At 39.2% G+C, this 230,985-nt stretch overlaps 1 protein-coding gene and 4 long non-coding RNA genes across 14 annotated transcripts; 3 read left to right on the top strand and 2 right to left on the bottom strand.

Moving 5' to 3' along the window:
* Window positions 1-493: 493 nt before the first annotated feature.
* LOC125324220 lies at window positions 494-22,005 on the top strand. Its single transcript, XR_007202869.1, has 3 exons — window positions 494-725; window positions 7,207-7,286; window positions 21,170-22,005. It is a non-coding gene; the product is annotated as an uncharacterized LOC125324220 (long non-coding RNA).
* Window positions 22,006-25,430: 3,425 nt separating this feature from the next.
* On the top strand, window positions 25,431-217,942 carry LTBP1 (latent transforming growth factor beta binding protein 1). 10 transcript variants are annotated; one of them, XM_048297347.1, is made up of 33 exons: window positions 25,431-26,408; window positions 26,817-26,887; window positions 41,181-41,469; window positions 74,829-75,004; window positions 93,644-93,811; window positions 111,368-111,592; window positions 114,863-115,140; window positions 126,109-126,211; window positions 132,208-132,279; window positions 147,346-147,468; window positions 149,052-149,216; window positions 152,285-152,353; window positions 153,244-153,266; window positions 154,265-154,367; window positions 154,955-155,053; window positions 157,104-157,229; window positions 158,366-158,491; window positions 159,145-159,267; window positions 161,999-162,118; window positions 166,261-166,383; window positions 168,416-168,538; window positions 173,271-173,393; window positions 175,904-176,029; window positions 182,449-182,574; window positions 184,775-184,918; window positions 194,636-194,818; window positions 196,127-196,213; window positions 198,549-198,677; window positions 199,999-200,139; window positions 202,467-202,637; window positions 212,100-212,222; window positions 215,502-215,651; window positions 216,911-217,942. In XM_048297347.1, exons 1-33 carry the CDS (start codon window positions 25,954-25,956, stop codon window positions 217,078-217,080), a joined length of 4,833 nt encoding a protein of 1,610 aa, XP_048153304.1. In that variant the 5' UTR covers window positions 25,431-25,953; the 3' UTR covers window positions 217,081-217,942. The 10 variants fall into 10 exon arrangements, with proteins under 10 accessions (XP_048153304.1, XP_048153301.1, XP_048153302.1 ...); XM_048297344.1 differs by having other exon boundaries at window positions 152,120-152,353; XM_048297348.1 differs by having other exon boundaries at window positions 25,484-26,408; window positions 115,094-115,140; window positions 152,120-152,353.
* LOC125322938 lies at window positions 139,318-141,787 on the top strand. The gene is made up of 3 exons (XR_007202298.1): window positions 139,318-139,329; window positions 140,324-140,333; window positions 141,642-141,787. It is a non-coding gene; the product is annotated as an uncharacterized LOC125322938 (long non-coding RNA).
* LOC125322940 lies at window positions 176,412-182,454 on the bottom strand. The gene is made up of 3 exons (XR_007202300.1): window positions 182,295-182,454; window positions 181,213-181,332; window positions 176,412-177,574 (listed from the first exon to the last, which is right to left on the bottom strand). It is a non-coding gene; the product is annotated as an uncharacterized LOC125322940 (long non-coding RNA).
* Window positions 194,320-219,102, bottom strand: LOC125322939. Its single transcript, XR_007202299.1, has 4 exons — window positions 219,041-219,102; window positions 209,632-209,719; window positions 194,995-195,028; window positions 194,320-194,475 (listed from the first exon to the last, which is right to left on the bottom strand). It is a non-coding gene; the product is annotated as an uncharacterized LOC125322939 (long non-coding RNA).
* Window positions 219,103-230,985: the final 11,883 nt, after the last annotated feature.

The following is a 230,985-nucleotide window of genomic DNA, read 5'->3' as shown; positions in this document are numbered from 1 at the left end:
GGACTTAACTCCCAAGGAGAATTCCAGAATTGTCACTTACTGACACTGGTTTATTTTCAGTGGAGAATGCTGACTTCTCAGAAAAGGAGGAGGGGCAAGAACCATCTCATTTGTTTTATCCCTGTGTTTGGTGGGTCAGGGCAAAGTTATTTGGGGGCAATTGTGCTGCATTCCTTGTCAGATACTCATTCCTCAAGTGCTGAGCAGGGCATTTTAGTGCTTTCACTTAGGCTAGTTAAAAATAATAAATTGTATCAGAGTCTAGGACATGCATTTTATATGTCTCTTGTAAACCTTGCAGTCAAAAATCTCCATGAGCTGTGCAAATGTGCTGCAATCCTGTTAACATCTGGCAAGCAGCAAACGGGGAAAAAAAACCAGTTGAAAAAGAAAAAATCTTTACCATAATATTGCAAGGCAAGTTTTTAACTAGCTAGGGTTGTTTTTTCCCCCCTTATTTTGTATAGACCTGAAGTGACCAGCAATTTCTTAGAAAATATGCTGCTTCCACTGACAATTGTGGTTACAGTGTAACTTCAACTACTGGACTGTCTTGTTTGAAATGAATTGTCATTGCTGCATTTTGGAAAACAGTTCTTGAGCCTGATGGGAGAGGTGCAAGCTTGCAGCACTGTGTGTGTACATGTCTGCAGTCAGCACGTGACAGTAGAAGATGTAAAGATGAATGACTCCTTGAATTTCAAGCAACATGGAATGTAAATCAGGTAAGTCACAGGCAGAAACACTCATTTCTTGAGAGCCATGTCAAAACTGGAAACCATTTGAGTTCTAATTAATGAAATGAGAATAGCCACTTTCGGCATTATTTTCCCAGAGGAAGGTGTTTTAAATGATAAAACATGTGTTATGGCTGCTGTTCCTGTCCATGTATACACATACATAGGCACAGAGGAAACTGATCCATTTCTTCTGTTTTTAAGTCATACTTAAGAAAAATACAAATTCTAATTTATAAACCAGGCAAGTTTCTTTATGATAAATCAAACTTAGAGTTAAAACATACTTTGAAATTTTTCAATTTTATCTTTTTGAGAGAAGATATCCATGCTTCATGCTCAGAAAATTCAGATATCATTGAAGCGCACTTTCTCCTATGATAGAAAAGACTTTCCAGGTGGATGATCCATTGCTTCTCAGGAGCTCTGAAGATTGTCAGTACCTATTTTACTTACATGTGTTTGTCTCCCTGGTACCCAGAACTACCCAATCCTTTCTTTTCAGTTAATTAATGTTTAACTTTAAGCTCAGCATGAGTATGGCAGGGCTCAGGCTGGACACTTCTTGAGGCCTGTGCACACCCCCATGTGTGGTAACACACTGACTCTAACAGGAGTGCAGGTGGGTATTGCTGGCATCCTAACTCACCTATCAGTGTGTAAAGTCTATGACAATTTCTTTTTATATAGCAGTACTTTCTCATGATTTTGAAAGAATTTACTAACAACATGGAGATCAATTAATAGCATTTTAAAAGTAATAAAATTGCTAAAAGTGACGGGCAAGATGTTTCTTGCATCATTACTTGAAGGGGGTCCACAGAAGGGGGGATGATTTTGGTTTCTCCATCTGCATTGTCTTCCCTTTTCAGCCCAGCAGACAGACTCTCTTGCTGCACAGGGATGGCAGAACTCATGATTTTTGGGGGGGAGTGCAGGAAAGTTTGGGCAGAAGGGCAAAAGAAGAAGGAATGGAGACTGAAAGAGAGTGAGCATTATTTCCACTGCCTCAATGCTCCGTGAGACAGGAGCTGTTTTGAGAGGATCCCAGGTCCTTGAAGATGTCTGACTTCTCTAAAGGCTGCTGAGAAAGAAAGGCAGAAATAGAGAAGACCTGCACATCCCTACCTAATGGAATGTCTGACACTGATGTTGGGGGAATGTCTCAATTTCGAGTCTCCCTTAGCTTTAAAACCCTAGAAACTCCAGTTGAGGGGCATTAGGGTTTATGGCTTTTGGTGCAGGTAAGCTCCAAACTAAACTCCAACTAAGTAAGCCACTTGGGTATGTAAATGAGATCCTTCTTCCTTGAAGGTGAACATGTAACTAAACACTGATGAATCAGGAGCTAAATTATCATAAAATTAGTCAGTGATGCTCTTGTTTCACTGGAATGGCATGTGGTATGAGCAGTTTGATGTATATTGTGATACCCTGAGTGACCCAGGGACCGGAACTGTTTGGAGTCAAGTCCTTAGAGTCAACTGCAGAGCTTAAAGTAGCAAAATGCAACAAAAGCATTTGGGAGTTGCAGTTCTTGGAAGAAAGCACTCTCCAGTGTGTCTGTGCTTAGGCAGTTTCTTCTTTCTTTTCCCTCACCATCCACTGTGATAACTGTGAGGCATCACTGTCCTTCATTGCCTGCTGCCTCTGCAGAGCTTTCTGAGCACTGAGATCAGGCAGGTATATCTGTGTCAAGTTGCAAAATATGGGGGAGTTAAATCAGGACATTCTAAAGATCTTAACAGATGCCAAGCAGCCATACTCAGAATTGCCAACACCTTTATTTTTATCTTACTCAGTTTGTTTTCAAGCTTGAACATTTGTGTACACTAAGATTAGAACTATTTGCATGCCGGGTTCCAGAGTTCAGTTATTTTTGAGTTAACTCCATAATTTTTTTTTTTTTAAAGTGTGTGGCATTTGATCAGGAGAAGAAAGGGGGATGATTTTATTTTAAGCAGAAATAAAAGACACTTTTTCTTTCAAAATGGTTAATTAAACAAAGAAAAGGCAAAGCTATGCATGGACATCAAGCACAAAAAAGAAAGTGGTATTCTCTGGTGACTTCCTCTCTTCTCCAAAGGTAAAAATTAATCTAATTTCTAGATCCATGACAGCTAGTCCTTATAGCCACTATGGGATGTCTGCTATACAAAGAACCTGCAGCGCTTCAAGGGAAGTTATGGCCTAATGCAACTAGTGCCCCATGCTTGTATACCACCATTTATCTATTTTTTTTTCTAGTTTTCCAGTTCCCAGATAGATTGAAGTACATTTGAATCAAATATCCTACCAAACTCTTCTGATATGTAAGATATTTAAGGGGTAGATTCCATATGTCTTGCAGTTAACATCTGCTTGCAGATGTAGGTTATGTGTTTGTGCATGTGAAAACAGGGCTTTCCACTCAACTAATAGATTGCTTAATAAGACTACTGATGGCATAATCTATCTTTATAAAGTCCAGTGGCTATGAATTCTTCTTAGGGCTAATCCTGAATTTATAGCGTTTTTATGTATGAAAGTCAGAAATGGGAAGAAATGTTCTGCAGTTTCAGGAGAGCAGTACAGCCACTCACTGTGGCTGCTACTGTGTTAGGCTGGCTGCAGTTACAGCCAAGCCACTGCAGAAAAGGGGCTCTGTTTCTATTTGATTATTAAAAGCAGTGGTCCAGATGCAACATCTGGCTCAGGAAATCCCTAAACTCCTGATTGTCGGAAACACAGAGGATATTAAGGGAGGGGGGTGTGTGGAGAGGGAATCACTCTGCATGCACCCTGTTCTTATATTCTTTTCCTAAGCATCTGCCTTTGTCTGCTGTCAAAGGCAGGATATTGGGCTGGATGGACCTTTCATCTACCCTGGGATGGCAGTTTTCCCTGTTTGGGGGGTGGAGTGGGCTGTGGCTGTGAAAACCCATCATCCAGGATCTGACAATCCCAAACGTGACTTTCCTCTCCTGCCTAAACCTTTATGGCTGTAGTGCTTCATCTGCTTTCCCCAAATCCTGCTCAGAGCAGTAGTGCAGCATAGAGGGAGGGAAAGAGCTGGCCCCCTCCTCAAGGGCTGTGTATTATTATGTATTTATTTTGGCTTGGATGGAGATTTTTTTTTTCATTTCCCCTCTGAACAGGGAATTCAGAAAAGTGACATCATTTTTAATCCCTGACAGTTTATGGGCTTTGAAAAAGATTCTGGATAATACTGAGCAATTAAGATGCCATTTTAATAGTTCTTTCAAGTGAAATCAAGTGAGTAATTAAATAAAATTGAATGAGGACCATGTCAGGCCACCCACAAGCTCTCATATCCGCTACAAATAGATGAATAAGTTAGAGTGTGGGACAAATGCTGTGTCTAAGTGGTCCTATTTATGCGTTATTGGATGACTCTAGGAATGAGGCTTTAAGCTGGAAGATTTGTTTCCTTTGAACAATGTTTCCAAGCAAGAACATGCAAGATTGTCAATTGCTATTCAAACAGCAGTAACTTTCCCATCTTTTTAAATTTTTTTGTGGTAGTGTTAATGCCATTGTTTTGTATCAATGGTCTGCAATAAAAGTCACAGAACATAAACAGGATTTTTTGCATTAAATGCTGGATTAGAATTTCTGCTGCCTAGTTATTAGTATGATGATATATGAATGCTTTTTGAAAGTTGCTTTAGACTGCAAGCATGGGGTATGGCATTAAGCATGGTTTGCATTCATTCTACACAGATAAAAAAAGCAAAGTGCAGACAAAGGGAAAATAAGTACTTTTGAGATATACAGTACAGTAACTAAGTAGGTACTGAAAAATGGTATGTCTCAGTTGTAGATCAGTTCATTTTCTTAGGGTGAAAAAACCTTTTAGTCTTTTCCAATCTTACATGTTAAATTTTGTGCTAGGATTTCTGACCATAATTAGAATTATTAACTGTAAACTGTATTTCTGAAGTCTATTCTTTGTACTGTGACTGAGATACCTAACCCTGTCTTAGATCTACACAAAATATTGAAATTTTAAATTAAGACAGATATTAATATCATGACATATGATAAGAGCCTTGAAAATTGAGTTGCATCTACAGCATTGTTTTTACTGAAATGCACATGGGGGAGGCAGCGGTTTAAAACAACAGCCAAAATAATCCCATTGTATTTCACATACAGATTCACAGAAAAACTCATCTTTTTCCTAGAGAATTTCCTCTGTAGGATACCTTCTGAGCACAGCTGATGGAGTGGGTACCAGATAGCATTCCATATTCACCCCACATGAACTTGTTTTTCCTTCATCTCAGGGCATGGGTCATTACTCCATGTCTGTAGGTGCTACCCTGGTACAAATCATACTTGCTGTTTTCTTTCTCTCCTAAAACATGCTTTTCTGGTTTTACTTTAAGTTTGGGACAATACAGGCCCCCTCTGGTGGTCAAAATATCTTCTGTACATTTCTCCAGTATTTCACTCTAAAGATGTTTTGCTGAGGGGCCAAAATGTCTGCTTTACATTTTAAAGTAATACGACCATTGTTAGTTCATTTTTCTAAGAAAACCACCGGAATGAGCCAAAACTGGAGGAGAAAAATGCGTAGGAGAGGTGTTCCAGTGTGTGTCAGGTCCCAGGAATGTGGTCAGTGACACTGATGGGCGCACACAGAGAGTAGCTGCAAAGTTCATTGCACCAACTCTCCCCGCCCAGCTGGCGCTCGGGAGTAGGGATGGTGCTGGAATGCCAGGGCTGGGTCTGCTGCTGGAGGCAAGACAGTGCCTTAGGGAGAAATGGGAAACAAAATGTTACTGCTGAGGAAAAATACCTGTTTAATTTCACTGGCTGCTCTTTCTCTGATCACTGGAAACCACAGGCATACTGGATGTGGCATGCTGAGGTACAAAATATAGGTACAATGTTGAGGTACAATATATAGGTTGATTTACTAGTTTCAATGGCTCCCCTTAATTTGGTAGAGTTGCACTAAAAACATTTGGACTTACAAGAGGGTTATGATATGCAACATTTAAATTTAGAGGAAGACTCTTCTAATCACTAATATGTTTGCATGTGAAAAAGTGGTATTTCCTTTTGCTGTTGTGTTGGTGTTGTCCTCTGTGGCAAGGTATTTCAGCAGCATCTGATTTCCTGGAGGCTGAGACAGTTTCTGAAACTGCTGGGGAAATCAAACAATGTTTGAAATCACGATGGCATCTTTAAAAGCAACTATCATCTGTGTCATCAGGAAGATAATCCCAATGGCTATCCCAAATCAGGCTCAACAGACACTAGACAGGGCTTCTCCTTCCCTTCTGAATCTGGCTGATTCTCACACATTGCACAAGCTTCCACTGGCATTTCTTAGCCTGTTCCCTAAGCCCTGGACTTGGCTTTCTGTCTGCTGCCTCCCAGCAGCCACACATACCATCCGCCACTCAAAGGATAAAAGAGTCCTGTCAACACAACAGCTGACCAAGAAAAGGAGTAATTCACCAATGTGTTTATTCACTGAAGAACACTCGATCAATTCTATCAATGGTGACAAGGAGGATTTAACAGGAACATACAATAATTCTGTTGTTGTTTTAAAATCCCACTAGCCACAATAATGGCTGCTGAAGCACTTATCATTCTTGTGTGATTCCTATTAGCCTATTCTTAAGGAAGCCAAGGAAGAGGGATTGTGCTGTTTCATAAAAATACATTTAATGCAAGTGTTGGTTCCCAGAATCCCCTGCTTTTCTTCATCTGCTAGTAGCTCTTCTGCATACCTCTGGACTGCAAAAAAATCACTCTGTGCCTTAATCCACTGTGATGTTTTAAAACTGCTAGCAGGGGTCATCCTGGCCAAAGGCTTCTGAATGGGGAGGTGGGGGTGGTTCTGTACTAAGTCTGAAGGCCCTGCACAATTTGCTAGTAGGTTCGTACTGTCAGTAGCTGTGTGCTGCCATCAGAAAAGAGATGAGCTGCCAGAGTAGCTGCTTAGAGTTTCAGGTATGGGGTTTTTATTCAGGTTTATTAATTCCTATGTCATAAATAGATATTTCCCAAGTAGAAAGTTAGAAATGGGCATGAATTTTTTTATTAGTTCTTTTCAATGTAGGATTAAGAAAATAATATTTTTAATGAGATTTCTCTTAGTTATACAGCTACAGCCGTTTACCATATGAATAAGCAATACTTGCTCACAGGGTTGTGAGGAGGATAATCACTTTAAGAAACAAAATGAAAATGAGTTTATGGCTGCTTTGAACTTTCTTTTTCAAAATTTCAAATGCTGGATTACATTCAAAAATTGTTTTTTCACCTTAAGAAATGAAGACACTATTCATATTCAACCTTCAGAGTCCTTCTCCTTTACTGAATTGAAACAGTTGTTATCAAAGTCTTGTTCCTGTATTAAACTCTGAATTCAGTCCTTGACCTTCTTTTTGATGAGTGAAATAGTCAGAATTCATGGGCTTTCTCATAGCTGATGTTTATTTTCCAGGGAACTAATTAGCAGTGCTCGAGCTACATGAAATGGAAGTGTTAAGGTGCAACTCAGGACTGTGCATGGTTATAGAAAAGGTGAGTGACCAACCCATCTTCTATCATGGTCTTCTTTCATCTTCCATGCGGTGAGCAGAGGGACTCCTGGGGCACCAATTTTGTGTTCTACTGACTGTTCCTGGAATTCCCCTTTGCTGGCTTTTGTTCAAACAGTGATTTTGGTACAGGGTTTATAGGATAAGGAAGATTGGTCATGTCCACGTTAAATGCTCTTGTGGCTTTTCTCTGAAGTTACTATAATTTATCAGCATCCCTTTTGAACTGCAGGCACTAGGCCAGGACAGTATTCCAGCAGTATTTGCTCCGGTCGGCGTGCAGACATACGATATCCGTCCTACTGGATACGTCCCTGGGTATCTGCTCATGTATCGAAGAACAGCATTGTCTCTTTTAGCAGCATGTCACACTGGGAGCTCCTGTTCAGCTGACAAAGCAGCATGACTCCAGTATGTTTCCAGCGACCTACGGCTCATGAAAGAGATCCCTTTTTTTCCTAACTTCAGTTAATCATGAAGGGAAACAAGATTACATTGAGGTCTTTTTAACCTTTTTTTTTTTTTCCCTGGGGACTAGCTTCATTCCTGTGCCCCAGAAACAAAGACCTTAGGTATGAATGGCTAGATGGCTGAAAAGATCCATTCTCTTTCTTTGTTCAGGCAATATACAACAGATGCCAGCAAAGGTATTGAAAGAACTTTTGGTATGGGCATATGCATTCCTCTGAGTGGGTGCTTGCATGCAAGAAAGTTTATATAATTATGATAGTAAAAGCTGATATTGCATACTATCCTTGCTGCAAACTACTAATTAAAGATGAACAGGACTACCCTATTTATCCTATTGCTGGTACTGAGAGCTGCTCCAAAATACTATTCCAAAGATCAGTGAAAAAAAATGCTAAGAAAAATACAGTATGCAAGTGAGTAGTGGGCAGGCATAAAGAGTGTGTATATCCAAGCTGCTGTGAGGTTCCTAATTACTGTAAGACAGTGTGTTCATGTGACAGAATCCGGCTGGGATTCTCCATCCATCTTCCTCATTACTACTGTTGGCAGCTCCCCAGGCTCCTGCCAGGGAAATCCAGCCCCAAGGTGCTGTGTGCAACCTGAACATCAGAGGCTGATAAAGATGGCAGGTCACAATCAAGGGACAGAAAGAATTAAGTAAGGAATTTCACAGCCACACATGAGGGTGGTGCTGAGGAAGAGGGGATAGAGACAAAAAGGATTTTTCAATAGAAGTGCCCAGTTTACTAGCAAGATGAGCTGAGGGCAGAAAATGAAGTTGAGTTGAGCTGGTAGATCTAAACAAAACAAGGCAGGAGCTGGGCTGTGACATAGGCATGATCCTCCATAGCAGCAAGCAAACGAAGGCAGAAGCATGCGCAGGCTTCATTGCTTTATTGCTTCGTAGTGCTGTGTACTTGGCAGGCTCCTGACTCACCCTTTGCCAGAGGATTTTCCTGGCTAAAACTGTCTGCTGGCAGATGCTCCCCCACCTCAGACCCAGATATACCATCTCCCAAACAGCCCTGTGACTAAGAGGAGGCTGACTGTATTATTGTTAGGGTATCCTGAAAAATATAGATAGGAACGCTGGTTGCAGGAAGAGCTTTGAACGTTGCCATGCTCGCAGGAACAGAGTGCTTTAGTGTGTGAGGTCACTCACAGTGAGATTTGCCCTTAAAGATGGGGCTTACTTCAAACCATCAATCTGTAATACCAAGGTAGGAAAAAGTAAAACAAAACTCCCTATTAAAGCAACATTTGGAAAGCATCCTCTTCAAGGCCTTCATGGGCTCAGGACACTGCAGGCTGCAGTACCCCAGCTGTGGTGTGCACTGGTGGGCACTCAGAGACATTGTATGTGGCTTTTCAGGCCAGGCAGAACCCCTGCCTTGGTAGAGACAGCTTTTCCCAGCCAAAATGGCAGGACTGCTCTCTTTCTGTCTGCCTGTCCCATATTTCAGGGCACTGGAATATCATATGGTACTAAGGGGATTATGTCATGTCTTCCCCCTTCCTCCTGCCTGCTTCCTACCCTTAAGTTCACTTGATTAATATTTCTATTGTATATTTTAATCAGTACAATCCTGGCTGCAGGCTACCTTCCCCTGTTCCTGGCCTCTTTAAATCACAGCCGTTTATATAATCTATATTATTTTAAAATGTTCATTGTGCAAGGACATTTTAGGATTTGTAATGTTTAGCTTGCTGTGATGTTTGCACAGGACCTGCCCGTGACATACATTCAGCATATACCAGTTTGTGGTGGCAGGCTGCCAAAACTACCCTGCCTCTTATCACCTCTTCCCCTTACAGTTTGTTAGATTCCTGGGAAATGCTGCCACAGATGTTAATGCAGTGAGAACCTACCTGTATCTGTTCCTTAACACCTATCCTGTGCTGTGCCAAACATGGCACAGCAGAATCTGAGAATACTGACTAGCCCAGTGAACTGGAGTAGAGGTTTCCATCTCTCAGGAGGGGTGCAAAGAGGGGCTCATGTACCCAGAGGGGTTTGCCAGCCACTCAAGGCGAGAAGTGCCTCCAGCGACTCTCTGCTGCTATAAACTCTAAACTCCTACAGCAGCCTGAGCCATACTGGTGGGTGCAGGCTTTAGCAAGCCCACTGACCAAGTTCACTCTGCTCTTCACTATCTGTAATGCAAGTACCTATGGAGAGGTACCAGCGGTAAAGCAATCATGACAATTATGTCATTTCACAGTGTCAACCTAAGCATGCAGTGACAGAGGCAGATCTCAAAAGAGAGTGACCTCTGGCAGTGAAAAAAAGAAAAAGCAACAGTGAGCAGCTGGGAGGGTGCCCAGAAGCTTCAGTCTCTGACCCAGTTCAGCTGTAGATACAGCAACACACCCAGGCAAAGCCTCATTACCATCTTTATAAATTTCTGCAATATCTGGGTGTTATCTGAAGGTTTGCCTTGAGCATGCCCATGCAGTCTGAGCCTCAGCTGAGTTGGGCTGTAGAATATACAGGGGAAAGTAACAATGCTTCTTTTTAAGAAACCGATATCAGCATCTGAAATAAGTCACTGTGCTTGACTTAGCCAAACCAAATTCCTGGTGTCTGGAATTTTGTCTCTCTGGTTGATAGCAGGATTAGATACAATATGCATGAATATACTGCGCAACCATGCAAAACCAAATAGTGCCGCAAAGTTAATTGTGGTTTAATTAATACAGTCTGCTGCTCCATGCTCCACCAAGTTTTTGATTATTTGTCCATCTTTAGATTTTCAACAAAGCATTCCTGCACTGTTGGATGCCTTCAGAAAAAGAAGAGAAAAATGTATCTTCCTTTCTATTTTGGAAGTTTGGCTTGTTTTCAAGCCATTTTATTCAATAAAATAAATTTTTTTGGTTTATTAACAACACATTTGGCATGTCCATTTTTCAGGACTTTTTCAAGATTCTAAATTTTTGTGAATTTCAAAGTGAAGAACATGAAATATTTTTTACATGTGGCATAAAAAACTTAAGCCATTTCAAACCATGTTTTAGTTAAGGACATAAACATGTTCCTGAAATATTAAATTTACTTGTAAATTGAACAATTTCAATTTCATGTCTCAAACTCCAGCTTTTAAAAACATATCTATCTTAACTACAAGGGGGTACTTCTGCCCACTCACAACATTTGACACTGGGTATTTTTTTCTTCATGGTTATTTGGTGTAAAAGGCTAAAAATAAAAGCATATTGTTCTGAGCATTGTGGACAACTTTTCCAGACAGGGAAAACTGAGGGTTTTATGACTTAGGAAAGCAGTGTTCCCAGAGGGCTGGTCTGCTTTTTTTTCCACTCTTCCCTTTAGGATTTTCTGAAAACATTTCACTTACTGTTGGCTCTGCAGTACATTTATAGTCTCGTATTTTTAGGTTTACCACGCACAGAGAGGTGCCACAGCACACTCCTGTACGATCACCCACTCAGACGTGACCAAAGATTCAAACTGGTGGAGGGGCCTGGTTTTGGTTTTCCCCTTCCCAACCACTAGGAACAAATTTGCTCTGTGCTTAGAATGGGTTAAGGTGAGTGTTCAGTCCCATGAAGGGGCAGCAGCCCTGGCAAGAAGAGGAGCCCATGGAGGTGCCTGCTCCAGCCTGGGCTGTCCTCTCCTCCAGCTCCCAGGGCTATGCCCCAGCCAAAAGCCTGCGCCCTCCCATCATTTCCCAAAGCAAAAGCTAAGCAGAAGCAGTGCAGCAAGGTTTGAAAGGGTGAAACACGCCTTTGTGTGCTCCCTTGTCATCCTGAACAGCTGGGTTAGAGCTGCACACAGCCCACGGCCATGAATGGCAATATTAACTTTAAAAAGAGAATCCTCGTTTTGATTGGCTGAGCCAGCTGTCTGATGGCACAGCTTTCCAGCAACTTAGAATTTCTTTGTAATTAGGGAATTATTGCAAAATAGGGAACAATAACATTATTTGAAGACTGATACTTAAACTGGGATAGCCAAATTTACCTTCTAGTTGTATCTAAATTAATAATCTAATTTTGAAAGGAAATCAGAACCTAACAGCTGTTGGTGACTTTTCTTAAACTGTTTTAGAAAGAGTCAGATTATGATTTTTTTGAGTATTTGGACACTTGATAGCCTATTCTTAGAGTATACTTCTGTTCGTTGTTAATTTTAATTTTTTTACCTGGCAGTTTAACTAGTAAATGTACAAATGACTTAAAACTTAAGCCACATAAAAAGTATTTTGTTTTCAACAGAAGAGTCCAGTGTGAATTTCATGTTCAACACATGAGCCAGGATGTGACTAATTGTCAAGTAACTCTATGTCAATATTTCATGGGTTTTTTAACCGATAAGCTTCACTGTCAGACTAAACATTCTAGTATTTGGTGTTTTCTAAAATGTTATTGAAGTGTGTTTTCTCTAGTACATCTAGTTATTAAAGTCTTAATTCCACATTATTTAAATATTTTGTTAAGGCTATGTTATTTAAATGGCTTTGTAAGGCTAAAGCTTATTTATTTAACTGATAAATCTATTCATGTAGTTAATAATTCTTAAACATCCCACCTTTTTTAGTGGTTTAGACATTGTCTACACCTCTGCAAAGAAATTCATATTAACAATCACAAGGTATTAGGAAGTACACTGGATATAAAGTCCTGTATAAACATAGAAGTTGTTGTTAATCCGTAAGTGATGTGCTAATAGACTTGCAGATAACTTGACATACATGTTATCCACTCAGGACAAGCCTGAACTTTGCTAAGGTGGAAAGAAAATTCTCACAGAGAAAGCACAGAGTTGGTACAAAGTGGTGGTGCATAAATGGAGGCTGGAAATTAAAAGAGCGTGTCAGCTTTACAAAGAAGTGGTGGGGCAATGAAAATGAGGCTATGAAAATGACATTGGTATGCCTGTGCCCCATGGCTGACTGGGTTGCTCCTAACAGTAAGAACTGCACTGCTGGCTGCCTCACCCTGGGATCTTGCTTTATGGTCCATCATGTTCTTGTGTAATGAAAGGGGCTGGCTTCCTGTCCTGTTAAGCTTCCATTTACCTGGGCATGGTACTCAGGAGAACTGGACTATAATTCTGTGAATGTTTCCAGCACAGGGCAGGAAAACAGACAGACATAAGAGTGGAAAAGTGTTAAGACTGCAAAGCTCAGGCATCTTCGTATTCCACCTCCTCGAATTTAAAAGGATGCCTAAGCAATGCTTATGTTCTTTGCTGGATCAAAACTTCCATGTACGAGGTGCAGCGTGTCCCTCCTCTTCTTCCCTGAATGTATTTTCACTGTCCTGGAAGTTTCTGCTATGTTTCCCCTTCTCCTTTCACAGTTTCCCCTTCACGTTCCCTCTGATCTCATGCCACCAACATTTCCAAGGCTGCGTGTCTCTCCCCTCTGTGTTTCTGCTGCTCCCTGTAAGATGGGAGCAGGCTGTGTTTGGGTGCAGAAGATGTGCTGTGCCTGGGGCTGTGGCAGAGGGGGGCTCCCACATTTCAGGCTGAGCCCCCACCCCCAAAACACGACCAGTCATGCCTGTGAGACACAGGAACCCTGTGGGGCCTTCAGCCCTGTAAATGGCTGCACACTTGAAGTCCACTGTGTCTAATTAAACCCTTTTCCAGCACACCAGAGGATAAAAACAAGTAATATCCATCATCCTTTTGCCACCCAAACTGCTGTGTGCATTAGAAAGTCCAGCGTTGGCCTTGCTTTCCTTGACTTTTCCCCTGTGTAAAACGGGGGTACAGCTGTGCCAGTGTTTTGAAGTCTATAAATTAAAAGTGTTGCGTAGGTGTGAGTATTATTAGCTGCTTAATAGAACTAGACAGTGTTACAAATGAACCTGAGACAATGAGCCATGGCAGTGTCAGCTTAAACCCAGATAAGCTGACATTTTTGCTGAGAACTACTGAAGTACAAGAAAAAAAAATTGCCATAGCATTCCTGTAACTCCATTAAAATTCCTGTCTACCTGAGTCAAATGCAGCAGAGACCAAGGCTGAAAAGATCGCTTTTTGTCTCGCATTTTTTCAATGTCTCTTTCAAAAAAATGTAATTTTGAACAGCTAAGCACCTTTTCTTTCTCTTTGAGCCTCACAGAGATTTCCTGACAGGTTAGTGCATCCTAGCATACTACTGGCAGCTGTGTGCTCAGTGCCTTTGTCCCACACAGGTGCTTTCCTTGAGTCAGGATGACAAAATCAGTTTTGGACACCAGGAAAGCAGAAGTATGATTTGCCATCAAGAAATAATCTTGGAATGAATGCGTCACCAAAATCTTTCTGTCTCACAACTGCTCACTGAGAGTTGCCATATGCAAAAGTGACTGGACCGTGATCCATGCAGAGTTATGGAGGGGAAATTTGTGAGGAAAAGCTGGGAAAACATGTGGGATTTTCCAAATGACCTTTTCTGGGTTCAGGAGCACCGAGCTGTGCGTGTTTATACAGTGTACATCACAACTGCAACCAGCACAGGGAACTGTCTTCTAACAGGGACAAAGGTAGGGGTTTTTCTTCGCTACTTTGCACTGTTACTTTTTGGTACTGTCCCCCGACCTCTTTTCCTCTGACTCTAACACCTCATAAGGTGCTTGGTTGACTTGCTGGTTTATGACAATGAAACTGGTATATATAATTGAGAGATTTTTCTTAGCCTTTTTTATTTTTTTGTGTTCCACCTGCCACTTCTGAATTCACAGGCTACTACAGCATTTCCACTGAATTTCAAAGATTTTTCCCCACGTGCCAGTTAGTTGTGCCTAAGATTTAATTTGAAGATTTTTTTTTTGAGTATAATAAGTTAACAGCTAATTAATAAATAATACACTGAATACGTTTCTATTGTATCTAGAGAGGTAATGTGGTATAAAAAAAAAACCCAACTGTACTGATTTTTCCTAAAGAACTTGGAAACAAAACAGTGTAGCCATTGTATTTCAAATATTAGAGTAATTGTTCAGTACGTGTGGTGCAACCCTAAATTTCTATGTCAGAACATGGTGCCAACTCTGAGTTTATGTAAATTGTGGTACTGTGGGCATGCACATGTTTAAACAAGTGCTTTCCTATCTCCAGGTTATACAGGCATATTTCTGTATATGGTTTGGAAAAGCCAGACAACACTCTAAATTGATAAAAGGGAACCTAAACCATGTGCTCGGCTTTCACACCATTGTACTTTTCAAACAAAGCAAAACCTGCTATGGGACTTGGATTTTTCCTCTAAGTACATTAGCATGTCTTATATATAAATCCTAATGAAGTTTATTCTTGTATACCTTAAAACATGTAGGTAGAAGAGACCTAGTAAAACAAGGAGATAAACAGAGAATAATTAATTGCCTGCAGCTGAAAGTGTTTTGTGCCATAGTTTCTGTTACTTCAGTATGCTCATAATCCTGTGACTTTAAGCATCTCTAAATTACAGGTTTATGCAGCCAAAATATTAGTGTAACTCCTTTTGGACTCAACAGGCTACCTTGTGGCTTAACCTACTACTGAAGGTCAGGAGAGTATCATTCATCTTCCACAACGCCTAGACATCACCAGCTACACTTCTGGACATATCCTGGAAAATGAAACTGTGAAAACATTCCAAGCAGTTCAGTGGGATTATTATCTTTGACAAGATTCTCTTGACAATACACAAACCTTTGTGCACATATCACCATAATACGCAATAAAACTAAAAGGTCCCCCTTGGGACTGCTTTGCTTGCTGTGCACGGTATTTTGGATGGGCTGGCAATATGGGATTCAACACTACAGGGAAAACTAATTCATGGGTTTTCACCCACACTTGCAGTTTAAGCATTCATTGTTATTTTGAACGTTATTGTCTTACTTTTGAAGAAAGGTTTCTCATGTACCCTCCTAACATAACACCTAGCCCTGGAAGATTCTAATTACTGTACTGTACATCCCTGTTTGGATCAAATAGATTATTCTCTGAGTCAGTGCTTCTGGTTTAGTAAGTCACAAAAGTAAAAACATTTTCTTATTTATAGTTCTTGCTGGAATTATGCTGTGGAAACAATGGTTGTATATAATAGTTAAGATGCTGTGCAAGACTAGTTGATTACAAGATCAGACAGTACGCTCAGACCATTAGGTTTTCCCCAATATAAGAACCCTTAGTCAAATTAGAAGTGGACCTTAACAGGCAGTGCTAGTCCTTGAAACCAGGTTCTGTGTCCTCCACCAGCCAATGGCATAATTTCATGACTGAGACACGATCAGAAAGTATAAGAAAAGAAGAGCATCTCACTGACTGAAAAACATCAGGATGATTAGGGGCTGCTTTAGAAATCAACAATGTGAGAAGGTAAGCATGATGTTTTGATCAGAGAACCAGACCTAGGAAAAACAGCAAGAAGAATAAGAGAGTAAAGAAAACTGCAGAAGGAAAGGAGAAGAAAGTTTGGTTTGTTACTGCATAGGGCTTTTATTCTCATTAGTATTAGGGGTTAGTATTGTTTTCAGCTATGAAGGATAATTTAGATTATGCTGATCTTGTATCACTGAGACAAGGAGCTGGACAGATTCTGCAGAAGAGATGTGTGTGACTCATGGAAAGAGTAACTAGTGAAGAACTTGCTCAACTTGAACTCTTGCTTACAGGGATTTTATTTACCCCTGGGGGAGGGTGAAGTTTTCCAGTTTGGCATAGAGCTAAACTACTTTACCAGTGAGAGAGAACTTGAAGCCTCCTTTGCTGAGAAGATAAGCTTTCATGATACAGCCTAACGTACTGACGATTATTGCACAACCAGAGAGGAAAAAGATGCCTTAAAGCACGGGGTTTTTAGCTGTGAAAACTAGCTAATGGAGTATTCAACACGTGTACCTAACTAGATGGTCACATTAACTTTTTCATTCAATACATGAGACAAATCATCCAACATTTATTTACAGCAGGCACACTTAACAAAAAAGAAGGAAAAATGCTCCCTGCTTTAAGGATCCCTAGTAGCTCTTTCAACAATATGATACCCATATTCTCCTTCACAAAATGCTCCTTAGAGAATTCACTGAAAACTATTTTTTGATTTTTATTTGTAATGTGAATAGTAATCTACCTGCCTGGTGACATCATTATGGGCACTTTAAAAAAATTAGCTGTGGAAACATTTGGGAAGAGTTATATTTAAGAAAATTACTTGCTAAAGAGGTTTGTTTAGTTTAAACACAAATTCAGCCTTAGCTCATCTGTACAAACAAGTTTTAAAAGAAAGGAGAAAAAAACCCCACTTCCCTGATGTGCTGATCAGAACTCTTAATAGCAACCTTAAACATGCATAAGTTAAGAAAACTCCCCAGTTTCTCCAGAACAGGGCAGAACTTAATCCTCAGGCACAGCCTGCCTGAAAACTTGGAGACCACAGAGATGAGATGAGATGAGATTTGGATGCGGATTCCAAACAAACACTTTTAATAGGTGAGTTATAAATATGGATCTTCTTTTTTTTTTCCCCTTTACAAACCCTACATCAAATTGTGAGGAAATACTTAAACTGCTTTTGTGAATATTTTGTTCAGCATAACTATTTGTAAAAAGACTTCGTTCTACCTATTGGTGTTGTCAAGTCACTGAGATACTCTGCAATAAAAACAAATCCTAAATTCTTTCAGAAGGAAAAAGCCCACCTCACTTTAAGACTAAGAAAGCCTAAGAAAAGGTAGCAGGTGTGAAAGTTCAATTTATCGGCCCTATCTTTGAGAAGAGCTAAATCAATTAGTATAAATCTGTTTTAGTCTTTGAAAGATACATGATAACAGATGACAAGAGAAGACTGAAGAACTGTATAATTTTGGCTTGGAAAAGCTGCTTTAAATACTGAAACACTGAAGATGAAAATGTCAGTACTTGATGAGCTGAACTGTAAAGAATCACAAGAGATTCCTGCAGACCTGAAAACATTATGTATTGTATCTTTCACAAAACTGGCAAACACTCAAAAAAACCACTGGTGCTTTTGCCAGTCAGTGCTAAGGACTTACATATGGTCTTTGTTCAGGTTTTCTTGACTGGAGAGGCTTTCTCTCAATTTAAATTGTTGGCAGTCATAATTTCTGATTTTCATAATTGCAGTTGCCTTTAAATCAACTCTGGAAATCATCAAACTTTCAGTCCTGGAGCAGAATCCTGATCCTTGTCAGCCATGGCTACAACCCCACAGAAAATGAGGGGCAGCACTGGCTAGTTCAGCTCTGAAGGAGTATAGGTACCACTTGATTTTAGGTCAGAGATGGACATCAATGTGCTTTGAAAAGGAGCAGACAAGAAGCTTATGTGCAGAGGTGGATCATTCCCTTTGTCTTCAGATTACATCTTTTCAGTTCAAGATTGTACGTACACTGATTAGTCAAAACTGTGGTCCTAGAAAATGCTACACTTGTTTTGGAAGAAAAGGATAGGAATCTGCTTATTTTTCTTTTTCCTTTTTTTTTTTTCCCCAGAAAATTTTAAACTTTAATATGAACAAAGCTAGCAAATGCATCTACACTAGGATCCTGAATCTAGAGAACTTTAATTTTTTGTATGCTGCTGGCTAAAAGTTGACAGAAGGAAAATGAGAAAATGAGAAAACGAGGCTACATGACCTGAAACTTCATGCTCCAAATGCCTGCTTTCCTGGATGACCCTGTTCTGGACAGATAATGGTTCTACTCTCTCCAGTCCAACTACATGTGACTCAAACAAGAATCACTCACAGACAGGCTATTTAGCACTGAGGCACATCCTCCAGACTTTTTTTTCAGCTAGGAATGCTGATGTGTAGAGCTGACAGACTCTCCGCTTGCTGCTCGTATGCGCTGCCTGTGACACTATGTTGCCCTGCAGATGTGTGTATTCTAACAAACCAGCCTGCAGATGTGCAGCGTTGGGGCCCGCTTGCCTTTGGGCGCTAAAGGCTTGCGAAGAAGAGACATCAGCCGAGACAGGGAGACAGCGCCGGGCCGGAGCCCCGCTGGGAGAAGCAGGGGAGCGGCCGCCTGGAGCAGGGAGTGAAGGCTGCCCCTCAGGTGGGCTCCGGTGCCAGCAGAGGAGCTGCGGTCCGTGACTCAGCGGCTGGCCCGCACGGGAATGTCTGCGAGCAGCACGGTGGCGTGCCCATGCTGGGGACGCACCACAAGCCCTCTACTGTTTAGATTCATCTGCTACTGCTTTAGGGAAGCGTGGTAAACTACGATGGCAGGTTTGAAACAATCTGACAGTCATAGAGGCTTATTTTAAATACAGCTATTAAGGGAGGATAAAAAGTTATGATTTTCATAGTCATGCTTTTTTTTTTCTTAGGCTCAGGTGAACGCTGCAGAACTGACTACAATCTGAGAAAGATTGTATTCAAGTAGTCATTCACACCACCTTGATTTGGCTAATTAGAGACCATGTTTTGATTATCTGGTGCCGTCAGCCCCTACCAGGCCCTCCTCGGCTAAGCCTCTTTGCTATAAGGCCAGACTGAATTTGTATTTTCTAAATACAGGTGCTGGGCTGATGTGTCCCTCTACAGTACTATTATGTTACAGCCTGCCTGGTGGCAAGATCTGTTCAGACTGTGCCTGGTGTCATCTGTGAGCCCAGGTGTTTAGCCTTTTCCTGGGGTCTGCTTCATCCCTTCTGGCATATCCTAGCTCTTCCAGTCCTCAATCTCCTTCCCACGTGTAGCCTACACCAGGAAGTCGTCTACATTATTACCCTGCAGGCTTGCTTTCTTGAAACGGGTTTCTGACCCACCCAAAATGGGCAGCAGCTGTGCCTATTTCCACCTGAGGCTGCTTGTTAGGCATGATGCCACACCTCATCACAGATGCATATGGTAACTGAGGGCAGAGGGGACCCTCAGAGGTCCTCCTGCTCAGACCAGGGTCAGTGTGCAAGCATCCTGATGAATAACACAGACACACTGCAGACTGACATTAAACATCTCTGCAGACACATTTAGCTATTGGAGGCAAAGTGATGGAAATGAAAGCCCAGCATGTTACTGCCTACCTACTTTAAAAACTAAAAAAAAAAAAAACTAAAAAAAAAAAAAAAGCTTGTAATTTTCATTCCATCACCTTCCACCACAAACCTTGAAAGAGCAGCAGACAGAGAACCTATACACACACTCCCCACCTATAACATTGGTGTGCTGGGAGCTGCTCCAAGCGCATCATTAGAAGTAGTATTCTGCCCTTTTTTAAATTCAGAGACCCAGGGTCTGCTGCTCCGGGTGCCCAGCTGGTCTTGAAACAATTGTTTACCCTGACAGTCAAGCTCAGGTACTAAGCAGGGCTCAGTACTTTGTGACAGGCAAAGGAAGGTTAAACTGGACAGTAGATACCCAAGCTGTCCACCCAACATCATCCCAGGCTATGGCTAAAGGGGGAGACCAAACACAGACAAGGCTGTGAAAACATTACCTTTCAGGTTATTCAGCAGCTGCTGCAGGGGTAATCATGGCTGGTGTTCCCATGAGCCAGGGCTCCTCTTTTCATAGTTACCACTTTTGTCTGCTTCACTTCCACTTATGCTGATTTGCTGGTCTGCCTAGATTATGCACAATTATGAAAACTTTAAGACATTCAGAAGCAGCTTTATTTTACACAGACTCTCTTTCCTTCAGCTTTCATAAGTCTGAGCAGCACACAGTGCAGGGTCCACTGCTGAAGTTTATTTTTGTAGAGGTTAGTATTCTTGGCATACGACATAGTCACGCTGTGAGAGTTTTCAAATATCAGTTATAATATTTACTTTGCTTTTGTGAAGAATATGTTAGTTTAAACATGTCTTCTCCTAAGGTAAAGTGAAATAATTGTATGTAATTTCTTATTTTTGTGGTCCTTTCCACCTAATTTCCTCTGCAGTTTATTTATTTTCAGTGTACACGGGATTGTAAAAAGAAACAAACAATTGCAAGGAATGGTGTAATAAAAAAGTTCCATAGATATTTTAATTGTTTTGTAGACAAGATATATTTATTTCCTTGAGAGGAAGAATAATTGCAACAGCACAGTGTGGAGATTTTCATATCTTGAAAAAAATCTTGTATTTCTGAATCAGTTATTTTCTGTATGTGAGGATGACTGTGAAACTGCCAAATATTCTAGAAGGGATTTCTGCTTGTTCGGAAAAATGGAATTCAGGACTATAAAAATCCACACAACTTCTTTTACCACAGCTACTGTCAGCAACTTATAAAGAAGTCTACTCCTACTTGCCTTAAGTGTATTTTGCTGGATATGGTGGTGGTCAGTAGCGACAGACTGGCCTCAGGCTTTTGCCAAACGGATCCAGCTTTCAGTGTGACTTAATGCAAGAAAAAAGAGTCCTAATCTCTTTTGGTAGCAGTACGAGTGGGAATGATGACCCCTACTCCCACTATCATTACTTTGTTTTCTTTTCCCATCCAGACTTGTGGCTTTGGAATATCTGCATGCTCATCTGTCTGCTTCAGAAACTGCGTGCCACACAGGATCTGTACTGCTCCAAGATACGAATTCACATCATGGACCAAGCTTATCATAAAAGTTCCTTTGCCCCTGAAAAGCTAGTCTGCTTCAGGACCGCGTGACTCCAGTCAGAAGAGCCGGCAGGATTTATCACCCAGCCTGTGTGTACAGTGCTAATGCAGCAGAGCCCTGATTCCAGTGGCAGTGGGAGAGTGGCTTTGGGAGATCTTTCAGAGAACGTGCTGGGGAAGGCACATTCATGCATCTTGGATTCAGCAAATCCAAGGAGGGGGAGGCAGAAAGCTGGTTACCCAAGGTAACATAGTGTGAGTCTGGAATTACTGGGATGTGCCAAGTATGGTCATTAGAGATCTCCAAATCACAAGGAAGGTCACCAGCAGCAAATGGGTACAGCAAAGCTAAGCTGCTTCCCCCCAAAGCCTCACACATCCATCCAGACCTAGTCTGACTGAGTTCCTTGGAAGTGGATGTAAGTGCCTGCATGAATAGAGTGAGCAAGACTTGTCCTTTTGTGAAATATTATTGATGATATTTATACTCTGGTAACACTCAGGAACAGCTGAGGCCTCAGGATATTAGTGCAAACTGTAGAGTAATTACAGTTTCTGCCTGAAAGAACAAACAACAATCAGGGTTCTGTTCTGAAAAACAGCATGCAGAAATGATGCTGGTATCTACATGGTCTTACTTGGCAAATCAGGTATGTATTCAGAGTCACGTGTGCCATATACTTTAGTGACATAATAAACACCAATTACTTCTTTTTCCTACTCTGATCACAGTGAGACTAAGCTGTTACGTTTTGTTCAAAAGAAATACTCTTCAAATTAGTGTCATGTTACCTGTACAGAGCTATGGCTAAAGGTATAATTTAGCCTGCAAAATACAGGACTTTTTTGCAGATGATTGCATAGTACAGAAAAGGAAAAGAGCAAATACAGCTCTCCAGCTGATTCTCATCTTACAGGAAATTATAGACTGCTTTTCCTCCTTTAGCTCAAAAGAAGTTTGGAGTAATATTACTGAAGCTAATGGAGCTACAGTACTGTAAAAGTTCTCTTCTATAGCCAAAATTGAGGTTAAACACAGCATTCAGCGTTGTCAAACTCTAATGTTAAATGGGAGTTCCCAACCCAGCTTTCCTTACAGGCCAAGGCTTGCTGCCTGGTGGATCTACAAGATCACCAGAGCCATTTACTGGCCCCGCAGCTGGACACATCAGGCACTGCCAATCATCAACTTACTGCCTGGCTAATGAGGACATTGTGCCACAGGGAGATATGGTGGCACTGTGATGCATAAGGCTGGCTCGGTGATCACCGTGCTCAGATGACTTCACCCTCAGCATAACTGTACATCCTCACTGAAGGTCCTGCAAAGGTCCCGGTGTTGCCCTGTGAGCCTACGCCCCAAACATATCCTCCATGTGACACGGGGTAACAGTCATTTGATGAAAAGAATGGTGGAGATCTGAGTGCTGCCAGCTTTGACAGCTCAAAACAACAGTCCTTCCTCATTCAACTCATAGGAGCGACCCCAAAGTCATAAGTCTTGAGCAAAAACATACACAGCAGTTTAGTTCTTCCTTTTATTTTGGTTTAAATAATGCTATTTTGGTTCTTCTTGTAGATACGCTCTCAAACTGGCTTCTCCCCTATCCATTAAGCCTTTAAACCTTGAAGCAATCCTGCCATCTCATCAGGCAGCAATTCTGCCTCCTGCATCTGTCCTGCTCCCAGTCTTCTAGCGAGTTCTGCCCTTCTCAGCCTCACCCTCACCCTTACAGCAGAGCATCCAGAGGTCTGCCCCTCTGGTGGGTGGTGTACAGACTAAGGAGCTTTATATTTCCTTACGTCCACCCTTTAGTCACAAACCACAGGGGACAAGAACAGAAACAGTGCAAACTGCTTTCCCAACTCTTCTTCAAAAGAGAGGTGTGCCTGAAAGGGGGTGTGAGATATTAATTCCTGTTTGTCACTGCTAACTCAAATCAGAGTCTTTTCCACAGGAGGTGGGGAGGCAGCCAGAGCAGGTTTCCCACAAGCAGTGACACCATTTACTAAAGAATCCTCAGAACTTTAGTAGCCACCTGACTTGATTTTAAAAGGCCAGCATCTGGCTGTTTGGTGCTGGATGCACTTTTTGTCCTTTGGAAGCAGAAACTTCTACATGTGAAGAAATTTTGAGCTGAGCTTTAGTCTGCAATGGTGGTTCACTGAAGTTCTCTTTTAGCTGTTAAAACTTCTGTGGCCAACCTGATGTGTTACTGCAGCCAAACCTGGTCCCTAACATCCGAGACCCTCCAGACTTGTGGAGGAGGAGGAGGGGGAGGGACGGAGGAACCAAAACCAGATAGCAGACAAATGGAAAAGCGTGGATTTCCTTGCTGGAGGGAAAAAAAAAAAAAGAGAGAGAACACTGAAAATCAGATCTGCCATGTAAATTTGTGAGGAGTGCTTGACCTCTAGCAATTAATTTCATTTTTCAATTTTTCAAGAATGTTTTTATACCTTGATGATTCTGTGCAAGGCATCCACCTTTGTGAATATATTTCCCTTGAGGTTCCTTACCATTTGCTGTACAGTAGCCAGTAAAACACCACATTTGCCCCCTGCTTGACATGACTTAAACCTCACATTTCTTAAAAGCAACTGGCTTCTGCTGTGGAATGATGCAGTTTTTGCCCTCTGTTCAACAAACCCAGCCACACACGGAGTTGTGATCTCATTCTGGAAAACTTCTGAAGGAGAGCAGCCTTGTGCAGAGCAACAATCCTGAGTAGCACGTCAGTTTCTCTCTACTTACTCAGTCCTCACCTCCCCACACTGGTTTCAAGGTATTTTTCTGTTCCCTAAATACTGTAAAAACACTTAGCATAGTTGGAATTCACAATAATTAGCCTTTGGAAGGCTGAACAGTTCACTTGCTGGGAAAGCCTTCCAAGTTAAAAAGACAATAGATGTATATGTTTGCTACGAGAAGAGACAGTGGTCTCACATTTAACTTACCAGTTAACTTCAAACTGGGGCTCTGAAACTTTTAGGCTTTATCTCAGTTTTTCTCTGAAGCATCAAAGAGTTTCATTCTCATTTAACCCTCTGTGGATTTAGAATACCCAACTACTTGTGGCATTTTCTTTTCAAGCTCTGGGTTTTAATTCAGACCCCTGGAGGCACAAAAAGCAGAAGCCTTTAACATTGATGTGGATCCCTTACAATGTGACTATAGCAAGCTCCAATCTCTCATCTATTTAAAACATCTATGTATTTTTGAGCAGTTTTAAATAGATGAGAACTAAGGAGGAAGGGACCATTGTGCTCCTTGCTTACATATGGCTCTTGCCTAGAATTGAGTCAATGTAAAACCCTCCTGCACCCCTTGCCGGCTGTATAGCTGTGCCAAGAGCATTTAAGAGCAAAATCTCGTCAGTTTGGAGCCAGGGTCAGTGTCCTTAACGCTTTGGAAAAGAGCAGAGAAGAACCCTGGGAGGAAGACCTGAATTCCAAGCTATTGGATTTGCAAACTGATTCTCCACGAAGTTTCTTGGAAAGAACTCGGACACATCAGCTTCTGAGTGTTTTAAAAGATGTAACCTTTGGGTTATTTTGTGAACTTTGTTTTTTTGTTTACAGTGCTAGAGGGTGAGATTGGTTAAGACCCACTGGAGAAAAATGTGGGAAGTTTTGCTTATATGTTAATTACCAGTGTACAATTGTGGTTTGTATTTCATTCTTTAATAATATATACTGCTTTACGAACATAAAGAAAAACAATGAAGAACATGGTCCCTCCTAATCCTGCTTTCTGCTAAGAGCAACCTCTGGCTCTCATTAGGCTGAGACGGTGGAATGTGCTTGCCTCGAGTTCCCACCTACAGAGTGAAGCACGTATACTACGCTTTTGGGGCTTTAAAGCCTCACCTCTATTAAAGTAGAACAGAAAGGCTCAGCTATTATCGAAGTACAGGTACGCTGCCCGAACCGCTCGGGCAGCTCTGCGGGCTGGGTCCCTGGCAGAAGGCAAGCCGGCGCCCCTAGCTTCAAACAGGTATTTTCCAGGCTCCCTTAGGGGCGCAGGCTCCGAGGCCGGGACGCCGCGGCCGCCCCGCTCCCCGTCCGCGGTCACCTGGCCCCGGCCGGGCCCCCTCCCCGCGCCCGGGAGCGCCCCTGACGTCACGGCGGCCCCAGATTGGCTGCGCGGGGCCGGCACCGGGGCAGGGGCTCCCTCCGCCCGCCCCCTCCCCTCCGCACACGCTCGCTCGCAGGGAAACCCTTAAAGAGGGGCTTCGGAGCAGCCCGCACCGACTCAAGGGCCATTTCCTACACACGCACGCAGACCCCTGGCAGCTCCGGCAACTGAGACATCTGCTCTCCATTGCGACCACCCCCCTCCAGCAAACACCCTTCCCCTGCTGCTCCTCCTCCCTTCCCGCTCCGGCTCGCAGCTCGGCTCGCACCCGCCGCTTCCTTTCTTCCAACAATGTTTTCCTGCTCCACGGGGCGAAGTGTTTGCTGAACTTTCCTAACAGTTTGGGGGGTGGGCGGGAGGATCCTGAGGCTTTTTTTCCTTCTTCCCCCCGCCCGGAGCAGGTTGGGGGGCAGCGAGCGGAGGAGGGATCCGCGCCCCGGGCGCAGATCGCACACACACGCGTCCTTTGGCGGAGAGGAAGCCCGTGCACCACGGGTCCGCGAAGTTCTCCGGCTGCAGGGGCTCCCGCTCTGGAAATGGGTCGGATCAGACGGTGCTTCCTCCTCCTCCTCGCTGCCTGTGCACTTTTGTCACCAGGGCTCGCAGCCTCCGAAAAGGGCAGGCTAAGGAGGATCACGTACGTCCTGCAGCCCGGCCGGGGGGGCTCCTCTGGCAGCCGGCAGCAGCGCCCGACCCTCCTCGGGGGGGAGCAGCAGCAGCAGCGCACGTTCAGTGTGCAGCTGAACACGCGCTACGGCGGCGGCAGCGGCCCCCTGGAGCGGACCCGGCGGATGAGCAAGCCGGGCAGCGCGGGCGTCCAGCTCCGCTTGGGCCCCTCCGGCCAGGTCCACCCCAACTCCGCCGCTCACGCCTCCTCCTTCGTCAAGCCGGCCCGCTTCGGCCCGCGGCCCAAAGCGCCGCCGGGCCCCCACGGCAACAGCAGCGCCGCTCTGCCCCTCCGCCAGAAGCACCAGCTGCCGCCGCTGCCGGGGTAAGGCGCCCTCCCGTCCCGCACGCCCCCGCTGCACCACCGCAGCTCCCGAGCACCTCCAGCATCTCCGTCGCGGCCGCTGTTGTCCCCTCGGGGGGGGGGGGTGGGGGGAGGGTGGGCTCCGGGGGCACCGCGGCGTTACCTGCCCGGTCCCGGTACCCGACTGGCCGCACTCCCGCCGCGGGCACCGAACGCCCGCGGTTCTTCGCCGTCTCCCCGCGGCACCTGAGGCCGGGCCCGAGGCCAGCTCCCCCCCATCCCAGGAGTCGCGGCGGGCCCCGCGCCCGGCGAGGCGTCGAGTTTAATCGGGAGGTTTAATTCTTCCCGCCTTTTGTCTCCCTGGCCTGGCTCGGGATGGGGAGCGGGGATACCCCGCCGGACACTGGTCCTTGTTTGCTGTTCCCGCAGGGTCAATGTGTGCGGGGGACAGTGCTGCCACGGCTGGAGCAAGGCCACGGGCTCCCAGCGGTGCATCAAACGTGAGTAGCCGTGCGGTCCGGGAGGGGGGTGTGGTAGAAGATGTGGTGGGACCCGCGGGGACCGCGCTGGCACCTGGTGGTGGATGCTGCGTTCATCTGTGGGCAAAGAGGTGCTGGCTGAGCTACGGAACCCACAGGACAGATCTAACACTCTTTCCGTCCTTAAATCCCTCCTTCCTAACTTTAACCTTCGGTAAAAGATGAATAGTGCCTCATATTTATTCTCGGCGCAGGTGGTGACATTTTTGGAGAGAGCTTTGTGGAGCCGTTGTGTGTGTGAACATCCCCTCCCCATCAGTGCTTGTTTTTTAGGAGTTTTTAGAATGGAGGACTTAACAGGGTAAAGAGTCTACCAGAGGAGCACAGGTGGGGAGCAAGGAATCGCCATTTACTCAAACTCTCCCTTCACCACGTAGCCCATGTGAGTGATCCCATGCTTAGGGCATGGAATTTTTGAACCACTGAACAACGTGAAAGAAGTTGGTTTGGTGACAGTGCTGTAGAGTGATGTACCTTTACTGGGATAATTAGAAACACAAAGTATGTGCATAAAATAACACTGATCGAGTCAATCCTGCTATACGCTGGTTGTCCTTCGTAATGGGAAAGTGGAAGAATTTCTGCTACTTTAGGCAAGATTCGGTATGATTGCAAATGGCTAAACTGGAGTGATGTCATGAGGTCAGGAAAGACTGGAGTGGCATAGCTCTTCAGGAAACCCCTGTGAGTATCAGTGAGATTGGGCAGATCTTGGAATATTGCTGTAGTTCCGCAGGACAGATTACTGCCCCTGAGAGAGTTGGAGTTAAACAATGCTTTCAAGAGTTTTTTTTTTTTTAGTGGCTTTTGTCCCTGTGTGGGATTTTTCACAATAGGGAGAGCAATCACTTTTGTAATCATGACTAAGGTCAAGTACCTTTGACCTGCATGGACCTGTTGCTAAGAAGCAAAGACTTTATGACAGTAGTTAAAGACAAAACTTCACGATTTCCCTACCAACCTAGATGTGTATTTAACGTACTCTCCTAAGTTAACATTTTCAAATACATGCTGCTGTGTTAGGTTAGTCACTTTTTATACTTAACACCTTACAAGTACTAGAATGATTTCCTTCAGCTTACAGTGGTATTTTGAGGCTAATTGCAGAGCTTAATAAACACCTACCTTAGCTTAAAGCCTAATCAAAATGAAAAAAACCTCTTAGTAATTTCAGGAGATTAAGTGAAAAATGTATTGTAATTGTGCTTTTTTCAACCAATTTTATTTTCACTATTTTGAACAAATCCCAAATAATGTTCGTTTTTTATGGCTTTTTCTCTGTCTTCTAGTGACTTTCATTTCCAGGTTAGTTTTCTGTTTGTAAATTAAGTAATTTTCTTTGCTTTTTGTCCTTTAAGTTTTGTCGTCTTCACTTTTCTGATTATCATTCATCTTACCTTCAGTAAGGACTAAGACAATTGGAGTTTTGTGGGTTAGCTTTGTTGAATTTAATTTAAATCCATAAATTACTTGGTTAGCTCATACAGTTACTGTAGGAATGGAGTAGCAGAGACAGAGTTAAAGAAAGGTCAGGGAGAAAATCCCCCCACCTTTCTCATTTTGTGCCTCTAATATTAGGCTCTTCTAAATATTTTTACTCCCTGCTCTGATGCTTCTCTGATTCCTTCTAGCAGTGGAGGAATACACTTGGCTTGGATTTTCTCAGTTTCACCCCTCTCTTGGCAGGCCAAGGGAAGCACTAAATGTACTGAAGTTGTCTGTTTTGTAACTTAGGCTAAACCATGAGATAGCATTGACTTGATTCAGCTATGGAAGATTAGTCTCACAGTCATAAAAGCCAGATAACACCTTTTCTGGAAGTTCCTGATGTTCCTTTCAGAAGAAAAGAAACCCTATAACTGAACAACAGTTAACCCCTTCGTTTCCTGTAAAATTAAGTGATTTTTTAAAATTCAGATAGGGGGCTCCGTTGGTTTTAGTTGCTATTGCAGCAGTGGATTAACTGTGCCACAGATGCTGGCACACCTGAGCTGACTTGATACAAAGTCACTTTGGTTGTGTCAGGCTTTATTAGCTCAGGCTCAGTATCACTTTAATAAGCTATTTAGTCTCTAGGGCCAGATTCTATCCTTTTGCATGGTGCAAAGCCTGAGCTAATAAACCCCAGACCCATACTGCCTCTTTCCAGAGCCAACTTCCATTTGTCTGCATCGTGCTTCCAGAACCAGAGTGCTGAGAGCCAGCTCTGATCAGCGAGCTTTATTAGCTCAGGTGTAAGCCCAGGCTGGAACAAGCAGCATGTGTTTCTGCTCTGCTGCACCTGCGTGAATAAGCCTGCCTGGAACCCGCAGACAGAGGGGTGAAGGGTAGAGGTATGGCCTTGCAGCCAGGCTGCCTTCCCTTCCCTTTGCCCTGCGTGGTGGTGGTTGCTAGCCCTGCTTTCTCGCGCCTGAGGCTGCCGTTCCCTCGGGTGGCTTCCGTGCGGGCGGGTGGCGGTCTGGCTGGGAGCAGTGGCAGCCACGTCACTTTCCTCTCAGTAGCAGCAACAGGGGGTGTTTGAAGTGGGTCAGAGGGCAGCATCTGTACAGAGGAGGCAAGGGAACTTTTTCAAGTCCTTTTTTAAAAATTTTAGTCTGAAGCTGAACTGCCTGTTGTGTTTACATTTATTTATATTGTCTTGGAAGCCTGATAGTCCTCAGAAGGTGAGCTTCTGTCTCTCTGTAAACTGTATGAGAGTGCCTACCATATCCAATTTAGGCACGTAGGGTTTTCCCCACTTTGTCCCTAATATTTCAGTTTTATATTGTAAAGTTTTAAGAACTTTTTCAGACTCAGTGTGACTTAAATTATGCAGAGCTGCATCATTCTAATTAAAAAGATGAAGTGATAACACTCAGTGTAAAAGTATTCAGAATTGCTTTATGCTGGCCATATGATGCCTAACAATCAAAACCAACCTTTTTGAAGCTTTCAGAACCTCCACCTTTGGGTAAAGACAGAGGTGGGAAAAATTGAACCACAGCAGTAAACATATTGGAAAGTTAGAAGCACGTGAAAGGGTTTAGGACAAGGATTGTCTTCCAGTCATAGTTATCATAGGTTATAATCTGTGCAAGTGCAGTAATAAGATACCACCAAGGCTGGAGACAGCCTTGTTAGTACTTGTTGCATAACAGAGCTTTATAGAAACATTAATTAGCGCTGTAACATGTCTGTAAGGCAAGTAAAGCTGAGAGTGTGGGGTTTTTATTATTTCATTTATGGAAATTAAACCATAGGTTAAATGTGGTCTTGGACAAGTTATAACAACTGTCAGGAAGGCCTGTGCTGGAAATCACGAGTTCCCACCACACAACAGCGTGTTCATCCCGTTGAAATACTACTAAATTTCTGTTAGTTTAAACTACTTCTACAAAATACACTCTGCTGTTTGTTTTGTTTTGGTTTGCCTAATGGTACAAGGAGCTGTTTTTCATGTTGGGAATGTAAGAGAAAATTACCTATTGTATGTAGAATCTGATATCTTAAAAAGATAAGTGAGAAGAACTGCCTTGTAATATAAACCCCATGTAAAATGCATAGTATGTTTTGTCTGGAGTATTAATAGCAGTTGTTTGTGAGTGTTCTCAATGTAAACTGGGTGGTTAAAAAAATGGGAAGGAGACAGCTGGCAGTTTTTAATGGCATGAGCTCCTTACTATGAAGATGTAAGAAAGGCTCACAGTGCAAAGAGGTGAGGAAGTGGATTTTGCAGGAACACATTTAGAGTAAATTTCCTATAGGGAGAGAAATTGCTGTCTGTGTAGAATCCAGGTATGCCATCATTGTCAATTAAGATAAAAATGGTCTTAAGTCTTTCTTAGCTGAAGGTGTTGTGTGTGTGCATGCATGTATTCCATGCATAGGTGTAGGAGTAGTATTTTGGTGATGGAACTGGACTGAATTCTGGGAGTTTGGTGACATATGAACTGTCATGTGCTTGGGCACCTTGGGAAGGTCATTAGAAATGAGAAAACAGTCTGTTTTCTTTTTTCTTTGTATTAAAAGATTATTTTGCTAATTCTCTTTTAAAAAAGCGTGCCTGACTTAACATTAAATAAAGATGTTATTGAGGGTTAATTTATTTTTCAGAATAAGAAAATACACAGCAGTAGATGCTTGCTACTGTAGAGGCAGGAGACCAGAAAGCTGTGTAAATACTTGCCCTGAGGAAGGGTCCCCTTTGTTCATTTTATGAATCTGCTTGTCCTCTGCTTGTGTACTGCTGTTCAGTTTGAGCCACCTCCTTTCTAAACTTTCAGAGCTCTAGTTCTTGCTGTGACTGAGTTAGTATGCTACAGCTCTGTGTCTCCTTCAGGACATGGGCACTTGACAGCATGACCAGTGATTCTAGATCACCTGGATGGAGTGTGCCCCAGGTTGCTTCCAGCTTGCACTTCTGAATTTCTTGGGGAAGGTGAGAGAAAGGTTGCATGTTTAGGCCTTGTTCTGAAATAGGGTTAGGATCCAGATCTGGAAACTTAGAAGCATACATGAGTCCTCCAGTTTAGACATAAAACTCCATGTCACTAAATGCTGTAGTATTGGTTGCTCAGAATCTACTCTTTTTCTGTCTTCTGTTCAGCTCTTAGAAATGGTGGTATCCAGGAGGGCTGTACTTTTGATCATTGGAACTGAGCACTTCAAATGTTTGCAGCTGTGCTTCTTGGAGGTTTTCTGGTCACAACCAGTTCCTGAGGCTTGTGCTTAAACAGTTTTGTGCCTTTGAGTTTTACCAAATTCTATTTATTTACATAGTGTATACAAAGCCTAACTATAACATACTGTCCCCAAATGTTGTTTCTTTTCATTCTAAGACCATAATCTCAGTAAAAGCAGTATCAATCTCCTTCAAATTATGTCTAAATCAAAATTTAATGTCCGAGTTTTAAAGGGACAAACTGCTTTGACCCCATGTGACTGACCTATACATTAGTCCTTTTTAATCTCTCCTTTGATGTGGTTTTTAAACAATTCAGAATTGAAAAACTGAAAGCTTGAGAAGCTTGGTTTTGCCTTTGCTGTGCTTGCTACTGTAATATGTAAATAAAACTTTCGAATTTCATGTACAGGAAATAGATGGGCTTTTGTAGTGGGAAAGGACTCTTGTTAGCCCTTGATGATAATTCTACTCTGCTTTATTTTTCACTTACTGCCCTTGGGAGGGGGGGTAGAATGACAGGGTCCAAATTCTTGTTGTCTTTGTCTGCATTAGCAAGCAGCGTGGAGCTGATCTATAGACAAAACCCTTTGGGTCTGATGACCTGAGGCCCACGGTATGTGTGTTTCAGGGCTTAGTGTTTTATTTTGGACAAGGTGTAGTCTGGTCTTGTGGAATGAGTGCCAGTATGAGGCTGAGTGCTTCTTGGAGTGCTCATGTTTTGAGTTTAGCTTTTTATTATTTAGACATATTTTTTTTCTTTACATCTTAAAAGAAATAGAGTGCACATACCTAAAGATGGTCCGACAACACAAACCAAACCTCTGTAAGTGCAACTGGCATGACAGCTTCAAGAGAGGCTGACCTGAATCAGCAGTAATGCAGACTTTGAGCACAATGTCTGTCCCCTGGCCATGGTTGGCAGCCAACCTCTCTCCTGTGAGATGAGGCTGTAAAAGAGCTGTGAGAAGATGGGGGAGCTGTTAACTGCTGCCTGCTGTACACATGTGACCATGCCATGTGCCATTCCCTCATTTTGGTGAGGAAACTTTAAGTCCACAATTAGTATGAAGGGAAACCTACCCAGCCTTTTCTTTGTGAGACACTTGGGACTTCACTGGAAACAAGCTTAAAATGGTACATAGTCTGTTTCATACAAATATTGCAAGTGTGTATAGAATTAAGACAGAACAAAATAAAAAAATGAGAACCTTAAAAGAAGCTTGTCAAGATGTTGTGCTCCCACACTGGAGCAGATGACAGATTGATAGTGAACTTGTTCAGCTCACTGTGGCAGTTAGTGTTAACAAAAGAAGCAGGACCTGCAGTAAAGTTGTTGTAAATCTACAGTGGATGAAAAGTCCTGAACGCTTCCCTTCTAAATAGAGAATCAGAAGGAACACAGAAAACGGAGGTGTTTGGGGTTCTTTTCCTCCTCCCTTTCAGTTTGTTGGCTGGTTTTTTTCAGTGTGTAATGTGGAAGTGGAGTAGAAAGCTGTGTAGGTGCCAGGGAAAGCTGTGGTTCATCCATCAATTGTGCACTGTCTGGTTCTGCACGTGTGCAGGAACAAAATTTTGTACTGACAGTGAAGTGATACTTTACAGTACTAGTCTTGCACCTCTCTTCTTATGGCCACTCTTCCTGAGCATGGAGAGGGGAATAGCTGGGAGGGGGCATGCTCCCATCTCCTTCCTCTCCTGTGAAGTGAGAGAGCAGGGAAAAGTGTGTGTATGGGATCAGTGGGCTTCCCAACCTTTGGAAAAGTGGGGCTGTAATGAGGGGTGGGGTTCTGCTCCATGAGGCCTTGAGAAGAAGAGTGCAGCCTTCACCATGAAGGGCTGCTTGTGCTGACTGATCCTGCCTTAAAGCAAGCTTGGATTGCCTGGGACCTATAAGAGTTGTGGAGGGTGGATGAAGAGAGGCACACACCTCCTTCAGCTGCCTCCTTGCTCAAATTCTGCAGTACTGGGTGTTAGCAGATTATTGATGGTTCAGGTTGTCAAGTCAGTCCCTGTTCTGTAACTGATATGTAAGTTGTTAGACCGATACTGGGTTGGGTTTGAGGTTTCTTTTTTAGTTGAATTTTTGTTTTGCCTGTAAAAGCAGCAGTACTTGTGTAGCCTAATTTATTCCTAGAAAATAAATCCTGTGCATTGACTATAGAAAGAAAGCAAATCTTTTGCATTTCTCCACATCTGTGACTGCACACAGAGGGGGAACAAGCATTTTACATGTTAGTAAGGCAAGATGTTCATTTAAATACAGAGCTAAAAATAGGGCTGCTTGGGCATGTTCTTTTTTTTTGTGAAGTGCAGATAGTAATCCCTGCATACAGGGAGTTTTTTGTGTCCTGTGGCAAGATTTGCTTTTTTTTATAATTTAGATCAGGTTTTTATTATCTCTAGTGGCAGTTTAGGCCTGGGTTTTCAGAGAAGCTCAACCGAATTGTGAGCGATTATTGAGAGTTGGTTAGATTTAGGGAAAACTTTATTGTACTTAGTGTTTTGCTTACTCTATTGTGATTAATAGTTTTTTCTCCAGTCTTTCTCTTTTTTGTAACACTTCAGTTGTCTGAATCCTGCATCCAGTTAAGTATTTCCAGTTGCCTTTTTACTGAGCTTGTCTTAGTTTGTTCAGTGTCCTGCATATTTATTATGATAACAAAATGAGTAAGCACTGTACTGAGAAATGTTAAGAGAATTAAAAGGAGTGCATACTTGAGTGCTAACCACTCCATCAGAGAAAATAGTGTGTATCATGTGAATCTGGTGGTTTCCTTGGCTTTGTCCATTCTGTAGTGAATGATTTTTATCTTTATTTGTTGGCACTGGAATGATAAAGGGATTTGTAGCATGTGAAATGTTTGTATTGTCAGAATATGTGTAGTTATGGTCTGCTATAATTAAATACTTTAAAATGTCTCTCAGATTGTATAGTCTTAACTATTTATATTATGTAAACTCCAGTAAACACAACATGACTGAAAATGCCAAGTATCATACAGTGTGTTATATTCTTGTTACTGATAGAATAATGCATCCTTTTGCTGAAGCTAAGCTTTTGAAGTATTTGAGTACAGCAGCTATTCAATTCTGGTGAGTCTTGGCATTTAGAGATTATACTATGAAGATACATAGAAAATAATATTAATAAAGTACTTTATGTTGCTATTAGGTTAGGAGAGAAACTGGGGTTTTTTGTGTGTTTGTTTTAAAAGAAGTAAGTATGCTAAAAGCATTGTGTTTTGTTTCCCTCCCTTCCTGGAGGTCATGTTTACATGCCAGTGTGGGAACGAATCTGATGGTTTGAAGTGGACAGCAAAGAATTCCAACACATGCTTTCATTGGAAGCATATTTAGGGAAAGAATTCCTTAAGACCATATAGTTACGATAAAAAAAAGTTCCTGTGTAGAAAGACACAGATGGTTGTAATACTACCTCCATTAGTAGTGTAGAGGACACACAGGTTTTCTGCAGTTAATGTAATTTCTTAGGATTATATAAGGTAATTTCTACCTTTTTTTTTTTTTTTTTATGGAATGGTCTTACAACAAGGTTGTATCACCCTTGGTTGCAAATTCCTCTCTTCCTCTTCTCAGTGAATATTTAGAATTATTGGATGTATTTCTGTTAAACTTTTCAATTTTTGAAACCTCTTTGGTGTGAGATACTCAGAGAACTAGCTTCCCAGAAAAGCATTAGCTTCAGTTAGCTTTTGCTGTTGCATCCTCAGTCTGGACAATGACTTAATACTTAAAATGGTATCCAGAATAAAAGCATAAAATTAAGTTGTGAGCTAAGCAGTAGGGTAATTTGTAGAACAGGAAATTCTAAAAAACATTGCTCTTCTTCAGGATGTCAGCACCATATTCAGATTTTTCCGAGGGAAGCTGGAATATGCCTCCTTCCTTTCAGAACCCACAGCTTGTTGCCTTCCAAGGAAAGCACTTCACTGCTTTTCTTCTGGAATCGGTGGGGGATCATCACTCTGTCTTTCAACCCAGCAGGAGTTAAAGGTGCCTTTGTATGACAGCTTTTTGTTTAGGATGCGCACTCAACCAAGATGAGCTTTGGTTTCCTTGTGTGCTTGAGGAATAAAAATCTTGAATTAATGAAATAAAGCAGTATTTGTTATGCCTTTAACAGTATTCCTATGTTGCATGTAAAGGAAGTTGAACATTGCACCGTCAGCACAGACGTATCTATGTCATGGTGTTGGTTTTTCCCCTTTCTGTAAATTGATGCCTGCATCATTTCTCAACCGTTTTATGCTGGAATCTGAAACAGCTCTATACTTAAAATCCTCTTTCCAACTGCTGTATTTTCTATTATTTGCCCTCCAGCATGTATTGTGCCCAACAGGATTTATGCACTCTTGTGGGAGAAGTTTATATACTGTGCCAATGTGCACTGTGATGAAATTTGTCAGAAGTCAGTGCATTCTGTTTAAACTGGTGCTGGACTACTATGTGTGCTCAAGAGGAGGAAAAAAAAGATAAATTTGAGGTGGAAAAAGAAAGAAATCAGGTGGATGGGTGCATTAGAAATAGCATAATACAACACTGTTGTAGTGTAATTGTGTCAAAGTATTAGAAATGCAGGAATGACATTGAAAAATGTTTGTGGACATTTAAGTACAAACCAACAGCAGTTACTTGTTAAAGGAAATGCTTAATGGTGGAGCCAGGGCTAAAAGGCTAGAAACTTGGGTGCAGGAAACTTCTGGGACATTCAAATTCTTTTATTGTGAGTTTCTCACTGCAAAATACATTTTTGTGAATTTCTATTATCCACAGGGAAATAAACTTGTAAATAAGGTGTTACTTTTGAAGAAGTTAAAATAAGTGATTAGCATAGGAATGAGATTGTAATGATCTTAATCCAAGAATTAGCATTAGTTTAATATTAATTTATTACACACATTTTTAGGACAAGTGGAGTCAGTTATATTTGTGTTTTGATTCATTTGAAGGGACAAAAGAGAAGTTTTTATCTAAACTCCTTCCATGCATGACAATGTTTTATGCTTACTGATTCCAGATAATAAATTATGCTGAATTTATAAAGTATTAAAACAAATACATTCTGTATATATAGAAGTTTTAAAATATTTATGTGTTTTGAAATTATTATGAACTTTTTATTTTAGGTCTTGCTTCTGCAAATATTTCTGTACACTTTAACTGTAATGACATGAACACATGGACTGAAAAGTGTGTATGTATAGATCAGTCCCAAACCAACATAGGATGTTTTGGAAGGGGTGTGTTTAAACCTAGTGGTAATGTTAATTTACCCTTGCTTTCTGAAAGAATGTCACAAATACAACCATACCAGGCCTGATATGCATTTGTCAAACCCAGTAGTAGTCTGCCTGAGAGAGTGGTGAGCAGTAGTTGATTAGGGAAAGATGCATCAAAAGGATGAGCATTTTGGGGTACAGCTTTGGGCTTTTTGTGATTTAAGTACTTCCAAAGCAAATGTGTCACTGTGGCTTTATTTTTAGTAGATACAGATTGCATGGTCTTAAAACACAAAACCGATGCAAAAGAATTCTTGTTCCTTCCCCTCTGTGTTGGGTCTGGCTGAGCTGGAGCTCCTTTTCCCATTGGAGCCCTCAGAGCGCTGTGCTTTGCGTTGGTACCTAGAAAGGTGTTGGTAACACTCCAGGGTTTTGGCTATTGCTGAGCAGTGCTGGCACAGCACCAGTGATGTCTCTCAACATTCCCCCCCTCCATCAATAGGCTGGGGGTGGGCAAGATCCTGGGAGGGAACACAACTGGGACAGCTGGTCCAAAGGGATATTCCATACCATATGACATCAGGTCAGATAGAAAAGCTAAGGAAAGGTGAAGAAACAGAGGGCATTTGTTACTTACAGTATTTGCCTTCTGGTGCACCCCCTACACACGTTGAAGCCCCGCTTCCTGGGAAGTGGCTGAACATGGCTTGCTGATGGGAAGTAAAGAATAAACCTGTTTTTTTTTCTTCTCTTTACTTGTGTGCATACAAACTTTTGCTTTTGCTTTAGTAAACTGCCTTATCTCAACCTACGAGTTGTTTTCAATCTTATTTTCTTTCCCCTGTCTATCTGGGGACTGATAGAGCAGCGTAGTGGACATCTGGCATCCAGCCAAGTTCAAGCTCACCATAAATCACACTTCTGGAAAGTGAGGGAAGGTTGGTTATATTGTCTGTGCCTGGCCTTTCAGTGTGGCCAACTTCCATGGCACAGTAAGTTTTGGATGTTGAAGCGAAGTGGCTCAAAGAACAGATCATTCAACCTCTGACAGAAAAATCTATTGAGACGTACTAAATGCAAAACCAGCACTCCTGCTCAGGAAGTTGCTGAGCCTCTAATTCTTAAAAGCTGTAGTGATATAAACTTCTATTGTGTCTCACCCTGTCCTTAAACATCCACTTTAGTAATGGAGGGGGAAGACTGTTCTAAGTGGATCTTTAATCTGACCACTAAGCTTAGTCTCATTATTTTGCATTTTTGCCAAGCTCCGTTTTGAATTTCCAGTCATGACCTCCTCGAATTGAATAGGACCAAGGCAATTGCCTTCAACAGCAGTATATTGGCCTGCTTTTCAGTTTTGTACTTAATACTTCCACGCTTCAGTTTTTGGAAGCGTAGCTTTATGGAAAATACTGGTGTTTTCAGTTTTATGGGCCATTATTGTTGTCTTCAAACAAAATAATTAGGTCATTCATTTGGCACGCTACAGCTGTCTTGGACATTTTAGAAACTAAACTGCTGTATTATGGCAATTAAAATGTTCATTTTAATTCTTTCCTAAAAACGTGATCTTTTATCCAGTTTTGTGATCTTCTATTACGCAACGTTGATGAAGGACTTCAGTCAAAGGGTTTCTTGCTGTGAAGATCTAATGGATGGGGTTTTCAACCTGTTGTCACCGTTGTTTTATAACTTAAGTGCTGGATCTCCTGATGTTTGTTTTGTTAAAGGCCAGTTAGAGTAAGGCAGTTTGTTTTGCTGCAGAGCATTTGCTTCATGTACATGTAATATGTGTACAAACTTCCAGGGTTTACGTTGCTGTCAGTGAAGTAAGAATATTCAAGTCTGTGTGGGCAAAAAAGGTGAGGTAATTTCGAAACAGGTTCTGTTTTCAGCTTTATAGTTTTAAATTCACTGCTACCTTCTCTTTAATAAGTAGAAACTCAAGCTTTCATAGGCTTCTGAAGCACAACTTTGGTTCTTAACTACAGGAAAAAGAGTTGCAGATTTTTCAGGGTTGTCTTTTGTGTATGTATACATTGTTACTTCACTTTTGGTAGGAGGTATGCTGTGATCAGCGTCCTAGCAGAGTGGATATTTTGTCATACTGACTTTCGGTGTGGTCTTGTTAGCTTTCTTCTGTGTTGAGTCATCGGTTTTTCAATAACTTCTCGAGAAACTTAGTGGTTACTACAGGTGCGTGTCCATAAACCTCCAGAAATACATTTTCAGTATGAATGTTTTTTTAATGTAAAAATGGGCCTTCTGAAAGCCTTGCTTTTTTTTTTTAAATAATTTTTTTGAGATGCTTTTCTAAAGCACTCTCAACTGTGCCCAAATTCTTTACTGTGATTTTTGCACATTTCCTACAGATGACCCAGGTGATGGCATCACTCTTCTGGTCTTAAGAGTCTCTCCAAAGCCAGTGAAATTCAATTAGAATTTTAGGCTCCTGAATTTATTTGCCAAGATATTATTTGTTTCAGTCATGTGCATATAAATGAGCTTTCACTGTTTCTAGCAAAATCTAAGTTTTAGAAATAAGGCACAACGAAGACTTGGCTCGTATATTACAGCACATGCTTGTTGCAAATTCCTTCTCAAGTTTACAGTGAAAATGGTCTTCAGTCTTCCAGCAGTCAAAGACAAGACCGAGTCTCAAAAATAAACAAATAGAAGTGAGCAAATGATTATTTTTATGTTGTCAGGGAGATGCATAATATGCAAATAAGGTAGCCTAGCTAAGTTTTATTGAAAAGAAGGTAAGTTTCACATGGAGGGGAAAGTATATGTGAGAAAAACCCCATGGAAAACTCAGGTTTAAGTTGTAGGGCAATTCTGGTGCCTTGTGCAGTTGGTGTATATGATACATCTGCCAGCTGACAAACTAGTCGTCCAAACTAACACAGTCCCATCCTAATGAGTTAATTAATATATAGTCTTGGGCATTTAATTTATTTTTATGTATAGAAGTATGTATTAGAACTTGACTGAAGTGTCAAGTACTCTAATTTATTTGGACAAGGGTTGTGGACTGACTTTAAATAATGTAGTTGTGCAGTTAGATGTATCTGTATATGGTGCAGAATCCCGTGTTATAGTTTAAAATATGATCTTACCTATTCTAGTAAAAAAATTATCACCTGGCATATAATTTTGTCGATTTTAAAGGATCTTTAACAATATTAAAAATATGCTTAGTTTGTAGGAACAAAGTAGCTCAGCCGTGGGGTTTTTTTTTTTATACATGCTTCATTGTGTGCCATCTTTAATGTGATTAATGAAGAAATTATTTTGTTGGCTATCCCAGAATCCTATTTTAATGTTAAATTCTGTCCTTTGGATTAGAGAATTAATTTGTTTTGCCATCTTTGTGATGTAAATTTAAGCATCCAGAATAAATCCTCAAATCAGACATGCCTTTGCAGTATTGTGTATATATATGATCAGCAATTGCTTTTTCTTTTTTCCCCCCCTCCATTTTTTTGATGGCATATGCTGCTTCTCCAAGTTTCTTGTTCATTCAGAGTGGAATTGATCCTGCAATACTAGGTCTACAAGCTGGGTGTTGAAGCTAGGCTGGTTATTCAGACTCCCTCTGTAGTCACTAGATAGAGCAACACAAAGCAGTGTAATAAATCCTCTCTGAAGGCAAATTGTATTTTGAAGAATCTGATCCCTTTTTACTGATGATACAAAGAACGTATAGAAGCTGGTCTCGGATAATCACAAGCACTTGTTTGTTTCTTCCTAGGTGTAGCAATGTCTTTGTAGCAGCAGTTCATGTCTCTTGTGTTGTTACAGTGGGGCTACTGCAGGGAGTGTCATTTGGGTTTTAGAGAGGGAAGAGTTGAATTGCTTCATGCTTCTCTGCATCATTTTGGTGATCTATAATGTGACAGTAGGGATTCATTCTAGGTACCTATGCAGCATATGTACATTTTACTACTGTAAAATGAATCCCAGCCTGGATCTGTACAATTCTGTAATCTGTGTAATACTGTTTCATCGGATGCAGTTTGGGTGGTTAAAGTATGAGGAGGAGGAATACTGAGAAGAAAGGAGGAAGATTTGAAATAATGCTATATTTCTTGATTTAACTAGTGCATTTCCTATTGTTTAGGTTGAACATTTTACTTTTTGAAGCTGTTCAAATGTTGTACATGTCTGTTGTGCAAGAAATCAGTAAAAGCTATACCAATTTGCATATTATCTTTTGTGGAGCTTAGCAATATTGCTTTCTCCTACTCCAATTAACATTAACAATTAATACCTTTTTTTATTGTGGGGAGGGTTTGCATTTTCCTTTACGTTTTGTTTCAAAGGTACTTTTTAAAATGTCTTTTCTTAGCTAACTGTGCACCGCCGTGCCAAAATGGAGGGATGTGCCTGCGACCTCAGCTTTGTGTGTGTAAACCAGGAACAAAAGGTAATTCCTGTGAGGATACAGTTGTGCAAGACACATCTTCCACTGGAGGCCGGAGCCCTGTTGTTCCCCCATGGCCCATACCCCAGCAGGCTGCCCAGCAGTCCTTCTCTCAGAAGGTGCAGGTCCCACCAAAGGTTGGCCCTATGACTCAGATGGCATTCACAATCAAGCAGAAGCCTCCTGTTGGGTTAACTCAGCAAATGCAACCACAGTAAGTGTTTTCTTTATTTTCAAAGAAGTCCAGTATGTTAGATTTATAAAAAGTTGTTCCTTGCAAGTGTTTTCAAAAAATTGTATTTGGAAACTTTCAGAGATTTTTTAAAACAGCTTCTTGTTTTCACATTAAGATTTCAGTGGATGTTTAGACTTCTATTACTTATGAGCTGGATTTCCTTACCTGAACAGAATATCCCATAATATCAGTCAACTTCTGTTTTCCTTAGAGTATTACTGCTGTACTAATTTTGGAGGAATTATTCTTAATTTACACTGGTCACCTTTCGAGTTTAGCCTAGAACAGAGTCTGACATGTATTGAATGAGAGCTTTGGCGGATCGATGCCGCGTTTGTCCCTGCTGGGTCCCTCATGGACACGCTCAGGCGGCTCTGCCGGCACCTGCGCGTGCACACGATGTCACCTTCACAGGTGGTTGTGCACAGCCGCTCACACCCACAGTCTGTGCATGAACTGGAGACAGAGAGGCGAGAGGGGCTCTCTGATTGCAGTTCCGAGGTGTTTAATGGCAACGCACCCGAAGGGTGGCAGAGGTGAGAAGAACCCAGAACTGAAAGCCCGCACTGGTTTTATCCCAAGAGCTCCCAAAGGTGGGCAGAGCATCCAAAACCAATAGTCTGAGGGCTAGGGGGCAGAGGCAAGGTTGAATGACTTAACAGGGGCCAATGGGAAAAGGAGTGGGAGGGGGAGAGGGCCAGAAGGATCTAGACAAAGGGAGAACTTTCTAGCACAGTGTTGTAGGGAGAGACCACTTTTAGGGTAACTTGGGAGGCATAAAGTGGACTTAGCCACCACAACGTCTCCCCCTAATTTACTCTAGAAGAAGGCCTCCCCCTATTACTTGGAGCTAAGGTGAGAACCATTCTTCCCCTTTCTATGAGCGAGGAAAGGATATTTTGGTTTTAACAGTGGCGGTCCAGGGTTGTGGCAGTATTTCAAACAATGAACGGATGGCAGAACAACCAGAAACACCTGCAAAGCCTCTGGAGGGAGGCAACCCCTCCCCCGAGTTCCCAATGTCCCAACAAGTCCCGAGTTCCTTCAATGGTGCTGAGTGCGGTGGGCCTTTCTCGGCTACTGAGGCTGCTATTTCCATGCTCTTATCAGCCACAGCATCCATAGCCACAGCAGTGTCTCTGTGTAGTTGCTCAGGTTAAGGACATCTAGGAGACGGCAGGGTGACAGGTGTCAGGTTCCATGGGGGAGTTGGGGCTGGTGTCTCTGTAAGAGTCTCAATCAAAGTTGTTAAGGATCATGGCAAGATTACTGAAAGGTCGAATCACTCGAGAATACCTGAAACTGGAAATGTTCATTCTCCCTTTATCAATTTCCCTTTTCCATCCCCCTTTTCAAAACAGGAAGGTACATATGGGGTATAGGAAGAGTAAGGGATTGTTTGGGCGGGGAAACCATGAGGGAAGGGGTCAGAGGGATTCAGGGGGATTTTAAACCGAAACAGTCTGGAGGGGCTGCAAATTAGATGTTCGGTTGCCTGTCACTTTGTGTCGACGTCGCCTCCAGGCGGCACTAGTCTCATCTTTGGCTGATTCAGTGTCAGGGTTATCTGCATTTTTTTCTTGTATCTTCAGGAGCTGTTGGTGGTGGTCCAAGGTAGGGCTTGATATTCTTTCCAGGCACCCATTTCAAACCCGAAACAGACATGGAATTCTGACACCTTGAGTAACTGAGGAGAGTAAGATTTGGTGCTTGTGTTCTGTTCTGGTTTCTTGTATTTGCATTATGTTTTCTCTTTTAATATAAGTGTGCATGGCTGTGCTACTTCTGCTTGTTTGTGTTTGAGGTTCAGGATCGTATCTGACTGCTATAAGCAGCAAGGAAACACCCATCTTGTTGGAGAACTTTTTCTCTGTCTCTTTAGTAGCTGGTGACTTAGCCAGTCTTTGATATTCTTTCTCTGAGCTTTAAGTACTTAATGTGAGTCTGAAATTTCTCTAATTGTACTCTTGTTTTTATTGATGGGTCCAACCTTAGTTTGTTTCAAGACCCCATTTGATATGGGGGGAAGGAGGTGCACAGCAGGGTGTCAATCAAGTTGAATGTGAAGTTTTAGGTGTTTGCAGCTACTGCTGTCCTTCCACTTTCAGGTGAAGTTAGTGACAAAAAGTGTTTCTGTCCTGTTACAGGTGTTGCTTTTGGAGAGCTGTAAGGAGGGTGTAGTCTGTCTTGCTTCTAGTCTCCAGAGCAAGATAATCAGGGCTAGGAAATAAATTGTGTTTTCCTGTGTTCGAACCTGTAAAAATGAATGTGGAAGGGTGTCGTGTGATTATAGAGTTCTGCACCTGAGTAGTCATACTCCAACAACAAAGTTCATCCTGCCACTTCCTTTCCAAAGCTGCATCTGAGAACAGAGATCATTGGATATTGCCAATGCTGCTATTTGTTGTCTCATAACATCTTTATCAGGTTTTTTCCCTCCTAAACCCTTCTAATTCTTTGTACTGTTGTCCTTGTTCATCTAACTGTGGATCCACAAGCTAAACTAGGTTCCTACATGTCTTGTGTAATAAGAAGAGAAGTTAACCTGAGTTCCCTTGGAGTGCTAAGCCCTAAGCCAGTATGTTCTTTGAGAAAGATAGAAGGTAGAGCAGTGGGGGCTTTAGGTACAAATACATCCACAGTCTTGAAGGACAGAGAAATTGCTACACAATTTTAGTATTTCATAGTACTCTGAGTCCAGTTTCATTCCTATCAGCAAAGCAAGGGTTATTGGAGTGACTAATATGAAGGGGAAATTTCCAGTAAAATCATCGGGCTTTTTTCGTCTTCCTTCCTACTATGACAGTTGTTGGGCTATGATGCTCAAAGTATTTCTAGAGGATACCTACAGCATTTCATGCTTCACGAAAATTTCTTTACCTGCTTGCATGAGATATCATCACAGATGTAGAGGAAGCAACTTCAGACTGACAAGACCAGTCATCTGTTATGTGCTATCCAAAGTGCCTCTGCATGCTTACATATGCAGTGGGCTTTGTTGTTCCTGTGGCCCTTCTCAGCCTAAGGATTTTCTCCTAACTCTGTAGAGAGACTTTTTCAGGTAGATATAACTGTTATTCTGTGAGATCACATTAAGGTAAATCTATTTCAGTCAGCTTAATATTGGCATGGGAAAATGGAAAACTGAGTCTCTGGATTCATGAGAATGCCTGCCTACAACCTTGGCAGGAGCCAGGTGTAGGAGCTGGAGATGGAAAGGACATGGACTGTTTCACAAACCAAAGCAGTTGTATCAAGTGCAGCAGAAGGTGGATGTTTAGATACAGCTGTTGAAATGAGTGCCACTGATAGTTCCCATGTATGACTATTAGGACAATTTACAGGGCTGGAAGATCCTTCTGAGGTCACATCTCTAACATTGACAGGGAGTAGACAGGCTAGTTCCTGTTTCATTTCCTCTTTGAATACCTTGTATCTTGTATGTTGTGTGAGGCTGCCCAGATGCTTTTGGAATGGCTTTTTCTTTTCCCACTCCTAGAAGGTGGAGTCATCCATTGTCAGTGTAGTTGGTGTGCCGATCTGGACACTGCTGGTGTGCAGTCAAGGACTGAACTGGTGAGATCTGGGTCAGAACCCAACCTGGGACACCTAAATTAGCTCCTAGAGGGAGCTTGCCTATACAGAGCTTCTGTTTTGCCATCCTCTATCAATTTTTTTCTGTTTTGTATAGGAATGCAACTTTTCCAACTTCAGTCATCAAGATGTGTTCATCCATGTTTTCTTAGGATCATGGTGGCGATGGTATTTAGGACAGCAGGGAATTAATTTATTTCTTTCCAGGTATCTTTTTTTTGAAGAATAAGGTGCTGAACAGAAGGAAACCTGAAGAGAGATTAATTTCCTGGAATATCCTGAGTTCAGCAAGTCTGTCATAGCTCTGCTCTGAAGATGGATATACCGTCAGGTACAAGGTCTCATCTCGGAAAAACGTTAGCAGAAGGTATAGATGGCTGTAATTGAAAACAAGTGGTGTTTCAGAAACAAAAATCTGCTTCTTATTGGAACCTGTAGGGAATTCTGATCTCAGTAACAGGCATGCTTTGTGGGCCTGAATTCCTGTGATAGCTCTCCAGTAACTCTGGGTGTTCCTTTCACATCTTGTGTTCTTACTTGTTGGCAACAGGATAGCTCCAACAGCTTGATTTTGTGCATTTACCATCTGTGTGAGTAGAAGTTTTTTTTTTAAAGGGACCTTTCTAGTACAGTTTTGGAAGTGGTCACCAGAAGGAGTACAGCATCAACCAGCTGGAGCTCAATAATACACTGAAGTGTCACAGCATTGCTTCTTCAGCCTCTTTTGGAGGCAGCTGGTGATGAAATGTGGAAGTCTGCTTTAATGTTGGGCAAAGCAAAGCTCATCAAAGGAGTGGCGAACACACAGACTTCAGGTGACATATTTGGACTTACTGGTGTGTCTTATGTGCCCAGAAATCTTTGCTGAGAGGTCCCCTCCAAACCTATGTTCCTGGTTCACTGGGTCTAGTCTCATGCTATTACAGGCAGATGTATTGCCTGCTAATTTTAGTAAACCTATCAACTGGTGTCTTAAAGCTGTTTTTAACTTCTGTTCAAAGATATAGTTTAAACTGGAAAAAATACTACTTTTTCCCAATTTTAACTAGTTGGTGGCATATCAGTGTGAATTAGACTGAAAAAAAATGTGCCTGAGAGAAGAACTGGACATGCTGTTGTGACCCTACTGAAACTGACAATATTGGACAGTCATAACTGAAAATAGAATACATTCTTTGTATAATATATAATAGTTAAATGTTTACATATATATTTAAAATCTATAGAGATTATTGACTTTCTATTGTACAAACTCCTGTGGGCTGAGGATTACTGTAAAGTATAAGAGACTGCTCTTTTGGCTATTTCCTGTCTTGCATACTAGTTCTTTTTTGTACCTTTGACTGCGCGTAATTTATTTTTTGAACTTCTGGTTGTAAGATTGGTTAATATGATGATGTGTCAGGTGATAGTCTAAAAAAGGTTGTAGACAGGCTTTTTGAAGGTTAGTAGCTAGTGCAAAAGTCTAGAGGACATATTTTTTTACCACTGTTATGACAGTTTTGTACTAAAGATTTACAGAGCAAGTGAAACTCTCTACTTACAAGAGCCCTGCACTTGAACTTAATTGTGAGGTCTGTTTGAAAATACTTTATGGAAGCTCTTGATAATATTGAACTTTTGTCCAAAAAGATTTTGACTTTTTAAGGAAGCTTTTTAAGAAAAGGAGGGATAAAACTTAGGTTGAAAGTATAAAGCAATCTGGTCCAACCCTTCGCTTATAGCAGGATCACTATAAGAGGCTGCTCTGGGCTTTGTGTGGTTGAGCTTTGAATACTTTCAAGATTGCAAGGTTGGAGATCTCCAGTATTTGTGCACTTCTGTTGCAGTGTTTGACCACCCTCAGGAAAAAAAGAGTATTGAAATTTCCACTGTTGCACGTTTATTGTTACCCTGTGTTTTTTTGCTGTATGCCTCTTAAGAAGCCTGGCTCAGTCTCCTCTACAGGTTCTCAAGAGGCAGTTGTAGGTAGCAATATCACCCCCTTGAGCTGTGGTTTTTTTTTTAGAGCTGGGAAGTCTTTCTCCTCATATGCTGTGTGTTCCAGTCCCTGACAATCTTGGTGGCCCTCTGCTGGCCTTGCTCCACTGTGCTGGTGTCTTTCTTGATTTGGGGAGTCCAAAACTGGTCACCATGTTTGAGATGCAGTCTCACAAGTGCCTGATGGAGGGAGTAATCATTCTCTTGACCTGTATGGCTATGCTGCTGCTAACGCAGCCCCGTCTATGACTGGCATTCTTCACATGCAGATACGCTGCCTGACATGTGTTCACCTCATCCACTAGGACCCCCACATTTTGTAGGGCTGCTTTCCAGCCATTTTGGTGCCAAATCTACACTCTTGCACAGAGTTGCTGTATCGCTCTTTGTGTTCGCCTTTGAACTCTGCAAGCCCATTTCTCTGGCCTGTCAAAATTCCTCAGGCTTCAGTGTAACAACCATTCCTCCATATTGGAAGTGTGTATACTTGCTAAGACTGTATTTTTCCCCTTCTCCAGGTCATCAAGCAAGTCATTGAACAATATTGATCCAATATTGATCTCTAAGAAAAAAAATAGTCACTTAATCTCCTATGAATTGGATTTCCTATCACTGAATACCACCTATTCAGACACAGTTTTTGCACCCAGTTGTAGTGGTCCATATTTCATCAGCTTTTACATAAAGAGACGACTATGTCAAACACCTCACTTAAAATCCAGGTTAAAAAGATTGATCATGCTCCTTCATGCACTGAGCTAGTCATCTCATCATAAAAGTCAAACAAAATCCAACAAACAAACCAAAAATCTTTAATTCAATCTAAAAACTAGAAAGCATTTGACTTCCTGGCTGCTGAAACTTTTAGTTCAGTTGGTTTTCTGTTGGTGATGCTCTTTCCCTTCGAAGCCAGGAACTTGTGTGATACACTGCATTCTTTCTTCAGGAGAGGAGATCATATGTTCTCTTGGTCTACATAGAGGAGCTGGAAGCAACTGGAGCGTAGTTCCAGTGATGATATCTTGGAAAGTATTACTTTCGATTCTAGGCTAAATATTCCATATTAGTATTTTTAAATCTGATTTTTCCTTTTCTTAGGCACATGCGTGTATTTGTGCTCAGAGCCAATACACCTAAGTACTTTGTGTACTTGAGGGTGTTGAGCCAGCCATGACTATGCTATTAAGATACAGCCATGGATTGTTACCTGGTGCTTCAGAGCTTTGGTCTGTAAGTCATGGACTAGTATTTCTGCCCGTCTAGAGCCCAGTGACATAGATGTTTGAGCTTGTATTAGCACCATGTGCTTCGCAACACTGGGGTGTTGACTGTTCACAGACTTAAAAATTTAGCTGCAGTGGTCAGAGGTGAGATTTTTCCAGCAGTTCTTGAGCTTACTGCTTTGTGTCAGGGAGATGAAAAACTGGCATTCTGTCTGCAGGTTATGCTGATGACTGCATCCCTTCAGTATAGATTTCTAAATTGTAATGAGCTCAGGGTATGCTTGTTTTAGGTTTGCTAGTGGAAGGTGGCTCCGGGGAGAATCAGGAAAACAACTTTCCCATTGTGAGCTATTTGGGGTGGATTCTGAGATGCCTTTTGCACACTGCTTTCAGTGAGAGACTTGCTGCAAGGTAACACTGTACCCTATTAGCCATCAGGTTATTCATGTTCTTCCTAATAGACTTGTAAAGAGTTTCTGCAGACCAGTTATCCATATTATCCTGTAAGGCACATTCCTCTTGAGAATGTCAACATACACTTCCCTTCCGCAATCCCAGGAACATCAATAAACTCCATGAGGTAAAGTTAACTTTTAATTAACTTGTCATTAAGTTTGAGGGTTTTTTGAGTGCTACTGGAATATGCTTATGCTCCTGTATGTCAGTACAGCAAAAAGAGACAGTGATTTAGGCATATTCCATGTGTGTGGAAATAATCATCTTGCTTTCAAGGCACTGCTTTTCAGGAAAGAAAATCGCCTCCAAACTGTACTGGTGCTGTTAGCTTAGTTGAAAAGCAGACAGTAAGCCATCATTTCAAGTGGTAGCATTTTTAAGGTTTTTTTTTTAGCTTGAAAACGTGTGCCTGACCATTCAGTTCACAGTGTTTCAGTGAGTAGGTAGGCTTTGAATGCTTTAATGAGGCTTTAACATTTGTTACTGTTTTGCAATGTGCTATATTCTCTTCCAAAGTGGCTTTTTCAGGTTGTGGTTTGTTTTTTTGGTTTGGTTTGCTTTTTTTCTCTGTAACTATTGGAACTTTTACTATTTATCATCAAACAGTTCTTTCAGGAGATGTTGGGAAACTATCGGAAGAACTTCTTTCCAGGGGCTTGCTGGGGCTGAAGGAGAACAGCTTTTCTTGGAAAGCATGACAGTGTGTTTTCACTTTCACAGAGATACATTTGTATTGTTGAAGTTTGGTTTGATATATTGCTGTTGTGTCATTCAGAACCTTGCTATTAAAACGGTTTCTCTGTTAGCAAGTGTTTTTGATTGTAAAACAATTATGCAGCAATTTTATATTTAACTGAGTCTTTTTAGCCAAACAGATAAAAGTAACCCATTCAGGTTACTCTAAACAAACTACTGTGCAACAGTAATGATTATGGGATGTGGCTGAAATCAAAACAACGTTGCAAATAGCTATTTTCCTTGCAGAAAATGGGAATAGTTTTCATGTGATTTTTCATTCTCTTCCTTAGAGCTGTGAATAGATCTCAGTAACTTGATCTGGAAAACTGTCTCCTGTCAGTTTCAGTCCTGTCAAATCCAGTACCTTTAACTTTCAAAGGAAGAAAAGCAAAGAATAGGTTTTATTACTGATTTCGGGTATAAAAAATGTGATTTAGCAATATTCTGTCTTTATAAAAATCTGTGTGTCTTGGTTTAATGTTGTAATGATCAAATGATAACTGAACCAGGGACATTTTCCTCTGTTTCAGGTATTTTGAACTTGAAAATGTATGTAGATGTCTTTGGTCACTGTGTCAGAAATCTTGCTGAATATTGGATCTAAAGTCCTGTAAAATAATACTAGCTGCACCTATTAGCTGATTTTTGTGTCTTGCGTATCAATATAACTTTTGGTATGGTCTTAATTTCCAGTTGCTATTGAGTCTCCATTGTTAGTAACCTTATTAAATAGATAACAAAGACACAAAGAACCCCTTTTCAGGGGATTTACTTGGTCTTAACATTTTGCTAGTGTAGCAGATAACGAGATGGACTAAGAATCTTCATTAAGATGATGTGGACTGGCCTTAGATAAAGGCAGATGTATCTTCAGGGTTGGGCCTGTCAGATTAATTACAAATGCCTCACTGATTTCATTGTTACAAATAGCCTGTTCTGTTCATGATTTAGGAACCCTAAGAGACATATTTCATCTCCAGTGAGCTTACTTTCTTCAGTGCTAGAGTCCAAGTACTTCACTGAGAAGCAGTTTCCACTTTACCTGAGCTCTATAATGGTTGTATGCTGTGTATCCTTGTACTTTGATCAATTTTGCCCAGGAATCCAAAATTACTGTTTTATACAATGTGTAATCAGTTGCTGATCTAACCACTTCTAAGGTTTATTACTCACATCATCTTGTGCTAAAGTTTAGAGTTTACTGTTCATCAATATCTGTTGAGACTGATAGTTCTTTTTGTGTGAATGTAACTGGTGAAGAACACTAGGCAAATGGAGAAGGTGGGCTCTTCTCCTGATGTTATTGTTCAAATATATATTGAGACTTTGTAACCAGCCAGCACTCTATTAGAGGGCCTCTGCAGTAAATCCTTGTTTCCCTCTTTATCAAGTTTTCCCTAAATTATCCCGTAGCCTTAGAGAGCAGGGCTGGAGGACGGGAAGGTGAACTGTCAGCTAACTGCAGTGTGCAGCATGGTGTTGTTTCTCAAGAAGAGTGTGCAGGTGTGCTCAAAAGTTTTGGAGGTGATTGAATCATGACTACTTGACTTTGAGTTAAGCAACTTCCTACACTAAGCAAAGGACCTACTTTTATTCAGAAATGACTTTTCTTATGTGATATATTAGGAAAATAAATATTATTTGGAGTAATAGCTCAACTAAGCATTGTAATTACTGAAGAGAATTTCTCTGTGCTTGAAAACATAACAAAGCATCATTTCTGACGCTGAGACATGGAGCTTGTAGAACAAATAAAGTATCTGCAATAAGCCAGTGTTTGCTACAGCCTTATTTTTTTACTAAGGTAATCTATAGCTTTGAAAATATCTCCTTCAGATATGTACAGGAAAAAAATATTTTCTGATAGGCTTTATCTATTGTAATAATTTTTTTTTTTAAGTACTGTCTTTAAAACTTACCATGCGGCTGGGGGGACAGACTTTATTAAAGTCTCTAACCCCACTGGAGGATATTAAAAGGAATTCTTTGTTTGGATGCTATAAGAAATGATGTTTCAGGCTTGTCAGGGATTTTATAAGTGTTCTTATAGAAAAGACTGCTTTTGGATGTTCCATGGGCTGGTTTTGTATTTTTTGTTTCATTAAAAAAACAACTGAAGATGCAGTTCTGTACGTTCTATGTCAAGAAAAGGGATTCTGTTAAAAGGAGATAGGCAATATTAGTACATACTATTATGTCATTGGGCAGTAGGTGGCAAGCTTTGCTTTTCCTTCTGCTTAGGGTTTATTTTAGTCTTGCAGAATGCCAGAATTTTTAGAGGAGTGGTTTAAATTCACTGGATTATGTCATTTATTGGCAGCACATTTTTTTTTAACAATCTCTTTTGTTCATTGTGGATAATTGTCTTGCTGTTGAATACTGAAGGAAAGCTTCTTTTCAAATGACAGAGGGATGCAAATCAAGAAATGTGAGCTCTGTTGTATTGTCTCATGACTTCTGTGGGCAGATTACTAATACACATTATAAAAATGAGGTGAAATCACAGGCAATCTGAAATTATTTGGGATCTTCCTGTTCAACTTCTGTTGTGGACCACAGTATAGCTAGGGGCAAGGGGGGACAACACCGTCTTTTAACACAGTATTTTCCCATATTATCTCTATCCCTGTAACTAATAAATCTAAAGAAAAAAATAATAGAATAGTTATTTGTCTTTCTTATGATGTGTCATATCCTATTCTGGTCTGTGTGCTCACATCCTCCCCTCCATTCCCCCATGAATTGCTGTAGCTGTCCTCACAAACTCAGCCTGCTCTGCTGATGTGTAGCCTTCAGCACGGGGACAATAAAACAGCAGCAGCAAATTGTCCAGCTAAAACTAAGGTTGTGTAGAGAGGGCAATGCTTGAGTGCTTGCCTTTAGAAACTTTCTGTTGGGGGTGACTGTTAATAACCCTTCTCTGCTCAGACTTCTTGTCCAGAGCAAATGACCTGGCAGCTGATGAATTAGTGATCAGCTCTGTACTTTACCAAGGATACCAGGGTTGTAGAACCTCTACTCCTTTGCAGTTCATCTCAGCTGTTTTCCAGCTTAGACATTCTCTGCCGTTCTCTAGAACAATTTTTACCCATTAGCCAAGTTAATTCTTTGAGTTTCCTCATAATGAATGTGTTAGAGTTCTTCTTGCTTTGCTATTGAAGTTTTGGGCAAGTTTGTTCTGGATTAAAAAATTTTCACATCTCTCATTCTCAGTCACTCCATCCTGTGTGCGCTTTATAATAATTTCTCTGAGGAAGATCAGCTGTCTTGGATATCCTTGATCCCAAACATCAGCATATTCATTCAATTATGTCATTCTAGAAATTCTGAAACAGAAATTAACATTTTCTCCGTACTATGTCAGGGCATTCTGCATAGGGGGGTCTCCTTATGTACATAGAGGCTCCATATGAATTTACATTTTCACTGGTGAAGCTTTCTGTCCTCACACAATTCCTAATGAAGATCAGAAGTGTTTTGGGACTGGTAATGCAGATCTGAGGTGTCAGTTGAAGGCATGGTTAATTTCATTGCTGCAGGAACACTAGGCTAAAAGGATCTTTGGCATCAATTATTGGTAAATTGAGACCAGTGTTTTGAGATTCTGATACTGTGGTTAGCTCTCACTTCTGTAGTCTTTGGCAGTGCTGTGATCTATGTGTGCTAGAACAAAAACTGGTTCAAAGGTAGTTACTCATCTCTTTGTGCTGCCAGGCACTGAGTCAGCCCTCAAGAACACCTCTATTCATCATTCTAGGGAAATGTAGTCATCAGGCTGCAGGAGCTGAAGTCACTGCTTATTTCAAAGGGCTGGTCTCCCTCAGGATTGGGATCATTTGTGTTGGCAGCAAAGACGATGATTTTTTGATGGCAATAGTGTCAGTCTTGGTGTCCTTTTTGAACACTGCTGGTGTACACTTCAGTGCTAATCCATTAAGCTAACAGATAATTTGTAGTTACCTCTGTTGGATTGAGTACTTGATATTAATTGTGTTGTAGTAGACCTGGGTCTAAAGACCATGGCCTTAAGTGTGGTGTGAAAGGCAAAAACCCTGTGACTATTACAAAATGGGCTAATCGTTTTATTGATCTTGTTAGCTCTCAGTGGTGTGAGAAGTGGGCAGATCGTTATGGCAAACTGCCTTGAGTGAAGCCTTTGGTGTTCTGGTGGACAAAGTCCAGTCTGTTCTAATGACTTGTTTGTAAGACCTTTAAAATGTGAACATTTGTGATTTCTACTACACCTGTTTGAGTTGAAATCTTTGGGGTTGCAAGTATCCACTTTACTTCTGTTGAGAGTCCCACACAGATTCTTTCAATGGACTGAACCCAGATGGCATCTGGCCATGTCAAGTACTGTGCATATGCTGTAAACTTGTGTCCACCAGAAAAGCAGAGATATCTTGGAAAGAATGTTAAAACTATAAAGTATCACCACTGGAGCTGCAGTCCTATACCTCAAATTATTGTTGTTCCTGAGATGATGTAGACTACCTTTGCGTGAACATCTTGTTTTATCCACACTTTAGCTATCCTCTAGGTAAGTGACCATGTCACAAACAGCTGTTACAGGATATTCAGGGTTTTCATTAGTATCTTTGACAGGAAAAGTATTCTCAGAAATTAAATCTTTTTGATACAGAGACTTAAATTATAGGGAGCCAACAGGGGTCTCAAGCCAGTCAGAACTTACTCCAGACAAGAGAAAACTATTCTGTGTGATGGCAACAGCCAGTTGGCTTATGGGTTTTTTGTGGCTATGTGACATCACTTTCCTGAGTAAAGCTTTGGTGCAAGAAAAGGGTGGTCACTTTTGGAGTACTAGCAGGGAAACTGTCACCTGGCTATGTTGTACAATTTCCACTACTAATTTCATCTTGAGTGTGAGGGAAGGATCAATGAAATGCTTGTAGGAGAATCCTCCACCCCTTCCCCTGTCATTCATGACTCATCTGTCAGGAAGCCAAAACAGACAACCTTCATTGCAGTAAGAGAGAGAAAACGGCTCTGTCAAGGTTACAGTCCCTCTCTAAGAGCTTACTGTGTTTGGTTAACCTCTCCAGGCACTGCGCATGAATTGTAAACTATGCAGAAAACCTGTGTTCCACATGAATAGTAAGGAAAGTTAATGCACATCTAATTTTGGTGTCATTTTGTTGTTGTTGAAAGTTACTGTATTCTTCTCTGTTGGGTTTTGTTGTGCCCAGAGTACTAGAAAATAGGTAGAATCTTGTTTAACTTCTGCAAGTTTTGTGTCAGAATTATCTGGTCTAATCACCTATTAGTGTTGCCTGACTGTCTGTTTTGCCACCTTCTCTTGTGCTTCAATCTGAAACAGATCCTGAGAATCCCTCATGGAGAAAGTCATAAGGACCTTTTTAAGTGCATTTTTGAGCTTAGATGAGAAGAATTAATTGGGACCATCTTCTTTTGTCTTTTCTTCTGTGTGCATTCCTTTAATACACTTCTTAATTGGGTCTAAAGACTTTTGGACAGTTTTTCAGTTCATTAACTTTTTTAAACTAGCTTCCATTTTATCTTCATTCTTCTGTTTTGGAGCTATAAACTGCTGTAGAGAATATTTGGCTTTTTTCCCCATCAACGGTGATAACTCTGTTTTGCTCACTCTTGAAGCATCTCTTCAGTGGTAATATCTGAATTGGATCCTGTACGCAGGTTAGGCCAAACCAACATTTTATTTTCTTCTTCTGCATTCCTGAATGAGCTGATCCCTGAAGATGATGTTAATTACATCTAAAAATTTTGGTTTAGTGTTGTCCTGTTGCTTTGGGAGGTAACTGAAACTTCATACTTTCTACCTTTAGTGATACGATAGCTGTCACCATCTTAGCAACTAATAACATAGTCCTAATGCTGTGTTTTCTCTCCTTTTTATTGAAATTACAGATCACAGAGATGCTCTCTTAGTGACTGATATGGTTAACTTGCTGATCTAATTTGACAGGCTACTCTTTGAGAAGTAGCATCACTCCTTCACAAGGTGATCTGTTTCATATCCAGGATAGTACATGGATTTTTCCCAGTCCTACCATTAGTTTTGCTTTCCTGAGATATGAATGGTTCCTTCCTGGTAAGTCTGGTCATTCTTTCTCAGTTCTATTTCTTGAACTTATAATGCTTCATGTAGAAGCACAGATACTTCTGATTCAGTTGCCTCCTCTGTTAAAAAGCACACTGTTTTAAAAGCTTTCCGTTTTTTCTGTTTCTCACTGTTACTTGTTTGTTACCAACTCTTGCTTTGTTTACTTGAGTGTGCTGACTTGACTAAAAGTTGACTGCATCATTCAGAGCTGTATACTTTCCTTCCCAATTTCTGATTTAAAAATTCTCCTATGGTACTTGTCAGTTCCATCAAGCTTTAAATGGGGTTTTGTCTTCCATAGAGTATTCTCTGTTCCAGTTTTTGACAACTCTGAAGTCCCCTATGTTTATACCATTTTCTGAGCCGTGCACTGAAACTGTCAACCTCTCTGGCACCTTGTTTGTGCAGGCTTAGCAAAAAGTGTTAAATTTTAGTGCATGAGACAAATGTGCTGTCATTTGGCACTTTCCCAGAATCCCAGAATGGTTTGGTTTGCAAGGGGCCTCTAAAGACCGTCTTGTTCCAACTTCCCTGTCATAGACAGGGAGGCTTTCACTAGAACAGGTTGCTCAAAGCCCTGGCCTTGAACTCTTCTAGAAATGGGGCATCCACAACTTTTCTGGGCAACCAGTTATGCTGCCTCACCACCCTCATCATAAAAAGTTGTTCTTTATGTCCCTCTTGCAGTTCAGTTGCCCCCTGCCCTTTCAATAGCTAAGATCGTGATAACCCGTAAGAAGTAAATGCCTCTATATAATATACATGATTCCAAAATATTTTATAACACAATGTGTTACAAATATCAGGTTCTTAAGAAGCAGTCTAAAGTCGTGGTAGGGGGAACAGTCAACCAAGATCTAAACTTACATGCTGCAGTCAGTACTTCTGTTTTTACATCAGCTTCCTAGTTATAAAATATACAGTCTTAATATGTTTACTTTTTTTGAAAAAAATTGCACTGTGATTTTACACGTTCCCAACAGGATACTGCTCAACTGCTTTCTGAACCACACTCCCAGATTGCTTTGGAGTAAAGTTAATTTGTTGGTAATCTTCAGCAATTGCCTCTGGACAGCAATATCTGAGTCTAGAATCCCTTTAGCTTTAATCACTTTTTAAAGTACTTTTAGGATGTAACAGGTTTTGGGAGCTTAAAGTTCTTACCTTTGTGTGGGTTTTACATTGGGAGAGCTCTTTCCTTGGACCATTTTGTATTTTATAACCTTTGTGTGCTTCTGGAAAAGGTAGCAAACAGATGTAAACTGTGTTAAACTGATGAATAATCTGATCTTAAATCCTACTATGATATGGATTCTGGTGTAGTTTCAGCATGGTGGACAAGGATAGTTGTAGAATTGATGCCACTGCCAAATTAATAACAACAGTGAGGCAGAACTATGTATACTGGAGTAAAAGCTCTGGTGTCTGTCTTGCTTCCTAAACTGGAACCTCAAAGCTCCAAAGTAAAGGACAACTGCTGGTCACCATAGTCCCAGCTGTGCCTCCTCACTGCTTCGAACAGCTTCTGTTGTTATTATATAATGCCTGTTCGGGTATTCCAGCTGTTGCACACATGCAGATCCTTAAGAAGAAGCCAACTCCCCCTCATTTCCCCTTTTGCTATTCCAGTGGCTTATAGCGGCTTTTCACTACAGAGTACTCTTTGCATGCTGAAGAATTTTCCTTCAGTTGTACCCTGGAGGGCTGTATCTATAAACTTTTTTTGTTCTGATGTTCTATTTAGAAATCCAGTGAATTCCTAAATTGGATTGTCTTTTGATGTGCTTCTGGAAGTGATATTAGAAATAAATATAACCCACAGCTGTACACTCAGAACATTTGTAATGGGAATTCAGGTGAGGAAGACTGAAGAGCTTGAGATTGTAAAAGGAAAAACAGGTATATAAATTCAGCGATGTAATTATTTTTTTCCCTTTCCCTTTTTCCTTTCCTCCCATTCATTACCAATTTCCACTATAATTGAAAGAGTAGAGGAGAACTGGTAATTCTATGTGCTCCTGGTAAAGGAGATCATTTTGGGGCAATTCTAGAGTAGTCATTTTGTTAGTCCGTTCTATAACAGTCTCCTTGAAGGGATGGCATCACATATGTTTTTCAGGGTCCCATTAGAGAAGGGAGACACACAGTCTTCCTATTCAGCCAAGTGAGAGGAAGTCTCACCCAGGCTTACTCTCCCTGAGGTGAATTGAAGTCGATGGAAACCCTGAGTTCTGTTAAGTTACGCACTATCGGGGTTGCTCTGTACAGGGTAGCAGCAGTTGTCATGTGTTGTCGTGTACTGTGATGCTTTTTCTATATGGTGCATAGTTTATTCATACCAGGATGAGACTCTATAGCTGCTATCTGCTTAATTGATATTTACTGGTATTGTGTTGACATTGTTGAAAATGAAGCAAATACTTACAAAAATTACCTGGGGGAGTTCTGGTGACAAATTTCCACTTTGAGGTGTTTGTTACGCTCTTGGAGCTCCTCTTCTTTAATTCCCACTTTTTGTAGTGACCATGTGACCTGTATGATCCTTGCACTGTAATTTTTACATTGTTGGGTGTTTCTGAAGTGTTTCCCATGGCAAGATTGGAATCCAGGTTGAGATGTCTAAGGCTTATACTCTATTACAAGTAATATAATGAAAAAGGTGAGTGCATTATCTACTGTTCTTTTGTATTTTAACACTACCTATTTGTCTTTTTTAAAAGTTTAAAGCAGCAGCTGCTGCTGATTACTGTACTTTTTTCTAACTACTTTTAAGTAGCTCTTTCTGAGAACAGCCATTTTAAAGTTATTCATAGTAAACAACGTCGTTCTAAGAAATGATAAGAGCTTACAATTGTTTAAAAAGTAGCTATGGAAACTAGATGATTCTCAATTTAATACGAACATTCAGTGCTTTCATTGGCTGTGTTCCCTTCTTAAAACTGACATGCTTCACAGGCACTCTACAACATTCCTAATTAATTTAATTTTCTTTAAATGGACAAAATATTCATCCTGATTAAGATATGTTAGAGTTTTAAAACATAAGACTGCTGTTTGCTTAGCTTTCTGTTTGTTTTTTTAAGTCATAAATAGAATCTTTTTTCTCTTTTAAGCTGGAAATATCTGGTTAAAGAAACTTTTCTTTTTGGAACAAGGCTGAGAGTGCCAAATTACAGCTTTAAGCCATTTAAGACAAAAGACTTGTCTCATGTATGTTACAAAACATGTCCTGAAGGCTACAGGAGTTGTGTACCTAGACTTGAAGGTGCAGAGTTTAGTGGGCATAACTTCCAGTTTCTTAGATTACATTATTTACATTGCATCTCTAACACAAATGGTTAAACAGTACAATTTTACTTAGATAATGGTATTTTAAAAAATACTTGAGTAGTTATTTTCTCATTAAAGAGAAAGGGGACAGGGGGAGATTTTTCCAATTTAAAAGACTGAAACCAAAGAGTCAATAAAAGCTGCTGATTGCCACACATTTCTCTGTTAAGTCTGTGGTGGCTGCGCTGTTCTAGATAGAAAATACTGTGGGAAGGCTTGTTAAATGTTTCTGTTTCTATGAGTTAGTTTTTGATGCTGAGAGGGGTAGATCATAAGCTCTGTGCATATTTGTTGTCAGGTTTATTGACATGTCGGATTTGGTGTGGTTCTCCTAGGTTTGTGTCTCTTGATTATATTTGTGAAGTTCTAAAATACCAGTGACTCACATCGGAAGGAGTTGCTGTTCTGATTCAACATCCTCCCGGTGCATAGGGTTGTAGTCATTCAAAATGGTTTTATTAACTTTCCTAACTGTTTAGAAAACAGTATGCATGTGTTCTTAAAATCTTCTTGGCATGGTAGTGCTTGCTAGAAGAGGCTTATTTGTCAACTTTTAACATGCTTGACACAAGCTTCCGGAGCTATTTCTGCTGTACTCTTAAACACACGCTATGAGGAGCCATAGCTGGTTTTGGCTGGGGCTATAAAACTCACATAGTTTTAGCTTGTTGAACTACTAATTGCAGTGATTGTCTTCTGAAAAGATATATAATTTTAATTGTCAGACTTGTTACAGAGAATTGAAGAAGTAATATGTGCCTCTATTGTAAAATACAAATGTCAGCTCTTGGCTTTTCTGATCCTTTCTGCTTCTCTTCCTCCCATCCCCTCCTATGTTACTGGGGGAAAAACCAAATGAAACAAAGAAAACCCAGTATCCTGTATAGTTTAATCCATTGTAGTTGTTGTGCACTATATTTATTGCAGTTGTTTTTTAAGTTGTTTTCTTATTTAGTAAAATTATTGTAGTCTGCATGCAGTACTCTGTGTGTCAGCTTCATACAGAATGTTTTGGCATTCACAGGAGCTGTAGTTAAAAACACAAGTTCTTAACTCTACTAGGCAGGAAAAGTAGATGTGGCTGGAAGTGAAGCCGAAATTTTACCCTTTGGCATGTTGTTATAAAATACTGTTCTTTTTATCACTGTGTGTTATTTCAGAGTTTTTAATAATATGCAGAGCCTCATACAGCGCAGAACAAGAGCAACTTGTAAGAATTACAGCAATTCGTGGTGTGAGCTACAGAACAGAGAACATGAACAAATTTAAGGGTACTTTGAAAATCAAAATATTCTCAACATCCAGCTGATTAATTGTAGTAAGTTGTTGCTGTGTGTCCTGTAGTTTGAAAATGGGTGTTTTTTCAGGTGCTTGGTGGATTTTATCTTCATGTCTTTCAAGGAAGAGAGTTGAGATATTTCTTGGCTAATTGTTAAGTACATTTGTGCTGTATCAAGAGTTCAGCTGAACTGAAAAAAGCTGCTCTTTGAGAACAAGTATGTACAGGAGATATTTTGGTGTAACTAGATTGCTTTAATTGTGAAAACAAGACAGTTTCTATTTCCATGTATGTAGAACTACGTGTATGAGATAAAACTTTGCAGAAACTAAGAAAAGCAGCAGGCTGTAAGGATTATAAAAGATCAGCTAGTCAGCTCTGCTCATGAACATCCAAAGCCAAATAACAGATGTATACCCTGGCTCCTGTGTGGGGTTTTTTTGCTTTTTTTCCCCCCTCCCAACCTCATGTTTCACTTCCAGCCCTCAGTTCCAGTTTATTCTGTTGTGAGGCTAATACTGGCAGCAGAGGATCGTCATCTGCCTACTAATAGTATCTGTAGTTGCCTATCATTATCCTGAGTGGGGTAGTTGGGCAAACCATCTCTGTGTGTAGGATGCTCCTGGTATCTCCCCATTGCTGGAGGAAGTGGACTCTTGTACCAATCCGTTTCTGGGTATCTCCCCTGGAATGCAGGCTGCGGGTTTAGAAAGCGCCTGTGGGTGAGTCAGCCATGTCCCACCTAAGAATGGGAGCCAATCTCAACGTGTCAGGCTGCAGGAGAGATTGCAGGACTTTGGTCACTTCTAGTCAGCTGGAAGGGCAGAACCAGGGCCTTGATCATTCCAGCCTCTTGTCTGTGGCTGTGCATAGTGGAGCTGAGAGTGTTTGCTGGTTGGTCATGTATGTGATCAGCCAAGAGAATGAAGGCATTTGAACAAGCTGAGTCCAAAGTAGAGTTTAAAGTACTGGAGATGAGTAGTAACTCCTCCATCTTTCACTCTTTGTTCAAAAGTAGTGTGTGAAGCCCAGGGATTCCAAACAGCTATGTCTTCATCATTAAGTCCTGTATAGGAGTAGGTATCGATGGTATTTATTGCTGGAGTTTCTAAAAGTAGCACTGAGCAGTAAGTCCTGCCAAAGAGCTCAAAAAGTGTTGAGAAATACTAGGCAATTACAGGAACATTCAAGTGCTGGAAACAGGAAGAATGTGCTCAGCATCATCATGATTCAAATTAGTGAAGTGGCCTGGGAATGTGTAGTGTCGGTTTTGTAGCAGTATCCAGCGTTTTCTGAAATTCTGGTTGCTTTACCAAGGTAGAGCCTCATACAGCACAGAACAAGAGCAACTTGTAAGAATTACAGTAACTCATGGTGTGAGCTACAGAACAGAGAGCATGAACAAATTTAAGGGTACTTTGAAAATCAAAATATTTTCAACATCCAGCCGATCATGCAGAAGCAACATGTCTCTTTGGCAGGAATGCCAGTTTCCAAAAGTTCAGAGGAACAAGTTCAGCCAGGCTGCTGAGGTTGTGTGATTCACAAACCAGCTGGCACCAAAAAATAGGATGTTTCCAAAACACAGGCTATTATCAGTGGTCCTGAGATGGTACTATTTTACTTTTATTCCTACCACGACAAATTACCTCAGTAGATCTTGTTTGCACGTTGTCTATGTTTTAGTATGTTCATAAGGTGGTTCGATTAGTTTTGTGATTCAGCATGCATTAGCCTATGCAAATACTGTGAACAGTATTTCTGTTTGGTTTGGCAGGAAGTTGTCCCTGTCAATCATAGTATTTGAAAATAGAAGTTCTGATCTGGTTTATAATTAAGATACCTCATTTAGTAACAGAATAATTTTATCTTTTTCTATAGAGCCCAAAATATGGCCACATTAAGGACGGTTTTTCAGTTTGGTTAAAACCATGTTTTAATGTTCAGAATTTTGTAATAGAATTTTACAGGGTAATGCTGTACTTAAATTTTTCAAGTTAATAAACCTAGATATAACACCTGGTCTTTCAAATTATACCACAAACCAAAGAGTTTTTAGAGGTGAATTGTACATATGAACTTTTTCTTCATGAAAGGTGCATAACTGCTTGCTTTTTTCTTTTATTTGCCCCCTAGAAGAATAAAAAGCATAAATAGTATGTAATGAAAACATTTTTTTAAAAATAATTAGGAAATAGTTACTTTCAGTTTTTAAATTTATTTTTATGTTTCTGTGTTACTGTGATGATTTAGCAGCTTTAACAAATTCAAATATTATGAAATATATATTGATGGTATACTTTAATTAGATGTGCTTATTTTGTAGTTCATTATGCATTCAGTTCCCTAGCTAAATAGTGTATTATTTCCAGAAGTGGAAAAAGCAGTCTGCTTTTTCTGGTTTGCTGAGCAGTCACTGGATGTTTTAAGATAATTTAAATTAGTTTAATATATTTAGGAGTTCAAGCATGTATTTCTTTGAAGTCATTAACGAGGAAAGAAAAAGAACTTTAGCAGACAATTTCAATAACGAAGCACGCAAATCAAAAGAATGTGAGGAGAAGATTCTAAATTGAGCCCTAAGGATGCAATTTCAAACACTTCACAACCTGTCCTTTTTATAGTTTAGACTTGTTGGAATGACAGTATTCAGCTTATGTTTAAAAACTGTCCCTTATGCAACAGGGAGAAAAAGGAGTAAGTATTGTGAAATGTGGTTTACTGTTATGCCTGTGTATAACATGAGCCTCTAAGTCACAAGCTTCAGCAAGTTAAAATATATGCCTAGTGTATTGTACCAAAACTGAGGACTGGGACAGTATCAGAAAGAAGGAATGTATTGAATTACATTTTCTCAAAATTTACTCTGAAAAAAATTTCATATAAAAAAGCCTGCAGCTTAGTTCTAAGGAGATCAAAATTTTACATGTAGAGAAAGAAGCAAAGTGAATTTTTGAGGAGAAATTGGAGACATCCTTAAAAACCAGAGGAATGCTTCACAGACTTCAAATTTACCAACTGCAAATAGGAAAACAAGCTATTCCTAGACCTCTGGAATGTAGTCTGGGCTTTTGGTCACAGTATTTTATTTTATTTAAAAGTAGGCAAAGTGGTTTGGAGTAGGAGATCCAAGTTCCTCCAGACATTGTTGGTTCAGCCGTATGTCAGAAATTCTTCATAGCTGCTTTCTTGCGAGCTGAATTTGAATTGTAGGTGGACTTACTTTTATAATAATGAATTAGATTGCTTTCACATACTTCATCCCTGTGTTGATCATGGGCTGAAGTCAAGGATACAGTGTTCTTTAAGTTGTTTGCATTTCACTGCCTTCCAGGGTGACAAATGTGGGTTTCAGGAGCTAGAGTTAGGAACCACAAGGAATCTCTACTTTGGCATTCCGAGGCAGGGTAAAGACCACTGAAAGTCCACGATGCAAAGTTGTGTTTCACAAGTAACAAAGCCCTGGAACGGCCAGCAATGAAATAAATGAGGGTTCTGCTGTTGACTTCAGTGAAATCAGGATTTTATGCTAGTGTCTGGGAAAACAGCTTGTAGGAAAACCAGTTTAACTGTTTGGTTTTCTTTTGCTGATGTACCAAGCAGTGTACCAACCTTTCATTGTTAAAAACTTGGCAGTATCTTATTAGGCGGTCATGTAGATCTTTGTTCCAGATAGGGAAGTGGAGAAAAGAAAAATGTGTGCCTACTCTATGCAAACTTCCCTGTCTCTGGAGCAAGCTGTATGGCTCAGTAGAGCAGTATCAGTAGGAAAATTGAGAATTTAATGCAGTTTAACTTTTGTCCTTGACCTCAGTGCACTAGGAAATCTTACCTTTTACTTAATTATTTTAGAAATAAAGCTAGGGCATAATTATGATATTAATTATAATTACAGCATTTGTTGGGCTCATTAGCAGTGGAGGGGTGAGGCACTACTGAATTGAAATCTACACTCACTTTTCGCCCTGTAATTTTTGCTGAAAATCATGAACATTTCTCAGACAAAAATATTAGTCTTTGTATTATCTAGGTTTGCTTTCTGAAAAATTATTTTAACACAGTTTTCAAGCAACCAGTCTTTTTATAGCAGGATTAAATTAAGCAAGTAAATGAGGAAAACCAGCCTATTTTTAAATCTAGATTCCTTGCATGTTGTTTTTAGATTTTCTAGCTGTATGAAATGTTGTAGTGATCTATATATGCCAAGAGTTACTGTTGATGTACTAAGCTTATTTTTTCTTTCTTTAATGGCTGAAAGTAAAAGGTATATATTGTATCTCTCCTGATTCTGGGACACTAAGCTAATGTAGAAATATTCCTAAAGTGCTCCTATTAAGCCTTAAAGTGATTGCTCATGTAACTAAAATTTACCATAGCTGGTCTCCGTTATTGAACAAGCTTGATAATCTGATAAACAGCATTGTGGTGGAGGTTGATTATTTTTATGATATCTGTAATGGAAGTATAAATAAAGCATGTTGATTTTTGTTAATCTGTTGTCAAGGTTCTTTGTCAAGGTTCTCTCTGCAGAGGAATTTCTTAGGTTACGACAGTGAGTAAATGCTTTATTAGTTCTGTTAGCTTTAGTCTGTTCTTTGGCTCTGCTGAAGTGACCCTTTTACATCAGGAATCTTGTACTGACACAAAAAGAATGTAGACACAAACATGCTGTTTCTCTGGATGTTATTTTTCTGAAAATGCATGATGATTGGACACATAGTTATAATGCATGCGTTTACTATCTTAATTAATTAGAAAATACTTTTCTGTGTAATGTTATGTTCAAATTATTTGTGTATATATGTCACAAGATTTTGGAAGCTCCTTAGCTCCATAATTAGACTCCTGGTAAGTGTAACTGCTTGCTGCTGTCCCCCCTTTCTCTGGTTCTGCCCACAAATGGAAGCATTCCATTTTGGTGATGACTTAATATGAAGGACAGTCTTTATTGCTCAATTTTGTGGTATGAAGAAATAGATCATATGATTTTTTTTATCTAGTTCAGCTAAGAAGGTAATTATACATTTAAAAACTTAAATGTTAAAAGTGTTCTTGGCCTAATGCAAATATTATTTCTACATCCAAAACTTTTCACCACTCATCTTTTCACCCTCTGGGGTACAGCACAACATGTACTTCTGTCCTTGTCATGCATCACTTCCAGACTTCCCAGATCTGGCAAGAAGCATGCTATTGTTTCACCACTTCAATTTAGGTGACTGCTGTGGAGAACTTGGGTAAACTTTGGGGTTTGGGTTTTTTCTGACCCTCCATTGCTAAATTTTGTGGTGTAACTTAGGAAGAGCAGTCCCCAGGGTGTTTCAGGGAGTGTACCCTGTAGCCAGTACAGACGGTCAGAGTTTTTTGCTGCTCATTTCATATACCAGAAGGAGCTTCTGCTGATGAATACACATACTGAAGCTGGAGTCTGGGTTTAATCTTGAAATTTTAAAGGCTTGCTCATCCTAAATTATGGTTCATGTCAAGTAAATTTAGAAAGCCTTCAGTAGATATGTTTAAGCTTCTGAATGTGCAGCAACCATTTTCCCATTCAAACATGTACACATAATTTGTTCTCCTGTGAGCACTTCTTGTGTATAGTACTTGGGCAAAGTCAGTATTGTATACATCTGCTAGTAATTGCTTATGTAAGAAATCAGTATGTGTTATTGAGGGATAAAGCGCTCCAACATGCACACCTGCCACTTCCTTAGCAGGAGAAAAATAAGGTCTGTTTGCATTTTTTATGATATTAGGAAACTGATATCCTTAAGCATGAGGATTTCTGACTTTTCAGTGATCTCAGTCAAATTTGAGGTGTGCTCATCAACTGTTTACACTGGGATTCTTGAGAGCAATAATGATCAATTATATCTTGTCATAGTTCTGATTATTGAGAGCAATAATGATCAATTATATCTTGTCATAGTTCTGATTATGCAATATGTGGAAAAAGTATTTATTTTTTTAGCCTAGAACTTATTGCAGTTAATTTTTAATTTAGAGTTAGTTTGTGTTTTTCTGTCATATATTCCCTAAGGAGTTTCCTCTGGAACCAGAGTTTGGTTTTCCCCTGCCTGGGTGCTTTCTGGAGACTCATAGCTTTGTGAATATCAGTGCCTTTAAAAGCTTTCCTTGTTATTTTCCCTCAGCTCTTTGCACCTCAGTAATGCTTTGAGTTTTATCTTTTAATCCAATTTTGTACGCTGGCAACTTTCACGGGCCGATGTGAGATGAGAGTCTCTTGGTTGTTTGGCTGCAGTTGGCATAGACATCAGTTATGTGTGTGACACGTTGTGGTTGCTTGTGATGCACATTTTCATGTTTATCAGTGCTCAATTTCACCTCCAGTCCAGGTACTCAGAGTCCTTGTCTCTTCCTGTCTAGCCACCATTAATTGTCTTGGGGTTTTGTGTCTTTTCCTACTTGTACATAGGTCTAATTTATAAAAAAGTTGTAAACCTATGATGTATTCTTTTATATCTGGCTCCTTCTGAGAAACTCTGTCTATATCAGCAAGATCATACTTCTAAAACATTTTCTAGACATAGCAAGCAGTAGTGAGAAAACGTTTTTTGCTAATCCGTCTGCATCTTTGCAAAAACTTGATGGGGTAGTTACTTGCTTTTTCCATTTATGTTTTTCATGAATTAATCTGTCAGGATACCAAGGATAGGCAAGGTTTTTGGTTCTTTACTAGCATTTTTACTTTTATTTAGGTATTATATTCCTAAATTACAGATTTCTGCTTAATTCAGCCAAGGGCGTAAGTGTATTCCCAGAGAGAATTTATCCTGTGTAAATATATAATTGCTAGTCTGGAAGACAAAATAATAATTGAGGGTTTTCTGAACTACTGTAACAAAATTACATATATTTTTAAATTACTTGTTTGCCTGAAGTGAGGTATTATCAAACCATGTATATGTTAGTAGACTTCAAAAAGATACAATTAATTTATATTCAAGAAAATGAATCTGTTATGTTCCAGATATTTGCCCATTCTAAGTTTGCAACACTATTTTATAATTTAAGATTTCTTAGTAGTGTCTTCTAATACAAATCTTCAAAGCTTTTTTCAAATTTCAAATAAATTACATCAACCTACTGGGCTCTTTGTCTCCTGTTTTTTTTAACATGCTCAAGAATTTAAGTAGATTAGTAATGCGTGGTTTTGCTTTGCAGCAGCTGTGCTTGCTTGCCTTTATTGTATAACATCCATTGTGGGAGTTTGTTTCTATTTTTAGTTGTCATTTCAGCATGCTTTTCTAATACCAAAGTCTGTCTCATGGGTCAACAGATTAGAAATGATCACTAGTTAATATGTCTTTATCTGAGTAATTTTTTTTATTATGCAGTGTCAGTGTAACATGCCACTAGTACTATGGAAACAAAAGCAATTTTTCTGTAGAAAATGTAATGTAAAAAAGGAAAGGGAAAAACATACATGAATTTACTGAAGATGATGTATTGAACTGACACAGTGCTGTGGTTAAGTAAATCTGCTACTAACTAGTGAATTTCATCTTGACTCAGTGGTGCAATATGTAGTGGATGCTTAAAGGTCAATTTCTTAATGCAAGTGTTGGTGACATTAGCAGCCACTCTTTAAAAGCTGAATTTGATCCTGACAAAATATCTTACCTGACTGTAGTATTATCAATGTAGCATCCTGGAAAACAACAACAAGGAACCACAAAACAAAGAGTTAACCAATAAAAGTAGAGGAACAAGAACAAGTCAGCCACACATGTAGGTTTTCTGTTGTGGAGATTTTTCTTTTTTTGCCTCCTTGAACTTTACTGGTAAGAGGTGTCTGGAAAGTTGAAGATGTATGTATAGCTGGAAATCTATATAAAATAATCCAGATGTCAAATTCGTTAATCTGGATTTGTGAAAAGCTTAATTGGTTAAGTGTTAGTGAAAGTATGCATGAGGTAACAAATAATTTGTAACTCCTAGTTGTTCATTTGGTGCATGGTGAAAAGGGAGGTTTGTGAATTGCTGTTACTGTGAGACTTAGGCTCAGCTGGTTTGTGTTCATCATTGCCTCAGATTTTTCTAGCCTTCATGCATACTGTTTCTTTAATGGTGGTTTAGGATACTTGAAGAATACTTAAGACAATATAAGAAGGTTTTTAAAAATTTGCATAACTTGTATCTTGAAGGCACTCTGGGAATAGGGTGGGGTACACTTTCTGTACTTAAATTAATGAAAAGATGTAGTAGGCAAGCTTTCCTTTTTTTCACTGCTATAATTACTATTTATAATTTAAGTATTTTACAGAAGGAATATTCTTCAAATTTAATCTTTGAATGCTGTATTACATGAGGAATGCTTGCCTGCTCTTGCATAACTTGCAAGAATTGTAGCTTCCTTCAGGTTGTGTGACTGAGAACCTGTATTGTTGCTCTGTATCTGAATATTTAGCCAACAGATACATTTCTTTTGCCTTAAGAGATCTTTCTGCTTTTTGACATCTAGGAAACGAATCACTGCTTATGGTTCTGAAAAACTCAGTATTTCTTTAGAAATCTGGAATAATGTTCGTAATTTACACGTTTCAGTTTGTGCTGTTTGTGAAAGATGAAATGTATCAATGGAGTCATAGTTGTGCTGTTTTCAGATGGTTTTGTTTCACAGAGCTCTAGTTCAGCTCTTACACCAGGTTATGATGGCGAATTCAGTTGAGTCTGCAAATACAGGGCTGTCTTTATTAGCAAATATTTAAGAGTTAGATAATCCCTGAAAGTGTCTTGGACAGGGCTGTTACCACAGAAATTATATATAAGATGGGCAAAACTGGTACTTGTGGATAAAAGTTAATGTTTCACATTTCTGTGTGAACCTTTATAAACAGCTTTGAATTCCTTTTGCCCTTTTTTATCTTGGTGTAGATTAAATATTTCTTTATTAAGATTTTTATTTGTTGTATTACCTTATTTACAAACCAAATCAACTTGATGATCAAATAAGATTTTTTCTATATTAAAAATAACATTCTAACTCTTTAAGGTGGTAAAAAAAGTAGGAATTAATAACTTGATGGTATTATTTGAAAACTAATTAATCTTACCAAGCTACTGTCTTTGCAAAATTTGCCTTGGGATAAATGTAGTGCAAAGATATAAATCAAGGCAGTTTTATAATGAAGATATTAATGTAACATTGTGGGGTTGTTATTATAGGATGTGCAGGTCTCAGTGCTTGTTTTGCAGTGTTTGCACTGTGTTTCAGGGACAGGACTTTGAAATATGCATTAAAAATATATATTTGCTCGTAAAATCAATTTTGTGCAGAACTTTTGCAATGATGAAAATAAAGAAAAGCTGAATGCTTCTCTTTCATCTCTTGCTACTGATAGGACTTTGTGAAATAGGCCATCCTTGCTTAATGATGGGTATGATCATGTAAAGGCCTTTGGAGAGATCCCATCTGTTCATCATCAGCTGAGAAGTTAAACTTTTTCATGTACCTTTAAAAAAAAAAAAAAATCTATCAGAAGCAGTGGAAGGAGGAAACAGCTGGCAAAGGTCAGGCTGAACTAGCAACTGAATTTTGACAATTTATGGGGTGGGGGGTAGGGGTTAGTTCTATTCTAATGCCTTTTGAACTGGCCTGCATATTTCCTTTACTATCTCATGGTTCTAGAAAATACTGGTTTTCTTCTTCTCATTTTGATTTTTCATTGTGACTTTGGGAGGAGGTAATGAAGGAGTTAATTTGTACTCTTGCATGAAGCAACAGTGTTAATAATTCATATTTTCTCAAGTGTTATTAGCTAGGAGCCAAGCATGGGAGCATCAGACTTAAAGAAAATAAAATAAAGAAAGCAACCTGCGTGAGATTTGTCTTAGTTTAGTCTAGACAGTACTTTTCATGCCAAATGTTGTCGATATCATTTCTGCTTGCCAGAGTTACTCTGATACATCACATTCTTTTGTTGGTTTATCAAGCAAGAGAGCTTTCTTTTGCATGATAGTTGGCTGAAAATGTTTCTTCCTCCTCTGTAGTGCTCTTGTAACCTTATTAGCATGTATCATATTGTTTGTTCGTTGAAGGTGCAGTTAGACATTTGTTTATCTGCCTGGTGTACACTTCAGCAGTGGAAAAGTTTTGTCAAGTTTATTAGGTTAATGGCAGTTATACACCAAGATGATCAAAACTGAGCATAAGTATGTAAGATAAAGGGTCTAGACGAGTCTTAACTTTGATTTCGTGTGATTATTGTAAGCATATACCTTGGTGATGTAGATTAGGTGATTTAGTCTGCATTGAAACAAACATTATCAACTTGCACATCACAAGGAGGTGTTTCCTTTTAAAGAACTGGATTGCTAAAGTTTACAGCTGTCCTGTGTAGTACTGAGTAAACCACTCTTGGAAAACAAAGCTGTCTTAGCACTAAGTCATTAACATTAATATTTAATGCAAACTAAATTAAGGAAGAGGATTATAATACCTGAGAAGGAAGGGGCAACTTTTGTAAATTCTAGTTGTTAAGCTTTCAGTCTCCAATGTATGGCATTCATAATTTTGGTATGGCATGGTGTGGTGTTGGGTTTTTTAAATGATTTTTAAAATTTTTATTGTAATTTCAAGTGTTACAATGGACTTTTGTAGGCTAACATTTGGGCTTCAGTGTGGCTGGATGTGTGGCAATATAAAAGGTAATAATAAAAGTAGAAGGATCTAATACTAACAAACAAAGTAGGCCTTGTTGAACACGTGGAGGTTGGGGCAGCCTTGGCTACAGTGACCATGAGATTGTGCAGTTCAGTATCTTTCATGAATGAAGAGAAGCAGCAATTAAGATTGCAACCGTGTGGATTTCGAGAGAGCTAACTTTAGCCTATTCAGGGACTTTCTTGGATGAATATCATTGGAATGTGCCTGAAGGGAAGAAAGATCCAAGACAGCTGGTTAATATTCAAGGATGACTTTTTTCAGGCTCAAAAATGATGCATCCTGATGAGCATACAGTTGAGCAAAGTGGGCAAGAGGCCTGCGTGGATTAACACAGAACTCCTGTCAATACTCAAGCACAAGTGAGAGATACACAGGAGAAGGAAGCAGGGACAGAAGACTTAAAACATAGAGATGTTGTCCGAGTATGCAGAAATGCAGCAAGGAAGGCTGAGGCCCATCTGGAGTTAAAAACCTGGCCAAGGATATCAAGTACAGCAAGTAGCTACATCAATAACAAATGGAAAATGAAGGAAAATCTGGGCCTGTTATTAAATGGAGTGGGGACTCTGGTAACAGAGAATGCAAAGAAGGCAGAATTACTGAATGCCTTCTGTCCATCAGTCTTCACTGACAAGACCAGCCCTTAGGAATGTCTGACCTAGGAGACCAAGGAAAAGGAATGGTGGAAGGAAGATTTTTGCTTCATCAAGGAGGATTGGGTTAGAGATCACCTAGGCAAATTTGAGATCTGCAAGTCCATGGGCTGTGATGGGATGCATCCATGAGGGCTGAGAGAGATGGCAGACATCATAGCTAGGCCACTCATGGTCATCTTTGAAAGGTCATGGCAGTCAGAAGAGGTGCTTGAGGACTAGAGGAAAGCAAAATGTCACCCCAGTCTTCAAAAAGGGCAAGAAGGAGTACCCAGGCAACTACTGCCTCACCTCAATTTCTGGAAATTGAGGCTTGTTCTGGAGGCCATCTTCAAGTGGAAGACCAGAAAGTGACCAGGAATAGTCAGCATGGATTCACCAAAGGTAAATCATGCTCTACCAACCCAGTTGTCTTCTAAAGTGACAAAACTACCTGGATGCATGAGGGGAGAAGAGTGAATGTTTTCTACCTTGATTTCACCATGCCCTTTGACAGTGTCTCTCACAGCATCCTTGTAGGCAAACATGGGATGTGCAGACTGGAGGAGTGGACAGTGAGGTGCTTTGAGAACTGGCTGAACGGCAGAAGACTTGACCAGGTCCCATATTGCTCACTCATTCATCAATGACTTGGATGAAGGGGCAGATGCCTCCTCAGCAAGTTCACTGATGACACAAAGCTGGGAGGAGCAGCTGATACCCCAGAGTGCTGTGCAGAAGGATCTTGACAGGTTGGAGGATGAGCAGAGAGAAGAACTGTCTGAAGTTCAACAAAGGCAAATGCAGGGTCCTGCACCAGCACAGGCTGGGGACCAGTCTGCTGTGAAGCAGCTCTGGGAAGAAGGGCCTGGGGGTCCTGGTGGACAGCAAGGCATCCATGAGCCAGTAGTGTGTCCTGGTGGCCAAGAAGGTCTGTGGTGTCCTGGACTGTGTTAGGAAGAGCATTTCCAGCCCCTCTACTCTTCCCTGGTGGGGCACATCTGGAATGCTGTGTCCAGTTGTGGGCTACTCAGGAGAAGAGAGACATGGAGCTCCTGGGAGTGGGTCTACTAATCAGAGATCATTATGAAGACCCTGCTTGAGCAGAGAGGTTGACCCCACCAGTGGTCCCTTCCAGTCTTGAGCATTCTGGGATTCTGTAATGCTTTACAACTTGTTATAACCTTAACAAAAAACAGTCAGCCACTTAAATGGCAGCATTTGTATCTAGTATTTTGATCTCTGTTGTATATTCAGTATAGACACTCTTTTATTGCCAAAACGAGAAGTGGATGTCCTGATGGATAGGCATCAAATGAGGTCTGTTAGAAAAAAGAGGTTGTGCAGGAGTGATTGCAGTGACTCCTCAAAGACAGGAAATTCATATGTAAGCAGTTGTGAAGGCAATGACTTCAGCTTTATCTCAGGCTGAGGGTTTCCTGGCAATACTTCTTATCAAACTGTGTTGAGTTCCAAGCCTGACCTCCAATGCCAGTGAAGCCTCTCTTTTGATCTTCTTGTAGGAACTCTAAAAACAATGTAGAAAATACAATATTCTCTCTTAGTCTGGCAAAAGGACTTTTACGGAATGTAATGAGACTGTGTAAGTGCTGTATTAGAAAAATCGACTTGGAGACAGCCTGAGCAGTTATGTTTCTGTTCTACATAGGAGGCTTAGAATGTCACTATTAATGAATGCTTTTGTTAACTTGGATCAATTTGAGAAAAAGAGCATCTGTGTGGGACAAAACTCCATTGTTTGTTCTAACCACAAATCTATTGGCTACAGCAGTTACTAAGCATCTTGAATAACATGACCAAGGAGTTAGGCATTGCTTTGGAGATAGGGGCTGGCTCAGGCTCCACATATCAGAGAACAATGCAGTAGTCATACAAGTTCTCAGCTGAAACTGCAGTCTCACCACTGTGGGGAAGTGCTGCTCAGCTCTCCTTTATGATATAGGGTTCATGACTTATTCTCAGAGGACAGTTATTTACCCTGCAGAACTGTGGCTCCAAGGGATGATTGTTATGAATCCTGTAACTTTTTCTCCCATTTTTTCCATTTTTGAAGGCTGAACTAGTTACTTTATTCTCAGCTGAGAATAAAGTGAGAGAGGCTTGCAGCATCCCACTCTATATGCCTTAATTTGAGCAAAGGACAATGTAGTCCTGATAGCCACTGCTATTAGGTTAGTAATTGATACTACTCTTCATGGAGTGTTTGTCTTTACAGTCTGATCTGCAGTAGCTACAACTGCTTGAAGGCACATTATTAGTAGGTTTGTTACTTGAAAATGTGCTATTACTTGCTATGCAGTGAGATTTTCCAGCCTCAGGGCCCCAAAGAACCTTGCAGTTTCATTGCACGTAGCTAAGAGCTGCCCAGTCTGCCGCCTTGTTTATTGCTGGAAGACTGAAGGCCGGTTTGTTAATGAAGAAATGATTCCTGATGGTCACTGAATAACCATGGGCTTTTTGATAGGGATGGGAGGGAATTGTTACTGAAACTTGGCAAGGCCTTGTGCAGTGAGAAGCTGAGGTCATAGGGAAGAACCAACCATATGAGGAAGAACTAGCAGTGAGTGAATCTGTGAACTTGAAGAAATCTTCTTGTTTGACAGGAGGGGAAATAGTTTTACTGTTAAGGGAAGCCATGTGGTTATGGGACATTTGTCAGAGATGTTCAGTAGTGCAGGAAAAGAGAAAGTGGGTGGGCAAAGTAATGCGACTCTGGGACATAAAACTTGTAAGGAGGTGGGAAACAGGCTGAAAAAGGGGAAGAGGAGCAGTGCTTTGCTCTGTAGCTAGAGGAATATGGTTAAGAAGGAAATGGTTTCTGGGACTAGAGGGGGAAAATCAGCTGGGTTTTGGTTCTACTTAATATACCTTGTACAAAATGACAGTTGTAAGAAATGGAATAGGGTTTGAATGCATCACTGCTTCTCTGACCAGTCTGGAAAGCTCTGCGTGTTAAGAAATTTGATCTTCAACTGATGATTTTGATCAGGGCTTTTCCCTGTTCCTCCCTGTTTTCTGAGCTGTCCATGATATTTCTCTTTCCATGTCAAAAACAAAGTTGTGTAATCTCTGTAGTCTTTCTTTGTTAGGAGTTTGTTGAGCTGACACGACAGTGAGGGTGCTAAATGCATGGAAAATCAGGTGCTTACTTGTAAGGTAGTAGGTTTCCCAAACTGTATTTTGAGAATTTGGAGTACAGTTGAATTTATCTTCAATCTTTTTACAAGTAGTTTCTAAGTCTAATTTATTAATTCTTACATTATTCTGTCTTTTCCATCTCTTTCTAAAACAGGATGATACCCCTTTCATCTCAGACACTAATGATGAATCTTCATCATGGCCAAACACAGGAATATGTGATTAAGCCCAAATATTATCCAGTAAAAAAAGTGATTTCTGGAGAGCAGTCCACTGAGGGCTCATTACCACTGAGACTGGGCCAGGATCAACCTGCGTCACCTTTGCGATGTGAGTACAACTACAAAAAACATAACACCTTCTCTCCCCTCACAAAGCCCCTACTCCCCTGTTTTTAAGATCTTGAAATTCTCTGCAGTAACACTTGAAGACAGAGAAAGCTTAAAATAACTATACATGAGAATTCTTAGATTAGCAAATGCTCCAATATTCTGCATTTTGTGGAGAAGCAAAACAGATTTCCTGGATGAAAAAAATATTGAACCTGATTCACTGTTGAAAATTCTGCATTTCTAGGTAATAGTTTTTTCTTCAGAAAAGGGTGCTTTTTGAATGCTTTGCTAGAATGGGCACAACTGTGAGTGTAGTCAGTGTCAGTATGATGGATACACTTTTTGGAAAGCTGGAGTTCAGGATTGTGGTCTCACTGGTGACTGTTTTTCTCTATATTTAATTTATTATGTGTTTATGAACTTCTGCACAGTATGGAGGCTGCCTGAGAGTTTCTGCTTCATATTTATAAAAAAAGATTGTGTAGGTGCCCAGCTTGTGGCCTTGGCTCATGCCCCATTGTGTGCAGAGCTTGAGGACAAGTTTTGGCTTAGAAGATGAAGAGCTTGATGAATTATGGGTTAGGTATTACAGAACGTCTGCTGGCTTGATTTGGAGAAAAGTTCCTGCAGTTGAATAATGGACTGATTAACATTGAGACTTTAAGGTACTTGCAGTCTCCTGACAGACTTCCTTTGCTGTAGCACAAAGAATTATGTTCTGCTGAGGTTTTAGGGAAGAGCCTTTCCTTCTAAATCTTTAAATAGAATTCTTTTGTGTATCTTTGCATTTCTACATTGCACATCTTTATGGTCTGTCAATTTATACTTAAATACAACTCCCTGCTTGCTTTTCTTCAAGTGTAAGTTTGTGGATGGTAAATGAGACTATTGGCTGTAATGGGAACAACAGTGGGCAGCTGGAGGTCTTATCAATTAACATTTTTAGAGTGGTGAAGTATACTCCTTGCAAAGCTCTATCTCCCTTTCTTAGAAGTCTCAGAAAGATTTGGTTTTCTTTTTGTCACACTGTCAACATCAACCAGTAGTCTCTTTTGTAAATAAGATAATACTGCTTTTTTTTCCAGTCAGCCCTCATTTTCCTTCAAATAAAATATTAATGGCCGCTGGGACTGGATTGTGTCCCTCTCTTCTGACTCTTACTAGTCAAAGAGTGTACAAGTTCCAGGTTGTATAGTTCTCCAGTATTTGGAGTGACTGTTCCAGGTTGGATGGCAGCCAAAAAAGTCTTTCCTCTTACCCCCATTTTTCAGGCTGTTTGAGTCATTCTGTGTTCAATACGCTTGGTATTACTTACAAGTATCAAGCTGCCAGTAAATGGATGGATTCTGTGAGCTGGTTTTTTTTTTCTATGGTAGCATAAGGAGATGACTCTATGCAGCTGCAAGACAAAGGAGCCAGTGCTTCTAGCTCTTTCTAGCTTATTTGAGCTCCCCCTGTTAATTACAGTGCTCGGAGGGACATGAGTAGGAGAAGGAAAACCAAGAGCTGAAGACAAGAGTGTTTTTTATCAAATTCTAAGAAGCCCCTTAGTGAGCAGTACATTAGTAAAACATTGTACCCTAATTGAAAAGCTTATGATTCCTGAAACAGCCAGAGGACAAGTAGTAAAAAGAGTTTCTATGGCCTGATAAGGTCAGCCATGACTTAAGTGTTGACTCAGAGGTAAAATGCAGGCTATTTGGATGGTGTCTAAATTTCTGATTCTGAGCTCTCTGGCAGCCTCAAAAACAGTCCCATTACCTGTTTTGTCTCTTTTCTACATCTGTGAGGTGGGAGTCGGTGATAGCAACTTCTGATGAAGCAGTTTAGATATGTGCTAGTACAGAGCTGTATGTTGTTAGAGTGTAGGATTGTGTATTTGTAGCTTGAACAGGAGACCTACAGCTTGGCCAGCCGTATCTGTTTGGGGTTTCTGGTTTCTGGAGGTGCTGGAATGAACTTGAAGGTTAGAAGACAACTTGTTTTCATAAAAATTGAGTGCTAAATTTCAAGTGTCAGTATTTTAGTGTTAGGGATGTTTGAACTAACTACAGTGAGGTAAGATTAGGATGTGAAGCTTCATGTCAGGTGTTCTGTGATAACCACAAATATGCAGTTCCTAGTCCTTTTTTGAACAGAGATGGACTCTGGGAATTAGTTCATGCTTATGGCAAGGTTGGAGTTCATTGTCTAGTTAATTTATGACAGTGGCTGATGACCTCATGGTATTTTGTTATTGCTCTTAAATGTATAATCTTAATGGCAGAGCCTCTTACTTCATTGAACAAAGGAATTGGTAGTGGCCATGTGGAGATACTTGAAAAGGAAGAGGGAGAAAATGTAGGAGTTTTATTAAAAAGCAAAAACCAGAAAGTTAGTACCAAATGCTTCACATTTGTTTTATGCTAACATTAAATAACATTTTTTACAGATGAGAAGAAATATTAGCTGGGTAAAGCTTGGTAGCATTGCCCAAGAGTTCATAGTTATCAATTAACATGGAGTGCAAAGCTACTCATTTTATTGGGTTTTTATGGGTTTTCTATGCATTTTACTTCAAAGTATTAACCCTGTGCCAGAGTTTAGCAACCGTGAAAAATGTACTCCATAGAATAAACTTATTTCTCTAGCTGTGGCTGCAATTGGTTTTGATTTTTTTGGACTTGTATAGATTGTTTCAATCCAGTGACATGAAATGGGTAGTCTTGAAACTGGAAAAAGTGTTAGTCTTTTGTTACCTTTAGAGACAGGTCTGTCCTGGCAGCAACAAATGAGATGCGGGGGACTGGTACACTGGGAAGAAAACTGCCAAACTTGACCAGGTGCTTCTGAGCATCTTCTGATTTATGGAAAGTCAGTCATGTTTAAATGCCCCATTGCAGTGTTGTCAGATGAGCTTTTGGAGATACTGACATAAAAACCATTAAGTTAAATCACATTAAACATTCTTCTTTTAAAATTAATTCAAGATTCCTTCTGGAATGTTTACTCTGGTGTACTTGTAAGCCGTTCATTTCTCTGATAATGTTCAGAACATGCAGTATAGAGCTCTTACTAAAGACAGCAAATAGTCTATTATTTTTTGGCTTTTAAGCTGAATTTTACTGTAAGGTTATATATCACATCATCAGAGCTTGAAAATTCAGTAAGCCATTGGGGTTGCAATAATAGCATTTAAAGTCACCCTGGAATGTGAAATTGAGTTACCTGCCAGTAGCCACTTATACAACCAAGTGTTTTGAACTTTTGTCCTGTGGGATACAAGCCATCTCCCAAGTCTAGATAGTGTAAGGAGTCATAAAGCTTGCATAAAAATTGTAATTTCTTAGTGCTAAATTTGTGATTCTCATTTATTGTGCCTAATAGCTGAGGCAGTTAAAATTGTTCAGAGTGATTTTTAAGAAATCTTGTTTTTTTCTAAAAACAAATCAAAGCAAAACCCCACCCTGAAAACAATGTTAAAGGTCTTAGACGTTGTTTTGCATTCACTGACTCATTCACATTTTCAGAATAGTCACAGTTTTATGCCATAATTCTATCTCCTTAAGACTTGCATTGTAATACAGTTTAATTTATATATCTGTATATTGCTTTTTTTCAAAGGAATCATACCACATTCAGTATAGGAGAGAAAAATCAGGACCCATAAATATGGTGGTGTGTACCTTTAATGTGCTTGGTTTTAGAGCTGAAATGCTACTCTGCATGCTTCTAAATCATCTGTTAAAGATATTACACTGTAAAGCATCTCTCTGATTCTATTTAATCAATATGCTGTTATATTTAAGCTACTGCAAATTAGTCTTCGGCTATCTTTGTGTTGTATTAGCAAATACTTAAGGAAAAGGCTTTGGAAATTCAGAGCCTTCTCAAGCAAATGGAAATATCTCCTGTTGGATAGGCTGACAGCTGCAGACCAATTATAAATATGGTTTTGTACCAGTAGGAGGACTGAATATATAGTGATAAAAATAAGCTTGCAGTGGAATTGATACGATCAGCAAATAAAAACTGAAACTAATGACATGATGTGAATCTCAACATTTGTCATGTAAACATCAAAAATACCTTAACATGTAGGTGAGGGCAGCCAAATGTGACTCTTATAAGCCGATATATGTCTTATATAAGCTCACCATGAACTCTGAGTGATTCTCAAGGGATGCATTGCTTGCTTAAAAATACATACTGTCACACTTGACCTATAATCTGCCGAAATATTTGGAACCTCAGAGTTAAAAATTCTCTAATAGTATTAATGGCACCAGCAGAGAAATTTCAACTATGCAATTCTGTTTGCAACCTGGTAGTCTATAAAACAGTAGGAAGATCTTTTTAGTAATTCAGGTACATCTACCTCAGACATTTCCCACTACTGTCTTAATGGGACTGTTAAATAGTAACCACTAGTCATCTGAGCATGAATCCTCTAAATGAGTGCTTATCTCCCTGGCTTTGTAAATGCAGTGCTGAAGAAAATTAGTTAAAGGAATTCTGTGCTGTTTCTATTGGTCCAAAATGTATATGATAAGAATTCTTAACAGAGTGTAGTCTTTCTGGAATTCCTTTCAACACAGTTATTGTGAGAACTGCTTATTAGAGCAGCAAAGGCTAGGAAGTTCTCCGTTTCACTCTAGCCACTTCTGGTGCAATGTGCATTTAAATACACACTTCATTTTCCAGCCTGAGATAGCTGAGGGCTAGTGTTTAGTGGCATTGCGCATTTTGCCCATTGAGCTGAAAATAGTGAAATTTCTGTTTCTGAAATTAGTTGTCTGGTGTTGCCTGCATGTGTAGGACTATTTTGTACACCCTCTCACCAGGCTACAGTTCCCCATAAGTGCAATGATGATGCCACCAATTCCGTGTTCTAGAGGCACACTGAGAAAATGTATTAATTAATGTGTGAGATGACCACAGAATGCACTGAAAGCAGAAGAAAAACTCAAGAGTGCTTTACCTACAACTAGAATGGTATTATGTGACGTAAATAAGGCATGTGTTTGTATAATGAAGTCATCCCGAGAAGGAAGAAGGGAGGATAATGAAGAAGGGAGGATAAGAAAGAAACTGAGACTAATCTCTCTATTCAGGAAGATATGAGAAGTAATGTGAATTTTGCAATTGAAGTTACATGTTAAGTTGATAAAGTCAAGTATTATGGAAAACTTCTTTCTTTTAGGTAGATGGGGTTTTTTTGGTCTTCACCAAAATTCTTTATAAAATTCATTAAGGAGAACTTGTCTCTCTATTTTAGGTAGTAAATGAGAACATGTCTTGAATTTAAGTAGTATAGGTTACATAAGGTTTAGTGAAATCGGGCTTGCAGCACCCTACTGTGGCTTAGTTGTGTGTGTTGTAGCTAGAAGTTGGACAAATATGCGTGCATGGCTTTTGGACTCTTAGGATCTGCACATGGTTCTGTGGACAGCTCTTAAATTCATGTGTAAAGATGAAGATGAAAGAATATGAAAGTCATGTAACTTCTCTAACTATGGATACATTGTATTGCATAATATTTTACATAAGTTTATGCACGTGAAATAAGCTTAATGTGGAAGAAAATGTCCCAGCACTTAGCGCTGTGATGTGCAGAATACTCTGTTACAAATTTGAGGTAACAATAGCTTTCCTATATTGGCAGCACAATACAGTGGTAACTTAGTGAAGCCCTCTGTAGCTTATATGTAACTACACATGCTGGCTTCACCGATGACTTCATAGGTTGATTTGAGCAAAACCCAGGTGTCACTTTGAAACTCCAATTTAAACTATTTTTGTGGAATTGCACCATTTTGACTTCACTAAGTGACACTTACTTCATAATAATAGTATTTCCCCACCAGGAAGTATGGGTAAACAACTGTAAAAGCCATAAATGTTTTAACTGCTTAAAAAAGTGCACACAGAAATGTGACATGTGTTCCATATAAATGCATCTGTATGATTTGACATGCTACCCAAGAGGAACTTTAGAGGAAAGTCGCTCTCAGGTCTTCACTGGGTCAGATACTCTTTCCTCCATTCTTGACATTTCTTTGTGGAACTTCCTTTATGAACAGCAAAATAATTCTCTCACTGGCTTGTCTTAACTAGATCATTGCATTGTGATCCTTGTAACTTCTGCCTATCAATGTATTTATGGATATTAGAGTTAAACAGTGGTAATGTTCCCAACTAGAAGTTTTGGGAAATTTGGAGATAAGGGAGGATGTTAAGGCTACACTCCGTAGAAGGTATAGCCAGCAGAATGAGGTGGGTGAAAACAGAATGAACAGTTAGAAGACTAAGAGTAAGAAATAACTGAAAAATTACAACATACTCTATTTGGAGGGAATGTAGAGTCAAATTCGCTTCAGTGACTCATGGCAACTCCATTCATGTGTTGCTGCTAAAATTGCACATAATCAAATGCAGGGGAATGGGGTAAGTGTATAAATGTTGGGGACTTTTTTGTTTTGTGTTCTCAAATGCACGTGTGTTCAAAGCTTGTGCTCCCATTCAAGAGGCAGAAGGGATTTTTCAGGGACATTCTAAAAAGTTTAAGAAAAAATTTTGGTGCTGTCAGCATCAGTGTCGAACAGCACTGGGGCTTTTTTGAAGAACAATTTTAGTGTGAATCATCCTTTTCCTCTCTCCCATTTAAGAGCATTATTCTTCCTGCTATTGAACAGCATGGCAATTCATAACAGCCATTTAAAGTTTACTTTTGATTCCAGCAGGACTTGGAAGTAACAGGCTAAATTTTAGGTGTAGATTAAGTGGGTTACCTAGATTCACATTAATGCAGCTAACTCTACCAAACCAAGCAGCACATTTACTTTGCCTCAAATAATATAGTGACAAATTCTGAAAAAGTAACTAACAAATGAATGCAGTTTATTTAGCAATTATAAAAGACCATGGAGTTCTTTGAAAACCTCGGAGGTGGAATAGCTCTGTATAAATACAAACTATTTCACTCAATATACTGTTGCTGTAAGCATTCTAACAATACCCTTGCTAAGCTGTCTTCGTGATTGTTTACGTATCCATAAAGGGCTCACAACTGAGGGGCCAGAAAATCAGCACCCCCCCCCCCCAAAATGTACTGTATTTTTCTCTTTGGCCTCTGAAAAGATTTTATGGCACTGAGCTCACCAGAAAATAAATGTCTGCCTGACAGGCAAAGGCTGCTGGTGCTTTTGTAGAAACTATTTTAAATGTTGCATTCACCTAAAAATGAGTTATCATCTCCATGCTTTAAAATACGGAGACAGAGACTGATATACAGCAGAATGAGGAAGAATGTTGGAAAAACCGATTGGTGATCTGGCAAACTGAATTAAAATCAGTTCAAAGCATGTAATTGCTGGGGGAAAATGCAGACTGAGACAGATGCATCTCAACTTCTGTGATGAAAGAGTATTGGCTCCAAAACCAAAAATTTCTCAAGAAGAAAAGAAGAGGCTTTCCAGAAAATTCTGTAGGGAAAAGCCTCTGTGATGTTTAAAATATGTTCATTTAGGTGGATATAGAGACCTACTGAACCCACACAAATAAACATTAGAAGTCCCTTAGCCTGGCTAACTCCAGAGTTGCTGTGATACAAGTCTTTGATACCAAGAATTGATTCTGATTGTTCCAAGCAGCTGAGTCTGGTTTTCTTCATAGGAGATGTGAAAGTGCTCTTCTGTCAGTGCCATTGCCTATGGCAGAAGGAATGAACAAATGTTGACAAATAAAATTACTGCAAGAAGGTTCATACCCTGTGAAATGGAGATTTCAGAATCAGTTATATCCTTATGTCTGTTGTCATTTTTTCCCCTCTTCAGAAAATTAGAAGAAAAAAGAGATCTTGGCTTCATGTGCTGCTGAGAGAGATGATTTTTAATGGTGATTCAGCATGCAGAGGCGGCTGTATTCATTTATAACTTAATTCCATGATGTCCTGTCCTTTGTCACTGTTTACAGTTTGTTGACTTCCTGAGTGCTTTTTGGTTGTTTCCTTTTGAGAAATTAAATGTCAAGTGGATATCCTTTAGTAAGGTAATATTAATTTAATTTTTATTCCGTATTCTTCCTAGAAATGATAAACATTGACTCTTGCAGTTTAGACTTTTTTCTCATTTGAGGGAGTTGCATATGTTGGGAGGGGGAAACGCTATTTATTTTCTCGAGAAGTAATGTTCTTCCAACTTAAGACTTGTAATACTATTGTCTAATATTTGTATTATTATTGTGAAAGAAGCCTAAATAATAACCTTAGGCAAAAGGCATAATTTCAGATGAATACATAATTTCAGGTGGGAATGAATCTCATTCCCAGTGTATAAAGACCAAATTCAGACCTTCTTGTGAAAAGAGTGAAAAAGTCCTGTTGAGAAAGTGGACAGTGGCATTGTATTTAGCTGATAATACTAAAGCTCCTGTATGGCTGTAAGTTTGTGTAAAATGTTGACTTCATTATCAGAGTGTGCCAGCTTCCATCAGTGGAAAATTGCTTGTGGTGGGCTGTGAAGTTACTGCTGCTTCACTTACAGCCAAGATGAGGATTGTGTTGAATAACTGTGCCTTAGATGTATGTTCGTGTCAAAATGCATCTCTTGGGCCTTTGTTACCATGTCCCTCAAGTGAGAGATCCAGGTATGCTTAGGTACCTAAGAAGCTGGATAATTTGAATGGAAGCTTAAAAAGGCTTGTTCACCTGAATGCTGTGATGGATTGCTTACAGCTGGAGGAGCATCCAGCCCCAAACCTGAAGCACAGATGTGAACTCAAGCATGAGACACTTGAAGAGCTTGAAGTTCTGTTTCAGGACAAGTGCTTCACTCTGAAAAACACAGGCCATCTGGGTTCTAATATTTTGCACACTTCATGTTTGAAATTGCAGCTGAAGCACTTGACTGCCTTAGAAGTACTATCCTTAGAAGTACAGTCAGCTAAACTCCTGCAGGATTAAGCTCCCCAAGGACGGCTGAGGCAGTAATAGTGGTGTCTGGAACCCAGCTGTTGTGAAGTCACACCGTTCTTCAAAGAAATGTGTCTGAGCCCTAAACTAAGCAGTCTTGAGCTAAGGGTTTGAACTAAGCAGTCTTAGGACATCAGCATTACCTCTGAATGGGTTGGGCACGCTCCTGTTCAGTGTGCTGGTTAGGCTGCTTGCTCCATGCAATTAACTTCTCTCATCTCTCGGAAAAGAGACCTAGGACCGATAAGTGGTATAACTCGAGGCTAAAGTTCAGCTCTTTAGCATCATAACCATTTGTGGATCTAGTTTAAATGTAATATCTTTAAACCAAATAAATTCAATACAGAGTAAAAGAACTAACAGCCCAATAAGTTTATTGAAATGAGCTGAGGCCCTTCCATCAGACATCAAACCATACTGCAGTCTCTAATTTGTTTGGGTTGGTACCTTTTTCTGGATCATTCTCAACTATGTAAAGGGAATTGATAGTTACATTTGTCATTGCCATGGAGAATGGCTGTAGTTTAAGATAGGATGCTCATTGCCTGAGGACTGCATATAAAGAATCTTGGTAGTGATAAAAAAAGATAAGGAAGACAAAAGGTGAGTGTTAAAACCTGCTGACAGAGATCTCAGATTTCAAATCTGTGCCTGATTTGTATGTTATGGGTTTCCACAGGACAGAAATGATTGTAATTTCTGTGAATTCCTCTGACTTGCTCTAAAAAGGCTGTGCCAGTGAGAGAATTTATCAGCAAAGGGCTTGTGGCATGTAAACATAGCTCATTTTAAACAATCTCAGCAGTCATGCCTGCATATGCTCCTTTGGTACTTTTAAGTGAAGCCATCCATAGAAAACACAAGAAACCTGTGTTGCAGACAGTAGAGAGCTTGTTGGAATTTGTCAAAATTAATAAAGGAAACCTACTTGAATGAAACAAGTGTTGCTATAGTAAATGACTTCAAACAGTACATTGTTCACACTCCTCTCTATTTTAAACTGAGATTATCAGAATTGAAGAGTGGGTTATTTGCCTCTCCTAGAATATACTACTAAAAATTTTAGTATGTTTTGGAGGGTGGTGGAGGTGGTGATGAGAAAGACAGTGGAATTCTCTCTGTTCAATTCTGTGACAGGGAGCAAGGAAGAGATTGTATCCCTGTGATAATTAGGAAGGAAAAAGACTTTTCCAGATATCTTCTTTTAAGTTACCTTCTTCTGTATCCTGGAAGCATCAAATTTTCTGGATGATTTATTTTCCTGTTTGTCAAGTGTGGTGAAGAAGCAAGTAGGGCTTAAAAAGAGGATAGAGAAACAGGAGCACAATAGAAGCAGGAAGTCTGAGAGCTCAGTTCTGACTGCAGGGAGCAGATTGTGGTAGGAGCTTCTACGCAAGAGAGAAGGGGGAAATGATGTGAAGATGTGGTAACATGGCTAATCAGAAATAGGTGTATAGAGAAGTGTTTGTAATAGCAATAGTGGCAATAAGAATGGCAACAAAAATATCAATACATATCCCCCTTCAGTTACTGTCATTGGGTAGTTGGAACATGTTTTGCTTTTTTGGAAGCATTTTAGTCTGCATCAAGACAGTAGAACTGCGTACTTGAAAAGTGATGAAATATCAGAGGTTAAGCTGCATTAACTAATGAAATACATGTAACATCATACAAATGCAAGAAATAACAAAAATAACAAAAAGTAGAAGGAGTGCTAAAGTAATTATATTTCAATAATGTGTTCCTAGCTGTCTAGACATGTTAAATCAAGTACAGCTTGCCATACTGTCATCTTGCTCAAAATGTTTGACTGGGTGGATGTGCACACGTACACCTTGCCTCATGCAGAGCTGGGGGGGTGTACTTTTAAGCATTAGAGAAGATGTTGGGTCTCAGATGAAATAAATCTGGATCATCTTATTTTTTATTTTGTTGGCATGTCTAATTTCTCCCAATGCTTGTGAAAAGAGAGCTGGGTGTGAGGTGTACTAGGGAACAGTAACAAAGTTTCTGGAAAGAGCAAAGATGCACTGCCTTACCTGAAGGTAGGCATTGTATATTGAAGCCAAAAATCAAATTACTCAGCAGCTGTGCCTTGCCTTTATTGAATCCATGTAGTTCTCAGACTTGTTTGTGCTTGTGGCTGTTACAGAAAGAATAAGACTCATATTCTGCATGATTTTTAGATGGGCGAGGTTTGAATCTAGGAGATTTTACTCCTATGCTCAGAGCAGAGTAAGGGCTGAATTCAGTCCTGCTAAGGTTGTGCAGAGGGTGTTCCAGATTTGTTTTACTGGGATGATATCTGTATCAACAGATCAGGAAGGGATTTGGGAGATGTCTGCCCCTTTGGCCTGGCCTGCAGATTGGTTCTGGGTATGAAGTATCAGTTAGTGCACTGTTGGGAGAGGAAAAGAAATTAAACTCATAGAAGCATTTTATGTAAAGCTGTATTAAGTAATTCTGCTGCTTTCCCACCATTGATCAGACCTCAGCTGCAGTATAGTGTGGTTTTGGACAGGGTGTTTGAAGAAAGATGAGGACCAAGTGAGTGGTATCAAAAGAAAAACAAAGAAGATGGAGATCTGCAAAATACGGCCTGTTTGACTGAAAATGTTTAGATGATTTTGGTCTGGCTGAAATGAGACTGAGGGAGATTGATGGCAGTGGTCTTCAAGTATGTTAGAAAATGATGGCAGTGGTCTTCAAGTATGTTAGAAAATGACCCACAGAGGAATAATATTTTGTTAAAGTTTGCTGTAGATAAAGCAGGGCAGTAGTTCGCTTAAGTTGCTACAGGGGAAATGTAGGTTGAGTATTAGGAATACCTTTATAATAAGAGAGGCTGAAGTGCTGGAATAAATTCTTCAGGGAGGCTGTGAAATCTGCATAATAGAAGGGGTTTGAGGATAGTCTGGACAAACCTTTTGTTTGATGTTGCTGTTTTATCCTGGGAAGATGAAGAGAGAGGAGATTAAGTGATCTCTCAGAATCTCTTTCAGCCCTTTCTGTGCCTTGTAAAGCCTGTATTTCTCTCAATCTGTAATCAAAAATTTAGGGAAGATCTGCCTCTGGCCTAGATGTCAATCTAGTGTGTCTTTATATCTCTTTTTTGTTTTCTTTTTTCCTGTCTTTTTTTTCCCTTTTTTTTCTTTTCTTCTTTAGCTCCTAGCAATTTAAATCTTCTAGGTGGTGCTGTTTCTAAGTTGTATGACAGCTAAGTTCAACTTGTTCTGATCTTTGGGAACTAGGTTTTTGTGTTGATTGGTTGGTTGGGGTTTTTTTTTCTTTTGTTTTAAATTGATGACTAAGTGATGACAAGACAACTTCCTCAGATATTGTCAAAAGTGTAAAAAGGTCATTTGACAATAGTTCTAAGAGCTTAACTATCTTACTTGTGTGGTTGATTTTCATACAATGTCATCTTTCCTTTTAGCTGAACAAGCATATCTAGTGTAAGGATTGAACCAGGTGGACTGGTAAGATAACTGGGAGACATTTTTTTTAGGAAATAAGTCATTTCCTTCTGCTTCTTTCCTTTTTTTTGTGTGTGTATCAGCATTTAGCTAAGAAAAAAAGAGGATGTTGGTCATCTGAGAATTTAAAATGTTGAATCTATTAGCTGTTTAAAAGCTAACTGGGTTTGATTTGAGAAGATCTAATTTTAAATGCTCTCCCCCCATGCATTATGGTTATAATTTGAAAATGTGAAATAGCCTGAGATAATCTGTTCTCATTGGGGAGAGAATGTAATTTAAAAATAGAATCTTCAAGTCTGATGACACTCTGTAGATACACATCTGAAAACACACTAGGATCATTGCAGAAGTAGATTGTCATGAAAAGAAAGTAATGTATATCATTAGTGGAGGTACTAATGGAATGTCTATAGTTCTGTTAGTTCTATTTCCTCAGGAGATTTGCCTCAGGATATATGTCATAAATGAAGGTATTGGGAAAAAAAAAAAGCAAAACAACGAGAACAACAACAACCTCCCAAAACTGGCCTCTTAAAATAGCTCTAGAAATGTTTGTACGAGGAATATGGGAGACGTACGCATAAGCTACACTGTGTACTCAGCTGGTAGAAGCCACTGCTTGTTTGTTTTTTTATTTATTGTGAATCCTTTTGATTAGATCACTGTGAAGCACAAAACCATCACCCAATAACATTAATATTTTTGACACATTAAAATATTTTATTCTCTTTGCCCTGCTTGACCTCTGTAGTTATCTATTTAACTGAATACCAGTCCTGCTTTCACTAGTGTTGCTAGCCCATTGTCTTCCCACAAAACAGGGACATACCACAAATCATCTGAGCTCCACTGCAGCTATTGAATACTGTCAGAATGTTCTGCTGTGAGAGCAGCCATAAACCCAAGGAAAAAAAGTGTGTTTATAAAAATTCTTCTAGAAAGAAACAAAGTCTGAGTTGCATTACACAGGGACTCGGGAGGTTGAGGAGGAATCCTTCCCCTCATACAATTCTTTCCAGGCATGGCTGTGTAAGCTATTGTGACCACCTGGACATAAAATGTGCCACCTGCTGTCTTAACTAATTCACCTTTTTTGCTAATGCAGGGGGAAAAAAAAAATTGTCGTAATGAACAGTGGGGACAGAAAGGGTTCTGTGAAGAAATCCTTTTGCTTACATTTTCCATTTCTCCTGCAGTTGTTGCTAAATCATAAATTTATCACAGCAGGAGTTTTCTGTGTTCGTGATATTATATCATAGTGACTTACGGAGATGGAAAGAAAATCACATACATAGAGTGCCAACTTTTAACTAAAATCTCATCACTTTACCCAGACATCTTTCTTTTTTTAATCTGGCTCAAGAGTTTTATAGATTTTGGAAATTATGGGTACATTCTTCCGCTGATCTCTTTTGACAAATGTATCATGGAGTTCTTACGTGTAAGTGAGCCTGGACTATGAGGCAGGATGATGGTGCTGTTGGCTGAATCTCATTGTGAATTTGCTGTCTAGCTGAGGGATGAAGCTTTATCCAGTATTAGTCATCTTGATTGTCCTGTCTTTATTAAAACAACAATCTGAATCTATCTCTAGTTTGGCCATTTTTTTCAGTAACTTTGCTATTTATTTGGTGTTTGCATCTTCTACTTTTGTTTTTTTTCATTAGGCTCATTTGTTTATCTGGTCTCATATTTGTATTTCTTCAGTCTGGTGTTATACTTAGGAGCATAGTGAGGTGTTTCATTTCCACGTTTAAAATTGGTCTAGAAGAGTTTGATATATTTCTGTCTATGTATAGGAAAAAATTATTCCAGGTGTGTTGCTGTAGCACTATCAGTTTTTTTCCAAATATGAATTTGAGGTAATCCAAGTTGCAGATTTTGTCATGCCTATGTCACAGTGGCATCATCAGTAGAGGTTCTGGAGTTTAAAGCAAATACTCTGTATGCCTCCTTAAAAATACGCTGTCCTTTAATATGAGCTAGTCCAAAGTCAAAAGAGGTCAAGGCTATGGCAGTATTGGTCTTTTCCTAGCATGAAATTGTGGGCTTTAGCATTAATACTGCGAAATCAGGTACTGAAGAACAATTTCTTATTTAGACTTGAATTTTCCTCTTTGGAGAAGAGGAGGGAAAAAAAATACCGAAGAGGCGATTCAAGGAAGTCCAAGGGTCTAAACTTGAAGTTTCTGCTAAAATCTTCCTTTCCGGAGAAGAGCTTGTGGTCGTTTTTTCAATTTGAATCTGCATGTATTAAGCTCACTGTTAAGGTCCCTAAGCCTCAGAATCTGTGAAGATAGTACTGTCTACTTCTCTGCAACTGCAGAAAAGAATGAGTAACATCTCTGTGTTGAGTCACCTCCTCAAACACTGATCAGTTTTTAGCTCAGAGGCTCAGAGCTTTGTATCCATCCTAAATGTCTCCAGAAGAATTGAAGTTAAAAGCTGTGGCACGCTAGGGAAGGAGAACAAACTAAGTGTGGTTATAGTTTTCATAAACCTAAGAAAGATGGAGAAAATCTTCCTATGAAGATTTTCTAAAGAATATGAAGGTGTCTTATTTCTGTCTCTTTGCAACTATCAAAATAGGAATATGTGAGAATTTATTTTATAGCAAAATAACTAGCATACAGCTAGATAAACACATCATGTGATGGTTGACCAACCAGCTGGCAGGTCAAGCACAAAGGGTTGTAGTAAATGAGGTTAGATCAGGCTGGTGACGGGTCACTAGTGGGTGTCTATAGGGCCACATTCTAGGGTCAGTGCTCTTCAATGCAGTTTTGGGTGCCACAGTATAAGAAGCCAATAGAGCTATTGAACAATGTCCAAAGAAGGGCTATGAAAATAGGAGCGGCCTTGAGGGGAAGCCATTAGAAGAGTGGCTGAGGTCACTTGGTCTGTTCAGACTGGAGAAGAGGAGACTGAGGGCAGACCCCCAAGCAGACCCCCATGCAACTTCCTCATGAGGGGAAGGAGAAGGGGCAGGCACTGATCTCTGCTCTATGGTGACCAGTGACAGGACATGAGGGAATGGCCTGAAGTTGTGCCGGGGAGGTTTAGGTTGGATATTAGGAAAAGCCCAGAGGGTGGTTGGGTCCTGGAACAGGCTCCCCAGGTAAGTGGTCACGGCATCAAGCCTGACAGAGCTCGGGAAGTGTTTGGACAGTGCTCTCAGGGCCCATGGTGTGGCACTTGGGTTGGTCCTGTGTGGGACCAGGAGCTGGACTCTGTGTACCTTCTAACTCAGGATATTCTATGAAAAACTTTGGTGAATAATGATTTGAATATTTGTAGGGGTAGAGCTTGCATCATGTTTTTAAGACTTCTTCCCTGAAAAGTTTAATTTAAATATTTCTTCAGGGATACTCTTTAGCTCTTTGGATACTGATCTGTGTTTTTGAAAGTACTTCTAGACCACTATTACTCCCAAACTTAGATACTAATATTTTCTCATCCAAAAGTGTTGAAAGGCAAATTTTACAATTTCTGTTGAGTCTCATACTAAGGCATCTCTTTTACTGAAATAATTGTGCTACAGGATTTTCTGGTAAAATCTAAACTATGTGATAAAAATTATTTTTAAGTTTTTGTTGTGAACGTTATGCACAAGATTTACTGCAGCTCAGCACTCAACAACAAAGTACAGAATACTGTGAGGGAGAATTAAACAATTGTTTAGTTTCATCTTTACTGACTATTTCAAAAGCATTACTATGGGTCTGGTGCTGGGTGTGCAAATAATCTATTGCGCTTTAAGTTGGGTCATGTTCAGAAGAGCCGCTCGGGCTCACGAACAGCACGATTTATTGAATGCAACGCATATAGATGGTTCTTTTGGATTGCTGGTGCCAAATGCATTAACTGCAGAGTAGCTGTATGTAACACTAACAACACTATTGTATTCATGAGTTTCATGTCCCGGGTCAACACTCAGCAGAGCTGAGGACACAAGACTTACCAAAAAGTGTCCCTTCATGGGGGGTGAGGACAACAAACCTGTCGTTCTCTCCTTGCACAATTTCACGTCAAATTCTCACCTCCTGGGTAGATAGAAAATTGGGGTGCTTTTTATAACTTATTAGTCACTGTTGTGCCAGGTGCTGTGGTGGGACTATGGTCAAACTTTCTGCTCTTGCTGGACACATTGTACAGACTATTTCTTGGTAGGAAGTGTATTTGGTTTGTACAGAACATCTCTGGGTGTCAGGTGGAAGAATCAGACCACATGGCCTCCGCTTTTCCTTTTCTCCATGTTCCTGCCCGATGCCAGGGCAACACAAACCATGTGACCTCCATCCAGTTTCAGTATTTGCATTGTGAACTGCATCACATATTGTGCTCTGCATTTTCTTCATTTCCAACACTGACAAAGTCAAATTTTTTATTTTTTTTAGCTAAGCCAAAAAGCTTGTCTGGATCCCCCAATACTCATTTCTATAGTGTAGGCAGAACCTACTGTAGTGACTCGACTACCATGTTTTTTTAATTAGATCACATCCTAAAGGAAAAATATTGCTAAAATGTCTGAAAATATAAAATGGACTCTTTTCTAGGAAAAGAATATATATAAAACTATGCAAGTAATATGCAAAGATGGCAGTATTGCTTGTGAAGCTGTGCTTAAAAAAAGCAAAGCTTAGAAGTTCTACCCTCAGCAGTTCACAGGTCACTTATACCTGTTTATTCGTTAAGGTGTATTCATTTTTGTAAGAAATGCTTGGCATCCAAGAATCCAAGATGTCTTCTAAATCCCCTAAAATTGCAATATTAGCCTTTGATGGAAATAATTTTATTCTTGTCTGGGCTCTGCCTTTTCTAATAATTGTTTAGGGAGAATAAGGTGGGAGCATCTGTACTACAGCTGCTGTTCAAATAGAGCAATGCCTGTACTGTAGACAAAACAATTGGCACAATTGCTTTAATTTACTTCTTTATGAAGAGCCAGAAATAAGGAGGCCTTATATTCTTTCGATATTGGAAGATTTTTGAGATTTTCTTGATATTTTCAAAAAAAAGTTCGTCTGGAGGGTGTTTCATGAACTAGGTTAGGCAACTGTCCAGCAACTTTTTTATTTCTATGACATGAGGAAGAAGGAGATTCTTCTCTTTTTGTGCGTCATTTCTTGGCATTGTTAGGTTTGATATGAAAGTATTTATTAATAGTTTCCACAAAGATGGTATGATGTATTTACAAGAACTTGCTGAATTTATTAGTAGTATGCAGAAAACAAATTGTTTTCTTTTTAAATAATTGTAAATGGAATCTGTTCTTTTCCCTGTTTTTCCCTAATAAGTAGTTTTAATACAATTTTTGTCTTCAACTGTTAGATATAGAATCAAATACATCTGGTTTTAAATACAGTTCTGTAACAAGAAATTCTTACAACTAGCTTAATTTCAAATTTGTGCTTGTGCAGTCTTTATTGCATGCAAATTTTTTAAAATGACTACAGGGAAGTATATAAAAAAAGAGAATCCAGCAATTTTTTGTCTTTGATCTCAGTGTTTTAAAGCACTGATAATTCCTCACCCTTTTCTCTGAGCTTTTTATTACTAAAACAAAGGCTGACAGCAGAGCTCAGTCTATAATATGTAAATTCTTGTGGAAAAATAGTGCCAAAAAACTGTGAAGAAAAAATGGGTCCAGGTGTCTGCGTCACAAGGTTTGACCACTTCAGACTGGGGTGCCAGGAGATTTGAGACAGATGTTTTCAGACATGCCGCATGCCTAAAACATTTCCAGGGGTCGAGCTACAAATAGTGACTTAATAAGTTCAGAAACAGGAAAAGTACGTAGGAGTACACAAGAGTTTATTCACCTCTAGGTGCACAGCCAGCCTCTTTACATTGCATCTGCCTGTCAGGGTTGGCTATTTAAGCTGTCATGCCCTTGGTATTGCTCTTTGTCTGCCTGTGAATAAAGTGCAGCATTGTGATTACTAATCCCACTCCAGTGACTTGACTTTAAATGTGGTTTTGGAGCGGATCCCGGAGTTCTGTTTGCTAAGCTTCCTACTCCTGTTTCAGAGACACCACTGGAGATCTATGAGAGAGAGCACTGCAGACTGCCCTCCTCCTGTAGACCTGTCGCCTTCCCCCCCCCCCCCCGCGCCTTTTTTTTTTTCCCCAAAAACTTTTTGAAGGAAATCAATGGATACCAAAGTGATCTGTTTATTTTTCTTTTTTTCTTTGCCTCCGCTGACAGTGGGAAATCACACTGGTCGCATCAAGGTGGTCTTTACACCCAGCATCTGTAAAGTAACTTGTACCAAAGGCAACTGTCAGAACAACTGTGAGAAGGGAAATACAACCACCCTCATCAGTGAAAACGGCCATGCTGCTGACACTCTGACAGCCACTAACTTCCGAGTAGGTAAGTACCCTGAAACTGCATTTGTCCTTAGCTGTCCTCTCTTGACTAACAGAGGGAGGAGATGTTTTGTTATTAATACCAGTTGTGCATCTGTTACTCTTTGTTTGGAGGGCTCTGCTGAGCAGGAACCATTTTATGTTAGACAAGCTTTCTGGTGTCCTTCGGAAATGTTCCCAAAAGTTCCTTTTGTGTCAGAGAAAAAAAGCTCCCATATTTTTCATGTGAATTTTCAGCTGCAGGGATGCAACATACTAAGCTTGAGTTTTTGGTAAAATTCCTCCCTCAAAGTTTGTGTTAATAAATAGGGAAAATGACAGATTACACAAAAAGTTGTGTTTCCTCTTTTTTACTTGTTTAATATGTATCAAATGCACGTAAAATCTAGGGAACAGCTAACAGTGACTCGGTCTTCAAAAATTTGTTCGGCAGTTCCTTGGAGCTACAATCCTTTCTAAGCATGCATCAGCTTAAAACTTTTCTTACTGCTGAAAGTAAATCAGATTTCATATTTGGCATTTTTAGAAAATGAAATAATGTTAAGTCTAATTAAAGTTATAGAAGCCAGTAATGTCTTTGTTAATGTTTGTTCTTTCTGCTTGCTCAGTAAGAGTATCAACAGTATGCCAAACTAAACCCTGCAACTGTTTGTTGAAACAAATCCTGAAAGCTACCTAGGATAATGATTAGCATATTTTAACTGTATACTATATAGGCATTTGTGTGCAAGTATTTGCCTTGTTAGTTAAGATGTACAGATGTATGGGTACATACCTAAGCACTTCAAATTTGTCATTTCACATTATGATACCCTGAACTGCTCTTGGAAAGTAATTTTGTAGTTATCCTGAAAATATCATAGTACTGTTTTCTGAAAAAAGAACCTTAATTATTTTGCAGCTTTCTAGTCAAAGAATGCCAAATATGAACACTGTAATTTTAGTCTCTGTCTAGAATAAACACAGAGTTCAGGCAGTGCTGAGGCTGGCCAATATTGCCGTTTTTCAAGTGCAGTGTATTTCATGCTCTGAGGGTGAGGGGGAAAAGCCGTTCCAAATTATTTTTCTTTTCTTCTGGACAGATGATACATAGAGTTCCCTCTTTTAACACTCCTGCTAGACTGTCAGACTCTGTGTGAAAGCCCTTGAAGTTACTAACTCATTCCTTCATAGTATGCATGTTTGTAAAAATGTATGTTTTGGACTAATAGTAAAACCAGTGTTTTAAAACAAGAATAGAGCAAATTTTGGAGTTGGTTTGTGGTTGTTTGGAGGCACAAAAAAAAAGAAAAGTATTTTGTAAGGGAATGGTAAATCTAATACTTTAAAATCTGTGTTCACTGCCAATGCAGATTTTTACCAATGTTTTGGCAAGAACCCCAGCTAAGTAAGTTTTTTGCGTAATTTTCTGACTAGCATGAAAGGATAGGGTTATTCTTCCCCCCTTTCATTTGACCTAATTTTTCTATTGAAATTATGAAATGCTGAGAACAGGCAGTCGTGTAATTTGTCTGCTATGTAAATCTGTGCTGTAACATGACCTTCTCTCAAATACTTGAAAACTTGGAGAGTGGAAATTGACCTGTGAAGACGTGTTCCACACCTTCCTTCCTGGCCTCAGTCCACGCAGCTCTGATTCACTGGGTACAGTGGGCTGCTAGAAACATTCAACAAAAGCAGCCTATAATAGTATTTGATGGAAAGATAAGGGAGTGTTATGTTTAAAAATGTATAAAAGCAAGTTGCTACACATGGATAAGGATTTTTAACCTGCCTGTTAGCTATCTTCACTACTACATTTAAAAGACACAAAGCATTTACCACAGCTCTAGGTATTGTTGTTTTCAAAGAAGAGTAAGAAGGTCTGAACTAGCACTTAAAGGCTCTCCAATTAAAAACAAAAATGCTGCATGAACTTCTTAATAACTAGAGAAGAGGGATCCTACACCTGTAAATCGAATTCTTTCACCAGTCACAGTTTTCAGGAGCTTCGGAATCAGAAATTAAAATATATATTACTGAAACAATTTTTTATATCTGTTCTCTAGTGCCTTTCACTAGCTTAGACTTGTCCTGATGTCTCCTGCTACATAAAGTAGAAGTAATTTGTGTCTTCCAAGATCATTAATTTTTGTTATATTTTTAACAACTGAATTATGTTTAACTTGTGCTTTTTGCTTTCAAGTCCCTGCTTTAGCTTCTTTACTTACTGTTAATCCAAAATGTGTGGAAATTCTTATATAGATGACTTGATATTTAGAAATGCAACCATGAAACAGAATGTCATGTCACAAAATATGTATTTAAAGCAATAAGCAGCACTTTTTCAGCATGTTTTTTAAAAATATTTTCTCTTCCTAAAACCAGAGGAGATAGTCACATGCCCTATTTGGAAAAGTTTTAAATGGATTTTTGTAGCAGGAACAGCATTCTAGTACACGAGGCTGAATTTAGGTTCTCAGAGACAGATTAGTTAGAAATCACTTTACTTTGTTCTTAATAATAAATTATTTCTAATAATGACCCAGAGTAAATTTTTTTGTTTCTTTTCAATTTTGTGCTGAATTTTGTAAACACTGCATTTTCAAAGAGAATAAATCGCAATACCTGCATTACAGTTACTCAAGCTTTGTCATTGATTATTTCAGATTCTTAAAATGTGCTCAGTTTGTCAATTCAGCTGAAGCTTGATAGCAGTGAGCTCAGGCAAGGAACAGATCCCATTTCCTGAAAATTTTATACAATATGGATAAGCCATTAAAAATAAAAACCCGTAACAAGGGACAGACTGGGGGGAATGGTGCTTTTCAGGTAGCTGAGATCTTTGGCTGTGGTGAGGAATAGCTCCTAGCACACCAGTTGAAGGTGATGAAAGCTTGGTATTTAAAAGGAAGGACCTCTTTGACTGCCAGGCTGCTTCAGTGAAACTTTGGGGATTTTTGCAGTTTCATTTTGTGAATGGGATATGTTGCAGTTAAACTAACCAACCTCTAATATTTCATTGGCTTGGAGAATGAAAGCATTTAATCTGAGTGGAAACTTCTGCTGAATAGATGAATCTCATTATTCTGTTGGATTGATGCATGTGCAGTTTGTATGGTATTTCAGTCCTGAGATATCTACAGAGGCTTGTAAAACAGGGTTGATACGGGTGCATGGGAAAGGATGGGAACAGAGTAGCGCAGAAGGTTTCCGTCTCTTTCACTGTTGAAGTTACTCAGTGAAGTGTCCTGTTTCTACTCAAAATTAGTCCATTTTCCAATTTTGAAATGAATTATCTTCCTGTTAGGAGTGGGAGGACAATGACTAATTTGTAACTGTAAAATGAAGCAATAAGGAATCAGTAAATGCCCAAATTAATATTTTAATGCTTTTCTATTTTTCTTCCACTATTGTATATATATATTTAATTATAGATTTACATTCTGTTGTTTCCCATGGAATCTGTGCTTCATTAATTCAACAGGAATGACAGAACTTAGTAAAGGAAGCAGTCATTTAATACTTAGGTTCATATTCACTGTTCATTTGCAGCTCCACATCTCATTTAAAGTGGTTCATTCAAACAGTTATAAATGAGAAGTCAAAGTTCCATGCTAGTCAGTGAAAGTGCATATCTTTCTGTAGAAATTTTGTGTCTGAGCACTTGGCAGTATCTGTGTCAAATAAGGAAACAGAATGGTAGAATTATAGAAAGGTTTGGCTTGGAAGGGACCTTAAAGATGATTTACTTCCAACCCGCAGCCATGGGCAGGGACACCTTCTTCTAGACCAGGTTGCTTAGAGCCCCATCCAGCCTGGACTTGAGCACCTCCAGGGTTGGGGCATCTACAGCTTCTCTGGGCAACCTGTGCCAGTGCCTCACCACCCTCACAGTGAAGAATTTCTTCCCCATATCTAATCTAAATCTACCCTCTTTCAGTTTAAAGCCCCCCCTCTCTTGTCCTGTCCATGCCCATGTAAAATGTCCCTCGCCAGCTCTCTTGCAGGCCCCCGTTAGGGGAGGCTGGAATGCTGCTATAAGGTCACCTTGGAGCCTTCTCCAGGTGAACGTGGTGTCTTAAGTAAAAATGTATCTGATCCTTCTTATTTGATCATAAATTTTGAAACTTTCAGCATGGATCACAGTGACCTGGATATTCTGTACCCTGTTACAATAATGCTGAAATTATGTTGCCTCTTGAATTTTGGCACTTTTCCTACTGGAATTTTCTATCAAAAATTTTTCCAGCTTTACTGTGTTGACTCTGTATAAATGTTTTTAGATAATTGAGGTTGTCCAGAAGTTTCCAATTACGTATAGACAGAAACTTCCAAGAAGCAGCAGAAGCATTTTGCTCAAATTTTATTTGGTCTTCTTCTGAAAGCAATGAAAATTTGACCAATATATTTTAAAACAATAGGTTATTCAAAGGAAATTTAGTAAGAAGACTCACTATGTAATTATTATTCTAACATAATTTCCTATCTAGCAAAGAGTTTAGAAAGCATAACTATTTAGAATTGCAAAAATTTAAGGCAGTTATTTTACAAAATGTGGATAGAATTCCTGAACCTATGTGACCATGAATTACTGTTAGTGTTGTAGGAGTTAGCATTGCTTTTTATTCAAGCACTTCAGGTATTATCAAAGAAGAGTGTTGGTTAAAAATGTCAATTACCTGCAAGCAAGGCAGCCTGTTGGCAAGCCAGCCAACTGCCTTTATCTGTAGATTACGTATGAAGTCCAAGAGAAGTGATTGGTGTTTCCTTGCTACCATTTAGTATGTATTAAAGCTGTCATTTCTTTGCTCCCTATGATACATTCTGCACATGTCCTACCACATTGGTGAGGAACTGTAAGACTATGACATTTGAGGTGGATTTTTTAGTAACCTTTTGATGAACAGGTATGTAAATAGTATTGGTGACATGATGGCATGTAAAGGCATATAAAAGACCAACATCTTGTGGAGTATTTGTGTAGATTTTTAAGACTTTACAGTCACAGTCTCTTCTGGCAGCTTGTGAGGTACATACTGTACAGTTTTTTACCCATTATATTTTACCCTTTTGTTTTACTGGGTTTAGTAAGAGTTGCTAGAAAGGTAACATGTTAGAAGAGATGCTTTCTTCTCTGTTTTGAAGTGGTGTTTGCTATTTGGTTAATGGTGTCAGCCTGTGTAGGTAACCCATCATGTATGACCTATGTAACTCTGCCCAGAACACTATTCCTGTGGCTCCATCTGAGACTTAGCAGATGAACACGTGGAGGATTTAAAATAATTGCTAGCACATGTCACGCAGAGATTTTTTAAATTCTTTTTGGTAACATAAGTGAGAAGTGATTTTATTTTAATGTTTTAAAAAAATCTTTGCTTTTCAACTTTATATGTTCCATCAGACAACCTAATTGAAGAGAAGCTTATTTCTGGAATAACTACTTAGCTCAAGAACAGCATATGGTAATTCACAGTTTGCTTTTAGTAGTATATTCTCTGTGGGTAAGAATGAAGTGTTACTTTGAAATAGCCTTGCGTTTTGCGCTTGAACTTGCAAATATGAAGAAGCTGTGATGCAAGAACCTTGCTATTCCTTTAGTATTATCACTTTTGTCCTTTTCTGTCCTTCTCTGGTAGCTACCTTGCAGCCTTATTTGGTAAAAGATTTGTTCTTGTAGTAATTATAATTTGTGCATTGTCAGACTTTGTTGGTTTATGCTTTTTTGCTGCCAAATGAAATATTATTTCCTTTAACAGACACGTGAAAATTTCAGAATTCTTGGACAACTTGGCTAAAATAATAACTTTTTAAACTTTCTGCAACAGTAGTTCAAAGAAGTTGGTCAGTCTGTCAGTGTGTGTGTCTCAGGAAAAAATACTAAGAAAAGGACATTGGGATTTATCCACTGCTTTATCTGGTAATTTGAAATTTAATCTGTACAGATGATGACTATGATAGAAATATTCATGCAGCAACATCATAATAGCTGTAGCAAAATGAAGGCCGAGTATTTTTCTTCAGACAGTGAACTGAGTAGCTAAAATAAAAAGGACAGATAACAGCAGGACTATTATTATGAATTCTTCTTTGCCTTATGGAAGATACTGGGGAAAAAAGGTATTTCCTAGCCTGAAGAGCCAATGCAAAATGATTTGGGAGGAACCACTTATGACCATCAATTCAAAAGACATTTCTTTCTTCCAGTCCCCCTTTCTTCTATAAATAAATTTGAGCTGACAGCAGGATGAATTAATTTACTTACAGTCCAGGTAGTGTAGTATAGGCTTTTCTAATCTGAAATACTAGTGGACTACAATTTCATCCTGTAATGTAAGTGTACAATTCTATAGACTGAGCAAAGATCAGGGTTTTAATGCATTTTCAATTATGGGCCTCCAATGCTCAAATTACAAAGAAAAATCGTATTTTAAGGATTTTGTTAGTTTTGATATCCATATCTGTTCAGAAAGAATGATTTCTTTCCCCCATGTATTTATCAGAACTTGCCGTCAACAAATAGTTCTGGTTTCTACCATGGAGCTTACAGCATCTGTGAGCTGTTTCTTCATAATCTTAAAATAATTATTCAAAATTGACATCTTTACCTCAGATTCCAGTGGAGGCCAGACGCTAATTTAAAAAAAAGAGATTGTTCAGTCACACGATTTTAATGAGGTTGAACTCATACAAACCTATTAGCAACTCATTTCCACTCCCTTGCTCACCTTAAAGACTTCAGACCATCACCATGAAGCAAAAGTCCATCTGCTCTCAAAGTACTCCCCAAACTGTCTGTTACAGAGAACACAGTTTTTGGATGTGCAGTCATAGGAAAAACCACAAATGGAAATGGTACAAAATCCACACCTGCAGTCATTCAAAAACACATGGAGTATGTTTCTCTCAAAGTTAAAGCAAAACAGAACACGAAGTTAAGATGCATAATGTTTTATTTTACTGTATATGGTTTTAATTTATAGGGATTAGTTTATGTACATCTGACTTGAAGTACTGTAAAAAGAGAACTGAGAGTGCATTTATTTGAATGATTACATTGTTGCATATTCAAATAAACACAATGCCTTGTACAGCTGTAATTTTGTTATTGCTAAACTAAATGTCTTTGCACATACCTCACTGAAGATCAAGTGTATACCAACTTTGGCTTAGAAAAGACGTTGCCTCTAAAGAGTAAGAAAGAGCAAGAAAAAAGTTGCCTCTAAAGAAGAAGAAAGAGTCTGAAAATTTTCTCTACATGTTGAAATATGGCATATATCATTAATAGATTTCTTAGCAAATGGGTTTGTATTTAATGTGTCCTTCTGGGCTTAGCACAGTCAAAAGGAAGCAAGCAGCTACCACTGCTCTGTTGATCACAGTCTTTCCCCATTCAGCCTTTCTACTGTTTGTTCTGGTTTTTCATTCTGCTCCAGATAATTCTCCTCCTGTGTAGTCTGTATAGCCTTCATCTATCCATTCCACCTGTAATTAGCTCTTAGATTTGAGTATCACTGTAATTGAGAGTCCTGTTTTGTAGTGTAGAGGCTCTGGGATTCCTGGATTTTTCTTTTGGAACATGAACTTTATCTTTGTTATGTAGGCACTTAAATTCAGTGAGTTTTCTATGTGTCCATAAAAACCTGTTTAGAGGGTGAACCATGAACTTTCAACCAGGGATTTATGAATGTGAATCAAATTGAAGTCTATGGGAGCTGTAAACTTTTTTTCTGTTAATCTCTTGCAAAGTCTTGAGGGATGCTAGTCAATGAATAGAAGGAAAATTAGGTATTTGATGATTGCACAGGAAGAGGATTGAGTTTTAAGAAACCAAACAGAGTATTTCTCGTCTATATTTTACTCATCCAAATAATTTATTCATTTCTCATTTTGGTTGTATTTTCAGTTTAATTTAAAGAGAATAAGATGAGCTATTAAATCAAAATTTTATATTGGATGTTACTCAGATATTTCAAGTTTAGGGAAACTTTTAGCAACTGTTCATCTCATAATTTAGGAATGAGTTCTTTGACTTCTCCCTGAGAGGGACTGCCTTTGTCAATAGGATGTATAGGGCAGTTGTCTCCAAACTTTTTTGATTGCACATTCCTATCAATAAAATACTTTTGAACACTCTCCCTCATATGTATATATTTATAAATTACATACACGTACTACTGCATGTATCATCTGTTTGTACATTATAAACCATAGACAAAATAGAAAGTAAAAATGCATGAGAAAAAGACTAAGTGAACTCTATTGAAAATTTATTTTATTTATTAATGGTACAGAACATATTTCTTTCCTGCGTCCCAGTACATTTTCTGGCACACTGTGTGGGATGAGCACACCCTGCTTTGGAAACTGCTGGTATAGGTAACCAGGGGAGACCAGCTTCATAACATACGCTGTAATACTACCTTTCTATAGTTAATATGAGTCCATTGCATCTCTCTTATTTATTATTTGAATATCTTAAACTCAGCCTGTTAGATGCTATATATGTAGTGCTAGAACACCTTACTCAGACCAGCATTGTCGTGTGAAGCTTCTCAATGAGGTTGTACACAGCTCAGGGGAATTTGGTGCATGGTTAAGTTGCTTGGAACTGGACACGACCAGGCAGAGCATTGATTGTGTTTTAGGTTTACAAAGCTTGTGCAACAATTTATACAGCTATTATGGTTATAAGAACCACCATGTGTGGTGAAGTTGTGTATTTTTAATGAATTTCCAACTGTACATTCTCTGCGGAGTAATCTTTATTCTTCCTATTCACTAGCAGTGATTCTGCTCCTTTCCTCCTTCAGAACTCCAGGATTTGAGTTTCTAGGTTTTCACTGGTCTCCTATGACCTAATTTATTACTCAAACTCTGAACAACATCCATCCCATTCTCACATTGTGTCACCTCCTCAAGGTCAACTCCCTAGAAAACTTTACAATTTCTTGTGATGTAGTCAGTGCCAGCAAATCATAGCATATGTTTTTTAACTATTCCATGAACATTAGGATTATGAGCTATTATCTGTATGTTAATGAATATCCAATTTAAAGAATCTAGTCCTACTTTGTTCTTCTTGTAGATGTTTTTACTCCAAAAAGAGCACTGCAGTAATGTTACAGTAATCAGAGAGCAGTCTCCTGATGATTGGAAATTTTTGTCATGACTACAGTTTCTGTGGCTTTTCTTTTTCTATTTTAAACATAATTTTATCATTTGAGGATGTCTTGGGGTATGATGGGATGCAGTAGATCAATGTTTATAGACCATTTGGATCTAAGTTTGGGTGTTCATCTGGCTCACGAAATCATACTGAGATACCTCAGTCAAGAACCTAGTAGTAAATGGGTGATGAGATGCACCCATATGGCAAGTTGGCCTGTGGATGTCCTTACTGGCCTGCTGGGTGAGCCTCTCTTCAGTGACAGACCAGAAAACCTCAGGTAACAGCACTCCTAACTTGTGTTGTTCAAGCAGGCACAAAAGGTTAAATGGGAATGAATCTCAGCTGTTGTGGTTTAACCCCAGCCAGCAATTACCATGCAGCCTCTCAACTTCCTCATCAGCAGGACTGGGGAGAGAATGGGGACAATAAAAGTGGGAAAACTCATGGGTTGAGATAGAGACACTTTAATAGAGAAAGCAAAAAGCCATGCATGCAAGCAAAGTAAAACTAGGAATTAATTCAGTGCTTCCCATGGGCAGGGAGGTGTTCAGCCATTCCCAGGAGATCAAGGCCCCATCACATGTAGTGGTGACTTGGGAAGATGAACACCATCACTGAGAATGTCCCTCCCTTCCTCCTTCTTCCCCCCCAGCTTTATATAATGAGCATGATGTCCTATGGTCTGGAATACCCCTTTGGTCAGCTGGGGTCACCTTTCCTGGCTCTGTCTCCTCTCGATTTCCTGTGCATCCCCAGCCTCTTTGCCAGTGTGGAAGTGCACAAAGAGGAAAAGGCCTTGGCTCTGTGTAAGCCCTGCTCAGCAACAACAAAAACCTCTCTACATTATCAACACTGTGTTCAGCACAAGCCCAAAACACAGCTGCATACCAGCCACTGTGAAGAAGATTAAGTCTACCCCAGCTGAAACCAGCACATCATCTTAAATATCTATTATTCAGTTGCCAGAAACGGTAAGGATGCTGATGTCCCTGGCCAGTGTCAGCTTTATTACTTCTGTGGTCTTCACAGCCTTTGCATAACAGAGGCATGCCCAATGGCTTAAACGTTTCTCAGAACATTCTGCTGCTTTATCTGATTGTAACCAAGTAGTTAGATGTCTATGCTAGTGGGTGTTACTCTATGCAAGAGTCCAGTACGTTTTCTGGAAATAGCCTAATAGCAGAACAGGTGTCAGAGCAGAGAATCAGTTCACTGACTTCTTCAGATTGTAACAGTGCATGAGCAATGACAGCCTAGTGTGATTGTGGTCAAATTACTCATTAATCCTGTTGTCTTGAAAGGTGGGTAGGGCTCCTCAGCTGGCACCTGAAGGGAAGAGTATAGTCTGGAAGGATCCTGTAGCAATAAAGATGCTTGCTTTTCATTGTTACCTGTCCTTCTGTTGAATTCTTGTTCTATTGAAGGCAGGTATGTTTCAATAACATTAATAAATAGTTGTTAGCATTACATGTGCTCAGGCACATGAAACACTATACAGAAGGGTAAGTCTTAAAAATGCTGGGAACATAGGAAGGTAGTTTTCGTCTGACACTGTACATCTTGACTTCAGCATTCCCACTTTGATGATGGCAATTAAGAAGTTATTCAGGACTGCTTAAATTGATACCTATAATGTCTTTCTTTATACTGCAGCATGCTTGTTTTAAACAAGGGTGTTAATTTGTTGCACTTACAAAGCCAGCTTTTCCTAGTTATTTTATTTCAGAGGAAAATAAATATCAATGCACTAGAAATCCAAAGAAATGTCTGGAGTGGCTTTTTTGTATGTGTTAGCATTGTTATCAGAGGTCTGACACTGGCCATTTGTAAGGCATTAATTCCCGATAAACAGTAAAAGGTGGGTTTTTGTTTTTCGTGGTATACTGAGTCTAAGCCTAACTGTTGTGGTATACTCAGTATATCAGGGTGATAAATTCAAATAAAGTCAATAGATTCGCCACCTACGATCAGGGTAGGAGTGACTCAGATGATTCCTTACCTAGCTTCCAAAAATAGTGTCTGAATCATCTCAGATATTGAGAATATTAGAAGCAGAGTTAGCAAAGATTGACTATGCATCATATCTGTTAGTAAAAATCCTCCTGTCAATCATTTTGCAGCTACCATAACTTTTACTATACCCTTTCTGTATTGACTAAGCACAGCATTAGGTGATTTTCCATGGCACAGCATACACTTTATTTTTCTGATAGCATTTGAATATTCTGTTTCTCATCCATCCTGTTCTTTCCAGATTGTAACTCTAGGAGTTTTATTGGCAGCTGTTGGTCAGATGGTGCTTATTTAAGTCACGTACACACAGACGTATGTTGCATTTGGCATGTCTGAGGATAGGTGACTTATCACATGAGTTTGGAAGGATGTGATACAGGGCCAATGAGACTCCCATCCCACTGGGAACCACAATGAGAGATGAGTGAAATACCTGGGGACATGTTTGATGTCTCTTGGTTGACTCTTTGTACGCATCTTCGAGTTGTCAACATCCAGCTTTTCTTCCTGAGCTGTTTTAAAGTACTGAGTTTAAAACTGAGGAAGACAGATGATTAGTACAGTGAAATAATCTAGTGCATGTTCATTCTGGATTTCTTGCTGATCATGATGCTCGCTCAACAAATGTATATTTCTCTGTAACATATTGAAGCCTTGCCCTTTATGATCTGAACTTGCTACCCCCAAATTTCAGTATCAGGATGTTCCATAGCTGACAGTGTAGCCTCCAATAGCTCCAGAAAACATGCATGATCCAGACGGGAATAACACCACAAAGCTTGCTTATTTTGGCTGTAATTTGGTTTGCTTAGCTGGTTAAATAGCGATATTTACGATCCCATTCCCAAGTGGGGGTGCATTTAAAGATCCCTTGGTAATAATAGTTTAAAAATATAAGGCAAATTCTAATGAAGTCAGTAACCATGTTAAATTACAATAGCTGAGAGCCCAATTTAGTAGCTGCATATTTTTTTATCATAGGTTTAGGTTTTGAGCTAGGTTCCTGTTTGAAAATTTTCCCTGCAGTGTTGCAGATTTTACCTCTTTCCAGAAGAAACATCTCAAGTGCCTTCACTAACATGTTCACATAAGTAGGCCAGTCACAGGAGCTGGGTGTCACTTCACTGTTTTCAGTGATGAGCAGAAAAAATCACTCTTACATCTGGTGCTGGAGCTCTTGCTATGAGGTCTACTTTTTAAAATTGTGTTTTGTTGTTGCAATGGAATATTTATATTAAAAGTTGTCAAAATACAAACATTAGGATAAATTCAGAGGTGAATGCAGAAGTATTATACTATTAACACCACTTAAAGATTTTATTTTCTCCCTTTGCTTCCCGAAGCACAAGTTTGCGATATCAAGATTATCTGAATGTTACTAAAGTAACCAAATAGTTAATTTATTTTTTTGTTTGCAACTTCTTTACATATTTACATATTTTTTACATTGCAACTTCTTCTGAATTGCAGCCAGGAATCTGAAGAGAAAAGAGTTTAGGATGAATTAGTTAGAAAGTTGAGGTGCCACAAGTAAGATGTAGGGGAAAAAAAGTAGGGAAGAGTCTAAACCAGAGGGATAGCGTCACTACTGTAGTTCATGCTTCTGTGCCTTTTATAAGTTACTGTTAGAGTTTCTGCAATTAGAATGTAGAAATAAGTCTAGAGCAATTGTGCAGATCCATGTGTGCCACCTCTGGGTTTCAGCTTTTACCTAAAACGTGTGGTGTTTCAGAGCACTATATTAAAAGAATATTGCATATGGCAGTGCATGCGCATTCAGCACAGTGAATGCCATCCCTGCTTTCCTGTGACAGTTTGTGCTTGGTAGATCTGCGTGCTAGTCCCTGTGCTTTCTGTGTGCTTAGTAACAGGGTGGATGAAAGATGCCCAAACAGCTGGGGGGCATGTAGTAATGCTGGATAACTATAGTAACTCAGAGACAAAATTAATCTGCTCTTTGTGATGCATCCAGTGGAAATACTGTTATCTAAATGAGCAGTTCAAGGTTTTCCTTGGCAAGTCTGTTGGTGTAATTGAATAGTGCTTACGCTTGAATTGTTGATAGTACCTAAGTAGAACAGGCAAAGAGTGGTGAGGGAAACTCAAATGTTCCCTGAGGTGTAAAAGAAAAGGAATTTGGAGACTCAGATGAGGAACATTTCAAAACCCATCTTCGTTTTCTCTAACACTGGTTACAGGAAGGGAGTTTCCATCCATCCTAAGGGTTTTGTTTGGGTAAGCGTGGGCTATTTTTTGAGGATTAAGAGGATTGAGGTGCTTGGAATTTGTTTTGTTACACATGGTTTTGATTAAATGAAAACATTTGGACTTGATTAAATTAGTTTATCTGGAGCTGTTCAAGGTTGTTTGAGTATTGGAAACAAATTAGATTATGTAATTACATGAACAAACTGTATTTATCAGTGGTTTCCTAGCTGCTTTGTTGATGATTTCATGCCCTGTACTAGTGTTTCCAACCCATAGCTGTGGCAGCTTTATTGGACTTCATCTTGCAAATGTTCTTTTTCTATGCATTGAGCTTTTCAGAGACTCCCTGTGGGGGCATCTTGATGCACCTCTCTGCTTACCTCATTTCTGTGATACCCACCGAGCTCTGCCAGACTGGGAAGTGTTAAGGCTTTTGAATGCCAGAGGAATCAAAGCTTGTTATTACCAGTTAAATGCCCAAGGATGGGAAGAATACTTAAAATGTTTGTATTTTCTTACATCTGTCTCCACATTTCTAAAGGATGTGTGTTCATTTATAGTAAAAAATAATTAGGTTTGTTCAATCATATATTGGCTGTTCCTTAAGAAACCATTGAGAGATTTAGTTTGCAGTAGACCCGAGTGAGGAATTTGTTGCCTTTCTCAAATCCATTAATACTTTATTTGCTTTGTTTGTAAGATACCCACATGTGAACTGAAATTTCTTCTAATCTTACACAGACCTATCTTCACATTTTTATCGAGGTCTGAGCCAGAGGGTTTCACTCCACAATGGATTTTATTTCTTTTATTTTTTCTTCTCATAGGAAATGGTAACAGCCCAATGAGAATCAGGCTCCAGTGCACACTTTTTCTGAATGCCAGTTGAGAACTTAAGTGCAAACCCAGCATCTTCAAATGGTCTCTCCCAAAAAGCATGGATCTGTTTTTTGTCAGGAATGTCCCCTATGCCTCTGGCAGTATTCTACCATTCTGTTTAGGTTCTTCAGCCTCAATGACAAAACAAAGCAAAAAACTTACATGAGAGGTTGAGCTGTTTAAACATACCCTGGCTTTATGTCCTGTTTCTGTCTTTAAGTGGTCATTTCCCCAGGGCTCCTTGGTCTTTGTTAAACAGAAGTTCCCAGAACCTTTGTCAAGGAAAAGCAGTGTTTCCTTCCTCTGCCTTTTTGAAGGCTTACACTCCTCCAGCTCACTTTTCTCAAATGGTCTGTGTGTAATTCCAGTTCTGATGAAGTTGTGGGCCTGTGATTTCCAGCACCAGTGTCATAATCAAATGCAGCCTCTACTCTTGGCCATAAACTACCTGAGGAAATAATGCAACAAGAGTATGGGCTGCTTACACCTATTTAAAATAATCAGGAATTTTATTTCAATGTGGTGTGGGGTTTTTTCTTTATCTTTTATTTGTGTTTTGTTTTGTTTTGAGGGGGTTTTTCTAAGTTCTCATAATATTTGCCATTTGAGATTGTCAAGTTTTCAGTTTAGCCTGGAGATTGCATCCTATTTGTTTTTACATGGCTGAGTTGAACTTACAGTTGTATATTTCACAATTTAAAATTTTTATTACAGAACTTTATATTCTCAGAATAGATTTCATGTATTCTCACTTAAACTTCCTTCCTCATACATTAGGCCAGAGATGTAAATCAGTTGCCAGTTAACTGAGTGATTTGCACCACATGATAATATGTGAAGCTTGGAATTGTTATTTCCTGTTATGTTTAAATACTGAGGCATTAAAAATTCTTAATTATTTACCTCATACTAGACCTTTTAGTGTCATTTGTTTACACTTATTTGCACAAGTTATTTGTGTGGATGTCCAAAGCAAACAGTTATGAGAAGGAACATGAACTACTTCTTATCTATTGGCATCTTCCTTCCCAGTATTTTTAGCACAAACTTTTTGCTTGAAAACAAAGCTTTTCACGTGCCCATTCATTCATTACCTACCAGATTCCTGCAGGAGAGGAACACGTGAAAAGTGCCTGGTGGTGCAGATACCCATGCAACTTGGCCTTCTGCATGTCAATTGCTTTATAGGAACAGTAGCATAGAAAAAAAAATTATTTTGGTGGAAATACTGGATATATTTATGTTGTTTAAAAGGTGGATTTTGCACATTACCTTGTTGCCTTAACCGTGGAGATAGGGGGAAGAAAATCTATAAGATAGATGTCTTGCACTCAAGGAATTCCACAGTAAAACTGTTTTTGTTTGCCTTTGTTTCACTGTATTTCTTTCAAACACCAAACTGCTCCCCCCTTAATGCTATTTCACACTGTTTCATTGTGTGATTTTACTTTGCAAGAAAACCACCTTAGTGTTCAGCCTTGCTCAGGCACATCTTTAAAAGCACTAAAATTCTTTCTATGTTTTCTGTATTACAGTGCAGCCTCTTGTTTGTGGCTGCTCAGGAAGAAACGGTACCAGAGAGAGACAGATGTTTGTCATGTTTTAGTTACTGCTGTGGTCAACCCCCCTTCATTTTGCTCTGAAGTAACAGCAGTTCTATAAGGATGTCTTTTATACACTCAGATGAAGTCCCAACAAAGGTTAAGACCCAAAAAAAATAAGCTTGTGCTGTCATGAGTAGCCTTCCAAGGTTGACTAGGACCACTAGCACAATGCTACAGCTTGAAGTACTTTCAGTCAGTTTATATTAAATGAAAATATAAGATAAGACAAGAAAAATATTAAATATACTTTTGCAGAGCACAGTGAAAAAACAGTTCTGGCAGTTTGCATTGTGCGTGGACCTATCCGGCAATCAGGCTTTGGCATTCCAGACCCTGTCTGTGCAGTGTGAGGGTGCTCTGTGACGAGCTGGGCTGAGTGCATTGTTTCTTGAGCGTGTTTCCTGGGCCAAGGGAATTACACAGCTGAGTTGGAACTCCTTGGGCTGCTGAGTGTCTTACTTTGTGCATCACACAACACACGGGTTCCTTTTCCAACACTGGCCTTCTATGGTATTCATAATAGTAATAGCCTGTGGTTGTCCAGAGGTCACAGCAGTTTGAATAATGAGCTTTACGTTCTTAATTACCTTGCATTATCTACAGCTTGTCATTTTTATTGTAATTCATTACAGACCAAGCAATGCCAATCCAGGAAAATGCCATGATTATGTGAAGGTTTTTATTTTTTTAAGTCAGAATCTTATCCTAAATCTGACAAATGGATACTGAACACTACTTGTCAAATACTATTTGATTCCTGACAAAAACGACCTTTGTTTGTCTTCAACTGAAACTTACGGAATTTTTCCTGTTGTTTTCACATCATTTAGTTCTTGAAAATTCTGACAGCTCATTTACATTGTGAATGATTATAAAATCCTACATCTTTAGAAAGTGCTGAACCATGCCTATTACTGCATGTATCTCTGAATTGAGAAATATTTTTCATTTGATGTTGACATTTTTCATGTTTCATCTGATAATTTATATTGCTGTACACGTGCAAGCGCTACCTGGCACAGAAATAATTACCCTTGTCTTTATATTGGAGTTACAAGGTTTTAATGCTTTGGAGTTTGTCTATGAAATCATTTCAGTAGAATCTCTTGATATTTTTATCATCTTCATGGGTGGATACATACTAGCTTCTTTTATCTGAGAAATAAATGTTGAGCAAAAATCTAGGTCCTCTGCAAGAAATAGTTTTCTAGAGAACAACCAAGGCTTAAAGTCAAAATGAAATATTTGTCCCCACTACTTTCTATTCTCTTGTGAGTTTTTTCCCAGTCTCCCAGGGAAGGGTAAGTGGTCCAGGATTTTCGGAAACAGGAGGCTGACAAATAACAGTATCTATACCAAAGTGTGAATAAGAGGTGGAGCCAGACACCATATTAATTAAGAGTCTTGCTTAATAGCATAATGAAATAAAATGGCTGGGATATCTAAGGGAAGAATGTGCTTACTGTGTTTGTCATGGAGAGAAGATGTGAACGAGGCAGAGGTCAGAGATCACAAGGAGGGAAAGGAAAGTGGTTCTACCACAAGGTGGTTGAAAGTGCATGTCAGATGGATAGTCAGTCCTCGGATGTCCAAATGAAGGACGAAGCTCTCCAGCCCTATTCCTTTCCTCTTCAACTTGTGTGTGATATGTGGCCAGATAATACTGAAGTCATTAACAAAATGTTTATTTCTGTTTTCATTTCAGTTATTTGCCACCTTCCATGCATGAATGGAGGCCAGTGTAGTTCTAGAGATAAATGCCAGTGCCCTCCTAATTACACTGGTAAACTTTGTCAGATTCCCGTGCAGACTGCTGGTTCTCCAAAACTCTACCATCACCCGCAACAGGTGAACAAGGCTGTAGGATCTCAAGTTATCCACTCCACTCATACTTTACCACTGACAATGTCTGGACAGCAAGGTGTAAAAGGTAACGTCTTTCTTGATAGATATTTTTAACTTGTTGATTTTAACAAACTATTTTGGGTATTCAACCAGTAATAATAGTGCTACATCTACATGTATCAAATATTGACACCACAACTTGAATGTCACCAGAATGTCTAGAACATATTTTGCTCAATATCTGAAATAATAAGAAATAACAGTGTTATTGAAAACACTTTATAGGTAAATTTACTTTGCTTTATGGCGGAATTTAAGGCAGATTGCAGAGTCAAGGGATAATGCAGGGGGTTTCTTCCAGAAGTGTAGACCTGTTCAAAAAGATAACAATTGTGGTTGAACAGATTCCATAAATTGCAGTATACCTAGACAGAGAGTTGCAAGTGATTCCATGGTTACTAGTGGAGGGAAGAGACCATGCTTTTCAACATTAAAAATCTAATATAAAACTAAAAATACAAGCCATGTTTATCTTACATGATTTGGTGGAGTCTTATAAGTTAATTTTGTGGTGAACTTTTAGTGTAGATAGGCCATGGTGTGATTCACTTAAATAGACTTCTCTTAAGGAATTCACTTAAATTCCTTCCAGGTCAAATAACAGTATCATTAAGAAAAAAAATTTTAAAAAGTAAAGTAGGGTTTTCCTACTGCCAATGCTGTGAAGAGGACAGAGGATAAGAAGAAAGGAAACCTGTAAAGTTAATCAAATTTTCCCAGTCAAAGAAAGTTTATTCAGCTTCAGATCTCTGTTTCCCCTAATACTTTTGTTGTGAGGTGAAAACTTCTGATGACTTTGAAGAGAAGTGTTGAATTTATTTCTTATGTGTCCTATGACTCTAGCTAGGATTTTATCTGGGTGAGATCTTGTCTATATGGAGTGACCCCTGCAATTCAGATTCTCAACACATGACCTAATGTGAATTTTGTTTGCTTGTTTGAATTGCCAGATTGATTTTTGGTCAAGGGTAGTTTTACAGTTATCTCTCCAAGGTTGGTATCTCTGAATAAAAAGAAAATATATAGGGGAAGATGTGAGGAGGCTCAGTTTCTGGCAAAGAGTTTCTGAATAACTTTGCTAAAACAGGCCGAACTATTTAGGTATTTGCGATAAATATAATCTAAGGTAGTAATTCTGTATTCAGAAAGGGACATAGCTGTGAAGGAACTGTTGACAGTATCCTGGAAATGCAATATTTTGTTAGTACTTTTGAGTATCTCTTCCATCTGAAGAAGAGGATATAATTACCTAAACATTTAGCAGAGCAGCAGTTTATTTCTGTGCCTATGTAATTCCAGATGAAATAATTATAGACGATACAGTGGACCACCACCCCCAAATTTATAAGACACAGTTATTCTTCAGATTTAGAGTTCCTCTCTTAAAGTGCACAATAGGTTTCCCATTGCTAAAGAGTCTGACCTCTTGAATATTTTTTTCCTGACCTTCAAATCCTCATAGGAATCATTAGCAGTCACAATGCCTTTTCTTCTCTTTCCATGTCCAAATGAGGATGTTGGATGTTGAGAGACGAATATTTCATTTCTTTAAAGGAAAGAATAAAACAATTCATCCTGAAATGGCTGGCAGGAATAAAAATGAGCACATCTTGGCAGTGATCCAAGACCTGGAGAGGATTGTGATAATAGTACTGCATGGGAGAATCCAGCCTAAATTTTACACTTTCAGCATCTGAACATCTCTGGATGGACTGAGACACTAAAGCAGAGCAATTCAGTGATTTCTTTTGAAAACTAAGAATTTTTTTAGATTTAGCAGCTAGAGAAACTAGTTGAAGGGGTCCCTCTTCATACATAAAAATGCTGGGGTGAGTTTTGTTCTTTTTACAGACAGACTGTGCAGTCTTGTCTTGCGCTGCAAACCCAGTCCAACAGCCTGAGAAGGACCTTAACTGCTTCTGCTTGTAACACTGAATCTTTCCCCTGTGGGTTTGCCTTTAGCAGACCTCACATAGCATACATTTTGGTTGTAGATTGTTCAGCTACAGGCAACATCTTGGCCCTGCAGCCATAATTTGCTGACTTTCTACCATTTTATTCCTGATGTTTCTGTCTGAGTATGAAATGCAGTCAGTGTAAAAATAAGTCTATTTCTTTTAAGGAATTCCTATATGAGACCAGTTAATATTGATAATGTGCCTAGAGAAATGAAAATAATGTCAAAAACCAAAAGCACTTTCTCCAAAATATTATAATTTTAAAGTAGCTCAAATAAATGAAATACGCCTCCTGAGCAGTGGAGCTGAAAATGCCTAATCAAGTTCCAAAGAATAGGTCAAACTCCGGGAGACAAAGAGACAATCCAGAAGACTCAACAATCCAGTGTGCATCATAGAGAAAGCTGTGTCAAAAGATACTTGTTGGTTCTTGGTGTTTGGAAGGGGTCTTACCTCTGATGGATTGTCTGGCCTCAAGTAGCCTGTGCACTACTCGCTGACAAGAGAGGCCCAGCTAGACAAAGCAAATGCTAACTTAGTTATGCAGCTTACAAACTGTACAGCTTGTTACACACCTCTCCTCCCTGCCCACCCCAATAATAATTTATGTCTTCAAAGGGCGTTTTGTGTTCCAGTGAAAAGTGGCTTAAGGGTCACAAGCAGTTCTGTGCAGATTGCATTGGCTGGAGGGTCTCAGTCTACATACCCAGACTTAAAGCTACAACCATATTTAAAAACGGAAGTGTCTGAATATCATTTCCTCCCTCTTTGTCTGCCAAACCCTGAATTCAAAGTTCAACAAAGGGAGTGGTGATTTTAGATGGTTGAGATGCTGGCAACTCTTGCAGGGGCAAACTTAGGACTTGGCAGGTATATAAAGGTCAAGGGATGAAATCTGAAGCTTTTTCTGTGTTCCAGAGAAAGATGATGGATCTGAAAAAGAAAATGAAGCTTAATATATATCCAAAAATAACCCAGTAGAGTTTGAGTTCTGGATCTTTGAATGGGATTCTTATTACACAGTATGACCACAAATATTAATGTCATACCAGCCAATTTGGACATCCATGTTTATCTAGCAGTCTTTACAATCCTATAATGTTGTTCTTTCCTACATGAAGATTTTTCATTTTCTTGCTTTGTTAATGAGACTCTATGTGTTCTTTAAGCCTTCCCTCTAACCCCCAAATTTGGGCCTCATTTATATTTCAGTCACTTTAAGGCACTCTGTAAAAATTCTATGTACGAAAAAGAAATGTTTTAGAGGTGCCTAAGATATCTTTTTCACATATTTTATTACCAATTTCTCTTATGTGTTTTTCCTTCAATTATTTTAGTGAAGTTCCCTCCTAACATAGTGAATATCCATGTGAAACATCCCCCTGAAGCCTCAGTTCAGATCCATCAAGTGTCGAGAATTGACAGCACAGCAACAGGACAAAAAGCGAAAGTACCTCAGCCAGTACATCCACAGGTCTCTTACCAAGGTCTTCCGTATCAGAAGACCCAGAAGGGACATACAACTTACACAAATCAACAACCCATTCCTCATATGTTTCCTGTTTCAGTTAAAACTCAGCTTGGGCGCTGCTTTCAGGAGACTGTTGGGACACAGGTAAGAAATGTTTGCTAAGGCTTGTGAGACAGGTAGCTTTAAAAAAAAATTTAAAATCCAACAATTGGAGGGAAAGGACATATTCGACATTCTTTTCTGCAAAAAAATTATTTTGAGAACGTAAAATTTTTATAAAATAACATTTTTCTGAACCTCTTTGTCCTTCAAGCTAATGTCTTTATTTTCTATGGACCTGGGTACCTGAAATTTTGATTTCAATTAATTTATCCATAGCTTTTTTTTTTTCTCATGGAAATTCCTATGCCACAGCTTTGTGTTATACAGTACTTTAGGCTAATGTTTTGAATCTGTTGTAATGTGACCACTGAATGGGGTAGAAAAATCATGAAAGCCAACTGAGTGTTGGCTAGAAACCTTAGTTCAGTTAAAAATAATATGTTCACATCATGTTTTACATATGATTATTCAGAATTATGTATCTTCTTTCAATCCTCAAAGCATTTTAATAGCAACACATTTTTATATTTGCATATACCCAGACTTGATAAGGATATGTGAAAAGATTGTTAAGAAGTCAGTAAAACCCTGTTATTTATTGCTTATTACCCTTCTGAAATTTGACTTTTCAGATCAAATGTCTTTAAGGTGAATGCATGTCTCAGACTGAAATACTGTTTGAGGTTTCAGGAGAAATCACTCATTTTGGGATGTGATGTTAGAGAATAAGTATGTTGTTTTTCAGGCTAAAAAATACTTAATGACTCTATCACTGAAGATTTGAATTTCAAGTTTATCACAAAGGCTGCTTTGCTTCTGGTCCTTCCAGTAATACGTGCTCAAAGTTAGCCAATTTTCAAGCATCAAAAATTGTATATATTTCCAGTATATTTCACAAATGCTTGTTAGATGTTGGCAGCAAAATTATCCAAAGATGTCTCCAGCACAGAGCATGGTCTGCCTTCCCCTCAAAGGGACATCACCCATCATTACCGAGATGCAGGACTGGAGAAAAATTCCCTTTACAAGTGTTTCTTCTGGCCATTTCTTCCAGCTGTCAGTGAATTTTTTAAAGGCTCTGTGTGCAACCCCTGCCTTCCCCCCCCATAGTTGTCAGATCCTAAGGTACTGAACTCCTCCTGTCATGGGCAGAATGTTGAACTTGAAATCAAAGTGCCTTAGTCTCAGTCACCTGCCATCTCTAAGGAATTGACATGAGGATGCTTAAAAGTAATTCATTCATTCTGAAAAATGTAAGGGAAGAAGTTAATTTAAATGTCATCACACGCCAAGAGAAGACCAGGGTTAAGTTTCAATGTGGAACATCAGAGGCTAGGATTCACAAATTATTGAATGGTTGATTTGGGATCTACAGTCTAATTTACACTGGTGAGTTCTTCGTGCTTGTCTGTGTCAAGAATAGTAAAACCTTCAATGCTTTTTTCAACAAGTGTTGAAGCACATGGTCAAATGAAAGGTCATGGATTTTACATGAAAAAATTAAGCGGGGCCTGTGCCAAACAACCATTTCTCTCTATTTCCTAAAAATGAGTAATATAAAAAGCATTGCATCATAATGTGCAATCCTAAAAATCTGGAAATAAGTGTGATAATAATAGTTGTTTATTACTTTTTTGTATTTCTCTTTGTACTCATATATAAAGGAATACAAAATTAATTTCTTGGTCTTAGACCTGGCAGTGAGTGCTCTTTTATCTCCTACCTCTCATGCTTAATCAGTTTCCTGTGTGTTCTTTCTGCCACATTCATGAGTGAGGTATTTTGAAAGACATACTGAGACTTTGTGTCCTATGCATGCCCCTCACATTACAATGATTTTAAAACTAAAGGTTACTCATTGCTCTCTGGAAGACAGTAATGTGCTCCTTTTAAGGGGGGAGAAAAGGGAACATAAGCTTGCATTACCCTCATGTCTGACTTGGAATCCTACTAAATGCTTAATCACCAATTTTTATAACATTTTTTTTCAGTATTGCCCTGGAAAAATGTGTCTTTGCAGTGCTCTCAAGAAAGGGTAGTGCCTCCTAGTTCAGAATAGTGTGTGTTCTCAGTTTTTACAGATTTCATTGATCAGTGTCAATCGTGAAGAAGAGCATAGTAAGGATTTCAGAGGCCTTCTGTTAATTGTTCAATTTAATTGGAGTTGTAGAAGGGCATTTTGTAGAGCATTCTTTTAAGGCCTTGCCATAAATATAGATCTAAGTGACTCATTCACCTTTCAAATTTGAATCTGAAATGTTATTTTTTTTTCCTGCAGTCAGTCAATGCATATTCTTTCTTTTTATGGTAAATATGCCTTAAACTGCAAAAGACAGCTTTTTTTTTAAACTGCTTAATAGATCTATTCTAAAAGAATTAGCGTTTCAGTTTCTTTCATATTTGCTTTGCTATATCTGGGGATTCTCTTTATTTGTTCAGATGAGATACTAAAATGAGCTTTCCCGATTAGTAGCAATGTGTAGCTATTAGTAGCAAGTCCTTTCTGGAATTGAATGCTGCATAATTTTGATATCCATACTTTGTTAAACAATCATCAGTGTTTATACATTTTTTTGCAGGGTGGACTGTGTATTTGGCTTCAGAAATGTTTTATTAAATGTCCTGGGATCCTGAGATGACTTTACTGTCTGTAGAGCAGATTGGTGGAAGGATTTGTGTGTGGCCTCTTGTAGACAAGTCAACTAAGTTAATAAGGCTTTGCTGAACGTACTTTTGGTCCACGCTAAAATTAGCGGACAGGATTAAAACAGTATCAGACTCTCTTTTGTGGTTTTGTGTGCATGTGTAACCTCTACCATTCTATGTTTCTCTCCATCCCTTGTTCTCTTCTTCTTCTTCCTTGAATTTCAACTGCTCTTCAATTACAGGTCTTTTGATTTTAGTGCTTTGAGGTTTTTTTCATACTTTTCTGTGGAATACTTTTCATCTCCCAGCACATTCTTCCTTGCCTCACCTTAGTTAAATTCCCTTAATGTATCTCATTCAAAAACAGTAGGATACTCAAATTCCAGGGCAGAGAGAGTGCGTTTTCTGCAGTGAATTTCCAAGCGAGTGCATACTGTTTCAGTTAGCAACTGGAGCCACCTTGAACTGAAGCTCAGAGGACATTGTGGCACTGATAGTTGAAGAACCTGGTCATATTGTCAGGCCTACAAACACTTTTCATTAATGACATATGAATTCTTTCAGACCACCTCTTCTCTTAGGTGCCTATAGTAACATAAGTGACTGTAACCACAGGCAGCAACTGTGAGGACAGGCTAGTAAAAGGTGTATGAAAGTATGTCAGTCCGCCAGCTCAGGACAGGGGGAGTGAGAGGGGCAAGAGGAATGAATTTTCGTAGTTTAATAAGAATAGATAAACGAAGGCATACATTTTCATAAATACATTTACACATGTATGTATATGTTGCTTAACTCTGGTTGTTTTCTGAAGTGTCCTCAGCACTGTGAAGTGGAAAGATAACTACAAGAGTAGTATTACTGTTTGAATTTTTAAATAGTATTATAGGGAGCAAATAGTGTTTTGGATGGCTCTGTTTTGTTCTCAAGTCAATTCACTTTTCCTGGCTGCCTCTCTTTTCTCTGAGTGGAACGCTTAGCAATTATTTCTCCTCTGGGAGATGTTAATGGTGGTTGCTCCAGGACAGCTTATCACGTTACATGATAGCTCACTAGGATACATCCCATGCAAAAGTTGTGGTTCATCATACTCCTTCCTAGTACCACAAGGATTTTTGCAGAGTATGTCATAAACCAAACAGTTAATCTGCAGGCCAGAAACTTGCTGTTGACATAAAGATATAGGAAACAAACCTTTACCTAAACTTGCAGATTGCTATATAGAAAATTACATGGAGGAAATAGAGACTTGAAGTTGGGAAATAGACATAATGGAAGCAGTAGGATAAAATTCCAATTAAGATGCAGAACAGTAAATTTCTGGAGACTACTCTATGTTACGATGCCTTCAAAAGCTGGAGACTGGGCATAGTGTCCTGCAAAATATTTTACAGCCATGTCGTCCTTTATTTCTGAAATCCAAGGAGTTGGTCATCTTAGACCACTGATTCACTAAGTCCTAGTCAAAAAGCAAGCAAATAAGGAAGATTTTGTTTCTCTTCTTTAATTCCTCCTCTTCAGATGATTTTCATTTTAATTCTAATAAAAATGCCTTTATTATGACACAGAATATCTTGTTATTTCCCAAAATACTTTATAGCGTCAGTGGTGTACCTAGTAAAGATTGTGTTGGTATTCTTGAGTCCTGTTGATCTTGCATATAATTTCTTTGCATTTAAATCAAGAAAAGAATGCACTTATCTACTGTCTGTCAAAATTCATATAAAGGTAATTAAGCACTACTTTTTCCACCCCTTAGGATCACTTTGAAGTGTTTACTAAGTATATTCAAGTGTTTTCCTATGGTTACTGCATTGCAGTATTATCGCTTGAAAAAGTGGGGGTTTTTTTCCCAAAATTGTTTGGATCTCTTCTTCCCTTCAATGTAAAAATTGTGGTATTTTTTGCAAAACAGTAAGAAATTGGAGAAGCTGATATTTCAAAAAATTCATCTAAATCATGCTCTTTCTGTCTAGATTCACATGTAATGCTGTTCTCTTCAGCAGCTATTTTTGGGTGCTAGATTTACCGAAGGAGATTTCTAGTGATCTCAGCATCTGTAGTTTAAAAACAAAAAAAAGAGTTGTTATTCTGTAGAGAGATACTGAAGTTGCTTACCTTAATGAAGGGAACACATCGCAAAATGTCCAGAAGAGAAGCTGGCTATGAAGTCCTGTCTGCCTATGTTTGTTCATTCCTCCTCATGTAACTGCTGAGAGGATCATCTCTGAAATGATCACTGCAAGAATTTTAGAAATACTGTCTTCTGATCCCCCCTTTTTCTTGTGGTATTTTAAATTCAAGTCAGTACCAGGTTGCCATATTGGGTATACATTCTGTTCCTCACTTGTCAGTGGTTTGCTGTATGATGCTTTGTGCTTCCCTTGCAAAATGCTTAAAAAGGTGTGGCACAAAAGATCCATACTTGTTACAGCTCTGTTCAAAAGGATGCCTGAATTGGGGCTGTTTTGGTATTGTGAAGTGAAATTTGGTGGATTATAATGATACTTTGGAAAATCATATTGAAGAAAATCACAATATTACATCTATAGCAAACAATAGAAGCATATTTTGATAGATGAATGGTTTTAATTGAGCTAAATAACATTAATGGTGAACACTAGGAAAGATTTTTGAAAATTATAAGGGTTGTCCATATTTCAGTGCAATCAAAACTCTCACATATGTGTTCAAATGTGTTTCAAATGCCGCTTAGTATGTCTGATCAACAGATATTAGTTAATCAACGTCTTGAGCGGGATACATTTGGAGATAGTTTATTTAATACTTTGTTTCAGTAATGTCTTTTACAGGAAACACTTGTTTTGGTTTGAGCAACACCCTGTCAAACAAACTGCTGTCAAACTTACTAGAATACAAAATAAAGCCAAGTGATAGGTGGCAGCTGGAAAAGGTCAGAAATTATCAACATCATATCATGGTCAAGATTCTGACTGCAAATCATTAAGCATTTACTTCATTCAGACAAGTGCACACACTGATCAGCTACTTAACTTTGAGAATATACATAAAGTTTTTAGAAACTGGACTTAGATAATTGGTGAGTTTTTCATGATGGGAAATATTAAACAAATGCATCAAAGTTTTTGAGTTAGAAATCAGAACAGCAAAATATGTTGATTGCCCTTAATGCCTAACCTAACATATTGATACTACTGTATGCAATATGATCATAGTGTGTGTAGTGTGGAGGTGATGACAGTAGTAACATGCCTGTTGAAGTTATTCATTCAACTGCATAAGCATCCCTGTCAAACTTTGTATTTAAGAAAACATTTCCTGTGGAGGTAAATTTCAGGTTTTTTCTTTTTTTGACAGCTGTATGAAATGAACTTCGTATTTATCTTCTTTAGGCAGGAGAAATGATACAATTTTGTGCTTCATCTGGTACTTTTTCTCTTAGAGCACTTTTAAAACCTCTTTTCTTTAGAATAGTCTTAAAAATACCATCTCATAAAATAAAATAACTGTCTGGAATTCCTTGAAGCTCATGGTTTGGCTTCTGAAGTTCTTAAACAAATAGACTGTCAGAAATTGGTGTGGATTCATTTCCAGGATTAATGCTTCATTCGCAATAGTTTCTTTGCAAGATCAATACTCTGAAATATCAGAAGATTAAAAATGTATCAGATACCAAAAACACCAAACATTGTTTTAATTACTCAAATAGAAGAAAGCTGGATAATTTTTACTTGCTTATGAAGAATGTTCTGCTTAAGCCAAAACAAATTCTTTACCAGTTCTTCTAGAAAGTCTGGAAGTATTTAAGTTTCTCTCTTCTGCTTATGAGACAATGCCTGTTAGTGAGCCAGTGCTACATGGGATAACACTCTTCATTTGTAACAACCTGTCATTCAGCTGGTCAGTGAGCTAATTAAGTATGTCTGTTAATTGTTTCTGTAATACAGTTTATTAAGTTTGAGGTTTCTTTCTCTGTTTGTCATGCCTATAGGAAAAAAAAGAAGCAACAATCCAAGGTCTGTGCCTGTTGAATGGTTTACAGAAAGTTAAACAGTGTATCCATTCACTTCTGCTATTGTGGTATGTGAAATGCAGTCTTTTGAGCTGAATCCCAGAGTCATTAGCTATTAGCTCAGGCAAAGCACCTATCAATTTCAATCATAGTTAATCATGTGACACTCCTTTATTTATGCCTGTACTGTGGTTTTAGCTAACAGCTTGTGACAGGGATTTGTAGATGGGTCATGCAGGAGTGGGAGTCCCAGGAAACCTTGTGGTCCCTTGGTCAGAATCCTCTGCGGCTGCCCTGAGAGTAATTGCTCCCTACTGCACTTTATAGAGAGCGGAATAAATTCCCCCTACTGTCTTAGCAGATGAATTTCAAGGATATAATCCTTCCTTTTCCTTGGCATTGGAAAACACATGAAGCAGTGGTGGCAATACACAGTTTAGCACTCCAGGACTGTGGAGATGGGGCAGAGGCTTGAGTCTGGACAAAGTAACAAAGAGGTGATGTGGCTTGGGGTGGCTTTTGTGCACCAGCACAGGGTCAGCCAGAATTTCAGTCTTCCAGTGGGAATATTCAGTACTTCCTTCAGTTATATAAAATATTGGCATAGGAGCCCAGGCACGCATGGGGAAAAATATGTGGATTCGAAACAATACTTTCAGTGTCTCTGAGTGCTTTACCCAGGAAGGACTTTGTTTTATAGCAGTACCATGTGTGCATCATACTGCTGCTACTGCTGAGCCTCTTTCAGCACAGTTGAGCTCTTTTATACCAAACCTTCATGACTTCTTTGCCTTCTGAACCAGTAAGACTTATTTCCATATTATAAGCTCATGACAGAGATATCATTCATGAAAATCTGTACTCTTTTCCAGGAGCCCTCAGGAATACAGACTAGATTAGTTAAAAATATGTGTAGATGATGGATAGGAAAGTGTAAACCTAAGCTTAGGGAATGGCATTATCTTCATGCACAGTCAAGCATGCCTGTGTTTAGCTTTCCTGCTTATTTTAGGCTCATGTGTGTATGTGTTAGAGTTGTGTTGAATGGTGAAACAAACTAAAAAATAGTTATGAATTCCTCCAAGTGACTTTTCCAGTCACTTGTGACTCAGAGGCTGAAAAAAACTATCTGAAGTTCAACTAATGAGTTCTTCTTGGTAGTAAGATGTGGGTAAGACTTTTGAAGTGGAGAGGAATTACCTACCTGTAGAAATAGAGCTTCAGTTCATCGATGCTTAAGGTTGCAGAAAGGAGGGAGCATCTTAAGAAAATGTAGCTGGCTAGGGAACAGTTTGTGCAGTGCCATGAATGTTTAGAGTATCTGAAGCACTGCTAGATGTACCAGAGAAATCAGGGTTTAGTAGCCACAGAAGAACTCTGTTTCTGCTTGAATTAGGACTTTGCAGAGCAGTCATGTTTTGTGATGAATAGCTCCAAAATTACACAGATCTTCAGGCAATAGGAGCCCCATGTGGGAGTTGCTTTTTCTTGTTGCCCAGTTTCTACAATGATCTGGATGTTAACCAAATTATCATTGATTCTTCAAGCTTTAATTCGCCATAGAGGCAGAGGGAGCAGCAGCTTTAATCATTGCCAGTTTTTACTGACGGGACTGCAAACCACAGTTGCCAGATGACTCAGATTTTGGCATCCTTATTTTTGCTCATGGTTTTTATATGGAAATTTGAAAAAGTTATGACCACAGAGATCATGATTTTCAGTAGAGTGCAAATGCTGTAGCACCACACCTAAACTATAAGCAGGTTTTAGTCCATCTTCCTCCTTCTTGCCTCCTTGCTTTTTTGCCTTCTTGTTTTTTAGCTTGTTACTATTAAATGACACCTTTTCTATTTTGGGGAAAAAGGAAAAAAAAAAGGGGGCCAGTTCATGATGGCATGTTGGCTCTCATGTTAGTAGAATCTTGCCTTGACACACGCGAGCTCCTGGGATGTTTCCTTGAGGTTTTGACCTTGAAGAGAAACAGTGGGTGTTAGGTAATATGCCTCACTGCCCAAATGCTCCATTTCTGAGATCATAAGGGGAGGTGCAACACCAGCTTTGATTCCTCCCATTTCTCTTCAGAGAGTGGAGAGTTGTAAAACCAAGGTACAGTGTGGGGAGAAGAGTTGAGTGCAAAATGCAGCAGCTGACTCTTGGTAACAGCCACAGCATATGACTTTAGTGAGTGGCTTCTCTGTCTTTGAAGAAGCTCTAGGAAAGAGGTTAAGCATCTGTGACTATAAAGCAAAACTTGGTAGCTGTGGTTATAAAGTCAAATGGTCCTTCCTGGAGCATGCCTGCCTGGGATGCAGGTTGAGAAAACCAGCATTGTATAAAGGTGTAACATGAACTCTCTAAGGTTTTAGAGTAGCCACATGGAGGAGGCATTATGAGTACTCTCCAGTTGGAAGATTTTTTTAGCTTCTGGGAACTGCAGCACAATCTATGTATTCTCTAGCTAGGGGCAGTTGAAAGAGCTTATTTTGGTTTTGAAAACAGCTGAGCTGCTATAGCAGAATTAAATGCCCATTTATGCATCTTGATGGTATCTCTGAAGTATCAGGCTGGGAGTTGCTTAAGGAAGCACAACTCAGCGGACTCTGATCAGGAATAGTCAGCCTTGTGCTAATCCTACCAGTGCCTAAGCCAGGGGAGTGCAAGACAGCTGAAAGACATGCATTCACCTAGGGTAAGCCTGGGCCTGTATCTAAAAGGTGGGACTTGCTGACATACCTCAGTGTTTTAACACAGCCAAATACCATCCAGGCAAGGACTATTTCTCATCTCTTGCAACATAGGAAAATTTGTCACCAGGCCCACTCCAGACAGTAATGTGGAAGTAGATTCCTAAAGTTGCACAATAATGGAGCAGTTTGTTTGAACCTGTTTGGCCACTCTGTTCTTTTTGCTGTTCATGTGTCACACCAAACTGAGGCTCAAAGCACAGGGGGTGCTAACCTGTATATGAGTGGTGTGTGGAGGCACACCATAGCCATGCCAAGTTGCCCTGGTGCTAGAAACTTGGATGTATGTGGCTGGCTGTCACCAATCTGGAGGACGCTTCGGACTTCCCACACATCCCTTGACATAGATCTAAGCTTCAGGTGCTGCAAGTGCTGAGCTGTTGCAGGTTGCACATTACAGTCTGGTGTTTAAATAGTGAACTGCTGCTGCTGCTTTTAATTTGTTGAGATACTTCAGGAGGTGTCTGGGGAGTATCTGTGAAAAAGGGACAGAGAAAATGTCTGGGATCATGCCTTGCTGGCCCTCCCCATGCAGAGGGGACCCTCTGATGAGTCAGAACCCTTGTGGGGTAGCTTGCTATCCTGTTAGTAGTCACACTGTAAAGCTACACAGGGTAACTCTGCTTTAGAAATATCATTGGCTCATGTGTCACAGTATGATTAAGAGCACATTGGAAAAATTTTGGGAAAGTTGGAGGAAGCTGTCAGTGCCTGGGCATTCAGCATGCAGTTGCACTGTGGAGTGACTGGGTTACCAGCTAAGTGAAAGCAACCACAGGGCCGCAGCCTGTGGCATAGGATGAGCCAGCTGTCTTGAGCTGAAAGCTATGTGGCAGTGAACATTTGGGTCAGAGGTTTATACTCTGTCAGAACACAGAGTTAGATTAGGGGAAGTCTATTCACGCCATACTGAGGATTCACACTTCAGCACATTTGAATTGTTTGCTGCAGTACCTATTTATATCACATTTGCTTTGAAAGTCTTACTAAGTACAGCTGTTGTGAACTTCTCCTGTGCTTTGTACATTCCATTTGATACTTAACTGGCAGGTTTAGATGTTTGGGGTTTTTTTTAGTGTCTGCATCTCAAATACATTTAAGCTTTCTTTACCACTTAAAATGGAAGAAAATTGCAAAAGTCAAGAATATAACTAATATGTTGTAAGCTTCCAAATATTGCTATTCATATTATTATATTGCACAGTAAGTATGTTATTGATTGGGGGGAAATGAAAATTGACCTCAGAAATTATAAGGTGTTTGAGATAATTCATATAGCTTTTGAAAAAGTGGACAAGCATGTTTTTATGATGAAAAAGATAGGTGCCAATGGTGAGTTACTACCTTAGAAATATACTCACTCATTCCTATGACAAACTGTTTTCTTCTGGCTTTTTCTACTTCTTTTCAATTAAACATGGGGAAGATAATACTGTCACTTAATTTACTCATGCCTGTCTAGAGAGCTTCAGCAATGAGTGGGTACCATTTAAGTTCAGTTAAGAGTTCCATTGAATCTTCAGTGTCTCAGCAAGGGGTTGATCCAAAACGACTGAAAAAGAACGTTGTACTGGAAGTGAGTGTTGTACAATATCACTAACCAGAGTATTTTTTACCTGACTATTTCAGTGTGGCAAAGCACTTCCTGGTCTTTCCAAACAAGAAGACTGCTGTGGAACTGTGGGTACTTCCTGGGGTTTTAACAAATGCCAGAAATGTCCCAAGAAGCCATGTAAGTGCTATTTTATTGTTATTCTCGTGGCTTTTTCCCCTCAAGTAGTGTTTTCCCTTTTCTCAGAGGGGAAAAAAAGCAAAAAACCAAAGGAACCTAGCAGAACAAATGTGCTATGATTTGATTAGGGATAGGTTGTAGAAACTGGAATTCCCCCACATGCCAGCAGAGTTACAATATACAGGCACTTGGTGCAGCCAGCAAAGTTGACGTCGCTGGGTTTTTTCCCCTGTTTCTTCCTCCTTTGAGTCAGTGATGGACTGTTGCATTTACTCAGTTCAGGAAGAGTAATCACATTGAATCATCTTGCCTTTTCCAGTTGGACTTACTTTTTTTTTAAGTTTGCACAGAAATCTTAAATTATAGAGGCGCCAGTTTCTGCTTGGAGAGAATGCAATGACCTCTCGGGACTGCAGATGAAATTTCAAGTTTGGAGCCAAGGTCTTCCAAGCTCTAAACTGTCAGTTGGTTTTTTTTCCTCTGCTTTTGAAATATCTCCCCCAATGATTAGACAACAACAAAGACTTTCTTCACCATTTTATTATGATTTGACATCATATTATAATGAGAAAGGAATTTTGAATTATTTGCATGATCGGTGAGGATGATCTCTTAAACTTTTTGTGAATGACATTATTGTTGCACAGGAATAGTAATACTTCTGTGTCATGTCGTATTTTCGGCATTAAATGAAAGATGGGAAAAGATAATGTAATCTCTGTTTTGCAGATGGAGTGGACCGGCATTTACTGGGCCAAAAATAGGTCATTAAATTGCAGCCATTCTTACCTAGTTCTTCTAGGACCCTGTTATTCAGATAGCAGTGCTGGAAACATGTTCAGTGTTTGATTTTTTGGAAATATGCATTTCTCTGCTAGTCTTAATGTGGATGTAAATACAATTCCAGCAGAAAATCTGCTATTACTCCTATTTCTCGACTTCTCCTTCCATAGGAGACTGATATAAATTTATGCTGACTCAGTGTGATTTGCTAGTTTCTGAAACAATTTGTGCATTGGAGTATGTTTATCTTCTGATGTGCTTTAGAAGGAGAGCCTCCTTGGGTGTTCGAAGGTCATAGTTAATAAGACTGAGGTATCTGTTTTATTCCTGTAGCATGTAAATACAATTTCTAAAAGGAGCATACGTTCCAACCATATGAAATCTAACAAAGGCAAGTGCCAGATTCTGCATCTGGCCCTGGCCAGCCCAGGATGTATGCACAGACTGGGGAGTGAGAGGCTGGAGAGCGATGCCAGTCAGAAGGCTGACCATGAGCCAGCAGTGCCCTGGCAGCCAGGAGGGCCAGCCCTGTCCTGGGGGGCATCAAGCACAGCATTGCCAGCCGGGCAAGGGAGGGGACTGTCCCGCTCTGCTCTGCACTGGGGCAGCCTCACCTCAAGTGCTGGGGGCAGCTTTGTGCGACACAAAGTAAGAAATATAAAGCTCTTAGAGAGTGTCCAAAGGAGGGCAATGAGGATGGTGAAGGGCCTTGAGGGGAAGCTGTATGAGGAGCAGCTGAGGGCACTTGGTTTGCTCATCCTGGAGAAGAGGAGATCTCATTGAGGTGAGATCTCCTTGCAGTTACAACTTCCTCGTAAGGGGAAGAGGAGGGGCAGGTGCTGATCTCTTCTCTCTGTGGTGACCAGTGACAGGACCTGAGGGAATGGCCTGAAGTTGTGTCAGGGAGATTTAGGCTGGATGTTAGGAAGAGGTTCTTCACCCAGGATGAAGATGGATGGCTGGGCACCGGAACAGGCTCCCCAGGGAAGTGGTCACAGCACCAGCCTGACAGAGTTCAGGAAGTGTTCGGACAATGCAGTTGAATTACAACTGAAAGTCTAGTTCATCAGAAGCATATTGACAAGTGAAATGTTGCTTTTTTGAATGTAGGCATGCTATGAGAAAAATCACAAAAAAGCCTGAAATGTGCTTCAGCCGAAAATTGGGTGGAACTACTAATACAAATTTTTGGTGCCTAGTTTGAAGGGAAGCTCACTTGTTAGTTCTTCATAGTTCAGGTAAAATACTGATTGTCTCAGCCTGGAATCCACAGATATGTAGATCAGGCAGCTGCTTAATGTTACAGTGCTCAGCACAGTGTTAAGAGCAAGCAAACAGGGAAGCTGTGACAAACCATGTCTGAAATTCTGATCCATAGATGCTTCCTAAGCAGGTGCAGAGAAACGCTTGAACTCACCTAAAAACCTCTCCTGAAAGGAAGTCCACCACCCTTTTCTCAAAGCACTGAGTAGAAATAATTTATTTAAATGTTAATGAGGTGAGCAGTGTCGTTTTGTTGTAAAGGCTTAATGGCTAGCACACTTGCTCAAGATGGGACACTTCAGAGGTCCTTTGTCTGCCAGAATAATTTCTAACCTACATTTTATACCTATGAGGAGATGCCCTAACCCATAAAATGTAGAAACAATTCTTGGAACAGTTCTAGGAACCCAGTCTCTTTCCCAGATTCCTTAATTACTTACAGTATGAGTCATGCTCACTCCCGCTTTCTGGCTCAATTTGGAGTTGTTTTCTTGAATGTAACTGCATGATTTCAGGAAGAGACAGAGAATGGTGCCACTTGGAATATTCCTCTCCTTCTGATTAAAGCATTCCTGGAAAGTAAGGATTTGTGTCTCCTAGATGTAATAGGATACATTTCTCATCTTTCTAGGTGGGAGTTCTCACTTTACATTAGTGTTTTATGAAAGGAGGAGGAGAAGGATGCACTATCTGTTTTATCCAGATTAAAATACAGTGTCATTATATCAAGAGTGTGATTTGGTAGGTGTATGCTTCAAGAGTATTCATTGGATCTGTCAAGAAGCTTTAGTAGCAGTGTATGTATTTTCTCTAGGCTACATTTGATTTAGGAATGATTCTAAGTATGATGCTATTTAATCAGGCCATGTCTTATGGCAATTCTGCATGGATGCAAATGGTGAATTTTTAGATTTTTAAGAACTGAATGTAATACATTTGGTGTGTTGCACGTGTTTAAGTGATCTTACAGCATCTTAAAATTTTATAGATGTTCAGTTTGAACTTAGGCACAAAACTTGAACCCCCAAAATCTGTTCTGGATCTGGGTCAAAGTATCTTTTGGGCATAGGTGTCAAACTAAGCCAAACTAAGCCTGACAGTATCAAAGTGTTATGGTTCTGTAGAGTAAACAATTTCCAAATATAAATGTAAATTTATTAGAAGATTTAATGAAAGTCTGGAATGGAAGCTGAAGGATTTATATTCATCAAGTATTTTTATTTTTACAACACTGGGAATGCTTCAGTGGTAAAAAGAGTATGCATATGTATTTATATATATAAATTTATATGATACTGGATGGAAAAACTTGGGAGTTGAGTAGATAATTAGTAAGTTGTCAGTTAAGTGATATCTGTGCTGGTGTCTCAACAGGTGAAGTTAGTCCCACATTCTTATATAATTTTGACATGTTCTGATATTTCACTAAATTAGTATTACCCTTTTTATTGTAGTTGTTTTGGAAGCAAACAGACCTCCTTTTGCTTGTATGGTTTTATGCCTCGTAAACTTAAGGTGGACCTGTTTTTATAATAATACGTAATCAGGTCGTGATCTTCTGCATAACCCACTTCAGCAAAATATTTAAGCATATACTTCAGTGTCACTAGGAGGCACTTCTCTCTTCAATCAACTACTTAAGGACATGAATAAGTTTGTGTATGTCTTGTTCCCATTGTCTTACAGAGGGCTCAGTCATCTTTGTAAAGATTTGAGTGTTTTGGGTAACAGCCACTGCTCAGTCAGGGCTTCTGCCCTGTTGCAAATGTAAGTGCCTTGGCCTGAGACAGCTGCCATGTCTGTAAGTTTGTGGGTTATTCAGTATTACTGAAAACCAAAAGAAGTTTTGGAACAGATCAACATTTGTGAGGGCTTCTAACAGAAGACAACTTTGAAGAAGAAGGGTCTTTCAGTGTTATGTGGGGAATGTTGTGATTGGTCAGGCTTCTCGCTAACTTAGTAATTACAAACAGGTTGTTTAGGTGAGTAAAGGGTAAGTAATGCCAGACTCCATCCAGCTCCCACATGGATCACAAGCCATCACTGAACAAGGTGCTTCTCTACTGTAACTTGCTTACATTTCTGCTCTTTGTAAAAGGAAGAAAACAGCTGCTAGTAAGCTGCCATTTCCTGTTCCTTGTGGGAGTAGGAGGATGAGGAAGGAGGGAGAGGTTAAAATCTCTGACCTCAGTCCACCACTGCACTTTCTAGAGCAGCTGAGTCACCCTGGAAGGGAAAATGTGTTGCAGCACTGGAAAAGACCTGGCATAGGTTATGGGCTGGTCTCCATCTACAACTGGAAGTTGTTTTCATTCAGCAGGCTGCACTGCAGGGTACCATTCCTGCCCACAGAAAGTTACAGAGACTCTCTTGGTTTTAGTGTGAATGAAATCAGGTCAGTAATGGCAAACACAGATCAGATGGGACATAATGAGTGCATTATGAGTTTGATTCTGCCAACATGAGTACTAGTAGTTTCATTGACACTTTTCGGGATCAGAAGTAGACTAATGCATTGTGCTTTTGAAAGTCTCTTTAAATTTCAGCTGGTTTTAATATTAACATTGTGAAAAGACTGAAAAATCTGCCTTGGAAGCTAAATGTGTAGCTGCCACTTTATTAGAGAGACAAAATTTCAAGTTGTAATTTGTGTTAAAATGGTTGTAGTCAGTGTAAAGATGGAGAAGTATGTGTTCAGAGCTGTAATAACATTGTTGCTGTATTTTTACTGTGTTTAACCATTTTTCCCATTATGCAATGTCTAAGGAGAATCTTAATGTTTTATTTAAGCATTTATTTTAAATAATTCACTGAAATTTGAAATAAAACTATCTCGCTCCAAAGCCTGCTACTCAAGTTCAACACTTAAATTTTTCCAAATAATAGGCAAAGCTTTACAACTAGTTAAAATAATTATCTTGTTTTCTTTTTTTTTTTCCCCCCACCATTACAGTCAACCAGGTGCCAGTTTTAAACTAAGCTGCAGGGATAAATTTGCGAATCAGGCATTATTTGAAGTGAAGCCAATCAACAGCAGTATGTTATTCAGTTGTTCTGTCTTATTTGACAGTTTACATACAGTAAAGATGGAAACTCATGAATCTGGTGGGTTTTGGGGGTGATTTTTGTCTGTTGAACATTTGGAACGCTTTTTAGATGAAACAAAAGATCTGACAAAATACAAGCTATCTCCGTTGTAACACTCAAATTATGAAAAACTCTCTTGACTCTTATTAAAAGCTTTTATGTGATCATAGTGCCAAAAATTTAGTCCTATATGCTTAACAAAGTACTGGGCTTTGCCAAGAAATTAGCTTTTAGTGCATAACCATACAATGAAGTTACTGCTCTCATTTATGATAAAGAGTTTTCTGTAGTCTGAAAAGCAACCTTAAGTGGAGGAAAGAAACAATTAATAGAAATAAAGAGCTAGTTAACCGAACTCTTTCTAGTTTGGCAAAATTCAATTCAGTCTTTATTTTGCAGTGTTGTTATATCTGTGACTGTTTACACTGATCAGCCAGTAAGTGAAGTGAAGCTTAGTATTCTAAAATTCAACAGCTCTGTTATGGAAATCCCAAATGTTTCCATAATGAATCTTCAACTTTATCTTTTTCAAATGTGGTATTTATAGCTGGTTTGCAAGAGTAAATATTTGAATATTTCAGAACATACAGGATGAAAGATGTCCTGATTTCAACAATTTGTTTTGTTTTGTTTTTTAACACAAATTTGACTGGATAACCAAAGACTTAAGTGGTACACACATTGAAAGAGATGGAACTAAGGTTACCTGTACAATCTTTAATTTTAATTTCTTTGTCTTTTTTGCTTAACCATTCATCACAAAACCTTATAATTTTTTTAATATAGTTCTATAATAATTTGGCTGTCAGGCTCTGTAAGCATGTGAATTAGCAGTATTTAACTGATGTAAATATTTTTTTCAGCTTACCATGGATACGGTCCTATGATTGAATGCCCACAAGGCTACAAGAGGATCAATGCTACATTTTGTCAAGGTATGATAGTACCCACAATTGATTGTGTTTATTTTGAGTACTGGCTTTCTGTGACAATTTCTTTGATATTGATGATTTAGATGAATCAGTCCAGTTCATTTATTTATATTTGGGAAAAAATCTTGAGACTACTTTTGACTCTTTCCAAATATTGGCAACTCTGTAAGAGTGGCTCTTTTCCTCCAGAGAAAACAACTTCTGAAACTTTTATGTATACTCTCCTTTTCTTTGATGATTTATAAAGATGACTTCATACGGATTCTTTTACTTGGTTTTTGTGTAGAAATACATTGTTTTGTCAGTTTTTTTGCTAAACAGTGAGTCTGCAGACATATTCAGTTAAGTCAGATGAAACTAGCAATACAGAATAATTTTTGTAATCATGAAAGTGTAGAGCAATCAGAGAACAATTTTTTTGGACTCAAGAGGTTAGGCACAACAGTACTGAGAAAAGCCAGGTAATGTCCCTGGCAAGTGGAGATGAAAAGCATGAATACCTGGCTGCTGTGTAAAGAAGTGACCCACCTACTTCCAGAATGTGCATAGTGCAGGTGAGGATGTATGGAGTTAGACACGGCCTGGTTGTGTTACTCCGAGATTATTATCGCCTGGCAATAAATATAGAAGTTATCAAAACATACAGGATTGTGGGGTCTGCATGACCATGCAGCTACAAAGCAAGGCTTGGGACATTTGGATTCTCCTGGTCTATAGCATCTCTGACAAAGCTGAAGAGATGACCACAGGCAAATGCTCATTCTTTCTGTGTATCTTGGAGCACTGCACAGAGGTGCCAGATGAGGATATAGCAGAAAGCCTAATTGCTTGTCTGACTTGTTTGGCACAGCACAAGTAAACAAGAAAAAGGAACTCTGAGAAGATGTAAGCAATCTTGCGGTAGTGTTCTGGAGAGGGATTTGGGAAGGAAGGGAAAAACGAGTTCAAGTGAAGCTGATACTGCTGTGGCCAGGTTTCTTAATCACTGTTGTTATTTCAAAGGTAAAAGAGGTCCCAAAAAACAGTAGTGGTGGTGGAGAGCTGGATAAAATGAAAGAATAATTCATGTTAAAGGATAAATGTAGGCATTTTAGACAGAAATTTAATCTTATTTAACTAAAAACTTTCACTTTGCATGTTAATGAGGGAATGTACAATAGCCAGTTGCATAAAGAAATTATTTACCCACCAAAATAATAAAGTTCGTTGAGCACTAAACACAAACATCATGCTGGTTCACTGCTGAGGGAGATGTGAGCTGCTGTCTGCAAGTTTAGCCACCTGAGCCTATCTGCTGCTCAGGTCTCTACCTAGTGGTTTACTAGCTTGCAGGGTAGGGGCGTTTGGAGGACTGGATGGCTCAAAAAAGTAAATGGAGGAGAGCTGCCAATTGCACCTCAAGAGCTTGTTCCCTGATCTACAGTGAAAGACTGTAGAGTCCTTTTAATAAATAAAAGGGATGGGGAGATGTTGATGGCAATTTACTAATGAGGACTGCAAGGTGAAAAGGTGAGGGAGGTACGTGTGAGATGTCAATGGGCAGCCTTTTTATGCCTCAAACATGCAGGTGATGTATGTATTTCAACAAGATGGTTCCAGCTGTTTTGAAAGAGATTGTCTTTTTCCACATATCAGTCATGAGGTTTTTCAGAGTCTGCAAAAGAGAGGTTTTCTAACTTTCAGCACAGAAAGTGTCTAGAAGATGCTATAATGTGTTAGTGCCATCATGCATCCCTCTGAGCTTGATCCAGAAGAGACAGGAGCTTTTGATATCTTCAGCAGTTTTGTGTATACCCCACAGAATACACAATGGTTTCAGACAGCAGCAACCCAGCAGGCATTTAAAGGCGAGTAGGGCATTCAGTTCAAGAGGTTGAACCCAGGTGTTGGCAAACCTTATTTCATGGAAACGAAGATCCTTAATCAGGGGTTATAGACAGTTAGAAATGGTCTGGTGCTTGTGAAGGTTGCCAGAAATAGGCCAGGAAGTTGTTTCACTGAGCGGTGACAGGCTGATAGAGAGAGAGAGAACATATGTATCTGAGTAGGAGTGTAAGAGGGAGCTAAGTACTGCCAGTACAGAAACAGATCTGTATGTGGTAGGCTAATCATTGGGGTTTGCACCGGATTTTGATAATTTTTCCTCTGACACAGTTTTGTACTACATAACTAAAACTGCAAGAAATATGAGGCTTTAAATAATTTGTTTTATACTTCTGTCACTATCTCAGAAGAGAGTGAGCTGTAGACTCTAAATATAACTTGCAGTTGATACATGGAAATTTATAATGTAGTGTTTAATCATGAAATGATAGTAAGATTATCTTACCAGACTGTTTATGAATTTGGGATGGGGACAATCTCTTAACTTTCTGGAGAGGGATGAGGTAGTAGCTGTTGGAGGTTCCCCTTATTGCTTTATTGAGGCTTGAATGGCTTCTCTGTAATTTGCTCAATAAGACACTCCAACAAGGAGATACAGATGGGAGAAGGAACACGAAACAAAGCCACAATGGAATCTAGTCCTATTGAAGTCAGTAACAAGATTACCATTTTCTTTCAGAGGGTCAGGATTTTGACCTCTGTTTGAATGTTCTTCAGGAAAGCTAGTTTCGTATGTGAAAGCTGCTGGCAGGGTGCATTTCAGCCCTGAAATGGTTATTAGCATGTGTTTCTCAATGGGTCAGCCAAAAGTGTCCTGTTTGTTTATCTGAAGCAGACATGCTTTCCTATAAGAGAGGAGGACAGGGCTAATGAAGAAAGAGCTGACCGTATCACTAACACAGACAGCAGTACATGTCAAGAGAAAACTGTTTAAGCTGCTGGCGTGGGAGTATTCATATTCCTTTAAGAATCCTTACAATTAAATTGGGAGTGGAACAGCATGTCCATATGCAAGTGTACATTTTAATTAGATTATTCTTTGCTGAAAGGGTATGCATGCTGTGTCCGTGCTTAGAAAGGGCCAGGGTTGCCAGACCAAATAGTAATGAGGATATGTTTCTGAATCCCTGCCTACAGCTAAAAGAGATTGGTTTTTTCACCTCTATGTTGTCCAACTTTCACTGCCTTTGAAAACTCAGGCCTAAAAGCCTAATTAACCTTTTGTTCTACTTTGGTTTTGCAGTCAAAAGTCTACATAGGCTTCAGAAACTAAGGAATATTAGTGTGATTAATAACCAGATCATTATTTTTTTCCTTTCAAGTGAGTGAATTAATGTAATGAAGCATTCTTCTCTCTAATGTGTAAGTAGGACCACAAAGAACCATCTGTGGGTATGTTAATTCAAACAGTTTAGCATAATTACTATCAAGAAAGCTTTTTCCCTCCTCAGTAATTATCTTTTCAATGGGGTGATTTATTACATGTACACACATGGATGCCCTAAGGCTGTCATTAGAGCCAAAATACAGCTTATCAGTGTTGCAAGTTCTTTGTCAGAATCCACATGCTATGCTAATTTCTGGTTCCCTGCTTAGAGTTATACTTACTGTTTCCTTAGTCTGCTAGTGGTTTTCTTGGAAAACTGAAATAGAATGGAAAAAACAGCTGGTGAAAAGGTTGGATTCATTTTTCAGGAAACTTAACATATTGCCAACAGAGCACTTTAGAAATCTTATCTTGAAGAACTGGAAAAATACCTGAACACTTGTTGTTTTGCAATGAAGTAAGAAGTGCATGGAAGTTCTTGGAAAGCCCCTATATTCTTAAAATTAAATGTTTATGAACTTTCAGAAACTAGTACTTGTATGTTGATAGATCAAATTCTATAATCATGTGCTCTGGAGACTTGAAGCACTTTTCCCTTGGTTTCATCATGTTTTAAGATAAATTTTGAAGGTATATTCTTCCCTCCTACATTTGTCCCTAAAATAAAGTAATAAATTTGTTTTCTCTGCATGTTGTATATTTATTTCACTACTTTTAAATAATAAAAGAGCTTCCTTAATAAGAAATGCTGTTTAATGTTACTTAGTTACTAAGTCAACAACCATCTTTCAAAGAACTTCTTTCATGATGATCACAGTGAGAATTAAATATATCTCCAGAAATTGGGCTGGGTTGCTGTTTGGACACTGATTATGTGTTTGAGAAGTGTGGCTCTGCAAACTTTCATTCCAGTAAATTCCACGCAAAAGCACAAAACGAGTTGGACTGATTTCTTCTGCTGCTGTTCTCTTAGCTCACAGAAATCAGTGGGTCGTTTCTTAGAATAAGCAGCTGTTTTTTCTGTAATTTTAAAAAACATTGCAGTAGTTTAATTAACAATGAAACCTTGTTTTTTGTTTCTTTTACCTCTCATTCTCACTAATCCAAGTTATTATTGAAACAATCAACTATAATGGAGGCAGTAAAATCTGGATATTGTATTTTTCTTAGAGGGTATTAATAGTGGTTAATGTACCTATAGCAGAAACAGTTGGAACAGTATTTTCTGTGGTGTTAATAGGTAATTGATTGTAATTGGTTTTCATGAAGAGAATAAAAATTGATGCCTGCATATTGAGTCAATTTGGAGATCATTCAGTCAGATGGCACTCCCAGTGAAGCCTAACTTACCAGAATGTGTCAAATTTTCACAATTGACATATTGGCATAAATTATATATTCCAGTCTAAATTTGCAGTATGATTTATTATGCGTATTAAAGCACTTACAGTATGAAAACATCTATCAAGGCAGATATTACTAAATAACATTTGATGACTGACCTCTAGGATATTCTTAATTAAGATGTTGCCTAAATACTTTGGCAAATTCTAGTTAGTATATAATTGATCTAGAAGGCTTTCTTTGCTTAAATGCAGTGAAGTGTTTTAAGGGTGCGTGGGTCTTACTGAAAGAGAAGTCATTCTCTTTGCATCAGAAGGAGGTAAATATTTTCCACTTGGTTTTATTGCTTAGTAGTTTAAACAAAGTCAGTCAGTTTTTAATAAGCATAGAGATAGGATTTGAGAGCTAACTGTAGAAGTCCCCCTTCAGAAATTCATCTTTCCACAGTGCTTAGGCCTATGATCAGCTATTAAGATTGCTTGTGTCCTCCAGCACCAGACACTTGGGACAGAGGGGGTGAGATGGGCTGCAGTATTTTTCTAGCCACAAGTTTATTCTGAGTATTTCAGTGAAGTTCCCAGGGCTGTGGTGGTCTGACTAGAAGTCCTTGCTTCTACAAGTTCCTGTTCTTGGTCCAAATTTTATAAGAATCTTCCAGATGTCATGACTGTCCTAGCTGAAAGCAGTTGCATATTTAGTTTTCATACCTTGTTATATGTTGTCTTAAAAATTGTGAAATTATATGTTGTTTTCCTCTAGTGCACGTAATGTCACTTTGAAAATCTGAATTGTTCATTGTTTTTTGAGTCATATTAATTCATGTAATCAAAAATCACCTGCCAAATTTGTAACATAGCAAACTCAGTGATACAAGTGAGATCTATGGTTTCAAAAGAGGAATTTTTTTTAAATTAATACTCAATCACTTAACATTCTTCAAACTTATTTATGAAAATTTTAAATGCCTTTTAGTTACTTCAACATAAAATAGTAATAAAATCAAACCCTGATCCCATTTTGGTAGTGGAACCTATAGTTTCAAAGCTATCAGTGCTCCTGGAAAGAAATTTGACTGCATTATTTACATCAATAGTAGCAATGGTTTCTTTCAAAAAACAAATTAAAGACTATTTTTGTTTGTATTTGCATTGTTCTAAATTCTTGCAGTAAACCCTGACCTTTCTGAATTCAGACTGCTTTTCTTGAGTAAGAATGTCTTCTCTAAAATGAATAGATAGATTTAAATAATGTAATATCAGAAGACTGCACAACACATTAATCAACATGTATGGTTGGTTGTAGAATTTTAAGATAATACTTACATATGGTTAAAATTTCCAAGCTGTGATGATTTTGATGAGCATAAATTCAATGTGCTAAGCTGGGAAATGAAAGAATGAATTAAATTTTATAAGAGTGTTTCAAATTCCTGTGTGTCTGTGACCAAATATGGGCATTGCTCCCTATCTGAAAAGGGTAGGCAGTAGATTTGCTTAGTGTGTCCGAATGGCTTACTAGGCTGAAGGCAGAGAAGACAGCTTTACACCACCTCAGTGTTTCTGCATTAGGCCAGCTGGGCCTGGGTGGTCTGAGAAGCTGTTGTAATGGTTAACACAGCCAAAACACAGTGAACCTCTCTTAGTCTTACAGCTGGAAGCTGCTGAAGGGAAACACTGCAGAGCTGATACTCCAACATCAGCTTTTGTGGGGTGCTCTGTGGCAGAGCAGTTCTCTGCTGATCAGTAGTCCTTCTGCACCACTTTGCTTGGCTGTAGCAGCCATCACCTTCAGGTTGTGTTGGCCTGTTAGTGCATAGAACAGAAGCAGGCTGTGAAGCATTTCCATATTTGCTTGCTGAAGCATCTAGTAAGGTATTTCAGTAAAAGGGGAAATTAAAGGAGCTTTATGATGTAGTAAATAACTCGGCATGTTTTACAGTAACCAAGCAAAGCATATTCTTTCAACAGTAAGTGACAGGTACAGATGTCGTTTTAAGCAGGCACAGGAATTTTTCCTAGGATCTGATGTTTACACTTAGCATCGTTTGTTTTTCTTGGATAAAGGATACTCAGTCTGCATTACAATGTCATTAATCCTAGAATAAAGCTGAAATTATTCACTTCCTGGATGTGATTGAATTAGGTATACCATTGCTCCAGGAAATGTGAGAGAAGTTGCCCGTAGGTTTCCAGTAAAGAACCAAAGTAATGTTGAACAGCAGCTAATGCAGTCACAAACACTGTTTTAATTTAATTTAAAAGCCAGTGTAGAATTGGAGAATGCAAGCAGAATACTGGAAGTTAAGACCTTCTGCAACATGTCCTCCCCTCCAGCACTGAGTTCTGTGCATTGTCATTCAGTTGAGAAAGATTCTACTGCATTCTACCTTTCTGCACATAAATACCTCTACATCAGCAAGAGGGAGACCTTCCATTGGGTGAGAAATTTAAGTACCTTAGAACAGAATTTGAAGTTTTGATTGATGCATTTCTTTTTCAGTCATTGTGATTCTCCAGTGTGCAGTGTATGTAAGAGAGCTGAACAAGTAAATCTGTACTTGAGGAAATACAGGTGGAGATGTTGAAAAATCACTGGAGGTTTTGATCTTTAACAGTAACAGATAAGGGTCAGGTTGTTTTTCAGAAGCTTTCTGCATTTTTTTATTTCTTCTGGAGTATTCAGTCCTTCTCTAAATCACAGTTATTAGAAGAAAATAGGTGTTATTAACTGTTGCCTGCACTTAGACTGAACGACATTTACTTTAGTATTGTGATACTCAGCCCGTGCAAGTGTCTATGTGTGGTCATGAGTAAAAACTTCATCTAATTGTGTTAAATATATGTGGACCAAGATTCTGGTAAATGCTTTGGGGTATTTCTAATGTGAAACCTTGATGGTTGCCTTACAGTGGACAAAAATCCAAATAAAATTTCTTTGTGAACATTGATAAAAAGTAAGCAGAAAAAAACTTGAACAAAGTAAATTTTCTTTTTGTTATCTGAGTTATTCATTTCCATCTTCTATCTGCTAATAATGGATGTAAAGTTCTTTGAAGATGAATCTGCTTTTGGACTTAGTAAAGCTGTGTAATTGTCATGGTTTATAGCAAGTTCAATGCTACTGTGTGCTTACTTGTTTAAATGAACACCATCTTACGTTGTTCCCACTTTCCTCCCTTGCTTCTTTGGTTTTGAGGGTTGGTTTTTTGTTGGCTTTTTTTTTTTATGTCACAAAGATAGTACTGTGTTCGTAGTCCTACTCTCCACATGAGCAGATGGGCATTCAGTTAGAAAATGGCTGTTACAGCTTGCTTTTTTTCACCAGGAAATTCGGTGGCAGTGAGTCATTAACACATTGCGTTTTCTGAGAGTAGGCTGACCTGACACCCAGAAGACCTATAAAAATGTGTGGGAAGGTATCAAACGCCAACTGTTGTTGTTAAGAGAGCCTGTTTTAAGTTCTCCTCTGTGGGAAGATTGTGGGATAGATTAGCAGCAGTTTGGTTACAGTGTCTGAGTTATTTGAAGCTGGGAGCACAGTGGTGGCTCTGGATAGTGTGGTGGTTGACCTCACCATATATCAAGCTTAGAAAAGGGTCTAGGAGGAGCTGAGGCATAGCAGACTTGTGAGAAATGAGACAACTCTTAAAAAGATAAATTTATTGAAAACAGAAAAATTGAAAAATTACAGAAATTAGAAAAATAAAAAAATTTGGGATCCTATGGCTCAGTAGATGGTATGCCCCAGGAGCGCAGGGATTTGAGATCTTCTGGCTGAGACAGCACTAGACCTCAGGTAGGGAAAAAGAACTTGCAGTGCTGGGTTGACTTTAAAAAAATTACTAAAAGCCCCTTAAAAGGGGTAAGGCTTTGAGTGCCCCAGCACCGACGTCTCCCACAGCTGGTCTGGAGAGAGCAAGAGGGGAAAAGAGACCCTGCCACTCCGCTTCGTCCTTTTTATAGTTTTTGCTCCGCCCCCAGTCTGCCCACAGCCCGCCCCTTCGGTTTAAAGTGATTGGTGCTTTCCCTTTGATAGATCATCTCTGTCCACTAATGGCTCATCATTATTGGGGGGGGGGGGGGGGGGGGGGGGGGGGGGGTGGTATCAGTTTGAGATAAGGGAATACAATGGCATCATTAAAATTCAGGTATTCAGGTTGCCATGGAGCTTGCCTGCGGAGTAATGGCTTTGTGGCTAAAAATAGCTGCTGGCTATTAAGACTGGGTGGGGTTTTGGCCTTGGAATCAGAATGCAAGTCCAACACATCTCAAAACACTTGTAAAAGTATACAGTAAACACAGGAAAGGTAACTCTTATGGTGTATAGGTGGTTTGAAGTTTGAGAAGGGGCAAGTTAGTGATTTTTAACTGGGAAAATTTTAACTGGGAAGGGTGCAACTCTCTTAATAAACTACTTTAAACAATTGAAAACACTGATAATGGAACTGGATTTTTGTACCTGGGCTGATGGGTTAATTGTAACATTCAATTTAAAAATAATTAACTCAAATTTAATTAATTAAAGCACTTAATATGCAAAGACCAAGCACAAATAGGGATTTCATGTATGACAGACTCATCTGTACAGTGCTGCAGCATCACTGTTAAGATCCTGGTTGTGGCAAAGCTTCTGTGTATTTGGATGAACTTGTGAGAGCAGAGTTACCAATGGGGCCGCTGGGATGGTGTCTTGGGGTGACTTGATGTTGTATTCCCTATCGCTGCACTATGCCCAGAAATTAGTATATATACCTTTCTATGCCTTTAAACTGAGCCTGAGAGGGGAGAGAGGAAAGTGTACTTTTTCAAAGCAGTTTGTTTTCATGTTCCAAGGACACAGAGATAAAACCGGTCTGCTTCTGCAGCGGTGGGAGCGGGAGGAAGCAGCTTGCTTTCCAGCCAGTTTTTGGCTTTCTTTTTCTCTGGAGAGGCAGAGACAGAGAGTTGAACTTTTGTTTTCCTGGGACTTGGTTTTTTTCCCTTTTTTCTCTGCTGGACTGTTTGAACATCAGAATACATCGGGAAGAATTTCCACCGAGGCCTTGACCCTGTAGGTGGGCCCACCACCCCGTCCCAGCTCCAAGGAGGGAGAGAGAGAGACTACTGAAGGACTCTGAAATTTTCCAGGTTTTCTCTCTACAGCAAGAGGTTTCATTATTTAGCATTAGTATCTTTTTTCCTGTGTATTTGTTAAATAAATAGTTGTTATCTCTTTCACTTTCCTTCGAGGAAAAAGTTTTTTTTCCCGAGCCTGATGCGGGAGGGGTGGTTTGTAACCTGCCTTCTCTCAGAGGATGTATTCCTAAATTTGGCCAAACTGGCACAGATGGCATGTGGCTTCCACTGCCATCTCAATAGATCGTGAGTCAAACTTTCATGGAGATGGACTATCACATCTAGGGGTACAGTATACCAAGGACCAGTTCCACGTATTTGGTGTGTATAATACTAAAGGGTAAAAGCAAGGGTCAGGCTGTCAGTCAGTGCAGAACTGACAGTGCTTCTTTCATGCCAGTGGGGTTATACCCATTTACTACCACTGAGAAGGGGTCAAGTCATTCATATTATCAAACACCAACTATTAAAAAATTAATGCGTTATTTACCAGTTCTGTAAAAATTATAAATAGCAGTGCTTACTGTGAGAGTTCTTGATGGAACCATGTGAGGTGCTATGTGCAATATCTCCTTGTTTAAATTCTCTTTTTTTCTGTATCACTAGCGCAGAGGCTTTTTACCAATGGAACTTCATTACTCTCGCTTTTCTCAAAAACTGAAATTCTGTATTGAATTGGTCTTTGGAAAGCTTTATTTTCATATGTGTGGTTTTGTAGTACTGCTACCTAGCCCCTTAGTATTTCCTCTGTGTAGATGAAGGCATTTGATCAAATTACTCCTCAAGTATGCCATCAGTTCATACTTGTACACAGGACATTATTCAGACATTTTTCTCTAGTTTTTACAGTGAAGCAAATGAATTCTTATTCCTATACTAATGTAAAATTGAAATATTTTTATGTCCATATACAAGAAATAGAGGGCTAAAAAGAAAAAAAAAGTCTGCTAATCTTGAATTACATTTCCTTTCCAGCTGCCTGGAAAAGTTGATTCCAGGGCAATTTGCACAGCTGGGCAGGCTGGCAGGTGGTAGGAAACATTTTGGATAGGTGGCCTTTTACCACAGTCTGAAATGCAGTAGGTAGTAAATCTGGGAGGAATTTTTTTTTTCTGCTCAAGTTGTTAAATAAACACTATTCTTACATGTACATATGTTTCTTTATAAAATTTGAGGGTTTGGGGGGTTTTTTTGATCAGCTTCTGGCTTGTTTCTGTGGAATCCCTAGACAAGCTTGTGTAATTCAGCATAGGGCATCAGCTCAGTAATTCTACGAGCTCATTGAGTAGACATGACCAGGAAAGGAGGCATTAAAATACACTATAATTAAGTCATGCTGAGGACACTGGAACATGCACAGTGAAGTTAACTTTAAAAATTGGACAAATTTAGCAAGAGGAACATCTGTATCAGGAACTCTAGAAGGAATGTTAGTTGGTATTTACATATACAAAAGCTGGTACTTAAATGTAGAAGTGCCCACATTAAATAGCAATAGCAGAGCTCATGTGAATGGGGGATTATGTTTTTAAATACAAGACTGTCCTGGGTTGCAGTGTATTCTATTACCATCCCCATCAGCTGTTGAAATCAGGTGGGGCAGTGTTTCCTTGCCTCCTCCCCCCAGACTATCTTTCTGTTAATTGCCCATCATTGTCCTGCCACATGACTCAGAGATAACTCCCTCCGGACTATCTTCTGTTAATGAGCCTAATCAACACTTGGCCTCATGACTCGTTACCCCATTGTGAGATGCTCCACCCAGAGGGAGGAACCAAGCATCCCATCGTGGATATAAGCTGAGGCTGAACACCAGAGACACTGGCTTCCCACTGGATTTCCAGAGGACAGGAGCTACACAGCCACCATCGGACTTCCTGAGGAAGAGCAGACTGTTTTACTACAGGATCACTGCTTCAGAGGACTGCAGCCACCATTCTACCAGACTGCTACCACCACCCTGCCTAACAGGGTGTCAGGTTGTACCTTGACTCTGTCAGTTTGACAGTGTTTTCTTTTACCTTTTTTTTTTTCCCCTTTTCTTTAATTTCCATTAAATTGTTATTCTGACTTGGTGCCTCCCACTGGTTTGTTTTCAAACTAGCACAAAGACATACAAGAACAGTTCATCTGTGAAGAGATTGAATACAGGGGCAGTAATGACAGCATCTGTGAATGATTCCTGTAGGATAGTTGAATGATTTGGAAAGAAGGATGACTGTGTATTCATGAATTATAGGAAGATCCTATGTATCCACAAATCAGCCACTCTAGTAAATGATGCCTTGGAACATTCATACTTTTAATATTCAAATAATAAAGTTTATCCATATATAGATTTTAAATATTCCTTAAAATGAAGGTGGATGCAAACAATGAGTAAAGGTATCATCTAATAAATGAAGAATGCATCATTAATCATTTTTAACACTGAAAATACAAATGCACTTATGTTAAGCTGTGTAATTACTTACCTTCGTTAAATACATGTAAAAGGGTAGAATTATCCTCCTAGATAGAAAGAAAAAGTGCCATCCATTTCATGCTAACATATAAGTAAATAGCAATGTGTTTTAATGGTTAGCAAACAAGAGACTTAGTCTTTCCTTGAAAATAAGAATTACAAAATCCAAGTCAAATTGCCATTTTTTAAAATAAGCAGTCCTCTTTGCTGATGTAAAACTTAAATGCTATTTTCACTAGACAAAGCATTTCTGTTAATTCTAATTCCAGAAAAAGTCACCAAAAAAGTGATATGTTATGTATGTTGCTTGGCAGATGTCTTCCATTTTCCTCCAGTGGTATAGGTTAATTTTGCTATAAAGAAAAATGTGTACTTAGAATTTGGAAAGGCAGAAATTTGTTTAAAAATGTCTGGCTATTACAATGTAGGGAGTAGAGAAATTATTTTCATTATGTGTATCGATTTCTCCTGTGTTTTTCCTCTTCCTCCAAAAACCGTATGTGGTTTTTACACGTAAGTGTGCATGTAATTTGTATTTGTGTAACTGTGTTGAGGATTTTCATTTTGAAATGAACCCATATATTGACATTTTTCCTGTACTCAGAGTAAAAGATCTCTTATTATTATTTCTGACACCAGAGACAATGCTTTATCAAAGCAAGTAGAATCATTTTGTGGTTTAGCATTTGAAGACTGATCTGACAACCCAAATTGCCAACAGGTAGAAAATTCAATAGAGGGTTCTTGAGTGTTCCAGTATTTTCTTTGTATTAGCTTCTAGATATTGCAGAGTCCTTTTTTCCATCAGGTCCTAGTGGGGACTAATTTTAGAAAATGGAGCGTTAGTAATATGTCCTTTCCTCCCAACAACTGTACAACAGCACCACTATGTTTCTACTTAGAGATGTTTCAATAATGTCTTTAGTTTGCTAACTGTTAAGATTTAAGTTCATTTCTTTAATACACACAAATCATAATGGTATTGAAATAGTGATAATCTTCCCTCTGGGACCAGTTGGAACTGTGTAGGTGCCTTCGATCATATTTTGAGATTGAGGGTAAAAGAAAGAAGCTAGTCTGATGAAAAAACATAAGAAACTGGTAAAATTCAAGTGCATGCATAAAAGTCTGGCTTAATAAATAATCTGTATTGATGCAATCCTTAAATAAGATACTCCTGTTCTTATATGGGATGTCATCCCGCTTAAACATTGGATGGGACAAATGTAGACTGCTGTACAAAACTATTTCGGCGGTTTTTCTGCTCTTATACCATTCTCCTTTTTAAATAGTCCACTCCCTCTGAGGTCAGAAAGTCATGTAGTCTGGGAATTTCACTTGAAAATTCCTTTGAGGCAGAGCTGATCCTTTGTAATTCGTGTGGTTTCCATCACATTTCATCCAAAGTTCTAGGATATAAATTACTACTCTTTGTCACATGTAGCTAAGTGCATAGAAGTGAACTTTATCCAGGTGGTGTCAAGATACTATATTAGGTATAGCACTGGAAGAGCTGAGGGATAAGCTCAACACTGAGTATTTGGAAAAAAATGTGGCTGATATGGCAACTGCCAGAGTCTGCTGTACTGTGCACTTTTGTGTCATGGGACAGGTAGCCAAACTTATGAAGAAAAATGAAGAAGGAATCTTTCTGTAGGTTTCCAAATGCAAACTTCAGCACATCTGTTATATTTTGTATATTCAACCTCTTACCCTCAGTGATGGCGTTGCATTAGGAAGCAACATACAATGAGGTCAAATAAAATTAGGTTTGTTTTATAAAAGCCAAAAGGAAAGATAATAAATATTGTATATTTTAGATAAATTATCACTAATACCTGATTTTCAAAGAGCTAGCTGGAATTTCTGACTTCCATGTGAAGTTTGTTTACTCAGCAAGGTAGGTGTTTTTTCCTAGCCTTAAGGATAGAGAGGGAAAGTCTTACGGAAAAATAATACCCATAAATATTTTAAAGTAGATCTATTTCAATGTACTTGCTCCATTTTTCTGAAAGAGGACACTTCACAATTTATGACAGATAATTATGGATTAGACAGTTTTTTAATTTTTATTTTTGTTACTGTTTTAAGGTTTGGATTATCAGTGCAAACTATGTTGTTGCTGTCCCGTGAAACAAAAAACTAGTTTGGCTGGCATAGTTACAGATGGTCTCCAGATGATTGTTAAACAGGTTCTGTTTTTAAGAGTAAGTGAACTACAGATGCAACCATGAGGGTGATATAGACCTGAGACCCAATGCTTGGGGCATGGGAGGATGATTCAGTCAGACCGTGAAAGCAACACTTGCACAGGTGGCCTCGTAACAGCAAGCTTTATCAAAGCAGTTCACAGAATCACAGAACACGCTGAGTTGGAAGGGACATACAAGTTGTGTTGCCATAGCTGCAATTCTTTTCATGTCAGGTGTGTTCTGTGCTCCCTGCAACATATTCTTGCCATCAGGTTCTTTGGGCTACAGAGGATATTTTTGCATTGTGCTGCTTTCAGCGTAATGAACCGTTGAGCACTATTAAACATAAATACTAATAAAAACTGTATTAAATGTGGCAAGCAGCGTTCCACCCCCTGTAAAATATTCATTGGTTAAAACTTGTCTCTGTGAATGTTCTCGTGAGCTGTGTTGAACTGTGCAAGCAATCTAGTCAGGAGAAGAGGGATTGATAAGCCAGTCAAAGTGTATTTGTTTTTCTAATTCAGAGTACTTGAGAATGATGTATAAATGTAATTTTGTTTCTATTATGTTCTCAACAGTGTTTTAAAAGGTTATAAATCACATGTTAATATGGGGAAAAGTGTTGATTTGAGTGTTAACTTGTAACAGTTCTCCTTCATATTTTAAAAAAAAGTGAGAACTTCTGAAGAAAGAAGTATTAATACATGTTTCAGCATCTGATTGTTTTCAATTTTCCCACAGATATCAATGAGTGTCAGTTACAGGGAGTATGCCCTAATGGTGAGTGCTTGAATACCATGGGCAGCTACAGATGTACCTGCAAAATGGGATTTGTGCCAGATCCTACCCTCTCAAGATGCATACGTAAGTAATACTGCTAATTAAAGTACCAAGTTAGATAGTTAATTTCAGATGAAGATTTATTTGATTGGGCCCAACTATTCTAATCTGTCACCTTTTTTTTTTTTTTTTTTTTTTTTTTGTCTCCAACTCATATTCTCAGTTTATTCACTCTATTTAGTCAGTCTCAGTGCTCATGCCTCTTTTCTGTTTCTTTGTCCCAGAAAGCTTGGTCTCCACCAGTGGCTACCCAGGATCCTTGCCATCTTTTCCTGATTTTCTTGTTTTCTTGTCACCAAATCTTCAACACCATATCCAGCCTCCACATATACTCAGTCCTTTTCAGTATCCTGGAGTTTCCTTTTTTTTTTTTTTTGCTCCTCTCTCTGCTAATTTCCCAGCCAAAATTATCTTTGTGTCCTGCTCTCCCCTTTTCCACCTCTGCAGCTTTGATCTGGATAGTCCATTAATAAACATTTAACCCAGTATGGTCTTTAGCACATTTTCCTTCCCATTAAGAAGAATTCAAATTTAAGAAAGAATTAGGGGCAAGAAAAGACTGTGAATGACATGAATGCAAATATTTCCCTTTATTAGTTAGCTTTTACTTTGGTTGCGATCACTTACCTCTGCAAGAAGAGAAGAGAGTGTAAAGAACAACTAAATTTTTCACTTTATATTTTTTTTGTGAAGAATATGTACAACTGAAAAATATCTATAATCCTCAGTTCTTTCTCTGAGCTATCTTTACGTTTATCAAATATAATCTCAAGTCATAGGTGAGTTCTTTTTTTTTTTCCCAGCGTAACAATTTTATGGTACTAGTTAATGACACTTAATTACTGAGAAAGTTTCTCAGCAGTTTGAAGAACTTCATACTGCTTTTCAGTTGAACACCAGAAGAGAGGAGTTGGTTGTTGTGTTTTGTTTTTGCTTTTACATGTCATGTTGAAAATCAGGTAGTCTTTGTATTTTTTGAGTTATGTGAACATGTTACCCAGAACTGTTAAATGTATGTTAATGTGTATGCATAAATTAGAAAGCTGGATGGGTCTTAGCTTTCTGTTACCTCATATTAATCATAGCTTATGGCCTTTGGCTCTTCCACATTAAAACTAAGCATATCAAAATGTGAATATGTAGTTGTCTCTTTTATTAAAAAAAAGTGTCATGTATGGTACTTAATGCTTTTGCAGTCTTACTGACATAGCCTGCTTATAGATGGATGTTCCATTGGCTTTGTAGCTTGACACAACTGTGTAGTGCCAGTGACTGATCTTCAGCTGCTGTGTACAAGTGAGAGAGATGATTCTCACTCTTCATTGTGGCAGCATGGCAACTGCTGGTTTTGAATTTACTTTTGTTGTTGTTGTTGTTTTTCTTTTAAATACTTCTTACCCTTGGTCTAGGGTAAGTTGGAATTCAGGAGTGTCGATGCAAAATAAGATTTTTTTAAATGTTGTGATTCTCATCAGAGATAGGTGTTTGAAATAAAACTTCTGCAGACAGAATATTAATCCATTTAAGTGACGTTGGAAATCTAGGGCTGTTTCGCTGTTTCGCTTTTCCTGTGAACAGTACCATCCTCTCTTCCACTTTCATTGCAGCTGATAACCCTGTAGCTGAAGAGAAAGGACCCTGCTACCGGTTTGTTAGTGCGGGAAAGCAATGCATGCATCCTCTTTCTGTTCAGCTCAGCAAGCAGCTTTGCTGTTGCAGTGTTGGCAAAGCCTGGGGCCCACACTGTGAGAAGTGTCCACTCCCAGGAACAGGTAAGAACTTCCCACTAAAAATACAAGCTCTTGCCCCCATCCCCCTAAATTTTTTATGCATGTTTTCAAAAAAAAAAAAAACAACAAACCAACCACCAGAGTACATACTATAGATACAGGAAAAGTAACCCAAAATTTATATAATACTCTTCAGTTGTTAAAGGCTCTGGTGAAAGGATGGCAGCTTTTGAGAATTTGGTTACAGAACAACATGGAATATAGTTTGTATTACAGTTAGTAGGATATGCATGGTAATTTCTCTGCCTTCTCACCTTCCTTCATATCTTTACCATCCATTTTGAGGAATGTGCTGAAGAGAGAATTCTTAGCAATAAACTAGTAGTTAAACTTTTCATGCCATTTTTCACTTAAACAATTCCTTACTTGATACATAAAGCTGTCTTGTATTATCAGTGTTCCATTGGAGTTCTGCTGTTATTTAAATATATAAGGACTTCAAAAATATCAGCTTGTTTGGTCACCACTCTCACTTTGGCTGGTTATAGATTAAGACACCAAAAATTATAGATACTGATCACTGTTTTCAAGTACTTTTTATTCCCTGATGTTGCTTAAAACTTAAATGCCTATGGAATCTTCAGGCAAAATCAATTTAATGTTCTCTTTGTTTCCAAATGTAAGGTCAAATTAATCTGTTTTAGAAGCATCATTGCTTGTTGTAATATACATGGTGTCCAGTCTGTTGAGTATTTGTAGTGACAATGCATTGTGCTTACTTGAAGCTGCTGCTGCAGATGTCACTGTCATGATGCAGGTCATGTATTTCTCTGAAATATTTTATAAAGATTTACATTTTCAAACCAGCTGGCTGCTTTGGGAAATCCACAGCTGGTATCAGAGACATGATGAGAGCAGCAGATTCCTTAAGTTGGACTTAAAGAAGTGAAAGTGACCAACAGTTTTGAGCATTTCAATAGATTTTTAAAGCCACTGTTTCCTGCAAGACCATTGGGTCACTAGATCATTAATCAAGATTTTAAAACTCCAGTTCACTTTTGGATAAATAACATTTCCATGGCTTTTTAATGGAGAAAAGATATATTCTCATGAGATGACTTGCAATTTAAGTGCAGGTGTTTTACATCTGTGAGAATATTGCATGAGGCTTTATGCCTAATAGTGTGTATGCTGGAGCACAGAATACATCCTTATGTTGACTGCTATCTGGTCACAAAAAATATATCAAGTATCATATGGAATTGGTTGCTTTAGTGATTTTTTTTCTTAATGAAAAGGCTTCAGAGAGAAAGTCTGTGAGTTAAAAATTCTGATGAGCTTTTCCCATTTAATGACTACTTGCATGATTTAAAAACATGTTCCTTTCTGTAACAGGTTAAATTCATAATGTTTCAGAGTTTTCTATGAAAAATGTGTGAAAGTGGGATACTCCAGAATGGGGTAATGTATTTACTGCAGCATCCCATGTTAGTATAAAAGTCATTGAAGTAAAAAACTTATTAAATATTTGTAGAAAGTAAACCATCTCCTAAAGAAACACTGATAGAGCAGATTTGTATGCCCAGGTGTTGGGAGCTCTTATCAGAGCTGTGGTAGAGTAAGACTCACATTTCTACCTTTCATTTGAGAGAATACAACCTGAAGCGAGATTTCCTGCATCCTAAGTATGCATCTGAAGGGACAGACATCAAATTTTCTATCTTACTCCTTTGACCAGAATTCCCACCCTCATTTGGCTGTTTTATAGCAAGTTTTGATATCAGATATTCCAGCAAAAAGTATTTCATTATCCTGAATCCACTCAATTTAATTAGTTTGACTCTTCATATTTTCAAAGACATCATTAAAACACATTGTGCAATTAATGCATGCTGTGATTTAATGTATAATTTAACTCATCTGTGGAGTGCTTTTAGCTAGTACTTTGTGCTTTTATTTTAGATGCTAATTCATTTTAAAACCCTGATGTGTTCAAAGCAGAATTTGTGAACTTAGCAATGCCCCACTTGGCACACCCCTTAGGCCTCTGTAAGAATTCCCACATGGGAGACTAAATTTATTTCACCCCAACATGGCTTTACCTAGAGCAATAAGGACAAAGAAACACTGCTCCCTCAAGACTCCTGAAAGTCTTCCTGACCCTGACAGGAGCATGAGTATTCTCTTTGGTGGGGAGGAAGACTGATTTGTATTTCTTTCTCATTTTACTCTTCCAGCAGAACTGCAAACCATGATGCTTTTATAGATCACCTGTAGAGATCAGAGCAAGTGCTGTTGCCTTTCATTAATTTTTTCTGTAGCAGCTTTATAAATGAGATTATTTCCCCTCTCTTCCAGTAGTGATTTGGCTTTTTACGATCCTCATCTTGTATTTAGCCAGCCTTTTTCAATTCAGTGGAATTTGGATCTGGACTGGTATGAGGCCTCTGATGTAGTCAGGTGGGATCCTGTGGATCAGTGTTGTTACTGGTTGGTAGTGTTGTGCTCCTCTAGTACAGGGCTGCTGAGCTTTTTTTTCTTTGATTTCTACAAAAAAGAGAATGATAGCAACAGTGGTCTTCATTCATTATGCAGTATAGATGATAAAGACAATTTGCATATTTAAATTAATACTTAGGAAGGATATACGGTTTGAAGGGAATTAATTTTAAGAAATATCTTGATATAATGACAGATAATCATAACTGAAGAAAAATGGTAAACTGGAGGGGAAGCCTCCTGGGAAAAACAGCCAGAACATGCTTTTGGGAGAATGCTCAGTCATATTAGCATGCAATGCATAGCTTCTCTTTAAGAAGTTTTTTGTTAAAATGTATATACAGTATGAGATTAAATTTCTTAGTGGTAGTCATTATATTTTCCACTATGTCAACATATTGCACTTTTAGACTCCTAAAAGGAATATTTTCCCATCCCAAATCTAGCTGCTTTTAAGGAAATCTGCCCTGGTGGAATGGGTTATACGGTTTCTGGCCCTCACAGAAACAAGCTATATCATCACCCTGCAGTTAGAGTACAGCCACCTGTCATTGGCAAGACCCCGATTACTCAACCTGTTGCTAAAGGTACTTCTCCTCCACCTCTCCCAGCAAAGGAAGAGCCAGTGGAGGCACTGACCTTCTCACAGAAAAGTGAGACTGAGATGGCTGTACAAGAAGGTGAGAGTGGGAAAATTTAGTCTTTGTCTATTTCTGTGCATGTGTCTTCCATGGTTTGTGTCTTTGCGAGGCAGCTGCGGACAGTGCAGGGCCCAGAGGCGTCACTCCCCACAGCAGAGCGTCCGTGTTGCCAAGGGGATTGCTTCACGTGATTCACTTCTCACATGTTGGGTGGAGGTCCTACCAGATGCTGAGACCATGGAAGGAGAATGAGACTGCTTTAAACTCAATAATTTTTATGATCAGAAAATAGTACATATTTGTTGTAAGACTTAAAAAAAATTATCAATCAAATATATATATTTATGAATTCTAAAAAGGAAAGCTGCAATGGAAAATAAAACCTTATATTAAATTCCTACCATGCCTTCCCAGAAAAAAAGTCATATTTGTGGAGGAAAAAATCCCAAACCACTCTTGCTTGTCTAAAGAAAAGACAAATTTTAAAACTTGATGGTTTGGTTTTTTTTACAATAAATCCTTGAAAATTTGTTAGTGGTAGGTTATATATCCTTATGATATTAATTTACCTTTAAAATATTTACAAATGTTGATATTCCTTGTAAGGAATCGAAAAGGTTTCATCAGTGAGTTAGTAACCTGTGAGTTTGTCAAATTGTTTCTGAGGAAGCAGGTAAACAATTGAGAAACCTACAAGGCAGCTGCATACTGAATAAAGAAACATTAGACAGTGTGTAGAATCTTGATCTGGTTTCAGGTTAGTTTTTACACTTGCTTCAGGAACATTATTTCAGGTTTGCACTATTTTGGAATGAGGTTTGAGCCTGAATTTTTTGTGTCATGGCAACAACAACTTTCAAATGTGATAAAATATATAATAAAATGTTTTGTGAAAACTGATTAATTCTCTTTTTTCTTTCTGGTTTTAGTGGCAACAGCAGCTCCTGATCAGGTAAAACATGATGTAATTTATCTGGGAATTAGAATGCAGACCATGTGTACAAGATGGGAAAAAGATAACTGAAAGGATTTAGAATTTATAATGAACAAACAAGTCTGTGGACTACTGTTCAAACCATGAGGCAAAAAGAACTTGTGCTGTTATTATATACAACAACAGGCAGGTAGTGAGGTACAAGAAAGAGATTACTTTAACCTGTCTTAGAGGCATTTGTTGGAGGTTCTGGTATATATTGCTCTATCCCATTCTGGAGATTGTGTTTTAAAGAGGATACTGAAAAATGCAGAGGGTATGAAGAAGAGACACAGATACTGACAGCTAGAGAAAATAAATCTGAGAGAAACATTATGAAGCTTTGAGAAGCATTTGTGACACCTGCTTATGAGACTAGTATTAGTGCCTAAGTTAATTTCATTGTTTGTTTAGGATGTCTTTTATTCGTTGGAGAAGAGCAAGTGTGTATCTGTGTGAAGTCCCCCATTCTGGAGGTTTCAGGTTCTCTGTGCTGAAGATAATGGGATTTATTGTGAATAACTGCAGCTGTACTCCATTTCATTTTCCTAAGGATGTACAAGCATCTAACATTTCTATGAAAATAAGATGATGGGTTCAATAGCTAAGAAGGACTCTTTCACAGTGGTCAGAGACCTAGATGAGATTGTATACTTTTGTGTGATACTGAACTGCATTTAAATGCTATTTGTGAGCAATTAAAGACCAGAGAATGGGAGAATTATGGAGGGACAAAGCCAAAGATAAAATTAGAAGCTCCAGGAAAAGACTGCTTCAAGTAAAATCAATGTTAAATTGTTTGCCATTGTGGAAACATAGTATTCCATGTTCATTCGGGTTTAAATTGGTGGTGATTAATGATCTGCTATCAAAAGCCATTCGTGAGAATTTTATCAGTGTGTCAAGCCAGGAGTTTGTGGGTAGCTATGAATTAAGGCAATGTTTTCAGAATGTTATTTTTTTTATCATTCTTCTAGGAATTAGCTTCCATTGATCAAGAAAAGCAGCCTTATCTAGAGCCTGGGCAGCCTCAGCTTTCTCCTGGAATTTCAACAATTAACCTGCATCCAAAGTTTCCAGGTAACTTATTTTGGCTTTTCTTTCAATGTGAGAGAGTGCTTACAATTCTTAAAAGAACAGGAAAGTAACAATTCTAACAGAGGTTAATGAAAAAATGATTGGAGCTTCAGAAGCAACTTCTCCATGATCAAAAAAAAATAATGGAAGCAGAAGTGGGAGGAATTGAGAGGTTGGCATTGGCTTGGTGACTTGTTGAGGAGATAAAGACATATTTTAAGAAAAAGTGATATCTTGGATTATGTGCTTGAGAATTTTAATGTCAGCAGAGGTGAAGCCTTGTACTCCTGTCAAGAGCAAACTGTGCTTGGGTTACTCCTTGTAGATTTATGCATAACTTTTGCTGCTAAAATTTTACAACTGTGTTTGCTTCCTTTAGTTCAGTGTTTTTTTCACAAGCACTAGAATGATGAAAACTCCAATTATACTGATTTTTTTCTACTCTACGTCAAAGCAGAATAAACTAATTAAATTTTCCTTGGTGCCTGACTTATTCAGTATCATGTGTGAATGCTTTAAGGGCTGGGGTTTTTTGAATGCTTTAAGGTGGTTTTTTTGGATGTGATTGATTTCCATTCCATGTCGCACAGTAGTGATTGAGAAAACATCCCCTCCTTTGCCTGTTGAAGTGGCTCCTGAAGTCTCTACTTCAAGTGCAAGTCAAGTTATTGCACCTACTCAAGTTACAGGTATTATACTTCTTTTTTTAGAACTACAATAAATTAAGAAATGACTGAGTTCTTGACGCTGTTGTTCCAAGCTGTTGCTGAATTACCGCAGTGAAGAAAACATGGTTGTAGAACAGAAGGAATACTGTAGAGAGAGAAAGTACAGAACAGCACAGCAATGAGGCTACTGCCAAGAGAGCCAGGACCAGGTCCTTCCAGGATGTACCTGCCATTTTTGTGCCCACGAAAAAAGGATAGAATATAAAATTAATAATTCCATCTCAGATTCAGTTCTGGACTTTCTTTGCAGATCTGCGAGGAAAGTCTAGAACTGAAAACTTCTTGGATACAAGTCAGGTTGTTAGACAGTCTACATGTGTATTCGTGAAGTATACATGAGCATATTCATTGAGGGATGTAGACTTCCTGGGATGTAGATCAGAATGTTCTACAAAAAGCAGGTGAGAAGTTACTGTAAGATCTATTTTGAAATGTTCTTTTGATGTTTGTGTTTCGTCCTTTTTTGATGTGTTAAAGTATTCTCATCTACATCTATGTGTCAAGAAGTGAAAATAACAGAAATGCAAGTAATGCACCTGTCAGCTGAAATTTGCCTAAATGACAGCTGTGTCCAAAAGACATGAAAATTTCTTTTGCTGTGCATTTACAAACAAAAAGGTGAATGTAGTATATTTAGTACATGAGAGCATTACACTGTCTCATTGGTTAGAATGAACCAGAATGAACACAGACTTTGAAGTGCTTGCAATATCCTAGTAAATCATGTAAGATGCATTCTTTTATTTGGTAGAGATATTTAGGCCTACAAAGAGGTTTCCATTCAGAGGGAGAAATTTCACATACTTTAATAAAAAATAAACTCTTCAAAATGGTTTTCCTTCATGCAGGAATGGATTTTTGAGTTGATGCAATGCACACAGGGTCTAAATCACCCAGTTGTTTGTACAATTCTGTCTGCAGTTAAATTCTCCTGAATGTACTGTGAGAGTAGAGAAAGTATCCTGTCCTTCTGTGAGCATTCAACTGCTTCCTTTGGTATGCTGTAGTTACAGTTCACCAATCCCATAGGAAGGTATGTCTAGTGGTGATCATCAAACTAGAACTTGGAAGTAAGCTCTTCTGTGACTGTGCCCCTTCTGCCAGCCAGCTCCCAGCTTCCTTACAGGCAGACAAAGTTACCCTGCTGGGAACTCACATCAGTTAGTAAAAAGAAAATGGTCATTTTCCATGTTCTGTTTTTTATTTCCTCTGGAAAATTAGTATAACTAGAAATTGCTGTGTACTATAAATCAATATGTTGTTCAGATATTTAAGAGATAGTAAAGTACAAGTGCAGTAAGATTTGTAGGACAAAATCCTGAACGTGATTTAAAAAACTGAATGCAGTTCAAGTTGAGAAGTTTTTGAGTGCCTTATTTCTGTACCTTAAGATTTAGTTAAATTTAAATGTGACCTGTTTCTAAGTGATCCAGATAAATAGTTCTTCTTTACAAATAGTTTTTTCTTTTTCAGGAATTACAATTCCATACTGCAGCGTAACCTTAGTTTGTTGCAACTGGACACAGTCATTAGCATTTCTGCAGTAACACATATAGTTCAGGAATTTCTAAAACTACTGTAAGGTTTCAGCCTCCAATGCTGCCCGTGTCTGAATCTCCTTATCTTACAAAATACATCCAAGCCATTAATAGATGAGTATTCTGTAAATCAGAATACCCACTGTAATCAGAAACTCACACAGTTATTTTCTTAATGTGCAATGCAAAGGTTGAGCCATATTTTTTTTTTTTATTCTATATTATCTCATTTCACTTTAAATTTTATGTACTGATTTATAGATCTTGGATGGGACATAAGGTTATGTCACTAGGAAGAGCCTAGATGGTTTCTAGATTCTTCCAGATAAGGTATCCATTACAGAAACTCAGGAGTCACAAACTTGATTTCCGCTTGTTTTCAGGCCTGAGCTTTCTACTTGGATTACAGAATACTGTGCACTTACTGGACTATGTGAGAGAGTTTAACCTCAAATTTCTTTTTGTTTGCTTAGAAATCAACGAATGTACAGTTAATCCTGATATCTGTGGAGCAGGACACTGTGTTAATTTGCCTGTGGGATACACTTGCATCTGCTACGAGGGGTACAAACTTAATGATCAGCAGACGAAGTGCACTGGTATGAAACAATGCTTTCAAAAATCTGAAATAACCATGCTATGAAATTCTTGAAATGTAGAATCTGGTTAGAGGAAATACCTAAAGAGCAGTCGGGAGTTCTTTCCTATGTTGAATCCTTCCAAACTACAAGCTAGTATTTTTATGCCAAATAAAATTTGCGAGGTAGTTTCTAATATAGCCTTTCAGCTGCCCTGAAATGAGTGTGAATTTAACTAAATGGAATGAAAGCCTTTCCCATTGTGATGTGAGAGAAAAAGTGATTAGACAGACCATCTTCTCTCAGCTGTATATCAGGTATCTAAAAGACTGCTAGGGAGAAATACATTTCTGTTTGGAAAAAGAATGAATTTGTTTCTCACAGTGATTTACCCAGCTACCAGCTCTGCAGCTGGACTAAGTCCAGGCATTTTTTTAGGTCATTCCTTTCAGCCTGCTACTGAAAAGAGAAAGTATATCATAAACAACTGAGAAGCACAGTAAGAGATCTGCAAAGCGAGGTCTTCATCTCCTTCTAAGCTAGTAAATTCTAGAACAGAGGCCTCTGTTGAACATGAGGCAGGGCACAGATGGGTTCTGCATGAGCCATTTCAGATTTGGAAGCAGCTGTATCGGTATCTTTTCTTCATTCAGAGCATACGGGTTCCTCGGTAACTTGGATCAGAAAGGGTGTATTGTGTCGACAGCTTATATGCTGTAAAACCTTCATGCCACCAAAGCTCAGCAGCTTCACGCTGTAACACATGCTATCAGGTGCAACTACAGTATTCAAAAGTAAATCACACAACACAGCCAAGTGGCAATTTAGAATCCCTTTATTTCATCCAAATTTTATTAATGTTCCATGCTTGCAGCTTGTGCTCATGTTGCACGCAGTGTAGGGATTTGAAATGTAATCATGTCACGTTCTTCAGGCCAATGCAATATTCTTACAGTCTAAGCCAATAGGAGCATTTTTCTCCAACCAAAACTATTTAATGCATCTTTTTTGCATCTCTGAGAGAAAAAAGATACACCTTTTCAAATATTTAAAATAATTACAAGATCAGTCCTTTCAAATGTGTGGCATAGAATACACAAAAAGAATCAAAACTAAATATGTTATTCTATAGTCTTATGTTTTCATTTCTTTTATAGATATCAATGAGTGTAATCAGGCACCACATCTCTGTTCCCTTGGACGCTGTGAAAATACAGAAGGAAGTTTCCTATGTATTTGCCAAGCTGGATTCATGGCCAGTGAAGATGGAACTGACTGCGTTGGTAATAACTAGTCTCCTTTCTAGAAAATAAGAAGATAAAAAAGCATATCTAAACCCTCCTAAATTCCCCTTTTCAGCTTTTTTTTCTCAATGTCAGTGGTACTGGACTGGTGTCCGGAAGTATATTTAACTGTCTCTCACCAGGTATTGTGGTGAGGAAAACACCTGAGTAGCTGGTATTCCTCTTCAAATGTTTGTTTGTTTGTTGAAAAACAAGAATTTTTTCAGTACCGTCCTTGTTTAGGAAAACTGCCATTTAGTAAAAACACCTGTTGTGTGAAATACAAATATTCAACACTCTTTCAATGAGTAGAAGCTGGAACAAACCATATTTTAAAATATAGCTGCAAACAGTCACAGACTTCACAAAGCAACACAAACAGCTTGAAGGGGCTGTGGTCCACCTTAGGTTAGTGCTGGCCTGGGCACTGCATACATGCAGCAACACATGTTTGCAGCCAGAGGGGTGCTCACAGGCCACCTTCCTATACCCTGGTTGTTTCTCAAACTCATTCTCTCTGTGCAGTGAGGTGGCTTGCAAACAGCTTCAAAAATCCAAACTTAGAGTTTCGTTAAAGCAGAGTTTTGAGGAGATGCAAGCATTCAGAAATACTTTGATGGTGAAGCAGCTTCTCTTCTCTTTGTCATCTGCAGATTTTGATGAATGTTCAAGACCTCATACTTGTGGAGAAGGCTTTTGTATAAACACTCTTGGCTCATACAGATGTGAATATTGTGACAGTGGATACCAAATGAACAGGAGAGGGGAATGTGGAGGTAGGTTTGGACTCTTCACAGTGGCGATGATGAAGTGAAGTCACCATTTATTGATAGCACAAAACCAGCGCCAAACTACTCCTGTTTGGAATGATTAACATCCCCTGCTATTCAAGAGAGGCTTAGCACTGCAGCTTGAGCTGCAAAGGGACAAATCCCAGGGGGTGCAATCTTAAACAAGAAGCCTTTGTGAGTACTCTTCATCTTTGTCGTTATTTGGTGTCTGGAACGGCAATTCAATTCCTATTATTTAAACTTAAGATGATGCAAAGGAGTTTCCCCACTGTGTACAGAGCCATCTTGGGACAGCCATTTTATCGTCTCTTGCCATGGAATCACTTAACTTCATTGTTAGTCCTTACCTGCATACCAAGTTTCTGTTAAAAAAAAGTTGTCGTTTTTCCTATATTATAAAAGGTAGCAAATGATAGGTTGCCTTTTCAGTATCTCTATCTAGCAGACATTTCATGCTGCAGGAGATCCTGGGACATGTGACCTTCAAAGCTTCACATTATTTTTTAATGTGATATTTTTGCCTTTTTTCCTGGTATTTTTTTCATTTTCAACTTGAATTGTGAAATAAAAACCACAAGAAATCATTTAATTTCAAATGATTCCTCTTCCATTTTTTGTATTTATTTAGCTGTTTCACAGACTCCACTCTTACAACTAGTCTTTGCAAATCTTCTCTGTGAGTAGGGAGTCTGTGATTCAGTTAGGCTAGAAATCAGGCCATTACAGTACATCAAATTTGTTATTAACTTGTATTTTAAATAGTGTGGTGGTAGTCCTCTATAATTTAACTTAACAATATGTAATTTCTGAAACCAAGTTTTTTGTTGAAAGTTATTTAAGGTTGCATAAGGGAAAAAACCTTCCTATACTAAATCCATCAAACCAAGGAAATTACACATTCAGGGCATCATTTCACCATGTCATTACACCTTCATAGTATGATCACCCTACTGACAGATTTCTGATTCCGCAAAAAACTTCCTTCCACCTCCTCCACAGTTCAGAGACAAAGGCAAGAGTCATCCAAGCTGCACACAACATTCACAGTTCACTTGCACTTCCTCACCCTATCTTCATTCTGCCTTCAAGCTATATTCACATAAGCTCTGTCATGGGCCTAGCTAGGGGAATGTGAAGAGTGCATATATGCTGTTGTAGTCTGTTGTTTATGTAGAACAGTGTTATAGTCATAGCTGAATATCATTGCATAGGATGAAGAATTCTTATAGAATCTTCTTGGGATTTGTTTTTAAGCTTTGCAGCATTTAGACTTTATTTTGACTGAAAATTTCTGTATGAAGTACATAATTCATGTTGTATGTTTTGAGGGCAGACACAATCCAGACAGGTCTGAGAAGAGATTACAGTAGAAATGGATTTTCTTGTAATTAAGAAAAAATCTCACAGCAGTTTCATGAGAAACTTCTGCAGGTCTGCATCGTAGCAGCTGAAGAAGCCTATTGCTGTTTTATGAGAAAGTATTCTAAGCTGGACAATTGTGATTCTATGAAAAATTGTTATTTGCCCACATCCAGTGAGTTGTTCGGAGCTGGGATGTTCAATTCTCTCAAGTTTGGAGCATTTTCCAGTTAAATTAAAAGTGTTGGGAGCTACTTCTGTGAGCTTGTTCTCAAAACGAGGAGTGAATTTCCTCCCTACGATCTGTGCTCAAGTAGCAGTCCTTAACTGCAGAACACAAAACTGCAAGGCCTGGGGCAGGAAAAGGATGGGAGCTTAGGAAGCTGAGTTCAGAGGTGACTGACAGTTTAATTAGGTCTGTGCACTGCATGAAGCAAGTATTTCATGGGAAAGATTGTAATTATTGTGTAATTAAAGACCATAATATGAAATGATCTCACACATGGGAGCAGACTGCAAGGAAGCTGCCTACACAGTTTTAATTCCAGCATCTTCTGATCATTGGTCACTTGACAGCAACTTGTCTTTGAATGTTGTTTTTTGTCTGCAGTCTCCTCTAGATTGCATATGTTGCATGTATTATGGATTTCCTTGGTGCTGGAAGAAGTTGTTCTTCCTCAGAGCCTGAACATGAGTTCCATGACTTTTTCAGGACCTATCTCTTCTTGTCATGGGTAAACTAGGACCTTGCCTGATGCAGAAAGTCCCTCTATCACCCTAAACATTGCCAGCCTCAGTGATGTGGCTTGTGCCTTCTTTCAGACAAAAGTAACTTCTTGCTTCATGTAAGCATCTTTGATTCTAATTCACACAATTACATTTTTAGTCTCCATAGCACTTATATAACTCTGCAACATTGGAGAATACCAAATTGCGCTTTGCTTTTGGAAGCCAGAGTTTCAATTTTACTGTTGTTGCAATGATCTTCCAAAATCTGACTATAGGAGGAATCTCAGGCACTTCAATATGGTAAAGGAGTAACATAAGGAAAGTTTTTCTTACCTATCATAGCCAGAAATCTGACACGGTGTGTATTCTGGAAGACCTACCAAAGATTTGTAGTGTAACAGAGAATTCAGATTCAGTTGCATGTGTTATGAGCTACTGTATTTCTCGGAGATGCCCCTTTGCTGGTACAAATCTGTGTGAACTTGTTCATTCCTGTGTCTCTAACAGATAAAGTATGCAACTCTTTAAATGCTTTAGTATCACAGGAGGAGAGTCAGAGTAACCAGATTATTGTTCAGTGTTCTATTATGGCTTTGACCAGTATTTCCTTTTATCTTCTCTTTTGAAGACATCGATGAATGCCTGACTCCAACCACCTGTCCGGATGCACAGTGCCTTAATGCTCCTGGCTCTTACCAGTGCATTCCTTGCAGAGTGGGCTTCAGAGGCTGGAATGGACAGTGCCATGGTATGTTTAGTACTCTTTGTCTCTCTGGTTATAGTTCTTCTGAGCTGTATTTCATATTCAATCAGTGTTACAACCTGATGACAGCACGTTGCCCTGGGTCCCCATTTCATTCAAGAATAACTGAAAATAACTGAAAATACGAGATTTTTGAAATTCTTTTATGTTCTCAGGCACAGTATACATGAGGAAATCTTGTCTTACTGTAGATAAATGAGCACTGAATCTAGACTACAAACAGCATAATTATGAACTACGAAACAAAATTCTTGAAATAGAAAATATGGAACAGAAAGGGGGTGTATTGTCAGTGAAATAGTAGTAGGCTGTTGTTTGGAAATGGAAAGACAAGTGAGTGCTAATACATCAGTGTGACTCACAGGTTTTTCAGTAGGATATGGGACTTTGCTCATGGAGCATATTAATAAAACTCCTAAATTATCTGTACTTCTAGCAAAACATTATCATATCTTAAAGCCTCTTGTCTCACTTTAGGTTAAGGTTTTAGGACAGATTTCTCGCATTTTATTTTTGTCTATTTGTTTTTAAATGTTAGATTGATTTTTTTTTTCAAGATCAGTTTTGGTTATTTGAGATATAGGTAAGAAAGAGCAAATTATTCCATTGCGCAAAAAGAAATAACTTTTGCAGTTTCAAGTGCCACTTTTCAGGACACTACCAGAAACTTAAATTTAGCATCAGTTGTGAAGAATCTGCTATATGTTGTGAATATTCCTGCCCACTCCATGTAGCACGTGCCCTGTAATTTGTGATTGTTGGAATAACCATGTTACCTAAACAGCTGTACCATAACCTACATCGAGGGGCTGCTTGCATTACTGTTGTAGGGCAGATTGTCAGTGTACTTCCATAGCTTATTTTGTAATGGCTCCCAGTTCTGTGATTTGGTTCAGTTCACAAAGCAGTCTAAGAGCAGTGTTTGGTGGAAACAGCTCTGGAGGCTGGGATCTGCTGTGCTCCAACTGCAAATGTGCTGCTGATCTATGGATCAAGATTAGAGCCAGGTTGCAGTGAAGCAATGGTGTGGCTGTCAGAACCTCACCACCAGTTTTGCTGTGCAGATTACACTGTTTTCAACCATCCTGTTTTCTGAGGAAGTCAAACTGTCTGAACAGATCTGCCATGTCATAGCTGCATATTTGGTCTTGTCATTTGACTTGCTGTGGAGGAATGTATTTCTCAGGTAATTTCATGGATTTTAATGGAGTTGTAGCAGGCTATGAAATGTTCACAACAAATTAATGGGTTTCACTTTGCACAAATTACTCCACATTCATCTTTGTTTCATTCCTTCCCACCTTCCTGGATTACTGGTGCCCTTGCAAAGAATGTGGCATATGTACTCTGTTAGAACTCTCTTACTTAACTCCTTTTTTTTTTTTTTTTGCAAAGTGTTGGCTTAATTTTGCCTTCTTTCCCAATATTAAGCTTTATTTCTGTACCTATTTATGAAAATAGCCTGGTTGAAAATTCCCTGGCGTAACTTTCAGTTGTTTCATTCTTGCTAACCAGGTTAGTAGGAGGGAAATGAGAGAAGTCAGTGCTTTTCTCAGAACTAAGTCATGTAAGGGATATGTCTTGGTTTCAAGTGATAATTTTTTTCCTTGTATTACTACATGTAGTTTCCCTTTTTTCCTTTGTTTTATGAAATGTTCTAAGCCTAGACATTCTTACTCACTTCATTAGTGATGTGATCAGTCCATTTTTTGTTTATCCTAGGCTTACATCATGTTGGAAATGAGCCATATACATTTTAGAAAATGTAATGCAGGCAATTTGTCATAAATCTATAGTTCTGCAATATGGCACAGTTTAAATACACCAAAAAGGAAAGTATTTCCCATTGTCTGTGAAGGGTATTTAAATCCATTGTTCCATAAATCGTTGTTTCTCCTATTAGTTTGGGTCAGTTGCGGCTCTTCTGCTTTTCCACAGTGCAGTCCTCAGTATTTTTTTTACCTCACTTCATTCCTCCGTCTGCACTTTATGCCATAGAAAATCTAGTGTAACAATGATGCAGATAGATCTTTGATGCCATTTATATTGTAATCTTCCAGGATTTAAAGCCAGGAACATGGCCACTTCTGTTTCATTAAGGCAAGTCAATCAGTTCACTTCAAATTTGGGTAGACTACACTTAACTGGAGTTTAGGTGGGAATGTACAGTGCATATTGGAAGAAATGGAAAAGGACACCTGCACAGCCTGCCTCCTCATTGTCTTGAAATTACCACTGTCCCAGGTCCTTCAATGCATTCATGTTGTACAGGAACAAAGTATTTGAAATGATTCATTGGGTTTTAAGTTTACTTTCAAGCACTGATTTATTTTTATTCCATTTTTCTCTCTGCACATTTGCACATTCAAATAATGTCATATATCATGATGTATCTAGAGCACACTTCTGTGTGTTGATAAATTTAAAAAAACAGGTCAACAAAACTTTCTAGATCCTAACCACTTCATCCTTGTGATTATCACTGGGGTGGATTTTGAAGCTCCATGGTTAAGTATCAATATTCAGCTTGTACAGTTTTAAGGATCCTGTTAGAAGATATTAAAACTAATACAGAAGTCAGCAGAGCTAATCCAAATACCTCTAGCCCTGCTGTAGGTAGCATCAACAGAATCAGTTCTAGCTCTGGATTTCATCTCAGAAGATTTAATTTCTGTTCCTGGCTTTTCTGCTGGCTTTATGGGGAAGACTCTTGATCTTTGAGTCCCATCCAAAAATCAGATATAGTATTCCAAGTTTCTTTGTCAAGAAGCTTGGAGATGACAATGAATGTATAAGAAGCAGTTTTGTTGTTCAGTTGGAAATTTGTATGCCCAAATTGGGTTCTCTGTGTTTGGACAGATTCTTTCTTCAATTAGAGCATTGACCATGTACATTGAGAGCAAAGATTGTGTTTTGTAGAGCAAGCACATTTTGCAACAGTAGAACAGCTGGGAAATAAGCCTTGGAGACAGGAATAAGTAGTAACACCTACTGAATGGCATAGCACAGCACCTGTGGATCTGTGCTGTCGTCTCTGGGAGGATGTCACTTCGTCTGCTTGGCCAGGCTGCAGCATCTTATTTACATCTTATTTACAGAGCTAGAGGCTCAAGTGAGGAACCAAGAGTTGTAGGTCATTTGGAATATGGACAGTGGTGATTTCATTTACGTCTGGGGAAAGATGAGCTTTGTCAAAGGCAGGTGGTACAGGAGCTTGTAAAGAGCCATGTGTCTAAGTACATGTGAGGAGAAGTTACTGCACGTATTCCCATAGCTAGTAAGAGTTATGATGATGGTGATTTAAAGATGTCTAATCTTCTTCCAGCTCTCCCTGTGCTACAGCTGCCTAAATAGCTCAAGTGCCTCAAATAATTAGCACTTCTTTATGTTGATGGGTTTTGTGTGCTTTGTGGTGGCAAAAGACAGGATAATTGGGAATAATATGATTTCTGGCATATAGAAACAAACAAAGCGTAGTTCTTTTCCTGCATCAGTGAAGCTAAAAAAATACAGCTTTTTCCATAAAAACAGGGACATGTGCTGACTACTGCAACCCCAAAATAAAGAAATAAAATTTGAGAACTAAAATGATTTTTTTTTTTTCTAAAGTGAAAACCACTGTGAGGAGAAAAACAGTAACTGTTATTTTAGAATACAGAATTAATTCCGGCTGGATTTGTTATATATGTTATTTTTATGCTTGCTTTTTGCTTTGTAGATTTATACCAATTGCATTCAGAAGAAATTCTTGAAAATTAGTGTTAAGTAGCAACACAGCAATTTTCACGTTGGCTAAAGAAAGTGGCCCATCTAGTTAATATCCTTCTTTCAGAGAAGGATGAAAGTAGATGTCTGTGGGATAGCTTATAGAAAAAAAAGCCACTTTCAAGTTCTTCAAAAGAAAGGATGGTTTGTGACTAGGAAGAGAGATTTTGCATAATCCAGTGGAGTTCCTTGTTGAGTATGTAGAGTAGCCTTACAAAGGGACCTGCATGAAGTGCTGAAATCCCATTGAAATTCCTCACGAATAATAACCAAGCTTATGATGTAATGTGAATATATTCCCAAGCTCAACTGAAAGGTGGTTGTACCCCAGTTAATTTCTTGCGCTTTCTTTCTGTTCACAGATATAAATGAATGTCAGTATGGCAATCTCTGTACAAATGGACATTGTGAAAATACAGAGGGATCCTTCAGGTGTATTTGTGCCCAGGGTTTCAAACTCTCTGCATCAAAGGATCAGTGTGAAGGTAAGAAAGAATACAATTAAAATTCATAAGGTTGCACTTAACTTTTAGATAATATTTTTCATCTGGTTTTTTTTTTTTTCATTTTGCTTTTAATGGAGAAACAACAAATATACAACACTGATGCTAAAAACCCCAAAATTTTAGAATATGTATTTCCCTTTTATGGCTTCTGTGATCACACTGTAGATTTTGACATGTGTTATAAAGCCAGTCAAGAACATGTAGTAATATTTACATTGCTGAACTGGAATTTTTGCAAAATCCTTGGCATATCTGGCATTTTGGAGGTTTAGGGACAGTGGCTTTTGCTTTTCTTTCTTTTTTTTTTTTTTCTACCATGTGGGTGAGTGGAATCAAAAAACCCGTGCTGTTAACACTGCCTGCACTGGTGTCACTGTATTTCCAGTAGTGCATTGAGAGAGAGAGAGCTTGGTGTTGTATTCTAGGAACAGTACCTGTACCTCCAAAGTGTCAGTTTCCACATTTCTTCCACATCTAAAATTCCTATCAGGACTGCTCCAGTGGAACAAAATTGGGTCTTAAGTTAGAGTGAAGAAGTCTGAGGGAGAACCTAGACTGTGTACAGGAGGAAAGAATATTCCTCTCCTTAACTAGAAGGCACTTAAAACTTCTTCCTAAAGGTGAAAATCTGGGACAGTGTCTCTAGGCTGTGGAAGCACAGAGAAACCTACATGTTTCTTGTCAGATGTTGGGTTTCCCTCTTTTTCCGTTCCCTCACCCTTCCCTAAGTGTCTCTGTACAGCACTGAACACTTTCAGACTTCTGAGTGCTAAAAATAATGCAGTAAAACTAAATGATCGTTCATATAAATTTGTCAGGAAGTTTGAAACAAAACATCAGTGTAAGTTAAGTGTCTTGAGTGAGTTAAATATGCTGTTCAGGACACACAGCAGACTGATCTTGGGGAAAATATGTAGACAAAATTTGACTGCTTCCTCTGAGCCTTTCATGGAAAAGAGCCCTTGCCAAGCCTAGCTGGCATGTGCAGACTGTTCTTCTTAAAGTGCACCCTTCTAAAGTAAGGACCCGTACACATGCCCAGCTGCTTCGTGCAGCCCCACAGATTTCAGTGATCCTTAAATTCTAAACTCCTGTGGTTGCAGGGAACCGTTACTTAGGAGGTCAGACTGTACAGCCATAACACAGACCTGAAAAACCTCATTGAGTAACATTCTCCTGTTTGAACTGAAGTGTATTTCCAGAAAGACATTCAGCTTTGCCAAAATGCTAAAAGTGACCAAGAACTCACCAAGTCAATTTAAATACTGCTTCTTAATGAATACTTTTTATACAACAGAGAGAAAATAGGCTTCCTAGCTCAAACAAGGCATGTGCTATGTTCTGAATTCAAGGTGTCACTCCCCTCCAATACTTTGAGTTTTCCATAGGAAAATTTAAGTTTTATGTTCAAATCCATCTGTTAGCTCAGTTTGACCCCAGTTAATGAGAACTGAAGCGCAGAGGGATTAGCAGTGTTGTGGAAGCAAAGAGACATTTCCCCACAGTTAGATGATTAATACTGTTACAAGTCAAGAATTTTAAGGAGCCTTAACGTACAGCTTAATAGGGGAACAGCCTGTCAGTGTGCATCTGAAAACCACACCCTGTTAAAGGTGGTGATCCTGCTGGAAAGTATTTTGTGGGTTTTGCTGACTCACTGGAGTGGCTGACTTGTTACCTCTGCCAGATGTAACAGAAACAAAAGCAGCTCTCAGGCAGCATGTGTGTGTATTTGTGAGTCTGTGTGTACCCAATTGTGCATTGAGGGATAAATTGACATTATAGGAGAGAATGTTGAACACAGTCATCTCAAGGAAAACACACAGTCTGCAGTTTCATATAATTTTATGCATTATAATGACTGTCTGTATTTAATAAATACAAACAAGTTAAGCAGTACTGGATATTGACACTGTGCTTTGCTGTTCTGTTCAGGCTTGGTCTTTGCACCATTTGATGAGTAATTGGTATTTTCAGATGTGTAACACTTTCGCTGTCTCTGCTGCTGCAGATATTAACGAATGCCATCAGCGATCAGTCTGTACGAATGGGCGCTGCAGGAACACAGAAGGATCTTTCAGATGCATCTGTAGCCAAGGCTACACATTATCATCTACTGGAGATCAGTGTGAAGGTAAGCTGAGGGACTTAGCTACTGATTAATTTTTTTTCAATAAGGTCTTGAGTATTGCAGCTATAGGCATGAACTTTTTTAAGAATGGAGCAGAAATATATGTTGCCTCTTTTTCTCTACACTGCTAACCATTCATTCCCACCAACACAACCACATATTTAATGGTTCTTAGAAATAGTCCCTGTCATCTTTCCACATACAAAAAATCAGGACACGTGTTTCCAGCAGTAAGATTGGAAGACCAGTTCACGTTATTACCGAAAACAAGTCAGCCTTTCCAAACCTTGTTGTTTAAGTTCTGACACAGAGGCTCTGTATTACAAAGCTTCTGCCAGCATACACTGTTCTCATGGGGGCCTGCTAGTTAAAGCTTCTCCAGCTGGTTTTGGGAACCTGCAGCCAGCCACCACAATCACACATGTGCACTGGCAAGAGAAAGTATTTAGTAGACTACAAGTTCCAAGGGGATCTGCTGGAGCTCACAGCTTGCACAGTCTCAAAAGGCAGTCTAGGTACTGAGCTTATAAAAATAAAAGTAAGAAGTGAGAGATGTACACTAAATGTACAGAGAAATGCTGTGTTAGAGAAAAAAATCCTCTTATCTCTCAAGTAGAACAATTCATTGTCCAGTAATTGGCAAACTGATGTTTTTCTAATGAAGCATTTCAAAGCTATTCCCTCTTCTCTGTTGTTGGCTGTACCATCTGATATGGTACATCTGCTGCGCTACTCATGGTCACCTTGAAAATGTAAGATTGCTTCCTAGCAAGCTCCAGGAAAGATTGTACCTCAATTGCTTTCTTATCTCACGCTAGCAGGGAGAAGTAGCTCTCAGTTAAGGTCTCACTGTACAGGTGGCATTAGCTCATAAAAGCTTTTCAGTCTCTGGTGTGCTTTCTGTAGCTGCTGATACCATGCAAGATACATCTGCTTACTGCTGTTCTACCAAATAGTGTTCTGCTGCTAGGTTATCTTCCACATAGCACTTGGAAGGCAGTCCTCACCTTCTCCCTCACAACAATAGGTCAGGAGTCCTCCTCTTCAAGTGATCCAGGAAGAAGAGCAGTTCCCCCTGGGCCAACCAAATGCTGTTTTCTCAAGACAAACCTGTAACAGACTTTGTCATCAGTGATTATACTGGATTGTCCACATTCAGTGAGTGACAGCATCTCTTGAAGTTCTCACCAACAAGGAATAAGGATATCTTTTAAAATCTCCTCAGCACACCGATACTCTTTGGTCCTGAGCTATTTGGAGAATATGTTCATGGGAGAACTTAACACAATCTTCTCATGATTCGTGCTGAGTACCGACATCACTTGCATCAGCTTCAAGAAATGTGGGTTGATGATCCAATGCACTAGAAATTTGAGTCAAAGAAATTTGCTCTCATCTGGCTTCAAGATCTTCATGAATTGCAGCAGATGCAGAGATACTTTGTCAAGAATCAGAGAAAAATGTGGTGTAAAGGATCACAGGTCCTTCCTGACTCCCAAAGGCAGAACAGATAATATGGTATCATTCCTGATAACTACTGTAACTTGGTCTGAGTAGGCTTCAGATGAGATTTCAAACTTCTCATCAGACTGCTTTGGTGCATTTCATACAGCCCAAGAAGTCATGGTAGCTGTTGCAGCTCTCCATTACCTGGCCTGTCAAGATAGGTCCATGCTTTATCTTCCACTCTTTCTTTATCCTGCTCAAAGGCAGTTTTCAAGACAAAATACTTTCAGACACTTTCAAGGCAAAAGAAGAGGGATTGAATCAAACAAGGAAAAAGGGCAAAACCACTCCTTTACCCCAGGATCTTTGTCTTATTTAAAAGTCTGCAACCAAATTTACAGCTTCTCTACCCAGTGACAGAGGGGTTAATTTCTGTAGACATAGTTTGTTCACTGAAGACTTCTGTAAATATGGCAAGTCCTGCACAAAATAATTAGTCTCTTGAAGTGGAAGTAGTTCTTCTGTGCTTTCATTATATCCCTTCAAAATTTTCTGAAGTACAGGATATTACAGACTGCTTTTTGCACCTTGGAAACTAAAGAGTAAATCACCTTAAGAAGACATCCAGTGTTTCTCCACATAATGGTCTCTGATTTTTGGATTAGCCTATTTACCTCAATGTTTTCTAACACTTCACAGAGAAAGCAGGAAAGAGATGACAAAAAACTGTGGGTATAGCACAGCACAGTTGTCTGGAAAGAACAAAGTGGTTCAGATTCTGTCCAGTTTCTTGAAGAGCCAGGTATGGACATTTGTCACATCAGAGGATACCCAAAAAATGTATGATGCTGTAAAACCAATGTAATTAGCAAACCACTTGAAAGAAATGTGTTTGTTTAATTAGGATTTCTTCTGGTTCAGAAGTTTTCTTAAAGATGTTATATGTGAGAAGCAGTTTGCTGTTTTGATCATTATAACTTGTGCAAACTTCTAGGGGTATTGCAGAATTTGGCAGAATTATGCTGTGCAACTGCATAACTCTGCAACTCCCTGGCTGAAGTTTTTGTCTGGAAGCCTTTGTGCGGTATTTTACTTGTTTAAGAAAAAAAGTTATTTGCAAATAACTTGTATACATCGATGTATACAAGTATACATGCAGTATGTCTTCAAGATACACACCCCCACATGCATGTTTGTCTTCTGCCTTGGTCTCTCATTCAGCATCTTGTTCTTGAGATGAAGTGACATTGAGACTTTCTGCTCATTGTCACCCTGAATAAGAGGGAACACAAAGTGTGAGGGCACCTGTGAGGCCTTGTCTTAACCGACAGGGAGTGGGAATATGCACCAGTGGGACTTGCGTACAGACTGTACATCTCAAAGAACCTGGGTTACTGGAAGAAAGTCTAGAGTGTAAGAGTCTCCAGTGTTCTAGAGTTTTCAGAGATTTTGCTAGCCAAAATGTTCAAGACATGCGTGTGTAAAGGGTGGTAAAAAGCACTGAATGTCTCAAGCATGATTTACTGCCTCTGATTTTTCTGGGGATTCTCATGCAGCACTCATAGGATCTATGAAGACCTGCATCAGAGAAAGGGAGGTTTGCATCCTATATGGAAAATAATGCATTTTGACTGAATTTGGCAGAAGACACCTTCGTGTTGTGAGACTTGGCATTAACTTAGCACAAGGGAGTCATTAATTTTTCTCCTGCTTCTAGTCAAAATTAATTGCTTTTTAAATAAGCCACACTTTATTTCGTAGTTGAAAATGGTTATAAAACATGTGGTTATCTAAAGGTCACAACTTTGTCAACATTAAGTGCAATTTTATCTTAAATAACATTCATTTATGTAAGAAAGCTATCTCTATTTCTTACTTATGTTAAATAGATTAAATCCCAAGGAGAGTGATATAGCGTGGGCTTTCCAAAGATAAATGTAGAAATGAGGTCATGTCCTCTTTTTAATTACAGTTGTTATTCATTCCTCCAGCACAGGAAAAAGTTACAATTCTAATCAGCTAAAATCCATACTTAAGAAATCAGAATAATCAAAGATACTGGGAAAAGTCTTTGATTACTGTTTTTCAAAGGAAACTAACTACATTATCAAAGCAATAGACTTGGTAGATTATTAGGTAGGGCTCTGTGGAGGCAGAGGGAAGTTGCTTATGAGACAGCCTTTTTTATTTGACTCTCTTATTTTCTGTTGCTTTTAAAACTTAGAGTTACAGTCACCAAACACCTTGTGATCTTTAGCTGTAATGAAACCAAAACTGCATAATATCACTGGAATGTCGGCACTTGCTGACTTAATCCTCTACCCCAAGTAGCTGTACTCTGTTTCCTCCATTGGACCTTAAGCCTTTTGAAAGACAATGGGAAGAAAATACTTTAGATGGAGACAATGCCAGTGCCCTCTTCTTGAAATATTTGATTACCTCGTGTCTAGTTTGTGTCCTGAAACTTTCCCTGCTGTGTGTCAGCCATTTATCCCATGGATATCAAGACACCAGGGCAGAGTGTACAGGCCTGGGGCTTGATGCTGAACGTGGTGTATCAGCAGCTGGGAAACAAGATCCTGTGTGCCTGGACTCTGGAGCTGGATTTATGGCTTGAGTGCAGCACTGTGCAAAAGCAACCATTCAGCTTCATGAGCCAGCTGCTAAATAAGCCTGTGAAATGGCTGTATTGCATCTCAAGAACTGCATGAAAAGCCACACATTAGCACAGCAGTGCACACAGTGTGGTCCCTGTCCTACGAGCCTCTTGCCCACGTGGCTGTTGTGTGAGCAGTCTCCACAGGCACATCCTGCCTAGTGTGACACACCAGCTATGCTTGGGCTTGCCCGCTCTCAGGGGACGTCTGAGTCGGGTCACTTCCAGCTCAGGGATCTCTGTGTGGTGGTTTAAACATGCCCAAAGATGATTTTTTTAGATTTGCACTAGTAGGTGTATTTGTGTCTGTCTTCTAAATGTACAGCAGCTTGGATTTCTTTTTAACTGCATTACTGTTAAGATGTGCTTTTGTGAGAGATGCAGATGGTACATGAGTCATATCTACTAGGAATAAATCACATACAAATTCAAATTTCAAAGCCCTCTAGAAATATGAGAAGTTTGATGACATGATGAAAGGAAAGTAACAAAGAATCAATGCTAAGGCATAGTAAACTTGATTTCCATGCATGGACCACAGTTGCTTCAAGTTATGTTAGTATCAAAGTATCACTATTAAAAGTTTCATCAGTTTTGACATCATCTAATAATTCAGTTGCCTTTTAATTTCAGATATTGATGAATGCCTTCAAGACAGCAATGTTTGCCTAAGAGGAAGCTGCATAAATACTGAAGGGTCTTACAAATGCACTTGTCCGGATGGTTTCCAGCAGATAGCGAATAGAGGATGTCAAGGTATGAAATAGGTGTAAAAAAATACCTGGATCATTATTATAAATGTGCAAGTTTGTAAGTGTAACTTGTGATAGTCACAGAACATGTTAAGGAAGAGAAACTCGTTTATCATTTGTAGTACTTTCTTACTCTTCTCATTTTCTATTCTCATTCATTCTGTTCTCTCTGTAAATACATGCTGAGAAATTATTTCAAAAGGCTGAAGTCTCAGCCTTCATAACTTGAAAGAGAATCTATGTTAGAACTAACAGAGATACAGCACTGCTCTTTTCCCAAATCCTGGAAAATTTTTTTTGACAGAACGTTCTATGTGTTGTGAATCAGGGATGAAACAAGAGCAGCATTGTTAGCATCAAGTCACATTAGATATCACCCCTAAAACACTTGCAGGGCTTTGTGGAGGGTGGGTGGGAAGGAAGAGAATGTGTTATCTGAGACTGAGTCAGCATTGCCAAACCCAGAAAAACACTTCCCAGGTTTTCGTTCTGAATGATCCCATCTTCATGTTGTCGCGACACCCAGACATGCCTCATCACTCCCTTTTGCTCTCCATTTTTATGAGACAGAAACCATGGTATTAGAACTGGAAAGTGATAGCATGTTCATGTTCTAAATGACTGAAGGACCAGAACACTGGACTTTGCTTTGGCTGCTCTCTTGTGCACAGTTTAGACTTGAGCTGAGAAACTGTATTCCAGCTGATCTACATTGAAGATCTTTTGCAGCAAACAGTAAATTCACTGTAAAAGTTCCGAGTATTCTGTGTGACTGCTTTCTAATTCAAAAAAATGTTGCATTCAGCATACAGAAGTGCTGTATTAGACCTTGCTTTAGCAGATAAAAGAGAAGTGATCACAAGCTAAAATCAATGCCAGCTTTGATAACCCTGCTATTCTCTTCACTTTGCCATCTAAAGCAGTAGATATATGCCTCATGTTTTAAATGGATAAACATAACAAAACTGAAAGCACTTATGAGCCAACTAAGGGACAGACAGTACAGACAGAGAGCTATTGAATTAAACTGGCAAATTTATCACAGAGTGCAGTGTCTACAAGTTGAATCTGGACTAGACTAGAAGTTAGGGATATGCGTTTTGGTAAGGAGAAAGTTGAAAAGAGTCCAAAACATGAGAAACTGCAGTTTGCTCTTTCAGACATATACTCTATTTCCCCAACACTGGTAATTTTGTTTTCCTGTCTTTTAATACATCATTCTACCTTGTATAATCAGCTGGTTTGGTTTCCAGTATTTTTCTGGCAGTTTTAAGACAGCTAATTCTTGAGTACAGTATGAGAATGTACAATACTGTCCTTGTCATTGCTGATCTCCCACCATTCCCAACTTTCAGAGGGCTTCAGGAAGTAGTTGATGGTTTGCATTTGCTATGAATTCAGAGAAAGCTTTACACATGTAGGTGTTGTGTTAAGCACAGTGTACTGACTTTTCCTTAGGCACTTCATGCAGATACAAAGTCCCCAAGCTGCCTGCCTCTTTTCTTTCCTCCTATGGCCATGATTTCAGGACACTGGTTGGAAGGTTTACACACAGGCTAGAATCAGTTTGTATCTAAAGAAAATTATATAATGGATGTCATGGTCTTGAGATGATGATATTGAAATCATAATTTCTCTAGAATATCAAAATTGCTGTCTACTTTGATATATTCTGGGTGGCTATAAGCAACAAAAAGTACAGTTAAAAATGAGAAATTCTAGTGTTGGGATAATGGATGAGTGAGCCTCATGGGTAAGTTTTGTTTGTAAATTTGTGTTTGATCTCAGCATGGTACTGAATGCTTCTTAATAGATTTTCTGAAAGCAAAATACAAAAGTGCAATTACAATGTTGTAGTACCTTAATGAAAGAATGCAGTCCTTAAGTTCTGAGGGCAGATTTGGTTGCTAACATGAGACATCAATCAAAAGGAAATATTTGTTTTTCAAATTCACAAGTTTGAAAAATGCTTTCTAAGTTTAAAATAGTACCCAACAAAACAGACAGTGATGACAAGCTCTTACACAGCAACCTCATGGGATCATTCCCACTCCCCACCAGCAAAAAAAGAGAGTATTTGGCTTTGAATTACAAAAAAATCAACCTTCTGGGAAGGATGCAGCTCTGAACCTGCTAGTAACATGTGGAGTCAGATGTCCAAGTTGACCAGTGTGCAGCAGTGAAAAAGCAGTGAGATGGAGCTGTCTGAGAATTCCTCTAACACAGAAGAAATGTTGGCTAGGATGGCACTTATGCTGATATCTCACAAATCACTCTCTGCTCATCCTTGTCACAGAGTGATGTAGCAAGAGTATGATGCAGCAGAACATAATGACATCTTTACAGAGTTTAAGAATGATCCCAGGAGATTTGGTGACTCTGGAAGATGAGCTCGTTCACACAGCTATTTACATAGCTGGTGGAAATAAAAGCCGCTTTTAATATTAATTGAACTAAGGCTTAGTATTAAGGCTGTGATGATTTGCAAAGCTCTTAATGTGTCTGTGCTTTCAGATATCAATGAATGTGAGAGATCTGACCTCTGTTCACCACACGGAGAGTGTCTAAACACGGATGGTTCCTACCAGTGCATATGTGAGCGAGGCTTTTCTGTGTCTGCAGATGGCCGAACGTGCGAAGGTGAGACAAGTTATAATAACCCATTCCCATTGATTTGTTGCTATTAGGAGGGTGAGAAAAGTAGTCAGTCAGTCACTACTAATTCTAAAATCTGCCACTTAAGGGCCTATATTTTTTTTCTCATAAATAGATGATGTCCAAAGTGTGTTTGGAACTCAAGCTCCTGATAAGTTTCTGTGAGTAAGATACACATGAATATTTAGGATTATCTAATTTGAAGCTTAAGTGCATTATCAGCAAGCCTGGGCTGCCTGAATGTTCTCATTGTTGTGTGGAAGACAACAGAGCTTTGCATGTCCAAACTTTTTTGAAAAACAGAATGGTAACTCCAGTGAGAAGTTGTAGTGAAGTGCAGTATTTTTATTACAGCACTTCAGGCATTTTGAAATTACAGAAATGGAGTAAATAGCAGTAATCAGATCTTTACAGCAACATCAAGCAGGAGCCTGGAATTTAGGGTAACTAGGTTTTTTATGTTACTATATCATGAGAGTATATCCTGTTGCTAATGGTGTACACACGTTTGCTAGTGATGCTGCTCTCCTGCACTGAATTTAAAACAGGACACTTGTGCTCAATGAGACCAAGAAGGTATGCAGCTTTGTGTAGTCAGTGATGCTGATAGAAAATAAACACTCCCCTAACTGCATTAAGAATGGCTGTTCTTATGGGTGAGAGGAGCGTTCAAGACAAGAAGTCTTGTGTGAAAAGTACAGAAGGGGAAAAAATTAAATGGTAGTATTTCAGCAGGGTACATGCCGAGGAGAAGCACGGAGCAGATGATAGCTCGGTGTTAGAACCTATGGATAGTGGATCTCAAGCATCCAAGAAGTAAGCAACTGTTCTCTCTCCCAAATTATAGCCCAGTAAATCCATATGTGATTGGTTACAGGCCAGCTCTTCTCATAGTTCACTTAGGATAGTGAAAACATTTGTCCTTTGGCGGATGAGGTCAGAGACTCAAGACTGAAACTTGTCTCTGACTGTTCCATTTACTCTCCCTGCTTATAGCAGAGAAAAACTAGCATTACAGCTTTATTATTCAAGCTGGCATATAACCTGTCATGTATTTAGTAATGTGATCTCTCGTGAAATGAAATACACTGCTGGCAGGAGCACTGTTATGCTGATGTAAGGGAGTAAGTGCTGTACATTTAGATATAGCATAACATCAAGCACACCATTTTTGTTTTAATTATTATTGATAACTATAAAACATTCTGGAGTGTTTTTTAGTGCTTTTTTCTCTCTAAACTTTTACTTCATTTGTAACCATGGTGTAAGTTGAAAGACACATTCTCTTACTGCCAAGACAGAAGCCTGGTCAAGTGGGCTAGAGAGAGCAAATCTGAGTAACTCCATGATTGATGGAGGAGGCAACATTTTATGATTTGAAGTAATGGGGATAATTCCAAAGCATGTTCATGGACTCTTTCATCGGCATGTATACATTTCACCCAGTGTTCAGGAAGGATATGGCTACATATCTTCAATTTCTCTGCAAGAAGAGTAGTAGCAGGTGTTTTGCCTCACTGTTGAGCATGGCTATAAAAAAAAAAAAAAAAGTGGCCAGAGAAGAATGCAGCCATCTCTTTGTAGAAACCAAACACTTTATTTCAAATCAAAGCTAGAAGAACACTTATCAACCTTGTGAATTCAAACTCCCAGAAATTAAAAAAAGCAGAATCAAAAAGGAACACAACTTCAAAAAAAAAATTCCAAAGTCATTGGCATCTAATGTTAGGAGATGTACCAGAAACAATGACCTCCTCTGCATCTCTGACAGTTAATAAAGTAGCACAGTTTCCAGGGAAAGGTTGCTATCATATATGATGAAGTAATACAAAGCTAATCTCCATTAGAACAAAAAAGCCAAACTTACTAAATAGAAAAAGATGAAGTCACAAGATCTTATTTCCAGGATTGTGACTAGTTTTGGAACTTTTTAATGAAGAATAAAACAAGTACAAAACCAGTTGAGCATGCTTCACAAGTAATTGGTGTTGTGTATGGAATACAGATCAGACTTTATATTCAGCACTTGGAAAGTATTTTAATAACTTGGCGAAGCAAGGGTACTTCTAGTCTCTGAAGCAGCAGCACTCCTTTTCCACCACAATTAGTTTCTCCATTCTGTCATTTTAATAAAAACAACTCCAGAGTTTTGAAAAAACTTATTTTAACGGAGCACTGATGGCATCAGTGTTAATATTTGTAGTGGTGTTAGTTTCATGCTAAAAGGCAAGATAAAACAAAAGGAATGTGTGACATTCCAGGTGCTGAGAAAGGATGTGCCTTCCAGCCGCAGGAGCTACTGTTCTTTACACTAAGTGCCTCTGTGAATTTACTTCTAGTTAAGTGAGTGAGAATAACTGTTTATACCGTCAGAGGAAGAACCTGAGAAAATTTTCCTGGGTTCACACACCTCTCTGTACCTGGGGAGCAGATTTTCTGCATCTCTAGACATTTTGTTATGAGTTTGACTTGGGTTTTTTTTAAAGTTTGAAACAGCATAAAACATTTAAGAACCTCATGTGATTCAGTTCTGGTATGGAGTTTTTGTGGCCATCGGCCAAAGTAAACTGAACAGCTGTGGAAACTGTGTCTTCTTCCAAGGTGTAGACAAACTTTTGTTGCAGCAATGACATTCCACTGCAGCCTTGCCCCAGGCTCAGCAGTTTGACTGTGCCAGGCTCTCTGAACGGAAGGCTCTCAGAGTGCTCGTTAGTTCCTTGTTGAGCTTTCTGGGGTTCATGTAAAGATGATGTTTTACCCAGCTGGCTGCTAATCAACTATGTTGGCAAAACCTCAAGTTCTCTGATGCTTAAGTCAATACCCTGCCTCAAGCACCTCTTCTGTCTCCATGTCCCATCCCATATGTCTCTCACTGGCTTCTCTCTGCTGCAACAGGCAGTCCCAAAAAAATTACACATCCCGCCAGAGCTATCCAACCTTTGCTTCTTCCTTTTATGTATGCATGTTATGGGTAGCCCTGGAAGTTTCAGAATCAGAGCTCTGCTTCCCTAATGACTTTACAGACCTATCCTAGGAACCAGTTCCTCTTCCAGACATTTTGCGTTGTAAATAGATTTCAGTGAGATTTAAGTTATCATGCTTGAGGTTGAGGTTGCCTTCATCTTGTTCAGGTTGTCAGAAAACAGGAACACAGTGTTGAACTGCATGGGAGTGTGCATGAGTGCACGTTTTGCCTTTGGATTAAAGCAGGCAGCACTGATTCATGGATTCTAAAACAGGCTGAATTACAGAGAACTGCTTTAGTCACTCTATAGACATAGGATATATTAGTTTCATATTTAGTTTTTTCCCCCTGACTTTGTTTCTATGTAGCAAGAGAACTGCCAATTACAAGCATCACTCTTTACGGGGTGATTAAAGAAACAAATGTCCTTTCCGGCTATAAAAAAGAGTCCTTTGAGTGAACTGTCTAGACAAGGAAAAATATTTGGTGCTTGGACCTTCTCTGTAATATCCCATGCACTGAAAGATGTTCAGACTGTACTTCTTAGAAACAAAACTGTCTTCTGTAGCTGTGTTATACACTGAATTAGGACACTTGCTGAAATCACAGGTTTTGTTTCTACAGCTTTTTAGTCAATGACCTTGTTTTACCTATGAAGAGCTAGCTGCATGAACCATTCCCCTGTTTCCTTTAACATTTAGGTTTTAAGCAAGAGAAGTTTTGTTATTTGGGTAATTCTAAAATTTCCAGTTGTAGTTTCTTCTGTGTAGGTTTTTAACAAAGTCACTGTCCTGTGGCTCAGGAACTTTTTGTTATTTAACCATAGCTGTTCACTGAAAACACAAGCACTGTGTGTTTTTGTCTGTTGTCTGAAATTCCTGGCTGTCAGTCCACCATTGTTTACTCATTTTTAATTCATTTTCTTAACAGAGTTTTCTGATTAAGAGACAGAGTATTCAGTTGTTTTATTAGATATGTGAAACTCTGCTGATCACATGAGACTATTAATATCAGTTATGTTATGCAGAGACAGTGCATAGCAGCAAAAAGGAGGGACCAGGAAAACACCACTGTAAAGACTTTTTATTGTCTTCCTCCTGGTAACTCCATATGCATCTTTCTATAATTCTGTCACTTGAGTGGGGACTCGAAAATGAAAAGGTGTAAAAGGTAGTTCTTGACCTCTGACAGTCTTTAATACAGATAAGTTGCTTATTCACATTCTTGAATTAATTCTGCTAGGAAAGGTTTGTGGTAGGTTTCAATTAGTTCAACATCCAGAAACCATCCAAATTTTCATATTCAATTCCTTGAGAATAAGCATACTGGCTATTGTATTCTTTGCCAAATACAATAGCCCTTTCTAACATAAATTCCTTGAGTATTTTTCCTTTGTTTAATAAATCAAGATGTAAAGACTATTAAAATCTTTACTGCAAAACTTAAAACCAAATAAATTTTTCTGCCAGTTCCATCTGCCAGTACTTTCTTTATAATTGTCAATTATACTCATATATGTCCCCTAGATTTTGGTGTATGTAGTACATACAGGTTTTGTATGCATTTCGTATGTAGGCTGAAGATTGTTAACTGGTCAGTTCAGTAGAAGTGAATTTTCCATCACTTAAACATCCTAGAGTGAAATGACATGTCTTTCTGAGAAAAATGTTAAAATTTCACCGTTTATTCCATTGGTACAGAAATTGCCAGAGACAGGTTTTTAGCCTTTTAAAAGGCTCTAGATAGACTCTTCTGGCCTTAAAAGTCTACATGCAATTCCAAACCTGTTTAGAACCCACCACAGCACACAGGAAAAGCTGGTTTTCAAGACCCCAAAAATACCTCTCCCTGAGGCATGCAGAGCTTGTGTGAATGAATTTGAGCACTTGGGGAAAAAGAGGGCAGCAGAAGAGGTAACAAGTGTGGATGGTAATGACATGCTGCTCAAATTTTGATAGCTTGGTGGGCTGTGACCACATGGTTCAAAGACCAAGAGTTCCCTTTCAGCTGAGCATAAAACACAATTTAAAAGCAAAAAAGTCCTTGCTTGGTGAGCACTGTCAGGATAGGAATGCAGTGCATCTTTGCTGACTTCTGAAGTTTTTTGTTTGACACAGCTGTGAAGAGCTGGAGGAGTAGGCAGGACTACCTTTGAGCCCTACTCTGTTCTTGAAGGAAGACACCAAACAGCAGTGCTGCTCACCTGTTCAGAGAAGCCTTCTCTGTGGCACTGCAGGATTCAGTCTCAGCAGTTCTTTAGTTCAGGGAGTGCCAAAGGCTTTCACTGGAGGTAGAATGATGGTAGGCTCCATCACATGAAGGGCTACCAAAATGTGCAGAATTAATGATAGTAACAAGTACTCAGATAAATCAAGAGCAAATCACTTTATTCCCCATTTAAAATGTAATTATCCCTTGAGGAAATGTGCAGAAGGAAAGCAGACAGCAGCCTTACTTAACATCATAATGTTTTTTAGGAAAGAAATACAGCAATAATTTCTCTGCTTCAGACTGCAGAGAAATTTAGAAGGCAGAAAGTACTAATCCTAGCATCCTGGTAGGTTCACAGTTTCAGCTAATGGTCTTCCTCCTGAAAAGCACCCCATGACATCTTTAATGACCACATATGGCCATGGCTTTGGGTTTAGGTCTTACTTTGAGTGGAGATAAAAGAATGCATTCCTAGCACTTGTTATACACTTACAGAAATAAACCGCAATCTGCCACAAGCAGCTCTGCTTCTTTATAATTCGAGGGGCAGCTGAGTCAAAGAACAGACTTACACATGCCGGTGACTTACTTGTAAGGCCAGCAAACCAAAACTGGAACTACAAATGAAAAGGTCAGTGCAGAAAACATTCCAGCATTGGAATTACTTTGTGTACCTGAGTAAGATGACTTGTATGTGTAGATTTACAGGATTAAAGACAAAAGGCTCAGTCCACAGATATTTACCACTTACACTATGGAGTTGTGATCTGTGCTGAGAGCCAGAATGAGATCTGTGCATCACTTCTGCACAGGGGATGTAGCCATAACCTTGAACTCTTTTTGTAGGCACAGTGAGTTCCGTTTCTCTCATGTTGTTGACTGTATAATACTACACTGGAAGAATCTGTAAGTCAGTCAGAGATTAGTTAAACTATGCCTTAGTCTGTGCTATGTAGCATCGTGCTGTGGTTGGCAAGTTTGGTGAAACAAATGGGTGCAGGCAGTTGACCATTGCTGACATATTTACTGAAAAACTAACACCGAAACAATTTCTTAAATTGTTCATGTGCTTACCTTAATTTTTGTCCTTATGTTCCTTCCCAATATGTTGAGAGACATAGCTGCATCTGTTTGCAGAATGGCCCATCTGTGGGTTTTCTGCACTCTTCATGAATGTCTGCCTTTGGCTGTCACTCAGCCTGTCTGATGTCAAAATTCTTCCTTGCAGATGTGGATGAATGTACGAATGGCACGGTATGTGGCAGTCACGGGTTCTGTGAAAATATGGATGGCTCCTACCGCTGCCTCTGTTACCAAGGCTACCAGGACACACAGGATGGGCAAGGGTGTACAGGTGAGTTCATAGGTGCAAGTAGTCACTGCTGCAAAGTTCAAGTGAGCAAAACCAGCACTCCAACAAACTCATTTCACATTTTTGTTTTCTGTCAGTTTTTATTAAAGTTATGCCACCTACTACTAAAATAGGGTTGAGCTCTTCTTCACTCACTGAACCTTGTGCCAGATGGAAACTTTACTGTGTATCTATTTGATGAAAACCTGTTATTAGGACAAACGAAAGCCAACAGCAAATTAAGCCGAGCTACTTATTTTATTTCTTTTAAAAAACCCAAGAAACCTCCCTGTTTCTGCATGTCAGGACCATTCACAAATATAATAGAATGAGTTTAATACTGTAGCCTATTTAGGTGCTACATCTCTTTAGTCTCTTAGCTGAGTAACCAGGACCCTGCACTACCCCCTGCAGGAAATAACTTCTGGAATGTGGTGCAGCCAGGCTGAATTAGATGGCACCTCCCTAGGCATATTGTGTTTAAACAGGTTTTAACATTAGCTTCCAGCTCCAGGAAAGACACCCATTGCCATGAAATGATGTGGGATTTTTGTAGATATGTAAATACTGCACATTTCTTTTGTGACTAATAGGTTTCCAGATCTGTTTAATAGTGATGGCTGGAGAACCATCTGAAGCAGCACAAGTTTGTAACATAAAATTAATACCAGATCAAGGAAAGGTATTCATTAAGCAATTTCTTCAAGCCAGACGCAGGATGAAACACATTTACCGGTAACAGAGACCTAAATGGAATACCAAACGGAGAGGAGGAACTAAAAGTTTTACAGAGTGTTTGTATGCATTTTCTAATATATTAAATAGTTTTGTTACAAAATTCTTTGTGCCACTTGGCACTTACTTTGCATACCAAGGCGTGTTTTGTCATACAGTAACTTTTCATGGATGAAAACAATTGAAGCAAAAAAAGTAAAAAAAAAAAAAAAGGGGGGGAAGGAAAGGATGGTGTGAAACTAAATTTAATTTTGAGTTCCCAGTGAAGTAATTCTGAACCATGAAATAATGCTTTTTTTTCTTTTCTTGTATAAAAATATATAGTATAAAATACTCTTATAAATTTTGAAGCCAGTTTTCAACCAAAAGAATTTCAGGAAAAAGTAAGTTTCTAGTTCCTGACTAGGCAATGTTCCCCAAAAAGACTTATTCCTTGTGACAAGAACTCAGTAAAAACAAAAATCTAAATACATATTTTAAATGCTGAGCAAACTTTAAGTTAAAATGCATATTTGTATAAAAATATATAAAAATCAACATTTATTCAGAAGACTAGATTTTGATAGGCAACAAATTATTCCTACACTCAATTATAGGAATTTCTGAATTGTGATACAGAAATTACTATTTCTGATACTAATCTGCATGATTTCTGTCTACTAATGAGATTCTCTCATTAGTAGACAAAGTAGATTTTCAAATGTCAACTTTAGCAACTAAAAAGAAAGTCAAGTAAAGTGATCCTTGTAGTATTTGGTAATCCTTGTTTAAGCAACAGACAAGTCTTCTATCAAAAAAGCATTTCAGGGTAGGCTAGTTAGCAGGTGTATGGAATCCGGGTTAAAAATATGTGGATTTTTTTGGAGAGAGGAATTTTGCAGTGTTCAGTGGGGGTCCCTGGGTGACCTGGGCATAACTTCTGTGGGTCCCAGAGCAGCCTGTGAGTCCATGTATATGATAGGCATATGGTAGCAGTGGGGCCAGGGAATTCACTGTTTAGTGGTTGTTTATAAGGAAAATGGTATTTTTGGGAGGAAAATTAATTCTCTTTTTTGTGGTGCAGTCTGAATCACGCCATAACCTTTTCATTTTGCTCCTTGAGTTTAGTGAAAGTTTGATAATAAAGTTAAGAAAACAAATTAAATTACTCTGAATCTTAAATCCCAAGAAGAGAATACACAGAAAAAACAAGTATTTAACAATGAGAAACACCAAAAAACTGTGTTCTGGTCTACAAGCAGCACCTAATCAGCACTTACAGTCTATAAACTGTACTGCAATTTTCAGGGGTCTTTATTTCAAAGGACTTAATACTTGTTTATGAATCCACTTAGGTATTACTGAGTTTTTAATCCTTCCCCAGAGATCACATCTGTAATCTGGCAGACAATATTGGCACAGATACAGGAGATAAAAGAACAATCAGTAATGGGTCTCAATTGATTTATGTTTCGGATTTTTTCCCCAGATGTGAATGAATGTGAAATGTTGAGTGGAGTATGTGGCGAAGCCCTCTGTGAAAATGTTGATGGTTCTTTCCTGTGTCTGTGCTCTGATGAAAACCAGGAGTATGATCCAATGACCGGACAGTGTCGCTTCCGTACCTCACCAGGTAAAACACCAGCAGATTTTTGCATGCTTGCCGTGATTTCAACTGCACACATAACCATTGGAAGGGCAAAGTTGGTTGAAGTATTGGTGTTGCTCTAACTACAACAGGAAAATTTGAAACTTTGTCATTGTCTTGAAAGTGTGTGCATGAGAGGAGGTTTTTCTAGGATGGAATATGAATCATTATATCATCCAGTGAATCATTAGTGAAAATATAGCAGAAGCACCTTCAAAATGTTATACATCAACAGACTTGGCAGTAATATTGAGCAATTACCACAGTTAAGAGTAAACAGTCTTGTTTGCTGTGCTGTAACAATGAAATGTGATATGGAATCAAGCCTTATGACCTGAATTATTTTGGGTTTTGTTCAAACTTTTACAAACACCCATTAATATGCTTGGACAATGTTTAAGGGAGCATATTATTAAAACCAGAAGTTGTATTTAGTTGTTGTGGATTCACCCCAGATGGCAACCAAGCCCCACGCAGCCACTCACTCACTCCCCCACCAGCAGGACTGGGGAGAGAAATGAAGAGTAAAAGCTGGAAAGCTCATGGGTTGAGATAAAGACAGATTAATAGGGAAAGCAAAAGCCACACACACATGCAAAACAAAACAAGGAATTAATTCACTGCTTCCCATGAGCAAGCAGGTGTTCAGCCATCTCCAGGACAGCAGGGCCCCATCATGTGTAACAGTGACTTGGGAAGACAAAAGCCATCACTCCAAACATCCCCCTCCTGCTCCTTCCCCTCATTTTATATACTGAGCATGATGTCATATGGTCTGGAATATCCTTTTGGTCAGTTTGGGTTGCCTGTCCTGGCTGTGTCTCCTCCCAACCTCCCATGCACCCCCAACTTCCTCACCAGCATGACAGAACAAAAAGCAGAAAAGGCCTTGGCTCTGTGTAAGCCCTGCTCAGCAATAACGAAAACATCTCGATGTTATCAACTCTGTGCTCAGCACAAACCAAAACCACAGCCCTATACCAGCCACTGTGAAGAACTCTATACCAGCCAAAATCAGCACAGTAGTGATATCTTGTTATCATTATCTAGAATTAACATAAATCCTAAGAGAAGGTTGTTGGGAAAGCAAAAACCCAAACCACTAAATTGTTGTTAGTCTACCTCTGTTGTTAATCTACCTCTGTTGTCAGTCACTCTTGAAGTGTCCTTGCCTGGTTTACTCCTGTTTTTCCTACTAGTCCATTGTACTGGATTTGTGAGCTTCTCTTACAGTGTTTTGAGTGTTGAAAATACTACTGGAAATGCACTAACTGAAAATTAGTTTAGAACTCTTAAACCTGCCTCCACATTTCTACACTGATCCAGTTTGGAGAAAGGATCAAGCCCACAATAAGGAAGAACAGAGTACAAGAAATGAAAGTATTTGCTTGCACAGCGTTTTTTACCCTCCAGAATGAAAATCTTGGTATTTTTTTCTTGTTTTGTTCTTACACTGCAGGCTGATCTAGCTTCTGGACAGCCTTAGAGGAACTGGCTGTAGTGCCAAGGTACTGACTTTACAGCTTCCAGGTTGTGGCTATTTTCTCCTATCACTTCATGGTCTTGCAGACTTGTAAAGAGGGTTGAAATATCCATGACGTAATTGTCACAAGTATTTAGATCACTGAATGTAGCACTCAGCAGCACTGAAGAAGTTGCCTGTGAAATATCATTAACAGCTGATTGACAAATGTTTCGGGCCTGTGAGGAGGTAGTACTCAGGGGAGTTCAGATAGCTGATAAAAGAAAACCAGAACTAAAAAATTAGCAGAGGACCTGAGCCATGTAAAAAGAACTCACGTCCAAGGGACATTTGAGGACATACCCTAACGTTACTGTGGGGAGGAAGGGGATGAAGACCGCAGTGTGACCGATAGTACTGTCAACAGATGGATACTCTGCTGTCAGTACTAACTCCATTATGCTGTCGGCAGTGAGCACAGCTTTGCTGTGATCAGTCCAGAAAGTAACTATTCTCCCTTCCCCTCCAGGCTTCATCAGGCCCTAACAAAAACACATGCTTCACCTTTGTCTCTTCTCTGATACGATCATCAAGATCTCTTATAGGAGACCAGAAGGACCTAGTGAGAAGTACTTTACACCATCTGGTCTTGAACTAGAATAAGGCAAAATGGCAGTACTTGGAACAGGGACCTTACTATTCTCTTTTCTTCCAAAGTAAAAGGGGAAAAGACTGTTGTTAGTTCTCTTAATTATTGCTGTAAAGAATGCTGCAATAGCCACGCATTCTCTCTGGATTTGACAAGCCACGTACTCAAGTCAGGCGTGGTGCTTCCAGAGGTCCCGTGGTGCATATGGACATCATCTGTCAGCATTAGTTTGCACCATGCCTATGAAAGGCAGAACTTAAAAGCCAGAAAGGAAGAACTTAATCTGCGTTATCCTGTTGCAGATATTGACAGTTCAGCCTGGTTTACTCAGCTCTTGTTTATTTCTCATTCTGTATTTTTGTGCACATAAAGAAGTCTTTGTCCACCTTGTACGAAGTGCAAGTAGGTGATGTTTGTTCAAATGTTACTTTAATTTGGGACCTTTGTTCTATGTGGTTAAAGGTTGTTAGATTTGTGGAGTGCTGTGTGTTCACACTTTACTTGCCCTTAGGGCTCTTGAGACTTCCTTTTATTTAGATTTCACTTGCTGGAAATTTGTCTATTGTTAGCTGTGTCTTGAAACAGTCCTCCCAGTGTACGTATCAGGAATTCAAGCCCGTATTGTCACTTTCCAGTCAAAAAACCCAAAAAAATGCAAAAAATTGTGCAAGGCTTGATTGTCCCATTCCCCTCTTGTCTGCCCTGCCATTCATAAAATGCAGGAAATGTTTCAGAAGGAAGAAAAGATAAAGGAGGAAAGAACTTTATTCTGTAGGAGATGAAAATCTGCTGTTCCATACATCTTTGTACCTAAGAGAAAAAAAATGCATGCTATTGGTTGAAGTCTTCTCATTTATTCTTTTAACAAACTATATAAAGCCATTTGTGATTAGTTTCTAGCAAGTGCCAAGCTCGATGCAGTTCAAGTAATAATCTATGTAATTGTGGTATTAGTTGTTGCATGTTGTAGTATACATTTAAACTACTGATATGGACTAATATACTACTAACATGTCTCATGATGTTGAATCCAGAAGCTATAATAGATAGTGTATATTTGAGGGTTATAACAGGTATGACTTGGGGTGGCATGCCAAAAGTTGAAATGTTTCAATACCAAAGCTTGCAGAGATACAACATCATTGGCATAAGGGAAACCTGGTGGGATGAAACTGTGCCTGGAGTGCCACGTTGGATGGTTACAGGCTCTGCAGGCAAGGCAGGTGAGGCAGGGAGGTGGAGTATGTAATGGAGGGCCTGGGATGTATGGAGCTTACGTTTGGTAATGGTATGGTTGAAAGTCTCTGGGTAAGGATTAAGGGACAAACAACATGGATGTCATCGTGGGAGTCTGCTATAGACCACCTAGCCAGGACAATGACACTGATGAATTGTTCCTTGAGGAACTAATGGAAACCTCCAAATCAACTTCCCTTGTCCTTTGGGGGGACTTCAACTTGCCAGATGTTAACTGGGAACAACAAACAGCCAGCACAAACAGATCCAGAGGATTGCTAGAACACCAGGATGCTAACTTCATGGTACAGGTACTAAGGGAGCCCACTGGGAAAGATACACTTTTTGATTTGTTGCTTATTAACAAAGAGGGTCTCATGAGTGAGGTGGTGATTGATGGCTGTCTTGGAGACAGAGACCATGAAGCAATCAAGTTTAAAATCTGGTGACAAGAGGAAACTGCCAGCCTCCACTCTTAAGATATGAGGATAGCACACTTCAGGCTTCTCAGGGAGCTAGTTCCAAGGTCCCCTGAGAAAATGCTTTTGAAGGTGCTGAGGTCCATTCAGTGATGGTTACTTTTTAAGCACCACTTCCTAGGAGCACACGAGCAGGCAAAATCAGTCCCCCCTGCACCTAACCAACCACCAGCACAAAATTTGAGGCTGCCAAGTAACAGTTTATAAATTTGATCCAAAAGGTTCCTTAAGGCTAAAAATTTGGTGCATGAGTACAGATTCTAGATTTCCTAAACATTACAGGCTTTCTAATTGTTAAGACTTAAAAGGAATCTTCATATTTGTATTATTTTTTATATCAATATGTGCATGGTTTTCCAAGATAAATCATGATCTGAATTTCAGTTGTCTATGGACAAAGTCTTAGCTCTAAGTTTTAAATGTGCATCACTTGCACTAATCCCTGAATTGTACATATGCATGTATATGTATATGCATGGTACACACACGTTAGGTGTTGTAGCTTGTCACATATGGAGTCAATTGAGAAATCCAAACAAGTACACCCTGACAATAGGCACTTACCAATATGTTTTTACTGTATTTTTGAAAATTAGTTTCTGAAAATGTGTTACTCAAGCTGTTTGCTCTGGGTCATCTGAGTCTTTGTTGAGTTTTTAGAAGTCATGAAGTTACAAGGACTATTTTTCATTTTTTAGCCACCAGCTTTCTGATTGTACCTGTGAGTAAGTGGTTTTGGTACACTGATGCAGTATTTAAGATCCCATCAGTTCTATGTTTTGTTTTTTTCAGATCACAGTTGTTAACAGGACACTATTTAGGCAAATATTTCATTGTATGCTGAAGTCTAAGCATATGCTAACCCATATTATCCACTGAATCTTATATTACTGATGCAGGTTTTTGCATCAAACATATGCTGAAGCATATTGTTGGATCAAGGTTATGCTAACATATATAAATCTATTTCTAGTAAATACTTCAGAATCCAATCTAGGAGCAACTATACAGAATTTCTCTCATAGGCTGTTAATAGTTATATCAAAAATGTGGTAATATTATTTTCCTTTACTAGCATGCGTTAGGTAGAGAGATGTTTTACATTTTCTAACAAAAAACAGAGCAATGATACAAAAAATAATTTTCTGTCATATTTTGTCAACATACTTAGTGAAACCACTTTCAAAGCCAGCCTGTTTACTAAATGGTTAATAACCTATGAGAGAGAAATTATAAACTTGTAGACATAGATTGGTCTTGGTTAAAAAAACAAAAAGAGAAAGGTTTGTATCTCATTTGCTTTCCAAACATTTTCATGATGCCTTCTTGACTAACCCTCACTTACAGCTGTGTAAACAACAGCCATTTAAGCTGCTGAACAGATAATGGGAGGAGAAACCAACTTGTATGTAAAATGGGAGTAAACAAGGACATGATGAGACTGTCTCCCCTTCCTCTGATAAACAGCATGAAAATGGCCATGCTTTCTCTTCTGATGAAGATTTGGCTTTGATTCAGTTAGACAGATGGCAAATGGCCAAGGAAAGTGTATGAATTGGTGACTGAAGTACTGCTCTCTCACCTTGGAATGGGAGATTTAGTTCAGCTGTGTTTCTGACATGATAGTCTTAATATAGTTCCTATTGGCTAGCAACTGATACCACAAAACCACCTCAGTTGATGAAATTCAACACACTATGGAAAATCGTAGTTATCAGATGAGGGTTGACCACAGGCTAAACTAACAAAGCTGAAATAAGCACCCAGCTGGGTGTATCCTTTAATGTACAATTTAGTTATATTGGCAAAAATGCAAAGCTTGTAGGTGGCAACATTATACTAAATTTGAATGGAGGTGTCTGCCAGCCCTTCAGCCTCCCACAACTGAAGTCACTTTTCTGAGGAAATCAGAAATAAATCCAATTATCTGTGTCTAATTAGAAACCAAAAGAACTGTTACACATGTTCATGCTATTGAAGTGCGATAGTAGGCAATCCATACTGGCATTTTTAAACCTGCTTTTCTCCAAACGGATCTAGTATTTGCATGCCCAGTAAAGTTGCCTTGCTCCATCTGCTTTGGGGAACGTGGGTGGGCAGTGATAATAGGATTGAAGTAGCAAGAGCTGGAGTTCATTTAATTCCTTTAGCATTTGTTGGACATCAGTATCTTCTAGTTCCCACCTCACAAACACTTTTTAAGTGGGATCTTAGAACCATTGTTTAGGTTGCAGAAGATCATCTAGACCAACCCTTAACCCAGCACTGCCATTTTCACCACTAAACCATGTCTCCAAGTGCCACATCAACACATTTTTTGAACATTTCCAAGGATGGTGACCTGAGCACTTTTCCTGGGCAGCCCGTTCCAATGCTTGACCACCCTTTCTGTGAAGAAATTTCTCCTGCTATCCAATCTAAACCTTCTCTGGAGCAACTTGAGGCCATTTCCTCTCATCCTTTCACTTGAGACATGGCAGAAAAGGCCATCCCTCACCTCACTACAGTGTTTCAGGCAGTTGTAAAGAGTGTTAAGGCCTCCCCTGAGCCTCCTTTTTCCAGTTTAACACCCCCAGCTCCCTCAGCCACTTCTCACAAGACTTGTGCTCCAGAACCCCCCCAGCTCCATTGCCCTTCTCTGGGCTTGCTCCTGCACCTCAATGTCCTTCTTGTACTGAAAGACCTAAAACTGAGCACAGGATTTGAGGAGCAGCCTGACCAGTGCCAAGAAGGAATATCCCTACCCTGGTCCTGCTGGCCACACTGTTGCTGATACAGGCCAGGATGTCGTTGGCCTTCTTGGCCCCGAGCACATGCTGGATCATGTTCAGCCGGCCATCAACCAGCACCCCCGGGTTCTTTTCCTCTGGGCAGCTTTCCAGCCACTCTGCCCCCAGCCTGTAGCACTGCCTGGGGTTGTTGTTGCCCAAGTGCAGGACCCAGAATTTTGCCTTCTTGAACCTCATACAGCTGGCCTCAGCCCATCAATCCAGCCTGTCCAGATCCCTCTGCACTCCAGCAGATCAACGTTTCCACCCAACTTGGTGACCTACTGCAAAGTGACTGCAGGTGCCCTCGATGCCCCTTGATAAACATATTGAACAGGACCGGCCCCAATACAGAGCCCAGGGGAACGCCAGTGGTGACTGCTGCCAGCTGGATTTAAATCCATTCACTACCACTCTCTGGGCCTGGCCATCCAGCCAGTTTTTTACCTGGATTCTCCTTCCTGTTATATATAGATGCATTTGTGTATATATATATATATATATATATATGCTTTCTTATATTTGCTTATCTCCCACGAGCTGGGACCTCCCTAGTTAGACAGGATTGCAGTGAATGATGGAAAGTGCCTTGGTGAGTATTTCTGCCAGCTCCCTTAGTACTTCAGGTGGATCCCATCCAGCCCCATAGACCTGTGAGTGTCTACATGGCACAGCAGGTCACTAACCATTTCTTCCTGGACTGTGGGGCTTCGTTTTGCTTCCCATCTCTGTCTTCCAGTTCAAGGGCTAGGTACCCTGAGGATAACTTGTCTCGCTAATAAGGACTGAGGCCAAATAGGCATTAAGTACCTGAGTCTTTTCATTATTCTTTGTCACTATGTTTTTTCCCTGCATCCAGTAAAGGATTTGTAAAAACATGTTTTGTTGTCTTTAACAGAAGTAGCTAGATTAAATTCTAGTTGGTCATGAGCTGTTCTAATTTTCTCTCTGCACGACCTGACATTCTCATAGTCCTCCTTGCCTTTTGTTTCAAAGGTGATTCTTTTTTTTTCCCAAGTTCCAGCCAAAGCAGTCTGTTCAGGCAGGCTGGTTATCTTCCCTCGTGTCTCATCTTTCAGCACATAGGGGTGGCTTGCCTTTGCACATTTAAGATTTTCTTCTTAAAGTACATCCAGCCATCCTAGGCTCTTTTGCCCTTCAGGACTGCTGCCTTAGGGAGTCTCTCAACCAGTCACCTAAAGAGGTGAAAGTCTGCCCTCTGGAAGTCCAAGGTGGCAGATCTACTGGCACCCCTCCTTACTTTTGAAGAATCGCAATCACTATAATTTTCTAATAGCTTTGCCCAAGACATCCTCTGACCATCACATCACTCGCCAGCCCTTCTCTGTTCACAAACAGCAAGTCTGGTGGGGCACCTCCCCTGGTGGCTTCCTCACCAGGTATGTCAGGAAGTTCTCTTCACACACTCCACGAATCTCCTAGACTGCTTCCCCTCTGCTGTCTTGTATTTCTAGCAGACGTCTGATATGCTGAAGTCTGCCAGAACAATAAGGGCCAGGGATTGCAAGACTTGTCCCAACTGCTTCCAGAATATTTCATCTGCCTCTCCATCCTGGCTGGGTGCTCTATAACAGACTCCCACCAGGATACCTGCCTTGTTGGCCGTGCTCCTGATTCTTACCCATAAGCACTCAACCCTATTGTCATCATTGTTCATCTCCAGACAGTTGAGACCCTTCCTAACACACAGGGCTACTCCACCACCTGTCTTCCCTTGCCTATCCCTTCCCAAGAGTTTAGAACCATCCTTTGCAGTGCTCCAGCTGTGCAAGTCATCCCACCATGTCTCTGTGGTAGCAACTCAGTTACAGTTTTCCTACTGCACCATGAAACCAACATTTGCTGCAGTAGCATCTTGAAATGCACTGTCACACTATAAAATAGAGGGTCTGGTTCCTGCTTCAATAGCTGTATTTCTTGAGAAATGTCTCAAGGCTGGCTTATTGTACAAGAGCCTGGACAGAAATTAATGAAATCTCGGAAGAACGAAAAATCAGCCAACATGCAATAATTTTAATAGGTTTCTTGTGAGTTAAACATTTGTTAAGTACCAAGCATAAAGAATTTCTCTAGATAAAAATGAAGTTAACTAGTTGCCTCAAGATTTATCTATCTCAAGTTCCTTAATAAAGTTTTGGGTTTGATTAATAAATGTGGGCGCATGTAGATTCGGAACTTGGTTACTTTACTGATGGCCTGCGAAAAGTTTCCCATATTGGTCAAGTGTGAATAACAATTTTATGTGTTAGTTCGCACTTCTGAGCCCTTGATGATAATTTTTGTGAAGTGAAATGTTACGTACACAGAGTTCTGTGAACACAGAAGCTTTAAATAGCTATTTCTTTTCAAAATCACTTTTTGGTGTACTTTAGGAGTGCCTTGCTTTTGAAAGATCTTTGACTATTAATACGGTCTTTTATTGGATCTATGGGACAGACTATTTTGCCTCCAGTCCATATAAATATTGTGAGAGGACCCAGTCAGTGCTTAAGGCAATAAATTTGCCTTCTTGGCTGGATGCCTATTTTAAAGTAAAACACAGAGTCAGTTAACTTGACATCTGCATTATATTCCTCTGCTTACCATGGAGTCAGTAAGTTACTTTTGCAAAAATCATAAAGGGCATTATATTCGAATATGTAGCATGCTTTTTTACCAGAGAAATAAAAGGGGGCTGTAAATGCTCATTCTTTTGAAAATTGGGTCTTTACATTTCATGCCTTAGCTCCTTTATCTGAAAAAAGGAGGTTGTAATGTTTGCTTACCTCTATGAAGAACTTTTGGATTCATATGTGAAGAGCATCGTGTCAATAGCTGGGCATGGCCGTTAGATAGCGGAACATGAGAGCAGGTGCTTCATGCATTGCTTGAAAATGATAGAAGTGCAAATTGGAGGAATCCTTTTATGGTCAAGTTGGAGAACAGGTCTGAAAAAGTGAAAGGAAAGTTATCAACTGTCATCATTCATTCTAAATATTCAACCAAATTTGTAGTTAACCATTTTCTTCTCTACTCTTCTGATCTCCTGTAAAAGTGACTAATTTCATGTGTCATCTTGTGTGGTTTATGTTTTCTTTTCTGCCTTAGAATTGCCAGTAGAGGTTGATCAACAGGAAGATGGAAAGAAGGAGTGCTACTACAATCTGAATGATGCTAATTTCTGTGACAACGTGCTTACATCCAATGTAACCAAACAAGAATGCTGCTGTACCTTGGGTGCTGGTTGGGGTGATAACTGTGAAATCTTCCCATGTCCTGTCATTGGAAGTGGTAAGAGGAGGCCTTCTGTCCCTTTGCAAGCTTTTGAAGCATTGTGTTTATGTTAACAGAGTGTGCTTTGCCTTTAGAGAAGGCTTGCCCATTGAATCCCATATTCTGTAGTATTGAGTCATGACTTATCCATAGGAGCCCTCCACAGAGGAAAGAGTGGTAAGAATAATTCATACCTGGTGTAAATCCATTGGCTTCTGTGCAGTTGCCCTAGGGTTAAAAAGAGCCTGTTACTGAATAATGTTAGCTCCAACTGATTTTAAGCAAATATGGATTCTCACAAAAGCTTTTTCCAGATGCTATGGTAACATGTTAGATTTTTTCCACAAGCTGGAAAACAAAGGTAACCATGACAACATTTTAAAGTCTGCAGCTATTTTTTGTAACACTATTTCTACAGCACTGCAACTTACTGATATATATTATGACATTAGTTTTACATTTTGCAACTTACTGAACAATTCAGTTAATAATGTTGTCTGTAGACCATTGTTTAACCTCTAAGTATTAAATTAGACAAACATAGCCATGTGATATTTGTCACAAATTTTGAAAATAGTACTTGAAACATAAACATAAATGGCTGAAATTCAGAATCCAGATGGAAAAAATCACATAAGAGAGAACACGTGTGAACTTTCTGAGATTAAATGCTAAAGATTACTTTTCACACAAATACATCATCACGTTTAATTCCTGTTTTAACTGTACCTTATAATTGGTGAAACTGAAATGAAATGCATAATGAAAAAGGGGCCTCTCTGCTTGGATAAGTTTGATTTTGTATAGTCTCCAAGACACTTGAAATAATTTCTCTCTGTAATGCACACCATGTTCTCCTGTTGCAGTCAATTAGTGTTTTTCCTGTATGAGGACTGAAGAATGTGGACAGGGGTTTGTATCTCAGTCGGGGTATGCCTAGATTACAGCTTGCAGCATAGCTCAGAGAGGCCCATGCTAGCTTTAATTAAGATAATTTGGCTACCGGTATTGTTATAACTGCAGTGCACCATGAAACGTAGTAAGGACTACATTCTCCTGCCAAAGAGCAAGAAAAATTAGTTTGCCTGGAGCTCTGTGATGCTGTGGGCACCCTAGCTAGGTTTGTGAAAGCTAGCTCTGCAAACTGAGAGCAGGGGAAAGTCAGGCTGTGGCATTTAACATCCCCCATTAAGCTAAAGGTGTGTATGATTGCCTGATAGATGCAAATAAGGCAGATATCTCAAAATACCCTGAAACACATGTAACACTACGTATGTGAATACTTTTTTCTTAACAACATAATTTTTTGTTTTCTCTCTCTCCCAGCTGAATTTACTGATTTGTGTCCTGAAGGAAAAGGTTTCATTCCCTCTGGAGAATCATCTTACGGGCTTCTTGCTCAGAATTACAAAGGTCAGTACTGACATGTATTAAATTTAATTATTTCAGAAGTTCTGGTACTTGATTGACTAGAAATGTGAGCCAGGAATGTAAACATACTAATTCAAATTTTATTAGGTGATAAAAACAGTTTGTAGTATGAAACATTACTGAAAAGCATCATTTTACAGATTGTTAAGAATGTCAATTACACAGTCTCTGTAATATTCTGGTTTAATTTCTGCTGTGAGAATAGGTGCTGAGACCACAAACCACAAATACTCGTTTACATATGGAATACAATGCCAGTTTAAATTTGTAAATATATGTATGGGGAGTTGGAAGAGAGGAGAGAGTTCTGTTAAACATTTGGCCTCTAAGGGAGAATGAATATAAAAACTGAAGAGAAGTTCAGCAATGATATTTTCATTACAGAACTTCATGGAATAATTACTGGTGGTAGTTCAGTGGTAGTAGAGGAATCAGTGTCATAGAAGTTGGAGGATGTTGGTGGGAGGGACCTGGCATCACCAAAAAGGAAAAGTGAGATCAGCAAAATTTCTTTTCAGGTTTCAGAAGTAGCCATCAATATTAATAATTTGTAAGACTGTCACAGAGCTCATCTTAAAGTCTCTGAGAGTATTTTTGTTCAGGGATTGTTTGAGGGTGTTGTTTATCTTTGCAGATCTAAGATTTCTGTGTATATTCACAGTGGGGGTTTGGAAGTTGCTGTGTGTACAGCATGTCCAAATGCGTCTCAGATAAAATCTGTGTTGTTTTGTGCTACCTCAGGGTAGATAATATCTCTAGCTGCTATAAATACTGAAATGTGGAAATAGTTCATCTGGAAGTATCTTCCACAAATCCCTGCCATAGTAAGGCTTTTTCTGTTTTCAGTAAATTTATGTTGTAAAACCTTAGGAATGCCACAAAGGACAAACACTAAATAGATAAATAACTTTTACTAATGTGCTGTTTTCGTAATGTGATCTTTCTCTGTTACACTAACTTCAATGTTACTGTTGCTTTTCTCCACAAGCTTTTGCTTGTAAGAGCAATTCCTGTTTTCTTATTGGAATTATCTGTCAGAAGTGAATAGCCTGCTAGCCTTCCTTGGCTTTGCTTCCAGGCTTTCCCATTTTTCTCCAGACACAAATCCATGTTCCACAGGAAAAAGACAGATGTGTACATGACATTTCTTATTAATCTTTGCATTGTTCTTGCTGCTAAACAGTCAAAATATTTAATGTTTATAGCCACTAAGTGGCTGGAAGAGTGGCTGTGAAAATAAATTGTTTTCTAGATCTTCCAGTTCTTCTGGAAAAAGGAATGATTCACCTTTAAAACTACTGTATAGCTGGAAATTACAGCTTTGGGATAAAATCTGTGTTGCCCCAGAATAAATGGGGAGTAAATATATAGAATACAGTGGATTAAAACAATTGGTATTGAGAGAAGAATGACCTACTTTAAGTTGTGCTTTTTATTGCCATTTTTACTACCAACCTAGCTTTAACAGAATATTCTAAGTAGGTTTAGCAAATGAAAAGTAGGCTGGAAAAAAGGAAGTGAATAGAATTCCAACAGTAACAAATACATAAATACAAGACTGGGAAAAAATGCGTACAACTGTGAAAAGCTATATATGAGCTGGCATATATTTTCTGTGAAACCTCCCTGAAAACATTTAGCCTCATTTGAAAGTGTGGTAGATTCTCTCTGTCAGCCATCACTACTTCTATAGTGTTTGCCGCCCTGTGTTCGGCAACTGACACAGTTGGTCCTATGTGGGGGAAGGCTGCACTGAAGCTGTGCTTTGAAAAACAAAGCCATGAGCAGTGCAGATAGGAAAACTTCCTGCTGTGCACAGCAGAGTCACCAAACTCTATGCAAAGAGAAGAGCAGTCACAGAATCCATCCATAAGCATAGCTGCTTAGTTAGTCTTGTAATCAGGTGGTGTGCTTAAATTAGATCCATGGTGGGAATACCTTTCAGTAAAGCAAATTATGTGGGAAAATACAGGCCATATTGTTCATCTGTTTTGCTTGCAGCCAAGAGCAATGTGATACCAAAGGAAAGAAAGGGAAACAGCAGATTATTGCAGTCTCTCTGTGCCACGGGACTTAATTCTGACAAGGGGAAGTAACAGTCCACCAAGTCTTCCTTTTCCATTCTGGCTACATTGCCTCTTCCACACCAGTTGTCTGAGGGTTTTGTTTTTTTCCTGTGGATATCTGTGCTCCTGGGACTTTCTGTTTAAACTGAAGTTTGCTTGAACAGAGAAGTGTGTAGGATTTATTCCATCTTTCTTCTCTATGTGGCATCTTAGTAACAATGGTAACACAGCCTTTAATGTTTTCTCCCCAGATGCTGATGAATGTCAACTCTTTGGACAAGAAATCTGTAAAAATGGCTTCTGTTTGAATACACAGCCAGGTTATGAGTGCTACTGCAAACAAGGCACATACTATGACCCTGTTAAGCTCCAGTGCTTTGGTAAGTTTATTTAAAGTGGTCTTGTCACTATAATGGTATGCAGATGGGCAAAAGAAGCAGACTTGTACAGCAGGATTCCCATCAGAACTGTGGCATTCCCAGTAAGGGGAGAAACACTGGGCCTCTGAACTCCTGTAGCAGCTTTGTGAGATGCATTGGGTCATTTCCCTTCCTTCTGCTTGGCTGAGCAGCAATTCTGGATGACATAGCTGTGGCATGTAGAGCAGGGTTTGCTTTATTTTCCTCCTTTTACAGTAAATTACTCCCAGGAGTTTGCATCTCCAGCAGCCCTTTGTGCTCCTTTGAGCGCATAGTCAAGAGCTGGTGCCAGCCTTAATGCAGGCAGCACAAAGTGATCAGAGGGGGCTCCCTCCTTACATGCACACTGCTGCTTCACTCTGCCAAGGTACAATTTAGCCTTCTGTTCTTTGTATGTGGGGTGAGCAGTGAAAACCTGTATGTTGAAGCTCACCTTTCATTGGGTAAGTGTTCTGGGTTTACTATATTAAATCAAATTAACACAGATTATTTTTTGTTTTGTTTCAAGGACAGACATTTTCCACAAGGAGTTAATATGCAATGTGAAATTACAGTTGAGGTCATTGATAAGCTCATTTTAGCCTGCACAACCTTGTACTCCTTTGGTTCTGGTATTCAACTGAAAATTACTCAGGACTATGACCCTGGCTTTTGCTTTGTAAGCAGAGAACTATGTATAATGTGCAGAATAGCATAATGAAAGGAAGTAATTTTTGCAACTGCAGTAAGAGAGCCTTTCACCTTGGGATTCTATGATTGTTCTTTACAAAGGGTGGGATTTTTGCTGATTAAATGTAATTTATCTGAAATGGCCTGCTCTTCCCTTTGAGCTATATTTCAGCTTTTGCTTTCCAAGACAAACTAAGAAATATAATTGCCATGGCTACGTAAGGTGATCCCTTCTTCTGACAAGCTCATGAAGAATCACTAAGAGTATGCCCACCTCTAATGCCCGCTGGTACTGTCCTAAAGGGAGACGAATGTGGGAAGCAGTGACAGCTATGCTGGCACTCCAACCCCCCCCAGCAAGCCTCCTCATCCTCCCTAGTACTCCTCCCTACTAGCTCCCTAATACTTGAGGATCAGATGTTAGCATCCTTCAGATGTCTGAACTTCTCCTTGAGCACAGACAGGATTTTGTTGCCAGCAATGGGTATTTGTGGTACTTAACAGAAGGCATGCAGGGAAGTCTGCTCCTAACATAGGAAAATATAAACATAGATTAACACAATGCAAATACTTTGTGCTGGCTCTCCTTGATACATTTCCTTCCATTTTAAAGACACGGATGAATGTCAGGACCCAAACAGCTGTATTGATGGCCAGTGCATAAACACAGAAGGATCTTACAACTGTTTCTGTACACACCCAATGGTTTTGGACGCAACAGAAAAGCGATGCATCAGACCAGCAGATTCGAGTGGTATGATCCGTTATACATATTACTGAAGTGAGTACACCTCTACGAGGTGCTGCTGACATGGCTACAGACCTGAAGTCTAAGCTGAGACTGGGTCATCCTTGGATGAGCCTGCTCTTCTGGAGGATTTTGGAAGGCAATGCTTGGACCATCGTCTGTTGATCCAGAAGGCATTGAGATGTAGAACTCCACAGTTTCCACTTTGCCTATACAGACAGGATATTGCTGGAAGTATTGTGAGATTAGGCTCGGGCTGAGGAGTCTTCAGCCAGTTCACCAGCTCTGCATCTGCCTTGTCCAGCCTTGTAGGTAATGAGGCACAGCCCGCTTGCTGTCTCAGTAAGGCTGGGGTTTGGCTGCAGGCTAAGTCTCAAGATTCAGTTCTACCAAAGTAAAATAAAAACAGGAATGACAGGATATAGGAGAAAATAGCTAAAATTGTATGTGTGCTTTCAATTGATTAACATTGAAGGTGCATTGAGCTCACAGTTTCAAGCTGCGGGCTTCAACATCACAGTTAAAGTAATGTTTTTGTGTGTTATTTTAATTTCAGAAGACACTGATTTCAGAAAAAAATGTTAGATATTATGAAATTCTTAGAAATGTCTCAGAAATCCAGAGCATTATGCAGTGTGCACAGCTTTGTCTATGCCACTCATGTCTTCAAAAAAATTGTTACAATGGGTTTGATTTAATGCTGGCACTGTATAACCATAAATCCAGACCTCTGGTTCCTGCAACTTGCAGTGAATTTTCCTGAGATGCTTCTATGAAAGTAAATAGGAATATAGACTGAATGTGTGCTTTAGCCACTCCAAGTTATAAGGCTGATACTTTTGAGGAGTAATGTGGTCATCCTGTTGCCTGGAACTGTGAAAGAACCACAGCATTTCTGTTGTTCAATCTTCAGTTAAACAAACCAAGAGCAGGATTGTCCTTTTGGTTCGTCTCAGATGTGAAAAGAATACAAGGGCCCAAAGGGTCTTCTGTCGTGAGGCATTCGGGCTGACACGGCAATGATCATCTTGGCCAGCACAAAGCACTCAAGCCTTGTACTGCTACTGGCAATGTCCCCCTCACGCAGAGGGGAAAGGGGCAGGCTGGTTCCTTTGCTGCCAGCAGAGTTTGGAGTTTGTTGCAGAGACCCACTGCTGCTTTTCACTGCGTGTTCTGGCAAGCTCTTAGAATAGGTATCTAAATGGTGATCACCTTCATGCTTTCAGAACTCAGTTTTACTCTTGAGAAAGGTTTCAGTTCCGTACTCACCCATGCATAATGTAAAAATGCACAGACAATAGAAGAATAGATAGAACATAAATAGAAATGCACAGACAAAACAGAACCTTGGTTTGTGACAACACTTATTTTTCACTCTGTGTTGGAACAAAATCAAAACCTTGCAGATGTCTTCACAAAACAATTGTACTGAGATTTTTACATTCCAAGTAGAAGACTAAGTTTACAGTTCCTCTCCTTCCAATCAGCAGTGATCAGAACTTGCTGCAACTGGGAATGGTTTCTTCTGAAATCTGTGTTGAAACTATTATGCCTCTGAAATATTCCAGCCTTGACAAAAATACAGATTTTTGTTAATGTTCCTAAGAATGTGACAGTAGTTCACAGCAGTATTCTGTCTCTAACAATAGCTGTAAGTGGATGATTAGAGACCAGGAGGGCAGATAAACAATACTTCTCTTCACCCTCCCCAGCACTCTCTCAGCCTCCAGCTATTTTCAGCTCAGGGGATTTCCTGAGACTGATGTAGTTTGTCTGTTTAGTTAATGGGACTCTCTCTTCCAAGTATTTGTCCAGTCTCCCAGGGAGCCCATGTAAAATTTTTTGTTCAGCTCTGCCCTAGTTGTAAAAGTTCGTTCAGATGCCATTGACAGCAATATAAGAAAAGCAAAATAACAACTTTTAAAGATCCATTATGTGGATGGAGTTCTCCAAACATTCACCTCTGTCCCAAAGCTGGTTTTTGTCAAGCTCTGTTAACTTCCATGGGAGCCGAGCTGAATCAGTGTTAAGTGTTCAGCAATGACTATGATTTAGAAAGATTTATTTCTTGGGTGTCCAACCCAATGTGCTTTTAAATTGGCCTAATGTGACAACTCAGAACCTTTCAAGATTTTTGCAAAGCTGAACATTCAAGTGATGAGCCACCTCAGGCACTTAAAAAAGTCATGACTTCTAAGCTTAAATTTGTATTCAGTGAAGTCTGTAAAGCTAAGTTATTCTTCTAATCTAAGTTAATAAAATTTTTCAGTATGCCAGTGTCTTATTTAAATAACAGTGCTGTGATTATTACCTTATCCTGTCTTCTCCATCAGAACAAACTGAAGAAGCTGAGGTCTACCAGGACCTTTGCTGGCAGCACCTAAGTGACGATTTTGTCTGTAGTCGACCACTGGTGGGAAAGCAGACCACGTACACGGAGTGCTGCTGCCTGTACGGTGAAGCCTGGGGCATGCAGTGCGCGCTGTGTCCCATGAAGGAGTCAGGTGAGGAGATGTGTGTGTCGGCTCTTGGAACGAAATCTGAAATACTTCATCACTTTAATCCCTTGCATTTGTACCTGGCCAATAACATAAGAACAAAAAACCCCTAGCCCCTCAAGTTAAGGGAAATGGGTTACCAATAAGGACTGAAGAATTTCCACGGAATATAATTTAGTGTTAAAAAGAAAGCTGACAGTCGTATTTTTAAAATACTATATTTTGTTTACGTGTCTGGAAATCAGATGCTGTTCCATGACATTTCAGGTGAAGGTGCTATTTGTGGTGACTACAAAAGCTAGATGGATACAGAGAGAAGTGTCATTGACACACAGATTTATTTCTGGGGACTGGAGAAGGGGCCAGGGGAAGCAGCATGGGTATATGTCATGCTCTGCCTGAGATACATCAGCCCTGGTATACACAGTCTGGTACAATACTAACTTCTTCCCCCTTGTATAAACTATTCCAATGCCTGGTTTGGATGTGGCTTTCTTACTATGTGTCTTTCAGTAACATGTCTTCCCATGTAGGAATACCATCCTGCACTGGTAAAGCATTTTACTGTGCACATTTCCTGGATTTTCTCTTGGGCCTGTGTTACTCCAATGATAATGTTATGGCTAAAGCAATACATGTTTTACTTGTAGCAAAAAAACAGGAATTAAAAAACTACACAGAGAAGCTCAGTGAAGCATCAATGTGGTTGTTTCTGTCTGCTTGGGTTTTATGCTTTTATAGTTTACTTGCAATGTCCCTGAACCTGTTCTTAGATATCTTTACTTGTTTGAGTTTGCTTTGGAAATGCAGCAACTGAAAAAAAAACACCTGATTTTGATGATGTTGGCTGGAGTAACTGCTGGCTGATGCTTACCCCAGAAAGAGACTGAAGAAGAAAAACAGGGCATGACAGCAGCTTGATTTATAAGATACGGAAATCTCTGAAATGTCTTTGTCAGAACAAATCTTATATGAGGGCATCAAAACTGCTAGAATAACAAATGCAATGGAAGAAATGTAATAGTAAGAAATATACAGGGCAATAGCTAATAGCAAGAATCATTGCTGTGACCTGCAACTCCTCAGGTGGAAAGATGGAGCAGATTAAAGGAGTTTTGCTTTGTACAAAGTTCATTGCATGGTGAGAGTGACCCATGTGTGTCGTGCAAGCATGCAATCCTGAGAGAGGGAGGAAAAGCTGTTCCTGTTAGAGGGAGTTCAGTTAGGTACAAGATTTACTTCTGGAGATTTCTAGCTAGTTACAATTAAAGCAGGATAAATCTGCAAAGGAAGAGAGAAGGACCACCAACATAGTCAGGGGAAGAGAACCTGCCTCACAAGGGAAGATGAAAAATTCCAAACATAGATGCAGAACAAAGGCTGCAAATTCTAAGACTCTCCACTACAGCACAATTATGCAGAATTCCCAGGAACTTTTTAATTAAATGAAAGTGCTGATATGAGGAAGAATTGGAACAATTTCAGTCTGAAAATATTAGACGTATTCTGATCATTAAGAACACAGGATTCTGGAGCCTCAATCCTGTGCCAACAGTGGGATGCAAATCCCCACTAGCTGTATGAAGAAAATAGGGAAATTCATTAAAAAAATTACATGGAGGTTCCCAATGGATAACATCCTAAACATCGGTTGGATGATCCTTAGTCAAAGCTGAAGAGCATTACGTTGGATAATAAAATCTTTCTCCCTCCAGACATGAGATAACTTTTATGTAATGTTTCATTTGCATTGAGAGATATCTGCTTTAACTGAAAGTATGAGGCATACTTTGATCCTAAATATTTTAAATTATCCTTATAGATTGGAACATAGCTAAAAATAAAAGCATATTGAATGTTTATTATGTCAGAATAAACATACCAGCTCACATTTCTTAGCGGAGATGGTATGTGCTCATTTGTCCTCACACACATGTGCACTCACCCACACAGAAACCTGGAAGCCTTTCTCTGCGTTCAGGAATGTTTACCAAGAAAAATTTAAAGCTGACTGAACTGAATAAATGATTCATTTGACATGTCTTAAGTCTGTAGCACTTAAAGTGATATCATTGGCTCAAGAGAGTGCTTTCACACCTCCAGGCCAGCAGGTCACAGGTTCAAGTCCTGGCTGGGGAACCTGGAATTTCTCCATTTTTAAATACTTAGGTATTGTGTTGGCTGGGTTTACCACTGAAGGTGTTTGCTTATTTCCCCAGTTAGGGGCTTTCTGGAGACTTGTAGCACATGTTAAAGAAGACCTGGCAGTGTGAAAAGCATTATCACCACAAGACTATCACCATGACATGGCTTGGATCATAGGATAGATCTGTGGTTTCCTTTTACTTTGTTTATGTTCCCATTGTATTTGAAGATCTAGTCAGCACCCTTAGAAAGAAGGAAGTACAGGCCTACCACCATAAGTGATACTTTGCAAGTCCCTTCTAAAGATATTAATGCTTTAATAAAAATAACCTCTAGCTTTTGTAACCCAACTTGTTTTTAAAGTGCTTCCATTTTTCATTACAAAATTTAAATATCCCGTTCAAGTAGGAACCAGCATAAAACCTGTGGGAAGATAGAGCATTTTTGTAAGAATTTATCCATATTAAGCAAAAATAAATACAATCTTAAATCAGCGTGAAAACAGAACTTACATGGTTGCTACAATTTCTAAAAATTACTAATCAGTGCTTAGTTAAACAAACCCCGCTGAAATGACTCCAAACATTCAGAGACTGAAACAAAAATAAGTAGCACTTGTTGATATTGCAACTCAACAGCAGCACCTTAACAGTAGTAGTAAGACAGATGATGATTTTGATGACAACATTGAGGAACAAACTCAAAATATTAGTTCAAAGTCCTGATCACAACACTGCAAATGTACTGTAGTGCAATGCTTGAGTACATCTGACTCATGCAAACAAGGGATGTAATTGTTTTCAATTACATTGGTTCTAACATTATAATCTTAGGATATCATATTGCAGACAAAAACTTTCACAGGTTGCATCCAGTACCAAAATGTCAGCTACTGAGGTGTAACCTCTCTGAGCTCATGGTGGCATTAATCTGTACTTGCCCAAAGAACAGTAATAACAGTTTAGTAATTATTCTTTAAAAACTTCTGTGTTACTGAGGTTTGTCATTGGCAATCTCTAGTAATTGACCAGCTGAAGAAAATTAGAAAATTGGATACTTTTGGTTTAGATAACAATAGCAAAACATCCTTTCTTCATTGCACCTACCCAAAAAAGTACACATTGGATGACGTGTCTTCAGAAGTTCTGCTTCCTTGGTCAATTTACTGTTAGTGCCTAACAGCCCATCTCTCTCCATCCAGAGTCCATGGTCTAGTAGCAGGTAGCAGAACAGGCACCAATAGGTTTAGCAGCTGGGTCAAAGCCTCCATGCCAGAAAACAGAGCAACTGGCCCAGACTGAAAAAATCTGAAATCTAAAATAAAGCCTCAAGATAACTTGAACATGTAGGACCTGAACTATAAACCTTCTGAGACTCCAGAAGCTCCTGGGAGACCCTTATGGTACTGAAGTGGATTTTAGACAAGGTGTATGGTTACACGAAATTTGAAGGGAGGAGATAGAACTAACAGCTAGAAAACATTGAGTAAGGTGGTGTGCTGGGGTTAGCATTTAATTTACAGAGACTGCCTATTTTTGTATTTGTAAAATGATCTTTTTGAGGTTATTGTAGTGCAGTACCACTTTTGCTTCAGTAACACCTTAACATGGTGGTAAGGTGGTATGAGGAGCCTCTGAAACAAAGATGTCAGTCAGTTAAGGAGGGTACTTTCTCTTCTGTAGCTGGCTGCCTGGAGAAGCTTTCATATAGAAAAACAGGGTGAGGTAGGTCTGGGACTCTGCAGCTTTAGCAGATGTTTTAATAACTATTGAGAGTGGGGGTACATTCCTACATATATAACTTAGACCTTTTTGTTGGTGTGAGTGCTAAGGCAATGTCATGAACACATCCTTAAGCAACTGTAAAAGGCACCAGCATTCAGTTTATCAGCCTGCTTATTTGTGTATCCTTATAAATACATTTTCTATTCTAAGTTTTAAATTCTATTACTTTGTGGGATTTTATGGAACCACAGCAGAAAAGACAATGGTGGATCTCCAGTCAGTAGATACTTCGCATATTCTGTGGTATTAGAACTGCTGTTCATGTTGTATTTGAAGTTTATCTTCCACCTTAGCATTTGCAAAGCCCATGCTAAGGGAACACTGAGAGTAGTGTGAATCACCTGGGGTGTTGTATAACGTAGGATTTCTCTTGGACAATTTCATATCATGTTTTTTATACAGAAACCCACATCAGTGCTGGTCCTGCCAGTTTCTTCTTCCATCAGGAAAGCTAAATTAGCACCCTGAGCAATATATTCCCCTGACCTATCTGAGATACGTGCTTTACGATGAGATTCTATCTTAGAAGTGGTTATGTCTTTTCATGGACTAAAAATCGACAGTGAATAACTAATTCTAATGTAGACCCTCAGTAATGCCTACATGGAGTTGAATTCTGCCCATTTCTGGCAGAACAGATTGTTTGGATTGCATTTTTGTTGCAAAGGAACTCTGTGTATCCTTTGTAAACATTATGAGCTAGTTCTGGGCTGAGCTTCCATATTATGAGAACACTGTGTTCCCTTTAAGTTCTGGCTAATGTCACTCATGAGGATCTGGAAGTACAGGGAAAACCCATGTGTGTAAAGGATGAGTTTTCATCTGTCCTTTCGAGATGGTAAAGATCAGCAGGCACTGGATTCATTTCTGGAGATCATTTTCTCATGGATGGCAGTGTGCCTCCTTTGTGGTTAGTCCTCTGGTCAAATGGATTGTGTCCTCTGGGCTTAAAATATTGCACTGATTGGGCCTTGAATATTCAAATTCTTGTGTTTGGCTGTGTAGATTTTTGGCTGATTTCATTTCTGTTCATGGAGATTTTCAGTGCTTTTTCTGAAGGTTAGGAGAGACATGCAGAATTGCTTTGGCTAAAGGGTTTTTCTCACAGAACCTCACATTCCGAGTGTACGTTGAAATCAGCAAGGAGTCAGAAGCCATGTGCAAAATTGTCAGAAACAACCTGACTTCTACTACAACTTTTAACTATCTATTTGGAGCAAAAGGAGAGGGAAGGTAATTTTAGGAAACTTGAGCAGCATTAGTAGAGGAACAAAAGGTCAGTACCAAGAGGTATTGAGATAATCAATTTGGTAATTATTTCAGTTTAGGAAGAGCTTTACATCCACTGTGAATCTTTTTCAGGGATTTCATTTAGAGTATGTCCATGAGAGGATATGAACATCCTTTTTAACTAATGAAAAATAACCTTTAAGACTGATGTCCTTACCTTTAAGTTGTAGGATAGATGTGAATGCTATTCACTGCAAACCTTAGCATCTATCCATGGGCAATGTCAATGAAATTATCTAAATTGTCAAATAGCACAATCTAAATACAGAGCAGAAATACCTCTAGCTTTGGTTCACAGATGATGCAATTTCCTGAGACAGCATAAACTTAACCAATTTAGACTGATGTCCAGAACCTCTGGTGAAACTGTTGCAATCTTAAATAATTTGATGGATCTGGCTTGGTTTCTTAGTTTTGGCTTCTTTTGTATGTCTGTGTGATAGTGACAGTTCTGAAGAGCTGGAACAGAAATAAAGCTTTCTTTATGGGCAGGAGCTGGACTGGCTGTGGTGTAGTTGTTTCATGGTTGTGTCAGGAAAAGCTTTTTGTATAATATTTTGCTTTAAATAAATGAATTGTGAAATTATGTTTCTGACTGGAGAATTTAGGATTTTTAGGCCTCTGGGTACAAGTAAGGGCCACATGGGCTTGCTCAGTTACAGCTATATATGCAAATCAAATGCACATTTACGCAGCTGCGTTTTTGCTAACAAGCACCTAAAAGCCAGTCAGTCCATCCCATTATATTGTGTTGTCTCTGTCAGCCGAGTTTTCGTCACCAATTACAGCTAACATCTGTGCCAGTACACATGTGTGTCTAGATGTAATCCCCTAACACTTGTTTAATATGCAATACATCTGACTTTAAAAGTGTCCTTTACATTTTTGGAAGCATACATCAGATTCCTTTTATAATAGCCACCCTTAGTTATACAACAAGCTGTCTCTATGCTTCATTTGCAAGCTATGAAGAAAACTTAGAAACACATGGACCAATGTAGACTAAACTATATTAAAAACAAAGTACTTTTTTTCCTCTTGAACTGTAGTTGTATTGTCCCTGATCACAGCCAGGAGATGAGTGAGCAGGAAAAACAAACCAATATAGAAAAAGGTTTCTTCATTCATTGTGAATTATAGAAAAATTTCTTTCAACTTTACTTGAAAGATTCTTTTCAAAGTGAGCATTAATTTCTGTGACAACTAAAATGTTTCTGTCATTCAGGGGTAGTTCCACATTCTGTCTCGGTCTCTACCCCTTCACTGCCTTCTTGATCTCTGTCTCCTGTTGCCATCTCCCCAGGGCAATTTCATGCTGTTCTTCCATATGAATACTTACCTGCAAGTTTCTGTGCACCAGTCATGCTTTCACCCACAAATCTTACAGCACTCTGTTCATTTAGTTCCCTCCCCTAGAAGACTGGGACCAGCACACATCATAGTGATCCAAAATACATTATCTTAAATTGAACTGTAGGAACATAGCATAGCAAGGGAAAAAGTTTAAAACAACAGAAAGTGTCATTGCTGTAACTTGTTCTGTCCTCCACAGGGGCATTCTGATGGGTTCGTTTCTGTCAGGGATCCAAGTCTCAAGTCTACCTTATTTCAAAACACCAGTTCTCATGATCTTTCCAGAATGTGGCCCCCTGTACACCTTTCAGTCTTTGTACCCTCTGGCCACATTTTTCTTCCCTGTGGGAGAAAAAAAAAGAAAAAGAAAAAAAAAGGAGAAAGCAAGTTGAGAAAGGTGAAACAAATAACTTACCAGAATAACTTACCACTGTTATTGGTCCTGAATTTCTACTGTTGGTTTCTTAGGTGAGTTGCTGTTTCTCCCCTTAGGTTTATTGCCTGAGCACCTAGTGACTGAATCAACACATTATAAAAGACAAGAGATTCAGTCTACACTACTTGGACGGCTAAACAGAACATACAGTATTAAGAGAGTATTATAGGTAATTATAGGTATAAGACCTAAAAATGCAGACATTCAGAACTTGATTTTCGACGGACCAGTGGGGCAGGAAACAAGTTTCTATTGTCAACATTTCTTCAGTCTTTTTTAGATATTAAACAACTTTTCATTGGCAAACATGCAGTATAAAATAGTCTTGCACAATTGTCAAACTACGCAACTCTCATGTACATGAGAGTTCCAGGTCTACAGATTTTCAGAAGTTCCAACTGCTTCCTTCAGAACTAAAACATGGTTTATACTACCAGTATCACTAATGGAAAATTAGCACTGAGTAATCTGGGAAGCCAATGTCCAGGTTCTGTTCAGTCCTTCCCGTCACATCACATTCATGTGGAAGAGGCAGTGATCCCTAAGACCTGCTTGTCTTATCCCTTTGCCTTTCACTGACTGTTTTCATGTGGTGGTTTCTTCCACACAAGCCAGATGAATTAGTATTTTGTGGTAGAACACAGATTTCCTTTGCCAAGAACATTTGTGGGCATCTGTGAGAAAGTGCTTTTACTATTCTCCACAGCTTTCCTGTGTGTACCTATGAGTGAAGGAGTCCCTCTGAGATGATAACCTGTCCCCATGCATGGATGTTAATCTGGGATTAGATGTGGGGAAGAAAGAATGGGGTGGTTTTGGTCCTATGTCTGCTCTTAAAACTATGCTCATTATCACAGTATCTCAGTGGGAAGCTGTGCAGTCAGGGATGTAAGTAGCATTTTCTATATGTCATTTATTTTGCCATGCTGGCTTTGTTTGCTGTGCCCTGGGATGTTCCTCTTGGGCAGTGTACTTTGTTCTCTGGGAGAGGAGAGTGTTGCTTGAATATTATTACTGTATATAAATATATTTTGGAGGACATACCTCAAAGGAAACCACTTCAGTCTTGCAGCAGAATGTGATGAGATTTACAATAATTTGTAAATTCTCTGGGGAGTTCATACTGCAGACTTGGACTGGCAGCCATGGCAGCTCTGGATGTGCACGGACACGCTTTGCCTGTACTGCAACGTCTTGTGCTCTCAGAGGGCCGAGTTGTTGACCATAGAATTCAAACAGACTTTTTGAACACTTTGGGTTTTTTTCAGTACAAAATAAAATCGTTCCAGGTGGAGGAGATACTACCTGTAAAAATAAAATTACAGTGCTGGACAGCAAGTGGGGCTGTGCTCTGCACTGTCTAGAGGCAGTCTGGACTTACCCAACTATTTGCTGTCTGGGACAGTTCTACACAGCATGAGGTTTCTGGCTCTGTAACCATCTGCAATTCTTGGATTTTGTATCTGCTTAGGGAGGGCTTTTTTTCCTCCCTCTCTTTTGGTGGTTTTTCTTTCCTGTCCTTTCTCTGCCTGATTCTCAGAACACCAGGCAATCTTCACAGAACCAGATGCTAAATAGACTATAGGAACAGTAAAGGAGAACCTGGGTTGCTGTATTTTAACAATATTTCTGTTTTCAAATCAGTTGTATTGTATGTGTTTTAGTAAAGGGTAGTGGAAACAGAGTTGACACAATTTTTGATTTATAAAAGAATCAAACTCTGCATAAGCAGTTCAAACATGGATTCTGACACCTAAAATGAAGAGTTGCTTTTGTCTCAGCTTGTGTAGTCTGGCTATTACAGGCACAAAATAAGATGTAACTATTTCTCCTGTGTGTTTTCCCATGCCCTTTGAGTTTCACAACCAAGGAAACTTTGAACAGCACTCATAATTTTAAGCCTGTGGGTTGAAGATACAGTTTGTAGATAAGTGTGGGCTATTTTAAAAGTATTTTTCACTCTGATTTCTGCAGGTCGGCTGATAGTGCCAGAAATACTGGCTGTACCTGCCCCAATTTCCTTCCTTTGGGGAGGCTTCTGCTAGCAGCCATGATGGTCTGGGATAGCTTTTGTTCCACAGAATGAGGACTGTAAACAGAGATAGCCATGGAGAGAAGTGCATTAGCAGTGGGATACACAGCATCCCTCTGCTCTTGCTTCCCATGCAGACCACAAGAACCTGACCTATAACTTTTTGTACAGTTATTGACTCAAATCTATCCCTGGTGTTATCCCTATTATGACTTAATAGTATATATTTGGCTCATTAACATTTTAATGACATTCTTCTTGAAGAGAGAATGCTTTCTGGAAATTTTGTTTTCTGCAGATTTATGGTGTTTCTAGGAAGATAAGTTTATTTCCAGCAAATATGAACCACAGCTCACTGGGACTAATGTAATGCAGCCTGTGTTAACAAGTGTGTTTACTTTTATATCTTATTTTCTTTCCCCCCTCAGAGGATTACGCCCAGCTGTGCAACATTCCTGTTCCAGGATCTCGGCGGCCATATGGACAGGATGCTTTAGTTGACTTCGAGGAGCACTACACTCCAGAAACTAATCCATACTTTGTTGAAGACCGTAAGTGGGATTCTCTGTAATATAAAAGACTGGAAATGAGATTTTAACTTCAGTTGTTTTCCTGTAGCTGGTTTCATTCTTCTCTTTGCTTCTGGATAATGTGGCCTGTTTATGTTTTAGTTATTCCTATGACACTACCTTGCAGTCAGGTGTTCCAGTTCAAGAGCCAGGTTTGTATGAGAGTCCAGTTGGGCTTGGAGTACAATTAATTTTTAATCTAGTGAAACAGTTTGTGCCAAGTGTACTAAATTTGTGTTTACCAACACTTTTACAGCTCAAGGTCAAAAGGATTGCCAATTTTCCTTCTCACAAATTGATTTTCCTTTGGAGCATTGGACAGATTTCTCCAGAGTGTGTTTAATTTTAAAGGAAAAAAAAAAATTCATCCTTCCGTGATTTCCCAGCAGAACTTGTATGGGTGAAATGAGAGCATGCAAGTCATTCTTTCTCAACAGAGAAAATGTACAGCATGGTGTGATCAAAGAATACACGTATGTATGGACTTCAGGCTGGATGCTATGGCCTGCCAGGCAGGGTGTGAGGGATTGTACACGGCATCTTGGTTGTGCCTGAGGAATATCAGGGCCCTTTATGTTGGGTCTGGCCCAGCTCACTGTTAAGACTTGTGGGAGAGGAATGCTTGCAGATTTCAGCATCTTCCTCAAAATCAGGCACCCTGTACAGGTCCAGAATATTTTATCACAGTTTTAGAGAAGGAAAGTGGAAGTATCAGAAGGAGCTGGTAACTTCTTGTGCTTTACATATATATGGCCTGCACGTTGCCACTATGCTCTTCCCCAGTCAGTGTTACTGAGTGTTGATGTTTAACTGAAGTGTCACACAGCTGAAAACTACTGGTTACACAAGGAAAAACCCAGAAGGATGATGGCTAAGCAATGTTAATGTACTGTTAATCTGGAAAGAAGCATTTCACAAGGTATATAACTTAGTGGTAAATAAATACTATGAAATGTGGAAAGTTTTGAATCCACAGCTGAGACCACTTCATAGAATGTCTTCAGTGGGAAGGGACCTTAAAGATCATCTAGTTCCAACCTCTTAGAGACAGAGGCTTAAGAGCTCGTGGCTCTTGCTCCCATCGTATCGCTGAATCAGATGGGGCATCCTGTTTAGGGCATTAGAGACTTCAAGATCACAATCCTGCTGCAGGTTGTGTGAGGAATACAACAGTACGTCCCATCCCATGGCCGGGCCATGTACCTTCAGTGTAATATTTGTCACTATGCAATCAGTTTCTACAGAAGCAAATACATGCCTTAGAATTACAATACAGGTCCCATCAAGCTGTTTTGAAGTAGTTTGAAGTAGAGTATATTTTGTGGAGTAGAACTTGCTGTAAGTGATAAATATTTCAGTTTTAGCTAGTTAAAATTACAACATACTGTATTTATGATGGAGAGAGGGAGTGTACATATGTTTATTCACATGCGTATATACCTGCATATAAACTATATGTCTAATAATTATGTCTTGTCTTTATTTTAAAAATATCTGTATATTTGGGGAGACACCTTTCCCTTTCTTGGCACTGTTTCCTAAATTATAAAAAGTCTTTAGTTTAAAGGTCTCTCCTGAGCCCTCTGCAAGCTCTGTCAGAAGACTCTAGCAAGTAATGAAACTTGGTTACCTACATCATGACAGTGCTCAATATCTTCAATACTATTGCACTGATAAGTGATTTACAAGGCTCGTGAAAAAGACTGCAGTGTTTCCCATTTAATACACACTTGTACACATCCTGTGTATTATGTATGTTCTTGAGATGTGACATCCGTCAGCAAATACTTACTTCACGTTACGTGTTCAGTGTCTCCAGAATCTACTCAGTGTATTACTGACCAGCTTGACCCTTACTGAGAAGCCCACCATGCTAGAAAATCCAGGATAGGGGAACAATATTTGTAGTCAAAAGAGGGGGAGTGGAAATGGCAGCATGGAAGTTAAATGGAGGATGATATGGAAAGGGCAGAATAGAAAAGGAAAAAGCAGGTCAATAGAAAAGAAGGCCTCAAGGACCAAGACAGGGTGGAGTAAATAAGAAAAGACAAGAGAAAGAAACATAAGGAAGGGAGAAAATCATATTCCTAGTAGCTTAGCAAATACATGTATCACAGCTGTTGCAATTAATCAGTAAACAGTTTTTCAATAAGTTGATGGCTTGTTGGTGGAGCTACTACCTGTTACAGGACAGATGGGGAGATACATCCTACTCTATTACGCTCCAGCTCCAATTCCCCTCTATATATTCATTGTGCTGTTAAACTTATGACTCAAATAGTCTCAGCTTTTTCCACAGAAGTCTTTTTGATGTGATGGGCTGCCATCTGCAGTCCTGTTACATCACTGCTCCATGAGCAGGAAGCTAGTGAAAAAAACCTTAGAACCTACAGGAGTTGTTCAGTCCTAGACACAATCTCTGAACATGTAAAAATGTAAAATAACTTTGTAAGTATAAATCCTTCCTTATATATAAAAGCATAACTGTCACAAAAGCCCTAAGGCAAGGAGCACAAAAAGCATTGTACAAACCACTGAATACAAAGACAGCTCTTTGTGTAAGAGGTGAAAAACTAAAAAGCTCAACTCTTTGAGCTTTGACTGCTCACCATCTAGAATTATGACAAGAAGCAATCGGTAGATTATGGGTATTTGTACTGGCACCAGTCACTGAAGCACAAGCCAAAGGGTTGTTAACAAAAAACCACAACAGGAAAGCAGTCTCTTGATTTCTTCTTATTTTCCTTTTGGCAGCTGGGATTGATTTTTTTTTTTAATATGTTTTCTTCTGGATAAATTATAATGCATCTCTTACCCCTCTACACACACACACACCTTATTTTTCTAGAATAGTTTTAAGAAAGTTTTATCCCAGATTGCACAACCACTTGTTTCCTTAAAGGCTGATACACGTAACAATTGAAATAAAAGGCGCTATTTAGAAAACACCAACTTACTCTTTAAAAAAATAAACAATGAAATTATGGAGTTTCCATTACTACAAAAAAAATCACAGATTTTTAACACAAACTAAAACTTAAGAGTTAACCAAGTTATTTAGTTTCCATCTTGAAACATATCACAGCACTTTTCTGGTACATTTAAAACTCCAGATGGTACAGCTCTGCTAGGGCTGACCTATTTTCTGCAAAGTCACATTCCAGCAAACTTCTGAGAGAATTTCAGACTCTCACTATATATTTGGGTATACTGATTCAATAGCTTTGTAACTTACTTGTTTGTAATTCTTTCTCCTCCCAGGTTTCCTGAACAGCTTTGAGGAGCTACAAGCAGAGGAATGTGGTATTCTGAATGGATGTGAAAACGGCCGATGTGTAAGAGTCCAGGAGGGCTACACCTGTGACTGCTTTGATGGTTATCACCTGGACATGGCCAAAATGACTTGTGTTGGTGAGGATAGCATATCACCTGTTACATCACCTGTTATGTCCTGTTAGCTTGTCAGTTTACTCAGTCACTTGACCTAAGGAGGCCTCGAACAAAGGGGTTAGATAGAGATGATCACCTGAATTGTATTAAAGATGCCAGCTTTGTCTTACTCACTGCAAAAGCCAGTAATTATTGTTACAAAAATATCTTGGTGTTCCTCAGTTCATCTTGGTCATTGCAGGTGTGTTCAGTTAAGAGAGTAGAGGTGAACGGACACATATTGGTAGAATGAAGCTTAAACTTATATCAAGAATTTAACTCTTAATATACAGACCAAACGTTTTTCAAAGGCTTTGGTAAGCTAGGAGGATGGAACTGGATGCAGAGCAGAAGAGTGATTTTAGGAGTGGATTTTTAGAGTGGATTGAGAGTGATTGCCTAAATATGCAGATAACCACCTGGTGAAGTTTGGCCCCTGGTTTTCAATGATTTCAACAGTCAACAGACTCAGCTATTTCTCTCACTCTCAAACTAGTAAATCTGCATATTTACTAACCATGACATCTGTATCTTCAATTAAAACAAATGAACATGGGAACAGCAAGTGTCAGTGAGAAGATGAAGCAAAACAACTACCCCTCAGTGTAGAAGCCTAGTAAAAATAGTGATTATTTCAGTTTAAGGTCTGCACTAACCTTGTTTAGCATTATGCTTCATGACACACAGCTGAGATCTCCCAGCTCTATGACAAGCCTATGCACCTTGTAGTCTTCAGGACTTTATGGCAAGCTGGCCTCCTTAGCCAAGATGTAGCTGCTGTGTATGTCAAGCCAATGCTGCATGATGTTGAGTGCAGGTAGTTTGCTCTTCATGACTATTCAGTTGACAACACCAGCAGCTCCTAAGGTATTCAGTTGTGTAAAGTGCAGATATTATGCTAAGAACTTCGCGCTTCTTTCTTAAAAGTCACTTTTCAGTCATCAGATAAACACCTCTAAGTTGTTGCTTAATTTTGTTGTGCAGCTAGACTGAGTTTGGACTTGGTAATCTAACTCTTCAAAGCCTTTTAATACCCTATTGATTTCCTATGATAACTTCTACCTCTTCCCAATTCAACTTTTAGAGCTTTTGACCCAGCCTAATTCCACCCAATTGGAACTGAAAATAAAGTTCTCAGGGCATTTGTACAGATTGTTCTAGTCCTAACAATGCTGGAAATAAATGAGTATTACCTACACACCAGACTTAAGTACATGTCTTTTGATACCTCCTTTTTGCAGATGTGAATGAGTGCAACGAGCTGAACAACAGGATGTCTCTCTGCAAGAATGCCAAATGCATCAACACGGAAGGGTCGTACAAGTGTTTGTGTCTCCCTGGGTACGTGCCTTCAGACAAGCCAAACTACTGCACACCACTGAACTCAGAACTAGATAGTGAACTGGAGTAGAGGAAAATCTCCATATCCTAAGCCCATATACTCTGCACTGTATAAAGAAAAGGAAGGAAAGTATTTAACTTGAGAAGGCACCAGAGTAGCAAACGAAAGGGGAGAAAAGGGTTAAAATGTGTCAAAGGTGAGACGTGATGGGTTGGTTGTGTATCAGCTTCACTGAAGTGACAGACCAAATGTACACATTGCTCTGTATGAAAGAAACAATCAAGTATATAGTGTGTTCATAAAAAAAAAATCTTTGAAAATAATCAAAAACAGTGCTGTTATTTTAAACAGAAGAGCTTTGGTTTTTTTGTTTTGTTTTGGATTTTTTTTTTACTATTGCTTGATTAATTTGGCATTTAAATAGTGATGGAAATGTTTTATATTACTATGTCATTTTTTTGATTGTTCATTTCCTTGTCTACTGTTTCTTTTCAGACCTTTTTTTTCTGATCAGTACAAATTCTATGATACAGATATTCTTAGTCCATTTTGTAAGAACTGTTACACAGGGTGATGCTCCTCCTTCTCTGGAACATTGGTCAGTGACTTTTTTTTAATTTGCTAGTTGTCTGCCCTGTGGAGCAGGCACCATTTGTTTTCAAATGTTTATATACCTTGGCGAAAAGTCCTTATATTCATTTTGTATCCTGTATGGTTGTTACTGCACTTAAAGTCTTTAGAACCTTTCTTGCCAAGTTCAAAGCTGCTAGTGGACAACATTGGATTCCTTTTGTACATTAAACGAAAAGATTTTAGCTCACATCTCTATTGTAATGTGTAAATTGAACACAAGAGAGATCTTGTATGATTACCCTAACATATTAAAGCTGTATATTAAAACTCAATAAAATCACCTTTTTTTAGAAAAAAAGCGCTATTTACTTATTGTGGCTTCTTTTCCCCCTCCTTCATTTTCTTTTTGTGTTTGTTTTACAAGAATCAACCCTCAGGTGTTTACAGTACTAGATTTAATTTACATTACAACAGTCTTAGGGAGTTGTCTGGCTGGTCTTTCCTTCTCATGCTGTTTTAATAAGACCAGAATCTGAATTAGTTAATGCCTGAAGTTAGGCTTCCAGGGGGAAGATTTCAAACACAGACCTACAGAAACTGTTTGACTTGGAAGCTGATTCCCATGGAATTTTTCTTCTTTCCTGGTTTAGGCACGTTTCCCACTGAATCTGCAAATAAGACTCTACAGTATGATGGCCTGGTTTTCAGAAATACTGAAGAGAAGGGGGAGAATTTCCTTTTCTTGATGAACTATACTTTCCCATCAGCTCTTATTTTTCAGTGGAAGGAGAGAAAGAGATTAGGAGACTGACAGATGTTTCACTTTGACCTTTTCCAGGGTGAAAGAGTTTATTTCAGAAATCCTGAAACAGGTCCTTTTGCTATTTTTCAAATAAAATGTTTTGCTGTGTCTTTGAGACCTGCCCTGCATTAAAAGGAGAAGGATAACTTGAGATTTTTTTAAGTGAGTCAAATTCAGTCCAATTGTCAAAAAAATTAGGTTATTATTTCTCATTTCACCAAAACAAAAAAAGAAATATTGTTTTGATTCTGAATAAAATTTATTTTCCAATATTCAGGTCAGCCACTGAACTACAAATATCATAAATTGTATCCCTTTCAGTTCTGTACCCTACAGTAGATCTTACTAAAGTCCATGTGACTGTAACTGTGCAGAAGCATTTCCTTCCCAGGACCCTTCTCTCTGTCTGCTGGAACCTGACACTAGGACAAGTGGAGATACTGTTAAAATGCAATAAAACATTCTCAGTAGAACTCTGGGAAGAGGGATCTTTAGGGAGGAGATTCTTTATGAAGTGCCCAACTTTCTTGACTTTTCTAGAATTAGGCAGGAGAGGGTGGAGGGCCAGTCACTCTTCCAGTCAAAAAGAGGTAGATTACAAACACTCGAGCTGGTCTATAATTACACACACACAAAAAAATAATTCTTGCTTACCTGCTGTGGTTAAGGAAAAAGGAAGGAAGGTCTAGTCTTGTTAGTGAATGCTGTAACTAAAGAGCTCCTAGTTGTCCTGCTTAAGGTTAATCCTATGATCTTAATAAAGAGCAAGGTCACAGTTACAACCTTTCACTGGGTTCAGGATGAGCCCTGGGCTGCTTTCAGCCACCATGAAAATTCATAGACGAGACAGTGCTCTCCTGACTCCGACCTGCTTCTGCTTCAGAAACCAGCTGTGTCCATCTCTGTAAGACAGCCTAGGCCCCAAGCTGCCACTGCAGCTGTCACCCGAGCCTCAGATTTTCAGCATCCCAGTACTCCATCAATCCATACAAAGGTAGCACCCATTTGCAGGTGTGAGTGCCAGGACAGGCTGACAGATGCAGATGCATTGGCACAACTGCTGCCAAACTAAATGTTTGGCATGTTAAATGTCCATGCTCTCAGCAGGGAGGATTAGTTGGGTCATTTGTCTCTAGCTCTTCATCAAAGTTTGCAGACCTCAGATTGTGCTGGCCTTTTGATCTAGTTTGCCTTATAGACATGGTTGAAATTGGTCACAGCGTTGAAAGCTACGAATAAGTTCAGAGTCATGGCTTATGCTGGCTCTGGTTCCATAGAAAACAAACCCCCACAGCAAACCTAAACCATCAGTTTCTGTTGGCAGCAATTCACAAAAAAGATTTTGGTGTGTCAGCCATCTTCCATCTCCCCTACCTAATTCAAGAGGGCAGCAGATGACCCAAGTCCTGAATGAAGTTTGAAACATTCTGCTGGTTCAGTAGCCATGTCCTCATTACGCTTCTATCAATCACAGACACTGTGTAAGCAGGCAGCAGACTTTGTGCGTGCTCGTGCCTTTCCCTTCTACCTCTTTGTACCTCTAATATGCCTTAAAACACATGCAGGGAGCCAAAAGTAGACCAAGCAGCCTAAATCCCACTTACGTCCCAGTGCTTAGTATTCCACATTGCCTGGCTCCAGGCCTTCAGAAATGCTTTGACAAAGGAACCACAATTGAAGGAATTAAGTTAAATTCAGCCTCTGGAGCCCACCTACTTTGCCCCAGTGTAGCAAGGCTGGTTCTGTCATTTCACCTGAAAAGCTGCAGGGCTTAGGAACACAATTTTGATTCATAGTTGAACAAACATTTTCTTAACATGATTAAGTCAAGGGATTGGACACCCTGGGTGTAGCCATTTTAGTTGTTACAAGAGCTGTGGTTTAGGTGAGAGTCCTCAAAATACAGAAACCACCACGTACAATTCCATGATTCAAGTTTCTGAGTACAGCAGAATCTGGAACTGATTATAATTTATACCAAATGGCACCAATACTTTATACATCCATATGGATCCTCTAAAAAAAAATCAGTCCTTTTTCAGGCAGACATTTCCTTGCTACAAAAAATAAAATTGCTGACATGGTAGAACTGAATTCTGCTAGTTCCCTTTTAGTGCTCCTGTGTTAATGACAATGAAGTTAACTAGAGTTACGTGCATTTCAGCTAGAAAGAGATTTGCTATGAACAGATACTTTCATGTTGGGATGCTATTCAGTGAAAAAATTAGCCAGTGTTAAAACTATCGAAGTGAACACTAACATTCCTTGGGAAAAGACTCTCACAGCTGGACAGATCGTTTGGGTCCAAGAGACAGAACTCAAAGTCATGACAAATATTCAGCTAGTCAGTGGCAACTGACACACTCAAGTAAATTCCTGACTGAGAGACGTCCTAAAATGCTGAAGGCACCGAAGGGGTTGTCATAACCTATTAGCTCACACTGATCATTACCCTCATGCAGGTTGAATCTGAGTTTGGCAGGAGAGTACCTCCTGGCTTTGGCACTTTCTTAATTCCTCAAAAAGAAAGGTAACAGACCCAATTAGGGCATGTCACAGGCCTGATCTGCGCAGCAATTAAACCACAGTGCATTCCTTCAAATTGCATGGCAAACTTAGAAACCCTGCTGCTCTAGAAGACACTGCAGTATTGTTCTTTTAACAATGCCACCCACTTCAAAGGGCAGTTTGTGCTTGCTGGGGCCTCTTTTAGCACCAAGCAGGCCAAGGGAGTTATTAAGGAGCCATTCAAGCAAAGAAGGGGTGAATTGCTGTGTGTAACAGAAGCTACTGTTCACTTCTGAGATCATGACTGGTGTAGTCACTGCCCCTGGAGGTGTTTAAGGAATGACTGGATGTGCTACTCAGTGCCATGGTACAGTTCACATAGTGGTGTTTGACCATAGGTTGGACTCAATGATCTCAGAAGTCTTTTTCAACCTGATTGATTCTGTGATTCTGTGATTATTTGTTATTTCTGTAGCTTTTTCTATCAGAAGGTGTGAAATTTACTTAGGGAAGCTGAAATGATGTGTCCAAAACAGAAGCAGAATAACTGAGTGAATGAGGAAAATCAGCCACGTGCTGAAGGCTTCTCAATGAGTGACAATGTCACCTTGTGAGAGTAAGTGACTGCTACAGGACTGGGCTACTGTCACTACTTTCCTGTGAGGAATAAGCTCACACAACAGAAGATCTTGAACCCAAACACCACCCCACCCTTCACCAACCTGTGCCATTTCAGTGCCCATGTGCCAACAAGAGAACATGTGATGAAACAGGATTATCCTGTGACAACCTGAATTAATAAGTGACTTTACTACCTGGTGGGGAAAGAATCCTTATGTGAGATAGGACAGAGGGAATGTGACCTGCTCCCCTTCTTCTCCCACACTGAACATGTGCTGGGTGCACTTTGGAGGAAACAGAGTACCAACCTGCTCAGCCCACATCAGGAGAATCCCATCCAGAAGGAGCAGTATGCACAATGTGCACTGCTGCTTGCAATTAACCCCTGTGTTCTTGAAGAGTTAAGTGGCAACCTCAGGGAGAAGGGAAGTTCTGCAGTTTTTGTCCTGACAAAAGACACAGAGGAGGGAGGAAATTAGGATATTCTTATTTTATTCAACACTGACTTTCCCTTCCCCTCAAGTCACACACTGCTTTGCCACACACTGCTTTCCATTAGCTCTGAACCAAGGAGGATGGAGAGGATAACGCTAGCCAGCATGGAAAATTTCTACGTGACAATTTCAGCATCACCTCCAATCCCTATCTACTCAGGCTGCCAGGATCCATTCTGAGCTGCATTTTTCCAAAGCACTCCATATTGATTTAGCTCTCCTCCCACTGAAACCTGTGGCACCTACATGGATTCCAGTGGGAGCAGGGAAAAGGCTGTGCCAAACCCTTATGAAAAAAATCCCACCATGTGTGTTTAATGAGGAATGTCTTTGGCAGAAAAGTTTTGAGTGCAGCTAAGCAGATTTTTTATTTCTTTCACATTAAAAGTTCAATTTCTGCCACTTCTCATCCAGGCAGGAGCTGCCTGGAAGAGTGGGTAAGACCTGTTCCAAAACCCCCAGCAGGATATTGTCTGTTTTCACCTAAAACTGAATGAAACTTTACTGTTGTCAGGGCAGTCTGTGTAACTTTGTGAGTGGGCACCATTCTCAGGATCCACACCTGTCCTTCTTGCTGCAGGCAGCCATCCAGCTCAGCTGTGGCCACAGGGTCATTCCCCACTTTCTGTTCCATTTGATACCCTTTCCAGGAGCAGTCTTCACTGAAATCCCGCTTTTGCTGTTTTGCCTCCAGTACCTCCTGTCATTTGCTCATGATCCAAAGCTTCAGCATCCCATATATCCCATCCTTCCTGTTCATTGGCATTGGAGGCCACAAAGTAGTTTTCAGTCTCTAAATAAAGATTTGGCATGTGGTGAAATTGATAGTTACTATCCGGTACTCAGGAAAACCTTCCGCCAAGGTAAACTGATCATTGCCCTCACAGTCATCCCTCTCCTCACAGGAATAGAAGCCACCACCACAAGTAACAAAACTACTCAGAGAGATGTGACATGTCCTTTGTCCCTCTTTTACCTTAAGCAAGAAATTTCAACCATGCCTTTAGCAATGAATGTGTTCTTTGGCCTGCAGCATCCCCAAACTGAGCTGAACAGCAAACATGGAATAAGGAAGTTTCAAAAATAAGACAGGAAAGGGAAATCCTTTGCTTTGCACAATAGTGAGCTGAATGAACATGGAATTTTCATTCACATTTGCTCATGATTAGACTTTTTTTTTTTATTTTAAGAAAATTATTATTTTTAAATTTCCTTAGGCTGCTAAGGAGAAAAAAAGGAGCTACATTGACTGAATTACTGATTGTGATGTTGGTTCATTGTAGCACATTGAATATAAACCAAAGCAGATGATAGGGAGCTTTTGAGGGTTTCACTGTTGAGTTCATAGTGCATTCAGACATATATTTTAATTTCACATCTGCTAATAGTTCTGGTATTGGGTTATTCCACCAGAAGGCAGCAATAACTATTTTTAGCCAAAATGGCCCTTACCTCATCCAGTAAAATTCGAGTGTTTGCTAAAAACTTTATATTTGAGTGTTTGCTAAAAACATTACATCTACCACATACGAGACCTAACAAAACACTTGCAAATGTGTACCCCAAGGATGAGAGTCTAGGAGAATCTGACATTAGGGGTATTTTCCCCGGCTAAATACCTAACTCAAAGCAGGTCCTAGAGACTCAGGAGCATCCAGGACTCAAGGGCAAGGACTTCAAGCAAGAGCCTCTTGCAAATGATCTACCAGTCTCCAGGGCAGGCCAAACAAAAGGGCCCTGCAGTGTCTCTCTCACACTGTGATTCCCTTGTACTTCTAATGTCTCTGGTTTGCTTCAGTGTGATTTCCACTGTCATCTCTTCATTCTTCTGTACATTATCTGTTAATATGCATATTGTCCCACCTAATTTTGGTGCACTCAGCTGACTACAGTGACTCACACAGGGAGTGGCTCTGCTCCCAGTTTGTAAAGAATCACAGCAATTTTCTAACACTTCAAAATTTAAAAAACTAAAATAATTTAAAATGCAAGGAATGAAGTGTCTAAAACTTATTGAAAGAGATCTAGCAACCCTAGAGATATTTGCTAGTTATAACTTCTTTTCTGTGTTTCAAACCAAGTAATATCTCACTGAACCCTTCCAACTCCCCTGCTGGTAACAACACATGGACTGAAATGCAATTAAAAGGCAATTTTTAAGAGTCAAAACAAACTTTTTAAACTCTAGGTTTCAAGAGTTAAGTCGTATTCATATAAATCATTTTATTGTAGGATCATAAATGGAATGGAGTATCATCAGCTTGCAAAATCTATTAATTTTATAATTAATAAGTATTAATAAAAGCTAATAGAATTCTGCCATTGTACAACCAGCAGAAGATCTGAGTCTGACACCTGCTGTTCAATAACTGGACATAAATTTAAACAAATATTATAAAGGCTTGGAGATACCGTAGGAGAGATGAAGCCCCTACGGTTTGTTTGGGCTGAACACTGCAGGAAAGAGGGGTGCTCCGAGGGAAGCTGCTGTTGGCGGGTTTGAACAGCAAAGTTACTTTCTGTCCTCCTGACTTGTCACTAGAGGTCAGCGCAGCACCTGCAGTGCCACGCTGCCCTCCTTTCAGGAATGTTAAGCCCCAGCTCCTAGAGGCAAACAGTGGTCTTAAGAAATAGATCCAAGGTAATAGAATCTGTTTCTGCAACAGGAGAAACGGGAAGCCCCGGGAAAAGAAGAGCGCAGCTGAAACCGAAAAGCCTGAGCCCAAAATCGGCATAAAAGCGCGCGAGAGGCTGGAAGTTTCCCGCAGAGCGATGAAGTGTAGCTGTTGCTATTTTTAAAGCAACCATTAGCCTGAGGTAGAAGTTGCCACCTAACAAGTCCAGCTGACTAACACTCTGAGGGCTCTTCCTGATGCATGAAAAATAAACTCTTTAATCTCCCTGCATAACAAAATTCCTATCCCAGGCTGAGAACAGCTGGTCTAACTAATGTAAATCTAGCTCATACATGCAGGACAAGGAGATAGGGAAAGCATTAACTGCTCTGGAACAATTCCTAAATAAAAAAAGAAACAGACACTCGTCTTCCCAACATAACAAAACAGATATCCACTGTGATCCTTGGTGTCACGGAATAAATCTCATGGTTCGGGACTCTCTCTGTGTGCCATTAGTCCTGCCCCCGGGGGCTCTCAAGGGCCCGATAACAGCCAGGACCAGCCAGGAGGTGACAGCTATCACAGCACCTGACAGGAATTGCGGTGGAGCAGCTCTTCCTCTTCCTTTTAGAAGAGGAGACTGCAGCAATCAGCTGCTCTCAAGACAGGTGCAAGTGAGAGAGATTTGGCACTGAAGAAATGTCACCTTGTGGCAGGCAAATTAGTCACCTCCCCTCCTCGTGTGTGTTCTGGTAGGATTTCTGGTGTTCAACTTACCACTGTAGCAGAAAAGCACGCTTGTCGGCATGACTCAGACCCAACTAAGAATTCCAAAGCAATACCCCAAAAAAGCCATTTAGAACAGGCTGCCCTAACTCAAATTGCAGCAAAGAGGCTTGGGCTGCAATCTTTCCATAAACTCACTCAATGGCATTTAGCACAACTTAACCTAACCTGTCTCCTCTGTTGTGGTAGATACAGGAAATCAACACCTTGAAATCCAGAAATGTTTGGTTAGCATTTGGTTATGCCTCTTGGCATAGTGGCAAAGGAAATCACAGGAGAATAAATTCATACTGACATATGGGGAAGAAACTCATCTCGGTCAATGAATTACAGCAAAGTGAAACTTGTGTAAAAAAGACTCCATAACCCAAACAAAAAGCAGAAAGATTTTAGCCATTTTAAAATATTTTCTTCCCTAATCTACACCTGAGTCTGAGGATAAGTAAAATGATGTACACACAGCTTCTAGCAGCCATGAAGAAGTCAACCGATTCCTGTAGGAAGTATTTTTCTAGGGATGCATTATTGCTCTTTCTTTAGTACATTATTGCTCTTTCTTTAGTACATTATATACAAAGGAGGAAAAAAAATGTCACTGCTATGTGTTTTCTCACTTTTTTTCCTTGGAAACTTCAATTCTAAAAGACACACATTATAATAAATGCAAGAGTAAAGAAGATAAAACATCTAAAGTCTGAAGTGCAGGAGTGCATTGCCTGAGGTCATCTACCCATTACTAATACCTTTGAGTCATAGTGCTTGGGAGTCAAAAACAGGCACCTTCCTGAGTCAAGTGCTGTAAAAAAGGCTTTCTCTCAACAGAGGTATCAAATGAGAAAATAAGATGGATAGAGGTGGAAAAAGTATACAAATAAATGAGATAATACTAGTAACAGTGAGAGCAGCTGCCCACTCTGTACAAAGATGGGATGCCATCAGAAATGGGGATGGCATCCTGAGCAGTCAGGAGAGCAGAGACACCACCCACAAAGATGGGTATTACCAGCAGAACCTGTTTGAGATAATTTCTGACAGTCCAAGAACTTGTTGAAATTTTATGTAGCCCCTTTTACTTTCCTGCAACAAAACACCACCTGCTGCCCTGCAGCAACAGTGTTGACATTTTTGCAGGATGGTGGCACAAAGGAGAGTTTTGCCAAATCGTGTGGTAATGTGGCAGTTGTTTGTAGCAGCTTCTCACAAGGGGTAGAGAAAACACATGGGTGCTTACACGACAATTTTACAAGTGGAAACAACATGAAATTGTGAGCTGTCTGGAAGTAAACCAAATTACACATACCCTGAGCAGGACAGAAGTAGCACACAAAGAACGTGAATATAAAGATGTGACTGAAAAGGGAACAGGAGAAACACAACATACAAATAAAAAGAAGAAAAATATTGAAAGGAGAAACAACAAACAGCATAAGCTTTCCAAATAAAAGTATTACTTCCTGTGAGACCTTTGGCAAATTACTCTATTTCCTCATCAATACCATGGAGATAGTATTTCAGGCTGTCACAACACCCCTAAAAGCTTTAAACTCCTGGTTGTTTGTAGAGAAATCAGTCACAGAGAAAATGGTGGGGATGTACAGAAGGTTTGGACCTTAAGAACTTCAACATTCTGTAAATGAAGTTTTAACTTTAATCTTCACTGCTATGCTGCCATCAGCTTTAAGGCATGTTCTATAAGGCACAGAATAAAAAATATGCATTCTGTTTTGGTAAGCAAGCAGGTGAAAAACAAATTAGACTTCTATTTGTGGTCTCCCTTCAAGACCACACAACCAATCAAAAGTGCAGAGAGACAGATGATGGCATAAGGAATCACAGCCCCCAGCTGTGCTAAACTCATGGGGCCACGAACACAATGGGCAGACTATCAGTCTTCTGCTTGTATGTTGACCCACAGCCTGAGTCTGACCTGCAGTTTTCCCTTCTTTTTTTTAAGATCACCATGAACAATTCTTCAGCCTGCCCCATGGCTGGAAGCAGCAGATCTGTTGGTATGTGTCTGTGTTTTGATGACTTGCTTGACTGGCAGAGAGAAGAAAACCAATAAATCTTCTATAAAGTGAACATAAGCTACAATTAGAAAGGCCCTTAAACTCACAGCTCCTCAACTGCCATAAACTGGCACAGATACATTAAAACCAATTGGCAGGAATCCTCAGACAGCTCAAATCAGTGTCACTCCACTGAAACTGATGAAGCAACCCCAATTTGTAGAAGTTAGGGATCTGGCCCACAGCCTGCACTGCAGTCCAGAAAGACCATCTGTGTTTAACAGAATCAGAAATCAAAAGGAAAGTCCTTATAATTTACTCAATATTACTGAGACAAGTGATTTTCATGGTGTTAAGTCAGGTAGACTAAACAAGAGCTACAGAAGATGAAAACTAGTTCTTTGTTTCTTCCTCTGTATAGTTTTACCAGGAAAAGTTATGTAATTTCTTGCAACATATTCCACAAGGAAATCAAATGTGAATGCAAAAAAAGAGACAACTGAGGGGGTAAGAGAGACAGGAATAACACAATAAGGAATTCAAGACACTTAATGAATTACAGGCACTAAAGTGTGCTTCCCTGCTCATGCTGAATTGATGTCAAACCCATTCCCACTGATGTCAGTGGAAAGAGTGACATTACACAATGCTGCTCAGCAGCCCAAGGGAGGGGCAGCAAAAAAGCAGAGGAGAAGGTTCAGGTAGTTCAGCTTTTCATTTTGGAAGCTTTTCTAAAAAACTTCCATATTCAAATTTCATGGGAATTTGGATACCACTTTTACCATTCTAATTGTGAAAAGCCAGATGCAGAGCTAAAACTAACACAGTAATCAGCACTAGCAGGGGGAAGCATATCAACGATTCTGAATTCATGTTTTGTGGCTCAGTGGTAGAAATCAGTATTATTTGTGCAAAGCCCCTCTGGGGTGTCCAGCAAAAAGCAGTGCTTTTTTCATGCTGCCATGTGATAGCTCAGTCTTAAGTTTTCTGCGGTGAGGAATTCATGATTCTCTTTACTTTGAAGAAGTTGCATCTGCACACAGGAACTCACTGAAAATAAAGAGGTTTTTTATGTCTGTAACACATGCACACACATGCTATATTTTCAGGGCACAGAATGTAAATGAACTGTGAAGACAAGATGCTTTGAATTCCAGGGGACCAGGCACATCCCCACAAATTCTGGGCACCACAGTGTTACCTTGTATCTGTTTGTGCAGCCATTGTTTGTCTTACAGACTAATGCATAAGGATGAGTAAAAATGAGACCATCAGAGAAAAAACAACTCTTCTGCTTTGAAGAAAAATAGGAAAAATTCACTGCTCTTTACAAGCATCTGCCCTCAGCAACAGTTTCTCACCCTGCTCCAAGCTCTCTTGTGGCTCTACCAGCTACCTGATCAATTCCCAGGAGGAAGTTTGTAGTGAAAACTCTGAAGATCTCTTTCAAGACAGACTCTCCTCAAGACTGGAATGGTAAAGTGGGATTGAGAAATTTGCACACTGAGTGGGAATTTTTTCCAATGTGCAAAGTCAGAATGACTGAGGAGAGCAACTCTGCTTTAACCTTGCATTCTATTTTTTATGTTTAGGGATGTTTTCAATGACACTGAGAAAATATGTGTGTGGTTTTGAAAGAAAGACTACCCACAAAATCAGTGCAAGCAGGCTCATGGAATTGTGCTCTACTGGCACGGTGCTGACACAGGGCAAGCAGCTCTTCCAGACTAAGCCTCTCCAGGGCTCTGGCAGTGCTTGGTGCTAACAGCACACAGAGAATGTGTGATGCAAATTCAAGTCTGTAACCACTAGTAACTCACTGAGAGGATTTAAGATTTCAACTAAACTACATTTGAATAAAGGTATGCGCAAGTGCATTACTGCTAAGCAGCTTTGCATTTCGGTGCTGTTACACTGTGGAGACCGACTTTGCAGAAATAAAGTAAGACCTATTCCACAGCTGTTCAATCAACTTTTACACCTTGCCAATCCTTTGGCCTTGATCTGAGGTCCAAAAGAGCCAGAAAGACTGGAGCATGCCCTCAGTCATCTCCGTGACAGTCTTCTAAGCAAAATCTGCTTCCATGTTTCAACTGAAGTCTGTATTTGATCCACTGTTCATTACAAATTAGTTAATTATATTATAATAGACATTTGTATTAGAGAATTATATTTCTCTTTATCAGGTTTGTAGTACATGATCTGCGAAGATCAACTTCTTTCTAAGGCTTCATACTGTCTCCTAAATATGAGTATTAACACAAGAAAAAATACCATAAATATCATAACTTTCAGGTCCTTCTACAAATTAAATTCTTGATTTTGAAAGGAGTTTTGATTGGAGCATTCCATTTTATTAAAAAAAGCACTTTCAAGGAAAACCTTGGTCTAGAGTTAATTCCCAAAATATCAACAACAGTGTTTATTCACACACCCTCTGTATGTCTCTTTTTTTTTCATAAACAATCGCATTCTTGTCATGGCAGGTAGGATCTTTGCAAAGTTCTCAACAAGGCAGACACTTTCCTGAAGAAGATTCTTATGTAAACTGTTCTGGCATCATGTAGTCTACCTAATGTTAACACAGATTAACTAGTTCTTATATAAAACACCATTCTGGCTGACAATCATGATCATTGCCTACATAATGTCTGAAACAAAAGGTTTAACGTTCTCCAAATTCCTTAAGTGCCACAGGTCCTTAACTCTCACCACTTTCAGTGTGACCCACAGTGTGTATTTCAGATACAAATCTTAAACAGAATAAAGATTTTTCATCCACATAACGGCTATCTTTCAAGGCCCTACCTTCCCACTAAAATAATCACCAATCCCAAACCATGCATTAGAGTCTTCAGTAAACACACTGCTATTCTAACAGGAGACTACCACTGTAAAAAGCAGCAGAAAGCATTTTTTACAGCAATTAACTTAATTTGCATAAAGCAAAGGAAAGGCGTGTACCCTTGAAAATAGAAAATGTAGGGATGGGGCAAAGAAATAGAGACAGATAAATAACATATTATATTCCCTTCCTAATTGAGGATAATGTGAAAATTGTTCATTTCTTTTTCCAAGCGTGAGAGAGCCTTAGAAGCTTGATATTTTTAAAACCACTAAGCTGAAAATAATTAAATTGGAAGTTCTGATTTTAAAAAAAGTACATTAAAATAATTCTTTTACTCAAATTAATTCATGAAACATATTTGAGGATTTCAACAAAGTTGCTATTCGAGAGCTATAGATGCACAGTCATCTTCATTGAATATATGCACAGCAATTCTGTTTCCCTGCAAGCAAACACACTTAGTTTGCTTAAACACTTCCAAGTCTTCAGGATAAGTTCCACTGAAGAAAGTACTCAGACAAAATGAAGATGCATAGACTTTAAACATCATTCTTAACACGGAAGATTTGCACCTCCTGTAGGACATATTTTGTCTTCTTAAAGCTTGTTAGCCACCGTTGTGCTCTTTTCGAAGCCAAAAAAAATTCCTTATTTCAAGAATTCAAATATTTAATCAAAATTAAATACTTAAAGAAGTAGTAATTACTCAAGAGGC

Source organism: Corvus hawaiiensis, chromosome 3, assembly GCF_020740725.1.
Source record: "Corvus hawaiiensis isolate bCorHaw1 chromosome 3, bCorHaw1.pri.cur, whole genome shotgun sequence".
NCBI lineage: Eukaryota > Metazoa > Chordata > Aves > Passeriformes > Corvidae > Corvus > Corvus hawaiiensis.
The sequence above is the reverse complement of the archived record's forward strand: the minus strand, read 5'-3'. Positions and strand labels throughout refer to the sequence as shown.

What these genes read in the sequence shown, in the direction of transcription:
- LTBP1 (XM_048297344.1), top strand. Translation starts at nt 25,954, where the DNA reads ATGGGTCGGATCAGACGGTGCTTCCTCCTCCTCCTCGCTGCCTGTGCA. An exon ending in ATCAAAGGATCAGTGTGAAG is followed by an intron (nt 166,384 to 168,415) that starts GTAAGAAAGAAT and finishes CTGCTGCTGCAG; the next exon opens with ATATTAACGAATGCCATCAG. An exon ending in TACTGGAGATCAGTGTGAAG is followed by an intron (nt 168,539 to 173,270) that starts GTAAGCTGAGGG and finishes TTTTAATTTCAG; the next exon opens with ATATTGATGAATGCCTTCAA.